The 254293-nt window shown below is 36.9% G+C and overlaps 2 protein-coding genes and 1 long non-coding RNA gene across 3 annotated transcripts; 1 reads left to right on the top strand and 2 right to left on the bottom strand.

Moving 5' to 3' along the window:
- Positions 1-118499: 118499 nt before the first annotated feature.
- On the bottom strand, positions 118500-190087 carry LOC149780509 (protein arginine N-methyltransferase 5-like). Its single transcript, XM_089937505.1, has 17 exons — positions 189970-190087; positions 175435-175553; positions 173934-174019; positions 167815-167946; positions 166011-166120; positions 162429-162642; positions 159298-159387; positions 156014-156085; positions 154820-154897; positions 146515-146573; positions 144259-144384; positions 140448-140623; positions 135206-135315; positions 132074-132167; positions 127120-127236; positions 125711-125775; positions 118500-120037 (listed from the first exon to the last, which is right to left on the bottom strand). The coding sequence occupies exons 1-17, from the start codon at positions 190062-190064 to the stop codon at positions 119885-119887; spliced, it is 1896 nt and encodes a 631-aa protein (XP_089793631.1). The 5' UTR covers positions 190065-190087; the 3' UTR covers positions 118500-119884.
- Positions 190088-208020: 17933 nt separating this feature from the next.
- On the bottom strand, positions 208021-250990 carry LOC149780507 (putative NADPH-dependent quinone oxidoreductase VAT1L). The gene is made up of 10 exons (XM_089937504.1): positions 250691-250990; positions 241781-241910; positions 239802-240017; positions 230901-231043; positions 229852-229955; positions 228915-228970; positions 226467-226661; positions 214923-215006; positions 212892-212982; positions 208021-212467 (listed from the first exon to the last, which is right to left on the bottom strand). The coding sequence occupies exons 1-9, from the start codon at positions 250867-250869 to the stop codon at positions 212893-212895; spliced, it is 1197 nt and encodes a 398-aa protein (XP_089793630.1). The 5' UTR covers positions 250870-250990; the 3' UTR covers positions 208021-212467; position 212892.
- On the top strand, positions 231030-234129 carry LOC149780508 (uncharacterized). Its single transcript, XR_016415097.1, has 2 exons — positions 231030-231169; positions 232443-234129. It is a non-coding gene; the product is annotated as an uncharacterized LOC149780508 (long non-coding RNA).
- Positions 250991-254293: the final 3303 nt, after the last annotated feature.

The following is a 254293-nucleotide window of genomic DNA, read 5'->3' as shown; positions in this document are numbered from 1 at the left end:
CAACAGCTGGATTAAGCGCAAGAAATAATAATAAAAAATTTTCTTTCAATTCATTTGTAATAATATTTTGGAGAAAGATATGATGACAAAGCAGATTTACATATTTTCCATACGCTGTTATAAAAAAAATCATACAATATTTATCCTTTGCATCTTTGACTCCTGTGAACCTCATCTGTTTCTTCCCTGTTCGAACTGTAAAATGTACTTGTGACATATCAGCAATACATTTTATTGTCCTGTCCTTTAAGCGTATCATTAGTTGCTACGTAGAAAAATACACAATGTGCATTTTGAAAATAGCCCACTATATGAGGTGACTGGAGATTGCTTCGTAAATCAGCTCCTGTTAAATTATGTGACTTAAGGATATGGTGTGACTTTTTCAGCTATTATTGTTTACCAATTAAAGATTTGGATACATTTGTGAACTAGGTGTTTCCGGCTTGTGTTGTTCTGTAAACACGTGGGTTCAGGGCAATTAAATTATCTCAAAAACGACTTTAATGACAACTATTTTCAACTGCATCAGCCTGCTTAGCACACGGTGTTTTGCATAATTATCACCTAGGAAAAGGGATTGTGTTTGCGCTGTAAGCATCACATGGTTTCATAAACGATCTTCAGACGTGAAAAATGCAAGTATATATTTGGGGTTGGGGACATAAACTTCTTTTTCTATGAACTGCTACTTCTCTGGTCAAGTGAATAATATTCTTATGCTTTGTTTTAATATAGCTATCCAAGAATATGGTCCTTTTTGACCTCACTTGTGAGTTTTATTTTTTGTGATTTGTTATACTAGCTAAGTGAATGGGGCATTACATTTGTGCATAAAAAATATCCATATATCTTGCACCCTTAACTTAATGTAAGTGTGTGTGTGTGTGTCTGGGGGTAATACTGAATACTGAATACTGTTATGGGGAACAGTCCTTACGAGTGTTTTCGTGGAGGCGACGTAAATCTTTCAGCTGCAAAGCTACATTTAAATCACGCTATAATGACGTATAGTTTGTATTTATGGTTTCGCTCTACTGCTATGAATTTTTGCAGTTGTTCAAATGTGTAAAACAAATGTTGCCACAGAAGACAATTCTCGCTTCCTAAAGTGCAATAAATGAGTTATAAAACAGAGAAAATCTAAAACAGGTCATCTGTATCAAAGTAAATGGAATGAAAAGTTAGAGAAAAGACTACACCTATTACGAAAAGCGCACGTACTTATTTCAAAATATGAGGCAGAAAAAAAAAACTGAAAGAGATACCAGCAAAGGAAAAGGAAATATTCCGCCTTAGGGAGGAAGGGGCGGAGAAAGCTAGATCTTCCGTTAGGTTTTAACAAGGCTGTTCCACACCACGTGCCAATTCCAAATGATGTGGAAAGGAGTTGTTATCGCACCTTTCGCGAAGCTAAACGGACGCATTACTCCGAAAGATGTGCTTCGGAACAACATTGTACAGAGTGATTCTTGACAGTCAGATGGAAGACAATCGAGCAGCCGCGATACGAAATCTGTTGCTGTCGAAAAGGAATGCTTTATACGGATTCAATTTATCCACCAAAGAAAGGACACAGCATGATGGGATGTCCTGGATAAAATTGTAGGTAAGGGTGGAAACGCGAAAGAGAAATGGCATTGTAACTCCCATTGCCTATTACTAAAATGGTAACTGATGCAATTTTCGGATATGGCTGGATTGTATCGGAAATTTTGCTGAAATTTTGCCATAATTGCTCAATCTATAAAAAAAATTGTTGAGTAAGAAATCCAAGCTTCACTAGTCTGACAAATCTCAGGAAGCTTTTCACAAATTAAAGATCATAGTTATATGTGCACCATTTCTTTCAGCATAAAATTTCAGTCAATTATTTAAAATGTTTCTTGATGCAAGTAGTGCGAGGTTTGGTGGAGTAATGATTCAAGAAGATAAAACTGTTGTGGATTATCCAGTGTGCTATTTTTCTATTTAAAAAAAAAAACGAGCACCTGAAAATTTATTCCACAGTTAAGAAGGAATGTTTGGGTTTTATATTGGCGTATATTAATTAATCTACTTCTCCGAAGTTGTATGCAGTGATCACAATCCTCTTATTTTCATTAACATAATGAAAAACAAAAATTAGGGATTGTTGACGTGAAGTTTAAATCTGAAGATAACGACATTGGCATTAGACACATCAAGGGGAAAAAGATGATGTGATTGCAGATGCATCGCACGTGTACATAAGTAATATAAAACTTTATTTTTTTTATATATTTTGTTTAATTAAGATGAATTTATTCAAAGACATCTTCCTATGTCATTGTATCAGAGGCATATTTGACAAATTTGTACAAGAACGTTTTATTGTATAATGTTTTCTTCTTTTTCTTTATGAAGGGAGGTGTTATTTATATCTATTTTGTGTCCATTATTGTAGTTACTTTACATAATGTAAACTGACGGCGTATATAGCATCTAATAACCCAGCGCCCTGGTACCCAACTCCCCCAAATTCTACGAGAAATGAGCACGAGAAAACCGGAACGTTTCCTGGAGTAAGTTTTCTTTACAGTAAAAAGGATAAAAATAGAAGAACTTCAGGATGCTTGGTCCCTAGGCCCCCATTAAAGATTCCATCCCACAGACCCTCTACTTTCTACTTTAAGCCGCTAACCTCCCCGATATTTGTAAGATCCTCTATGCCGAATATAAGTGTTATTGCGTGTGTAGTTGCCTCGTGCGCAGTCAGGGAGAAACAAACCAGCTCTCACGCGCGTATGTATAAACCAATTAATATTTGTAATTAAAGTTTTAGTATAATCAAATGTTTTTCGATGGATGTGGAAAATATTAGTTAACTGAATTCCCTAATCAGACGTTCTTACATACTACTGTCGTTCCTAAGAAATTCACGAATTTATTTTTCTGATATTTTGTGTGGAGATTGGATTTCCAATGTGGAAAGTTACTTATAATACTAAAAAAAAGTCATTCAGATCTAACAGAAAATCCAATGTCCACTGAGTTCAGTCTCTTGGCTTTTGCTTAAGATATTAAAGCAATTAGCCGTGAATCGAACTTTTTGACAATGGAACACAGCCTGTGCTGACTTCGTGCATGTTGTGTCCTGTTATAAAACCGTGAATAGTATAAAGGTCACATGCATAGAGAAGACAGTTTATTTTATTTATAATTAAGCATCCTAACTGCATTCGTAGCTAATTAGCGTATGCATTCAAGTGGAATAAGTCATTAAATAATGAATTTCATTCATATTTTTCAAGAAAATATTTTTCCCTTTTAAATGGAAGAAAACGTCATATTTAGGCTAGATTCTTTCTTACAAATGCATTTACAACACGCATTAATTTATCACCTGGGTATATAACTTCTATTTTTTCTAAAAATTAATTTTACTGTTAACCCTTGTGTTACTGCTACAGTGTGAATAGGACACATGCAGGTAGTTTGGCTATTTATATTTGACAGGGCAAAGTTTATATCAGTTTTGTTATGTCTTCCTTTAATTGCTTTTTTTTTTCGGGGGGGGGGGGGGTTGTAAGGCATTAACACAATAGCTTAAGTAATATTTAGTTCGTCTTAAATAACTTCACAAACGCAGACATTTTCTTGGCTTTTGCTATGGAAAAAACTTTGATTTGTTCATCATGACGACGCATAGAGCTATGAGAAGTAATGAATTGAGGCTTCTTGTCTCGTTAAATTTTGAAACAAAGCTGAATTTGTGGAACTAAAGACATTTAATTCTAAAATTACCACATTCAACAGTTTTGATGTCATCCGATTATTGTAAATCATAGTTTAAACGACTTTACGACACTATTCTGGATTCCGAACTGTGCAATAATATTAAGGCCATTAAAGTCAATGCAATATTAGAAGTGAAGTGAGGCACCCTAGCCTCAATGGAAATCCGAGTCAAAAAGGCCGTGGGCAACTCTAGCCTCAAGGGGAATTTAACATGGAATTTTAACATGGGTGGGACTATAGAGGGACAATTGGAACTGAACATGGTGGGACTGTCTAGCCTCAATGGGAATTGAACATGGGAAATACAGGACCGGCACTCTAGGGACAATGGGAATTGAACATGGGAGATTTATATAACACTGACAACAGACAAGAGACAAACACTGATACAACAAACTAAACAATTTTTTTTTAGAGAGGCATGAAAGTCATTTCTTTTGGAGGCCTATGAGGGGGCCTGAAAAGGGCCTTTGTCTTCTTCTTCTTTTTCTACTTTCTCCATTTCTTCATCCATCTCCTGAATTTTCCCAATATTCCTTTCTTCTTTGCCGACACTGGAATCCAGTCAGGATGGTCTATCGCTAGGAACTTCTCCTGGACTTTGATCCAGTTATTGTTAAACCTCTCAAAGTCTTCTTTTTTCTTTATATTGTCTCTTTCCTTTCTGTCTTTAGTCCAGGCTTCTTTGATCTTCTTGACGTCTTCTGTCAGCACTTTCCTCATCAGTTCTTCTGCTTTCTGGTGCTGACCTACTCCCCACCTTACAAAGGACCACTCACTCCATTCCAAGATATTTCTAAGAAGTACCTGACTCTCGTGACATAATCAATGGCCTCCTTCATTGTTCCCACTCTCACAAAGGGAGGGTGAATGAAGCCTCTTAATCTCTTTACTTCTTCCTCCATTATTCCCTGGACAAGATCCATAGCTACCCTGAGGCTGGTTACTTGACTTGCCACAAAGTCTTTGGTAAATGGATGTCTCCATTCATGTTCAAGCCTTTCCATTACACAGGCTCCATCCATTATCCAGTACCAAATATCTTTTAAGTTGTTAAATAAAGCTGTGACTGCTACCATCTTCTTTGCGCTTATTCCGTAGAATGGTGCAATGACGAACGCTTTGAGTTTTTATATGTAAAGCACGGACGTGAAGGAAAACATTCCCCTACTTTTCTCTTCTCATATTGTCTACTATCCACACAAAGGTAATGCGACAAAAAACTTACCACATTATATACTATCCACACACGCCAAGAAGCACACCAAACCCCAAATCTACTATCCACACACGCGAAGAAGCTAAAAACATAACCCCAAATTATACTATCCACACACGCGGAGAAGCCAAATCAAACGAAAAAATCTACTATCCACACACGCGGTGAAACAAAAACATAACCACAATCTACTATCCACACACGCGGAGAAGCCAAATCAAACCCCAAATTTACTATCCACACACGCAGAGAAGCAAAAACATAACCTTAATCTACTATCCACACCCGCGAAGAAGCAAAATCAAACCCCCAATTATACTATTCACACAGAAGGGAAAGTGAAAAAACCACACACTCTACTATCCACACAAACGTACGTGAGCGCTTACAAACCCCAATAATCTACTATCCACACACGCCAAGAAGCAGAAACATAACCATAATATTCTGTCCACACAAGCGGAGAAGCAAAATCAAACATAAACTATACTATTCACACAACACAAAAAAGCAAAAATACATAACCACAAAATTATACTATCCACACACGTGAAAAAGCCAAATTAAACCCATATCTATTATCCACACTCGCCGAGAAGCAAAAACGTAACCACAGTCTACTATATACACACGCGAAGAAGCAAAATCAAACCCAAACAATACTATCCAGACACTCGGAGAAGCGAAACACAAACCCATAATCTACTATCCATACTGAAGGGAAGGTGAAAAAACCACACACTCTACTATCCACACAAACGTACGTGAGCGCTTACAAACCCCAAATAATCTACTATCCACACACGCCAAGAAACAGAAACATAACCATAATATACTATCCACACATACGTAGAAGCAAAATCAAACCCAAATTATACTATTCACACACGCGGAGAAACCAAATCAAACCCAAACTATACTATCCACACAACGCGAAGAAACAAACAAACATAATCACATTCTACTATCTACACACGCGATGAAACCAAATTTAACCCAAAATCTACTATCCACACACGCCGAGAAGCATAACAAACCCAAAAAATACTATCCACACACGCGAAGAAGCAAAATCAAACCCAAACTATACTATCGACACACTCGGAGAAGCAAAAAACAAACCCATAATATACTATCAACACAGAAGGGAAAGTGAAAATACCACACACTCTACTATCCACACAAAAGTACTTGAGTGCTTACGAAACCCAATATTCTACTATCCACACAAACGTTCGCGAGCGCTTACAAACCCAAAATATATACAATCCACACAAACGTACATGAGTGCTTACAAACCCCAATAATCTATAATCCTCACAAACGTACGTGAACGCTTACAAACACATAAACACACACACACACACACAATTACACCAGGAAAGGAGTGAGTGTTTATATATTCACTACTCCACATTCTCACATTGGTAAGTTGAATAGTGTTTCTTTTCTAGAGTTTTGGTTAGCCCTGAAAAAAGGGCTTTTCTGGGAGCTCCACATGCACCTGGTGGTGATGACATCTCCCAGGCCGAGCACCATATACACATCTCCTGCTCCAGTCATTATCCCAGTTGACTGCAGTAGATGGGAGCGCATAGGCTTGATGATTAGCCTCAACGCCTAAATCTTCGGTCTTTGAGATATATACTATCCACACACGCGAAAAAGCAAAATCAAACCCAAACTATACTATCCACACACTCGGAGAAGCAAAATACAAACCCATAATCTACTATCCACACAGAAGGGAAGGTGAAAATACCACACACTCTACTATCCACACAAAAGTACGTGAAAATACCACACACTCTACTATGTTTATACAACTTCCCTCTCTCTTCTTCTATGTCGCACTCTAGGATGCTGTGTCCTCCTTATTTCTTCTTCCCACCTTTCAGTTGGGCGAACAACAGGTAATTGTACTGCTGTTGGAAGAGGCTGTGGCTGTGGTTGATGCTGTGGTACTGTTACTGTTGATTGTGGAGGCGTCCTCACCTCAGGTTTCACCTCACACTTAGGTCGTATCATTACGTGAGACCTGATCCCTCTCTTCTTTTCCTCCTCTTCCTTCTTTCTTTTCTGCTCCTCCGCCTTTTTGATTCTTCCTTTCTCTACAATAGCATCCGCTGCTAGTTCATTCAGGAGGCGCCTGGCGTATTCCAGGTGCATCTGGAGTTGCAACAGTTTTGCGAGTCTACTGCTCATTTTCAATGTTGTCTCGTTGACAATGGGTAGCCAGACTGACGAGTGTTTCCGTATATATTACGGAACCACGGACGTGAAGGAAAACATCCCCTGATACCCAAATCTTACATTACCCATATTATCACCAAAAACGCGCAGGCCTAAAAGAAACACTCAGTCACTTTATTTTACTAACAATCAATATTTTAAAATTTTTGACAAGCGACGGAAACTAAGGACTTAGAGTAACACTTTCTAACCAAGATAAAAAAATCATGTGCTTATAGACGCACTTCTGTGTTTTTTTCTGACTAACATACCATTGGCAATTGAATGTCTATTTCTTTTCTAGAATATTGGGAAGCCCTGAAAAGTGCTGTGTTTTGTGAACGAGGAGCTATGGCAATCTTTTATGATCTAAGATTGCGACCTTGTCTGGCGACAGGCTTTCTCACAGGATAGGTTCTGCTTCTTCGGAAAGAGAAGGCGAACTCTCTGGTGTCGACACGGCAGTCGACAAAGCCTCTGAAATGGTTCCTGTTGCTGTTGCTGCTGCTCTCTCTGTTCTCTCTGTTGTTTCTGAAGTCTGTACTTCTCCGTCCATTCTTTTTTTTTCCCTGTTAATTTCCTCTCTGAAGACCTCTTCTATTAGGTCTTCAGTGACTTTTAACGTTCTGACATTCTCTGTCTCTTCAGGTTTTGGTATCAGACTTTGTCTGACACGATGAAGATTGACGTAGGCCTCGTTCAGCTTGGCTAATCTTGAGCACATTTTCGGAGAAGGATGAATCAACAATGGATGGTCAGACAGGAGATAAGTGGTAATAGCGCGGACGCGAACGAAAACATCCATACACGATTTCGAGTCGGAACGCTAAATTAGTTCGATATAAAGAATAAAAAAGTGAAAGAGCATGGTTCATGATACCCATGGCAAAAAACAAACGACAAACGAATTTTTTTCAAAACACAACATTTTTTATTCAGGTAACTCACAACTAACAATTACCATTTTTTTTAAAATTAACAATTCAATTCAACAATAAACATTTTTTCAATTAAATATTTTATATATGGTTGACAACGTTTTGAATTAAATTGAGATTTGGACTATTGGGAGTCATTGGGCCATTGATGTACACTACGTTTCCTAGCTAAAGAAAAAAGATAACCATAATGACCTATGTAAAGAGGGATAACAGTCTTCCATGGCTTCTAATGGTCCGAATGACTTCATTCAAAATGTTGATTTCTATGGCATTATCGAATTCGGCCTACAAGAGGACGTTCACCGTCTGGGGTAGAGCTTCTGCAAACTGAATTTCCACACGCAGTTGACCAGATTTTATAGGGTGGAAATGTCCCTCGTCACTGCCTTGTTCTGGAGTGAAATCAAAAGCCCACAAAGTGTAACCTCCTGCATCATCATCGTACGAAATACCGTGACTGGTGTTGGTCCCTAACTGTCCGGTGTCTTCGTACAGGGACAAGCACGATCTCAAGTAATCATTCTGGTTAAATATAGGTTCGAATGGTCGGGTACACAAGGCCTTGCCATCGCGACTGAGTTCGATTTTGGAGACTCTGTAGTGCCTACACTGGAATGGATTTTGATCGTGGGCTCCGTTCAGTGCTGCATTTCTCATGATACCAATGATTAAACGTTTGGGTAACAGTCCATGGAACAGATGAGTGCTCTTGCTCTCTTTTCCGTACGTCAAGATATTTTCCAGGTACGCTCGGTAAGGGTAAGTATCCATGCTATTTCTGACCAGTTTGTTATTCAAATACAAATCCACTTCACTGAACAAGGAATGCATAAAATTGTTGACGGGAGCTACTCTAGCATCGGCTCCTGGAGCAGTGTCGTCCGTTTTGATCACTTTGACTTTCAGGTACAAGTAACTGCTGTTCAGATCGATGTAATCTTCGGGTTGTCCTTCAATTTCAAACTCGATGGGAGCTGAATCCGTCAAAGAAGATACGGGATGAAATTCGACCCATTAGGATTCTTGCATCGTCATCATGGTGGGTGGCATGGCAAACAGATCCAGTTCCGACTTGGAACAGGCGCAAGACTCTCGGTGCATCATTTCTGTTCCTAATATTTGATAATCAAAAACGTCTAAGTCTCGAGCAGTTTTTCTTTTCTTTGTTTTTCTAGCTTTAGAATTGTGAAGTCTGGTGAAAGGGTGTTTTCTTCGTCGTCTCTTTCTGCCTTGTCATTCCTGAGGCGTCAGGGAAGCAGGAATTCCTGACTCGGTAGCGTTCAGGGTATTTATAGAAGTTTCTCGTCGGCCCAAAATGTCTTTACCCGTTTGCAGGAAGTCATATTTGCCTGCCCTTAAGAATGCTTCTTTTGGGTTTTGTTTGTCGATGATGACATTTCGGGGAAATTCTTTGCCTTGTGTCAATGCCGCATCTTTCAAGGCATGCAATCCTTGTGTCACCATCGATTTCAAGACCGGAGCCACTGAACGAAAGGCTGATTTTAACATATCCCCTAAACCGTGTCCTCGCTGCCGAGCAACGCCGCGGTACACTGGATACATGACTTACAATTCGTTAGAGAATCGTTTTCGAAAATGTAGTTTCACCTTGACTTTCCCTTTGGAGAATGTAATATTTTGTCCCAGATCTCCTTTTATAGCAATGTTGACAGTGTCAAAGTACGACTTACTGACGGGCTAATAGTGAGGATGTACAAATTAACGGTGTACTTGATAGGTTTTCTCACCTTCCTGGTTATTGGTCGTGGTACTATCCACTTTGAAAGGAATGACACGCAGTAACGGCACGGAGGTGTATCGCACCACGTTTACTCCATCACATCGGAGAACACAAAGATCAAATTCAGTCCTTCGTTCAGTTCTACCTAGTTTCCAAAAGCCCTGTAAAAATCCATATTACTGTTGATCTTGGAGCTCAGATTGTTTGCTACTATCTGTGGATGTCCACCCAAAATTTCAAACAAACTACCATTAAACCTGAGGGACAATGTGTCCGTATCCTGAAATTTGATCATGAGGCGATGAGCCACTTTATGATACTCAATCTTCACAATTCTTTTGGCTCTGTTCAGGGCTTTGCAAAGGCTAAGTTGAACCTGTCCGCAATAGTGTTCACCAAATGTTCACCACTAAAATAAAACCCTGAAGGAATTTTCAACGTGCAGGTACTGAAGGATGGATTGCTTGCTGGTCTTGTGTCCCCTAGACACCCGATTTTATTTATTTCTTCTTGCAATTGGGCATTCAGGATTTCCACCGAGAAAGTGTTTTGCTTTTCGGTGATGTTTTAGATTTGTGTTGGGTGAATGATTTCTACCAAAGCCACTTCCCAATGGGCTTCGTGATCTAATTGGATGGCCTGAGGTAACATGGCCGTGAAACAGCACAAAGTGTTGGACTTTTCATCAAGGTCTTAAAATTTTTCAGAGTGGGTAGAGCTGTTTCGTCTAAAGCTTTTGGTGAAAGAGTTGCAGACGTTGCAAGAGTTGACCGTACTTTTGCGATTTTTCTGATTTGGACAAATCCTAGCGATCCATCAACGACTGCAATTCGTGTTGTAACTAGGACATCTCGGTAAAATTGGGAATGGGAGGCAAATGCGGGGTTCGTTGTTCTTGCCAACAATGGTATTCCATTCATCGTTTGTAAGGCACTAAAGCTAGTTTTCGTGTTTCCATTCGATGTCAAGGGTCACGTCTAAGATATTGGGACTCCAGGGGTCCTTTTAATCTTTCTCCCACGAGTCCTCCCAGCATGGTTCCCAATACTCCTTTCAGCAAAGTTCCTAACAATAGTGGCAAAATTATTCCTCCCCGTTGGGCCAAAATCTTCTTCTTTTGACGAATGGAGATTTTCTTTTCAACCATTTGGCGAAGAACGTGACGATGTTTGCCTAAACATTGTTTCTTGTGTTTTGTCAAAGGGATCGTGCCTTTCAAGACGCTCAAACAACATTCGTCATCAACATGGTGTCATCAACGGAGAAGTGGATGAACCTCAGGCTACCGGAGACGCGGTCACCGTCGTTGCAGGTCGTGGCTTGTGAATGTAATGTTACGTCCTGGCCGAAGTGCCTCTTTTGCGAGCAGAAGCTGTTTTCTGTGGGCTTTTCTTTTTCTTGGGTTGTGACCTGGTCTTGACACCGTTGCTCGTTTTCTTCGGGCTTCATTTGGCTTTTTTTCGGGAGTGGCTTTCTTCTTGGGGAGAACTTTGGGGGCATTAGGATCCCATCTTAAGAGGGAGCGAATGATGATACCTCCTGAGTACCGCTACCTCCAGGTTTCAAAATGATTTGCTTTTTGGTCTGAGTGTCGATGCGGGGATCGGCCAGTTGGGTCAATGCTACTTTGTTTCTATCAAAAAAGCGTTTGGTTTGATAAGGAATCTGAATGATGCCTTGCAGTAATTGACGTGCTGTCACCGTAAAGCATCGTATGATTTCTCTGAGACTGGCTTGTAAGACACGAGCACGTATTTGTGGATTTTTTTTCGCGACTGATGCCATTCAAGGTACGAATCAATTTGACGTGAAGATGTGACTGAAGGGACGTCATGTTGACACTGTATGAGACAGACGAAAAGTGTCCGAGGTTTTTATAGATTTTTTGGGGGGGGGTTAAGTCGAGGACGGAGACATGTACAGGACAGGCTCTCTGTCTTGACACCAGTGGTGAAACAAATGGGTACGAAATCGCAAATAATCGGGGGTATGTGTTTCAAATCGACGAGTAAATAGGCGTGTGGAGTTTGAGTTGCATCGTCGTACGCCTGAGTTAGCCAAGGCGTTCCTAACTGTTTGGCTAAGACTTGCACTTGCGATTTATCTCTAGGGCTTTTAAACAAGACCACGTAATGAGCATTGAGACTGATGGTGCGATGGGCTTTACTTTGTTGAAACAAATTTTGAGTGATGTCAATGACACTGGCATTACGATGATGCCCTTTGCGCGTACACCAGTTTAATTTCTTCTTCGTCTTTTCCTAACATGTCGTCGAAAATGACCAGATGGGTTTGACAGGGGTCAGACACGATTCCGTCGTCTTCGTTAGGAATGCCTTCCACAAACACGATGGAATCGCCTTGATTTTCTCTTAAGAAACTGTATGCCGATTGCCACTCTTTGTAACACCACACGATTCGTTGATGTGGACAATCGATCAAATGATGTTTATGTTCGATCAAACGTTTGATAAATTCGGTTTTGCCTGAACCGCTAGGTCCAGGAATGAGCATGTTAAAGGGATGGCGAAGATACCAAGCCTCCAAATGACTTTGAAAGTGGAGGAAGACGGAGCAGAGACAGTAGAGGTAGCCATAGTGCCATGAATGTCACTTGTGACACGAATACAAAAAAGACAAGAGTTTTTTGTAGTTTTTCAGGACAAGTTTATTGACGTTTCAAAAATAAACATGAAAGACAAAAATACGTAAGACCCAAATAGCTATGTACAACGATAAAATAAATATTAAAACGATCAAAGTGGAATAGAAACAAGTCTCTGTACAACATGTGTTGGGTAACTTAGATGTCCAAGGGACAGGGTGTAATGTTCTGACAGGGTCTACATAGGGTTATGTCACACAAGTGTCCTCCCGAAATGGTCTTTTAGGAATGTCCATGACAAACCTCTGAACTTCTTTTGTGCTTCTCTGAAAGAATTCACCTTGTTCGTTTGGTCTTGGTACTCACAATGCACTATTGATCTTGGACATAGTCCCTTTTTATCTGCTGACCAATATCGATGTGACCGTACGGCAAAGTGAAGTGGTTGGGAAGTCGCACTCGCTTCTAGTACACACTTTGATAGACTTTTACCAAGGGTCGACTGACGATTTGGTGAGTGGGTAAACTTAGAACCTTGTGCGGTTTGTAGGTGGTCACTTTAAAGTTTTCATCCTCTCCAGACTGCAAGGCTTCTTTCAATACCCCAAAGATTACCACTCGACTGATATGATACTTGAGAGTCAGTCCTTTCACTTTACACTCGGTGGACACTTCTCCTTGTTTGTCCCTGTATTCGTAGCCGTAATATTTAGGATCGCCACTAGCAACACTTAAACTTTTCTCGTCGAGGTGTTCGTCTGTCCAGGCTCCTAAAAGATCTCCTTCGATGTGAGGGTGACGTTGACTGTGGCGATCGATGTAGATGCAACTGTCCGTGTCAAAGTACAGCACACAATCCCCTAACAGTTCTTAGGTTTTGTTCAATTTTAAGCGAGCATGGGCTGTCACATAAGCCGCAATGATGACATTTCCAAATTCGTCGGCTTGTACAAAGTCCAGATCTTCTTCGTAAATGACCAAGATCAAATCTTCACGAACGACGTCCACGCGTTTCATGTATTTGGTTTTGTCGTGGATGATCTGCAAGTTGCTGGAAGTTTCTGTCAAATACTCTGTCTTGGGTAAACATGGTCGTTGTACCATTTTGCCCCATAAGCAATTTAACATCACTTTGGCAAACGATCGCCTTCCTTCGTTTTTCTCGATGTGGTCTAAAGTGATACCTTCCTGCTCCCAGAATTTCTCTTTGAATGTATTTTGGTCTTTGGAGTGCGACACAAAGAAGGATAGCCGCTGGCTTCTTGTTTCAGTTTCAAAAAGGCATCCACGTAGTCTGCGAAAATGCCTTTCTGAGTTGGGTCACCTTTGTGGTATTGTTGTGTCTTTGGAAAGTGGTAAAGTTCGTACACTTCTAACAGTTGGCATCTCAGGTCCAGAGTTTTGAACAATTCCTTGCTGACCCATGTTCCCGTCAAGGAGCGTTCTTCCTGGGTGTGCTGACAAGGTTGGTCTTGCTTACACCTTTCGGCACAAGTACGACACGAGGGAAACATAAGTTTTCCTTGGCAATGGTGAAGTAACACGGGATGGTACAAGTCCGTGGGAGGCAAGACTTTGCACTTGATAAAGCCTTCGTATTGTCAAATGTGTGGTCCAGGTCGATGTGTTCCGTCAGCAATTGCGGGTGCCCTGCAGGAAAATGACAATATTTGCACACGTAAGGATACAGTGAACACAAGTCCAAGTATTTGATTTCTTCTCCTTTCTCCTCGTTGGCTTGGTACAGCAAACATGAGGCATTTGTCCTTCCTCCGTATAAACCGTCCCGCGGGTTCAGAGGGTCTATCAACTTGTAGCTTTCCACGATGCGTTTAAACTCGGGATCGGATTTCAAAGGGTGATCGTACTTGTGTTCCCACATGCCCACCACTTGGTATCCTTCCTTGCTGGTCTAACTTCAATCGACGCTGGCAAGTGGTCTCGTACAAGTCTTTCATGGTTCGTTGTAAAAACTGATTTTAGTGCTACGTTCAGGGTAGCAGAGGGGACATCCTTGAAATAAGTAAGCGTTGAACTCGTACACGATCTTGGGGCTTTCTAACTCCCAGTCATCCACTGAATACGTTCCGACAGTCTTTTTACTTCCTCCCTTGCGGGCGTGCTGAATCCATTTGCCTTCATTGTCGCACAATTAATGTAACCAGCGTAGGGCTTTGACCGAATATTGACGTTTGACAAAGTTGGTCGTTTGAGGATTGATGACAGCCATTGTGTTTTCGGGCATGAATCGTTGACGGTACACTAAGGAACACGCTTTGGCAATGGTGCAGGCTTCTTTCAAAGGATCGATCCCTCCGTGTTTCATGAATAGTTCTCGAAATTTCCCACAGCAACGCCGTAAAATGTCCACGTTGGAAAGACAATACTTTAGCATTTCTTCTTGAAATTCGAAGGGTCCGAGGCGTGAGCCTGGTACCAAGCGCAGAAAGTTCCTCGTTGTTCGGTACGCATGTTGTCGGGGTCGTAGTCGTGAGCCTCAATCAAATGGGGTAGAACGGCGTGTTGATTGGTCTCGGTATTGAAAAAGTGAGGAAAATTACCTTTGACCATTTCTGTCATTCCAAACGTTTTAGGCATTTGGCTCAAAGGCATGGCCAAGTATCTCATTGACTCTTTAAACTGTACTTGTCCCACTTGCATGGAAATGATTTTGACTCCGTTCAAAGTCACTTTAGGACCTTCGGTACCTTGTTCCGAATAGTATCTCAAACGAAACTGTCCATCGTATCCAGAGAAATTGTGAGCCATCACTGTGGCAAGGCGATGACAATATCCATAACGTTCGATGTCCTCTTGGCTCCACGTCTCATCGATGGGGTCTAAGATCCATTGGGCAAAATCGGCTAGCGTGTTCGGTCCCCGAAAGATTTCTTCACGTCCTCCAGGACGTGCTGCAGTGAGGGAAATGACTAAAGATAGGCTCTTGGGTGCACTTCTCGCACGCTCGATGAGCAACGCAGAAATTAAGAATTTGAATGCCGGTCTCTTGCATGCATTCGCAATAAAAAAGATGAAATTGCCTTTCTTCTTGAAGAAAGGGCATTGGTCTTCAGTGTCCAGACCGTCAAAAAAGCAAAACAGGTGCTAGAAGAGACAAAAGTCAAGATGTCTGTTATCATTGTCAAGAAAAAGGACATTGGTCTTCAGATTGCCCTAAGAAACAACAGGAGCAAGAAGGAAAGAGGGGTTCAGAACAGGAAGAAGAAGAAGTACCCACCGCAAAGGAAGAATCCAGACACGTTCAGAAAGAAAACATGAGAAGAAAAGAAGACGTGGAGAAAGTGAGAAAGAAGTGAAGGAAAAACCTGTGAAGGTAAAGAAATTTAAAAACAAAGAGAGTGAAGGCAGGGACAGAAGAAGCCTATAAACTTTTTAAAGTATTATGTTATGCTGTGAATTAGATTGTAAATTTTTTACCAGAATAGACCAGGCATAAAACGTGAGTGTCTCTTGGTTTCGATGTTTAGAATAAGAACCTACGCTCACACACTCACACATGTACATTATGGGTAAAAAGGACTTTTTGAGTTTTAATTGATTTTGGCAATTTAAATACTATCTCTTTTCGAGAGATCTGAATAGCCCTGAAAAGGGCCTTTGGGTTTATGTTTGTTGAAAAAACAAACTCAGGAACGGGAAGCAATCAGCTTTAACTGCCTTAAGCCTTTGCCACGGCGAAGGCCTACTTCTGGACTGCATCCTGTCGATTGTGATATGGTAGAAATCACTAGGGGTGGTATGGCAGGCCTACTGACAGGGTTGGGTTGTTTAGCTCGGGAAGATCTTTTTCTCTTCGGTCGTAATAAAGAAGTTGGATACATATATTTCAGACTCCTTAACTCTGCTAAAATGTCTAAGAATACCGTGACCGTTTGACTTTCACTGTCCTCCTTCTCACTTAGACCTTGTTTCTTTTCTCCTTATTCTTCCTGTCGTTTCTTTCTTGCCTCTTCTTCTTCTCGCTGTTGTTGAAGAAGTAAAGTTTGTTCTGCTTCCCTTTGCTGCTGTAAAAATTTTTCCAATTCTTCTTTCTGTCTCTGTTTAAAATGCTTCACGTGTAGTAAAGAAGGAGAAGGTGGCGAAGGTACTGGTATAGGAACAAATTCTTGTGAAGAAGAAAGAAAATCGACAAAATCCCAATTAAAATCAACCTCTTCTGGAAGTAGGCTTGTGTTGACTTGAGTAGTCGCTGCTATACCATCACTTGTCTTCTCCACAGCCGGTGCACCCCAATACATCGTCTTCTTGGGTTCCGTTATGATTGAAAACTGTGTCGCATGGATTGACTGCGCACAGTTGCTAGCGCATCTATATAGGGAATGTGACGTCACAGACTGCTCTCTTCTGATTGGAAGACTGACTCCGTGTTGTGACTAAATTTTGTAACGCGTGTTTAGATTGGTGAATTAAATCAATCCGTTTCGATCCTCCCTTCCCCTATACATCACCGCAGTTCACCGCATTCCCTTCACCTGATCTCGTCACAAGATGTGGACCAACGTAGAATCCTCTACTCTCGTATCGTCAATGCTGTTCCGTACGGCTTTACCAATGTATGTGAAATCATCATGGACAATTATCAGTATCACGGATACACGCGTTTGGAAAAAAAAAAGAATTTATGTGGAGAGACAAAGCTGTTTGAAGACGGTCCTTATCTACGGACCAGAACTCAGACAAAGTGTGAGGAAAAGAAGAAGTCCTATGCGATGCCCTCTAACGGAATAATGTTAACATTAACCCAAAGGCCCTTTTCAGGGCCACTCATATGCCTCAAAAAGAATTGCTTTCGTGCCTCAAATGTTTTTATGCCATTTGTATAAGTGTTTGTCTGTTGTATGTTGTCTATTGTCTGTGTCTTATAAATCTAAGTCCCACTCTTTCTTCCCGATTGAGGTCAGTCCGGTGCACACCTGTAGACCCGCTCTTTGCTCAGTACTGTGACGTCACCTCACATGGTTGCAACATCGTTACCAATCTCCCATACCGTGACGTCAGACGCTATACAGATTCCACTTTCACTTGTCCGTCAACAGGCCCAGTATTCGCATTGCTCAATTCCCATTGTCCCTAAACAGTCCCAATACTTTTTTCCGTCAATAGTCCCACCCATGTTAAACTACCCCATGTTTAATTCCCATTCTTCCTAGACAGTCCCAATACTTTTTGTCCCTCAATAGTCCCACCCATGTCAAACTTCACCATGTTAAATTCCCATTGTCCCTAAACAGTCCCGGGGGGGGGGGGGTGTCTGTAAAGTATTTTCCCATTGTCCCTGAATCGTCCCCCTTAACTACTCTTGTGCAAAACACGGGAGTTCTACCAGTTTTGTAAAACATTACGAACATTATTTGACTTTTCAAAATCATTTTGTTAAAAACTTTTTTCATTACATAAGAAAACCAAACAATTATTTTATATCGTTATTCACAACAAACTATCTCATAAATTGATACATCGCCAGTATCTTACCATTCTGTACATTTCTAAAAATAACTTAAATTGGAGCAATTTTTTTCACCTGCAGAAACAGTTCTCTTAAACAAGTTTTATGGGCACAGTAAAAATTTATTGGAGTGACTGTTTTATTTCAAGAAGTGAATTTCCTTTTACTTTTAATGCTTAATTATATTAGAACTGGTAATTGTGTCAAGGTGCACAGCTGACCTAGAAATATCGTCCAAATTTACGTCAGTGCCAGTCGTCCAGGTGTTTTACAAATTTATAAATCTCAAAAAAGCTTAAGTTAATGTTACCCATGGAATAAAATGCATGTGCTGCATATAATTTATCGCTTCCGAATTCTTAATTGCACACATTTATTTAGTAATTCATGACATCTCTTCGTAGTAAAGGACGTGTCCGTGACTATTTTCCTTATAACACCCACTTTCCTTCCTTCATCATTGTACAGCAAATGAATTCATTATGGCTTAGGAATGCATTTAAAATAAACGCATTTACTAGTTCACGTTGATTGATTTCAAACTTATTTTCAAAGGAACTAACGAATAAACACGCATAAGTGATTTAAACTTCAGAATCTTTGTATTTTGAGAACCATTATAAAGAACTGGTTGCTGAGGAGAACATATACCAATGCATGTAAATTCTCAACCAACCTAGTTGTTGTCTAGGTTGTACGTTTTTTATGGTGGACAAGCTCATTTCGCCTGGGTCAACAGACACGGATCAATATTTATAATCGCCCTAACGCGAAAAAAGTAGGTTATGATAGGTTAGCAAAACATTTGTAATGATGCACATTAGAACTGAATAATTTAAAGAAACTTCATAGCCATGTCTGATCTAATTAAAACCAAATTAATTTTCATAGACCTTTCTCGGTCAAAAGTATTTAAAAATTATTAAACATGCGCTGGAAATATGATCATAAATTTATGCTAGAATCAGTTAAGCAAGTCATGCCAAGGCCTGACAAGTTAGAACGGACATACTAAAAGAAATATAGTTCTAAATTAATGGTAATACTAACATTCTTGCAGTCGATACATGTTAAGGTAACACTGTGTGCTTGCAACAGGTATGTTTCATTCTACTCGTGTTTCATCAACAAATCCGTTAAAAATGTGCCCACGTTTACAGGCTCTAAACATCCCAAGCCGGGTCAGACGCAGAAATAATAAATACCGTAGCTTTATTTTGGGATTCGTTCCTTAGTTGAGTTTTTGTTTGTCTTATTTAGATTGGTATACAATTTATGTATCTAGCCAGTGAGAAAAGCAAGCGATGTTGCAATTACCAGAACTTCTACAGTCACACGAAAAAAAAATATCCATAGTTACAATGACAAACTCATCCTTGTGTGTACATGTGTGTGTGTATATATAATTATGCATTTAGCGCACTTTTTCCGGGATTTTCCCAATTTAGCGGGAATAACTTCATTTTTTACGTGTCACAATATGCAGTCTCTTATGCCAAAACTGTTTTCGTGCATGTCCGTCAAATTTTGTTGCGTAAGCAATTTTCTGAAATTAAAGTTGATAAGAATATGTTTCTTGATAAATGTTTACTTCACCATATGTGACACGGACACACAGAAAGCACGCAATCATTGATACCCTTCTTTGACATTTAAATGTTACTTGACAAAATGTCTGGCATTTGGAAATAACTACAGATGACAGCACAACGAAGTCGTGAAGCATTTCAGCAGCTTACAGTCGAGCAAGGCAGAAGTAAATCAACGGATGACAGGATCTCTGAATTTCATGTAACTCTGGCCGGCCTCAGGATTCAATTCATTGGAAAAGGCAGCAATATATCTATCACATTCAATGAATGTTTTACGAGGTCTGCTTCGATGGTTCATAAACAATGCCACTGCAATAGTAATTCGACATTTACCAGAAAATGACCAAAATAAATTACCTTTAAAAATATGCTCAACATGCAGAAAAGTGGACCTAAAATAGTGGCAATTTCAACTTTTGAATTTAACTATTTTTTTTTACCCAAGATATATTATGCATGTTTCTTATAAGGCATGAGAATTTAGTTCAGAACTGGGTAGAGAAATATGTGCAGTCTTCTTTGTGCTTTATATCTATCTTCAACGATCGTGAGATCAACATTTCTCATTCAATTATTTTTGTTTTTATTTTTAAAATCTAACAGTAAAAGCTAGAATCGCATGATCGATCTCTATCTCTCTCTTTATCTCTCTCTCCTTTTCTCTTATATGAGGGAAAGAGAGAGGGGGAGAGAGAGATAGAGAGACAGAGATAGAGAGACATAGAGAGAAAGAGATGTATTGGCTTAGCGTGCTGGACGCGTGACCGAAAGCGTGCGGGTTTGAATCCTACCGTTCGATCATCTACGGTTAGCTACAGTGGTGTGTTCATTGGTACTGTACGTTACTCCAATTGCCTCGGTTCTAAATAACCTAGCTGTGTTGCTCTGCTTTCTCTCTCTCTCTCTCTCTCTCTCTCTCTCTCTCTCTCTCTCTCTCTCTCAAATATAATATAATTTGAAACATGTAATCAATGATTTCGAGCATGTAATCGATGCTTTCTGTGGAGATGGTGAGCTGGGAATATTTGGCTAGACATCACAGATTGTGCAAACTTTGCGTGCAAAACTGCTTGACTGTAACATTCATTATCTCCTTGAATGTAACAAATATTCCAAGAACAGAGATATCAGACCATGTGTAACAAAGTTTAACGAATTATTGTTCTGAGAAAGTTGGCTTTTTAAGAAAACTCTCAAATGAAGGATATTATTTCATCAGAATTTCGTTAATTTCTAATCATCTTTAATCGAGATGTATGTTTTTCTTTCGATTATTCTGGGAAAAGATTTGGGTACCGCATGTTTAGCACAATAAAGCAATGAGTTTACTACGAATTAATTTGTGTTCCATTTATGGCAATTTATCTCATTGCTTTCCAGTTATATTCCATTGGAGTACTTATCGTGATATAGATGTCGATCTGAGTTCAATTGCAACTACTGTGAAAGATATTATATATATATGCCATGTCAGATGTACACATGAGAAAAATGAGGTAATATTATTTTATCTCAAATATTGCAACATGAGTGTAACCAAGAATTTGTCAACGTCATTGTCATGACACGACTGAGATTGGCATTAGCTTTACATATGAAACCACCATAATAATACAATTAATGGACAGAACAAAACGTTTATATATGAAAGTGAATCTCTGGACACACACACAGGTGATATACGAAAATATTATAACTTCTACAATTTGATAGTGTGACGTCAAAATCCTGTGATGGAACGTATTACATCACAAACCTTCGGTGAAACGCATGACATCAGTGATCAACGTTTGCACTCACAGCAGAAGCAGGAATAAATCGGAGACGAATGTGACAACATTTATAGGCATTAATATTCAATTTTGGGTACATGACGTATAATGATAATGTATACGATAATTATCCCAGAGTGTACAGAAGTTAAGAAAGAGAAGAAATAGTGCATCATTATGAAGTGTAAGAAATTTTAATATAGCAAATATCGTGCAGTTCGTAATATTGCATTAATTATTAGAGTAACACATTTATAAAGAATTTGGAGAATTTTGCCATTATTCGTAGCCATTAAGTTTTGTAATTTTGAAAACCCGGGTTTACGATAAATAGCGGTTTTCACACTTCTTTCTACGTGGGATTTATAGAAAATGAATCATTACCGAGATTCGTCCCCGATGGTATTCTTATCACAATAACAAAAAGATGCTACAACATTTTGAAATCGGTCGGTATGCTAGTGGACAGATAGAGACAGAGCGACATGGTTCTAGAACCCAAAGACAGGCTGTTTACGCTTGTAGTTAGTTTGATGCTATGGAATAAATAACAGAGGGAATAATTTCAATAAGGAGAAGTCAGAATCGATACAAATTATAATCACTATTTGTTCTTTCTTGCCAAGTGACCTCTTCATGTCCACGAGTGTAATTCTGCAGTTTGCTCCAAAACTGCCAACTGAGGGTAACATGCCGTTTCTACAAGAAAATGCATGCTCTCTCTTTTGTTTGTGCAAATTCAAAGAACCCCAGTTAAATGCAAAGCCGTTTCGACCTGCCTCTTTGAAGAGAGACAATGCTAATTACAACTATATTTTATGAGTATTCACTTTTTGTATTTTCTTAAGCAATTTAGTAATTAGGCGAGAATAACCACATTTGTTAGTGTCACAAATCATGAAATCGTGCAATGAATTTTGTCAGACGTGATGTTATGCACCAACAAAGCTGCATTTCTGTCAAGAGTACAGTAAACTCATCAACATGAAATTAGCAGATTCTGCGGTTAACACTAGATAATTTATAATGCAGGTAATTGTTATATTTTACCGAGTCAAACCGCACAAACGCGCTTATATGTCCTTGTATTACACGTTAGGTGACCAAATGTACTTTCTGACGTTGAACGCTAAATCGTGATGACGACACCAAGTAATCGTGACGTATTTCAGTCATCTAAACCGTCGATTTACTCAGAAGAAATTGCCGCAGTGCGGGACATCCGTATTTGAGCTAACTTTAGCGCCCTTTAGCATTCAGTTTTGTTTTCATATGTTCAGTACATATATTCACTATGTCTTCATCAAAGATTTGCAAAAATACTAATTTATTGTTGACTAGACACTTACTAAACACTGCAATATTCAAATTCAGTTACCAGATTTAAAACGGAGACATTTCACATGTTCAGTGTGATCGTACTTTTATATACCCAATCTATTATATTCGAGTTTTATACATCTCATGGGAAATGTGTCCAGTGCTAGTAATGGCTCATAAAACTTTGCCAGTATCGATATCCACAGGAAAAAACTTCAAATTCCATTCAGTTATTGTTTGTTTTTTGTTTTAAATTGTATTCTCGTAAAGTAAATAATAAAAGTGTACATGTGCGTGTATGGACCAATCATGCAACTCAGCTATGTGAAAAGTCAGAAAAAGTCAGACTGCATTGTACGGACGAAGAAAACCTAGGTTAAACTTCATCTTAACGGAATGGAAAATGAAAACCTCGACTATAAATTTTTGGAAATGGGGAAGACTGTAAACATGAATTGTTGCATCAAAATCGATTGCTTTCAGACCTGGCACGTGTACGCGCCAACCCAGCGAGCTTATTGAAAAAGGTCTTCCGGTTCATCTGACGTGTCTGCGATGACATGCAATACCAAGCCTTGAGGATGGTAACTAAACTTTATAACTTTTTTGCTGAGGGATCAAAATGTCTGGCTTCCTGAAAATCAAAGTAATCTGGATCGAAACCAAATAATAGTAACTTTTATATTTTTTCTTCTTTTGGAAATTGAGTTTATTTATCAACTATGTATGTGTGCATCGCATCGACTACGTCGTTGTCAGGAAGAGGGACACGCAGAATGTGCGTGTGAGCAAGTCCTTGTGTGGCGCCGACTGCTGGACAGACTGCCGCCTCATCATCACCAAGCTCAACATCAAGCCCAAAAGACGCTCGCAGGGAAAGAAGGCTCCTAAACGACTAAACATCACCAAGCTAAAACGCACCAGTCCCAAACAGTCTCGTGGATGCCCTGGAAGAACGTCTGAAATCCACCCCTCTGGACAATCAGAATGTGGAGACCGACTGGACGGCATTCAGAAAGCTGGTCTACAGCACAGCTTCGGAAACCCAAGGACCCTCAACCTGAAAGTACCAAGACTGGTTTGATGAGAACTGCGACGAGATCAAGCAGTTGCTGGATGAGAAACACCGCCTCCATCAAACTTACCTCAATAACCCCAAGTCCATCTCCAGGAAAGATGCGTACAACAATATAAGCAGAACTGTACAGCAGAAACTCCGTCAGATGCGAGACATACGGCTGAGCAACAAAGATGACAAGAGCCAGTGCTACGCAGACAGGCATGGCATGAACGAAGTGTATGGACCTACATCTCTGATTCACCCCCCCCCTTCTCAGTGCAGACAGGAACACACTAATTACTAACAAAGAGAAGATTCTTTAACGACGGTCTGAACACTTTGGCAGCGTCCTGAATCGCCCTTCACACATCAACGATGAAGCCATCAGTCGTCTGCCCCAATTACCCATCAACAAAGTACTGGATGACCCTCCAACCTTGCTCGAGACAAAGAAAGAAGCGATACATCTGCTTTCCAGTGGCAAAGCCCGTATTGCAGACTCCATCCCAGCTGAAGTCTAGAAGGAAGGGGGCACAGTCCTGATAAAAAGGCTCCACCAAATGTTTTTACTGATTTGGTAGCAAGAGACGATCCTACATGAATTCAAAGGCGCTTCCATAATTCACCTGTATAAGCGCAAAGGAAAAGGTCAGGCCTGCGACAACCATCGGGGTATATCCTTGCTCTCAATCGCAGGAAAGATACTAGCCAGAATCCTACTGAACCGCCTCAATACGCATCTTGACCAAGGTCTCCTGCCAGAAAGCCAGTGTGTACTCTGGAAAGAACTTCGGACCATCAACATAGTGTTTGCTGCGAGGCACCTAAAAGAGAAATGTCAAGAGCAAAACGCCGACCTTTTCTCCATCTACGTCGAATTCACAAAGGCCTTTGATACTGTCAACAGAGAAGGATAGTGGAAGGTAATGGCCAAGTACGGATGCCCAATAAAATTTATATCCATGGTGCAACATTTCGACGACGGCATGCAGGCACGAGTCTTGTAAATGGAGAGATATTTGAGCCATTCCCAGTAACCTATGGCGTTAAGCAGGGTTGTTTTCTGGCACCAACACTGTTCAGTCTATTGTTCTCCGCCATGCTGACTAATGCTTTCAGAGACGGAGATGTTGCACCCTCTTCGCTGACTCAGAAGCCGACCTGCAAGTCAGCGTTGACAAGTTCTTCAGCTCCTGCACAAGTTTAGGTCTAACCATCAGTACCAAGAAGACTGAAGTCATGCATCAGCCAGCTCCTGGAAAGCCCTATGTAGAGCCCGACATCACTGTCAACGGCCCAAAACTGCTTCACCTACCTTGGCAGCACACTGTCACAGAGTGTCACTATTGACGACGAGGTAAACCTCCGCATTGCCAGAGCCAGCGCAACTTTCGGCAGACTGTATGTCAATGTCTGGAATAGAAAAGGCATCAGCATCCAGTGCAAAGTAAAGGTCTACAGGGCAGTTGTGCCAACGCCACGCCAGGAAACTTAGCCACTTTCACACCACAAGTCTCCGGAAAATCCTCAACAACAAGCGGCAGGACAAGGTTCCAGACAATGAGGTACTCGCCCAAGAAGGTCTCCCCAGCATCCACACCATCCTGATGCAGTCCCAGCTACGCTGGCCGGGACATATTGTACCCATGCCAAACAACCGGCTGTCTAAGAGACTCTTCTATATCGAGCTACAGCAAGGTCAGCGATCCCACGCAAGTCAGAAGAAACGCTTCAAAGACAATCTGAAAACTGCATTGAAAGCGTTCAACATAAACCCTCATTCCTGGGAATAAACAGCAAGCGATCGAGTCACTTGGCGTTCCTCCGTGCACAAAGGCTCCAAGGTGTGCGAATCTAGCAGGACAGCAGTTGCAGAGCTGAAGAGGCAAGCATTAATTCGCGTGCCATCAACCCTCTTGGAGATGTTCCATTCTTCCCTTCCTTCTTATGCAAACGAACATTCCGTGCAAGGACTGGCCTCATCAGCTACCTGAGAACGCATAGAATAGAATCAGTCCATCCATCCATACATACATATATATATATATATATATATATATATATATATATATATATATATATATATATATATATATATATATATATATATATATATATATATATACATCTATAAATACATATATATATATATATATATATATATATATATATATATATATATATATATATACATATATATATAGAGAGAGACAGACAGACAGACAGACAGATAGACAGACAGACAGACAGACAGAGACAGACAGAGACAGACAGACAGACAGAGACAGAGACAGAAAATATATGTATAGTACGTAGCCGAGGCGACCATTTAGGCATTTTTATATTTAATAATCAATAATCGAGTTTTAGAACTTTATAATAGGTTTAAGAAACAACAGCAACAAAACATTAAATACGCTACTGTATGTGTGCCTCGTAACCGACAAATTTGACCTATAGGCCTAGTGTCGACTGGCTATTTCAACAATGTATCACTGATATTATGAACACTGTAGATAAATCCCCAAGGAAAGTGTAAACATACCGTAACGACAAACCAGATTAATGTACGTTACTTGGTACAAGTTCAGTTTTAATGTTTTCGTCCAGCGCCATATGTTTTTATCTCTCATTCCAAAAAAGGAATCTGATGAAATTGTGTACCATTTTAATATCATTTAGAAAACAGGGGCTATTAATACTCTTTATCGTTATTTTCATATGTTATTTATGATTAATGAATGAGTAGAAATTCATCATTGATCTATAGGCCTGCAGTTGAAAGAATGTTTATATAATGGTATTACTGCGCCACGGGCGGATCACAATTTGATAAACCAATAGTATTGGTATATCAATTTGCTTTATACCAACATTTTAAATGCCATGTTTTTTTTAATGTATGTGGTATAAAGAGAGAGAGAGAGAGAGAGAGAGAGAGAGAGACTGTCAAGCAAGACAGTAATCCGTAGTAATATTTTTATTTTAATATTTGTTTTGTTGTTGTTGTTTTTCAAGATTGCGCTACGTACTCACATCATAGCAAATTGTTCATAAGATCAGAGAGATAAATAAAAAGTAATAAAAAGCAAACATTTCTGGAAATTGATCAATTGTTTTACTGGCCGTATGTAAGAGGGTCAACTGATTATTCTGAGGCATTCCGGAGGTGTGAGTGAAGATTGATGTATGCAGTCGTTCATGAATTCAATAGAGTACGACCGGACCTTGACCCTGACCATACAAACATTCAACACGCTACATGGATTTGATGCACCGGTTCAATCCAAGTCAGAAACTCGGGATTGATCGAGCCGCTCGCAATCCCAGATTATTTAACCGATCCGCAAAAGCAATTTTTATACTATCAACGACTCACTTTGTTACTCCAGGTCAACGGAATGAGCTGCATTGTTGTTCATTCCTAGAGATTGTTTACTGTTGGGGATGCTGGGTCGTTTCCGTCTATTAGTAGATTGTTGGCTCTAGCATATCGGTGGCTTGCCTTAGAAATCCCACCACGGATAATACGTTTCACAAGTTGTCGCTGTTTAAAATTGGTGAGCAGTTCCAACTCCACCTTAGTTTCTTACAGCAGCGCATCTCAGCCCATTCCCGGTGTCGAAAGGTAGCCCGAGTGATCATGTGCTCACGCATATCAGTATCACGAAAGTCTCGAAAACATCCACGAACAGCAACACGATGATGCGCAGATATAGATCGTGATAGTCGCCAAGGCTTCTACAACCAAACGTGGACCAGATATTGTTTGCATGTGCGTCGTCGACGGAAATACCATCGCAAGAGAACGACGAATGGAATGTCACGATGGGTGCTAATTATGTTTCAGTAAGCTCGTACCAATCCCTCATATACTCGCAAGATTCCCTTACGAATAAGAAAACTGAACTTCTCCAGTTCAGTAATGGAAGCACCATCTCATTTATGAATGACTGTACAACAATCATTGCGATTCGCTGCAATCCTGCTCACAAGTTTGTTTCGGCCTTAATTCATAAACTGCAGCAAGTCAATGAACTGCTGTTGTCCGAGCCTAAAGGTCGTGTAATTTTCCATGTTGCTGATGATTACACTTATTCGTATATTCTGTACCGTTGCGACTGCTTGCATTATTAAGCGGCCATCATACCATCATAGGTTATGAAACACGACCAGAATTCATGTTTAATTAGGATAAATTCGTAACTGTATATTGCATGGGATGTGTGCAGTTCTTTTTTTGTGCACCAATTATGTGACAGTGGTCGCGTACTTTTTCATCATGGTATCTGACAGCGCCACCACAGACCCAGCAGCGAGTGTCTGTGGAAAACCCGCTAATATTACCATCAGTCATCTGCGGGAAATTAAAGCTGTTATCGAATCCATTTCGCTATAACATCGAGCAATTTAAGAAACACATTGATCAAGACCTGGCCCACTATAAAACATTGGGGGCTCAGTCACTCCATCATATCTAATAGTACAACACAAGCCTCATGGGCCATGTTCAGCAACTTGCACTGTATATTTTTGGTTATTGCAAAACGAAGCTTCCTCCTCTGGTTGTTCACTTGAACGTTCAAACATCTTAAGTCCACTTAGATTATATATGGTACCTTTATTTTCATTGCATCGCTGTAGATTTTAACATGTTCTTGCAGTTTCTGGCATTATTGACCGCTGTGGTTTCGCACTGATTCTGCCTCAGTAAGCAGTTGTTGCATGCTAAGCATCTGCATTGACACTTTCTGCTTGATGTGTCGGTATAACATTTGGGGAAAATTTTTCATCCACACATCATGATACTGCACCACTAAACCATCAGTGTCACTTAACAATAGCAAATTAATATTGTACCGTGCGCTATTCACAATGGAGAATCGAATTGGCTGCAGGCCTATATTCCAAACAAACACACTGACAGCGATGTCAAGATTAAGCCGTTTGAACTTACCCATGTCGGTAACTTTTACGGGAAATTCAATGTTACCCAGGTATTGATTGTATTGTCTAAGTCGGTCTTTATTACTGTTTGTGGGATGCTATGCGGATAAGAGCGAATGTTTCATATTAATTTCTGACCGTGGTGGAACATACTTTGGCGTTGGTATGCAACTCGATCTGCGAAAAGGTTAGTATAGGGAAATATGAAGCTGAACTTCAAAGCATCTGAGAGAATTGATTTTGAACCTCCTCTGGATTATTTTTCGAAGTTCTTGCAAATCTTTGCATAACTTTGATTAATTTCATTGTTAATTGCCTCATTGTCTTTATGGCTGACAATTATGCAGGTACCACCTTGAAACCACAGCTGTGAAGCTACATATGGCGCAAACGCATCTTTGGTTACATGGCCATGCATGGTAAGTTCCACATTGAAAACAATGTCAACATTGAATCAGGACAACAATGCTTTATGACCCATGCGCTGAAATGTCAATATGATAAAAGTTTAATAGTGTCTCTGTTTGGCTTATATATGCTTGTGATAATCGGCTTGTAATACTGATGATCACAACAGCATTTAAACAACTTAAATTCTGGAACTTTTTGTAGGTTAACATATGCAACAGTTTCAATGGCAATATACTGCGTCAGCAGTTTTGTTCATCGTTAATTATGCGTGCTATTCGTGCGCTAGGCCCACAAAGAAATCTTGATATAATCGCGTTGCTTTTAAATAAAGGTCTCACAGTCAGTGCAGTTGGAAAGCGAGATCATCTCTCTCAAATAAATCTGTTTTTTCTTGCACCTCATGGTCTTTTATTTCATGCTCTTGAGCAGACAGTTTTAGTTCTTGTACTGTTGATGTTGCCATCACAACCGGTCGTGGATCATCCAGATGATTTTTGCAGAACTGGCCGTATTTCATTCGCGAGTCACAATAATTCGTGTATGTCAGCTTTTTGCATACCGCTTTGGTATTCATACCCCACGCTCTTAAGCAATTTGCCCGAGTTGAATAACAGTAGTCATACTTGTAACAAGAGGAAAAATCACTGTCCCATTGCCAATTCCATCGATACATTTTTGAAAGAATTTTATTTTATCAACAACAGCAATGGCTTCACTCCTGGCTATTTTTACACTGACTTATCATTTTACTAAATGGTGCTGACTTCGTTGGGTACATCTACAACAATAGGATCTATATTTATTGCATAGGCGAACTTTCGCAAGCATGCACGATAACACTCACCAACAGATCTGCAGGCCGGCAAAGCTGATTACATGACTTTACTCTGATACCACATTTAAGGTGTGATTGGGCGCCAAGACCAACACATGAGCAAATGAGATTTGCCGTAATTTTATGGTATGTTCTGCCACATAGTTTATATTTTCCAAGGCATACACCTTTGCATCAATTGCATCCCAATACTATTAAACTTTTTCTACACACACACTGTTAACTAACTGGTTCATTTGTTTCAGTCTACACCATTTTAACTCCTCATAGGCATGTGGTGGAATCTGGACCAGGAAAATAAAATCTAGCTTATATATTAGACTTTTACAGATTCCATCAAGCAACCTATCATAGTTAGGCGTTACAGTAATATGAGTATGTAGGTCCAGCCCTTGCCAATTAACAGCCTTTTTCTTTCAAGGGTTATGAAATATGCTTGCAACTTTGGATAGAACTTCTTCCAAATCCGTGTCAGCCCAAACGAGCTCAAATCACCCATTAAAGAGTACTGCGCTCACTCGAATTCTTAGACTTTGTCCTTTTATATGCAACCATGGCAGACAGGGTGGAGTGCTTGTAAATTTAAACAAAAGCGTTTGCTTCTTTGTTTTTGGCAATAGCTATTTAGAATTTCTCTGAATGCTTTCTCAACTCACTCTGCTTCTGCATTAATGTGCAGCCCTTCATAAAAGAGGTCGAGTGTGAATGCCAAGGATATATTATTATGCTGACAACATCTAATTTATCCTTGGTGATCTTTACTGCTGCTGATATATTCATCAATTGTTTCAATGTCGTCATTGACGTATTCAACACTTGTTTCAAGATCTTCACTGGGTGTTCTAGTCAACGTCAAGGACTGATATTTTTCTTGCGCAACATCATACCACTTTTCATGCCTTCTTTCATACGCTTGACGAAGTTTACATCATAGTTGCCACAAAATAAGTCCTACATCAATTAATTTAACAAACTGCTCCAAATATGTACTTGAACAATCATAATTTCTTTTGAGCTTCATGAGCAAATTTGTATGATGCATTTAAGTAAAACAGCGATTTAATCTTTACTGTGATGTTACATACACTCCATTGTTCGGACAATATGATTAGTGCATTAGATAAATCCTTTAAAAATACCATAAGCATCTATCTGTGACCTTTTCATCATTTATTTATGTCATAGCAATGCTCTAATATATTCTCACGTATTCTTTACGAAATACACTGTAACTATAATATTCACACGCAAACTCTGCAACTTAATTAAATGCAAAAAAGCCACAATCCATATAAAATATTCTCATATAAAGAAAACATTCTCCATGAAATATATTATACAGTATAGTCATGAAAAGTAATAACATATTCTGCTAGCTATGCATTCTCAGAGAACCAAGCTCCACATCATATATTTGATTCAGTATAGTTGTGATCAATAGTCAGTGTTAGATAACCACAGAAGTGAATTAGCCTGACTGTGGTAGCTAGTATAGAAATTCGCTTGTAAGCACCTAAACAGGGAGGCTCACCACATGCCTTTCATATAGATTACATCATTTTATATGATAGCTAATATCAATGAAAAAGGTAACTCATGAGTGTGTGAAACAATGTAAACAAAACTGCCATGGATGTATTGCTAAAATGTGAGATAGAAAAATGAGATTTAGTATTTAAACAAATCAATAAAGCAAAATCTGCGCAAATTATTTGTTGGGAATAAACAAGAATATTAGTGATGCTAAGCTTGAAATGACCATGCAAGTGCACAATAATATTGGTGTGTATTTGGTCTCCTGGCCAGGTTAGCGTTTCATGGCCCATGAATTAATGTCATTATTTACCTTTATTTCATATTGTAGAATTCAAAAGATAAAAAGATATGTGCACACAAAATAACAAAAACTTTCATAGTAGGTTAAAACAGCATGGGTGTATCTTGGATTGTTTTAATTAATATTGGCACTTGTCCCCAATGAATCTGAAAAAAGGCGACCAATGTAATGATAAGTGGGGCCTCCCCGTATGATGTAAGAAAGAAAGATTCACATTGAGCAAGTATTGTAAGTGTATTAAATGAATATGTTTTGTATATTACAGTATAACACTAAATGCAGGTATTTTGTATATTACAGTATAATATTAAATACATGTATTCTTTATATTACAGTATAATACTAAATGCAGGTGTTTTTGTATATTACAGTAGAATACTACATGCACGTGTTTTGTATATTACAATAGAACACTACCATTGCATGTGGTTTGTATATTACAGTAGAACACTACATGCACGTGTTCTGTATATTACAGTAGAACACTACATGCACATGTTTTGTATATTACAGTAGATTATTAAATGCATGTGCTTTGTATATTAGAGTAGAACGCTAAACAAATGTATTCTGTATATCACAGTATAACACTAAATGCATGTTTTGTATATTACAGTAAAACACTAAATGTGTGTGTTTTGTATATTACAGTGAACACTAAATACATATGTTCTGAATATTACAGTATAAAACTAAATACATGTGTTCTGTATATTTTACAATATAACACTAAATGCATGTGTTTTGTATATTACAGTATCAAACTAAATGCATGTAGTCTCCATATGACAGTATATTACTAAAAACATACTGTGTTCTGTATATTCTAGTATAAAACTAAATGCGTGTATTTTGCATATTACAGTATATTACTAAATACATTCTGTGTTCTTTACATTGCAATATAACACTAAATACATACTGTGTTCTGTATATTACAGTATAATACTAAATACATACTGTGTTCTGTATATTACAGTATAATAATAAATACATACTGTGTCCTGTATATTACAGTATAAAACTAAATGCATGTATTTTGCATATTACAGTATATTATTAAATACATACAGTTTTCTGTATATTACAGTATAACCTTAAAAATGAAATTAAATCCTTGTCTTTTAAATAGTATTTTGTTTACACAGTCACCTTTAAAGAATCAAAACATGGGCTGCAAATCGCATCACTCATCTGTCCATTCTCATATCATAATAAGATGTCATACAACATTGGTTATGCCTTTAGTTTTAAGATTTTTAAGATTTGCATTTAGTTTCAAATCCTGAATAGTCTATTTTTTCAGCTGGTAATTCAGTGTGTCTGCGAAGGACTGATATCCTGTAATTAGTATCTCCAGGTGTGAAAGAATTTTCTTGGGCGGTTTTTACACACCAACTGTAAAGATATTTTCATTAATTTCCAGTCACATTTTTTTTTTGGCGATACACGGATAGTTTAATAGTTGCCATCTTTAGGTGCAAGGTCACTAAATATGTCTGATACATGATTAGCCTGAGGATTTGTTTGATCAATGTCCCTATTGACAGAAACATCTGCACTCTGACCATCTTAAGAAGTATCACTGCTAAAATAATGAAAAAGTCTCGGAGTTTTAGTTCATTTTGCCATTTAAACCCTTGTCCACCAAGCTAGCCTCAGTATCAGATGTGCTTTCCTGACCTATTTTAGTAACGAATCAGAAGTGAGCACGTGACACAGAGGAAATATGCGACATTATTCACAACTACAGAATTAATTTGCCCACATAGAATTTAAATTGGAAGGTATTTTCATTACCGCGCATTAGAGATGAAACCCTATAACATTTTATTTACATGGCAATTGAAGAATAAATGGTTCGTCACTGCCATGTGATTTATGGCAATATTACTGACCTTGTTCTAAATTTGTTTTTCTCTGTAAGTGCTGGGGTATGTATTGTATTATTTACTTACTGTGATTATAGTAATTACATATCAATGACCAAAAGTACTTCTAAATTATACAAGATCTTAAGAGTTTGCAGACAAATCGAACAAAGTTTTTATGTGTCATATCTGATCCTGTATATTTGTATACTGTCTCCATGAATACATTTTGCATAAAGACATCATCAAAATGTTTGACTAATTTTGCCATCATGATTAAGGGTTTCCAGACCAATCGTGGCATACAGAAGGTATGAAAGTTAGGATCGGTGTCATGTTAACTACTTTATAATTTACAAATGTGAACACCGCTACGGTGGCCTAGTGGTTAAAGCATCCCCCTCGGATGCAGGAGGTCGCGGGTTTGAATCCCGGCCGAGTCATACCGAAGACTTATAAAAATGTTACTAGCAGCTGCCTCGCTTGGTGCTCAGCATTAAGAGGTTAGTGTTTGGGCTGGTCGACCTGGTGTCAGGATAATGTGACTGGGTGGGACATCATGCTACATGTCTGCTGCATGATGCCTTAGTGCTAGATATCACTGAAAAATTGTTTAAGCTACGTTAACAATCCAAATCACAAACACACACACACACTAATTTGAACAGCACTGACCTGATCTGTCATGATTTAATGATCTAAGAGATCAGGGTCTATACTGTCTGCATGAAGTGAAACAAGCAGTAACAGATCCAGATTTACTGATACATTATGTGATGGCAGATCAGGGTCTATGATGCTTGCGGATAAAGGCTCATTATTCACGGAGAAATGTGTCATTCTAATTTCGATAAAGTGAATGCTCTATAAAATGAATGATCTGATTGAAGAGAAGGAAAACCAAATGCCCATAGCCCACAAAATCTAATGGTCACTTTGCCCACGAAATTGAGTAACCACTGCCCACATGGGTACAATGTTTCTGGGGGGTACGGTGACTGTTGTAATAGTTTCATCGTAGAAGCTGGAAAGAGTAGATTGAGTTAACTAAGTTTACAACTGAGACATTATGTTCGAAGGTTAAGCTTGTGGAAATCACTTTTATTTTAAGACCTTAAATTTTTATGGGTGGTATCTGATCCTGTCAGAGTTCAGAGTTTGCCGATCTAATAACCCGTTTGGTCAGGTGGACAGCACGTGTGGGGTTATGTCTTACTTTACTTTATGCCGTACCTTAGCCTATAAGGAGGAGTCTTTTACAGCTGTTTGCACGTATTAGATCCTACAGTTTCACTTTTCTTACCAGGTTGATCAGAGAAAAAGAGAGAGAGATAGAGCAGATATTTATTTCTTGGTTGCCTTCTGATGTCAAACTGCTTTTAGAAATGAAACCATGTTTTTGTAATTATTGCAAATCGGCCATTGGAATAAAACCGCATGTAGATTGCATCCATGGACAGAACATTCTGCTCTCTCTCTCTCTCTCTCTCTCTCTCTCTCTCACACACACACACACACACACACACTGCAAGATGAGGCTAGTGCTCTCAGGAAGCATGTCAGCAAGTTGGAAGAGAAGGACTGGAACTTACATGATCCATGTCAAGACCCAACGATCCATTTTGGGAGATGAGTGTGCATTATCTGGATATAGTGAAAATTGAAAACAAGTCATAAGGGTCATTGTTGTGACCAATATCATGTCTTCCATAATGTCTGTATCTGTGTATGATCGTGGAATAGTAACCCGTGTGTGTGATACGGAATAGCTTCTTGTCTTCAGTTAATAAAACAAAGAAGTTAGCCAGTTGACGGATGGAAGCTGCAGTGTTGTTAATGACACAATCACTGAAGTAGCAAAGAGGGTGAACAGGCCACAAGCTTTAAAGTCTATTTATGAACATAAAACCTCATACGAAAAAAATGAAAATAAAAGGTCAACATCGTCAAAGCAAAACCTATAACTTACCGAGAGTTTCTCTAATTGGGTTGCTTTATCTTTGTCGTTTGTGTTTTTCAAAATTTGTGTTTACCTGTTGACATTTATTTGTGGTCGCACCCTCTCTGCCGATATAAATGTGTGAGTAATTAGTTCATTATTATATCGATCTCTCAACCGAAGATTTTATCAAGACCTATACGATAATGTGATCGATAATCGTGTAAATTTATTGTTATAAATCCGTGTGAAGCAGATTGTGCTTTTGAAAAGAAGTTTTTGAACTTAATTATGTCCATATCTCCTGAACACCAAGTCTGATGAATCTTTCACAGAGTATGTTTATAGACTCCTTCAAACACAACTAAAATATTACAGCTATCTCTGATCATTTTAGGTATTTGTGTATATCGCTGAGTAAAATAAATCACGTCTGTGTTTTTATGTCTGCCTCGAGAAAATAGTCTAGCTGGATTTGATTGTTTGTCCAGCATTACATCATCGTATACCATGAGATTATTAATAAATCCATTGAGGTCATCTACAGATGGGGCTTCATCAATATCGATGATAAAATCAATATCATTACCATCTTCGTCCAACAATCTTGCATTTTCATTCAATCTCTAAGTACATCGTAACATCTTTGATCATCAAATGAAGAAGAACCTAAATACAACTTATCCCATTTGAGCCATTTAATTATCAGATTAAGTAATAATTGCGTCTTACTAGACCCAGATGGACCTATAATAATTGCTCTGATCGAACTTGGTAGCGCTGGATGATACCTGACTAGCACTTGCTTTCGTGTCGCTGAGAAATCACTGACACACATGTTATACAAATATAATAAATAATATGGATTTATATTGCGTTCGATGTAGAGGATCCACACCCACAAGTGGATTAACAAAAATAATAACAAAAAATGAAATTGCGTGCACTTACATGTGTGAAATGATGTACAAATAAATATAAATGTATTTCATCTCGTATGAAGACAGGTGGTGATATCGCTTCTTCATTAGGAAAATTACCAGGAACTCCATGGGCTAAATACCCAGGAGAAATATATCTTCCAGGATATACTTATTGTGGTCCTAGAACTCGACTTGATAGGAGACTTGACTAGCATGATCAACGAAGACCTGGATAGTATCCAATAAATGCAATTGATCAAGCATGATGTAGCTCATTAAAATCCAGATCTGCAACAATGACATTGCAGATGTGAAGTTGATTCATTCGTTACATTTCATATAAAAAAAATCTTTCAGAGAATCATTACCTAACTGGTTGGTAAGATCTGCGATGAAAGGTAAACTAGTATTAAGAGCTGGTAATTAATCAACCGATTATTTAAAAAAATGGAATTGATTTAGTATAGACCAAGAGAATATTGGAGGGGTAGAGCAACGACTAGTAAACTCGCTGATGCAGCAAATGTTACACGTTCTGTTGCTATGATTTTGAACGTTGACCACACATTAGTTGTGCCACCTATTCATCAAGAATACTTTTAAACAGAGTTTCCGTAGGATCAACCAGAGATCGTCTTCGTGGGTCAGAGGTTCTTCTGTCAAGATCAAATTTATATTCAGGCTTTATCTTAATGGTATTAAAAAACTTTTCGATATAATAATTAAGACAAATATATATTTAAATTGAGATATTATATATACATATATAATGATTCAAACAAAGAATAAATCCAAATGGCTTATGATAGGCTCTACAACTCCCTGTAGCAAAGCTTGCGTAAACGAAATCAGTGGAGTTCACTTACAAAGTGTACGGAGAGGGTGTTTAGGACCTAAACCGTGTTTAAAATGTGGTGTCGGAGTTAGGAAAAACGCTCCGTTGCGTGTGTAACGTGGTGGTAAAAGATACAGAGAGCTGAAAAATATTATGATAAAAATAACAATGATAGTAATGACAAACTTATAACAAATGCAGATCATATCGCTAGATTTTCAAAATAATTATTTAGACAAACAGTATTATATATAAATGGAGCAAAAAGAATTTTTGACAAATCCTATCATTAAGAATTACAAGGCATCTTGTGATGGTGTAATCAGGAACTGTCGACTTAAAAAAAAAAGTGGGTAATGTCACTAATACTGGTTATCTCATATTCAGTATCGGGGATAAATTATATCTTTGTCATAAATTCGTGTACGAATGTTTTCGGGGAATAATCAAAGACTGTCTTGGATCGATCATATTAATGGAGAAAAACTCAATAACTCTATAGATAATTTACAATCCATTACTCAGAGCCAAAATTGTAAATTTGGAAATACAGGCCGTAGTAGTAAGATTCGCATATCAGTTGTATCTTCAAATGCAGAAGGTGGTGAAGAAATAATATTTAATCAATGAATGCAGCTGGAAAATATTTTTATATTTGCATGCCTTCTGTTAAGAGCGTAGCAAATAATATTATCAGATCTGCTTTCTCTAAGAAATGTAAACAAAAGATAATTTTTCATTATCATTGGGGAAGATAACTCTGTCAAACAAAGCTCTCTCTCCGGTAGAGTAATAAGGTAGTTACCCAGCTTGTTCTTGCGTCACTAACTAGCGCGATTAAGGGAGATAACTCTGTCAAGCAAAGCTCTCCCAGCTTGTTACTGCGTAACTATTATCTTTTTTGTCATTGTAAAGACATTGTATACAAATATTCAATAATTTAACCATCTGTGTGGTAATTAGTATCAGAGAAGTAATATAATTCTGTACTAGTTCAAATTATTTACACGTTTTAATTTCGTCTCCCTTGACAAAATCAATAACCCGCGTTGTAAAGCATTAGTTATTTTTAAATCTATGTCATACATAAATACGTGTATTTTGAGTCTGACTTTGTCAAGTGCAGAAATATATACAATATATGATCATTTTCATACGATGTATTCTGGAAAATGGAAAATGAATTCACGCCGTGGTTCATTTGATGGAAATCCATCATAGTTAACTTTATAATAATTTCTAAGCAAATTTCAGTAAGATGTGTGCATTGGCACAATGCTAGAGTGTTGGATTCTCATACTCGAGGTCCGGAGATTAAATCCCGTGACTGACATTCTGTCGACGGTGGCGATATTTCGCAATTTTTCATTAAATAGTGAGGGTCCACCCCAAGCTCCAACTTCAACAGAAAAAACGACACTCCCTACCATGTCACCATGTGGTGGGTGATCTTTTGCACTCTCCCGGGGTCGATTGTTGGGGGGGGGGGCGCAAAAATATGTTGAACGAAGATAAGACTCTGGTATATGTATTATACCGACCTTAGAATTAAGATTGTATGCATTGTGCCGTCCTTAGAATTAAGTTAATTAAGTTAATGCTGTGCCGACCTTAGAACTAAGATTGTATATAGCATAATAAAATGCTGTAAACATGGGTTGAGCCGTCCTTAAAATTAAGAGTGTATATAATATGATGTAAATAGCTTAATACAATGCTGTAAATATGCTACGCTGTAAATAGCTTAATACAATAAATATGTAAATATTTTTTCTTATATGTTATATATATATATATATATATATATATATATATATATATATATATATATATATATATATATATATATATATATATCAAATGAAGTACGAAAATAGTAATGATATTGATAATACTGAAGATAATTTGGAGTATGCTAGTGTCGCTGTGTGTAGTTTTGTTATATAATCATGCACGTTTGCATTTATGCATGTACATATTATTTTACGACGATATTAAGAAGGCCAGCTATTGTTGTTGGAACTGAAACTTAAATTGTTACAACTGCTGGTGATGTCATTGTTATTGTTGATAATAATACGCCTGTTCCAGCGATAAAAGCAGACGCCGAATATACAATTATGTCAACAGCAACTACACGTCTGCGATATTTTTTACCTTTACTGTATATTCGTCAACGATATTTTTTAGTTCTGTTTTCCATTCACGTGCTTGATTGTATCTAAAACGCTGAACGTTGATTGGGGAGCTCATTATATTTTAAGTAGGTGGTAATTTAGCAACTAATTCAAGACACCAAAAATACAACACGGGGTTATTCGTCTTTAATCTTCCTCGTTTATCCTGAAAAAAACGACTTCATTTTGGTCCACACTTCCAAGACTCAAAAGATTAACAAGTTTATCGTTGGCCTCGTCAAAGGTTGCATATTTAGATAATACGGCTTGCTGAGTCTTACTCAGGCGAGAAGGTCTTCCGTAAATTTCAACCATTATGGTGGCGCTCACCAGATAATATGTACTTTTGAGAGAGTGACGTATGTAAGGTGAAGTAGTTCGCATTTAAAACATGCACAGTGGAGAGAATGTTTGCATACCTCTATGCTACATTAATGTAATGTGGATGATATTTCTTTTGGATATTGTACTTTTGGAAATTTTACATGATTTAAGCACACTGCTAACTAAAATGACTGCTCCCTTGTGTTAAAAAATCAGTCTGAATTAGTCTAAAGTACACTAGTCATAGCAGATATTAAAATAGGGAAAATGAATTTTGCCACACTAGAAAATACCAACTTCTGAAAGTGCAATGAATGAATTACCATATAAATAAAATGTAAAAAAAGTTATCGGCTCTTTTTTATACAATTTACCTCTGAAGTTCAGGAAGTGAAAATGACCAAGTAGAGCTAGCACTTTTTTGAAAGGTGCACATTTGAAGTAAGACCAAGCTGTATACTCTATAACCCATAGTACACCCATCAATCATACACCAAAATAAAGGGAATTAAAGGTTCTTTGCATTATACCTAAGATATACAAGGTCTATTTTAAATAGCCAGTATAACCAGTGAGGAACGCCGGGGACATTCTTTTTCTTTAAAATCCTAACCCTATGCAAAATGCGAAGCTGTATAGCGCCACCTATACGGTAAGATCTGTTGAAACAACGCGTCGACTTGTATAATCATGCACGACATTATGAGGTGGTAATGTTGATGATGACACAGCGTCGAGTACAGAAATTACTTCACGGCCACATATTGGCGGATCAGTTATTGTTTGTGTTGGTAATGTTGAATACCAAACAGTAGTTTTTATTCGTGTTTACGTAATTTAAAACTTCTTTTGGTGGAGCCAACCCATACGAATGAAACTAAATAATTCCACGTGGATCTATTGCGTATGCCACCCAATGAGTACCAGGACCAGAACTATTATCGAGATTCATGATACCAGTTTCAGTATTGTATGGCTGTTTTGTTAATTGAACACGCATAAAAACACCTCTGAAAATTTTTATATTTAATTTTTAGCAGCATCAAGTAAATCAAAATTTGACACCGGAAAGATTAATGAACTGTTACTCGAAGTCTCAGTCCTTTTCTGTATCGATAAGAGGTTTCTGGTAATCTTAGACCCCGACCGCATCTTTTTTAAAAAATCCTTGTCCTGTTGTTTTCTTTAATGCCATTCCAGCAGCAGTTCCAAAAGCACCAAGTGCAGCTGCTTTTGCAATAGCTGTGGCTGCAACGGCTATTAACGCTGGTATAGCTGCAAGAAGTGGAAACATACCGCCTGTTTTAATTAAGTGTTTAACTGCACCAGCAGAAAGATTGAGCTTAATGACTGTCTTTGATTGTTTGGCGCTATTGAAATGTCTAAGTGGACGTTCTGACATTGATAGTTTATTTTGGCCACCTGTGATCTGTTCGTTTTAGTGATAATTTTATTACACATTTCTTTATTGAATTTGATTGTAGTTTTTTATCAGACCAGGAGTCAGATTGACACTAACATGATGACATGACATTTTTATAAGAAATAGGCTATTTTCAACTGAAAATGTTACAAGTTTTCTATCGGTGCATCAATCCACCATTGCTATCAAGTAACATTGCTTTATGTCTGGGCATGACTGCAATTTTTCTGTAATTAACACCAAGGGGATTCGCACAAGCTTCGGTCAAAATTTAACAATATATCTTCAGATGGTTCTTGATGTCTATGTATCCGTAAAGAAGCTACTCTAACTGCAAGTGTGTAAAATATCGTATGGCTACGTTCTTGTGAGTTTACTCGATCACGATCTTGTAAAGCGATAAATATATGTTTCGGTGTAGAAACTCCTTGTTGTGATGCAATATGCCATGTGACTAGAATATTAATATTACTTTGAGTGCTATCTGTGCTCATTGTCAACCAGGATAACAATGATTTTCCGCCTAAATTCATAAAACTAATTAACTTTTCTTCTTCAACAATTGTTGGAGTCATAACTGGCATCCACAGTGAAAGTTTTGTTAGTCTTACCATACAATTGGCAACAGCAGCAGGACGCCGTATTGCATCATTGTCAGTAGCTTTTCTTACAAATACAACTGTATGTTTAGCTCCAAATATAACTTTTCTAACATTTCTACAAAATCTAAATATATGTGATAATGGAATTGCGCATGAAAAAGCTTCTTCGGCATTTAACTTTGATCGACTTGTTGCAAGCCTAAGTTGAAATTTTTGTTCATCGATGCAACTTTATTATTACGTTTCTGTGTTCAGGATGATTAGATGTATCTTTAATAATCATCATTGATGGGCCGGCTGATCTTGTATAATCATCTGAATATCTTGCAAGACCAAGTATTGTTGTAGCAACATCAACATCTTTTTAGAATTGTTTCAATATTTCTTCTGTCAATCATATACGTAACGCTGTCAAACAGCGGCATTATGCCATTGTTAACAACCAACTATATCACCAATTGCAACTCCTGTACCATCAGCTTGCAAAATGCTACCTTCTATATCAATAAACGTTTCAGTAGGTAAACAAATATCTGCTTGTATCTTGAACTTCTAATTCAATTCGACCACTTTGATCTGGTTGTCGTGCGTCATAGGAATAATATTGATAATCGCGTATAGATTCATTATAAAGAACTGGTGAGTCCATATCAAACGCTGGATCGGATATACGTTTTGAACATTTTATTATAATTATTATCGTCTAACACGAAGACTACTTCCTGCGATTAAACTTGCTGTTATATTCTTTTTTCTTTTGGTATTGCTACAGACACAGTTTTATTAGTCGTTTCTGCAGAAACGATTTCATTAACAACCAACTCTGCTAGTTTTTGATTTGCAGCTTGATTTATTATTTTACTGATATTTGCAAGCATAACTTCAGTGCTGAGTAATTTTACTGATTCATTTTACTAACAGAGCTAATTTTTCTTTGATTGCTGAAAATGTTTTACCGGCATCATTACCAACAGTACTGAAACCTTTATCGCGAATAGCGACAATAGCTTTCATCCCTAACTGTTTTGCAGTCGGTGCTGTTTTTGGAGCCATCCTTCTGAATAAACCCATAACGACATCACCAAGTCCATAGCTTTGTACATTGATAATCCTGAATTTACAACCCTAACTATGACAGGTCCGTGTTGAGCATTGTGTATATTAATTTTTTAAATTACAAGTTGATTTATTATTTGTTTAGTCGCTGTAATAACCATCGACAATTTCATTAATAAAATAATGATAAACTTTACGGTCCATAACACCGCCTGTAAATAATCGTCGGCAAATATCAGATATTTCATTAATAAGTTCTGGAGAATTATTTCCTGCACGTTTTCCTCCGATCAGACTTTCTAGTCATCAACATCGGCATGAACACTGTCAGGACAAATTCCTTGAGTAACAAAACCACTTCCAGTAGCACCAGGAGGTGTGCCAGGTTCTCTTTGTCTTACATACATTTTTTAAATTGATTAAAATTCGTGTCGTCATCACTGACAGAACCACGATTAGTATAGGCGAGAAATACATCTTTAATCCAATCATCTTGACTTGTCAAAGATCCAACATATTCAGGTGCCGCATATTTTTCTGTTTCAATATATCCATCTGCATCAACGTTTAATATTTCGTTGTATTCTGAATTATTAATAATTGTATAACCTTTAGATGTAAATTTAGTTTCAACATCAGCTTCAGTTTATAGCGGTTGTTTTTTAGGAATTCGAGACTTTTGTTTTTGTTGCTGAGGTTAAGGAATTCGTGATCTTTGTTTTTGAGGAGATTGTGGTTGTTGAGGTTGTGGTTTTTGTGACTCCGAATAAGATTTTTCTATTTCTTATATATATTGTTTTTGTGACGCCGCATAAAATTTGTTTACTTCTTCAATATAGTCTTTATATTTTGGATCATCATTTCTAGCCTGTTTTTGTTGTAATATATACGATATATCCATTTAAGAAAATTATCAACATTTACGCAAGTATACTTAGGTTTGAAAAGTTCAGACTTTCGAAGGAACTTTAACGCTGCAGTACTAGGTAATTTTTCCTCTGTAACAATTTCTTTATCAGTAAGTTCTTCGATAAAATCTTCTAAGTTTTTTTATTCAATGCAATATTTTCTTTTCTTACTCAAGGTATTGGTGAAAGATCTTTTTTTATTTCACCAATACCCTCAAGCATCTCTTCCTCTCTACCAGGAGGTTGAGCGGCAGTTATTTCAGCTAGAAGATCTCTTAAAATCTTTTTTGTTTGTTTGGTTCTTCTTGTTATCTTTTCAGTTTGCTCAGCAGTTTGTTTTAATGCTGGAAGAAGACCTTCAGTAGCTTCTGCAACTCATTCAGTAACCTTTGTAACAGGTTTAAATAATCTTTCTGTACCTTCTGCAGAATCAACTTGTGCTTTCTAACGTTCTTGCAGTCTTTGTTTGAGAGCACCACGAACAGGAAGATATCGTCTAATTGCTTCTAATCTTTCTCGAGTTAGTCTACTAGTGTATGATTCCATTATTGATATAATAATGATTTAATTACAACAGCAGAGAGGGTGTGACCACAAAAAAGTGTGCCGACAGGTAAATACAAATATTTTTGAAAACACACACGACCAAGATAAAGTAACCCAATTAAAGAAACTATCGGTGAGTTAGAGGCTATGGTTTTTTTCGCATGAGATTTTATGTTGATAAATGGACTTTAAAGCAAGTGGTCTGTTCACCCTCTCTGCTGCTACTGAAAACACACCACTTCCACTCAGATGCCTTTACAGTTCAGTCCTTTATGTCTGTTGCGATCCTGTTGTGGTGGCCCGTGTGGTGATGTTCTGTCAACAGTCTTTTGTTGGATTATATTAATGCAATCCACAAATTAAATCCATATTGAAATTTCACTATAAATTCAAGTATATATTTCAAAGAATGTTATTTTTATGAGCACATTGTATTTTCAGTGAATAAAAAGTTTGAATAAATAAAATTCCAACCCAAATAAACTACCGAACACAACAATAATACAACTGATTATGCCTCAGCATCTTATAGCATGAATAATTAATTAATTAAAAAAAAAACAATATTATATAGTCCTCCATCTGACCTAAGGTTACAATTAGCATTTTCTAAAACAAAAATGTTATAAGTAATGACAAGTTTCCACTTGAAGGTTACTAATGTTTACAAAATAAAATCTGTGTTACAAATAGAAGTATATTACTAAAATTATATTTTAAAATGTAATAACAGGTACACCTGGCAATTCATGGTGAATTTCCAACGTTCTCGACTCACACTGATATAATCATGTTGTTTATGAAACTCAAATCAATGATTCAGGTCAGGTAAAAATATCAACTTGATTTTGGATCAAGTCAAGTCCAACATGCAATGTTCAATTATCAATAGCATATAATGAAATTTTTAAAAATAAATATAACTACCACACAATGCGAATAAAGTAAACATAACAGTTGATCCAGGGTATGTCCCATTGGAGATGGGCAATCATCATTATTTTGCAAGGTCTGCTCCCCGACCCCTTTTCATTATTAGGTTCATGACCAGAACTACTAGAGCGAAAGCATATGCCAAATTCCCTCCAACACGATTGAAAAGGCATCAATAATCCATGCTATGGAAACAAAGGATGGCAGTTTGTTGTTCTGCCTAGCCGTAAACATGCATCAGTAGACCCCATATCACTGAGACTTGATGGAAAATGGATGTATGGAGAGATGAAGCAGTTGGCCTATCCCAGGATATTGAGCATGTGCAGACTGTGTCAGGCTTGAATTTTTAAATGATATTATAAACACAATATAGGTATTTCCATACCATAATGCAAAGTCTGGTTAGTGTCCCCGCCCCCACCCCCCCCCCACCCCAATTTCAAGAGGCAGACCACTACAACTGAATTGTCTCACATTATGAGAACTATCGTCCTTTGGATATATTCCATTCAAGGGTGGAAGGCATTGGGTCTTCTTTTGCAATATTCATTTGCCACAATCATAAAGTCTGGTAGCAAGTGTGCCCACCCACCCCAAAAACAAAATGGCATTTGTACAAATTGTGAGTACTAGTTGTGGGGCTTCTAAAGTTATTTCCACTGCTTGCGATTCCCTGTTTTGTCATTATGTGATTTGTTCCAGTGTGGCGAGAAAGTTGCAGGCAAGTGACTTATAAAAATATAGTACGTACTGCTAGTGGAGGTAATAATTCTAATGGAGACAAAATTATGTGTATCTCTTTGACTGCTGCCTTAAAACCGAATTCAAACCTTTCTATGATAGCGAAATTTCACACTTGTAAGGCAAGATGAAGGATAAGACCTGAGCAAACCACATCTTTTCCCCCTACCGGAACTGGGCGTCAAGCTAGTTGTAACGCGTATGTCGAAATTATCAATACTAGGCATCTGGATTAATTCATGTCGTGAAAATCATTATAAAATTTTGTCAAAATGTATGAACCTCTTTTGAAACAATTTGGAACGTCTGACGTTAAGACTTTGCCAACAATATCGAGGATAAGGTCTGATTAAACTGAATATCTTCACAATATTTCGCCGACATGAAACCGCGCTCTAACAAGTATTGTCAAATTTCTAATATGATGTCTTGTTTTGATGCAATGCTTCTGCCAGGTTGCTGACCACTAAAATGAACAAACACATCAATAATAACTATAGGTACCTTTACAATAAGTGTTTAATTTTTATCGCCGAACTAAAATTGGAAGAACACGACAAATTAAGCAGTAAAGTCGATACTACAACTACCATCATGCCTAATAGTAGTGCTGTGAAATTCACAAACTATCATCATGAACTAAATGTCGCGTTTGTTCTGTATTGTGATTTGAAAATACCATGCCACCAATGAGCGCTTGTAAACAGAGCACGTAATTCATGAACAATAACATCGCCTTAATATATAGCATTAACAGACTATGAGCCTATGATATTCATGGCAAAGACTGCATTATTTGTCTCCAAAAGCATGTACAAAATTTGCACTTTGAAAAGCTGCTAATGTTCAAGAAACGAAGAATAGAAGCTGTCTAATTCCACCAAAAATGGGATATTTGTGAAAGGGAAATCATACGATTAATTAAGTTATAAATGATGTTACCAACAACGAAGGTATCAAGAAAAATGTATGAGATTGTGATCATACAGCCGCTTTATACAGAGGCTCTGCACAAAACAATATGTGTTTGAATACATACATCCAAATATTGCCTACGTATCATTTTCATCTCATTATCACGATATTGGTGAAAGCAATCCGAATGAAGAATTGATGATGCTAATATATAGTTATGAAAATACAGTAACAATTTAATAGTCAGTACTCTTCAAAGGGATGATAAACAAGCGGTCAGAAAAAGGACAATTGTCTAGAAAGCTTTCGGTTCATTGGATAATAGTTGCAACAACTTACAAAGAATCTACATGATAACACACTTACGGAAAATATTACATATTTAGTCGTCTAGAACCAGCGTATGTGATGAAAGAACTTTTTCACCACGAGTTCATGTATGACTTTAAAAGGCTTACGGAAACAGATTACCATCAATCGAGAAATTTTGTTATTGTCTTTGATGACCAGGCCTGATAGTTATTAAATACTAGTATGTAAAAGTCTTAAAACATTTGAAATCGAAAAATGTGATTATTTACCTGGCTGTTATGTTTTGTATTATTTTGGAAGAGTGTAAGAATGTGCCAATAATCACAATCTTGGATCTGCACGTTATTTAAGTGCACTTGAGTTGTCTGGTTATTCTTGGTTCGAGATATAAATAGAACAATTATAATCACTATTAGACTAAGGTATTACCCTGATAACTGAATCAGAAACTAGCTTAATAATTAGTATTATATCAAATAGATTTGCTAAAGAAAATCATGAGTTACGTGTTGCTGATGAAGGTAAAATGAATAATAACGGAGAATACTATACGTCAAGGTCAAGGTCGTTCAGGATGTAGCTACTCACCAAGGATGTAGAGGTATCACCAATGTAGAATGCAATGCTTGCCAAGAATTTCAAGTGAGAAACCAAACAAGAAATTAATCTTATCTGAGAACAAAATTCCCTTTTGGAAAGAAGTACAAAGTTTTGGTATTATTTTAGAATTAGCTTAAGATATAACATGACCGTTGTATTGTGCACGTTGCACAAACATGAGAGATACGCTAATTACTATTGCAATTTGAAGTTTTATCTTCGTTTAGGTTTGTGACTAAACATACATAGAACAGTTTTGTTGGGGGTTTTTTCGATCAAGAACCGTAGCTAAAATCCCAGATAGAAATGAATACCCCCATATGTATTTGAAAAGGATATTTCTGTGACTGGTAAAGAGCTGAAAAATCTACACAAGAGAACATATGTAGCACTATGCATTGGTAAAAACATATTTGGCGTATCATAGGGATGTAATATTTATAAAAAGAAATATCATTTAGAAAGATATTGATATTTCGGTCAATTTAAAGAGAGAAAAAAATGAAATTATCAAAATAAAGATATGGTCGATGTACAGTGTGAAGAAAGGCATTGATTGCATCTAGCAAAGAAGTCAATAAACCAACATGATGATAAAATGACTGTCCTAATGGGAGATACATATTCGTTATGTATTCATGTTAACACATAACTTTTACAATGACATAGCAACAACATTCTGGTGTTGTTTGTTTTCCACGGGTGATTAACAAAAAAATTTATTTTGGAGTTACGAAAATGAATAATAATGCAAAAGAACTTTTCATAGATGAATTATGTGGTGTACCTGAAAAAGAAATGTGTGTTTTAGAAGTAAACAGCATGGTTTTCTACTAGCAAAGATGAAAGTAAAGTATATTTTTCTTTTTTCATTTCACTTTAATGTGTTCATTATCTCGCAAACCTTCCTATATTCCTTTATGTTACAGCTTTCTTTTAAAGGTTTTAAAATACAGTGGAGTTTAATGTAATACCTTGAATAATTTCTTCAGAACGTTGCTTTGTTATTAGCCATCTTGTTATATGTTCATTGAGAATGCATTCGTTAGTTAGATTTGTGGTGGGTTTCTTTTCTTCTTTCAGGTTTTGTATTTATTTCACATCACATCTAACGATTTTTTATGAATTCTTGCTAAACTGCGCCTTTCTTAGCATATATAAGGCACTCACCATGAATCATTCCTGAAATTACATCATCTAATATTTCAAATAGATCCATTTATAAGCGGTAATTGTTAAAACAGTATAGACTGTAAACGGTTGTTCTAAATATTTATATCAGTGTCAGATATAAACGAATATACATTTTTTTTTTGTTGACCTGTAAGTATATGCCTTTTACAACATTAGCTAATTTATAACACGTAAGATGCATAGAGAATATCTGCGTTTTCTTGAGTAGATATACGAAAATATTTCACTAGTGAAGTGTAAATATTATATTTTCACGAACGACTGTGCCACTCGTGATAAATACAATCAGGAGAGAAATATTTCCGAATATATACTTAAAAAACGTAGAATTTTACAATATATATTTTAATGGCAACAAACGTCGATTTGGATGGGTTTTCTCCATTCTGTACCAGTGCTATTAACAGGTACGTAACAACATCGATAAACAGAAATTCGTAAATTTTACAATAATGTTGGGACTGCGACGTTTTACAAATTCAACTTGCACACAGAATTCTTCACATTGAATATTTTGTCAAGATAATGAATGTATTCGTACTAAACTGAAGATATTATTATTTTTGTGAACACATTTTATGCGCGGATTGATACTGTTGAGATAGAGTAACCAAAAACATTATAGACATGTTGCAACCAACACGAATTAGCACCTGATTTGTGCATCGTTGTTTTCAAATACAATTGTGATGCGGGTTAAAATTGATACTTACAAAATTGTATTACTTTTTAGAAGAAAAAAGGCTGTACCGTGGAGAATATTTGAAGATAAGGTGTTCGACTATAATCACTTAATAATGCAAGCACAGGAATCATATTAAAAGAAAATGTCATTTGCATCTAGGCACCCAAAACGCATTTCACTATAACCTGCCCGGTTATGACGTTACTGGTGACAAATGATCAAGACCATGGTCCAAATAATGATGATAAATGGACCAAAAGTACAAATATTATGCAAAACCATGGTCGAAATAATGATGACAAATGGACCAAAAGTACAAATATTATGCAAAACTGATGAAAAATACATTGGATTTATAAAATTCGTAAGGTACTAGTTATAACTAATACTTTTTGTTATGATGATTATACAGAAACAACTTTATGACAAAATGAAACTGACATTTTGTGCAAGGACATCTACACATATTAGTACGCGTGTAACTTTTAAATAATTCAATAACATATTCGCAGCACGTGAAGAAAGGATTTATTCAGGAATTGGGGGAGATAATTGAATCAATGAAGTCTATTTTCTTTAAAAGAAAGATTTAAACAATAAATTTGGCAGTTATTTCTATATTTATCATAGAGCCTTATGGGTAGATGCCATGTAAAGGACACAGATATAAATCTTATTATAGCATATCAGGAGTCTAAAATCTTATAATATTTAGTTCCCTTCAAGAGCAAGCGAAAACAAAATCTCAAACTCAACGAGTTAGTTCGACTTGATATCAATGTTTCTCTTATTTCTAATGACTTCAAGACAGCATTCGTTGTGAACTGACATGATTTCAAAAGTACCAATATCACAAATCATTTTTCGCTAATGAAACTAAGGCCACACATTCACGAAACTGTAATTTTGACAGTTTTATCGATTTTCTTGCTTATTAATCGTATGATTTATTAGTACGCAATTTTAGCCGAAGATCGGTATTTCGTTCCGCGTTGATTTATAAAGAGGAAACATACAATACGAACAGTTATTTCTGTCTCAAAACACGAAACAAGTATGTGTCAGAATATATTTCAGAATATCAAGAGAATTCTTTATATCAAGAAATTTGATTGGGATCATTTTACGAAACTAATCCGTGCTACGATAAAGTCTCGTGTATGGAGCTCAAGATTAATGACGCACGTACCTAGTAATTGACTAATTTATCGATTTTGACAAATATCTTCCGATCACCGATTCCACCTAATGAAATAAATTACAGCTATAATATAAGATAATACATTAACGGAGACGTAAATAAAAATAAAACATTTTCTAAGTATGTCACAATATGTATGTATTGAGTGTAACGGCACATGAACACAGTCCTGGGTAAATAATGCCAAGCAAAAGATAGATTGCATAAATGATATAGGCAAAAACTATGCCAAAATTTCCAAGAAGACACACCCCTCCTGCCAAAAAAACTATATATTCACAAGGAGACCAGATATAAAAAGCAAAGATATTACCACACTTCCCTCACCCGAAAAAGGTATTGTTATGTAGATTTAATTGGTATTTTGACTTGACCTTGTCCAAAATAAAGTTAATTTTCCACCTGACCTGAATCATTTGGTTTTGTCTATCTCATTTTGAATCCAGAACGTTCTAAGCTCCCCATGAAATGCTGGGTCTTCCTGTTGTTTACCACATGTATATTATTATTTCACTAACTGACAGTCTCATTATAACTAAGATTGTATCTGGTAAACATTTTGAACCTTCCAAAATGAAATTTTCCATGAGGTAAAAAAAATCTCCAGAAAATGCTAATTGTGACCTGAGGTCTATAGATCACTATATAATATATTTGATTTAATTTATATTTGAGTTAATTTAATTGTTCGTTTGTCAGTTTTAAATTATTTTTCCATTATATGCTATTGCACTGTAACATTATTGACTGGATTTGACCGTTTCCAGAAATTCAGTTCGACCTGATTCTTTTTCGTGAACAACTAATAATATAAACTTTGCATCTAATTCTGACCCAATTCCTATTCTTGATTCAGAATCAGTAAAAGTTGAAGTAAACAACAATTTTTTTTATATAATTCTTTCTCAGAGTAAAATCATTGGTTTTAGTTAAGGCCATGCTATGAGTATGTGATGTTAAGCATGTAAAAAGCTTCTATGTTGTTCTAGAAGGGTGGTCATGTGACTCTCATACGGGAATCTGTTTTGCGTCTTAAATTAGTGTATAACTGTTTTCTATAGAGAATTTAATCAGACGGGGTTTAAACTATTGACACTTAAAGGTGTTTTGTTGTGACCAATTTGAGTCGAATTTTTAATTTTTCTTCAAATTATTTGGATTAATAGAGATTATTTTTCCATGGAAATACTTATGCTCTAAATTAATTCTTGGACAAAGACGCTTATAGAAATTTATACAGAATTCGAATTGGAACATTATTTTCGGTGATTCGGCAAAGAACTGTTGAGACATTAGTACGACGCTGACCACAGCATACATCATAGCCTTCCACTTTGGATTTCATTGGGATTCGAACTCAGTTTCATTAAGACTTTTATTACTAGGACTTCTATTGTTTATTTCTTAGATTATTCCTTGATTATTTTTTTATTTGATTCATAGAACCGTAAGTTCTTTTTTTCTTATTTTTACCTTGTTTTTCTAAGTAAATAAATTATTTGTTAAATTTTACACAGCTTGTTGTCTTCACTTTTTCTTGTTTGTAAGAGCCTAAAGGTAACAAAGAAAATTGGGGAATATATTAATTTTGGCTAAAATATTTCAGAAAACTTTGTTTTTGAAATTTAAATTCCCCTAGTTTTTCAAAACATTTTAATCCCAAGTATTATATTTCTTTTTAGAAATCTTTGGTGAAATCAACAGGCTTTTTAACAATGTCATCAAAAGTGGAAATATTTATTTCAAATCCAACCCAGGAACATTTAGACTTTTTGAAAAAAAGATGAATTGATTCAACTTGCCGAAAAATATGATCTTTCTTAACAAAGCAAGGAATAAAAATATTTTGGTCCAGTATTTGGTAGAAAAGAGAGGTTTGGATAAAATTGTTTTGGTTTCGATCATAAAAGTAAAGGAATTAAAATTAAAATACAAGATGGAATTATAGTTAAGGATGCTGGAACTTCAGAAAGATAAAGAAGAAAAACAAATGTAGTTGCAACTGGAGAAAGAAAAAAGAACTAAAACTAATGCAAATGCAATTATAAAATGAATAAAGAGAGAAAGAAAGACAAATGCAGTTACAGAAAGAAGAGAAACAAATGCAGTTGCCATTGAAGAAAGAGAGAGAGAAATAAATGCAGTTACAATAGCAGAAAGAGGAATTTATTTATTAAAATTATTTAATTCAAGTTATTTTTCTCTGGAAATGCAAAAATGACATTTTTCAAATAGATACTTGGATTTATATTGAAATTTCAAGTAAAAATATATTCTTGGATTGTATTAGAGTGATACAAGAAGATACTGTTGGCGCATCACGACACGATCCACCAAAGGCACATCAAAACTTCCAGCGTTGGATTTATTTTGCAATATCACTAAAGTTTTTTCAGAACTTTAATCAATCAGACATGTGTTAAGAATTCTAGGATTTCGGGTATTTATTTCTCAATACCGTAAGTTCATTTTATATTTTTCATTTTGTATTCTAGGCAAATACATTATTTGTGGTTTATGGAATTTGCTAAGCGAAGGAACACACCAATATATATACTAGTATATAGAACATATCAATATGTACTAGTATATAGAATATACTAATATGTACTAGGATATAGAACATATCAAAATGTACTAGTATATAGAACATACCAATATGTACTAGTCTTTAGAGCCTACCAGTATATACTAGTATACAGAACATACCAGTATATACTATTAGATACTAGTCTAAAAAACAAATCTTTTGATACTAGTCTATAGAAGATACCAATAAATGCTAGTCTATTAAACATGTCATTAACTACACTAGTTTACAGTACATGCTGATAGATGCAGTTTTATAGAAAACGCCAACAGATGCTGGTCTATAGAACATACCAATAGATACTAGTTCAAAGAACATAAAAACAGGTACTAGTCGATAGAGTATGCTAATAGATGTATGGCTATAGAATATGCCAATAGATTCTAGTCTATAGAACGTGCCAGTAGATACTGGTCTGTAGAAAATATAGACACTAGTCTATTAAACATGCCGATATACCTGTCTGTAAAAAATGCCAAAAGATACTAGTCTATGGAACATACCAATAGATAATGGTCTATAGAACATACCAACAAATAATAGTTTATATAACATACAAACAGATACTAGTCGATAGAACATGCTAATAGATGTAGGTCTATAAAACATGCCAATAGATACTAGTCTATAAAACATGCCAATAGATACTAGTCTATAAAACATGCCAGTAGATACTAGTCTATTAAACATACCGATATATTTAGTCATTAGAATATGCCAATATATACTAGTCTATAGAACATACCGAACGATACTAGTCTATTAAACATACCAATATACTAGTCTATAGAATATGCCAATAGATACTGGTCTATGGAACATACCGATAAATAATAGTCTATAAAACATGCCAATAACATGTTAATAGATACTAGTCTATAGAACATATAAACAGATACTCGTCTATATAAAACACAAACATATACTACTCGATAGAACATGCTAACAGATGTAGGTCTATAGAATATGCCAAAAGATACTGGTCAAATACAACATGCCAGTACGTACTAGTCTATAGAACATACCAATAGATACTAGCCTATTGAACATGCCAAAATACTAGTCTATAGACCAGAGCAATAAATAGTAGCCTATAGAACATAACAATAGATACTATTCAATAGAACATACCAATACATACTAATATATATAATATGCCAATATATACTAGTATATAGAACATACCAAGAGATACTAGTATAAAGAAATACGGCGTACAAATTCATGATATAAGTAACATGCGTAGCGAATTGAACAAGTGCTGTATTACATACCCACGCCGTTGGAGACGACTGCACATGCAAACAAAAATATGACTATGCCCACGACCATGGTCCCAGATGTAATGTGACGTTTGCTCGAAAATTCTGTTTTCTTTGACTATGTGTAACAAGGCAAACCACCCCTTTATATGCGGAAGACGTATATATGAATTCATACAGTATAAATTTAAACAAAATCGAACTCTCGTACAGAATTCCGTGTTACTTTGATATCACTGGTCAACAGTAAAATCATTACTGACTTGAAAAGGCCCTAATCTGTAGTATTTTGGTGTGCCGAACACGAATATAACCGTGAAAAATTTGTATTGGCTCTCGTTTTGAAGATATTCATATACCTCATTTTCTATGTTTCACTGTGTAAATTTCTCCAGTAGGACTGCAGCAACATCCGGAATAATGATGTAACATTGCATAATACCATTATGCTCACATCATCCACAGTTGATTGCATCATTTTCTGATGCAATGCAATACTAATGCCATGCGGCTGCTGAAGTAAGTTGACGTCAGCAGTGTACTATACATGTGTAGGCCTATTATACTAATGCCAGGCGGCTGCTGAAGCTGACGTAAGCAGTGTACTATATAAAGCCCAATCAGATAGGTTCAGCATTTAAAATATTTTAGACGTTGTGCGAGACAGTTCAAGCTACTGTTACATAAAACTTATTATTTTATCCATTTACGTACAATAAAGAACAGTAATGCCTCGAAAGTGTGTTAATACCGCGGACAATTTTTGCTATATTTGTGGGGAAGTGACATTTGCCAACCAGAAGAAAAGTATCAATTCTCAAGTGAAGAAGGCATATCATCTTTACTTCGGATGCAAGGTTGGTGACCAAGACAAGCCTTGGGCTCCGCATATATGCTGTGCTACATGTACAACACAGCTTTCACAGTGGTTGAATTGCAAAAGGTCATCAATGCCGTTTGCAGTCCCAATGGTGTGGAGAGAGCCAAGCAACCACCTAAATGAATGTTACTTCTGCTTGGTTCCTCCTCTTTCCGGCGGAATAACGAAGCGAAAGAAGTCGAGAATAGTCTATCCAAACATTCCGTCTGCATTGAGACCAGTTCCACATGGTGAGGGACTTCCTATTCCAGAACCTCCAGCAGAATATTCTCTTGATTCATCTGACGAAGACAAAGGTGAGTCGACCTGTTCTTCTCCTGGTCCATCAGCATGCAGTGATCCAGATTTTCACTGTGGTGCATCATCAACCCCACACAGAATAACACAGGAAGAACTAAATGACCTGATTCGTGATTTGGACTTATCAAAGAACAAGGCAGAATTGCTAGGATCAAGACTCCAACAATGGAATCTTCTAGAAGAAGATGTCACAATTACTGCATATCGAAAGCGCCACCAGCAATTGGAGTCTTTCTTCAGAAAGGAAAGTAATCTGATATTCTGTTCCGATATTGAGGGCCTCATGAATGCTTTAAAAATCACTCATGACCCACAAGAATGGAGACTATTTGTGGACTCTTCGAAACTGAGTCTCAAGGCTGTGCTTTTGCACAATGGAAACATTCTTCCATCTATTCCAGTAGCGTATGCTGTCCACATGAAAGAGACATACGATAACTTAAGGCAGCTACTGAATTCCATTGAGTATAACAAGTACAGCTGGCACCTCTGTGGTGATTTGAAGGTAGTTGCCCTTTTAATGGGACTGCAGCAAGGATATACAAAATACATGTGTTTCTTATGCGAGTGGGATAGCCGAGCAAGGGAAATGCACTACATGAGGAAGGAATGGACTCACAGGCAGAATGTAGCCATTGGAGAGAAGAATATCCAACACCCAGCTCTGGTTGAGGCTCAGAAAATCTTGCTACCACCCCTTCACATCAAACTAGGTTTGATGAAGAACTTCGTGAAAGCCATTGACCGGACTTTGCCAGCATTCCGATACCTGCATGAAAAATTCCCTCGACTCAGCGAAGCAAAGATTAAAGAGGGAGTTTTTGTGGGTCCTCAGATTCGAGAGCTTTTCAAAGATGACCGGTTCAACAACTTGCTGGAAGGTGACGCGAAACAAGCATGGAATGCTTTTCGCCTAGTTTCTACAAACTTCCTCGGAAATGTTAGGGCAGAAAACTATAAGGAACTAGTAGAAGACATGTTGATGAAGTATAAGAAACTTGGCTGCAATACGTCTCTAAAGATTCACTTCCTTCATTCCCATTTGGATTTCTTTCCTAGCAACTGTGGTATTGTTAGTGATGAACACGGCGAACGTTTTCATCAAGATATCGCAACAATGGAACAAAGATACCAGGGAAAATGGTCCACTACAATGCTGGCTGACTACTGCTGGACACTCCTCAGAGATGCTCCCGAACAGCTGTACAAGAGACAGGCGAAGAAATCTAAGATGTAGTCAATGACTTGATTTTTTATAGGTAGGCTATTACAGTTGACCTTTTACTATTGGAATGCATTTCGTTATGTAAACATTAATTTCTTGCAGATTACAAAAAAACTAGAGCCAATTTTGCAATTTGACTGTCATATTCGTGTTCAGCACATAAAAATTGATAAGAATTGACTAATTTTATTTCAGTAACATGACTTTTGTAAAAATTTGTTGTCCAGTGTATTTACCATGCCTCCTTGGTTATAAGAACATTTTATCAATATACAACTTCAGTTTAATTAATCGTTGTCAAATAATTTTGAGAAAGCTATTATGTTTGTATATGACTGACAAGGAATGGTGATGTTGAAGTTTCTTTAAAAGTACATTCCTTATTAAAATTCAGAGCTGGTCTTTTTTTATCCTGAAGGATGGACAATCTGAATTACGACACATCAGATGTTTCATGTTTGACACTCTCATGTCATATTATTCATACGTTGTCGACTCTTTAATATTAATACCAGTCAGTCATGTGTGAAGAGATATTATGCAATATTATGTAAGAGGAAACGTGTGTGTGTGTGTGTGTGTGTGTGTGTGTGTGTGTGTGTGATTTGGAATTTTAACGTAGCTTTAACAATTCGCTACGATGTCTGCAATACGACAGTTTATAGTAATGTCTAGCACTGAGGCATCATGCCGCAGACATGTAGTATGATGTCCCACCGAGACACATTATCCTGACACGAGGCCGACCAGTCCTAACATTAACCTCTTAATGCTGAGCGCCAAGCGAGGCAGCTGTTAGGACCATTTTTGTAAGTCTTTGGTATGACTCGGCCGGGGATCGAACCCACGACCTCCCTCATCCGAGGCGGACGCTCTAACCACTAGGCTAGAGGAAACGAAGACACAATGTCTACAATAAAGAAGCTATCACTGATTTTTCTTTTACAAATTTGTGCATTCGGTTGATTTAAAAGGAGTTGCATACATAAGATTGCAAACTTCTTCACAGAAATTTTCTTTTTATTCACATATACAATAGTTCTGCAATATATCCATGGGCGCCCCCACATAGGGGCGGGACTGGGGCACTTGTCATCACAAGCAATAAGTAAAACACGAATTTCTGCACGAAACAAATTAATTAAAAAAACTTTGAATGCAATTTTCAGTATTACTTGCATGATCAGAGACCTAGTTCAAGCTGATTTGTTGAGGGGAATAAGCTTTACAACACTTTAGAAACGGGTATGGGATCGAATGACAAAATGCAAAATGAAACGGACATGCAGTCAGCGTAACCAGTTATAGTTAACTCTCTCTCTCTCTCTCTCTCTCTCTCTCTCTCTCTCTCTATATATATATATATATATATATATATATATATATATATATATATATATATATATATATATATCTTTCTATCTATCTATTATCTCTCTATCTATCTATCTTTCTATCTATCTATCTCTCTCTCTCTGTGTCTATATATCTATCTATCTCTCTGTGCATAGTATTTTAACATTATTTACGAACGAGGGACGGGGATAAGATGAAGTTGTAAGCATGTTTGCGGAGAAAATGCTTGCATACCTCTATACTACTTTAATCGAACGTGAATGAAATTTGTTTATATGTGGTATTAGCGATTCAAGGTGCTATCCAATGCAGACTGATGATTGAAATTGATGCTCCCATATGATGGAAAATGAACTTGAACGTACACGAAATATGACAGCCATTAAAATAGTTAACTTCCGTGTTTCCAGTGTAAACAATACTAATCTTCCGAATGTGCAATAAATGTATTATATAATAAACGAAAATAAAATACGTTATCAGGTAATTTTTAGGTTCCCAAAATTGACGTCATAGAAGTGAATTGGACCAAGTGGAGCCAGGAGTGTTTGAAAGATGTACTTTTAAAGTAAAGCAGTGCTGTAGTCTCCGACCTAAAACTACACCCATCAATTATACATTAAAAAAGGGGAATTAAAAATGTTCTTTTCAATAAACATCAAGGATTACCAATCAAGAAAATCTGGGATTTTTTATATCAAAATAACCTCATGTGGAAAGTACGAATCTGTGCAGTAGATCCCTATGGAAATTACTTTAGCAGCAGAGAGACTGAGCCCAGGAACTATTCGGACAAAAAGTACCCCCTATCGAAAACATTTTTGATAGAAGATCTTATTTCACAAAATAAACCCTCTATTCAGAAAACTATGATAAATAAATCCTCTTTGCTGGCTAGAAGGGTTATTTCATGAAAAATAACTCACTATAAAAATATTTCTTGACCGGGGGAGGGTCGACGAACTTCTCGTGGGGCTCAGTCTCTCTGCTGCTAGCAATGTAAATATTTTAGGATTTTTGTTGCGAATTAAACATTTAAGTTAACAATAATGGCCAACATTGGAGAAACACATTCTGCTAGACTAGCTCGAGAGCGACTAGAAGCAATAAAAAAATTTATTCCTGTGCGAGACAGTGTAAGACAAAAATTACAAGCGCGGCAACAAGCACAAATTGAATTTGCAACAGGTGCAGAAGAATTATTTAAACCAATTACTGAGCCAACCAAAAAGATCGCTGAAGCCACAACAGCAACACAGCAAGTTATCGCAGGATTACCAGCAACACAGCAAGTTATCGCGAGATTACCAAAACAGATCAGCGAAGCAATGGAGTCTGCTAACAAAACACGTGCTGAAATCGAAGACGTTAAAAATATTGTCGAGGATTTATCTAAACCAGAATTAAAAACTAAATACTTTGCTCAGCAGGGTTATGCAGAAGTTATATCCGATCCTGTTAAGGTCGCTGCAGCGGGATATCAAATGCGTCATCAGCTTCTAAAGCCAGAATTTTATAACACTCCAGAACACGAGTGGAACGCGAAGGTATTTCGTGAGTATAAAGGTATTTCACAGATCAGCAAAAAATATAAGCGCGAATATGATGATTTTGTTGCGCAAGTTAATGAAATGAAAAAGGGTATTCCAACACCAACGAAGCATCGATCTCGACCACGAAGACAACCATGGCCTGACCCGGGTGTAACCGGTAGTGGTTTGGGGGATTTTACTCCCTGCCCCGATAATATCATCAGTGATGTATCACGGCTAGAAGTTCTCTTAGGAGGAAAACGAGCTGGAAATAACTCACCAGAAATAATTAATGAAGCCGCTGATATCTGTCAGCGACTATTTCGCGGCGGCATCATGGATACTCACATCTATCGAGAACTAATTGATGAACTCGTCGACAGCGATTAGAGAAATAACTAATTAAATAAAATGATAGTACACAATTCTCATCGTAGACCAGTCATGGTCAGGGTTGTAAATTCACGAGTACCTGTATACAAAATGTCTTATGGAAACGGATTAGGCGATGTTGTTCAGGGTTTATTTGCGAGGATGGCACCTAAAGCAATACCGATCGCAAAACAATTATCGATGAAAGCCATTGATGTTATTAAAGATAAAGCTATTGGCGCTGCTGGTAGCGCTGCCGGTAAAGCATTCACGGCAATCAAGGACAGACTAGCACGACTGATACGTAGAAAACCTCCGCCAGTAAAACTACCAGCCACCACAGACATGCCAGCGGATGTTAGTAAAGTAATAAATAAAGCCGCAAATCAAAAACTAGCGGAACTGATAAATCCTGAACAAATAAACACAAGTTTAATTGCGGGAAGTGGTCTTCGTTTTAGACGATAACTTCTATAATAAAACGTTTAAAGCATTCGACATAGACGAACCGGTTCTTAAAAATGACTCAGTATTATTCTTATGACGCGCGAGAACCAAACAGACGAGGACGAATTGAACTTCAGGTTCAGGATACCAGTAGATATTTCCTGCCCGCTGAAGCGTTTATTGAAGTAGAAGGGGAAATTGTAAAAGCATTAGATGGTACAGAATACGGACCTGAGGTTAAAGTCGGTTTTGTCAATAACGGAATTATGGCCTTGTTTGATAGTGCTATCTACATGATTGATGGAAAAAATATTGAAACAATTCAGAAGGATGTCGATGTTGTCACAACAATAATTGGTCTAGCGAGATATTCTGATGATTATACAAGATCATCCGGTCCATCACTGATGTTTGCCAAGGATAATTCTAATCATCCTGACAATGATCAGTACAATATTAGACGACCAAGAAACTTTGCCGATAACGCTGACGCTGATGTGAATCCGGTGGTTCATGGTGCTAATGCAAATTACAATTTAGGTTTCGCTGCCCGTAGACAAATGCTGAAAGGTAATCGTAGAAATTTTTCATGTGCCATTCCGCTGTCGCACATCTTTGGATTTTGCAGAGATGTCAGAAAGGTAATTTTTGGAGCAAAACATACAGTTGTGCTTGTTAGAAAAGCCGACGACAATGATGCGCTATGGCGACCTATAGGTGACGCTGGTAAAGTAAACATAACAAAACTATCACTGTGGATGCCGGTAATGGTCCCTGCAATTACTGAAGAACGGCGACTGCTTTCTTTTATGGATCAAGGTGGTAAATCGTTGTTATCGTGGCTTACAACAACCACAAATAGTGCTCAAAGTACCATCAATGGTTTATTCACGTGGAATATAGCAACACAGCAGGGGGTTGCCGCGCCGCGACCTATTTTCATTGCTCTTCAGGATATTGCACGAGTAAACTCACAAACACATTCGCATATGATATTTGATCAACTTGGTATCACTGACGTTTCTCTGAGAATAAACGGACATCAGGAACCATCCGAGGACATAATGCTAAATTTTGCTAACAATCATGTTGCACGTGCATATCAACGATTGACAAAATATCTAGCGCGCGATCTAAATATCGACACTGGTTTGCAAATATCACAATTGGATTTTATCTCTCATTATCCAATCTATTACTTCTCGCTGGAGCATCTTGATTTAACCAGACAGTCTGTTGTTGATATTCACTTTCGGGCTACCGTGAATAGAGGAGCTATAGCTGAGTATAGAGCAATCGCGGTCATACTCTCCGATAAAGCAATGTTGCTTGAAGGTGCTGGCGGCCGAATGATACTCGTTGATGCCCCAGTGGAAAACCTGTAGTTTTCTGAAGATACGTAACAATTAGATCAATCTCGTATTAAATAAAATGTCATACAGTTATGTTAATGTCACTCTGACTCCTGGTCAGGTGAAGAAATTACAATCGAAAAACGCGAGCACATGTGGGACATCAATAACACTAAAACACGATCAGCTAGCGGGCGGTCCAAACAAACTGTCATTAACTAAAACCCAACTAAAACATTTCAAAAAAGCGAAGCAAGCAACGACTGGAGTTCGACTTGATCTCTCTCCAGCCGCGGTCAAAGATATGGTTAAAACCGGTGGAATATTTCCACTTATTTCAATACTTGTCGCAACACTAGCACCAGCAGCAGCCGCAGCAGCAAAGGCAGCAGCGTTAGGAGCAGTTGGAACCGCAGCAGGAATGGCACTTAAGAAAGCAGTCGGAAAAGGATATAACAAACAGGGAGGAAATATAATGATGCCGCTCATGGGACTGATGGGAGGAATCAGTGCAGTAACTGGTAAACGTAACCCAACATCGGGCAATTTGTTAAGCGCGCTAGCACCTGCGATAGCACCCCACATTCCGAAGTTCACAGCAATGTTATCAAAAAAATCAGGATCCGGATATAGAAAAAACACAGGCCGCGGACTCAGACTTCCAGGAACTCCGGCGTCATGGTACCCAAAAAGGTTCTAAGTGTTTTTACACCGATGTCAAATTTTGATTTGCTTGATGCTGTTAAACAATTGCGTATAAAGAATTTCAGAGGTGTATTTATGCGAGATGAATTACCAGCACGACCGAATAGCACAGAAACCGGAATTATTAATCTCGACAACAAAGAAGGTCCTGGAACTCACTGGGTTGCTTACGCGATCGATCCACGTGGAAATGTATATTTTGATTCGTACGGGCTAGCACCGCCAGTTGAGTTTCTCAGGTACGCAAATAATACTTCACAGCGACGAAGACTCCTATGGCAGTCAACGTTACCAACACAAACACTGTTTGATCCGCCCATTTGTGGTCAGGAGGTTTTAAACGTCCTTGATGAGATAACAAAACACCCAAAAATTCCTCCTCACAAAGTCGTGCATGAATACACCACAGATGTGATTTCCAAATTTAAACAACCCCATAACTAATAATGGTTGATATTTACGGAAGATCAAGCAGAACCAAGGAAGAAAAAAAAGATATCAATTTATCGAAGTATGCGACCAAACATGAAATTGATAATCTTTTAACGTTAACCGGAATAGACCCAGATGAGGTTGTTATTTTTCAAGACCGACACGGAAAATTAAAAACCAGTAACATTAAGTGGAATGACATAATTCGCAGGGTCCTTGGAGCTGTTACGGACAACATCGTTGTATTCACTGACAGCGGCAGAATCAGAGATTCGTCGATATCAATTGCGATGCTGCGAGATGATGCACAGAAAGCTGCAGAAAGACGTGTAGCGAAGACCGGTGATACAATGACAGGAGAACTCAGCATGAACGGAAATAGAATAACTGTGTTAAGAGATCCGGAAGGTCCCGAAGATGCCACCAACAAAAAATATGTAGACACAAGCACTAGCGCCGTTGACGGTAAACTAACTACGTTGCGGGCAGAGTATGATGTTCACATGAGCGCGTTTACAAGACTTCGAAGAAACTTTGCAAAAGCCGATGATTCCATTGATAAGTTCTTTGGGGTTCCTCCAGTCATCGACATGAAACTTTCTGAAATCAAAGAAAAACCTACTGGTAACGCCAGCGAAGTCAACAAGATTAATACCCGGTTAGGTGTAGTCACAACAGAAAAAAGTTTTTCAGATCAAATTCAGATAATAGAAAATAACATTAACACGATCAAACAAACACAGCAGGATATCGTATCGGGAATTCCTGACATCGTTAACAAAACCAGTCTGATTAAAGTCCCCACTGGAGTTACTCCCGGGCGTATCACCAACATCGTATACACGGTATCATCGGGATTCGCAACATGGTCCCGACAAAATAATACTATCAAATATACAGCAACAGCCACTGGCGTGTACAGGTTGTCTGTGTTCTCCGCCGCTAAATTTGAAATATTCACAACATATCCCTGGAGACATTCCACTGACAAATATTCCGGGGTTGTGACTATCATATTAAACAGCGGGACCGAAGAAATATTTATACTGGAAGCCGCAGACAGGAAATTAACCGCAACATCTTACTGGTGGTGTTTGGAATTCGTCGCAGAAACGCCTCAATTGGTTACCGCGTAAAATAATAAAATGAAATCAGCATCAACGACAACATTAGATGCTCAGCAATATAGATATGATCAGGTACGCGAATGGCAATCAACGCTAAAAAACACTATTGACAAATGCGCAACAAAAATAAAAAAATACAAACGGCGTGTAACTGTGTTAGACACAATAGTGTATTCGGTATCCGCGGTAGTTGCATCCACGGGTGTGCTATTATCAGCGCTGACACCAGTGACAACTGCAATCGCGATTACAATCACAATTTCAGCATCAACGACGATTGCAGGGGTTGCTAATATAATTGCAAAAAAAATATCCTCGTGCGCGATAACAAAATTACACGAATATGAAAAGTTAATCAACGCGGCCACGAGCACCTACTCGAAATTGTCCTCGTTGATATCATCCAGCCTTGACGATACAGTTATATCCGATTCCGAATTCACGCTGATGTCCAGCGCATACAACGATTACGAGCGCACAAGGAATTTTAATTTGAAAACGATGAAGATAAATAATGACGGAGATACTTCAAGAGATAGCCGCGAATACAGCTCCGGTAAAAACATCAATGATATCAATATCTTCGACGCAACCAGAGTTTAATATTAATTTTCCAACTGCAATTCCAGTAAAAGAAATCGCGTTGGCACAATTACGAGTATATCACAGTTGGCCCAACATCAGGTCGACATCATTTCACGGACAATTGCCAGATAACTCACTTGTATTTTCATATCAGAATAAACCTGACGGTACTCCAGATTGGAATACTATCACACTTCCCACTGGGAGTTATCAGATAGAAGAAATCAATAAAGAAATACAGCGTCAAATGAAGCGTATCACCACCAAGGAAGCAAAAATATCAATAATCGCGCACGAGCCAACGCTGTCCACGGTCATCGAAATCGCTTCACCGGGTTACGCCGTAGATATATATAACAGTTCAATCAGAACAGTATTAGGATGGCCAGAAAATCCACCACCGGTACCACCGTTGCTACCAGAACCAACGAAGTCTGATCATATCACTGACTGGGCAACATCTCAAGAAATTAATAATCTTTGGTATAAATCTCATGTGAATATGATGAAGAGTTCAACGTCAAATTTGTTTTTCATGAGGTACCACACAGATTATGGTTATATATGGTGGTATAACGCGGAGAGCACAAATTATTTCGACGAACCGACTAATGGCATTAGCATGAAAACAATTACTAAACTTTTTGAGGAAATTAAACAGGAACATAAAAAACATTTAACGCAACTTCAGCATGTCTTCCAAGAATATCTTTCCGATATAACATTTTTACGTAGCGATATTATCACAAAAATTGCAACATTAAATCAGCTTGCCGCAGACATGGAATTTATTAACAATCGAATGGTTCAGGAAATAATTGATCACACTGATGATCCCGACCGGACCGATAAACAAAAATTTCTAACTGAATTCTCACTGTACGAAAACACGTTGCATTATTATAAGTTTCCCGGATAAGTTTCCCCGGTCATCTTACGAAGACACGTCACTGATGTCATCGATGATTACTTCGATGACATACTTGCCGCACACAAACGATTACTACCAGAACCCGTTATCCTCAGACACGATAATTCCACAGCGAGCGATGGCAGACATATTTCTCCGGGCATCGTAAATATCACTGATGTCGTCACGGTCAATCTTGTGTGTGACGCAATTGATGGCAGTTACAACATAGACACAACGGTATCAAATCAATCCCAGCAAGGGTTTATACTATACTCATTTACTCCTAGAGAACCACCTGGGTTTTTGATTGTACAAGAGCCAATCAATCCAGTATTTCTGCGGTGTCATAACCCGATGCTGACAAGGATAAATTTTAAAGTCACTGACCAACAGGGTAGACTTTTGGACCTAAGAAATGAAACAATTAGTATTAATTTGCTGGTGAAGTCGTAAAAAATCTTCGATTTTTTCAAGGACTTTCAATTAATAATATCATATCATAATAATGTCCCAAAAATCTTCGAATTTCCGGAAGTACGATGATGACGATGAAGATCTCTCTGACAGTGATTTTGTTGTCAGTGATGAAGATGAAGATGTCTCTGACAGTGATTTTATTGTTAGTGATGATGATGAAGATCTCTCTGACAGTGATTTTATTGACAGTGACAACGACGACGATGATAGCACTGTCAGCGACATCATCATCAATGACAGCACTGTCACAATAAATTATATTAAATGAACGCAAATAACATAGCAAATGTATCAGCACATGAAATGTTTCATACATGACAAAAGCGCGCTTGAAGAATTCATCCGAAAATTATTTACCGGAAACCATTTACCGGGTTATGTTAAAATAATCATCGATAAGTACGGCAATGATGACTTTTTACTGACAGATTTTCAGCTGAAGCAATTCCGCGAAAACAATATCACGATGATTAATTGTGACGCAGACCAAATCCTCAATTATGTTCACTCGTGCATTTCACGGGATCATCTCGATATAATACTGCAGTGAAAATCCTTTAGGATTTTTAAAAATGTCTTTGACATTTCCAGAAATTCTTTGAAAATATTTTACTTTATATATATTTTTTTTACCACTGACAATTTTCCTGATTTTCATAGGGTATTTGCTAGTAAAAATCAGAGAAATCGTCCATTTTCCTCGATTTGATAGGGTAATTGCTAGTAAAAATCAGAGAAATTGTCCATTTTCCTTGATTTGATAGGGTATTTGCTAGTAAAAATCAGAGAAATCATGCAGTTTGTATAAATTTCATATAATAATTATTTTTCCTGCGGGATTTTATTTTTTCTTATAGTATTTTTCTGCAACAGACCAAAGTACTCGTTTTGATAGGGTATTTTGCTATGAAAACCAACGAAATCGGACAGTTGTAAAATTTGGACAGTAAAAAAAAAATATTACTTTTTTTTTTACTTTCGATTTCACTTCTAGGTACCCGATTTCACTTCCAAGTAATGCAATCAAGGTGAGGTATTTACTTCCTCGTCAGTGACTTCGTCATCGGTGACAAAGTCATCCTTGATTTCATCAGCGGACATACAGTGCTTTAATTTCCTGACCCGATTATTAATTATCTTCTTTGTTTCATACTCGGTTGCCAGTGCCAGCCTGATCTTTTCTATTGCACGAGACAGTGGAACAAATTCATTTATTTGTGTCTCCGCTACGCTGGCCAGTGATTTATACAAATTATTTTGGATCATCTTTATGAATCGATATTGAGCAGGAAGAATATAACGCCCTGCGCATTTAGCTTCGTATAATGATTCAAAATCTGACAGAATAGTTTCAACATTTAGTAATATATTAAATCCTTGTTTTTCTAATTTTTTAATAGCATCAATCACATTATTGATATTTTCTCGATTCATATTTATATATATTTTTATATATTTAAAATAAAAAAACATCACATCTCCTTGAGGGATAAAATCATTATTGTGCTGTCACTTTGATAGCGTCAAGGGAAGTTATTTACTTCCTTGTGGAGAAAATCGTCTGCTGTTACCTGTAAAGGTGACAAGGGGAAATAATTGTATCATTGACTTCAAAAATCCTTCGATTTTCACACAGTCACTGCAGAGTTATCTCCGTTGGAAAATTCTCTCGATTACAGTAAATTACCTAACAATAACGAAATATAATTTTCTGATTATTATACTTTTTTGACAACGCGGATTTGTTTATTTTTTCTGCGACTTTTCGTACTGAAGCCACACAAATACCAAAATACCAAAATACTTGCCAGCTGAGGTCATTGAGCGAAATATAATTTCTTCATTTGTATTTAAGTTTATGGAAAGAACCTTCTTGGCGTATTTACTATAACAACCAGTATTACCAGCCCTACAATTTTCACTCTGCGTCACAGCTCTTAAATTAGATAAATTATTATTAAGTTTATCTCCATCAATGTGATCAATTACAAGACCGTCTTTGATTATCCCAAAGAAACACTCGAACACAATCCTGTGATTAGAATAAATTTTTTTCCAACCCTAAACACCAGATAACCAGCATTATTAACAGCACCAAATGGTTTTTTCACTCTGCAATGTCTCACTATTCCCTCTCGTGATGCTTCGTAATTGTTAATGGTTGGATGTCGGACAAATTCTTGGCTCATTTATATAATAATGTATTTGTCTAATTTATAATTTGTCTGAAAACCTAGTTATATAATCACTTTCGGATTTTAGCGCGTCTCCGTTATTTTTTCTATTGTAATATCGCTTGAGTTCACGGTATCGTTTCCCCCCCCCCCCCCCGCACCCCGCACATAATTGTGTTTTATCTCTGACACCAATGCCACATCGCAGGCAGGGTATGGGTCCTGTGCTTCCTCGTTTGATGCTCTGTATGTGTTCACCGCAGAATTCCTTTCTGCAGGACTTACCATAGACTGTTACAGATCCAACTTTTAACCACTTGCACTTATTCATTGTATATATAATATTTCTTATTTAAATATTTGTCTTAAATATAATATGAAGGGTTTATTTGGCACCGGGAGATTCGATCTTGACAGGCTAAACAGAGATCCACGACGGCGGTATCTAGCTGATCTGTTTAATATTATCAACGAGGGTAAAAAGGAATTCCGCGACGACGGCGCTTCTCATGTGTGGTCGTCATTTAAAATTATCCGCGATATTGACTCAGTCAATATCATTGACGAACTCTTCCTCGGTGATGAGGTCATCATCGATGCTACAATGACTGATGCCCGAGCAAAAACAGTTACTGATTATCTATTTGATATTCATCAGCGCGATGAACACAGTAAGAAATATTTTTTCAGAATAAAATTTATCGTCAACGTTGAAGGCGATGAATGGATTATCCGTGACAAACTCGACCCTGTTCTTGCTAACGGAAAGACCATTCTGTTAAATAAAGATTCCAAACCAGGAATGCTGACCGGGATTGATAAACCATATTACGCTCGAGCGTATCCTGTAACCGCAGTCGTTTATGGAATATATCCTGTAAAAAAACATTAAATTGATAAACTGGCTCCGATGAAGACGTCATTTGTGCTGAATTGTGTGGCCGAGCGAGTAATGGAACACTTTAAAAACGCAAAACGAGGAAACGGTTTAACCGATTTGCGACGTGAAAAAATAACATCGTGGGCTAAATCGGTTAAGGATACTTGAGCATCAATAAATGATGTTGCTGTGCTATCAAGTAAATTAGAATGTTCAGTAACAGTAAAAACACTAACCGGAGAAATATTATATAGTTCGAAGCATTATAAAAAGTCAGGATCACCGATTGAAATTATTGATCATAACTCTCATGCCTGGACTGATGCAGTTACAATATTTCCACGAGATCGTGTTGTCAAATTTTATCGCGGAAATATATTTGATGCTATTTACACGCTGAGTAAAACCGATCCTGTGTCGGTGTGGTTATTTAGGAGTTCCGAAGATTCCGAGTATGATCAATTTGTGAGACCCAACGGGGAATTATACCGGACGTAATCGTTGCAACAACAAATGAAAAAACTCGCAGAACAATATGTGAGAAACGCAGATGTTTCCAACGACAACACTGATCAGTTATTGGTTAATTGTTTTACAGTTCCAAGTGTTGACGCTCACGCCGCCAGAGAAAGAAATTCGTGGAGACCAACCCGAAGTCAGTTTCTCTCGGATATACAATTAAGTTGTGTCGAGTATGGACACGGCGGGTTATGGAATACTCGGTATGACTACCGGGATTTGATTTCCGTGGATATGATTGCCTGCTACCCAGGAAGCTTTCTCGGGAACGGCGAGTGCAGCGAATATTTTAAACGATTTGGACATCCCACGAACTCGATGACACGAGTTGCTATAAACGGCACTTTACCCGATTTTGACCTGACAGGATTTGCTTGTGTGACTTCGTTTGTGTTCGCCACGGGACTTCATCCGATTTGTTATGTTTGGTTTGGCAGACACTTCGTTGAAAAGCGCTGGGTACCAATAGTGTTATTGCGATATATGCTTGACAGCGGCATGCTGGTATCGTTGACTGTCAGTGAAGCAATCATATGTTATCAACCGCAGACCTCAGTTTGGTTACCAACACCAGAACGTGTAACTCTCGATGAAGTTATCGAAGAATGGACACGAGCACGTCCAGAAACTCCTCTTGATGCTATCCGCGAAGGAGCTCCTGAAGTTCTCAAGATTAGACTCAAAAACAGTGAAAGCACAGCGAAAGATCTTGGACGAAGAATAATCGGTAAATTTACTCAGGGTGCAGCATTTGATCATAAAATGCATCACTCGCGGTTGATTATCGATGATGCTGAACTAGATTTTATAATTGCTGACGCTGTTGCAAGAAATATATTTTGTAATCGGGAGGATGTGTTCTTGTCCGACGGGAAAAAGTTGGGCACAATTGTAAGTTATATCGACGGAGAATCGCCTCAATACACACATTTGAGATCTTCAATGCTGGCTTATGTTTCTATAAATTTGTTATCGATGGTAAATCGATTTCCTGACACCGCAGTCAGAGTTGCCACGGACTCATTTTATATCGATAAAAAATATTCAGAATCACTGACCGATATAATGAAATTCTGCGGCGGAGATGAATGGAGTTCGTGGAGAATAAAAGTGGAGATGTTACACGAGTATTGTGAATCCGCTGATGTTGCAATCGAGGATGATTATTATAAATCCGAGATGCCAGAAATATCTTCCGCACCATCTGTGGATGATCCAATCACTAGACACAAAACCGTTTATATAAACGGGCCGGGAGGGTCTGGTAAAACAACTCGAGCGATTGAATTATTTGGAAAATCGGATATAATTGTGCTAACACCTACACACAGACTTGCCAGGGAAATGAAACAGCGAGGAGTCGATTCTTGTACTTATCACAGCTTTTTCAAATACAGCGGCGGTACGTCGACTCCTGAGCGAATGGGAACAAAATATATCAATGATATAATAATTTGGGATGAGATATGTACGGTACCGCTGGAAACGTTAAAAACATTTCTTGATTGGCTGCTAACGAAAAATACTGCAGTGATTATGTGCGGCGATCACGGTCAACCACTCCGTTTGTCGGCGCATATCCTCGTGATTGGCTGAGGAATTTTGTTGATTATTACGAAGAAGTGTCTGATGATTACCGAGCACTTGATGCAACGTTGAAAGAATTTAAAACACTAATCAGGCTACAACCGAATAAAATTCAATGTGAAATTATGCGCGAGATGATTCCTGAAACTTCGATGAGCGACTTTTTACGCGTGTGGAAGCCAGACGATTTGATAGTGGCAAGTAGAAAGATAGTCAGAGATACACTTCAACAACAGCTATTTCGGTTGCAAAAAAAAAAGTTTCCAATGTTGCCAACGCCGTTATGTTAAAGACCAGCTGATACTCGGTTACAGAATATAGATGTTGATATTCCAGGAAAGACAGAGAAACAGAATTTAGTACTGAATGATATTGTGCTAGTTGACATCGATGCTGTCAAAGATGCACTAAAAATAAATAAATCCCCGTGGACGCTAGGATACGCAATGACAATTCATTCATCTCAAGGACTGACTATTTCAGATACAACTGTCTGGATCGTTGATGATCGAATCGAATGGTCAAACTTAGTCTACCTGGCGGTGTCCAGAGTCAGAAGAATATCTCAACTGCGAAGGATTGTCTTGGATGAATCAAACGCCGATAAAATTAATAATGAAAACAATAGCGATGATGATGTAATAAGAAAAAAATTAGCCAGTTACAAACAGAGTGACAAAAAATAATCGCGATTTTGATCTTGATGTTGAATTTATTAACCCGTTGAAACAACAGCAGAATAATCACTGTGCGAGCTGTAATTGTATAATGCTATGGCAGTATTCGAATAAAAATTCAAGACAATTTACCGTAGATAGAAAAGATAACAGTCGCGGTCATACACGTGATAATATCATGTTGATCTGTCTTGAGTGTAATCGACGTAGAGGCGCCAGCGCTAGTTAAGTGATCGAAATCACTTCAGTGATTTGGGTGGTAATTGTGTGTCCTCGGGAATTACCTGAAGTTGTTCACGTGTGAATCCGCGTTGAGGAGCAGTTGAATCTAACCTATAGATTGCTGGTCTGCCAGTGGATCTTGTCACGGTGGATATCTTGTGTGTGGTAACACTCCAGATGGGATCAGTTGCTCTTCGTTTACCGCGTTCAAGTTCGCCTGGTTCATATAAATATCTAACTGTGACATTGCCCAGTATCGGCTGTGCTGAAGAATCACGTCGTACGGGTATATTTTTTTTCGTGATCGCGATGGCAGGTTTCATGTTAGTTGTTCGTGTGATCTCGTTATTTAGCGCAGTTATCACACTTGGTAATCTTGCAACCCATTCGCGCGATCTTGTATCTTGAATGAATTGAATGAATTCCTTCGCGTATTGATATCCAAATAACCGCTCAGCAAGTGTTCGATTGAATCGCTCAACAATTGCCTGATCACGATGAATTTCAGTGTGTCCTCGTCTGATGGTGACGTTATGTTGCTTCATCAACGATGATACTGCACCTTGAAATTCTTTGCCAGGATCAACTTGTAATAATTGTGGCCAGTTTAGAAATCCTCGCTGATAAATTCGTTTAAACGCAGAAGCAACTTCAGATGCTGTCTTTGTTCTTAGCGGCTCTGCTTCTTTGTATCTACTTGCAACATCAACGACAGTTAACGCGTACTTGTATGTGCGTCTTCGGATAGTATCATGTGGCAAAAATAATATATCAGCTTGATGAACCTCATTTGGTACACTAACATCGAAATGCGCGAAGTGAATTTGTTTAGGACGCGGTAAATAAATTTGCCATATTGCCTGTCGGGATAACCAATTTTTAGCAGTAACTTTTGTAACTTCTGCTGCTTCAGCGAGTTTGCTAATTGCCGCGTTACCTCTCCAGTATCCGCTTGGGGAATAATAAATCGACTCCATTATAGTTAATTACCAGCGCCTAATACAAGCTTAGATTTCATTGCGGATTTTATTAACCAGGATGCTAACCTCTCCTTGAAAGATTTATCAGGGATGGCATTTAACGCGTGAATTAATTTCACATCCGCGAGATGGCGCTGTTGCAAATCCTTACTTCGGTAAGCTACATCATGAGCATGACACGCCTTATCAATGGCGTTTATCGGATACTCACCTGGATTGGGTTGATCTTGGTCATCAAGTCTGATATCAAGTCGGTTCCTGGACCACAGTAATTATATCCTGGAAGATGTTTTTCTCCTGGGTATTTAGCCCACGGTGTTCCTGGTAACTTTGTTAACTTGGTTGCGATATCACCTCCGTTTCTTTATAATAAATCTAAATTTTTTTGTGCCACATCGTTCACACTTGCCTGTAAGCGCTTGTCGATTATTTTTTGTTGTAATTGTTGTTGTATCCCCAGTTGGGGTATGTGCTCGGCATTTCACACAATATAAATTCATATTTATTTTATGATATATCAAATGGAAATCACTGACTTTCCCGCGACAAAGCGACGAGAGCCAATCAAGCATAACTCAGTGCTACCAAATTCAATTCGAATGATTATTATAGGTCCATCTGGGTCGGGTAAGACACAGTTGTTACTTAATTTAATAATGAAGTGGATGATGTGGGATAAATTATATTTGATAGCCCCATCAGTGGACGATCAGCGATGTTATCAAGTGCTAAAAGATTTTAACGAAAGTGCAAAATCGATAAACGACGAAGATGTTATTGAATTTATAACTGATATCAATGAAGCACCGAGTATCGATGATATTGATGGGAGTATTAATAATTTAGTCGTGTATGACGACATCATGCTGGACAAACAATCAAACCCTGCCAGGATATTTTCCCGCGGTAGGCACAAAAATGTGGATGTGATTTATGTAACTCAACGATACACACAAATTCCAAAAGTGATCACAGATGACTGTAACGTTCTCGCGGTATTTAACGGAGTTGACGCACACACGTTACAAAATATTCATCGGACTTGGTGCGGCGGTGATATGGACTTTAATAAATTCAGAAATTTCTTTAGTCATGCTCAACGAAAACCATACGGATCTGTAACGATAACTTTACATGATCCTCGGACACGGTATCGAGTTGGGTTGGATACAATTTTTAACTAGAAATCCTAAAATATTTACATCGCTAGCAGCAGAGAGACTGAGCCCCACGAGAAGTTCATCGACCCTCCCCCGGTCAAGAAATATTTGTATAGTGAGTTATTTTTCATGAAATAACCCTTCTAGCCAGCATTATTGTGAAATAAGATCTTCTATCAAAAATGTTTTCGATAGGGGGTACTTTTTGTCCGAATAGTTCCTGGGCTCAGTCTCTCTGCTGCTACTTTTTAACATTTTATCTCCATCTTTGTGATCAGCAGAAAGTAATGGTCGATATGACATTTTGTTACGACTGTCTTTTTTGAGTATTCTTAGTCATTTTGTATTGACATAAGGATAGGTAATACGTTGCATATTTTAGCAGTCTTGTGACCACTTTGCAATAAGGCAAACAATGCAGGCAGTTCAAGACAATTATTGTGTGTCAAAACAAGCTAAAGAAAAGCAAAGGAAGGAATGAGAGATAAAAAGGAATCAAATGAAAATACTGCTGTGATATATATGGATTGTTGTCCGCGTCTTAATGGCCTGTTTCGCTTTTTGTCCTCTACTAGGTACTTATTGCCCGTTGGATAAATGTTTTGTCTGTTGCCTACTTTCCGCCATTTTGCGTTTATTGTTCGCCATTGTATTGTTGGAGGTTGTTTTTTTTTTTGTTTGTTTGTTTTTTTTCTTGCTTTTTTTTTCATTTTTTTTTCAGTATGAGGTTACCGTCATTGGCAAGTAAATTATTTATACTCTATCTCCTTATTTTGATATCAGAGGGAAGCTTGTCAAACGCTTAGACACAGGCCATTTTTAGTCCTCAACTTATAAAACTGCAACAAGAAATATTTAATTCACCTCATGTAAACAGGTTTAACGCGGGCATTGTCACGGCAGTAGTGAATAGGGATACCCTAGCGACAATGGGAATTAGCATTACAGACCCCCCTGGGACTGTTTAGCGACTATGTAAATTTAACATTAACCACCCTGGGACTGTTTAGCGACTATGTAAATTTAACATGGACGAAAAATCGTGGGACTGTTTAGCGACAAGGGAAATTAACATGGGAAATAGATTTTGGGACTGTTGAGCGACAATGGGAAATGAACATGGGATATTTTTTTTTTTAAAAAAAAAAAGGGTAGGCAATGGAAAGTCATTGTCTTTTCGAGACCAATGAGTGGCCCTGAAAAGGGCCTTTGGGTTTCTTCTCCTTTTAACTCCCCCACTTCTTCCACCAAGTCCTCACTTTTTCCATTATTCCTTTCTTCTTCTTTTTCTCCTCTGGCATCCAGTCTGGATGGCCCAAGGCTCTAAACTTTTCCTGGACTTTGATCCAATTCTGATTGAGCCTTTTAAAATCAGCCTGTTTCTTTTTGTTTTCCTGATCTTTTCTTTCTTTATTCCATCTCTCTTTAATCTTCTTTACCTCTACCTCCATCACTTTTCTCATCAACTCCTCTCCTTTCCTCAGTCTGTCCTGACCTCTCTCCACAAAAGAGCACTCTGTCCCATGTGACATATTTTCAAGAAAGCACCTGACTTTGCTTGCATTGTCAAGTGCTTCCTTTAGGCTTCCCACTCTGACATAGCTGGGATTTATCATACCTCTCAATCTCTTTTCCTCCTCTTCTATCATTTCTGCTATCACTTCTTTTGCTACGTTTAGGCATTTAGCGTAGTCCAGATACTCTGCTATCTTCCATTCTTTTTCTAGTCTCTCCACTACATAGATACCATCCATTATCCAATTGTATATATGTACCAAGTTGTTGAACAACTCACTTGCAACCACCATCTTCGTTTTTATTATTCCGTAGAATGGTTCGAACATCAAACCTTGTGGGTTCTTATAGTGAAAGCGCGGACGTGAAGGAAAACATTCCCCCAAGACATAAAATTCATCTTACCTCTATTATCACTTAAAACGCGCGGACGTGAAGGAAAACATCCCCTACTTTCTCATTTCATATAATATACTATCCACATAAGTGAAGCAACATTTAACAAACCCCTAATCTACTATTTACACACGCAAATCATTAAAACGAAATCCATAATCTACTATCCACACAATTGTACGTTAGCGGTTACAAAACCCAAACTATACTCTCCACATACGCTAAGAAACAATAAACAAACCCATAATCTACTATTCACATAAACTTACGTGAGCGCTTACAAACACAAACACACAAACACATACCCTCACACTATGAAAAGAAGAGTCAGTGTTTATATTCACACTACTCTACCTACACACATTGGCAAATCGATTGTTATTTCTTTTCTAGAGTATTGGGTAGCCCTGAAAAGGGCTGTTTGTTTTTGAACTCCAGTGACACCTGGTTAATGATAGCACCTTCCAGGCCTGGCACCACACACACATCTTCTTCCCCAGTCTCCTTTTACTTTTTTTCTTGAAAGCGCAGAGGGAGGATGATTGGCTTCAGCACCCCAATCCTCTGTCTCTGGTATCTTGTAAGCCATCCTCTCTCCTATTTTCTTTTCCTCCTCTTCCCTCTGTCTTCTCTCCTCCTCTTCCTTCTTTATTCTTTCCTCTTCTACTATGGCCTCCGCGGCCAGTTCATTTAACAGGCGCCTGACATATTCCACATGTATCTGGAGTTCAAGAAGTTTGCTTATTCTGGTATTCATTGTCTTGTTAACGAATGAACCGGGTAGCTAGACTGACCAGCGAGTTTCAATTTATACTGAAAGCGCGGACGTGATGGAAAACATCCCCCTAAAACAAAATTGATCTTACCTAGATCATGACCAAACAACGCGCGGACCTAAAAGAAACACTCACTTTTTTATACTGTCCATTACTAATTGAAAAATTTTCATTAATCACTTCAATATACTATCCACATACGCAAAGCAATCAAACCCCAAATCTACTCTCGCCACACGTCAAACAGCAAAAAATCATGATCTTAATCTACTATTCACACAAACGTACGTGAGCACTTACAAACACACAATCCTATACACAAACACATACACTCACACTATAAAAAAGAGTCAGTGTTTATATTCACACTACTCTACCTACACACATTGGCAAATCGATTGTTATTTCTTTTCTAGAGTATTGGGTAGCCCTGAAAAGGGCTGCTTTATTGTTTGCTATGGCAATCTTTTAGTTTCTAAGAATGCAACGTCCTCTGAGGATAGACTTTCTGACGATAGGTCTGCTTCTTTGGAAAGAGAAGAAGAACTCTTTGGTGTCGATACGACAATCGACAAAGCCTCTGTCAGGTTCAGGTTCCTGCTGCTGCTGCTGTTGCTGTTGTCTCTGAAGTCTGTACTTCTCCGTCCATTCTTCTTTCTCCCTGTTCACTTCTTCTCTGAAGAGCTCTTCTATCAGGTCTTCAGTGACTTTTAGCATTCTCACATTCTCTATCTCTTCTGGCTTCGGTATCAGACTGTATCTGACCCTATGCAAATTCACGTAAGCTTCGTTTAGCTTAGCTAGTTTGGAGCACATCTTCGTAGGAGGATGAGTCAACAATGGATGGTTAGACTGGAAACTCCCCCCGGTTCTTAATGTCAAAGCGCGGACGTGAAGGAAAACATCCCTCCACGGTTTTCGAGCCGCAACGTTCAATGAGTGTCATGAGAGGGATAGTAAGAAGTCAAAGAGCATGAATCAACATTCTTATAGCCAAACAAACGACAAAGGCATTTTTTTTTTCAAAACACAACATTTTTTATTCAAAAATCACTTAACACTAGCCAACAACTCTAACATTTTTTAACAATAATCTAACCATATAACATCAAACATTTTTTTTTCAAATCTCAAACATTTTTTTTAATTCACACTCTACTTTAAACATGGCTGACAACGTTGTGAATGAAATTGTGATTTCCACTGTTGGAAGTCATTAGGCCATTGATGGACACTACGTTTCCTAGCTTGAGACAAAAGATAAGCATACTGGTCACAAAACCATCGATCTACTTTCACATCGTTTCTTGAAGAAGAACGAGGATCAAAATGAGTCACTAAATGTTCTAAGGAATAGCCCAGGCTGCGATGACGCAGAAAATACACACAATATTGTCCACACACCAAGGAATCTGTGCCTTGTAATTTCACATTATTGAATCGGGTGGTCTGAGCATTTCTTCTCATAAAGTCAATGATATCGTCTTCCAAAGGGGGCAATCCGTACGAATCGAAATATTCCACACATCCTTCTTGAGGAAAGTAGACGGCTACCCAGTGGGTTCCTGGGAGATGACTGTCGTCCGTGTTGATGACATAAGCTTGATGGTCTTGAGGTTTGCGATGAGGGAGTTCATCTTTAGCACAGACGACAGGATTCCAAGAAGCCGTGTACGAACTGTGGTTCAAAAGGTAATAAAGTTCCCAGGTATCCATGTTTTGTGTGGGGTTTTTTTTCTTCTTCTTCACAGGTAATAATAAGTCATCAATTCGATCCTGACTTTTTGCTTAAAAATGTCTGACAAATAACCGTTTCTTCGTTTCGTCTCCTCACTTTGATTCAGGAGAGCTTCGATACGATGGATCTCTTGAGTGGTTAATGGTGGACAAGAATGTTCACGCAAGTCTTTATACCACTGGTGCAACACGACTTCGTCCGAGATGAGACTCCAAGCTTCGTCCAGATACTCGTCCAATTTTTCTTCTTGACTCAGCATCAGGCATTTATCGTGTTGAATTTGACTGGGATGATCGTTTTGACATCCATAGCAATTTTTCTTGATCAATTCCGTCATTTTTTCGACCAAGTGTTTGGCAAAACAGGAGACTAAATGGGCTTCTTGTTCTGGCCATCTTGACTTCATCATGATCACTTCTTCTTCTTTCACAGTCTCCTCACATTCCATGTCCAAAGTTTCTCCACTAGGTAAAGAGGGATAACAGTCTTCCATGGCTTCTAATAGTCTAGGATGACTTCTCTCAAACTGTTGATTTCTATCGTATTATCGAATTCTGCATACAGGAGGACGTTCACCGTCTGTGCTAGATTTGTAGTAAACTGAATTTCCACACGAATCTGGCCAGTTTTTATAGGGTGGAAATGTCCCTCGTCGCTGCCTTGGTCTGGAGTGAAATCAAAAGCCCACAAAGCATAGCCTCCTGCATAATCCTCGTACGTAATACCGTGACTGGTGTTGGTTCCTAACTGACCAGTGGCTTCGTACAGGGACAAGTACGATCTCAAATAATTCTTGTCATTACCAAAGTTAGGTTCGAAAGGTCGGGTACACAAGGTTTTGCCATCGCGACTGACTTCAATTTTGGACACATTGTAGGGTTGAAAGTTGAAAGGATTTCCGTTGTAGGCTCCGTTGAAGGCTGCATTGCTTACGATGCCAAGGATTAAACGCTTGGGTAGCTGGCCTTGGAACAGATGATCTTCGATCATGGATCGCAGTCCAGTAGAAATGTTGAACGTTTTCACTTCTACGCGACGTATCGGATACTTGGCGGTCGTTCTGCTCAACGTCTGACTGATGTCGTTACCTACTTTAGGCAACACTTCCACACGTCGCACGTAGAGTCTGGCTTCTTCGATTTTGGTTTTGTAAGTGGTATCATGAGCAGCCATCAAATGGAAAGCGGCACTGCTGCGATTCAGTCTCAAGCGGATATCCACCCCGTTCAACAAATATTTCTCTTGCAACCACATGTCCAAATGCAAACGATCCATAAGTTCTAAAGTGCGACTTTGCTTGATTTTCAGTCGTCGAGCTATATATCCCGCATTGTGAGGATTGTCAGCTTGTGGTGCAATAGCTAGGTCGTTAAACGTGGTTGTACCCGCTGTGTCAGGTTTCCATACCACGCAAGCATCCAAATGAGTATTCTTGGCCTCTTTTCCGTACGTCAAGAGATTTTCCAGGTACACTCGGTAAGGGTAAGTATCCATGCTGCTGCTGACTAGTTTGTTATTCAAGTACAAGTCCACTCCACTGAACAAGGAATGCATGAAATTATTGACAGGAGCTACTGCTTCATCAGCGTCTATGTTAGCGTTGGGTGGTTCGATCACTTTCACTTTCAAGTATAGGTAACTGCTATTCAGATCGATGTAATCTTCGGGCCGTCCTTTGATTTCAAACTCGATGGGAGCGGAATCGGCCAATGAGGAGACTGGATGAAATTCCACCCACTGGGATTCTTGCATGGTCATCATGGTAGGTGGCATGGCAAAGAGATCTAGTTCCGACTTGGAACAGGCGCATGACTTTCGGTGCATCATTTTTTTTTGTTGCTGTTTCTCAATAATCGAAAACGTCTAAGTCTCGAACGGTTCTTCTTTCTTCGCCTTTCTCGCTTTAGAAACGTGAAGTCTGGTGAAAGGGTATTTTTTTCGTCGTCTCTTTCTGCCTTGTCCTTGCTGAATGCCTGATTCGGTAGCGTGCAGGGCATTTATAGGTGTGTCTCGTCGACCCAAAAGGTCTTTGCCCGTTTGTAGCAAGACATTTTTGCCTGCCCTCATGAAGGCTTCTTTCGGGTTTTGTTTGTCAATGATGACATTTTGGAGAAATTCTTTGCCTTGTGTCAGTGCCGCATCTTTCAAGGCGTGCAATCCGCGTGTCACCATCGGTTTCAACACAGGGGCCACCGAACGAAAGGCCGATTTTAACATATCTCCTAAACCGTGTCCTCGCTGTTGAGCAACCCCTCGGTACACTGGATACATGACTTACGAGTCGTGAGAGAACCGTTTTCGAAAATGGAGTTTCACCGTGACTTTTCCTTTGGTGAATGGAATATTTTGTCCCAGATCTCCTTTTATAGCAATGTTGACCGTGTCCAAATACGACTTGCTGACAGGCAAATAGTGAGGATGTACAAATTCGCGGTGAACGTGGTAAGTGTTTCCACCTTCCTCGTCACTGGTCGTGGTACTATCCACTTTGAAAGGAATGACACGCAGTAATAGCACGGAGGTGTGTCCCACCACGTTATACTCCACCACATCGGAGTACACGAACATCAAATTCAGTCCCTGGTTCAGTTCTACAGGGAATCGAAAAAACTTGTAAAATTCCATATTGCTGTTGATCTTAGGTTTAAAATTTGGAGCCATTTTGTGTCTCCACCTAAAATATCAAACAAGTCACGATTAAAACTGATGGACAACGTTTGGGTATTCTGAAATTTCATCAGTAAGCGACGAGCCACTTTATGGTACTCCAGGGTGACACTTTTTTTGATTGTGTTCAGGGCTTTGCCAAAGGCTAACTCGAACCTGGAAGGAATGGTATCCCCCAAATGTTGGCCACTAAAATAAAACCCTGACGGAATTTTCAAGGTGTAGACACTGAACGCTGGATTGTTTGCTGGTTTTACGTCCCCTGAAAACCCGATTTCATTCATGGTTTCTTGCAATTGTTGGTTCAGGATTTCGACCTCAAAAGTGTTTTGCTTTTCGGTGATGTTTTGGATTTGTGTAGGTTGAATCATTTCTACCAAAGCAACTTCCCAATGGGCTTCGTGATCTAACTGGATGGCTTGAGGTAATTTGGCCGTGTAACAGCACAACATGTTGTTGGGAAACACCTCCATGGAACTGTCACTGGGTAAGGTTAAGTAAAATTGGTTTTGGTGACTCATAATTCTGGAGTTCTGTGGCTGTCCGAGGGGTTACTGGACGTCAGAGGCGTGTCTCCGCCCAAAATGGGGTCGTTGTTGTTGTTATTGGAGTGGTGACTGACACTGGCACTGGACACAAGGTTCCCGTGCTTCCCGTTCGAGGAGAATTTCAGGGAGGGATTGGGAAGCAGGTAACCGATGCAACTGCTCAATAAAATGGTCCACAATTGTTTGTCTCCTTGTTGCAAACTCAAATTGGCGATGGCTGCCCCGATGACACAATACACCACGAAGATTTGGCAGAAAAAGACGATTTGCGTTTTAGGCACACGTTCTCCGCACCACACCCACAAAGGTTGTTTTTGTAAATCTTGCACAGAAGAACTAGGTGAAGGAGTGGTCGACGTAGCTGCGTCTGTGTGAAAGGGCATGATGGTCACTTCTTTTTATAGTCGATGACTTGCGAAGCGTCGATCCAAGAATCAAAACTGGGTGGATATCCTTTCCAACGTACTTTGACTTCTTTGACACGTCGTTTGCCCACTTTACGGGTTCTGCGTTCGAGAATGCTTTCGATGTCGTACACGTCGTATTCTTTCTTGGTCACACGTTGTAACTCGGGCAAATAAAACGTTCCTTTGAGCACTTCTCCGTTCATGTCTTCCAATTTATAGACGGCAGGATGACGACCATGCACTCGTCCAGTTACGCGAAACAATTCGGTCGTCCAGTTAGGTAAGTAACCTTTGTCGAAAGTGCGTTTGGTTTTGCCAATGCGTACCTAATCTCATACGGCCAACACTCCACTTTTCTTGGGGACAGCCCTCGTCGGGGACGTAACAAACAGGCGCTCAAACACCAACATTTCGTTCTCGGGAGTCACTTCTTGCGGGGCACGTCCGATGCTTCGATGGTAAGATTGGTTGTACGCTTGCACCAGGTGCGGTAAGATGTCGATGTACTTCATAGTGTGGTGATGCGTGAAATATTTCCAAATGCGTTCTTTCAAAGTGCATTGAAAACGTTCCACGATGCTGGCTTTGGTTTCGGGATTCTCGGTGGTAAAAAAATGAATGTCACGTTTCTTTAATTCCTTTTGGAAAGCTTGGTTCAGAAATTCGGTGCCTTTGTCCGTTTGCCATCGAAGAGGGTGACGACCGCTTTGTTTCAACACTCGTTGCAGAGCTCGCACTAACTCGCTGCTCGATTTGGAAGTCAAGGGTACGACCCAGGCAAATTTGGAAAAGACGTCGATGACACAAAACAAATATTTGTAGCCACGATTGTAGCTGGCCAAATGAGAGACATCGGCTAAATCGGCTTGCCATTGATGATCGATGCCTTCCACTCGGGTGCGACTTCTGGCAAACTTGCGTCGAATGGGTTTGTGTAAAGTGTAGGTAGCTTGTTCTTGTAACCATCGTTGCACTTGAAGTAAACGAAGACTTTTCAATCGAGTTTTGGCAGCACGATACAATTTTTGAACTCCTGCGTAACCTGCAGAATGCGAGGGATCGTAGTAAATGCTGGCTAAGACTTTTTCCATTTTTGTGTTTGTTTGTGTGTTAATAAGTCACCCACTCTTCGGTGATGCTACTTTGGGTGGGTCGAAAGGGTGGTTTAGAAACGGATTTACGTGTCCGATGGGCTACGGGAGTAGAAGTCGAAGGTAGTGGTGGTGGAGGTGGCAATGGAATGGCTTTGGTCTTCTTTTCTTTTTTCACCTCTGGTTTCCCTTCTTTTTAACCCAAGCTTTCATTTCTTCTCGTTGGGGTGTGGGGGACGGGGTCAACAAGGATGCTGCAATCTTACTCGAAATGGGAGCTGCTGACGGTGTTTGAAACACTTCTCGCATCTCTTCTTTCTGAGGTCTTCGTGTGGTAGCATCTCTGGTGACCCCTGGGGATGGTAGTAGTTGTGGTGGTGGTGGTGGTGGTAATAGTGAAGATGGTGCTGGACTTTTCATCAAGGTCTTAAAATCTTTCAGAGTGGGTAGAGCTGTTTCGTCTAAGCTTTCTGGTGAAAGAGTTGTAGTCGTTGCAAGAGTTGACCGTACTTTTGCGATTTTTCTGTTTCGGACAAATCTTGGCGATCCATCAAGGACTGCAGTTCGTGTTGTAACTGGGACATCTCGCTCAAATTGGTATTGGGAGGTAAATGCGGGGTGCGTTGTTCTTGCCAACGATGGTATTCCATCCATCGCTTGTACGGCACTAAAGCTAGTTTTCGTCCTTCCATGGGGTTGTCAGGGGTCGATTCTGAGATCTTGGGACTTCCGAGGGCCTTTTTATCTTGCTCCCACCAGTCCTCCCAACATGGTTCCCAAGACTCCTTTCAGTAAGGGACCTAACAAGAGGGGTAAAATGCCTCCACGTTGGACCAACATCTTCTTCTTTTGACGAATGGGAATTTTCTTTTGAACCATTTGGCGAAGAACGTGACGATGTTTGCCTAAGCATTGTTTCTGGTGTTTGGACAAAGGGATCGTGCCTTTCAAGACGTTCAAACAACATTCGCACACGGTATCGATGACCTCTTTGGAGGCAGATTGAATGAGTTTTTTTCGTAGGGGTGGAGAAGCTTTGGACAGGACAGATAACATGTCCCATGTTTGACTAAACGAGGAGGCAGTCCTTTCCTTTTCTTTCCTTGGGGTTTTCTGGAGGGTGACATCTTTGAGTCTTCAGGAGCACCAAAAACACTGATACCCCCGATTTGGTCACAGGCCTTTTTTATACTGGAACGCGTCGCCACTGATTGTCTTTACGTCGTATCAGTTTGAGGACAGGCATGACACGTCGTGGAGGGGTACGCAACGGACTAAATCGAGCCAGTTCTTGCTTGGACAAATCCAGTAAACTTTGTAACATGCCCGATCTTTCTTGGACTTTGATTTTGGGAGAAGGTACTTTGTGAGCAGCAGCCACTGTGGCTAAATTGGAGGGTCCTGCTACTGGGGAAGTTCTTCTTGGGGTCATCAACGGAGAAGTTCGTGGTGTGATCAACGTCTCCAAGTATTCTTCAGTTCTTGGTGTCATCAACGGAGAAGTGGATGAACGTGAGGCTGCCGGAGACGCAGTCACCGCCGTGGCAGGTCGTGGTTTGCGAGTGTAAGGTTGCGTCCTGGCCGAAGAAGTGCCTCTCTTGCGACTAGTTTTCTTCTGTGGACTTTTCTTTTTCTGGGGACTTTTTCTCTGTTTCTTTTTCTGAGGGCTTCTTTTCTTTTTCCGGGGTGGTGTCTGGTAAGAGGAGGGTCCCGCCACTGGAGAAGGTCTCCTTGGGGACCTGGTCTTTTTCTTCTTCTTCTTCTTGGAGCTTCGTTTGACTTTTGCTTGGGGAAAAGTTTGGGGGCATTAGGATCTCATCTTAAGAGAGAGCGAATGATGACCCCTCCTAGAGTACCGCTCCCTCCAGGTTTCAAAATGATTTGTTTTTTGGTTTGAGTGTCGATGCGGGGATCGGCCAGTTGGGTCAAAGCGACTTTGTTTCGATCAAAAAAGCGTTTGGTTTGATGAGGAATCTGAATGATTCCTTGGAGTAATTGACGTGCCGTCACCGTGAACCATCGTAAGACTTCTTTGAGACTAGCTTCTAAGACACGAGCTCGTATTTGTGGATTTTTTTCTCGACTGATGCCATACAAGGCACGAATCAATTTGACGGGAAGCTGCGACTGAAGGGACGTCATGTTCAAAATGTGTGTGAGACAGACGAAAAGGGTCTGAGATTTTTATAGATTTTTTTTGTGGAGTGAAATTAAGTCGAGGACGGAGACGTGTACAGGACAGGCAATTCGTCTTGGTACCAGTGGTGAAACAAGTGGGTACGAAATCGCAAATCCTAGCGGGTCGTAGGTTTCAATTCGACAAGTAAATAGGCGTGTGGCGTTTGAGTGGCATCGTCGTACGCCTGAGTCAGCCAAGGAGTTCCTAACTGTTTGGCTAAGACTTGCACTTGCGATTTATCTCGAGGGCTTTTAAACAAGACCACGTAATGCGCATTGAGACTGATGGTGCGATGAGCTTTACTTTGTTGAAACAAATTTTGGGTGATGTAAACGACACTGGCATTACGGTGATGCCCTTTGCGCGTGAACCACAGTTTAATTTCTTCTTCGTCTTCTCCTAACATGTCGTCGAAAATGACCAAATGGGTTTGACGGGAGTCAGAGACGATGCCGTCGTCTTCTTTAGGAATGCCTTCCACAAACACGATGGAATCGCTTGACTTTCTCTCAAGAGGCTGTACGCCGATTGCCACTCTTTGTAACACCACACGATCCGCTGAGGTGGCCGATCGATCAAATGATGTTTATATTCGATCAAACGTTCGACGAATTCGGTTTTGCCTGAACCGCTAGGTCCAGCAATGAGCATGTTAAAGGGATGGCGAAGATACAAAGCCTCCCAACTGGCACGATCTAAGTGTTCGTCGATGACTTTGACAGTAGAGGAAGAGGGAGCAGAGACAGCAGAGGTAGCCATAGTGTGAGAAATGTCACTTGTGACACGAAAACAAACAAGACGAGAGTTTATATACTTTTTTCAGAACACGTTTATTGAATGTTTTTAACATGAATACGAAAGACAAAAATACATAAAAGCCAAAGGCTTAAGTACATGGATAAAAGGCACATGATAACCATTAACGTGGAATAAACACAAGTGTCTGTACAACATGTTTTGGGTAAAGTTCTGACCAGTTCTATAGGGGGTAAGGTCACACAAGTGTCCTCCCGAAGGTGTCTTTCAGGCCTGTCCACGACAGTCCTGTCCTGGGTGACGGGTTCTTCTGGCACCGTCACTAACACTGGTTGAAAAGTAACTTTTTTCCTTGAACAACTCTCGTGCATACTGGGCCACTTCTTGGGTCCAAGCCTCAAAATCCCATTCTTTCCAGGCACGGACATCTGTCCAATGGGGGTGTAAGTCACAAGCTACACACACATCGTCATACACGTCTTGGGTAGCTAAAAGTTGACGAATCTTTTTTTCCCGTAGAGGTCGAGAAGTATCCAGATGACACCGCAAGGCTTTGAGCAAAAGGAGTCTTTCGTGACCATTTAAGGCCATGGGGGTATGGTAAGTACTGATCGTAAAGAGTCCACAAGGAATCGGCTGGTAAACGAAATCCTAGAAAACAAGTCACTAAGACACGCACCACTTGTCGACCCAAATTGAATGGATACAGTTCTTGTAATAATCGATGGTAATGATCACCGGTTTGAATATGGTCATTGAGTTCCTTCCATGGAATCTGTTGGATTACATGCGATAAAAGTCGTGGCATGGCAGCCTGTTTTTATAGTCTCTTTGTTTCGGAAACAATACACGTACTTTCTAGCCAGAGATCTTCGTTCTCCAGTGGGGAATTTAAATGTTGCATACTGTAACCGAAACGTCAGACGTCGTTTAGAAGTTTCCTCTTCCGCTAAGTAGATTCCACGTAAAATATGTTGGTAATCCTTTACCTTGTCTTCCTCAATGTGTTGTACTAGGTGAATCTCGAAGTAACCAAAATGATCAACACGTGGATCATCGGGGGCCTGGAAGTATTGAACAAGGTCTGACCACTGAAACAATTTCTGACGAATCAGTTCTCTTATACCATTCATGTACCAGTGCTTAAAGATCTGGTGACGTAACGGATGCAATTGTTCTTTACGTTTGACTTGTATTTTGACCAGCTCTCGGTAAATGCGTTCTTTCAACTCCACAGGCAAAGCACGAATGTTCTCGTGTAAAGTATCCATGAATAGGTCAGTCCGTACAATTCAAAATCTTCTTCTAGAGCAAAAGTAATCCCCATAGTAAGTAATTTCTGACCACTGCCATTCAGGGTAACGTCCAAGAATCTCACTGGACTCTTTTGATGTAAACGGTCTAGAGTGATATAATAGGCCGAATGCACACTTGACCCAGAGAAATCTAACACACTGGTTGACTTTTTTCACTTTCCTCTTGTGAATCTCTCGGCACAAAAGTTCTACAGTGACCCATTGAGATTTCACTCTGGCAAACCCCTGCCAAACTTCTTTGTAAATCTTCTCTTGCAGTTCTTTAGGTAATGATTCAATATCGTTTTTGAAATGAAGTTTAAATACTGCTCTCGGTGATGTCCAACATTTGACTCCTAACCAATCTGGTTTCTTCTTCGTCAACGACATGGTAAGTTACTTCAATGTCTCGGTCCCACTAAAGGTAAGTAATGACAATTCGGTGACCATCGAGCATGTTCAACGTAGGCCGAATCTTGCGGTTCCCAGTGGTGAAGTGACACACCGCAACTGAAGCACTTGACTTTATCTCCTTCGCCCAAGTATAACAATCCGGCTCTGGCTAATTCTTCGGGGGTCAGTCCTCCCAGATACTTAGACCATTTTCCTTTGAACGATTGAAGACGATTTTCAAAGTCGCAATATTCCGACAAACGCACAGGAAACGAATATTCGTCTTTCACAGGTTCGTTTCGATGAGGGTTGGGTGACATGGACAGGAGTTTGCTCAGAGCTGGATGACATCCGTAGGGGGGGTAGACGTGAAGGTGAACATTCCCCTTTAAAACGAAACCCAGTAAAATGTCCAAGAGAACTAGCGGCATCGCTTTCGCATCCCTCAGGTTTGACACGCACAGCATCACTTTCCATGATAGGGGTAGTGAGAACAAAGTTCCCATGATGCTTTACGGCATCGCTAAGGTCACAACGTACAGCATCGTACCCATCGCAAGGCTCACAATCGCATTCCACTTTAGAAGCCCCACACTTGAATTGTGCCTGTCTAAACTTGTTTTGTGTTTCTCTGAAAGTATTCATCTTGTTCGCTCGGTCTTGGTAGTCACAATGAACTATCGATCTTGCCTAGGGTTCCTTTTTATATAGAGACCAATACCGACGTGTCCATACGGTAAGGTGAAATGATTGGGAACTCGCACTCGCTTCTAGTACACGATTTGATAGACTTTTTCCAAGGGTCGACTGACGATGTGGTGAGTGGGTAAACGTACAATCTTGTTCTGTTGATAGGTGGTCACTTAAAGTGTTGATCTTTTCCAGACTGCAAGGCTTCTTTCAGTACCCCAAAGTTGACCACTCGACTGGTACGATAATTCAGAGTCAATCCTTTCACTTTGCACTGCGTGTGCACTTCTCCTTGTTTGTCCCGGTATTCGTAACCGTAATTTTTGGGACCACCACTGACGAAACTTAGAATCATGTCGTCGGGATGCTCGTCTGTCCAGGCTCCTAAACGGTCTCCTTCGATGTCAGGGTGCTGTTGACTCGGGTGATGGATGTAAATGCAACTGTCCGTGTCAAAGTACAGGACGCGTTCCCCTAACAGTTCTAAAGCTTCGTACAATTTTAAGCGAGCATGAGCTGTCACGTAAGCCGCAATGATGACATTTCCAAAGGGGTCGTCTTGTACAAAGTCCAGATCTTCTTCGTAATTGACCAAGATCAAATTCTCTCGAACGACGTCCACGTGTTTCATGTATTTGGTTCTGTCGTGAATCATCTGGAAGTAGCGGGAAGGTTCTGTCAAATATTCCGTCTTGGGTAAACACGGTTGTTGTGCCATTTTACCCCACAAGCAATTTAACATCACTTTGGCAAACGATCGCCTGCCTTCGTTTTTCTCGATGTGGTCTAAAGAGATGCCTTCTTGTTCATAGTATTTCTCTTTGAATTGTATTTGGTCTTCGGGAGTGTGACACCAGGACGGATAGCCACTGGCTTCTTGCTTCAGTTTCAAAAAGGCATCCACGTAGTCGGCGAAAATCCCTTTCTACGTGGGGTCACCCTTGTGGTATTGTTGTGTCTTGGGAAAGTGGCAAATTTCGTACACTTCTAACAGTTGGTATCCTATGTTCAGAGCTTTGAACAATTCTACGCTGACCCAGGTTCCCGTCAAGGCCCGTTCTTCCTGGCTGTGCTGACAAGGTTGGTCTTGGTTGCACGTTTCGGCACAAGTACGGCACAAAGGAAACATCAGTTTGCCTTGGCAATGGTGAGGTAAGACGGGATGGTATAGGTTCGTGGGAGGCAAAACTTTACACTTGATCAAGCCTTCGTATTGTCGAATGTTTTTCAGGTCGATGTGTTCCGTGAACAATTGTGGGTGCCCTACAGGAAAGCGACAATATTTGCACACGTAGGGATACAGCGAACACACGTCCAAGTATTTGATTTCTTCTCCTTTCTCTTCGTCGGCTTGGTACAGCAAACAGGTGGCATTGGTCCTTCCTCCGTACAAACTATCCCTCGGGTTCAGGGGGTCTATCAGCTTGTAACTTTCCACGACACGTTTAAACTCGGGATCGGTTTTCATACGGTGATCGTACTCGTGTTCCCACTTTTCCACCACTTGGTATCCTTGCTGTTCTAACTTTAGGCGTCGCTGACAAGTGTCCTAGTACAGGTCTTCCATGGTTCGTTGTAAAAACTGATTTTTAGTGCCACGGTCAGGGTAACAGACGGGACATCCGTGAAATAAGCAACCGTTAAACTCGTACACGATCTTGGGGTTTTCTAAGTCCCAGCCATCGACCGAATGCGTTCCGATGGTCTTTTCGCCTCCTCCGTTGCGGACATGCTGAATCCATTTGTCATACTTGTTGCACAAGTAATGTAACCAGCGTAGGGCTTTGACCGAGTATTGACGTTTGACATAGTGTGTCGCTTGAGGACTGATGACAGCCACGGTGTTTTCAGGCATGAATCGTTGTCGAGACACTAAGGAACACGCTTTGGCAATGGTGCAAGCTTCTTTCAAAGGATCGACCCCTCCGTATTCCATGAACAGTTCTCGAAATTTTCCACAGCAACGCCGTAAAATGTCCACGTCGGAACGACAATACTTTAACATTTCGTCCTGAAAGTCGAAGGGGTCAGAGGCATGAGCCTGGTACCAAGCGTAGAAAGCTTCTCGTTGTTCGGTATGCATGTTGTCGGGGTCGTAATAGTGAGCCTCAGGTAAATGGGGTAGAACGGCGTGTTGATTGGCTTCGGTATTGAAAAAGTGTGGAAAGTACCCTTTAGCCATTTCTGTCATTCCAAACGTTTTAGGCATTCGACTCAAAGGCATGGCCAAGTAACTCATCGAATCGTTAAACTGTACTTGTCCCACTTGCATGAAAATGATTTTGGCTCCGTTCAAAGTCACTTTAGGACGCTCGGTGCCTTGTTCCGTATAGTATCTGAGAAGAAACTGTCCATCGTATCCGGAGAAATTGTGAGCCATCACCGTGGCATGACGATGGCAATCTCCGTAACGTTCGATGTCCTCTTGGCTCCACGTCTTGTCGATGGGGTCTAAGACCCATTGGGCAAAATCGGCTAACGTGTTCGGTCCTCGAAAGATTTTTTCACGCCCTCCGGGAATCTTGCTGCAGTGAGGGCAATGACTGAAGATAGGTTCTTGAATGCACTTCTCGCACGCTCGATGAGCCACGCAAAAATTGGGAATCTGAATGCCGGTCTCTTGCATGCATTCGAAATCAAAAAAGATGAAATTGCCTTTCTTCTTGTGACCGTCCTCTTTCTCTGGTGGGGGTTGGTATTTTTGCACGTAGCATTCGTGTTCCAAGTCCACGATGTGGTGACAAATGTGACATTTTTTCTTTCCTGAACATACGTGTGTCTTGGCATTATTGGTATGTAGGCCTTGTCCACACGTAGGACACAATCTCAGCAGTTGACAAGCACATTTCTGCTGTGAACCTTGTGTCTTCAGATGTTGTTGGTAACAGGCAGGGCTGACAAACGTGCGCAGACAAGCAAGACAATGTATTCTTTCTTGTCCTTCGCTCAGACAGGGTGGAGAGGCCAAACATCCTGAGCATTTCAATCCTCAATGTTTGTGTTGCTCTCGATTATTATAGCCATAATCGCATTTCTCACAGTAATATTTGTATCCCAGGAATCCAGTGATAGTGGTAATGGTATCGAAATGATCATCGTGATGATAAAGGTGAATGTATTTTCCATCCTTAAAGTCTTGGCCTCGAAACAACAGAGGCCCGCGCACTTCTTGAGGGTGCACTTTCAAGGAGTAGAATGGAGCTAGGACATCTTGCAATGTTTGCATTTCAGGAATACCGCAGGGTGTGTCTTTGGACAGGCCGGCTTGTTGTAACAGGAGTTCTGCTTCACTTCGTTGTTTGGCTCGGTTCGATTTTCGAATGTTCTCCCAGGCTCTTTTCCATTCTACAGTGTCGTTCTTGTTGGCATAGGTTCGTCCCACCACGATAGCCCTGGCTAAACACATCTGGTCTTGAGGGTTGTGAATTCGGACGAGGCTCGTTTTGGTGATGCGAAGGTCGTTCACCAATAACACCTTATTGCGTTGTCCGGTCCCTTGAGGAGGAGAGACGTGGGTCATGTCCAGTGTGGCTTTTCCATCGGTGATGTCAAACTGGTCATTAGATTGTTGCACGTGTTGAATCTTGTCCATGACTTTGGAAGCAGTCAATTCTGCGGGTCTGCTAAACTCGATCCAAATAGGGGATTTCAAACCGTCGTGTTGTATGGAAAGTCTCAAGCGATCGTCTTCTTTGGGTTGACATTGTCACTTGAGTGCAGTGAGCAAAGAATCCCACACCCCAGTAATAAACCCTTCTGCTTTCTCTAACGGTACTTCAGCCTTGAAATCTTTAAACTTTAAGCCGTAGTTCTAAATTTTCTAGAGGAGCGCTTTTCCGTCTCTCGAATGGAATAGTACTTTTCAGGGTTGACTAAGGGTGGTGAACTTAGTTTAGCGGGTTCGGATTCTGGTTCACTCATGTCCTCTTCAAAATCACTGGCATGAATTTGTGCCAAGACTTCAGCCCTGGTACGAGGCGATAGATCACGTTTCTGCCTCTTACTTTCTTCTTCTTTCTTCTTGAATGAATAGGATCGTTTCATCTTGAGTGCAAAACGTCAAATGACTCAAGTTTAAACACCATGGGCTAATTTAGTCATTGCAGACCAGCGTATATAAAAGGGTGTGTGTCTTTGTCCTTTCACTATTCATTTCACTCTCTAACCGAGCACAACGATAGAAGAGACTAGCCAAATCGAACGTTTCATCAGAGCTTTGCGAGAGGTCTTTAGAAAATTCTCTTCAGACCAGCCGACGGACTACTCTCCTTCCTTTCGAGATAAAAGTGAAGATACTTGCTATATCTGTCAGAAGAAAGGGCATTGGTCTTTAGAGTGTCCAGACCGTCAAAAAAGAAAAAAGGGGCTAGAAAAGACAAAAGTCAAGATACCTGTTACTATTGTCAAGAAAAAGGACATTGGTCTCCAGATTGCCCAAAAAAGAAACAAGAGGAGTCAGAAGAAAAGAGGGATTCTTCAGAAGAAGAGAGGGATTCTTCAGAGGAAGAGAGGGATTCTTCAGAGGAAGAAAGCAGCCAGGTGAAGAAAAAAGAAACAGGAGAAGAAAAGAAGAAGGGAAGAAAGTGAGGAGGAAGAAGAGGAAAAGACTGTGACGGTGAAGAAATTTAAAAAACAGAGAGACTAAACAATGAGACAGAAGAAGTGTATGAACTTTTTAAAGTGCACTGTTGTGAATTGTGAATTGGATTGTAACTATTGATAAAAGAATACATTAATTATATAAGGTAAGTGTCTTTGAGTTTTGATTTTAAATAAGAATCTACACTCACGCACTCATATACACGTACTATAGGGGTAAAATGGGTTTGTTTTTTTTTTTTTGTTTTTTTTTGAGTTATTGGCAATTGAAAGTGTATCTCTTTTCGAGAGACGTGGGTGGCCCTGAAAAGGGCCTTTGGTTTTTGGTGTAGGGGTGAGTTTAAGCAATCAACTTTAACTGCCTTAAGCCTTTGCCACGGCCAAGGCCTACTTCTGGACTGCGTACTGTTGATGATGATTGGGTTGAAATCACTAAGGGTGGTACGGTAGGCTTAGTCACAGGGTTGACGTGTTTAGCTCGGGAAGGTCGTATTCTCTTCGGTCGTAATAAAGAAGTCTGATACATTTGTTTCAGACTTCTTAACTCCGCTAAAATGTCCAACAGTACTGTGACCGTTTGATTTTCACCCTCTTGTTTCTTTGCTGCTACTTCTTCTTCTTCTTGTTTTTTTCTTACCTCTTCTTCTTGCTGCTGTTGCTGTAGGAGAAAAGCTTGTTCTGCTTCCTTTTGTCGTTGTATAAATTTCTCCAATTCTTTTTTCTGTCTCTGTCTAAAATTCTCCAATTGCGGTAATGAAGGTGACGAAGGTTCCGGAACAAATTCTTGCGAGGTAAGAAAATCCACAAAATCCCAATTTACCTCTTCTGAAAGTAAGTCCGGGTTCCCTTGGGCGGTCTCCACTGCTGGTGCACCCCAATGAATCGTTTTCTGAGTTTCCGTCATGTTGAATCACTGTCGCATAGATTGACTGCACACAGGCGCTAGCGAATCTATATAGACCACGTGACGTCACAGACTGTTCTCTTCGGATTGGATGCGGACTGACTGAATTTTGTAACGCGTGTTTGGATTGGTCAATGAACTCAATCCGTTTCAATCCTTCCTGTACCTATAAATAAGCGCAGTTCACTGCATTGATTCACCTGTTCTCGTCGCCTCAAGATGTGGACCACAGTCGAATCATCCACCCTTGTGTCTTCAATGATGTTTAGGCCGGACATGCTCATGTATGTCCGATCCAAGTGGACCGTTGTCCACAAGTCAGACACCAGTCTGTGGATACGAAGAGTGTACGTGGAAAGACAAGGTTGCCTCTAGAGGACTCCGATTTATGGCCCTACACTAAGACGCAGCTTGAGGACAAGAAGATGCCGCAGATGCCCTTTATGTTAGGGCATATTAACATAAATCCAAAGGCCCTTTTCAGGGCCACCCACATCTCTCGAAAAGAGATTGACTTTCCATTGCCTACCCCTTTTTATATACTTTTTTTTTAATTTTAAAAAAAAAATCCCATGTTCACTTGCCTTTGTCCCTAGAATGGATATTTTTTTCTCCCATTGTTCAAATGCCTTTGTCCCTAGAATGGATATTTCCTTTCTCCCATGTTAAATTCCCTTGTCCCCAGAGTGGATACCTTTTTATCCCATGTTAAATTTATATAGTCCCCAGAGTGGATATTGCTTCCCATGTTAAATTTACGTAGTCCCCAGAGTGGATATTACCTTTTTAACATGGAACTCCCCTAGTCCCTAGACCGTCCCACCATACTACTTTCGTGCCCCTTAAATAAATGCCACATTAGGTAAATTTGGAATGAGACATTAGACCGAGACACGTAAATGCATCGTTTATGATGTCCCTGTATGAATAATATTTGCATCTGTAATATATTTAATTTCTTTCAAACGCATATTAACTACAATAAAATAATTAAAAGCAACGACTACAACTATATTCAAAAGAAGCATAAGGATGCATTTATAAATATTTTTTTTTCTTTCAAGCTTTCCATAAATTACTTATATTTAAAGATGTTGTGAATTTTTAAAGATTTTTCCTATGCTATTTCATAACAAAGAGTTTTTCCCCTTATAAAAAAAAATATTTCAATTAAAAACTTCATTCTGTACAGTTTTTCATTAGTTTCATTTTTCCTAACATGACATATAACGTGCGTGTTATAGTAACCAAGTTCTTGTATTGCCTTTGCTATCACGAAAATTTATTATGTCGTGGATTTCCCACTAACAAAAGGGTACAGAAAACCAACGTATGAACTGCGGCCGTAACTTGAACAACTAACGCTCAATCCAAGGACAAAAACCTGAAGCATATATGTCATTAATTACATTCTGACATTTCAACGTGTTTTATTTCACTTCAATTATAGTAGGTATTTAAATTTTATTTTCTCATATATTTATTAATCAGTACTTACTGTCATTGTCAAGGAAAAGTACTGACCCTGTTAATGGCATCAGGATCTCACAACAAACAAGCGCGTGAGGTTGTGATACAAATGGGGCACAAATCAAGAACAGGCACAAAGTTAGGACTATCGAGGATCACATATTTTCACATATGAAAATATAAGATTCCCCATCATGCCATGCGATGTTTGATAGTGCATGACTACAGAAGTTGCACACGCAGCAACAAAAACGAGCACTTTGTGAGCTTGAACAAATAAAGAGAAACTGCCTTACGTATCAGAAATGGAAATTAATCTTTGATAAAGAAATTTGAACAGACGCCGATCGCGTCTCTCTGAAGTTATATCCCCTTGTTTCCTTGACAATAACGACAAACCCGCTGTGATATATTGCTGATTCGGGCTAGCCTTCTTTTCAGATAGGGTCAAATAGTTTACAAAATGAAAAAATAATTAATTTACTATGGCAGATTTGGTCAACCAAATTCTAGCGTTATTTTAAATCACGTATATTTTATATGATTCGGCTAGGAAAGTGAGGTGAATGTAAGAAAATGTGGTGGTGAGCGCGTTGTGCCGAAGAGTGAGTTTATTCTTCTAAACTTCCAATTCTGGTTAAATTTGGTACGTAATAAAAAGAAACTTTTATTTTCCTACGTTAATGCTGGACATATTTTTCCTGTGATATCAAAAACTATGTAAATTTTAACTCGTGGCTTCGTCACTCGTTAAAACATCATGTTTTTGGTACCACATAATGAAACATATCATATATTAACGTAGGTAAAAAAGCATCCTCCATAAAAATGAGATTTAAGCTTGAATACAGGTTTCTTAGCGTCTCGGAATCTCACTCAAACATCCTTCAGTTCTATTAGAGCCTGGATTATTCAAAAGACCTGAGGTCATAGCACAATTGGTGTTACAAAATAGACAATTTGACTATAAGTCTATGCAACGGGAAAGGAAATCATAAACACCTAGAGCTCCTTTGACATAACATGCCAATCGACAGTTTACACTAATGCTTTTGACTGCAACGTTTTATGTTTACAGACGATATACTAAACATAGCGACTGCCAACATTAACGTTACATTTATAAATGCTACCCATCTGCATACAAATATTGGTCCTTGAACTAATTACTATTCTAATAAGGATTTTTAAACATTAGGCGCTTGTTACTTTTCGACCACCAGTTGATGACAAGGTCAGTTAAGAGGGAAGGGTCAATTTTGTCGGCAGGTTCTTAAATAGCCGGAGAGATCGTAAGCTCCTTCAAATCTCGTATTACACTGCATTCGCTATTGCTCGGTCGTGAAGTTACCTTGACAAGCCCACTATGGTGTATTTTATATTCGGTGAATTCTTTATGCTGTGAACCACGCCAGCTGATTAACGTAAAAACTGTAAAACATACATTCCACTAGTCAGGTTCTTTTCAAACGTTGAGTTAATGAACAACAACATATGTTGATTACATGGTATAAATTAGGTCCTATAACACACATTAACAAAAACCTTTATCTAAAGAAAGGTATCGAGTTTAACCAAAGACAAGTCCCGTGATCTGACGCACTTTCATTTCTGACTAATGTTAACCAAAGCTTAAATGTCAGTTATACGTAAACTACAGAGATGATCTCAACTTCAAGCAAGGTTCAAGTACCTGTGCTCATTTAGATGGTACTAATTTCATCTTAAAATATGAGGCATTAGAACTTTTCGCGTTCTCATTTGTTCTCATCCATAACTCTCGCGCGATTTTTGGCTGGCACGCTGGCTCTAGATAGGGTATTGCCATATCAAACAGGTGAAGTCTAATTCCTGGCCTGTGCAAGTCCTTGATTGAGAAATATGGAGATTTTACAATATTTTATATTCAAATTTATTAGCAGTTTTCCTACTCGTCTATCAAATTAATGTAAAAAAATGAAAACGAATGAATTGGCATGTAATGAAGTTTTGTAATTTATATTAGAATGTGTCATAAAAAAGTCATTGTAAGTACTTACAATGACTCTTTGAATGTCACGTGCGAGGTAACAAAACATCACGTCGTACAATTCAAGAAACAATTTATTCATGGGCGTCCGCACATAGGGAAAAAGTTTCCCACCTTTTTAAAAGTTCTAGAACTGTTGCAGTTACAAGCTCTCTCTCTCTCTCTCTCTCTCTCTCTCCCCCCCCCCCCCGTAGAAATATGGAAGTATGCATTAGATACCGTTTACTAATTTGGACACGGTTTACTAATTTGGACACGGCTTAGTTTATATGGACACGGTTTACTTACATTTGTAAGTACTTACATTTGTATGCATGGACACGGTTATATTTTGCTCAAAGTTTATACTAAATTTTCAAAATACAGTGTGTGTGTGTGTGTGTGTGTGTGTGTGTGTGTGTGTGTGTGTGTGTGTGTGTGTGTATGTGTGTGTGTGTGTGTTAGTTGCATAATATAAGGTGTATGTACTGTAATCCGTAATAAAGCACAAAAATATCTGCCTAAAAGCATGATTTATTTTAATATTCCAGATACATTCTCATATATTGAATAGTCAACATTTTCTCACAAACACGCTTAATTGGAATGTTTGCAGAAAAACGAGCTGGAGACAACCGGAACGTTTTGCTGAGTATGTTTTCTTTACAATTAGAGGATTAAAATTATGCCCTGGAAACGATTAAAAATAGAGAGACTTGGTGGGTGGGGGCTTTGTCCCTTGGACTTCACTAAAGATTCACTAAAGATTCCACCCCTAAGACAAAGTCTTCTTGTTCAGGCCGCGAATTTAAATGTTAGTGCGTGCTTGGTTGCCTTCGGGCGCAGTCAGAGAGAAACAAACAAACAATCCAGCGTGCACGAGCCTCTATCTGTGTGTGTGTGTGTGTGTGTGTGTGTGTGTGTGTGTGTGTGTGTGAAAACAACCGATATTAGCATAATTAAATGTATTACCCGGAAAATAAGAATCTGTATATTAAGGATAATCGGACGTTATTACATGCTACTGTCGTTCTTAACAGACTACTGTCGTTCCTAAGAAATTCATGAATGCTGATTGGGATAATCAGACGTTTTACTAATGTCGTTCCCAAGAAATTCATGAATGCTGATTGAAATAATCGGACATTGTTGCACTCTACTGTCGTTCCTAAGAAATTCATGAATGCTGATTGGGATAAATCAGACGTTATTACACAGTACTGTCGTTCTTAACAGACTACTGTCGTTCCTAAGAAATTCATGAATGCTGATTGGGATAAATCAGACGTTGTTGTACACTACTGTCGTTCCTAAGAAATTCATGAATGCTGATTGGGATAAATCAGACGTTATTACACAGTACTGTCGTTCTTAACAGACTACTGTCGTTGTGTGTCGAGTTCAGCCGCTTGGCTTTTGCGTAGGATATCAAAGCATGTAGCTGGGATTCGGTCGCTTCTGAAGAGATCATTTGCACTAACACTTCCATGCATTTCATTCAAATGCATCTACTTCTAGAAAATAGAACACGGATATTGCTGAATTTTTGTATATTGTGTCCTGATTAGTGCCTAAAATGAGAAAAATAAGTTTGGTACATTTGAACTTTTAACTAATGAACTAAATTTATTTTTTTTAATTAAAAGAAAAGAAGAATATTGAATGAAATATATACAATACTATCTGAGTAACAAACCGTGAAAAGTATCAAAAGGAAATCCATAGTGAATACATAGTGTGATAATTAAGCATTCTAGATGTATTCAAAGCTAATTAGCGTATGCATGCAAGTGAAAAAAGTCAATAAATAAAGTATTTGGTGAAATTTATAATTTTTTAAAATAATTTTTCCTTTTTTAAATGGTGGGAAGTATCATATTTATAAAAGATTTCTTTTTTACCAATGCACCACTTGGGTACATAGCTTTTAATTTATCTGAAAATTCACTTTGATGCTAAACATTTTGTTGCATAATTGTTGTTGTTAACCTTTAGGGTATTGCAACAGCGTGTATAGAACACGTGCGGGTAGTTTGCCTATTTACATTTGATGGGGCATTTTTTATTATTGTTTTTTGTGTGCTTTGTGGAGGGGGGTTGCTTTTTGTTGGCTGTTGTTTTGCTCCTTTTTTTGAGGCATTATCACCATAAACTAGTAATATTTGCTCTCCTGACAAACTTCAGGAACTCATTTTCTTGACTTTTGTTTTGTCAGTCATGATGACACATAGAGCTATGAGAAATAACGCAGTGACGCGTCCGCTCTCACTTAATAAAAAATCAACTTAAGTTTGGGTTCTTACGTCATCTAAACCTAAAATTACCACCTTCAACAGAGTAGAAATATTTCGATAATTGTAGATAAACATATAATGTTAAGTCCACGATTGTCAACATCGTTTTGTATTTCAGATATAGCCCGTGGATCTCGGAGCCGGTTATATTTCAACCTAGGTGGAAGCAACGAATACACTCCTGAAATTTATTAACTGAGAGATTAAAGGTACCATTTTAAGGAGGGGGGGATTTACTTTCAAAATAACAACCTGGATGGAGATTTGTGGCTAAAATGTGTTGCATTATATTTAGTTTTATTTAATTTAATCATTCAAGATTTACCAAAATTGAATATAAATAGTCTTTAAAAAATGAACGATTTCTTTATTTGCATAATAGGTTATCAATGAGTTGAAGAAAATCAATAAAACACCATTCATCGATATTCTTGCTACAAATAAAAAAAATAAACTATTTATAAATTGGGTAAAAATTTATCATCTCTGCTAGGTATCGCTACACCAAATCGTCTAATAGAAAAATCCTCGGTAATTTTTCTCAGATATTTCTTGAAGATCTATGAAGAATTTTACTTGAATTCAATCGAAAGTTACATTAAAGAATAAGCAGAAAATTAACGGTTGATTTGAGTTCGGCCGCTCAGCTTTTGCGTGGGATGACCATACAAGCGGATCAGATAAAAAACGGTTCCGGAAAGGCCACTTGTATTTAAATTTCCCGTCATTTCGTGTACATGCAATTAATGTTTGGTTTCTTTGAAATTTTGCTTGGTTTAAATCTAAACAGAAAAGAAAGCATAACCTATGTTGATTTTAGTTATGTTCTGTCCAGATAGTTTTGGTCTATCTGAACTAATACACTGGATTTCATGAAGACAAAATGAAAGAAATAATAATACATAGAACAACAAAGGTACTAAACACAACCAGTAAATACTGTTATTAAACATAACATGCAGATGTTCTGCAATATACAGGAGATCTACAAGTATGGTAAAACAATATACGAACATTGTTTCACTTTATGAAATCGTTTAACAAAAATAGTTTCATTATTTAAAGAAAACAGATTTCCTCGTTATTCACAACAAAGTACCTCATAAATCGATTGCGTCAGTATCTTACCATTTTGACGTTTCTAAATATAACTTAACTGCATTAAATTTCTTCACCTCCGGAAACTGTTCTGTCAACAACCGAGACGGCAATGTAATAAATTTACTGGAGTGATCGTTTTATTTCAGTAAGTGCATTTCTTTGATTTTTAATGATTAATTGTCTTAGCAGTGGTGACCGTGTCAAGATGCATAAACCATCTCGATCTTTCGTCGGAATTTAACACCAACCTTTGAAAAACATCTCTCAAAATAACTTGAAGTTAATGTTATCTGTGGAATAAATGTATGTGCTACTTATAAATTATAGCTATTTTAAATCGTAAATGCAACATTTATTTTGTCATCAATGTAGTAAAAGTACGTACCCATTACTACGTTTTCTTATTTCTCCTAAAAAGTACACTTTACTTGCATAAAGCTTTGTAAAGCAGACGAATTCGCTATGATTTAGGTCTGCATTTAAAATAAACGCGATTACAAGTTCACGTTGACTGGTCTTCAAACTATTTTTGAAAGGCACTAAAGAATACACATAAAAAGAAAAAGGCATGACTAATTTACATTTACGAATCTTTGCTTCTTGAGAACCGTGTCAAGAACCGGTTGCTGGTGATAACAGACGCACGTACATGTAAATGCTCAACGAACCCAGTTGTTCTCAACGTTGCACGAGTTCCGCTCGAGATAACATATATGCATCAATGTTTATATTCATCCCAAGTTGGTAAAAAGCAGATTGTTTTAGGTTCCAGCCAGCCAAAAATTTTCATCTTCAATATATAAAACGATTGCAATGATGCACATAAGAATTGTTTAATTTAAAGAGCCTCCATTACCGTATCTGACCTAATGAAAGAGATGTTGCTCCCATTATGATCTTTCTCGGTCAAAATTAATTAAAAAATGATAAACATGCGCTTTATGTAAGATCATAGGAGAGCTGATGTCTTTAGACTTGACAAGATAAAGTGGATAGACTAAAAGAAATACAATTCTAAACAAATGTCAATACGAAAATCTAACACCGTGAGAATACAGACCGTAACCTTGTTTCAGGATTCGTGACACATTTGATGAATCTAACAAGTGAGAATAGCAAGTAATGTTGCAATTACATCTTCTACAGTCACGAGAGGAAGGTATTGTACAGAAGCTGGGAAAATGATGGACTCTTATTAGTTTTAATCTAGTCGTCTTCATATATATATATATATATATATATATATATATATATATATATATATATATATATGAGAGAGAGAGAGAGAGAGAGTTGCAAATATACACCAAAAAAAAAAAAAAGGTCAGTGCTATTCCTGGATTCTACAGAAAAATGCTTGATAATAGTAAGCAGAATATTTAATACAAATAATTCTATCATACAGTCATTAAGGTACGAATTGAAAATTCTCTAACCTGTATGATAGCATATATGATGAAACGCATTATATGCTTAATCACGATTGATATAATTATCAATTTAGCGCACTTTCTTCCTTAGTTTCAAAATTTAACGAGAATAACTTCGTTTGTTACGTCTCACAACATGCAGTCTTTCGTGTCAAAACTATTCTTCCTGCATGTCCGTCAAACATTGTGTTGTGTGAGCAATTTCATTAAATTAAATAATTCTTTAAGACTATTTTCTCGACAAATGTACACTTTATCAACTGCGATCACTTATACCCTTCTTTCACATGTAACTGATGTTCCGTGTTTAGGCTCGAATATACAGTAACACGAGAAAGAGAGAAAACAACAAGCTTTTAAAAATTTAACAAATTATTTATTTCTATGGAAACATTTTGTAAAAATGAAATAAAAGAACTTACGGTTTTAAGATTCAAATCCAAAAATAATCCAAGAATAATCCACGAATAAAATTTTAGAAGTCCTAATAATGAAATGTTCTAATGAATTAAAGTTCGAGTCCCGAGGAAGAATCCAATATGGAAGGCGATGACGTATTCTGCATCCTGTACAGTGTTGAAGTCTACAGTTCCTTGTAGAAACACAAAAAATAACACTCCGGTGTTGGAAATCCGAATAAAATTTTTAAGAAATGTCTTTGTTCAAGAATTCTGTATGAGCACACATCTATTTCCAGGAAAAAAAGAATTAGTCCATTTGAATCCAAATAATTCGAAACAACAATAAAATAACTCCAAACTGACACAACAAATGAAGACATTAACGTAAAGTGTTTTAAGCCCAGACTTAGATCTCTCTATATCTAAGTATCACTATGAAAACTAACCAATGCGCAATTTCGGAAACACGTGATCATGTTTACATATAAAAAAATCACGTAGCCCCAGTATGACCTTGATAAAAGCCAATAATTTTACTCCAATATTAAAATTTTAAACAAGTTGTTTACATCACTAAAAACTATTTACAAGTCGATGGTCAAACTATTTAATAAAATATATTCCAAATCACGCAAACAAGATTATATTATAATAGCATGTACAATAAAATTAAATTTGAAAGCTGACAAACAACCAATAAAATTAAAATAGATATACGTAACACTGATAAATGTATATAAAAAGTCTGGCATTTGGACATAACTAGAGATGACAAGACAATCAAGTTGCGAAGCATCTCAGCGATCAACTTAAACCGTCGAGTAAGGCAGACGTAATTCAAAGGATACCAGGATCTCTGTATTTCATCCAACTTTTACCGATATCAGCATTCAGTTCACTGTACACGACTGCGATACATTTCGTACGGTCAATGAATTTATTAAAGACGTCTGTCTCGATGGTTTGTAAATACCGCTGCTATAGTTATTCGTCATTTACGGGAAAATGAGCAAAATGTATTAGAGCCAACATTTAAATAAATATGCTTTACGAGAGAGAGAGAGAGAGAGAGAGAGAGAGAGAACCGTGGAATACCAAAGTTTAAAGAAGTATTGTTCTGAGATAGTAGGTGTTTAAAGCAACATCTAAAATGATTGCTTTAATTATGTCAAAATTTCGGTAATGTCTAATCTTACTTGATCGATAGGTATATTGTTCTTTCCATTATTTCAGGGAAACAGTAGGGTTTAACTGTCTAATGTAACGAGTTTACTACATATTCATTTGTGTTCTAATTAATGCACTTTATGTAAATTAATTTCCAGTTATATCGGCATCCAGGAATTCAAGTTTGTGCTTGCTCATATTTTATTGGAATATTGATTGTAATATAGCTGTCAATTGGAATATGGACTGTAATATAGCTGTCTATAGGAATATTAATTGTAATATAGCTATCAATTGTTATACTGATTGTAATATAGCTGTCAATTGGAATATTGACGAATACAGCTGTCGACTGGAATACTGATTGTAATATAGCTATAAATTGGAATATTGACTGTAATATAGCTGTCAATTGGAATATTCACTGTAATATAGAGGTCAATTAAAATATTGACTGTAATACAGCTGTCAACTGGAATATTGACTGTAATATAGCTGTCAATGTGAGTCAGATGGCAATTTACTGTTAAAAACTTGATATCGTTCATGGCTGATGTACAATGATGCAAAGTGAGATATTAATGTTTTATCTGAAATGTTGCGTATTGTAACCAGTGTGTAATAAAGAGTTTGTCATTGACATTGTTATGATACGGCCAATATTGTCATTGTCAGTGTCACTGTCATAATACGGCTGAGATTGGCACTGTCATTGAATATCACAGGACTAAAATAACACAATTATAGGACAGAACAAAACTTGTATTACAGAAAGTGAATCTCGGGCTACATACATGTGACATGTGAGAATATAATAACTGCCACAATTTAATAGCGTGACATCAGAATCCTATGACGAAACGCACTGCACCTCTCGTGAAACGCAAGACGTCAGCGATCGACGTTTGCACAGAGCAGAAGTATACAATATTTGGAGAATATATGAAAACATTTAGATGCCTAAATATAACATTTTTAGTATATAGCATGGGAGCAATGTATATGATAACAATTCCAGTGTATACAAAAGTTAAAAAAGAGAAGAAACAGTATCATTATGAGTGTAAGAAATATCTAATTCAGCAAATATCATAAATTTCAAAACCTCGTATTCACTATTAGCGTAACAACTTTGGCTGAATTTAAAAATTATTGGTAGCCGATAAGTTTTGCAATTTTGCAAAACTGTTAACTTATCTGGCGTGCAATGACTGCATGTGCGATGTCTTGTCTGCAACGGAATGCCCGGTGCGTGAGTTGCATGCTGAGAATAATGCAATTAATCAGAAATCAAATATTCTAGAAATTAAATCAATGTGTCTACAGGCTAGAGGTAAGACGGCCAAGTGAATATTTGTTGGCATACCGGAGGAAAGTTGTATGCATAGATTCAACAGAGTACTCTGGATCTTGACCGTGATGATATCTACATTTAGCAACCTCACAAAGTTAAGAGTTACGAACCATTTGGAATTGATGCACCGATTCGAACCAGGTCAATACTTGTTGCTTTCAGAACCTATCAGGACACTGAACTGATTTTAAGATGCCGGACACATTACATCTTAATACTGAGTTCACCGTGATTACCTAAAGGCGAGTGGTCTAAGGCGCTTGCCGTTACATCTCACCTCTGTCCACATGAATTCGTATCTCAGCTTGACCAACGTCGGTATGTGAGAAAGATTTCCAGCGGTTTCCTGTGGGTCGCTGGGAGAAGAGATTCCAAACTTTTTGGAATTCACTCGAAGATGAATATCACTTTATTACTGATTGTGCAAAATGTTATTTGCTTCTAATTAAATACACAGATCGCTAATTTGGGGTTAGTCCAATCATGAATACGTTCCTTGAATTATTAAATTGTCGGCATAATTACATTATTAGGAATCTATGTAATTTCATCTAGAAAACATTTATAATATATATATATATATATATATATATATATATATATATATATATATATATATATATATATATATATATATATATATATATGTGTGTGTGTGTGTGTGTGTGTGTGTGTGTGTGTGGTTTTACCGCACGGGTCGCCGGGTCGCTGTCGTAGTCGATCTCAAATCGATTGAACCGTTCGCTATCCCTCGCTATCCAAGATTACTTAACCAATCAGCAGAAAAATTTCTGATGCTATCAACGAATCGCATTGCAACTTGTTTAGCAAATGGTGCAGCGCGCGAATTCAATGCCTTGTAAATAATTCCTGGGTAACATAGCCAAAACCATTTCCGTAATGTTATATCAACGTATTTTATCGCGTTAACGTACGATTGTCACTATTAAATATGATCAGGTACGTCTCTAATGTACGGTTATACGGTCAAGGTCTCCTTGCGGAGCTCTAACGTGTGCCCGTCATTGTCGTCAAGGATATAACGAATATGTACCAACCGATGATTGAGGCATGGAAGATGCAAATACAAAGGCGCCGCTGGGGAGTAATCGATTTCATATCACTCGGTTCCAGAGTTGCTGCGTATTTAACAAAACGTAAGGTACTTGTTCGTATTGGACGTGTTGGTATACATCGCGACCAGGCCGCCGTTGAACAATTCAACTTGCAGAACGATTATTATTACATCACTACACGCAATAATTTTTTATGAAACGTTAAGACCTCTCACGACTTTTATCAGACATAGCCGTGCTGTAAAATGACCGTGTTAAAACCCGCGTTAGCTTCACTCGAAAACTATTTGGTTCGGTATCTGTATGAAGCGTATAGTTAGATGGCGGGCAACGTCGTGCCACTGACCATGCATGGTCCACTTATGCATGTATAATTTCAGACCGGATTGATTTTCCAGGACATCCACATGTTGGCATTTAGCACCTGCGGATGAACGAACATCAAAGACATCAAGCAGAGCATTGTTTGTGCGAAAAGAATTGCAAGTCGTTTCCAGGGAAATATTCATGAAGGTCTATTTTAATGAGTCAGCACATCAACCGTACAATGATTTACAATAGCGTGGTGCAGGTACGCGTGAGCTGCCATTCCTTTGGGAAATGTCCGTAGCTTGGTGTTAAGCGGTGACAAAGTCACCTTGGTGCAGCGATACACATATATATGTTTTTGTTTTTTCTGGCCGGATTAGATTTTCAGCTTGTGCGAATTCGCGTAGCGCGCAGACATTCTACAATCTTGGTGCGTGTGAGATCTTTTTTGCACCAACCCGGAATAAATGGTTCTCTCTCTTAAATTTTTTTTTCCGAACCAACCAAATTCTAATGCATTTTTAGGTCACAGTCCCATGCATTCCTCGATATCCTTACCAGCTCCTCGATAGGCTTACCAACGCACTCATCCCTGTATTCTCCTACAAAATTCTTGCTTGTGTTACTAAACAGTTGATGATCTTTCGGATACTCACTGGTGTCAAGTCCATTTACCAGACAGGGTTGGGTCATGTCCGCATACACGTCATCGACAGTAACATGCATCAGCAACGAGTCCGTATTAGTGTAATCTTGATGTTGTCGCTGTCCAACGGTAAAACTCGTAATTGTCCAACACCGAAGCGCCAACATAGATTGGTTTTGCCAACTTTGGCCTGGCTTTCCTACTTTGTACGGCAAAGAGACAACCATCAAAGATGTTGCGTGATCAAATACGGAATCCGCAAGCAATCGGTTGAGTTTGTCTTGCTTGCTGTCCCCAACAAGATCAACGAGGATTCGTTTTCAAAATTTCTCCATAGTTTTCCCTAAAACTGCATGAGTCATAAGTTTGAGGAAGTTTTTCTCAAACTCTATAGTGGCCCTTGTACGCAGATCCGTATTCATCCATATACACGATGCCATACAATCACGCTGGCGAAATCCTAGCACCCGGTGGACTCACGATACACGCATTCCAAAAGTTTTTGTACGTGGACTACATAGTTGTTTTCAGTCCGAAGATTCCGGTCAAGCTTAGTAAACTTGCGTTTGGATTCGCCCACAATTGCAAACTGAGACGGGGAAATCAACTCGGGGAGTACCATCAACGTTTCTGGAGCCAGAGGATAATAGTTATTGGTGATCTACAGCTTGCCCGGATGCTACAGGACAACTTCAATGAAATATTCGATGACACTGTTATGATTGTACCCACCTATGTATTTGTACATCCATAGTTGTGGTCTCAATCCAGTGGGTATATGATTACTATCACTTCTGGGGCAATCAAAAAAATTCATATGGCAACCTGAGAATCTGCTGGCCAATCAGATTCTCAGAATCTGTTGCCAAGGAACAACTGCGACTTTACAAGACTTTTCTACCCCTTCAATTTGATTCAAGTACAATACTGCACTGAATACAGTGGTATGACATTTTCCAAAAATACCATGATATCACAATTTACATACAAATGTTTAATATGTGTAAAATGTCAAATAGAGTAAAAAATGTAGTGGCTAAAAGCGTTTAAACCTTGTTTCTTGGGGTGAAACAATACACCTGTGCAGCATATTGATACAATTCACAATACATATTGATACACATATGAACTTGAATGGTCTTTCCATCTTTGGAAGGTAGGTGGTGCCCTTTTACATATGTTGACATATTGGCTGCATTTCCAATATGCAGATTACAGACAGAGATATATTTATCATATATTTATATGCAATTCTCATCAATGACAAGATATCAAAAATACTTTCAAACTAACTACCTGCTGGTTACACTGGACAACAAATTTTTACAAAAGTCATGTTACTGAAATAAAATTAGTCAATTCTTATCAATTTTTATGTGCTGAACACGAATATGACAGTCAAATTGCAAAATTGGCTCTAGTTTTTTTGTAATCTGCAAGAAATTAATGTTTACATAACGAAATGCATTCCAATAGTAAAAGGTCAACTGTAATAGCCTACCTATAAAAAATCAAGTCATTGACTACATCTTAGATTTCTTCGCCTGTCTCTTGTACAGCTGTTCGGGAGCATCTCTGAGGAGTGTCCAGCAGTAGTCAACCAGCATTGTAGTGGACCATTTTCCCTGGTATCTTTGTTCCATTGTTGCGATATCTTGATGAAAACGTTCGCCGTGTTCATCACTAACAATACCACAGTTGCTAGGAAAGAAATCCAAATGGGAATGAAGGAAGTGAATCTTTAGAGACATATTGCAGCCAAGTTTCTTATACTTCATCAACATGTCTTCTACTAGTTCCTTATAGTTTTCTGCCCTAACATTTCCGAGGAAGTTTGTAGAAACTAGGCGAAAAGCATTCCATGCTTGTTTCGCGTCACCTTCCAGCAAGTTGTTGAACCGGTCATCTTTGAAAAGCTCTCGAATCTGAGGACCCACAAAAACTCCCTCTTTAATCTTTGCTTCGCTGAGTCGAGGGAATTTTTCATGCAGGTATCGGAATGCTGGCAAAGTCCGGTCAATGGCTTTCACGAAGTTCTTCATCAAACCTAGTTTGATGTGAAGGGGTGGTAGCAAGATTTTCTGAGCCTCAACCAGAGCTGGGTGTTGGATATTCTTCTCTCCAATGGCTACATTCTGCCTGTGAGTCCATTCCTTCCTCATGTAGTGCATTTCCCTTGCTCGGCTATCCCACTCGCATAAGAAACACATGTATTTTGTATATCCTTGCTGCAGTCCCATTAAAAGGGCAACTACCTTCAAATCACCACAGAGGTGCCAGCTGTACTTGTTATACTCAATGGAATTCAGTAGCTGCCTTAAGTTATCGTATGTCTCTTTCATGTGGACAGCATACGCTACTGGAATAGATGGAAGAATGTTTCCATTGTGCAAAAGCACAGCCTTGAGACTCAGTTTCGAAGAGTCCACAAATAGTCTCCATTCTTGTGGGTCATGAGTGATTTTTAAAGCATTCATGAGGCCCTCAATATCGGAACAGAATATCAGATTACTTTCCTTTCTGAAGAAAGGCTCCAATTGCTGGTGGCGCTTTCGATATGCAGTAATTGTGACATCTTCTTCTAGAAGATTCCATTGTTGGAGTCTTGATCCTAGCAATTCTGCCTTGTTCTTTGATAAGTCCAAATCACGAATCAGGTCATTTAGTTCTTCCTGTGTTATTCTGTGTGGGGTTGATGATGCACCACAGTGAAAATCTGGATCACTGCATGCTGATAGACCAGGAGAAGAACAGGTCGACTCACCTTTGTCTTCGTCAGATGAATCAAGAGAATATTCTGCTGGAGGTTCTGGAATAGGAAGTCCCTCACCATGTGGAACTGGTCTCAATGCAGACGGAATGTTTGGGTAGACTATTCTCGACTTCTTTCGCTTCGTTATTCCGCCGGAAAGAGGAGGAACCAAGCAGAAGTAACAGTCATTTAGGTGGTTGCTTGGCTCTCTCCACACCATTGGGACTGCAAACGGCATTGATGACCTTTTGCAATTCAACCACTGTGAAAGCTGTGTTGTACATGTAGCACAGCATATATGCGGAGCCCAAGGCTTGTCTTGGTCACCAACCTTGCATCCGAAGTAAAGATGATATGCCTTCTTCACTTGAGAATTGATACTTTTCTTCTGGTTGGCAAATGTCACTTCCCCACAAATATAGCAAAAATTGTCCGCGGTATTAACACACTTTCGAGGCATTACTGTTCTTTATTGTACGTAAATGGATAAAATAATAAGTTTTATGTAACAGTAGCTTGAACTGTCTCGCACAACGTCTAAAATATTTTAAATGCTGAACCTATCTGATTGGGCTTTATATAGTACACTGCTTACGTCAGCTTCAGCAGCCGCCTGGCATTAGTATAATAGGCCTACACATGTATAGTACACTGCTGACGTCAACTTACTTCAGCAGCCGCATGGCATTAGTATTGCATTGCATCAGAAAATGATGCAATCAACTGTGGATGATGTGAGCATGATGGTATTATGCAATGTTACATCATTATTCCGGATGTTGCTGCAGTCCTACTGGAGAAATTTACACAGTGAAACATAGAAAATGAGGTATATGAATATCTTCAAAACGAGAGCCAATACAAATTTTTCACGGTTATATTCGTGTTCGGCACACCAAAATACTACAGATTTGGGCCTTTTCAAGTCGGTAATGATTTCACTGTTGACCAGTGTTATCAGTGAGTTTTATTCAGCGTTTTATGCCACTTACGACAGGCTCCATTTAACTCACTTTAGCCACCAGGACTTTCGTTTTGCATGGCATGAATGAGTTAAGAAAATCTTATTACCAATTTTGTGTCTCACTTAAACTAGAAATTCATAACAATTTTTTATCTTCAAAACAGAAGAAATAATACAATTTTCTCATGCAAAGAAAATCTCATCGAGAATAAATTTGGGCAAGGGAATGAGGATGATTACCAACAAAATCTATCACGTTGTACTTCCTGCATACGCGAAAGACTGCTGTGGCCACAGGTACTTATTTTTGTTAGCTAAGACGGAAAACTAATGACAACACCCATATCCTACTCTATACTATTTTTTTTTATAATTACAGTGATAAACTTGAGTGGTCTGAAATCTGCACCCTTGCTGATGACGTGCTTGTGCATCATCAGTCACTGGTTAAATATCTGCACATAGAAAGATATTCCAGATTTGTTTCACATGTACAGTTTAAGGAAATATGCTGCCAGGACCTCCCACTTTGTCACCAAATAATGGCGGGGGGGGGGGGGGTAGAAAAAAGGAGAGGGAAGATGAATCAGCCAGAGTTCAATACTTACCCGACACTTAAATATCTCTCTTTCTTCCAGCTTCACTTTGTTACATCTCTACTGAAACCAAAAATCTTTCAAAGATGTCACCTTTAGTTGTAAAAGTATCATAATCTCGTTTCTGAGCATACTCTGTTGTTCCTTATCTGTGTAAGAATACTGTTATTTGCTTCCTTCTGAATGGGCATACACATAGCTAGCTTTATCATCTTGAATAGATTGGGAATCTTTTTTGGCTGTTATGTGCAAGATTTCAGAACTCACAGATTGTATCTTTTGGATACATCCACTCCAAAATAGGATTTTTTCACTAACATAAACTCTGACAAAGTTTCACTTTCTTGAATCAGTAGTGTGCTAACTATTAAGCCAGATTTCATACCTATTCCACAAGGTATAGCATCAGTGTGCTAACTACTAAGCCAGATTTCATACCTATACTATGACAAATAGCATCAGTACTGTGCTAACTACTAAGCCAGATTTCATACCTATTCCACAAGGTATAGCATCAGTGTGCTAACTACTAAGCCAGATTTCATACCTATACTATGACAAATAGTATCAGTAGTGTGCTAACTAAGCCAGATTTCATACCTATACTACAACAAATAGCATCAGTAGTGTGCTAACTACTAAGCCAGATTTCATACCTATTCCACAATGTATAGCATCAGTAGTGTGCTAACTACTAAGCCAGATTTCATACCTATACTACGACAAATAGCATCAGTAGTGTGCTAACTACTAAGCCAGATTTCATACCTATACCACGACGTATAGCATCAGTTTCGGGTTTTTAGTCCAACAATGCCATAGCCTGCTTGTTCCGACAGAGGTATTCAAATAAATATTTTTACTTCTTGATTTTATTTTTTTTCATTCTTATTTATTCAGTTTATCTTAACCTTGATACGGATATATGGTTTTGTAGCATATGATCTGCAGAGCGAAACTGATTGACAAAAGAAATAGAATTTGCATTTTACTTTTAAATTGTCTGTACTGTATTTTAATTACGCTCTGTAGTCTGCCCTTTCTACATTTCAAAAAGCAGCTGAATGGGATACTGACCAGCATGCCATTTTAGGGATCAAAATCACTCATTGGTATCTCCATAAACATTTTCCCAGCTCCAATAATCCAGTATACTTCATAACTTTAAAAATTACTGTCACTGCTATCAACAGCCACTATATGCTGAAAAAATTGTGATCTGAATATGAACCACGCTGGGAATCAGATGTTGGGTTTTCTAGGTAGTCCATATTTTAAACACGCATTTGTATAACTTCCTTAATGGACGAATTAAACAGCACCATAATGCTTGTTCCAGGGCACAATGTGCTGATCAAATTTAGTTTAACAGCCATTCATGTCAAGCTTGAGGAATCCAGATATATAAACTAGTTGCTTACCTTAACAGATATCACAACAAGAATGGTTAAATAAAACCTGTATACTGTGCTGAGAACATTTTCATGTGGGACTTTCAACTAATTTGCTGGAGTTCCTGCGCATCACTGTTCTCTAAGCAATTGAATTTGTAAAAAATATTGCAGGATTCACATAATCTCACACCCTGACATCATTTCTAAGTCCTTCACATATTAGTTAGTGACTTTTGCTTTAATTGTCTCTGTAGCATTGCCAGTACTTCCTGTTTGTCATGCAGGGAATAAGCTACATCGATTTCTGATTGGTGGTTAATGCTGTAGCATTGCCAATACTTCCTGTTTGTCATGCAGGGAATATGCTATACTGATTTCTGATTGGTGGTTAATGCTGTAGCATTGCCAATACTTCCTGTTTGTCATGCTGGGAATAAGTTACATTGATTTCTGATTGGTGGTTAATGCTGTAGCATTGCCAATACTTCCTGTTTGTCATGCAGGGAATAAGCTACACTGATTTCTGATTGGTGGTTAATGCTGTAGCATTGCCAATACTTCCTGTTTGTCATGCTGGGAATAAGCTACATTGATTTCTGATTGGTTGTTGATGTTAAACCTGAACTGGAGCATGCAATAACCAACGAGAATTCAATGTAACATATTTCACCATATGACACACCGGTAATGTACCTTTCAAATTGACCAAAGCAGACATGATATCATAAAATTCAATGTAGAAACTTCACATAAAAGTGGTTATTAAATGACGAGTCAAGTACTTCATTATACATGTGGAACATGTCTGGAATGTATCCTTTATGCTGAACATTCTGTTGGGTTAAGATAATTATTATGGGGGAGGTGGCAGATTACCAGCAATGCCACTTTGTGTTAATCTGTAGACGACAAGCAAGTAAACTTGATAGTCTTTTTTGTTTTTACTAACACAAAATGGGGGCACCGAGTGGCCGAGTGGTCTAAAGCGCTCTTCGTTACGATCACTGCCATCTCACCTCTGTCTGCGGCGGTTCGAGTCTAAGATTCAGCAAATGTGGGCATGTGAGAAAGCTTGCCAGTAGCTTCTCGTGGGTTGGTGGTTCTTTCCAGGGTTTTCCGGGTTCTTCCTCCACCATTAATACTGGCAACCATGTATAGCCTATCGTGCTGAAAAATGGCGTTAAACCCCACAACAACAACAACTAACACAAAATGAGTGCCTGTGACTGCAAATGCGGTTTCAGATGAATTTTATATTTAAAGAATAACAAGGCAAACTAATAATGATTAGTCAGGACTGCTGAAGACTAAAATAGCTTGTATACGTTCTTAATTATTTTGTATCAATTCTCTGCTTCAATTGATATCTTTACTTTTACAGCAAATGTATCGATGCATCATTTCAAACTGCTTATTTCCTAGTCTCTAATTAGCAATTTTTGATGATAGAACTCAAGTTTCACCTATGGCCAACAGGTCAAATAGGACTCGTTCTTTAAGTGTGCATGTCAGAATGGTGTGCATGTATGTATATATGTATGTATGTAGGATTTAATGTCACATCAGCACAATCATGGCTACACAGCACAGAGTAAATCTAGGCATCACATAAATGACATAAAAAATGATAATTGGGTAAAATCCTACAAAGTTACACTCTGAATTCAGACTTAAGTCTTTTAATAGTCCAAGACATTCTTAGTATTTAGACTTGACTTTCAACAGTACTGGACATTCTTTGTATTTAGACTCAAGTCTTTTAATAGTCTAAGACCATCTTTTGCATTTAGACTCAAGTCTTTTAATAGTCCAAGACCTTCTCTGTTTTTACTGTTGGGTCTTTTTACAGTCCAAGACCTTCATTGTATTTAGACTCAAGTCTTTAAATAGTCCAAGACATTCTTTGTATTTAGTCTCAGGTCTTTTAATAGTCCAAGACCATCTTTTGCATTTAGACTCAAGTCTTTTAATAGTCCAAGACCTTCTCTTTATTTACTGTTGGTTCTTTTTATAGTCCAAGACCTTCATTGTATTTAGACTCAAGTCTTTTAACACATTAACCCCTGGAGCTTTTTGCCATTTTTGCCTGAAAATCGAGTAAGAAACACATTTTGAAAGCTATTTCTGAATAGACTCGAAAACACCAAATCCCCGGTCATCTTTCAATAACATACTGCCTTGTGTTAAAAACATCATTTTTTCGTTGGCTGTTTGACTAACACATGAACAGAAGGGTAAAAGTTGGCCTTTTTTTTCTTTTTGCTAAACAGAGCCATTATTTTTGTATGGAGACCACTCTTTATTCCAAATGCCCATCTTATCCTACTTTTTGCAAAGGCTCATCTGTCTGTTTGCAGTTCATACCGGTTTGCCTTAGATCTGAGACCAAAAAGTCTAAAATCCGGACACAAAATGGGATTCCAACCACAGGCAAATTTTGCGTAAAAAAAAGTCAGGTCCAAAAAATGAGGTTTTTCTATCTGTATTTTGTAGTGCAACTAGATATTCCAGATTATTTGGTATCATTGTAGAGCTACATCTGTCTACCTTTCTGTAATACCACCCACTTTAGTGTATCATGCATGACCATGACGCTACAGAGCTCGGCAGTAGGCTACTACCTCTTGCCCCGTAAAGTCGTCGCTAGGGGTTAATGTGTCAACAGTCCAAGACCTTTGTATTTTGACTTAAGTTTTTTAATAGTCCAAGATCTTCTTTGTATTTAGGCTGAAACCTTTTAATAGTCCAAGACATTCTCTGTATTTAGACTCAAGTATTTTAATAGTCCAAGACCTTCTCTGTATTTACTGTTGGGTCTTTTTATAGTCCAAGACCTTCTTTGTATTTAGACTCAAGTCTTTTATAGCCCAAGACCATCTTTTGTATTTAGACTAAAGTCTTTTAATGGTTCAAGACCTTCTTCATATTTAGAATCAAGTCTTTTAATAGTCCAAGACATTCTTTGTATTTAGAATCAAGTCTTTTAATAGTCCAAGACCTTCTCTGTATTTAGTGTTGGGTCTTTTTATAGTCCAAGACCATCTTTGTATTTAGACTCAAGTCTTTTAACATTCCAATACATTTTTTGTATTTAGACTCGAGTCTTTTAATAGTCAAAGCCCCTCTTTTGTATTTAGACTCAAGTCTCTTAACAGTCCAATACATTCTTTGTATTTAGACTCAAGTTTTTTAATAGTCCAAAACCTGCTTTGTATTTAGAGTCAAGTCTTTTAATAGTCCAATACCTTCTTTGTATTTAGACTCAAGTCTTTAAATGATCCAAGATTTTCTTTGCATTTATACTTAAGTCTTTTAATAGTCCAAGACCTTCTTTGTATTTAGTGTTGGGTCTTTTTATAGTCGAAGACCTTCTTTGTATTTAGTGTTGAGTCTTTTCAAAGTCCAAGACCTTCTTTGTATTTAGACTTAAGTCTTTTAATATTCCAAGACCTTCCTTGTATTTATACTTAAGTTTTTTAATAGTCCAAGACCTTCTTTGTATTTAGACTTACTTTTTGTAATAGTCCAAGACCTTTGTATTTAGACTTAAGTCTTTTAATAATCCAAGACCTTCTTTGTATTTAGTGCTGGGTCTTTTATAGTCCAAGACCTTCTTTGTATTCAGACTTAAGTCTTTTAACAGTCCAAGAACATCTCTGGTATTAGGCTTAAGTCTTTTTATAGTCAAAGACCATCTTTGGTATTAGACTTAAGTCTTTTAACAGTCCAAGATCTTCTGTGTATTTTGCATTGGGTCTTTTTATAGTCCAAGACCTTCTTTGTATTTAGACTTAAGTCTTTTAATAGTCTAAGACATTCTTTTTAGACTTAAGCCTTTTAATAGTCCAAGACATTCTTTGTATTTAGACTTAAGTCTTTTAATAGTCCAAGACTTTCCTTGTATTTAGACTTAACTTTTTTAATAGTCCAAGATATTCCTTGTATTTAGAATAGTCCAATACCTTCTTTGTATTTAGACTCAAGTCTTTTTATAGTCCAAGACCACCTTTGGTATTAGACTTAATTCTTTTTATAGTCCAAGACCATCTTTTGTTATTAGACTTAAGTCTTTTAACAGTCCAAGACATTCTTTGTATTTAGTGTTGTGTCTTTTTATAGACCAAGACCTTCTTTGTATTTAGACTTAAGTCTTTTAATAGTCCAAGACCTTCCTTGTATTTAGTGTTGGTCTTTTTATAGTCAAATATCTACTTTGTATTTAGACTTAAGTTTTCTAATAGTCCAAGACTTTCTTTGCATTTAGAATAGTCCAAGACCTTCTTTGTGTTTAGACTCAAGTCTATTAATTGTCCAAGACCTTCACAGTATTAAGACTTAAGTCTTTTAAAAGTCCAAGATCATCTTTGTATTAGACTTAAGTCTTTTAATAGTCCAAGATTGCCTTTGTATTAGACTTAACTCTATAAATAGTCCATGACCTTCTTTGTATTTAGACTTAAGTCTTAGAATAGTCCAAGACCTTTGTATTTAGAATAGTCCAAGACCTTTGTATTTAGACTTAACTCTTTTAAAAGTCCAAGATTGTCTTTGTATTAGAGTTAAGTCTTTAAATAGTCCAAGATTGTCTTTGTTTTTAGACTCAAGTCTTTTAATAGTCCAAGACCTTCTGGGCATAAGCTTCATTATAGGATGCATCCCCAGGAGAAATTATTTTTATGGAATCAAAAGAACATATGCAGTAGAGAGAACACCAATTATATCTGGACTAAGCAATGAAAAACAACTACTTTTATCACTGAAATACTCTTCTGCAAGCAATATCTTAAGAAACATTTGACTTCCTTTACTATCAAAATAATAGAATGTACTGACTTAGTCTGCTGAAAAAAGATTGGAAGTAAAGGTAAATCAAACAAACTGAATGAATTAAAGACAAAACCGATATATGTATCCCTTTAATCTGGAGTGATCTCTATCTTAGCATAAGGAACATCATACACTGATTTTGTTTTATCTCTTTCAAACATGGCAGTGTGAATGAAAAAGCAGTTTTTTGCGGCAGTACAAGAAATCTGCTTTCCCACAAAACCAAATCCTCTTTTAAAATCATCCAATGAATCTGACCATATGGAACTGTATACGTCTATCAGCTGTTGTGAAATACTGACTACAAACCTCCAAAAATTTACATTTATCAAGTAATGCAACCGACACATTTTCTAAGACCCAATGCAATGCAAAAGATTTGTTGCTACAAGATGCCTTTGGCATGAATACAAAAAATGTATAACTAATTTCCCCGTCAAAAATAAGAAAACAAAGTATAAAACTTTAAGGGAGATGCATTTTCTTTCCCGTGATTTGCTGACACTAATGTAATGATCAATATAAAAAGATACTGATAATATTTATTATAAGTGACCAGTACAAATAAGTAAACACTTCCTATATCTGTGTACGGTTAATTTAAAAAAAATTCCCAGTTGGTTCTGCTACAGACCTGCCAACTCTTATGATCTTGCCATAAGTCTTACAAAAATTACCCTTAAAATATGGCCTTACGGCATACACACAAAAACTACAGAAAAATGATAGTTGCCAAAACATTTGGTTAATCGGTTCATCCATGTTTGATATGGATCCAGGTTTCATATTAGGATTAGTGAAATAAGGGAACCAGACTAACTTTACAGCAGCACCCCAGACACTTTAAACTGGACCTATTTGTTCATGCAAAGCATCTGCATGATAAAACTGTTGATTATAAAAAAATTTAAAATGGCATCCAGAAAATGATGCATGTTTAAGACGAAAGGGAAAAAAAGCTTTTAAAAAAGTGTTAATAATTAACACAGAAGAATGAAAAGGAGTATTCAGATTCTTGTGAATAAAAGCTGGAAAAGACAAAATTATGTTTATTGGACATAATGTGCCAATTTGAGTATGTCTCATGGCGGGAGATTTAACTGCCATCGTCATGTGAAATGGAAAAAGAATTTCCAAGAATTATGTCAAGTTGAGAGAAGGCAACAAGCCACTGAGTTGCATAGGGTTTGGAACTAAAGTTTGTGCAACTGTACAAGTGGTAAATAAAGTCTATGCGTACTTAACAAACTTTTCAGTTGAACATAATGTTTATCGTCGCTGTGTCAAACTTCTAATTACGTTTTCCAGCTTTATAATAGCAATTATTGATATTTTGTTACACCTTACTGAAAATTGGTCAATCTTATGGAAAAAAATCAACTGCCTGAGATGGACTCGTCAAGGTTGGCAGGTCTGCTGCTAATTGTACGCATAGGAATAAGTACCAACAGATTCATTAGTTTATAATCCAATAGTATAGGATCGTCCCTTGGGGTTGTGTATTGGCAGAACTTGTGGTTCACGAAGAGTCCATTCATACCATACATTTTTGGGACTAGATCTCCTCCAAAAGTCAACCAAAATTCTGCAATCTTTCTTCAGGTAAACAGGAGTCTACAAGACAAAAACATAAAATTGATGAATAATAAATCATAGAAGTCTAATAATGAAGAATGGAATACAGATTAGTAGAGACTCCGAAGTTTAAGTTGCCATCATAGATAATCAAAATATTATTCTACCACCTCCAGCTATACTTACCTAAAAAACACCTGGTATTGCCAATAATGTTGGAAATGAGGCTGTAAGACAGAGAGTTACAATATATACTTACTTATAAGTCAAGCTGCACACTACAACAATCCTAATCCTCCATAGCATAATGCACCAGCAGATCAGGGTCTATGTTCTTTGTTCTACTGATTAGTTCTAACAAACTGCACACACCCAGATCTGCTGGCGCATTATGCGATGGCATATCTAGGTCTGTACAGTCTGCAGTTGGACTAGACTTATAAGAGAGCATATACAGTAATACAGATGTCAAGAGTATATATGGTAATATAGATGTCAAGAGTATATGTATGGTAATACAGATGTCAAGAGTATATATATGGTAATACAGATGTCAAGAGTATGTATGGTAATACAGATGTCAAGAGTATGTCAAGAGTATATATGGTAATACAGATGTCAAGAATATATATGGTAATACAGATGTCAAGAGTATGTCAAGAGTATGTATGGTAATACAGATGTCAAGAGTATATATGGTAATACAGCTGTCAAGAGTATATATGGTAATACAGATGTCAAGAGTATGTATGATAATACAGATGTCATGAGTGTATATGGTAATACAGATTACTGTTTAACCAATTTGCCCCTGTACAATGTAGATCCAACATTGAACAAAATAGACCAAGACATTCTGTCCCACGATGCACTTACATATTAGAGTTTTGTATATTGGATTGAAATCATTTGATAAAGGAAAAAGAACAGATTCGAATCTGCTGCTTGTTATGCAACAAAAGGTCTGGGTCTACGGTTTTTATATTTGCATTACTAGAGCTATATAGAAACTGCAATGGATACATTACTAGCATGGAATAAACTTTCAGAAAACATGACAAGTGGTCTTGTTACCTAAAGTATGAAATGGCAAGGCAGGTAAACTTTTCTGGTTGATACAGTGACTCTGGTAGCATTTTCATAATAGAAGCTGGATAAAGTAGACTGAGTCTGCCAGTCAACTGACTCCATATCGCTAAAAATTGATACATTATATTTGAAGGTTAGGCTTTATTTACCACTAGTAAAATTGCACAAACTCTAATTCCAAACCCTATGCAGCTCAATGGCTTGTTGCTATCTTGCTATTCTTGGAAATTATTCTCCATTTCACATGATGACGGCAATTATATCTCCCGCCATGAGACATACACAATTTGGCATGTAATGTCCAAAAAACATAATTATATCTTTTAAAGCTTTTAATCACAGGAATCTGAATACTCTTTTTTATTCTTCTGATTTGATTATTAACACTTTTCAAGAAGCTTTTTCTTTCCTATCGTCTTAACATGCATCGTTTTCTGGATGCCATTTTTAAAAATTCTATAACCAACAGTTTGATCATGCAGTGCTTTGCATTAACAAATAGATCCAGTTTAAAGCGTCTGGGGTGCTGCTTTAAAGTTAGTCTGGCTCCCTAATTTCACTAATTCTAAGATGAAACCTAGATCCAATTATCCGGATTTTTGAGCAGCAATCATTTTTCTGTAATTTTTGCCAGTATGCTGAAAGTCTGTATTTTAAGGGTAATTTTCGTAAGACTTACTGCAAAATCTTAAGAGTTGGCAGGTCTGTGAATTGACCATTGGAACATAACTACATGTAGTTTTGATTCAAGGACAGTGAATACAGCTCACTCACCCTGCAATCTGAAGCTAGAGCTATCAGGTAGGAAGTCAGCAAGTTGGATGACAAGGGCTTGAACTTAGGTTCCATTTTTGGAGTAAGACGAGTGAGCATGGCCTGAATACGTTAAAAACAGACAGAAAGGTAATGTTTTAAGAAATGTCCTCATTCTGTTTGTCATCATGAAATGGTAACCCTTGCTTGTAATGGGGCTCAATTCTTGTCTTCAATGAACAAAAGGTTATATATTTGAGGATGGAGGCTGAGAGTGGTGCAATTTTGTTAACGAAACAATTATTGGAACACATGACTTCCCCTCAAATGACTTTAAAGTGGGCGGTTGCTGTCTAACTGTTGCAATCCTCTTGACAATCAAAGCACAGAACTCTGTCTCATGCTGGATGTCCCTAACAAGAACCAACTGCGTCAGTGGACAAGGGTAGGTGGCTACTTTGGCTCCTTCAGCAGCATCGTGGTTTCTACTGTTTTTCTGAGTACATCAGTTGCCAAATCAAGCTGACTGTTGACATGTCCCTTTGGAGATGGACAATAAGATCTATTTCACAAGGCCTGCCCGTCATTTTCTTTATTAGGTCCAGTATTACAACTACTAGAGGGAAAGCATAATCCCTCCCAGATGCCTGGAAAAGCATCAATGGCCAATGCTTCAGAATCTGGGAATGGGAACGGTGGGCAGTTTGTTGTTCCACCTAGCCGCAAAAAGGTCCATCAACAGTTGACCCCCATACGACTTGGACTTGATGAAGATGGATGAATGGGGAGATCACTCAGTATGAAGTAAGGCCTCTCCTTATGGCCAGTGTATAGAACCTGCCCAGGATGTGTCCAACTCTTATGTTTAAATGATATTATAAACACTAAAAAGGTACCTCCATGCCATAATGCAAAAGTCTAGTTATTATGCCCCTCTTCACCATTTCAAGAGGCAGATCAATACGGCTAAATTGTCTGATATTTTGAGAACTGACTTCCTTTGAATGCATTCATCCAAGCAAAGGAGACACTGATCCTTCTTCTGTGGTTTTCACTAGACACAATCACACAAATTCCACAATAATAAAATATGGTAGCAAAAAATGTGCCCCCCCCCATTACAGATTGCAATTGGGGCTCCAAGTGGCCAAGTGGTCTCTAAAATACCGTTACAGATCATTGCCATCTCGCCTCTATCTGCATGGGTTCAAGTCTCAGGCTCGGCCAATGTGGATATGTGAGAAAGCTTGCCAGTAGCTTCTCATGGGTCATTGGTTCTTTCTGGGGTTTTCCCAGGTTCTTCCTCAACCATTTATACTGCATGCCATGTATAGCCTATCTTGTGCTGAAAAATGGCATTAAACCCTATAACAACAACAACAGATTGCAATTTCTGGTTCTAACAGTATTTCCACTGCTAGCCATTCCCTGTCTTGACACTGTAGTGGAAGGTGTTTCAATCTGGTTGAGATCATTATCTGGTGATTTAAATGAACTGAGATCAGGTGCCATAAGGGCCTTCTGAAGAGCATACAAGTAATGGTGGAATAGGTATGTTACGTCTGCCACTGCACTGAGCAGGTCTAAGAGTTGAAGAAACTGCCGAACTGAAATAAACATCCTGGTTTATGCCTTCTCTGACACATGAACAATACCGTAGATGCATGTGAGAGGAAGAAAAACCAGGTTGATAAAAAGTTAGAAACTCACTACCTATATGAAGAACAAAATGCTGAGGAGGGACAAAAACAAATGCAGGTATTTTATGTGATACTGTGCAAATAGATACATGTAAATACAGGTAGACCGACCCTGTCATCTCAATCTCAAATTTCAGGTCAGTAATAAACTGAATGTCTGCTCAAGTCTGACTGATCCAATGGCCTATTGGTTAGAGCATCTACCTCTAATGCAAAAGGTCACGGGTTTGAACCCCAGCCGAGTAATACCAAAGACTTATAAAAAATGGTACTAGCAGCTGCCTGGCTAGGTGCTCAGCATTAAGAGGTTATTGTTAAGACTGGTCAGCCTGGTGTCAGGATAATGCGACTGGGTGGGACATGATGCTACATGTCTGCAACATGATGCTCCAGTGCTAGACATCACTATAAACTGCCACACTTTAGACATCGTAACAACATGGCTGAAAAATGTTTTTAAAGCATTGTTAAAAATCCAAAACACACATACAGACACACACAGTCACACACATATGCACAAGTCTAGGACCGGTCTCAATTTTCTCCTTCTGTTAAGCATCCATCTTCATGGGATCTCCATCACGAAGAGGGGTATGACAAAAGTGGAGGCAGCTGGAAGAATGAGTTAAAATGGTGTGGATGGCCCAACTGTTGGTCAGGAATGGACTGATCCAAGTCTGGCAGAACAGAAGTCCAGTGCACAATAGGGATGCCAGCAGTTGAATGGGACAGCATATCAATGATGGTTGGCTGGAAGCTTGAAGGAAGGAGAAACCTGGGGTTTTTTTCCACACCTTCCCAGCCTGCCTGTGTAATTGGGGCACATGGCCACCTACAATTCCCCTGGAATAAAAAGCTGATATTGTTGCTGAGAATGTACTCCAGTGGTCTTTCTGTCAATGATCATCCCTTCTTGCATACACTCTTTGATGGGGTCATGCAATGGTAGAGGCTTGCATGGTGAGCTGAAAGGTCAGCTCCTGTATTCTCAACTCCTCAATTCAACCACCCCACCCCACCCCACCACACCCAAGAAAAAGAACAGAAAAATGAAGGCACTGGAGTGTAGGACTTCTGCAAGGTGAGATTTAAGAGAATAAGACTGCAAGTGTGAGTCCAGGTTTCGAGAAGCCATTAGGGCTTGTGTGTGCAGATGTATTCACTACCATTCCAATTCCCTGGCATAGTTATTTGGCACAGCAAAAGAATTTATAAAACACCTGGATGGGTAGGTAAGAAGTCAACACAATGTTCCTGACTAACTTAGTTGTGGTATTAAACAACCTGTCTTACCCACTTTTTAAGAGAGGAGCAGACACATTAACAGCAGTAATATCCATGTCAGGACTCTATAAATTTCATTGATAAACATTATTATGTGATTTGTTCCAAGGTGGTGAGAAAGTTGCAGGCATTTATCAGTATAATGAATACTGTCGTCTGGCTGACTGGCCAGGGTTGTCTGCAGGGTGTTGGATGAGATCACTGTTTTAACTATAGCTGACAGATTCATGATGGCCAAAACTGTACATTGTTTGTCCAGATGGTCAAGACAGGTTGGTCAGCAGTTGGAACTACATTCAGCAACCTTCTGAGTTACATGACCATTGAAGATAAATGATGGATAGTCAAAATTAATTATCAAATTGCTATGAATTCCTTGTATGTGCTGTGTGCAGTTTGCAATTGAAAGTATGCATAAATATCCAAGGTATGTGTATTCACTGTATGTATGTATGTATGTATGTATGTATGTATGTATGTATGTGTATGTATATATATATATATGCAGAAAAATAATTATGTCTTTACGGGGAGGCTTGATTTGAAGGTAGCAGAGAATAATTTCCAATGCTAATGTGATTTTGTATTGTTTTTGATGGAAAAAGAAATATGTGATCCTGGGTACTATTAACTATTGTCTTTCATGGATGGCTACTGAAATCTGATAACGCCAACCAATTATTACAAGCTCAAAACTTGTGAACACAAGTGAAACATTCAATAAAACTACAAAGCATTCTAACAACTCTGATGACTGAAGAAACTGACTTGGAGGATCATGAGGAGAAAATAAAGTCTGAACTGAAAAGAATGTACTCTTGATTGCAAAGGAAATGGGGAGTAACATTCTTGCATTCCAAACTCTTTTAAGCACAAAAGAACTTACCCTAATTGGGAACAGGATGGGAAACCAGCTGAACATTCCAGGTGAATGGGTGGCTGGTAATATACCTGTAATAGACACATGATATAAGAGACAAACAGGATCCAAAAAACAAAGATTCTATTACAAATGTCACTTACACTGCATTAAATGGGGGGGAAGGGGGCAGACTCATACTACCAGGTATAAAAGCAAGACAAATCAAGTAATAAATTCAATTAAATTCTTTATCTGCTGACAAATCAACATTAAAATCATGCAACAAACAGATTTATAATAAAACTGACCAATGAGTAGGGGCCATAAATTTTTTGGAGTCCATTATAAAATGCATCATGATCAATGGTCATGCACAAAGTAGACATCCATACTGTGGCCAATGTTTTAATTCATTCTTTAACAGAGATATTGTCAATACTTTTAGTCTCCAAGTTGTTTCTGTTATGGATGATGCGCGAGGGGAAATTAAATTTTGCCAAGAAATACTGACTGAAAAATATGACAGATCTTACAGATTTGCCAATGCACTACATGTATTACTGCATGGGCTGACTATGATATGGCCTATATTCACCTTCACTGAGGAGTTTAAGTCAACAATGATATTTAAGTCAACAGTGACATTTAAGTCAACAATGATATTTAAGTCAACAGTGACATTTAAGTCAACAATGATATTTAAACCAACAATGACATTTAAGTTAGCAAGGACATTTAAGCCAACAATGACATTTAAGTCAGCAAGGACATTTAAGCCAACAAGGACATTTAAGCCAACAAGGATATTTAAGCCAACAAGAATATTTAAGCCAACAGTGACATTTAAGTCAACAAGGATTTTTAAGTCAACAATGACATTTAAGTCAGGATTTTTAAGTCAACAATGACATTTAAGTCAACACGGATATTTAAGTCAGCAAGGATATATTTTAAATCGTCGGATATTTATTTAAAGACATTTTTTTAAATCAAAAAGGATATTCAAGTCAACATGTCTAGAGCACACAAGTGGACTGAGATCAGAAGTAACAGACTAGAAGTTCACAGTCAAATTCAACTGCTTTTCATAATGAATGTCATGGACGTTTTTCATTTTTGTTTTCAAGTGTATTTCAAAGGTTTGTTAAAAGGCATTTAATATGACAACTTTGCACCCCTAATTTCTAGTGAACTGATCCACAGGTAATGTTGTTTGTTTATACAAATTGCCTAAACAGCATATTTCATTGGTAGATTAGGATTTACTTACTGTTCTACACTCAAATGAAAGCTAAAATGAAGGACATAATTACTATACCTCATTTCACAGCAACAGATCTGTCATTGTAAACATGTTACAAGCATATAAATATGGTAGATATATGAATGTATGAATGAATGTACAAGGTTTGACGGTATGGGACTGTACTTACTGAGATTCACATCCTTGTAGAGTATGGCCTCAAAATAGCCAGCAAACCCATGCAGCACGCAGTTCTTATCAATGTCAAACTGAAGTGAGATAAATCTACTGTTGTCAAACACAGGATCTGAAAGAAACCAAGATTCTTTTATACAACAAGAAGCTGACCATCACCTGCATGTTGAGCCTGTCCCTGAGGCTTTGGTACACTAGTGTGTGTACCAAAATGTAAAAAATCCAACTTGACTCTGTGGAAGACCGTACTTGAGAAACCAACCAAAAAGAAACAATTTAACTTCGAGATTAATACAAAATATAGATGGATGGACAAGCACACAGATGCCAAAGAAATTGTCGAGTTACTGGTAAGCCTGGGCTACCCTAATAAAAATGACATCTTGTATTGGATTGTTTGAGGAAAATAGTTTAGGCCTTGAAGTCTATATAATTAATTAGGCCTTCAAGTCTATAAAATTAATCAGGCCTTCAATTCTATTTAATTTTATTTAGGCCTTCAAGTCTATAATTAATTAGGCATTCAAGCCTATACAATTAATTAGGCCTTCAAGGCTATACAATTAATTAGGCCTTCATGTCTATACAATTAATTAGGCCTTCAAGTCTATATAATTAATTAGGCCTTCAAGTCAATACCACTAATTGTATCCAAATCAAAGTAATATATGGTTTGCAATACTGCTCCAGAATTGTAAAATTTCTTAAAAATACCCTAACAACTGAAAATAAGTAGCAGCTTATAAAATTCATTAGTAACCTTTGGTTTATTTTCAAAGACAACTATCATCCAAGGTAGAGAAATATTGGATGACTATGAGAAAATAGTCATTTTGCTAATTCAGGCTGGCTACCTTCAGAGTTTCGATGACAAACATTCAGAACAAAAATATCTTGTTAATATTCTGACATATATTTGTATTTTTCTTACAATCACTCTGAACATGCTTTAGTTCAAATGTATGAGAATTTTCTGGGTTAGAAGTGAAATTAAATTTGAAAATCTGAGGCTCTTTTTTTCAAGTTCTTAAATTTTTTGAGATTCAAGACAAAAAGCAGTTACAAGCTTATCTCCATGGTGAGCATAACATTTATTAAAATCTGATCAAGTTTGCTTTGATTTTGTTTCTAAATAAAATGAAAATAAAGATAATGGGTAAATTGATAAATAATTTAAAAAACAAATACCTGCAAGTGCTATGAAATTCATGTGCCTTCTCAAATGCTATGTTAGCCTAACCAAAAAAAAAAACATGTGCAATAAGGCATTTTTTTGTGATATCAGGGTACAGCTGATGATTAATTTGTCAAATATTTAGGTTTTTTTAATTTATTTAGGTTTCATTCAGTTTTTTAGGTTTCTACGGTCAAAATGAAACTTTAGGTTTTTCCAGGTTTATAAGGTCTGTTTCTAACCCTGAATGTTATTCCAGATGGTGGCCCTGATTTCTTTTATGACTGATGATGATTTCTTCTATTCAATATTTTATATTCCTATAATCATTTGTTTCCATAACTGACATCGAAAACTTGCTAAGATGATTTCCATATTTATTCAATTTATAATGCAAGACATACAAATGGTATAGTACTTTATTATGTGCCAGCAGATCTGGGTCTGTTCAGTGCACAGTTCAATGTGTGTTTTACATGAATAGTTATGTTTAAAGTCAAACCTGTCAATATCAACCACCCATGGGAAAAGACAAAACTAACCTTTCTACACAGGTTCACCTTTTCAACTGCTTTTTGAACCAATACCATGCACTGAATATCACTGTATTTATTATTAAATATTACTGTAATGGCTGTAAATCTTAGGATGCAAACAAGAATTATATTTTTATGTGTCCCAAGACTTATATACACGTAAAAATTATAGCATTTTTTAGTGTCCCAACACTTGTAGACACAAAAAATGTCAAGACGAGAGTGACAAGACATGTCAGACAGATTGACCAGCTCTTTTAATAACCATATCAATAAACTGTTATAAACTACTGTTTTTGTTATTACTTTGCATGTTCATATTTCCCAATTTCTCCAACATGAAATTAAATAAAGGTAAATAAAGACTTCATAATTCATGGACCAGTTAGAGTTTACTAGGAAGACCAGGCTGTACTATAATGTGCTGTACTTACACAGGGCAAACTGTATGTCACTTATTTACTTGTTTATTCCCAAAAAATATTAGATGCAAATTTGGTTTTATTCACTGTTTTGACCAAATCACATTCTTCCAGATTACATTTCAGCTGGACAAACATAGCCGTTTCATTTATTTTGATCCACACACTCATGAGTTACTATTTTTCAATGATATAAGTGATCTACAAACTGAGGTAATCTTTATGAAACGTTACACATGTTTAATTGTATATGGCACATAACCAGCATATATTCACAAAACTGTTCATAAAAGAATGATCATAATGAAGACAACAATTCTGAATACAAATTGACTAAGATCATCATCGACCTATATTAGTTTTGTGTTTTGGCTGAACAAAACTGTAATGTTTCACACAATGGAAAGCTCGTTATTTTGGTATCATTCATAATTGTCAGATTTGTCTTTTGTTTTCAAACAGCATTCCAGGCCAGTTAATCAGTAAAACATTGAAACAGGCTTGGGTTAAAAAAAAAATTTGTCCATTGGTTATGCCAGTATTTTATTGTTTAATTGCCTTTTAATGGGGTTTAAGGTCACTTACATTAAAGCAAAATACAACTAAGATTTTACGGTATTACAATTATTTTATTTTTATTATTTATGTAAATAAATAACAATTAGAGCCCAAAGGTAGAGGCTACTGTTACAGCAACTGCAAATGCTCAATTCTTGTCTTTGTCCAATCAAATTATACACAAATCTGAATTAGGCAGAAATTTTAAGAAAACAGAAGAAAATTAAATAAATTTAATGACTTTTAAAACAAATAATAATAACTTATAACACTTCCATGTAATAATTATTGATGATAAACCCTTAACAACTATGCAGTCATTATTTTGGTGTCTTTAAAATCGATAACACATTGATCAATTAGTAGAGAAAAACATCGCTGGTGTCCCAAGACTTAAACAACATAAAAAAAGATTATATAATCTTGTGTCCCAACATTTACAGGTCATAAAAAATTACTTTTGAAAATAATGTTGGATTTTCTAGGAAATAGTGTCCCAAGATTTTCAGTCTTTATGTTAGTATTAATTATTATTATTATTATTATTATTGCTTTATGTGCACTATTTAAAAAAATCATAAAATATGCAAATATGTTCTCTTCCAAATTTATGTTCCATGCACAATTACCGTGTTCTGATTTCTGAAATTAATCCTATAAATTAAATCATCACTATAATCAACCTTTTTTTTTGTGCACCATGACAAAACATCATTAGTTGACTGCTTACATAGGACTTCAAAAGGGAGGATTCTTTTGTCAGCCAACCTGTACAAGTTAGGCTTGGAAACAGCTGTCCATGCCTTAGAAATTATACCTGGATTAGCCAGTCGCTAGAACTCCTCAAGACCAAAAGACAGTTGGATTATGTGCAAAGCCTAAGATGAATAGGAAATCAAAAGAAGCCTATATGTCCATTCTTTGTGACCCATAAACTTCACCTGCCTTTACAGACAAGTTTCAAATACTGATTAACCCTTGATCCTACTGAAAAGTAATGTAACTCCAATCTCTTCTCAAAGATGAACTTTCTTTCTTGAGAGATAACTTTAACTTACAGGCAAATAGATGAAGATATTGAACTAACACACTGGCACAAAAGGTGACTTCCATTTCTGTTACAATACCAATACAACAACTAGTTTTCCCATCATCCAGCAAACAAACTGCCTAATGAAAAAACTGCCTTGCTTTCAAATGTGACATATTGACACCTTCAAGTTACACTGTCAATATGACTGAAGTATAGAATACAAGTGAGTTAAGAAATATTTATCTAGAAAATTATTACAAAACTGACAACACCAACACGTAAAATCTGTGACAACTTTCACTTTATTGCTTCATCATATATGTAAATTCATATATGTTTATCTAAACAATGCCTTCCTCATAAAGCAAAAATTTTAGTTTGCACTGACTGAGTGATCAATGTAGATATATGTCAGTGACTGCTATAGGCAGGGAGAAACTACTACTGTTTGGTTTTAAAAAAACACCTGACTGCCGACAGCAGATGACCTTTACATAGAAGACATTTATATACGAAATTTGCCAGAGGAAACTAGAATGGCAATCATGAACAGGAGACTGTGGAGAGAAAGTGACCATCAGGACAGGTTTGACTGTACATAATTTATGTAAGCCCATTTTTCATTGGAGAATTCTATATCATGTGATGTCATAATGTTGAATTCTGGATATCATGCATATGAAATGACATTGCTATTATTCTAAAGCAAATTAAAATGCAATTTTTTTTCCATTATGTGTGAAGTAATAAAACATATCAACTTGTTATCAACAAGCAGATCTATCATACTGACCTTTGCTTCAGGTCAGTCAGCATGGGGTTTGCTGGTTCATAATGATATCATCTAAGCAATATTTTATTTTTCTCTAAGTAGTCAATTTTCTATATTCCCATTACCAATAGCCAATACAGCCACTTGCTACTGATTTCTACTGATTTTATTAAATAATCTATGTTGGACACAGTTTGTATATTCCTTTGTCCATCAAAAAAGAAGAGATTTTTTTTGTCCCTCGAACAGAAGAGATTCTTTGTCCAGCAAAAAGAAGTGATTTTGTTTGGTCCATCATAAATAAGAGATTCTTTTTCCACTGTAAAGATGAGATATTTTATAGTGATTGCCAATAAAACACCAAATACTGGATAGGTGTTATTTTAGCTATATAGAAACAGACTTCAACAAAAGTCAGTAATTATAAGTAAATATTTTTTCTGAATCAGCTCACCTTTGTTTGGATGCTTGAAAGTAAACACTGTTTGGGGTTCAGCAAGGATCTGGCAACTGTGAAGACGTACAACGTATGGCATTTCAAAATTCGTCTGAAATGACAAGATGTTTACAGATAAGCACAAATTCCTTCACAAAGAGATCCAGATATACAGAAGCCAACAATACACAGAATGATATAGATGACTGATGCTGAGGCAATGAGAGTTAAGAATCTTTCCATGAGATATGCCATGACAGATGACTGGTCTGGATGGGATTCCAACCCATTACCCATTAGTTAAAAGCAATAAAGTCACCATGTATGGAAAAAATGTAAATACTTCAATGTATTACTGTTTTTGGCTTGGTGATTTACAACAGAAAAACTCGAGTAGTTTATATGGATTCGAACCCACACATTTTTGGTTGTGAGCTTAGCATGTTAACCACTGAGCTAAAATGGCTCCTTCCATATACTAATGCACTTACTAAGATGCACCAACAAAGTTTTATCAGTGTTGGGTTGAAACAAAGTTTGATTAGTTGTGAAGTAATAGGGTTAATGACACAAAATATGTAACCAGACCATGGCTAAAACTGCAAGCATCATAAAGCATGAAAATTAGGTCACAACTGCCTAATTTATTGGTATAAATGAATTACTCTCCTTGAAATGTCTTAAAATATGTTTCTTCCCATTAATGTAGGTAAAATTGGGTCCAAGATATTGTGGATGTAACAAATGAATACCTGAAAATACAGAAGTCAAATATGCAATTAGGTAACAGTGACCTACTTTGGGTATATTAGAGTTACTCTTGTTAATATGCAAAAATATACCTAATTAAAAGAGACTCTTCTAAAGATGAATTTTTCTTTATTAGATATGGTTTTAATTCACTGGCAAATAGATGGTGACATCAAACTATATCTGTCACACTGACACCAAGAGTGAATTCCACTATTTCTGCTGTGATAACACTGCTGCTTTTCATACCATCCAGTGAATCATTTACTTTGACCCTCCACCCCAATAATAAAAACTGCCTCATCTTGGAATTTGAAATATTGACACCTTTGAGTTAAATTGACAATGTATCTGGAATACATTGAGTAGAAACAAGATAAGTCTTCAAACTGATTCACATGATCATTCCTTTATGTAAACAATGCCTTTCTCATGAAGAAAACTTTATGGTCATTTTAGAAAAACTCCTCTGACCACTTAAGGCATGGACACACATATATATATATGGGATAGTAGGTCATCAGTAATACCATGGACATATACATGGGACAGTTGTTGTTGTTGTTGTTGTTGTGGGGTTTAACGCCATTTTTCAGCACATGATAGGCTATACATGGCAGCCAGTATTAATGGTGGAGGAAGAACCCAGGAAAACCCCGGAAAGAAGCACAGACAGACGAGAAGCTACTGGCAAGCATTCTCACATACCCACATTGGCCGAATCTGTACATGGGAAAGCATGACATCATTAATACCATGGACAGATATACATGGGACAGCAAGACATCAGTAATACCTTGGTCAGATATACATGGGACAGCAAGACACCAGAATACCAAGGACAGATATACATGGGGCAGCAAGATATCAGTAATACCATGGATAGATATATATGGGACAGCAAGACATCAGTAATACCATGGACAGATATACACAGGACAGCAAAACATTAGTAATACCATCAACAGATATACTTGGGGGACAGTACAACATTAGTAATAATATGGACAGATATATATGGGACAGCACAACATTAGTAATACCATGGACAATAGCAGAAAAACAAAAATGGTCCAAATTGCCAAAGAAACTGAGCTTTATTGAGAAACAAATCCTCCTAAAAACAGATTGTGTTTAAGATACCAACTATTGTTGAATATATTATGGGGTATGAATCTAATGCCAACTATTGCTAAATAGATTACAGGGTCTGTATTAAATGCCAACTAGTGTTCAATAAATTGGAGGGTCTTTATTACATGCCAATTACTGTTGAATAAATTATGTATTGAGGCCATCTACTTCTCAATAAATTTATGGGTATGTATCAAATGCCAGCTGGTGTTCAATAAATTGGAGGGTCTTTATTACATGCCAATTACTGTTGAATAAATTATGTATTGATGCCATCTACTGCTCAATAAATTTATGGGTATGTATCAAATGCCAGCTAGTGTTCAATAAATTGGAGGGTCTTTATTACATGCCAATTACTGTTGAATAAATTATGTATTGATGCCATCTACTGCTCAATAAATTTGGGGTGTGTATCACATGCCAACTAGTGTTCAATAAATTGGAGGGTCTTTTATACATGCCAACTACAGCTGAATAAATTAAGGATTAGATGCCATCTACTGCTCAATAAATTTGTGGGTATGTATCAATGCCAATTACTGTTCAATAAATTGGAGGGCCTTTATTACATGACAACTACTGTTGAATAAATTAAAGATTATGTATTAGATGCTATCTACTGCTCAATAAATAAGAAGGGTATGTATCAAATGCCAACTAACGTTCCATAAATCAAATAGCCTGACTGGTTACTGCACAATCATTATTTATTCCTGACTTTGCTGAATATTTTGAACTGGCAATCAAGACATTTAACATTTGTGGCAGTACATTTTGTCTCTGCAACAAACAAAATTACTGCATATTATCAAGATTAAGTAATGATTGTGTGTTTATTGGTTCCAACTTGTGCGACTCCACAGCATCTTCAAGAAATGAAGTTTTACAGTTCGTATGTCTAGGTCTACCATCATACAACAAAATGGCAGGTCTAGATCTGTTTTTTTTGGTTCTATAGGGAATATTATGAATTCATGCAAACAGCCTAGACCTGAATCAGTGCAGCAGCAGATTTAAATTTTACATTATTTGCACTGAGTGTATGATACAAAGATTAACGCTGTGCAAACTTTCAAGTTTTTGCAAAGATTGCCACAAAAAACCCCTTCCATTCTGAGCTGAGCTTTTAGGTTGTTACATAACAAAAGTTTTAACACTTTGGTGTAGATAGCATACAGATGTAAGGACAAACACACTCAAATGGATGCCAAAGTGAACACTATGCCAAACTTCTGTCAAAACAAGCTAGATAAAACGTATTACCTCTATTGGCTTTTCCCGTTCTTTACATGAACGAACTTCGTTGTAAAGCTTGGCAGACTGGAGAGGAGCCAAATAGGACGTATACTCAGATGGGATACTTATACCATCCTCTGAAAATACGAAGACAGCCAATAATGTACACATCATGCTTAATACAATTTGTAAGTTTCAATTGAATTACAGTAATATTCAGTGTCCAGAAAAAAACATTGCATTGCAAATCAAAGAATCTTTGAATACAAGTATGTATTATATCATCAGAGTGCTCAAATCAAACATGCTGAGATATACTCTGTCCAAATAAGTTTTATCATGTTTGTCACAAAGTACATTCTTTTTGTGATGGAAAAAGTACAAAATTTGTACAGAATGACTAATGCCAACAGCTCAACAAGAATACTTTAAACAGCATAGCATACTTGTCCTCAATAGGTACAGTATTACTCACCAACTAATTTCAATTACCTGGACCTTTGGTTAAACACATGATACAGGCTAAACTTACTATGCTGAAACCATATATTTCTTACTAGACTTTACAAAACTGTGACCTCTGATCTTTAGACCCCCAGAATCTACAGGTTTCTTTATTCCACCAGGTACAAACCATCCAAGGAACATACTCTAGAACAAAAATTATTCAACAAAACCCACTTTCCTTTCATCCACAATGACCATGACCTTTGTTCTTTTGACCCTAAAATCAACAGGCCTCTTCCATACCTTAAGTATAAGTCATCCACAAACTGCTCAAGGTAAATGGTCTCAAATTAAAGTTAATGTGCAAAAACCACGTTTCTTCTTTTGTTCAGTGACCTTGAACTTTTGGTCCCAAAATCAACAGGTTCTTTTTTACCCAATGAGTAAGCTATCCACAACTTTGGTTAAGGCACATTGTTAATACCTGAAATTTTTGTGCAGAAACCATTTTTTCCACTTTCAATTACACTGACCTTAACCGCTAACCCCAATGGGGTTTTCCTCATATAAAGTGCAAGTGATCCACAATGTGTCCAGGTCTGTGACACAGAATTAACGTGATTGTGTGGAAATCATTTTTCTTCTTTCAAAACAGTTCCCTTGACCTTTGACCTTTTGATTAAAAAATCAAAGGCTTCCTTCCTTGCCCAATGTGTAAGATATCTACAAAGTTTGGTAACTTGATGCTGTAGAACTGGAGTAACTGTGCAGAAACAAAATTTCTAACAGACTGATAGATGGATAAATAACGTATAATTTGATTGCATGGCCGTCTGCATGGCTATATTATTTGAATATTATTTCACCAATGGGACAATATGGTAAACTCCTATATTCCTGAAGTCTTTTTTTTGGACACAGAAGTATTTAGTTTGCCACATCACTACCTTACAAATCCAGTGCTTCCAAGCATGTTTTTGCAACTTCCCAGTCACATAAGAGAGATCTCCTCTTTGAGGGATTTGTGCCAAATCCAATCCATACTTTGGTTACTACTGGACTAGCTTTCAAATGCCTGCATGGAGAGAATGGAAGAGTGTGCCCATATGTTGGTTACATAAGTATTATCAAAGAAACATAGTTCTTTTTGGTTTCTTCTTCAAATACATTGCCTCATCATAATACAATAGGTGAACAGGTAAGAGGTGGTGGCCTAATCTATGTGAAGTAGCTTTAAATCGCATGAAAGATATGGGCAAAAGTTAGCATACATATATGTCTGGATGCAGCTCTAAGGGAAAAAAGTTCCCCACAAAGTCCAGCAAAGTCATATAGCCGCAATTTCTGAATCTGCTGAACAGTTTGGGATTGTAACATACTGTGCTGCTGTTATAGGTCCCACTGGTCAAACTTAGCCCTTTGGGATGAAAGGTCTCCAAGGTCAAAGCTAAAGGAAGTCATCTTTGCCCTCCATCCCAGAGTCTGGATAATACTCAAGACTAATGTACATGATAACTAATGTGGTCTTCCAATAGTTCTTTATACAGACAGCAAATAAACCACTGTATCAATGACAACAGAGCTTTGAGGAGAGATATCGTTCTTTCCATTTTTTCAGTGGTAGAAATAAACAAGATCTCTCTCTCTTATTACCAGTTCAGTTCACATCAGACATAGTTGTTACTTAGTCCCATAGATGCCAGTGCGGCTAAAGGTCCAATAAGGAAAAACGTTTCAAAGCAAAGGACCAATTCACCACAAGATGGAGCCTGTATATAGCAATGAAAGCAGGAGCTGTCACAAGTTAAACTGAGACATCATGAAAGAAATGAAGACTGTTTAGATCAACTGAAAAAGCATTTATCTCAATGATTCTGCATGCAGTTGCAAGAATGCTATGAAACAATGAAAATCTAGGTATGGGTTTGAAAGGTACTTGATTCAATCAGAATCCACTGCAGATTAAATTTTGGACCCAGCGACAAAGCCTTTTGTTCAGACAAAACAATAGTCACTAAAAATCATAGAGGTTTTATCTTTTGACCTGTATCATACATTTATAATAAGTGTCTGACATAACAGAATGGTAGCTTTTTATAGTGATGAGTACTAACTTTTCTTTAAGAGCCAAAAGAGACAGTTATTTGTGGTATCAAACTTTTAAGGGAGTGGCATGTTTCTGCTTGCACATTTGAGCAAATTTCTCCACTTCCCTTAATGTTTTTAAAGTGGCATGCCTTCATGCTCTGAGAATTATTTTGGGATGAAACACCTGCATTTGCAGTAGCTTCAACAGGCAAGGAAAGACCGAAACTTTCTGGGAATTTCCACTGTTAATTTTTTTAGCATGCTTATCCATGATTTTTCCCACTTGATGGAAGTAATAAGGGCCAGATGGTACTCTGATTCCATTGTTTCATGCAAGACTTGGAGATCTGAGGGGCTGGAGAGATCATCCAGACTGTTCCATTTCATGGAAAGAGTCTCGATTTCCCATGCTTTTGGATCTAGGACTGGAGAGACAACAGTGGGTAACATTGCATTCCACACTGTAAGCAGATCCAAGTGGTCAATCCCATTCAGCATATTTCAACAAATATCAAGGCTGAACAGAAAGAGATTCAAGTAAGACATTAAGTCTGCCCAAGATGTGGCACATTCTGATTTTGATTTTTCAGTGATGACACGATCTGAGAGAATTGCAAACCAGAAGAAAGATTTGGTTCTCCCTTGCATTTTACAACTGAAGTTATTGGGTAGGATGAGAATATCCTTCTTAGACAGCTTCTCCTGCCTTGACTATGGTCTCCTGCCTTGACTATGGTCTCCTGCCTTGACTATGGTCTCCTACCTTGACTATGGTCTTCATCTCCAGAGAACTAATGTGCAATAAATACTCACGAAAAGGCCACACCCAACAAACTTCCCAAAATAAGGGCAGAAGGTGGGTAACCCAAATGTTCTGGCATCTGACAAATGTCATTCCTGGAGGCTGAATCTGCAAGGGAATATCCACTGTAAGTCGCTTGAGCTTCTGATTAGCTGTGATGGGATCTCATTCATCCCGAATCTGGGATTGCTTGATCCAGTGGGAAAAGCTTTGGTCATCACTGGAGTAAAAAAATCTTCTGCAATGGTCCAGCAACAGATGGCCTAAGATGATGAGATCTGCTGCTACACTACCAGAGTTTTATCTACAAATGGCTTCATGTAAGTCATTTGACTCATCAAGGCAAAAAACAATGAACAATGAGTCAAAATCCAAACCTATGAGTCTTATTCAAGCCGATGATCAGTATTCAGTAGTTTTTAAAATAATTATATTGTTTAAATACACAACAAAAATATTAGTTATATAATGTACCTAAAGCCAATAAGGCAATTCCCTTGCCAGAAGCATCTGAACATTCTATATTTCTTAAAAATCTTGTTGATGGTTTCATGTCAGAAATATTCTGAGCATATATGAAAGGCATTTATTGTTGACTGTATCAGTGCTTCCATCTGCCACTGCTGTCATAAATGACAAATTTTGCAGGTCACGTATAAGACTGTCCTCAACAACATTTGATAGGCTCTCAAGTCACTCTGAACAGGTAGTAGCTGAGTCATTACTGATTGGCAGAATTCTTCAAAATGCCAATGGCATCAATTTCTTCAGCTGTAAACCCTTTACCTTATGCAAGCGCCTTTGGACACCTTTACTCCATTCGCATGGAAGCACCTTTTGACGCCTGCTGTAAACATCAGCCATTTTAAGCCGGTTTTCGTAGCGCCAACTTTGGGGAAAACCCCCTATTAGATACTACATTCATTTCTGCAAATGACAATTACGTCAGATCACGTGGTCACTGTTTATGCTCTGGTCGATATCTGCTATTTAAAGTAACTGGGTCGTAATCTCCACTCTCCAAAATGGAGGTCGCAGATTTCATTCAGTACTTACAAAGTTTTCACGATTAGAATCACAACTATGAAAAATTCAATAACTTAGGTAAAGGCTCTAATATTGATGTATGCAGCAATTAGTTTTTATAAATTATCAAATTCAGATGACTCAGTGATGTAGACGCAGATGAAAACCTTGTAAATTTCAAGTATGAGAAATGGCAGCTACGGTTGGTCACATGGCCTCACTGACATGACGGTGAACAAGTTCTCTCAATATTTTAAAGCACATAAAAAATTCTTCCGTGAAAAATAATTACACAGCTATAACAATCGGACTTTACTCTTAAATTTTTCCACACATAATAGATGTGTACCAAAAATGTAAAATGGTTAAAATTGCTGTTAAATGAAACATACACTACACTGCTTTACAGTTAACAGGCAGGCCTATGTGTATGGAGTCGAATAGGTAACAGGTGTTCTATTTATAGCAAGTTGCACTTGGTAACTATGCTCTATGAGGTAAAGGGTTAAGTCATGTACTAAACAAAGAAGAGATTTGTATTTTAAAAAAGGGATGTCTTCTTTGCGTATGTGACTGAACAGTTAAAACATTGTCAAGTAGGAAAAGCATGCAATTGCTGTGTGCCCTGAGCTCAAAACTTAGGCATCATGGAACTTAGACTATGGGTCATAGCTTGGAACTACTGAGACCCTCCCCCCTTACTGGACATGACAAGAAATGCACTTATTCAAATGATATTTGCTCCAGGGGTAGTCCTTATCATCTATAACCTAACAAAGTTGTTCAAGCTTAAAACTGAAGGTCAAAACAGTGATACAAGTGGACATGTATTGAACGAGCACCAAATGCACTGGTTGATTTGACCTCAACAACAAGGATAAGTATGTTCAATAATATAATATTCACCTTTTAAAAACCTTTGTGCTCCATCCAGGCATTCTGGGGACAATTCATTATCTCCAAATGACCCAAGCAGCTCGCTGACTATGATGTCTGCTTTCTCAGGTGCAACCCATTCTCTCATGTCACAGGATACAACTTCCACCTGTTCTCCCCACATCTCTTCTCGCAGATTCTCAAGACTGATATGGAAATTGGGAAAACTGAATTCTTCAGAATACTGTACTTTTACGAATAAATTTCATTTTCAGTGAAACAAAAGGTTCTGCCAGTTCAAACCAAATTCAAACACACCAGAAAAACTTTTGCTCAATCATGAAAGAGCCTTCAAAACTGTTGGTTTTGCCTTTCTGGGTGCTAGACCTGGCTTTGCTATCAAAACAATTGGACACTTAACTGATCATTCTGGTACCAATTCTAGGTCCATTTACAATTACAGACAAGGGGAAATGACACAGCATTTAAGTTTCTCCATTTTTACCCAACCCTGTCTTTAACTCAATGTCTACCATAAAAGTGATCTCTCAGTCTCATTTGTCTCCATAATAATGAATTACTATACCTGAAGGATTTTTAAAAAAAAAAACAAGCCAAGGCTTTTATGATAATATAATCATAATAACAATTTTAAAATAAATCAAAAACATAAATAATAATGTTGTGCATATCTATATTTTCTGTAACTTCTAGTGTATGATTTATTTAATTTTTGTAATTTTTATTCATGGTTGTAAACTATAGAATATTTTTATTAAACAATATGTGTATGTAATTTGGCTCTGTTGAAAAGACAAATCACATAGGACCTATATATAGTTGTTTATGTACATGCTGACAATTAGTAATAATAATTATTAGTAATAATAATCGTAATAATCTTAAAATGGCATCTATGGCATAGGTTCTCAGTGACCGATGGGATATGGCAGTTTTGAGAAGAATTCTGTGGCTTCCTCATTGGTTGTGTGAGGTCATGTGAATACAGTATTTCATGACTTAGTACATTGTAAATCAATAGTGTATGTTGTCATATGGGGTCCATTGCAAAATACAGTTGCAATTTACGGTATATATAAGGTGAAAGTTAGGCATTCAGTTTCATTCCAATTTCTGGAGTCATTCACACTTTTTCTGTTCCTGATGTAAATCACCAGACATATTATATGTTGTACTTAAATATTTTTAGAGAGGAAAAACATTTGTTTTGACTGTTCAGTGGTGATAGAAAGTGCTCATTATTCTGGAACTGTTAGAAATTATTCAAAAGAATTCTAGACAACGCCATCTTGAAGACGTCATGGTTCTTGGAGGACCAGTTCATTTCTGGTATTGAAAATTATAAGGGACTTTTCATTAATTTAGGACTTTCATAGACATTTAAAAGCACTAATTTGGATACATTACATTATACTGTAAGTTCCTCTCACATTTTTCATTTATTTCTTTAATAACTAAATTGTTTGTCAAGTTTTACAAAACTTGTTGGCTTTGCTTCTTTTCTGTTACTTAAGTTTGTGACCATAAAGTCATAACAATAATAATAATAATAATAATAATAATGATGATAATAATAATAATAATAATTTACTCTACCTTGACCTTTGATACAGATAAGCTTAGGCTCACTTTTTAGTATACATTTCGGTGGCAGTTCAATGGGATAAGATACTTTCACTACACTTGCTGATACTGAAAATTCACACTTCTATTCAGCGGTAAGAGTTATAAACTTGGTACAATTTACACTGCAGGACTTCCAAAAGAAGAGCTTGTGTTCACAACTAGAAGAATGGGGCAATATGGGGACAGAACTATGCAGGGATTTCAACAGAGGAGCTTGTGTTCAAGTTAGTTGAACATGCAATAAGGGGACATAACTCTTCAATGATGTAGAATGCTACATGTCCAACTAATTCAAGATAACAAATTAAAGATGCATGGTATTGGGTTGAAATTCTGCATTCCTTAGTAAAGTTATGCAACAGAAACTAGAGGGATTGACAATAAGGGGCAATAACTCTTCTAAATGATATTGCAAAATACTGAAAATTAAACTCATTCATGATCTTATCAGTATAAAACGGCATGCTGAATTTGGTTGAAATCCAAAATGCTTACTCAAATAATGCTGCAGCAACCACAGTCCCGTGACATACCATAATTCATGCAATATTTCATAAATGTTCATTTTTTTTACACACAGCTGATTCATAAAAGTCAGTTATTTTTTTTCTTCTAACTGTTCCTGTACACAAAAGCTTGCTTTCTTATTGGAAAAGTTTAATATTTCATACATCTCGAGTCTGAAATCAGCAGATTTATGTATTAAAAAATGAAATACATGTGTGAAGATTTTACAATAATAGCTGAAATAACGCTGTTCATCACCGAAATTGACACATCAAGTTTTTACTGACCGATATTATTATGCATATTTTAAAAAATTGTTTTGATGACCAGAGTAAAAAAAGGAGGCACCACCTATTTCAATATGTTCATTAAACTGATAGTGCTAAAATAATGTTTAGTCTTTTTGTACAAATGAATAATCAGGTATTGATCTTTCCATCATATTAAAACACTATATACCAGCATCCTTTAAACAGAGTTAAATTTGATGACTTTTTTTAAAGGGTGGCTTACTTATAATGATGGCTTCATTTCTATTTTGGGGTGGGGTGGGTGTGAACAGGCACTGTAAAAAAGTACATTTACTGGTAAATATATAGAAGGATACAATGACTTCTTCAAATTAAACAAGAAAACAATATGTTTCAAGTATCTGATCCGAGTTAATAAAGTTATTTAATTTTAGCAGCAGTTTACAGTATATTAGGGATAACTGCCTGTCAAATGTTTGAGCATTTAATGTTTTTTTAAAATAAATGTTATACATTTACAAAGTTATGGGTTCGAACAATTCAAAATCACTTAAGAATTGATATGTGTGTAATATGATTTGGATTTTTAACATACCTTTCACAATGTTTCAGTCATATTGCTACGATGTCTGCAATGTGGCAGTTTATAGTGATGTCTAGCACTGAGGCATCATGCTGCAGACATGTAGCATGATGTCCCGCCCAGTCAATTATTCTGACACCAGACTGACCAGTCTAACACTAACCTCTTAATGCTGAGTGCCAAGTGAGGCAGCTGTTAGTACCATTTTTGTAAGTCTTTGGTATGACACGGCCGGGATCGAACCCACGACCTCCCACATCCGAGGCGGACTCTCTAACCACTAGGCCACATGAGCGGTCCTTAAGAATTTATAGGTTGTTACACAGAAAAGTATGAGGAAAAGTACTCTCTCATCAAAATATATTAATAACAGCTGACTGAGGATTTGCAAATTCAAAGTTCCAGTTTGGCATAGGTGCCTCTAATCAAAGACATGAAGGAATGTGTAGGTTAGTAGTGAATGCTTTCCATACGGCACAATTACATGTATTGAGATCACATAAACTTCTCTCGACAAAAAGGTTGTGTAGCCAGTTTACAACAGGTCATAATGATTTCCTAAGGTGTTGCATATTTTATGTTGACTTTATCTTATTCTTTTCTACAACTTTTATTATTAAAACTATATAAGCATTTTTCTTTTTCACTACTTTATAACAGACAGAAATTGAAACCACATATTTTAGATCCCATCTCTCCCCGAGTTTTTAGCACTTGATGCAAGACAAATAGGTAACAAACGATGTTGTGCAGATAAGTTCACAATATAATGATCATGTCATTCAAACAGACATTGATATTACAAAACCATAAATTCACCAAGTACAACAATAACATCCCTTCATCAACTTACGTAACAACTGCATTTGGATTCTTCTCAACAGCATAAATTTTTCGGATCTTCCTTTGAGCCTGTGCAGCTGCAGTAAGTGAAGCCCTGACAAGGGGACCACGTCCAGCTCCTACCACCATCAACACACTGAACAAAAAATGACAGAAGTAGAGGTTAAACCAACTGAAATTTCCTATCTTAGTAAGGCTGATCTATTAAAAAATAACTGAAAAAGAGAATGAACTTTTCACATCTATTGGTAAAGAATAAAGACCAATTCTACTTTGTCCCCATTTCTGCATATAATTTGAAGACTCTTTTCTTGTTGCATACTACCCCTTCACTGCTGTAGACTTAAACAGAAATGTATTACAAAAATAGCATTTTTCTGGAGTTCCTGAATTTTCTTTCTCCACCATTGGGTTTATTAAAATCTGACTGTAAAATAATATATAAAAGATTATGCATGCCTCATGATGAAGAGGCGGCAATGTATCAGCATTGCCATAAAAAACAAAATTCAAAAGAACTCTTGAAATTAACCTTCAAACACCTATTCTTATCACGTATAATTCTATACATCTGCTAAATCATATTATAACCATTTCTAACGGCTTTAAACCATGATGCTTTTTGACCCTTCAAAGTCCAATGATCATTTAAGTCAGGGGTCTAAAGCTCAAACCAGCCTGAGGGCCACATGAAGGCATGTTCATTGGCCCAGAAGCCGCACCACCTTTGTTATATCTCATGACGCCTTGTGATGCCAATCATTTTGCGCCACAGGATATGGCTTGGCAGTACATATGCAACCCGCATGTTTAAGACCCCTGATTTAAGTGATCTAAAACTCTAAAACTCTGGGGCAAAGAATAGAAGTATCCTTTTTTCCTATACCGATTTAAAGGATTTTAAACAATTTTCATCAAGCATTTTCTGGTAAGCAAATCTAACTCTCTATCTGTATTACTTGACATATACTGCTTAAATATTTTTAACTGTTCTGGTTATTAAGATTAGAAACATCAGTATAAGAAAAGGATAATAAACTAATGCTATCCTGTCAATTCTAATAGTGAAATTATGTAATTAATAATAAACTATCAATTCTAACAATGAAATTCTGTGATAATAAACAGAACTTGTTATTAGTTTTTAAATGTAGTACTTCTTGATTAAAAGTTCTGGTTATTTAAGCTAACACTCCAAGTTAGAAAAACAAACAATTTCAATCATTTAAGGAATCTTAAAACACTCAAGGACATTCCAAGTCTGTATAACCCCAAAGAATCATACTGGAGAAATAACGATTGCATGATTCCCTTGTTTCAGCGTAAGTCAACAAAACATGGACGTCAATTACATATATGTCAACAAATTTTAACAAAGGTAAAGTTAAATGAAAGGTCATCATAGCGACAAGTGTAGTAGAATTGCAAACTACATTTTTTTATTTAGCAAAGTTGCTATTAAATTTTTTTGTTCAAATATCATGTATGACAGATTCCCAATAAAAACTCCATGAACTTTAACACACATTTTGCTTGCAATTAAATTCACACTGGAACAAAGTTTTCAATATTTCACATGACAAACACAATCTGTGCCTCTCTTATAAAACTGAAATCAAGAAAAACTCCAATGGCAACAAATTGTAAACCATTATAGATCATGTTTTTACTGTGGAATGTAGTAACCCTCATCATGGTTAGAAAATTTTCTTTAAATCCATAGTCGTCCCTTGCTAACCAGCATTGAATATCCAACTGCCAGGTAAATTACATGTGTGTGATCTGGATTTTGAACATAGCTTTAACAATTTTTCAGTCACACTGCCATGATGTCTTCAGTGTGGCAGTTTATAGTGAAGTCTATCACTGGGGCATCATGTTACAGGCATATAGCATTATGTACCACCCAGTCACATTATCATGACACCAGGCAGACCACTCCTAATGCTAACCTCTTATTGCCGAGCACCAAGCGAGGAAACTGCTGGTACAATTTTCATAAGTCATTGGTATGACTTGGCCACGCTTCAAACCAGCGACCTCCCACATCCAAGGCAAATGCTCTAACCACTTAGGTGACCAAAGCGGCCACCTGCTCATAAAACATTTACATACTAAGGCATTATATCAGAGTTCATAATTAAATTTTAGAATCCGATAAATATTGTAACAGTAACTACTATGACAATTAGCAAAATTACTCCAAAAGTAACAGGTCTGTTATATACTGGGGATAATTTTATAACTTATTTATTCTCAAACTTACATATCCTTAGTGTCCTTTTCTTCTGGTTTTATTTTATCCAATAAAGCACAGAATATAGCCTGAAAAAGACAATGAGATATCAACATTTCCACTTCTCTATCTGTCAAATAGTCATCAGAAATAAAGTCGCATTCTCTATCAGAAATAAACAACCCCACTTCTCATTTGTCAAATAATCATCAGAAATAGTCTCCCTTTCTCTATCAGAAATAAACAATCCCATTTATCAATCCGTCAAGTAGTCTTCAGAAATAAACAATCCCATTTCTCAATTTGTCACAAAGTCTATAAAATAAAGTCCCATTTCTCTGTCAAGTAGTCTTCAGAAATAAATGGTCCTATTTCTGTCATGCAGTTTTCAAAAATAAACAATCCAATTTCACAATGTTTCAAGTAGTCTTCAGAAAGCAATTTTTTTAGTAAATTATGTTTCTCCAAGAATATTTACCCAATCACATTATGTTACAAGTATTAGTCTGCTACCTCGCGAATCCAGCTCTACTAAAAGACAAAAAAATCATCGTATTCTGTCTATTGTAAATAGACACAGGGCAGTAACTCTTGCACATTAGCTCCCCTTGATACCACTTGGTGTTGCCAGATTTTAGTTGAGCAAGATATTAATGAGTTTGCTTGCATGGCGGGGTGGTTGGGAGGGCTTCTAATTAATGTGACTGATTGGGTAAGAATTCTTGGAGGAAGATAATTTACTTGAAAGTTTTCTTTCTCCTTCAAATACAATCCCCAATCACATTATCATTATAGAAGAATAAAAGGAGGGGATGCTGACCTCTACCATGGGTAACCTTCTGGGAATGAATAGCTGGATTCCCCTTGTGACCCATTCTCTAATGACACAAGCAACACAGCCTGGGATCCCTTGACCTGGAACTCTTATCGATGGTTGATGTTGTTGTTGTTGTTGTTCTAGGGTTTAATGCCATTTTTCAGCACAAGATAGGCTATACATGGCAGCCAGTATAACTGGTGGAGGAAGAACCCTGGAAAACCCAGGGAAGAACCACCAACCCACCAGAAGCTACTGACAGGCTTTCCCACATACCCACGCTAGCCGATCCTTGGACTCGAACCCACGCAGACAGAGGTGAGATGGCAGTGATCCAGAACAGTGAGCGCTTTAGACCACTTGGCCACTCGGGGACCCTTATCGATGGTTGAAAAGATGAAGATGAGATCTTCTTACCTACAAAAGTTTCACTGGCGAATCCAGAAAAGCTAACAGGCTGTGTTGATTGGTCTAGTTGGGTCTAGTGGCCATCTGTGCTGCTGCCACTGGCCCTTAAAGATTCAATGTTTGTCTCTTCTACAATATCTTGGTTAACAACATTACGTTCAAATGTGAGCTCTAATCTCATGAGCTATAATCTTCATGAGGCTACTCTGATCTTAGGAGATCTCTGAGTACAGAGTGTATAACCCACTTCAGCCACAAAACAAGGGCTTGTGGGGTGATGCCCAATATGACATCAGCCATGATATCAGAATGTGTCCTATATATAGATCGTTAGCTTTTGATAATGATCAGTGCCAACTATTTCTTCTCAAAGAACCAGAGAAAAAGTCGAAAGTTGAGGGACTGAGGCACTCAAAGGGACAATGTAATAGATCTGCCACCAGTCCCTAAACATGTGCCACTTCCCCTCATAAGCCTTCAGAGTGGAGGGCCTTCTTCTCAAGATTCTCTGGACAATCCAAGGTTTAAATTGTCTTGCAAGGCTGTCCTGATCAAAGCCAAATGTGTAGAAGAAGACAGTCTGGACAGGGATGGAACAACCTCGACTGTGGTTGCATAAGGAGATTCAGGTTGGCCTGGGATCTTCCTGGGAAAATCTGCTTTATGCCTATCACTAGACTGAGTCGATCAGTGAACCAGGACTTATCCTACTTAAGAGGGGCAATCAGAATCATCATGCAATTCTGACCCCATAACTTCTTGATTATCTTTGGTATTAGAACTGGGGGAGGGTAGGAAACGGCCCACAACCCATTCCAACTGATTGACAGTGAATCCACAGCATAAACTTCTGGGTCTGGAACTGGAGAGATGAAGATGGGTAACTTATGATGCCACCTCATTGCAAAAGGACTGACCATCAAGCGTCCTCAAAGGGTGCAGGCATGAGTGAAAACTGATGGGTTGAGAGATCATTCCATGTGAAGGACCTGACCTCTCCTTGATAGAGTGTAAGCCAAGACAATGAGTCTGCCGAAAAAGTGTATAACTTGTACACTGATATGGAGATTGTCACACCAACATAGAAACTGCCAAATCTGGGCACATAGTTTGGGTGAGTTGGTACCCCTCTGTTTCAGGAGACAGATCACCACTACCAATATGTCAGACATCAGAAGGACCATTTTGCCCATGAGTCAATCTTCCCATAAGTGAAAGGCCTTGATGACAGCCATTATTTCCAGGATATTGATGTGTAGTAGGCAATAGGTGGGCACCTCAACCATATGTACTGGCATTGGTGCATACTGTTATTTCCACCTGGGGTTCCTTCAGCAGGATTCCCCTGGTCAGCCAACCTGAGTAGAGCCAATGAAACAGGGATGATCGACTCTCCTGCATGATCAGGATGGCTTGATTGAGGGAACTTGAAAAAGGGCATCACTGAGTCAGAAATGACATCTGTAAGAGGCACATAAAAAGGCAGCCAATTGGGATCAGGTCCACCACTGCAACGAATAAACAGAGGAGTAGCAAAAACTCTTTCACTGAAATCCAAGTTATGATGGAAACAGACTAGATGAGTTTGACAATTCTGGTGATGCGAACATGTGGAAACCGCACCAGATTCAGGTTGGTTAAGAACTTCACACCCAGATGGTCATAGTTCTTGGATGGACAGAGGTTGGACTTTTCCCAGTTCACTAGAAAGCGTAGATAGCTGGAAGATCGCTCCTGCCTCGGAATAGGATAGAACATTGACCAGGTATACTGCCATCATTGTAGATGATGCCAACTGGAACAGGGAGATAACACAAGTACTTTCATTAAGTGAAAGCCCAGGAGTTGATGCTGAGGCCAAAGGGAAGAATGGTGAATTGACTGAGGGTGTCGCAGTAAGCGAAAGAGAGAAACTTGCAGGAGACGGGGTGGATAGGGATGTGAAAGTATATATCAGATCAAAAGTGACGGCATACTCACCCTGTCTGACATGGAGGTGGATTGACCTCACAATCCCCATCTTGAATTGGGCGAGACAAATCCAGCTAATGGTGGGTCTCAACTTGTTTGCTCTCTGAAAAGGAAACAGCCTTGAGTAAAACCATGGTTATTGTGGCCTTTGTACAAGCTCCACCACTTTTTTTTTTTTAAGGAGAGTCTGTATCTCATGTTGGAGAAAGGCACCCTTTTCCCGATCTGATGGTGTATTTGTGAAGAGGGTTTAGAAGGAGGGGAAGGGATTGTAAATGAACGAAACCCAAAGCCCCTCTGAATGACCTAGATCATACCCCATCCCACCTCGATCCTCAAGGAATAGCGAGATCCAGTGAGCTCAAAAATCTGTATGATTGCTTCCAAGGGATCAATGTTGGTGCACATGGGACAGAAGATCCCCTTTCCCCAAGGCCACTTAACATCCCTTCACAATGACAGAGACTGAATGGTTCCTAATGCCCATGTGGGTTGAGCGGCAAGGCAGTACCCGAGCTGCATGCCTCCGAACGTCCTCTATTCTTCCCTCAAAACAACGCTGACCCAAACAGGGTCATCCAGAAAGGGAGGGTATGATATATGAGATATTGTATGAAAGAGTAGATTGGCCAGACACGTCAAAGTATTAGCCATTATATGGTGAGCAGCCCTGGTCATTGACCATAGCAATCCTGGCCATTGCCTCCCAAGTGTGGTTATTGCTGGGTGTATGCAATGGCATCCCAAATCAGCTCTGACAGGCATGGAACAGATTTGCCCACCTCATACAACAGGCGAGCATACATATGAACAGCTACTACATTCTTGTCAAGTGCCGAGAGATCAGTTATGAAGGCACCATTCGCCTTAAAGCCATCTCTTCCTCCTCATCAAGATCTACCATTTCTTTAGAACAGCAGTAAGGGTGGAAGGCATTCTGAAGAAGCCAACACCCTAAATATGTCCTCGATGGTGGCTTGAAAGCTAAACTTCAGTCTGTTTCATGGTCGGATCTGAGTATGATGTGAAGGATGACGGATTTGAAGGAGTTCCATTGCATTCATTGCGTCTTTGTCCACTTGTAGCACTAGAGAAGACATCTCTATGAAAATGTCAATAGCTCTCCCTTGTGGACAAGCAGTGAATGTAAGGAAGTCTGGCACTGTCAGCTAGTTTCCCCAGCAAAAAGTCGACCTGGAAGTTGGCAGTATCAAGACGGTCCATCTATCACCAGTAAAGGCCTAGCTGGACAGATTTCTTACTGAAATCTCCATCAAAGAAAGGGCATGTCACTGACAGTACAACTGGACAGACCTGTAAATCACAGCTGAATGGACCAATGTGATGAAAAGGTCCCCATGTTGGAATGGCTGGACGGACAGCAATGGTGCAGTTTTAATATGCATTACATCCAATGGATCGGTGTGAATGTCGCCTGGTTGGGATGGATGCTGGTGTCAAACAAGACAGTCCAGCAATCACCAGTACTGGCCACACCAAAGGCCTGGCTGAAAGGACCAATTTCTAATTGAAATCTCCAGTACAGTAATGATAAGATGCCAATGGCATGGCTTGATGGACAGATCTATCACTAAGATCCCTGCATGAACTATTTGGCTGGATTATTTCAACAACAGAGTCCCTATGCTGGGACAGATGGACTGCCTGTGACAGCTGGACAGTTGGTGATATCGGGACAGTCGGTGATAGCAGGATGGCTAGTAATCATACTGCACTATTAAGAGTGAGATCCAACGACATGAACCCCATGCACACAGACTTACAGGCCCAAAAGCCATGTTTGGACTTACGCCTTATGGGCTGCCTAAAACTGGGGAATACTCCCCATTTTTTCGGTATTACCAAAACAAACCATAGGTTGTCTTCCTTGATTTATTCCATCTTTCCTTCCCTTCAATGTCGAAAGGATGATCACTTTGAACATGCATTTCATGCACATAGTAAATATTCCTCCTGAAATGACACAAGAAGAGAAAACAAAGCATACATTTGCAAACTCGTGTTTGACTAACTAGCTACTAGCATAAATTGTCAAATGACTAATTACCTAAAACAGAAGCTTAGACTTCCACTGACAAAGTATTATAGATGCTGCATATCATAATCAGTGTATGCATAGTATAAACAAGAGTCATGGTAAACTTCCATGCTCTGAAGTTGCATGTAAATCATTTAAATTGACATCTTCCTGAGATGACACAAAAACACAAATAAATGAAGAAATTAGTAATATACTGAAAGTACCAAGTCACTAAAACACTGTCATAGCTAACAGATTGGTGAAAGTGTTGCATCAGAAACATATGGCCCTGTTATGAACTTATCTACAATACTTAGTTAATAATTAAACCATAATTCTATCAAAATAGCATGAAATGTGAATAAACAATGCATAAATATCCAGCAGCACTTCAGAATTTTGCTAAGAACTCCACAACAGACAGAGTAGGCAATCAAAGTGAAAGGTACACTAACTCATAATGATCTTGTATAAGATCAACGATAGCATTGTGGGACAGTGGTTTTAAAACACTAAGTCAAGAAAGGAGACAAAATCACTCAAAAAATGGCAGAAATTGTAAAATAATGCATACAGCCTGCAGCAGATCGATAAATCCACACAATAAATCCAAAATGAACATTGGATGGCCCATAGGGACTGTCAGAGGATAATTGTATGAAGTGTGCTGCATACAGCAGTGAAGCTAAAAACTGGCTTCATCCGGGGTATTGAGGGGAGGTAATGGGCAAGAGTTATTGCCCTTTGTTTATTTAAAATAGACAGGATATGAAATTTTTTGTCTTGTAGTAGGGCTGGAGTCATAAGGTAGCAAGCTAATATTCCAAACATAATGTGATTGGGGAATGTATTCGAAGGAGAAATAAACAGTAACATTTCTCTATCTGTCCAGTAGTCTTCAGAAATAAATAGTCCAATTTCTCTATCTGTCAAGTGATCTACAGAAATGAACAGTCCCATTTCTAAATCTGTCAATATATACAGTGGAACCCCGCTTTAACGTGACATTTGGGGTCCAACAAATTCGACTGCATTAATAGCGGGGTCGTGTGGATGTGGGGTTTTGGCAGTATTTTCCTTTTATCAGAGAACAACTCATTGGCACATAAACGTGTATTCATGTCTAATGCGTATGATGAATAGCGTATCAACACTGTTTACTATCGTGCCATGCAGTTCATCCATAACGCATGTAATTCCACTGAAAAATTGCACACAGATTTTAAATATTCAATAATTTTGTCTCAGATCATTGTGTCTGAATTCAACGTTTAATATATAGCATGAACAGAGTATTAACACTGTTTACTTGCTGTCTGATATCATACCATCGGGGCTTGCAGTTAATCCATAATACATGTAATTGCATTGCAAAATTGCATACATATTTAAACTATTCTATAATGTGTCTGAATTCAATGGGAAAAATTAATAGCAAAATTAAGTTAAGAAAGACGAAGCACATGTACGGTTCATTAAGTTCCAGGGTCTATGAATGGTGTCTGTACAAATTTCATACAACTACAATTTTCTCATATGCATTTCCATGTACATTTATCCATTGTAAATTTCCAATAACTAATGCTTGTACAACTATTCGTTTGAATGACTACAGCAAGAATAATTAACAATCAAGACATGCTTTCAGCATGCATATAACTTTTACTTCAGATTTTGTGCATATCGAAAGAAACATGTGAAAACTACTACACTAATCACTGCGCAAAGTGCAGAGAATGACTTGGCATTTGTGAACCTGCTTTTCCATAATGGTAAAATAATTTTATAAAAAATAGGAAATTAATAACGAGTTCATAAGCAAACACTATACACATGTAAAACCCAAGAACTAAGTGCAGTTGGCCTGCAATGGTCACGAGTCACTATTATACAAAAATTTAAGCTGAACGCATGCACAATTTCATACCCTATCAGTTGATCAGCTAATATAGCAGACATTATTTACTGGTCAACTGATTGCATCTAATAACACCATAAAGCCCAGCAAACATGTTGGTGGTCTTCATTTTTTGATGTTTATTAAATTGTGAGAATGTTTAATCAACCACCGCATTGTCTACTGCTTGGTTGTGTAAGCAGTTAAAGAAGAAATATATGTCAGCCATTGTTTGAGCAATGATTGTATACAGAATTAATTGAAGACAATCACAATGTCAACTTATTTGCTTTACTCATGGATCAGAAATAAGTAACATTTCTGATAATGTTTATTTTGGCATAAAACTTCAAGAACCTGGTGAAACTGTTAAATTTCAGAACCATGCCACGATCGTATTATATTCAAATTCATATGCGAAATATTCCCCAAAATGATAATAAATATTTTTCACACTATTTCTGGTACTTAAAAAATATTTTTCCAGGTACAAGAATAATACACATGCATGTATTTCAAATTTCAGGAACCATGCCACGATCATATTATATTCAAATTCATATGCAATCTCTTCCCCAAAATGGTACATTTTTCTTACACTATTTCATGTACTTTGAACAAAAAATACTTTTTCGTGTGCAAATGAATATATACATTTTCAGGAACAATGCCACAACCACATTATATCCGAATTCGCACTATCACGGGGTGCATTATAGTGGGGTCACAATATATATATATATATATATATATATATATATATATATATATATATATATATATATATATATATATATATACACACATATATATATATATACACACATTCACTCACCAGTACATACATATGGAGGTTTCCCTAAGCACTGTTGATAGAACTGTGCACAGATGCATCACAAAATGCATTTACATGTTATCATCATAAAAATGACAAATCACAATAAAATATAAATAAAAGTAAATGTTCCTTACTTTTTCAAAATTACAGCATTCTGAAAACAATTTTGTAGTCATTGAAATTTAAAAGAAGAAATCTGCATGTTTGTTTTTAAGAGTTGTAAAGTGAATACATTCCATTCTAATGATTAAATTAACCATTAAATATATTTGTTTCCTTCAATTTTCTGACATAAACATATGACTCCATGATAAGAAATCTAGCTGTAATTAAAGTTTGCCGATACCAAAATATATACTTCACCTTTTGATACTGAGTGTACTTGACTGGGTCTTTTTCAAATATTTCATAAGTCTGAGATTCCAGATTGTCCATCAAAGGCTAGGGAATAAAAACAATAGCAAAAGACATTATAAACTATGAAAAACAAAAAATGTGAGATGAATTATTATATCACAGCCATATCAATATCTCCAGTCTCATTACATCATATTGTCATTACATTATTCATATCCAGCACAATAGTTTCCATTCAGCAATTTCTAAGGGACTGGATTGTAATAAAATTTGCTTTCAAGTTTACAGTAAGACAACTTAAGCTAAGCTCAATATTCACAATTTTCTTGCAAAATGTTATGGAGTTATTGCCGTTGCACGACTTGAAACTTGGACCTTCACTGAATCAAATCATATTTAATACAAGTCTTTATCTTAAGACCTAGACCAAACCAATTTTCACTATTTTCTGGTAACAGATTATGGAGTTACAGCCCCTGTCTGACTTAAACCTCTGTCTTTCAATTTAGTTTCCACTCAGTAACTTTTGAAGGCTTTAAAAGACTGAAATTAAATTTGGTTCAAGTCTTTATAATAAGCTGACCTATGTCAAGTTAGATTTTCTCCAATTTCTGGCACTTTTATGGAATTACAGCCCACATGACTTTGACCTTTGCCCTTCAAATTCAGTCCAAGAACTCTTGAAAGACTAGGCAAAATTCTAAGGTGTTATGACCATTTATTAACAATGAACTTAGCCCTTTTATTATAGCACACTGATGGGGGCATAATAGCATATGGACACATTAAAACAGTGCTACTAATAGGTACTTTCTTTAAAAATGGTTATGTATTAGGGATTAATAAAGTTGTTTGCTGAAGTCTACAAAATAGTTAAGAAGGTAAGCCTGTCTATAATTTTGCAGATCCATGTAGAATTATAGCAACTGTGCCCAAGATGCATGTCAAAAATTATAAGTTTTTACTTATATAATGCTGAAATATTCTTGCAGTTACTCCACAGTTGATGAATATTACTTAAATGTTAAAAGCAGAAATAATACCAACATGACTTTCTCACTAAGCCTAAAAATAAAAATACAATATCTTTTCCTAAAATGCTTATCTGTGAGATTACCAACTATTGAGCCTGTTACCCTTAATAAACAGACATTAAATTCCATAAATAAAACCTTTATTTGCGAAGATATCCAAACTTACCTGCAGGGGGCACTGCAGGTAGTCTTCATAACCTCGAGCAAACTGAGAAACTGTGTCTGGCGATGGCTGAGTCTGGTGAACATAAAAATATTAATTAATAATTATCAATTTTCTTTCCCAAAACCATAAGCAGATCTGTAAAACCATGAGTGGTAAAACCCACTTATCTCCCCTTTTCTTTAATACACATTTTTATCTAAGTTGTTTACATACAGTTAACCATATTCTAAACAGTCTACATCACAAAAACAGTTAAAAATGTTAGTGAAAATATTCCACAAAAAAAACTGACAAAAAATAAATATCCTGCACACCAAAAAGCTCTCAGCTAAAAAACTGTGGTGTAAGACATCAAAACTTCCTACTTTTACCATTTCATCAACAAACAAAAAACTTTACATACCAACTGCGAATCTTCCCAAATCTTTGACCATTACGTATGAAAATGAATACTGACCAAAATGAAATTTAACATTTTAGAGCTGATTGCAAATTGAACCACACAACAAAAGTGTAATTTAAGTCGCAAGTCTTCAAGCCCAGGATCAACATGTCATTTTGCAGTCTCATATTCAATCATCAGTTCATACATAAAGGCAATCTGTCATCCCCATAGGTCGCTATTCTTCAATGGGTTTTCCCTACCTCGAAGACTTAATTATTTCATGTTTATTAAAGAAAAATTAAAATGCAATAAATTGATGTCTTCTATCATTCTTGTACAGGTCATATATGCTATATGATGAAATATGGGGAAACTATACTAAGTTTAAGAATGAAAAGTATGATGTAGTGACCTTGGAACCCAAATTTATTGAACTGTCATATGAACACACATTTTGCAAGGAGAAGCAGACAAATAGATCCATAATAAAAAGAACTACATTCATGGATGATGACTTGTTGAAGGTTGGAGAATTTTAATAGCAAGAAAAATACAGGATGATATTCTGTTTTTTCTGCTACTTTCTATCCTCAGGTAATGATAAAAATATAAACAAAAATGGGGTAAAAGGTACCCAATCACTGAGTACATTTCTGAAATTTGCCCAGGCTGAAGATTGCTGAGTCCTCTTACCAAACACAAAAAGAAAAGCATAGACTGATGAGTCAATTTTTCTCAGTATGACGTAGTTATCAAGATCACGTGTGTGTGATATTGATATTTTATGTAGCTTTATAAAAAAATCAGTCATATCACTACGTTGTCTGCAGTGTGACAGTTTATAGTGATGTCTAGCACTGGGACATCATGCTGCAGACATGTAGCGTCATGTCCCACCCAATCACATTATCCTGACACCAGGCTGTCCAGTTCTAACCCTAACCTCTTAATGCTGAGTGCCCAGTGAGGCAGTGTTAGAACCCTTTTTACAAGTCTTTGGTATAACTTGGCCAGGGTTTGAAGCTGCAACCTCCCACATCTGAGGTGGTCATTCTAACTACTAGGCAACTGGAGCAGTCACAAGACCACATCAGTTTTCCATAACAAAAAGCCTACATGGATGATTTAGGGCTATTCCACCTAAATATACATGATGGCCAAGGATTGAACTTTTTCAAAAATATATGCCACATTACTCTGATCACTTGTAGGGTTCATATGAAAATGATGCACAATTCTAAACTGTGTCTATGGGTAAATACTTGACATTAAAATTGACTTCCCTAGGTCCCATGTATGCAGTACTGGAACAGCTCTTAAGGCAGGTTTTAAATTCCTAATGCTTTCTCAATGTCTTGTATCCTTTTCATTGAGTTTATCATTTTCTTTCAAACAACTATTATTGCAATTAATAAAACTGGATAATCGTTTCTTTGCTTTCATTACTTAGGAGAAAGATGTCACAGCAATTCTACTATTTCCAATCTGTGTCACAGTTCAGAGTGCTATGATACACTCAGGTAACAAGCGACATCAAAATGACGACATCATGTCATTTTGAGCTGCACAGTAAGAATCAAGATTAGAAAAACGCACTACCTTAATATGTTCCTCTTTCTTTGTGAAAAACAAGTAAACATATTATATTTCTCCAAAATTACTTACCTAATCACATTAACATTAGGGGAATATAAGCTTACTGCCTCCCAAACCCAGTCATTCAAAGAAAGATGAAAAATGTCTTTTCATTCTATATATATATATATATATATATATATATATATATATATATATATATATATATATATATATATATATATATATATATATATTATCAAGGTCATTAACTATTGCAACTTACCTCCCCTTGCCAGGTAGTAAGCTTTGATCCCCCATGTAATTGTGATCAAGGAACATATTTGAAGAAGTAAAAAAACATTTTATCCATGTAAAATGTGGACCAACTTCAAACCTCATGTATCAGATCTGCTGTTGCATAATGTACTAGTATATCTGGGTCTATGCTCTTATTTCTACAATGGTTCCTCACCATAATGATATTCTGAGGAGCCGTGATATAGAGAAGATCACTGTATAAAAGGGAACTGTTATATAGAGATCACCTAATACGGGGGAGCTGTGATATAGAAGATCACTGTATACTGGGGAGCAGTAATAGAGAAGATCACCTTATACAGAGAAACTGGGATATAAAAGAGATCACCTGATACAGGGGAGCTGTGATATAGAGATCACCTTATCCAGGAGAGCTGTGATATAGAGAAGATCACCTTATACTGGGGTGTATTATATGGCACTCTGATGGCCACCAATATGAGATCATCTTCTGCTGAACTTTCAATTCACTAACAACATTAATGCATTCATATTTATTAAAGTGAAAAATTTCATTCAGAACATAATGTTGCTAATGATTTCTACCCCTAATTCAAAATGCAATACTTTATCTGACTGATTAATAAAAACAAGTGGACTGGGAATTTTAACGATTTGCAGACCAGGAACCTGGACCAATGTCTACCTTATTTAAATAGAACCTGACTTAAATCAAACTGACATGGGAATATATAGTTCAACTATCTGGGATCATGTTAATTTGGGGACTGTGTTGTATCAAGCACCATGTTATACTGGGGATTGTGTAATATCAAGAATCATGTTATACTGGGATGCTTTATAGTGAGAGACCATAACGTGTACTTATGATATACAAGCAAATCCTGTCTGATAATAAGTACAAAGCACTGACCCTGACCTGCTGGTATTTTATCAGACTGTAGATCTGGGTTTATACTGTTTGCAGTTACATGCCACTGAAACAAGGATTAATTTGACATTAATTTATATGCTACCATCACAACAATTACATTCAATTTACCTGCCAGAGGTGATCCAGGTATTGTTGATAAGAATGGATTCCTTTTCCTGGATGACGGTCCACACCTGTTAGTATCAACTGCACCTCCAGCTGGGAAAATAAACATCAATAAAAATTACTTCATTACAGCATGACGAGCAATATCTATTTTAACAACTCAAAATTCATAACTCTCAATCTAATAAACATACATGTAAGTATACAGATATTTACATACATATACTCCAGGTTACCTGGTACATTATTTTCAAGACCATTTATGACAAAATTACAGGTGAGACCCTTATGCCCATAGAAAGATGTAAAAGTCCTTGTAGAAAGATGCTGCATATAGTTGAAAAACATCAGATCTTGGTGATACATATATCCATGTTAGATTGAAACAAGCCTCTGGCATCTAGGTCATTTGATAATGTGCCACATCAAAAATTACTGTTCAAGTTGGAAAACGATGGAATCACTGGACAAGCGATTCATGCAAGCTGACCCTTGTGTTTATCAGGGAACTATTGGGACCACTCTATTTTATTTGCCACATCAATGATCTTCCAGACTTTGTGAAACCTGTTTGCATACGACTGTTTCCTTTACAGAACAATTGAAAAACAAATTGACCACCATACCCTCCAGAATGATCTCAAAGCCCTCAAAAGAAGGCTGACAGACTGCGGTATGACTTTCAATGTCACTAAATGCTATCTCATGAGTACGACCAGTAAATTAAAAACATCATCTCACTTCAACACCTTAAATAACCACATGCTACAAGAAGTCAGTGAAAACCCCAATCTTGGACAAACATTGTCTGAGGACTTCAAGTGGGAATCGCATATTATCAAATCGACCAAAAAAGCAAACACTACACTTGCATTTCTAAAAAGAAACCTCAGACAATGTTCACAGACATGTAGACAAACTGCCTATCTAGCATAGTACGATCTGTGTTAGAGTATAATTGTGTGGTCTGAGATCCATACTACGCTTAGGATGTCAACAGAATTGAGAAAGTCCAAGCCAGGCAGCAAGATTTGTATCTGGTTACTATAAAACAAGTGAAGCAGGGTGCATCACCAAAATGTTGACTGACTTGGGTCTACCAACACTCGAAGATTGGCGTAGTAGGATCCGTGCTACATACCTCTATAAAGTAGTCGAGGGGTTAGTGCTGGCTCCCTTGCCAAATATATTTTTAAAACCATTAAGACAAAAATGTCAAATTAAAGCCAAATCTTTTCCTAATTTTGAAACTATAAACACTGTAGAAAAACAAGGAACAAATAACAGTAGATGTTTCATAGTTAAGCAGTGTAGAAGAGAACAATTTAGAAATTCTTTCTTCGTAAAAACAATTGTCAACTGGAATCATCTAAGTAATAGTGTTGTGTGCGTGCAAACAACGAAGAATTTCAAGACAGCTCTTGAACAATTCTACCAAATTTTTAGTGGCTCTCTTCCTGTGCAAAAATTATATGCCGTAACTGGCCCTGCACTGTATAGTCCGATTCAGATTCAGGTACAGGCTTCCAATCTAGATCAGACACAGACTAAATCAAATACTCATGTGGACAATTTCATATTTCCACCAGGACTGGTGTCCATAAACAATATGATACTATGGCAAATACAATAATTACAAACCTATAAAATACCACAGCAATTTAATATTTTGCCACACAAGTTTAAAGTGTGTTCATCTACAAAAAAATATATAATACACAGCACTTGCAATTATTAAAAACATAAATTTCAAGAGTCTTCTAGCCACTTTGTATTTACGTTGTTTTAGCAAAGAAACATATTTCAGATTTTTATATTTCCAACGCTACTTAAGCCTAATTGCAGCTTCATGACAGTTATGTCATTCAAAACCCAGCTGCATCAGTACAGTACAAATATAAGTACACAGGCTGCAATAGTTTCTTGTGACAATTTAAATGATTGTCAAAAAACTGAAAATGCAGCTGCACCAACCGCATCAGCAGCTATTTCTCTCTGATGAGATACAAAGATATTGAGATACAAGACTGGGGGGTGACAAGATCACCCCAGCAGATGGGAGGGTATGCCTCCACATCCAATAAGGTCAGCCTCTGCAGGAAACCAATCTGACATATCCCTAAACCACAGAGAGCCCGATAAGCCTCTACACAAGTGCATCAGTACTTCTAACCAACTCCTCCACAACCACAGTGAACAGAAGAGATACGAACACTAACAAAATGAACAAACTGGTCATTCCAGTTTCAAAATGTCAGCAAGCCAAGTTTTCAAAACTACCTGAGTGTTTATACACATTAACCAATCTGAGCACCATATAAACCGTACTCTGTATCAGATAACAGAAGTCATCTAATCTGATACAAAGCTCTCGTGTGGCAATATTAATCAGAAAGATAGATAATTAAATTGGCTATACAAATAAGAAACTCAACAGCTGATAAGGATCAACATTTATAAGCGAATATATACAGTATCATCAATCTAAAGTGTTTCCTTGCACTTGTCATTTCTTTCACTCTGCAAGACACATTTGTTGCAGATATGACAACAGGAAATAAACAAGCCTACAAGGTCAAAATTTCTGCCAGGAATCAACAATCTGTTTCCAAGTTGTCAGTGTTAATATGACATGTCAGACCTATACCATAACACACCTTTCAGTACCTGTAAATATTTTGTCATGATGGTGTCAAGCATTGAAATATATCAGGTCACTTACTGGATACTTATCCCAAGACTTGAAAATTATCCCATGACTTGAAAATTATCCCATGACTGGATAATTATCCCAAGACTGGATACTTATTCTGCTAAACAGGAAATGACACTGTATATATGTACCATAAAAGAAGATATGTTGCAAGCTGTAATTTAAACATGTATTTCTTATTATTTCTGTCTTGCACGTTGTTGTTGTTGTTGTAGGGTTAACGCCATTTTTCAACACAAGATAGGCTATACATGGCAGCCAGTGGAGGAGGAAGAACCCGGAAAACAACCAAAAGAACCACTGACCCACAAGAAGCTACTGGCAAGCTTTCTCAATACCCACATTTACCAAATCCATAACAGTGAGCGCTTGTCCAGTCAGTGCCCGTATTGTATGTTAATTGATTTGTACAAATATATACCTTAAAAAGCTGCCTCAGGAAGTTCTGATGGGCCTTGGAGAGGACCGGGTAACCCTTTTTGTTGGTCAGAAACAGACTGGTGGACACTATGGCTGCTTTGACTGGTTCTGACAGCCAGCGGTTCAAGACACACATGTCTGGAAGATCAGAAGTAAGCTCGAGGGCCACGCCAATACGCTTGTTATTATCAACTAGAGACCTGAAGGTGTGCCACCTATAAAAGAAAGGAAACTGTACATACTATATATATTTGCTTATAGGTCAGATTCAAATGCAAACAACAGTGACCCTGATCTGACATCACGCAAAATGTCAGCTAATGCTTGTTCTTAGGATTACTCCTATACAAACTGCATTCTGTGATGGCAGATCTAGGTCTGTGCTGTTTGCTACTGGATCTAACTGTAGATAAAGTAGGAAACAAAAAGGAAAACAAGGATTCCATTTAACTCTATGTAGTGATACAATAAATTCTTTTATACATGGGTTACTTAGTGTTTCAAATGCACCAGTGGCCTAGTGGCTAGAGCATCCACCTCGGGTGCAGGAGGTTTGAACCCCGGCTGAGTCATACCAAAAACTTATAAAATGGTACTAACAGCTGCCTTGCTAGGCACTCGGCATTAAGAGGTTAGTGTTAGAACTGGTCGGCCTTGTGTCAGGATAATGTGACTGGGTGGGACATGATGCTTTGTGTCAGGATAATGTGACTGGGTGGGACATGATGCTACATGTCAGGATAATGTGACTGGGTGGGACATGATGCTACATGTCAGGATAATATGACTGGGTGGGACATGATGCTACATGTCAGGATAATGTGACTGGGTGGGACATGATGCTACATGTCAGGATAATGTGACTGGGTGGGACATGATGCTACATGCTGCAGCCAAAATATCATATGAACATACTGCTGAAAAACATTTGCTAAAACAACCTATGTTCTCGGCTTTCAATTCTGAAATGGCTAATGTAGGCATACATCTCAGGCATCGTTATAATTTGATATTTTCTCCTTTTCATATTGTTTATTGCTAAATTATTTACAATGGATTATTCAGGCAAACCAAAGGGTAACCAAAAGTTAGGACAAGGTTTTTCTGTGGCTCCACCTACTGGGCAGATAACTGGCTACGATCCCTCATTACTATTATGTATAGTTTGATAATCCCTTATGATGTTACATCAGTTTGCAAAACCTGTAACCTGTCCTTAATAGATATGTCCTTAATAAAGAGGTTAGTTTCATCATAAATAATAAGTAAACATTCAGGACCAAAATATTCCTCATGCTTTATCAGGGTTCATACTGATTGTAGTTGTTGTTGTTATAGGGTTTAACGCCATTTTTCAGCACAGGATAGGCTATACACGACGGCCAGTATTAATGGTGGAGGAAGAACCTGGGAAAACCCCAGAAAGAACCACCAACCCACGAGAAGCTACCGGCAAGCTTTCTCACATATCCACATTGGCCGAGCCCAAGACTCTAACCCACACAGACAGAGGTGAGATGGCAGTGATCCGTGACGGAAAGCACTTTAGACCACTCGGCCACTCGAGGCCCCGGTTCATACTGAACTCTGAATGATAAATTCAAAGACTTTTCCCAAATTTTCAAAGACCACAAACACAGATTTCCAAGACCTATTATCGCTAACATTTTGTATACAGGTTATATGAGAAAACAACGATTGCAAAATACTACAATATTGGTTAATGATGAAATTCAAACTATAATTAATTTCCTAAAATTGCTTTATAATGATCCAGAAGAAAGGTTAACATTCATTGCTATTTCAGAAATATGTAAGCTATGCATCAGATTTAACACAAAATAGATTATTCTCTTAACAGACATCAGCAACATTTTAAACGCATTATTATAGTTGCTGTTTTTTCTCTTCAATCATTTTGGAAAGAGAAGCCACCACTGTCATCTTTTCCGCTGCTCTTCTCCTAAGAGCATTTGACTCCATTACAAGCACAATGAATCCTTTTAATGTTCAATGTAACCAAAATTCAATTGGCTAAATAGTCTTGTTAAAAAAAAATTGTGAATTAATGTAATGAACATTTTGATTAGCCAAAGCTGATGAACCTCGTCCAATCAAACTGAACGATTCATCAAAAGAAAGAAGCAAAGAAAACCAACTACATCTGAATCTAGGCAATTTTATTTATAATAATAATATTAGTAATATTAATAATAATGAGGATTTTGTATAGTGCCTAATCTTTAGAAGCTCTAAGCGCTTTACATCATTAGATAACATCTAAAAACATATATAATGATATGATTATAAAAAACAAACACCATGAAATTAGAAAACAGAAAAAAAAAGTGCTGAAAATAGTTATGGTGCTGACTGTCTTTGATGAAGGGTGTAGCCGGCTTGCTTTGATGAAGAGTGCATGTGTTATTGAAGTCGCTGCCAAGGCCAACTTTGGATGGCCAAACAAATGCATGTTTCTTATTGCAGCAGCAATGAAACTGAACGGGTCATAAAAAGAAACCAGGAAAACTCGACTTTAGTCTGACCAAACATCCCCATTTGTTTGTAACCCCCTACCGATTTCAATAACGAAAATGTTTAACGTGATAAAAAGTGCACAGAACTAAGTCAATTGAATCATTGATTTATAATTTATCAATTGATTGATTTATAAATCAATTGAATCATTGATTTATAATTTATAACCTGACTGTGACCAGAATGGCACTAATAGTGACATCCCCTGCACCTTTCATGCTTAATGGACTTTTTATACTAACATGGCACTATATTGCGTACACTATGGGCTACTTTATTTCCATCAGAAAACATAATAACTTAGTTCATCCTATTCGGTAACTGCGGGATAATTCCGTAAATTACCATAACGTTTAGAGTTTGGAATTATATCCCTTTGCACACAAGAACATAGAAACTAAACCGCTTGTTAAATCCACATGAAAGGCAAATTTTTTGTTGTCATTCTTTTCCTTTGCTTAATTCGTCTTTGGAAATATCAGAAGCAGACAACATATGTATATACATCTGAAGTCATGTACACACGCCTTTGCTGAAAATGGACTTGTCCAGGAACTGGAAATGGATCTCGAGCATATCCATCTATTATATTGAAAACTTCTGTTAGGCATGAAACGTGCAGATTATGATGGTGTTAGGGCCATTCTACTCACAGTCAGGTTAGAAATTATTAACAAAGCATGAATTGAATAAGTTCCTTGCACTTTTTATCACATTAAAGGTTTCCATTATTTCAATCAGTAGGGGAGTACAAACAGGTTGATGTAGTCAGACTATACATCCGAATCTAACAGCCTTGGACAACTGTATTTGTGATTATGGAAAGAAATTAAAAATTCTGGGTTTATTCAATTTTTAAAGACTTTTAAAGACCTCAGAGTAACCTGCTCGATTTCCCCAAACTTTCAAGGCCTTGAAAATGCTACCTCATTTTTCCCAAACTCTCAAAGATCGAACAAACCCCATTTATGTCAGGACCAAAATATACCTCAAGCTTTAGGTCAGGACCAAAATATACATCATTCTTAATGTCTAGTGTACTTACCATTCCCATGTGTCTTCCTGTCTGGAGTCGGAATCAACCTTAGGCATCCCTTCTACCAACTTTTCTGCCTGATCTCTTAAAGTTATTAGGGGAATCTGGATCCAAAATTGCTGAAAAACAAAATAAGTTTCAAACATGTCCATCATCCGATTAACAAAGACAGATGGTCGGCACCAGTTGCCTCACAAAAAAAGTTGTCATATGATGATAACCAAAGAAACTTATTCCTTCCATTTCAATGTTTATTTGTCTCTGCTACCAACAAAATCCAAAATTAGGATCAATAACAATTGTGCAATAACTGGTTCTGTTTGGCAACTGGCTCAATCCCTTTTCTTTAGGTTCATCTGTGGTCTTGGTTCATAAAGAAACAGTGAAAAGGTTTTGTTGCATGGAATGTCCACAGCCAAATGACAAGATTAGAAAGGGAATGTCCGTAATAAATGAGGTTTTGGGGAACAATTGAAAATAAGCTATTAAAGAGAACATTTGTAAACTGCCTATTAGCAGGGCATACAAATATCCACATATATTTGGTTCATCTGAACTAAGCTGTAACTAGAAGTTAAAAGTTATCTGCCCACCTATGTGGCAGTCTGATAGTGTTCTCCCCTTGAAACATGGATTGGTGATAAATCTCATGCATATCTCAGTTACTACTGAAGCAGAAGGCACACTCTCCATATGGATGTAACTGGGGGGGAGGGTGTATGTTTATTATGGAAGGATGATACTAAAAGTAAAGTAACAGCATATTCCAGAACCAAAACTATTTCAAGTTCATGAAATAATTATGTACATCAATATTTTCTAATTTGTAAAAAAAAAAGTTATACTTCATTTGAACATTTTAGTTTTGATTTCAGAAATAGCTGTTCTCCATGTTTATTTCTGGAAAAAGAAGTCTGACAAGAAAAATCAAATTTTCAGGATCCATGATATAACTATCACAATGTTATTGGGATAACCTCATAAAATAAGCGGAAAGTTTATGATACAACTTATGCCTAATGATACCAACACTACTTGGCAGCACAACTTATTCTACACTTCAGTCACATGTACAACAGGCGTTTATCTTTCTCCCTGTCAGAATTATTCTATAAACAAGATTTCTTGTGTTTTATTTCTGCCTCTCACTATAAATCAATACTGGTCATTCTATATAGAAAGACCAGGTTTTTTTTTGTTGCTGTTGTAGGGTTTAACGCCATTTTTCAGCACACAATAGGCTATACATGGAGGCCAGTATTAATGGCAGAGGAAGAACCTGGGAAAACCCCGGAAAGAACCCCCGACCGACAAGAAGCTACTGGCAAGCCTTCTCACATACCCACATTGGCCGAATCCAAGACTCAAACCCACGCAGACAGAGGTGAGATGGTAGTGATCCATAATGGAGAGTGCTTTATACCACTCGGGGCCCCCTAAAGACCAGGGTAATATCTTTTCTGAACCATTATGAATAGATAAATAGATGAATTCTGATGCATTTTGATAATGAGAAAAAACATCATCATATACAAGAATATAATATCTGGAAACAGTACCATTTTATCAAGAATAATTACATTACATTGAAACAATAAAAAAAAACATAAAAGAATTACCAAGTATTTTGCCAATGAAATATTTCAGACCAGGATGCATTTTAAAAATAGGAATTTATAGGAATTAAAAATAAGATACAAGACAAACATATAAATCAAAGAATTTAGGGCATTTTGAAACCATGATTGAGGAGTCTTTGAAATGTTACCACCCAACCCCCATTTCTCAGAATAGCCCAGAAGTAACTGCCTACCTGTTGAAAGTATCCAGTAAGAAGGTGCTCGTATAGGCAGCTGGCCAGGTTGACACAGTTTGCATCCCTCAGCTGTACTAGAACTGCAGGCAAACCAAGGTGGCTCCCATAATTAAGTTCTTGCTTCAAGGCCTGCAATAGAATCACTCTGAAATTTGAAACACAAGAAGACAGCTGCCCTTTAATAGCTATGCTTAGCATGTTGGCTTTTTATTAATTTTAGTGCAACAGAGCTTGCCATTAAATTTAGAATATAGCACAGGTCAAAAACCTACAAAAATGGCATATGCAGGACCGACATCATTCACACAGTGGTCCATATTCCCCATGTAAACAGAAATGGAGCTAAGGGCTGAGACCTTAATACAAGTTTACACGCATTAGATTTCATTTTAAAAAAATTGTTCATAGTCTTTCCTATGGTACAAAAGCCAGCTAACTAGACTGTGACCCAGGTCACGCATTAATATTACCATGGAATGGGGAATAAATGTAATGGTAGTGATCTTCCAAGGAGAATCGGGTGGGTTCAAATCACACTGGGGCTGACCTAGCTCTGTCATGGTAGTACCACTACAGTAGATAAAAAAGATATATTCTGTATAGTAACAGAAAGTTGTTCTTGTATAATTGTGACCCAGGTCTGGTGTTATGTACCAATTTCTTGTTGGTGGATGCAAACCTTCACCAAATTACACTTTAGCAGGCTATATTTAGCTCACCTACAGTCTGTTCCATGTTTACATTGACTGTCTTTTGTGATGTCAAGCACATGGGTACTGACTGATGTACGTGTTTGTTAGGAGTTTGTGATTGAAAGAGCAACTGATCACAGTGAATGAAATTCATGAAAGGGCACAAACATCAATTCCCTGCCCAACTAACAAAAGCTTCTCACATTCCTCAACTCAACTTTGGACAGACAACAACTTGGGTCATTCCACTCTTACACATGAAGTGCGCTTGTCTTTCAGGCGAGTGCAAGCAGACAACAGCCATAATTAAAAAGAATTATAACACTTCTAAACTTCAAGTCTGGTAAGACATCATTTGTATTTTGTTGTGCTAAAATTATTAAATGCCGGCATGCGGATTGTGTATTGTATTTGTCTCATTTGTAATTAATCCTAGTCTTGTATATTAAGTCTTCACTCTGTATTGCTTTAGGTTTATTCCATACAGTACCCGTCCATTAACAAACCCCAAGACCAACAATGAGTGTTGTAGTTCGTGATTTCTCCCTAAATAAAACACCCAGCTCAAAAGAAACACCAATCAACTTAGTCTGAGTGTGATATGGATTTTTAACGTAGATTTAGCAATTCTTCAGTCATATCGCTACGATGTCTGCAGTTTGGCAGTTTATAGTGATGTTTAGCGCTGGGGCATCATGCTGCAGACATGTAGCATGATGTCCCACCCAGTCACATTATTCTGCTACCAAGCCAACCAGTCCTAACACTAACCTCTTAATGCTGAGCTCCAAGCGAGGCACCTGTTAGTACCATTTTTATAAGTCTTTGGTATGACTTGGCCAGGGATCAAACCCATGACCTCCCACATCCGAGGCGGACACTCTAACCACTAGTCCACCAGAGCGGTTGCCAATCAACTTAGTAATCTGCAAATATTTTGCTGGATATCAAAACTGAATTTTCTCTGATAAATCCACAAAATAAGTTTAATCAAAAGTTTGTGCATAAATAGAATCTTAAACATCTCCACAGGGTCAACCAATTGGATGAGAACAAACACAGGGTCAACCAATTGGAGGAGAACGATCATATCATTCCGCTGATCCATTTCCTGCTTATTAATCTCATTGAAGATCTTGTTCATGCAGATTTTACAAGAAAATTTCATCCCGATTTCTTTAAGGAAACATTTTGAGCAGAAAAACAAGATGACATGGGCCAAGACCACCTCATTCATATGCATGAATTTAACTGGGTCATCCATGACCTCGCTAATCAAAGCCAAGATCACCTCATTCATATGCATGGATTTAACTGGGTCATCCATGACCTCGCTAATCAAAGCCAAGACCACCTCATTCATATGCATGGATTTAACTGGGTCATCCATGACCTCGCTAATCAAAGCCAAGACCACCTCATTCATATGCATGAATTTACCTGGGTCATCCATGACCTTGCTAATCAAAGCCAAGACCACCTCATTCATATGCATGGATTTAACTGGGTCATCCATGACCTCGCTAATCAAAGCCAAGACCACCTCATTCATATGCATGGATTTAACTGGGTCATCCATGACCTCGCTAATCAAAGCCATGACCACCTCATTCATATGCATGAATTTAACTGGGTCATCCATGACCTTGCTAATCAAAGCCAAGACCACCTCATTCATATGCATGGATTTAACTGGGTCATCCATGACCTCGCTAATCAAAGCCAAGACCACCTCATTCATATGCATGGATTTAACTGGGTCATCCATGACCTTGCTAATCAAAGCCAAGACCACCTCATTCATATGCATGGATTTAACTGGGTCATCCATGACCTCGCTAATCAAAGCCAAGACCACCTCATTCATATGCATGGATTTAACTGGGTCATCCATGACCTCGCTAATCAAAGCCAAGACCACCTCATTCATATGCATGAATTTAACTGGGTCATCCATGACCTCGCTAATCAAAGCCAAGACCACCTCATTAATATGCATGGATTTAACTGGGTCATCCATGACCTCGCTAATCAAAGCCAAGACCACCTCATTCATATGCATGGATTTAACTGGGTCATCCATGACCTTGCTAATCAAAGCCAAGACCACCTCATTCATATGCATGAATTTAACTGGGTCATCCATGACCTCGCTAATCAAAGCCAAGACCAACTCATTCATATGCATGGATTTAACTGGGTCATCCATGACCTTGCTAATCAAAGCCAAGACCACCTCATTCATATGCATGGATTTAACTGGGTCATCCATGACCTTGCTAATCAAAGCCAAGACCACCTCATTCATATGCATGAATTTAACTGGGTCATCCATGACCTCGCTAATCAAAGCCAAGACCAACTCATTCATATGCATGGATTTAACTGGGTCATCCATGACCTTGCTAATCAAAGCCAAGACCACCTCATTCATATGCATGGATTTAACTGGGACATCCATGACCTTGCTAATCAAAGCCAAGACCACCTCATTTTAAGACTTCTGTTGGCTATCACCATAGCTGCCAACCATACAAAAAATACTGACGGTGTATGACAAAAATAGTGACTTACAGGAACAAAAACTGATTTTTAAAACTTTAATGTATATGTAACTATTTACAAGATCTACAACCATCAGTAAAGCCAGACAATAACTTGGTTAATTATTTCATGTCAAAGATGCATGTGTTGCACTGTTGCAACTTCTGAGTAAGTCATCAGATATAAGATGTTTATAGAGCCTTTTCCACACCTTTTTTCAATCATTATCAATTCAAATGTACCATCATTCATTGATGATCTGAATTCTGTGCAATTTTTGTCTGAATTAATGATCCTCTCACAATCAACATTGGAGTGTGGTAAAGAACGAAGTCGTAACATAAAATAATTCAGAAAGTCTCCACATGAATTCTTCATCCATGACGTCAGAATCCACTACCCATCAACACTATCACAGGACTGTATTGTATCAGTCACGGAGCTGATCTGGTATGAGGTAAACTGTGATATCAGCTTATCCTGGGCTTCAGAAGCAGAATCACTATCTTTGTAAGCTGTGACATGGAAAATTTCTTGAGAAAGAACTTGATGTCAGCAAAGGAGACCTCTAACCTTGATCTAATATTTGCAACTCTAGTATGAGATAGAACCTCATCCATTAAAGGGAATTTCTTCTGCATATAGGTGCAAGTATTTATTAAGTATCTCCTCACTGCACTGAAAAACTTCTCTCGATGCCTGGAACTTAAGGATTCCAAAGTCTCTGAACACTCTGCCCCAACATCCAATCCTAATTTTTCACGATGATGATATTCATGACCAAAATCAAGGGCAGTGATGTCATCTGTCCCAACTATGAACATGGGCTTAATAAATCTGCAGACAAGGGTCTTTGAAAAGATTTATCAGACAATCTTGTAATATATGAATTTGCAGAGAATTGTCCTGTAATTGCACACTGCTGACCTCAAAGATAGGTATTAATGACTTAGGGAAAAGCGCATATGCAACTGTATACTTGCTGATCAATCGTTCACATACTGACAACCCCTTATTTACCAATAGTTGAGGCTTCATCAATTTTGATGATGTCAGTTTGCTACTTTTTTTTTCTGGTCATGATCATCAGCATGAGGTTCATAGTCAACTTTTGTGTCGAAGGTGACTTAGTGTCAGAAGATAAAGAACATGTGACATTCCCATTTGAACCACCATCTGGAGCAAGTTTAATTATCGTATACAGTTTTATTGGGCTACACAATAAATTTTTTTTTAAAGAAGATTCATTTTGCGCTGGAAGAGGTGTCTTGGGTTTCTTTCCTACTGAAAGCACAGAGATGGTGGTAGAAGTATGTGACTTGGATTTCTGCTTTTCTTGGAGAAGGACATTAGCCTCCTCTTTGATAAGTTCCCATTGTTCCAGTAAATGTTAATACATGGACCAAGGGACAGCCATCTGCTGCACACATTTTAAAACTGTATGCACTTTGACCTCGTACAGGCTTTGTAACTCCATGAATCTATGCACTCTCTTGGCACTTTTGTCCATGAAATAGCAAATGTCAACTAGCAGTTCATCCATTCTTATGGGTAAAGCATTAGCTGCCTTAAGTGCAGCCACGTACATACAATGGCATGGACATCTGAAGGTAACAATGGTTGCTTCTGTCTGATAAAACTGGGAGGAAAGTTGAGTGTACACAAGTTTTTGGTTTCCTTTGAACAGTGTATCAAAACAATACAACAACAAAGCAAGAAATGTATAAAATAAATTTTAAAAACTTTAGAACAAAGAAAATACCCCGGCAAACTTTCTGGCAATCAAAATAAGCTTTTCGTAGTCAGAGTTAAAATATGAACATAAAAGGTTTAAAACCACATACCTTTCAGTCTTTTCACAATGTAATTATGGTTGTCTTTTGCCAGGTCATTAATGATAGCCACTGTTTTTGTTCTAGCACACAAACAATCTTTTGCGATTTTACTGTCTCAGAAAAGTGTATGAAATAAATTGCTATCATCACTAGCAACTGAAGGAAGGTTCCTTTCTAAAAGAAATTTAGTTAAAAGAACTTTCGATCCAATTGCACTGAGGCTTCTCTCTGGTATTTAGAAATGCTGTAAGTTCAGGCTCTGCTGTTGATGATGAAGCAGCAAGCTGATTTTATTAGCTTTCTCATGCTGATTTATTATCACAGGTGCTTCCATGCCTAATAGCAAAATCACAATTATGCAATTTGCCAAATGCAAAGTTTTCTCCTTTTAATTACTAGATGGTTTCCTAAAATTTAAACAGGACTTTTGTTGCTGTAGAAAATTATTAATCTTCTGCTCTGCTTTTCGACATGATGAAGATGAGAAAGTGATACTGGCACGTGCTTTGTGCAATCCAATATGGTGGTTAACGAATGGCATGGTAGCCTTGACTTCAAATGAACCAATCATATTTTGGAGCTCTGTACGGAACTGGGTGCCCACTCTAAACAAAAAATAGCAAGGAAATTTGTTATTTAAATTTTTTACAATAATGGATTTTTTAAACAAAAACATATGCCTGTATTCATGTCCAAAATATGGGAAATATGGGACACTCAGTAGCTATGTGACTGTGAAATAGTGTTATTAATCCATCCTTCTGTAACTATGTTCTCATCCTTGCACATCCATCTACCCATTGTGTTTCCCAAGGAATGTAAGATTGAGTAAAAGAATAAAATACTGGTATCACTGCAACAAAAAGTCTTGATACAATTTTTGTACATGAACCTCTTCTGCACAAATGAGTGTAAAGGGAAACACTGTCCCATACAAGTTTCATATTGAGATCACTAGAGAGGAATCTGTAAACACATTTCAAATTTTTATCAAATCATTAGTAAAGAAAAGATAATTCATTGAAAGATAGAGAAATAAGCTTACAGCTTCTGAGTTCTTGCGAACATGTTCAACTTTTGAATCTGGATCTATCCATGGGGACAACTTTCCAACTATGAGAGAATTCCAGTCTGAAAAAAAAAACAAAGTATGTATGTCCAGAGATCATGTGTTTGTTGGGATAAAGCAGTTTCTGTTAACCAGAGTTCCTGCTTCTATCATGCTAAACTTCTGCAATGGAAACTAAATGTACATATACTGTACATGGAAAGACATGCACATCCCTGCACTATAGGTGAAATGATACAAAACCTCAGATATCATACTGTTATGATTCTATGGTTTTAAATTTTGAAACAGAATGAAAGTGAAACCAACAAGTTTAGTAAAACTCAACAAATAGTTTATTCCCTTAGAAAACAAAGTGAAACTTTAAGAGGAACTTACAGTATTGTGAACGAAGTTCCAAACAATCTTAATTGTCCTATCACAAGGCCAAAAACATAGAATGTTCCAAATGAATTCCAAAATTATTGAATGTGCTGATGTACCAATAGTCTTGAAGTATCACAATGATATAATCCAGAATGTCTTCAGGGAGTCCTCAATAATCCCAAAGTAGTTGTTTTAGTCCAAAAAAGTCAATGAGCCCTTTCTAATCTAATTCCAATGAATAATTGAAACAAATAGTTCCTCTCAAATTATATCTGAACACAACAGTAAATGATTTAACAGACTGAACTTAAAAAACAGGAATGAATAACTGTTTACCTAGTCCTTTATATACATTCCCACTTAACCTATATTGTAAAAGCATTTTTCAAAATACTGTCAACAAGTTCACCTTTTTGAACATATGTCAACAAGTTCACTTTTTTGAACATACCAAACTTGCAAAAAAAGGTTAGGGCTTTCAAATCAATTTTAAGCAACTATCATTAAAAAAAAATGACAAAGTCAGGTAGGCCAAAACTCTATGCTCAAAATATCCTCCCCCAAAACCACTTTGAACTTTTAAATTAAGCCTTTGGGGGGGGTGGGGGTGGAATAGCATATAGCTAACCAGTATTGCAAAGAAACTGTGCTATTCTTTGCAAGTGAATTAAATAATCATTTTGATTTTGTAACACTAAGAGATTATAGTGACTGACTGGTCTGCATGGCAGACTCACAGTTTGTAGGCTAGTGATTTGAATACTACCCAGACCTGGCTGGTTTGGTTGCTGCTGTACATCAATGGGAAAGCCACTTAATCTCACTGCCATAATAAATAGCCTTTCATGTGCTAATATGCCAAGAAATGCCAATGATCAATCAATCAAGATATATTTTAAACTTCTATTATAAAAACGTAAAACTACACTATCCACATAGTACCTATAGGTTGATGACCACAATTTTTGGCACACCATTATTTACATGTATTCTCACCCCTATACTGATCATTTAAGAATGATCCTTTGTTACGTATCATAACTCTTTTCAAAGCATTTGAAAAAATATACAGAAAGTAATATTTGGGAATAAATGCAGATTTCATTCCTACCTTGACTTGTTAGAGATAGATCTGATCTGGTGAGGGCACCACTGCGAGATTTGGCTGGCCCAACTATACTCTCTCGCTTAAACCGTGGGTTGACAATCGAAAGGCATACAAAGTCAAATCTGGAAAGAAAATCAAATGTTCCTGCTACAAATCTGCAAAATGGTCATAATTTAATGCCCCAATATGAAATGATTGCTGTAACAATCACAATGTAATGTCCCTATATGAAATGACTGATGTAATGATCACAATTTAATGTCCCTATATGAAATGACTGTTGTAATAATCACAATTTAATGTCCCCATATGAAATGATTCCTGTAACAATCGCAATTTAATGTCACTATATGAAATGACTGCTGTAAAAATTATAATTTAATGTCCCTATATGAAATGACAACTGTAACGATCACAATTTAATGTCCCTATATGAAATGACTGATGTAATGCTCACAATTTAATGTCCCCATATGAAATAACTACTGTAATAATCACAATTTAATGTCCCTATATGAAATGACAACTGTAATGATCACAATTTAATGTCCCTATATGAAATGACAACTGTAATGATCACAATTTAATGTCCCTATATGAAATGATTGCTGTAATGATTGCAATTTAATGTCCCTATATGAAATGATTACTGTAACAATCACAATTTAATGTCCCTATATCAAATGATTGCTGTAACAATCAAAATTTAATGTCCCTATATGAAATGATTGCTGTAACAATCACAATTTTATGTCCCTATATGAAATGATTGCTGTAACAATCACAATTTAATGTCCCTATATGAAATGACTGCTGTAACAATCACAATTTAATGTCCCTATATGAAATGATTGCTGTAACAATCACAATTTAATGTCCCTATATGAAATGATTGCTGTAACAATCTCAATTTAATGTCCCTATATGAAATGACTGCTGTAACAATTACAATTTAATGTACCTATATGTAATGACAACTGTAATGATCACAATTTAATGTCCCTATATGAAATGATTGCTGTAATGATCGCAATTTAATGTACCTATATGAAATGATTGCTGTAACAATCATAATTTAATGTCCCTATATGAAATGATTGCTGTAATGATTGCAATTTAATGTCCCTATATGAAATGACTCCTGTAACAATCACAATTTAATGTACCTATATGAAATGATTGCTGTAATGATCACAATTTAATGTCCCTATATGATTGCTGTAACATATCACAATTTAATGTCCGTATATGAAATGATTGCTGTAATGATCGCAATTTAATGTCCCTATATGAAATGATTGCTGTAATGATCGCAATTTAATGTCCCTATATGAAATGATTACTGTAACAATCACAATTTAATGTCCCTATATCAAATGATTGCTGTAACAATCAAAATTTAATGTCCCTATATGAAATGATTGCTGTAACAATCACAATTTTATGTCCCTATATGAAATGATTGCTGTAACAATCACAATTTAATGTCCCTATATGAAATGACTGCTGTAACAATCACAATTTAATGTCCCTATATGAAATGATTGCTGTAACAATCACAATTTAATGTCCCTATATGAAATGATTGCTGTAACAATCACAATTTAATGTCCCTATATGAAATGACTGCTGTAACAATTACAATTTAATGTACCTATATGTAATGACAACTGTAATGATCACAATTTAATGTCCCTATATGAAATGATTGCTGTAATGATCGCAATTTAATGTACCTATATGAAATGATTGCTGTAACAATCATAATTTAATGTCCCTATATGAAATGATTGCTGTAATGATTGCAATTTAATGTCCCTATATGAAATGACTCCTGTAACAATCACAATTTAATGTACCTATATGAAATGATTGCTGTAATGATCACAATTTAATGTCCCTATATGATTGCTGTAACATATCACAATTTAATGTCCGTATATGAAATGATTGCTGTAATGATCGCAATTTAATGTCCCTATATGAAATGATTGCTGTAATGATCGCAATTTAATGTCCCTATATGAAATGATTACTGTAACAATCACAATTTAATGTCCCTATATCAAATGATTGCTGTAACAATCAAAATTTAATGTCCCTATATGAAATGATTGCTGTAACAATCACAATTTTATGTCCCTATATGAAATGATTGCTGTAACAATCACAATTTAATGTCCCTATATGAAATGACTGCTGTAACAATCACAATTTAATGTCCCTATATGAAATGATTGCTGTAACAATCACAATTTAATGTCCCTATATGAAATGATTGCTGTAACAATCACAATTTAATGTCCCTATATGAAATGACTGCTGTAACAATTACAATTTAATGTACCTATATGTAATGACAACTGTAATGATCACAATTTAATGTCCCTATATGAAATGATTGCTGTAATGATCGCAATTTAATGTACCTATATGAAATGATTGCTGTAACAATCATAATTTAATGTCCCTATATGAAATGATTGCTGTAATGATTGCAATTTAATGTCCCTATATGAAATGACTCCTGTAACAATCACAATTTAATGTACCTATATGAAATGATTGCTGTAATGATCACAATTTAATGTCCCTATATGATTGCTGTAACATATCACAATTTAATGTCCGTATATGAAATGATTGCTGTAATGATCGCAATTTAATGTCCCTATATCAAATGATTGCTGTAACAATCATAATTTAATGTCCGTATATGAAATGATTGCTGTAATGATCGCAATTTAATGTCCCTATATGAAATGACTGCTGTAACAATCACAATTTAATGCCCCTATATGAAATGACTGCTGTAACAATCACAATTTAATGCCCCCATATGAAATGATTGCTGTAATGATCACAATTTAATGTCCCTATATGAAATGACTGATGTAATGCTCACAATTTAATGTCCCTATATGAAATGATTGCTGTAATGATCACAATTTAATGTCCCTATATGAAATGATTGCCATAATGATCGCAATTTAATGTCCCCATATGTAATGACTGCTGTAACAATCACAATTTAATGTCCCTATATGAAATGATTGCTGTAATGATCACAATTTAATGTCCCTATATGTAATGACTGCTGTAACAATCACAATTTAATGTCCCCCATATGAAATGATTGCTGTAACAATCACAATTTAATGTCCCTATATGTAATGATTGCTATAACAATCACAATTTAATGTCCCTATATGTAATGATTGCTGTAACAATCACAATTTAATGTCCCCATATGAAATGATTGCTGTAACAATCACAATTTAATGTCCCTATATGAAATGATTGCTATAACAATCACAATTTAATGTCCCCATATGAAATGATTGCTGTAATGATCACAATTTAATGTCCCTATATGAAATGATTGTTGTAATGATTGCAATTTAATGTCCCCATATGAAATGATTGCTGTAACAATCACAATTTAATGTCCCTATATGTAATGATTGCTGTAACAATCACAATTTAATGTCCCCATATGAAATGATTGCTGTAACAATCACAATTTAATGTCCCCATATGAAATGATTGCTGTAACAATCACAATTTAATGTCCCTATATGAAATGATTGCTGAAATGATTGCAATTTAATGTCCCCATATGAAATGATTACTGTAATGATCACAATTTAATGTCCCTATATGAAATGATTGCTGTAACAATCACAATTTAATGTCCCTATATGTAATGACTGCTGTAACAATCACAATTTTATGTGACACCATCTTGTTGGAACCCATAACATAGACATCGACAACATTAGTAGCAAAGGCAATGGCACACCAAGCATTGCATCTTTTTGGAGGCCTCTAAAGCCAAAATTATCAAATCAACAGAAATGGAAATTGACAGGAAAATCACTGCATTTATAGTTCATCAGCATACTGGAAGGTGTGGGATTTCACAGTATGATCACATTTTTGGCTCCAGATTATGAAGTTAAATGTTGAACAACAACTGCAGCATTGGTTAAAGAACTTTATGTGTAAGGGGTTACAAAATTAAAACTCCAATTGGGGAATGCAGAGTACGTTGCATTCACAACTGATATGTGCACATCCATACAGAATATCACATATATGTGACAGCACACTGGATAAACCATGATTGGCAGCCAAAATTAGCTGTTCTACAAACAAGGGAAATGCCTGAGAGGCACAGGGGTGAAAACATCAGTCTCCACTTGGATGCTGCTAATGAATGGCAAATACCAGTTCACAAAATTGCTGCAATGGTGCATGATAATGGCTCAAACATCAACTTGGCCTTGAAGTTTTTGGATGATTGGCCAGATCAGCATTGCTCTGCATACACACTGCAATTGGCAGTCAACACTGGTCTTAAAGCAAGAGCCATTGAAAAGATACTTGGCGCCACCTGCACACTTTAAACGTAGTACAGTTGCAGCACAGGCTTTGCGTGATAAGCAAGCAGCATTAAAAAATGGAGAGACAGAGGATATGTCAGAAGTGATAATAGATCGTTCTACAAGATGGAACTCATCGCTGGACATGTTGGAAAGGCTTATTAAACAGCGCTGGGCCACTGAAGCAGTGCTGTCTGATCCGACTATTACAGTCCACAGTTATGCATCAACTCTGGAAATGACTGATGACAAATGGTTTCCTGCCCAAGCTGTCATACCTATTTTGAAACCATTTCAGTTGGTAACAAGCATGTCACCTGGATAGACATATCCTTCACTTTCATCTGTTTATTCGCAACTGTACATCATTTTAAGAAACATTATGGTTTCCAAAACCAGATGAATGTGTTGCTATTAAGGAATGCAGAACAACAATAACTGCACAATTATGCTGTTTTTACCCTGAAGGATACAACAAACTGAATGCATCAAAGGTAGCTGTATTTGATCCTCATTACAAGCTTCTAAAAATTTTTTTAGGCCCAATATCAAAAAGAGACCTATGCTGCCATCAGATCCAAATTGGAAACAATCATGGGTAAAAAAAACTGGCAACAAATTGGAGATATCTGAAACTGAACCACAGCTGATGCAAGCGAGAAGACTTACAGACTACTGTAGTGGAAACATGTCTTGCTGCTTTACGTACTTGCCGATGAACCAACTCCTAATTCTAACTAACTTGCAATCTACCTGTCAGAGATGCCGCTATCGGTGAATTCAGACATTTTGCAATATTGGCGTGATAAGAGTAAGCATTATCCTAAACTCGCCACTCTTGCTCGAAAATATTTGTGCATTCCAGCAACATCCATGCCATCGGAAAGCGCATTTTCATCAGCTGGGCACATAGTTAGCAGGAGACAAGCCCGTCTGGCACCAGAATCTGTGTGTATGCTTCTTTTCCTCAGCAAAAACTGGAACATGTGCACTGACAAGTGAAAAGTCACATTTGTTTTCTTTCTTTTATAAGCATTCAACAAATAGTTCAGGTACATTTTAATCATTTTTAGTTGTCACAACTTAAATATTTTAAAATTACTTTTTAGCCTCTTGGAACTTTACTGATTATTTTATTACAAAGTGTCTTAAACTATTTGTTTTATTTTCTTCCTAAAATTTTGACATTTTTATCCATCAATATGTGATTCTAATGACCATAGGACAAAAATACAGTTTCAAAGGCTGTCTACAGCACAGATCATTGTATAGATGAAACTCAAACAACCACTTTCAAAAAATACAAACTTCGCATTAGTTTTTAAGACCAAAATTCTGACATTTGTGGGTTTTATCACCTCATTTCAGAATTCAGTGGGAAATAGTCTTATGTAGGTCTGAAATCCTGTACTGGTTTAACGATGTGTGGCTGAGTATTCAAATTATGAAAGCTAACGTGTGCACAACAAGCTGTTAAATGATTACCATACTGACGTGATCTGGAGAATTTATGGCCAAATAAAGGATGTTTTGTGAGGGTGTTATAAGTATTCAAGGGATAAAAAGTGGTCATGGCTTTTTGAGTCTTTTAATAAAAACAGCCTGACCTTTAACAGAAGTGAGATGAAAAGGAGACCGACCAACACTGATTTAGGCATACAGGCTTGAATATATATTTAGTTATTTTGTATTGCTTTAATTATTATTGCAAACTTCAAGATGTTTTAGAGGAATATTTAATGGCAGTTGATACATGTTCAACTCATGTCAAAATGAAAAAACAAGAGCTTTCTCCGAATGCTTAAAAACATCAGCTAATAAATATGAACTTCAGTTTTACATCTCATGTCAAACTCAGAAACTTTCTCCTCCCAATGACCTTGGATCAGAAGATTAATGGAAAAGCAGTCAGCAACCTTAAAAACCCAGCCACAGGAAAAGTGAAGTTTGAACTTTCCTGAAGGCTGAGCATGGTAGATTTTTTTCATTGCCACATTCGAGGGAAGAGTTTTTTGTATTATGAATAGTAATATATATACCTTAATATGTTTGATCCAATTCCTTGAGATGCGTATAAACAATGTCAGAAAATGATATATGGTTATCATTTTATTTGCAAAAAATGATGCATGTACAGAACAAAGATGTCACAAAAATCTGCTTTTCATTGTCTTCTCATTGCCTGACATCTGTCACTTTTACTTTTCAGTTTACTATTAAGAGTTTATTTCTTATTTTTAAGACATCTCCATGCTTCAGCATGTACATACCTTGCAGGCAGAAAGAGATTACTGTTAGGCAGTACTTAAAGTTTATTTTTTAACATAGGAAAGGAGTGGCGACCATTTTAAAAAAATGACAAGCCCGGACTCTAATTCCATGTGCCCAATGTTGTAACTGCTGTACTTTAAATATCCAAAATAAAGAAAATCAAGTTAAATCAACTTATTCTCGTCTCAGAATATATCACATACCCGGTAATACAACAGTTTCCTCCAGGTCCAAAGTTGCAGAACCAGTGCCTGTATGACATTCACAAACCAGGAAATTACACTGCAGGACTGTTGCATTGTTGACATAAAAGAATGATTTCTAAACAATGGAGCTTTTGGGGTAAATTTTATGCATGATGAAACACTACTGACAGTAGGAATGCATTGTCCCTATAATCGGTGTCGACCACTATTGGGGAAAATGCCCAATCACTTATGCTTTAACTAATACATATAGATTTTGATTCACAATAAAATGTAATGACAGTCACAATAATGTTGCATTAATCATAAAGGCATTAGCCTTCTCTCAGATGTATTCAATCCATTATGCATTGTTCCTGAACATCACAATTCATCACCATCTTTACGTGGTTATGAGTACTCGCACACATTCCCCTTTCTTTGTAATCCCTTACCTATTTTAAAACTAAACAGCATCAAGGATATAAAAAAATGCACAAAACTTAGTCATTTCATTCAGCAATTTATAATTTCTTACCCAACTGTCGCCAATGATCCCTAACAATGACAACTTACTGGCATTTCAAACCAACTAGAGCTCTCAATTTAAACAAGCAGACAGACTGCTCACTGTTTTTTTCTGGTTTCTAGAACAGTCAATTTAAGTAAAAACTGTCATCTGCATCCAATATTTGCAATGTCTAGTTTTAACATTTCTAAACAAATATTACAACTAAAATGAGGAATTTTTGTATACATGTGTTGAAAGAGATGCAACTCCTAAAATTATGGTATTATTGAGATTATCAATGATGGAGAACTACATCAAATCTGTTGCTTTAAAACATCAATGACTCACCCATGCAATATATTGAGCATGTTCCTAAATAAACTCCCATTTGATTCAAAATGCTTCAGTGTGACAGTGCTCAGGACTCCCTGGCGACAGTCAGGTTAAAAAGTATAAACTAATGAATGAAATGATCAAGTTTTGTGCATTTTTTTGTATCACTGGTGTCTTTTGTTTATTAAACTCATTCAGGGGATACAAACAAATGGTAGGTTGTGTGAATACTAAATAACAAATGGTAGGTTGTGTGAATACTAAATAACAAATAGTTCATTCCCCAAAGAATTGTGAATGATATCTGCAAGTGTCTCATTCAATTTTAACATCAGTGTCTTGAAATGTAGCTAATAATACTGAATTCATTTGTACAAATGATTTAAACATAATGACTGCCTCCTTTACATGTATCTGCTGCAAAATGCTTGAACACATTGTCAGACGATGCATCATCTAGATCAGTTCAACATCATAACAGACTGCTAACTTGGTTTCCGTGCCAGACAAAGCTGCCAAACAAAGCTCATAACCTAGTGGATGAGCTCACCAAATAGAGGAAAGCAGCATGACCTTGCAGTCACTGACATTAGTAAGGTTTTCGATTATGTCCCCCATGAAAGACTCCTTTGTAAGTTGGACCACTATGGCATCAGGGGTAATACACATAATAGGATCTGAGATTTCCTGACAGAGAGATCACAGAGAGTTATAGTAGATTAAGCAACATAGACAAGATAGTGAAAAAAGGGAACAGTAACCAAAGCTTCCTGCGCTGCAACCTCAAAATCAATGAGGAAGAATAAAGCGCAGCATATTTCTCACTTGTTCGACCAGGCCTTAAAGGAGACCAGAAACCAATGGAAATATAGAATAATAATAAAAGTACTATAGCAGAAAACCTTATTCTGAAGTATCATCTGCGACCGTAATGCCAATATTTAAATATTGGCTTATCTTCTAGGAGCTGAATTTCCGTGACCTCGTATGCAAAATTTCCGCGCCTATTCGGTTACTTTCGGGATGTGACGTCATAGTAGCGACTCCAGCAGCCCAAGTGGAAGTTGCCAGAGTAAAAGACAAGACCATTTTGCGTTGCTTACGGGTGTATTAGAACATTAAGAAAAGCCTGTGGACATATTTTTTTTTTCTTTTCCGAAAGATAAAGGCATAATGAAAGAATGGGTCCATTATTACAAACAAGTCGATTTCAAAGCAACACCATACAGCACTATGTGCTCGTTACATTTCTCAAAGGAATGTTACGAGAGGGATCATGAAAAAATAGCAGCTCAAAGATACGTAAATGCTAGGCCTAGACTAAAAGTTGGCGCTGTTCCAGATATACCTTTGTACATTTTAAATCCTGGGAAACGTGTGAGATACGAAAATAGGCAGAAGGACGAGTAAGTGACCACAAAATGCAACAATCAATCCACATATCTTTTATCTAAAACAGCAGTGCTAAAAACAAATCTGACAGCCCGACACCCTGGGCCCCTTCTGGTTTTAGTACCAGCCCATCCTGTATTCAAAGTGAGGTGCCCGTCAGGCTTGTCGAAACAAAAATTGTTTGCCTGAGGAAACTTTGATCGCGCTGGTGAAATGAGTAAATGTATTTTCAAGATGTTGACATACATGCCTTAACACGGGACAATCTAAATCAAATCACCACTGTCCTAGGTGAAATTTAGATTTGATTTTAATCAAATGGAAGCTTTGCTAAAAATAAGATTCTAAACCTGTCGTGTTTCGAGAAAACACAATTTTCAGTACTCTTATAACAATTAAAAATCAAAAAAAAAATGCATTATATACATGTAGTATGCATAAACAATAATCTGTAATAATTGGAACTGATATAAAACTATTCCTTGGGCAGTTTAAAAAGCAGCGATTAAAAAATAAGAGGTCAAAGTTTCACATTAACTGTCTGACAATAGAACGGGGGGGGGGGGGCTATTGACCCCCCCTCCCCTTGCCCCAATGTGCGACCGCCCATTTGACGTGCCTTTTCTCCCTGTGATACGCCTTATTATTACCCCTTGACAAGCCCCTTTTGCATATTCTGGTCAGTTCTGGCTAAATTGCAAAATAGCTGAAGTTTTGATTTAAGTTCGCAAACAATAAAGCCAGTGTGACTAATGAATATAATCCTTATCCTTGCATTGATCTTGTGAAAAGGACTGCCCTTCGGACATACTTCGAAAGAAACCATGTTCGACAGTGTGTGTATGTGTAAGCACCAGCAATTGATTACCAAATAAACCATGCCTATTTTGTTGTTACTTACGATTCCATGGACTTCATTTTAACAGTTCAAATCTGCAGTCACAAGTTACCGTACATGTGGCAACTGTTTTTCTCAAGTTTTATGCCCCACCTTATTTCCTAATGTTTAAGTCTTAATGCATGTAACACTGTTTGCTGAATAAAATATTTATTCAGAATTAGTTCTTTAGGGCCACATATACTGCATGGTATATTTTGTTTTATTCCTTGTAATTTAATCATGGTAATTAAACTTTTCATATATGGTAGAGGAATGTCAGGCGTTAACTGGCCGAGCTTCTTTGGCGGAAATGGAGATGTGATTTTGCTTGCAGAGAAAATTTCAAAGTGATCATTCATTGAAGCTAATTGGTGACAATTTTATTCTTTTAATTTTTTTTTTACTATAGTACTGTTATAGTTGTTTTAAAAAAATCTGGAATTTACTTGAATAATGTTTAATCTTCACGTTCTATTTACTGAAGAAGAAAAAAATAAGAAAAAAAACTGTTGTATGATATTAATTATTTCGTCCAGCGCCGGGTTTAGACGTGTGTGCGTGTGATTTGAAATTTTAATGTAGCTTTAACAATTTTTCAGTCATATCGCTACGATGTCTGCAGTGTGGCAGTTTAGACTGTGGATTGCATACGTTATATTTAAAAATGGTTTGGGGTTGGGTTTTTATCTTCTGACACATGAAAATTGACAGACATAATGTAATAATCGGGACTTCGCTGCGCATAATTGAGAGATACTACGAGATCGGGAGGTAGATGAGGAAATACCCCCCAAATCGGGAGGTTTTTCTCCCGGATTGAGAGTTGACAGGTATGAACTGTCTGGGCTTGTGGAATTTCATTCAGGAATTTAGTTTATTTAAGTCACCTGCCCGGGGCCTGTGCCTAACAAATTTCTTTTAGCACTTACCAGTACAGTACATAAACTATTATATCAGACTGTAGATTTAACTTTTGAATGTGCAACCCAAATGTGGTCTCCTGTCTACCTCGCTCGCCAATGTTTATGTTTGTATTCGAGGACTGGCTAGTATAGCGTCACGGTACCACGTGATCTGTTGTCTCATCAAAACTCGGAAAAACTCGGCAATTTACGGAATCGTGGTATCTTCCACGCAATATAATCACTACCCGCTTACGATATTTAATTTATAAACATTGCAGTCGAATTAAAATCTGTAGAGAATTACATACGCAAAAGGAAAATTTTGATTTCTAGTCTCCTTTAAGTACTGCTCATCCATGTGGAGCCCACATAATAAAGACCTAATAAATAAGATAGAGGTGTTGAATCATCTCCAGTGGGAATCACTCAAATCCATGCAAACCAAGGCCCAGCTAACCATGTTGTACAAGATGGTGAACAATCTATTGACATACCAGTGGACAAATACTTTTAATGCATGGCCTAGCTATGGCAAACCAGTGGAATAAGGTCCAATTAAAGTCAGTATCAACAAATTGTTTCAGTTCTGCTTTTATTCATGTACAATAGGAACTTCGAACAATATACCATCAATAATTGCCGAAAGCTCCTGACTTGGTATCTCACAAGCAGGAGCTCTCCAAAATCACATTCTAATGAACTACAGTAGTCAGCTAAAGTAAGACTAGACCTACAGTGTAAGATGCCTCACATGTTATTTATGTTTTAGTGCTACATCTTACTGCTCAAATAACAGCCTTGTATAACATGTTCAAACATCCATTGACATCAGAATGAGTAGTCAAAGTTTCAGGAATATTTCACACACTTGGCAGCCCATACTGACAATCTTCCACAAAATTTATGTGTAATTTTATATATTTACTGTGCTGTCTTTATCCTGATGAAATCAAAATCTGACACTATGAAATAGACACATTTTAATCTTCCATTGACATACATTTGAATTTGTTTAAATGTGATGGTAGTTGAAGTTGTAGGGTTTAACACCTTTTTTTCAGCACAAGACAGGCTATACATGGCAGCCAATATAAATGGTGGAGGAAGAACCCCCAAAGAACAATCGACCCACGAGAAGCTACTGGCAAGCTTTCTCACATACCCACATTGGCCGTGCCCAAGACTCAAACCCATGCAGAGTTTAGACGGCAGTGATCCGTAACTGTGAGAGCTTTAGACCACTCAGCCACTCTGGGCACCGGTAGTCGAGGTATGCCGAAGAATGTTCAAGTAGGTTCATGTGGAAATGTGTTTCTTGAACGAAATGAAACGTTGCTTACTGTTCCAAAAAGTAATATAGGCATAATATATTAATATTCATTTCGTTAAAGAATAATACTTCAACTTAACCCGATTTCAGCATTCCCAGAATAATAAATAGATTTTTTTTTAAAGAGATATAAAAAAGATGCACAAAACTTGGTCACTTCATTCATTATGTATGTATGTATGTATGTATTATTAATATTTAGCATATCTTTACAGCTCATTACAGTTTTGATTTTTTTTTTTAAATGTATTTATTGTTCTCTTGATCTTGAATTTCTGACACATCTGTCTCTGTCTCTCAAAATTCTGGTGTGATGGCCAGACCTAACCACAGTTCCCTCCCAAGCATTAGTCAATTCCTAGTGATACTCTCCTCACGAGAAAGTTTCCAGATGTTGTTCTTAGGGTCATGCTGCTTTCCACGCACAAGTCAGCAATTTAAAAATAAGGACAATGTTAGATGGATACATATGTGTTCTTTTCTGACAGAGATTGTTACTAAAAAGTGGGTGCTCGGAAGGATTTAATGCTATGGGTTAAAAGAAGAGTTTTTTTTTTGTTACCATCCGCATACCAAGGTCAGTCGAAATAAATTTATTAATTACAAGGGAGCATCCGATAGTCAGAACTGATGGTGAGGTTAAGACAGCGTAAAATTTCAGTGTGGAATATGGCCTGACAACGTTGGTCTCCGTTGTCAGAAGGAAAAAAAATGAGACCTACTTGTGACCTATAGACAATTCGGCCCAACTTGGACCGAAAATAAGACAATTCGGCCAAACTTAAAAGACAATTCGGCCCAACTCGAAAGACAATTCGGCCCAACTTTGCGATTTTTCTTCAAACAGCAAGTAGATACTATGTAAGATATATATATATGTGTGTGTGTGTGTGTGAGAGAGAGAACACAAACTAACATATATTGCGCTTTCTAATTAAAATACTTAAATACGTTTATTTTTTATGCTAAAAAATATATGCATCTGCATGACAGTCTCAATTAAAGTCGTCTGGTCAAATTATCTATATTGATTTATCAAATAATAATACTTAACAGATAATATTCTACAGAATACGCTTACATTTTTCTAAGAGTAGCAACACCGTACATGAGATATTATACTAATATATTTGATTTTAGGCTTCAGATTGTAACACGTTATATTTTTGGAGTGACTAAAAAGGCATTCACATTATAAATTTTTGTGCTTATATTTTGAATTGGAAACTGTTATGATTAGAATGGTATTATTTTGACAACTTAAGATGTTTTTGGTGTTTTGAATATTCATTATTATCAATTTAAATGAAATTTAAAATACGAGAAATTTTGGTAAAGATGCATCTTACGAAGTTACGTTGTGCACATTTATCTGTCTTTTTCGTAACTGATAATAGCAAAACGCAATAATGTTCTGAATTAAATTTATGTGAAATTATCGCAAAATACCTAATTATGCAATTTTCAACCATTTTCCCGGTATCATTTTATTTGTAAATCATAACAAATACGTTTAAATACAAGAAGATCTCTTGTAACGTATGTATTTTGCTTGAGAATTAAGGTTTTGAGACCAAGTGGGCAAGTGCCTAACAAAATCGACCTTCTTCCACAGGAGATATGATGCATCTCATTATTGTCTACGTAACTCCCAAAGCATCACATCCATCTCTACTATACTTCTTTTTATCAGACATCCTTCTCCACAGTAATATTTGTCTTTGGGACAGTTTTCCTAAAGATATCAGAAAGCTCCTAACCATTATAACTTCGGAAAACATTTATCTAGTTCACCAAATGTTTCAAATTTTATTCTCAACCTATTCTATTTTACAAACTAATTAAAATGAGAATGAATAATTAAGTTACCTAATGCAAGGATTTTGAACTATACGGTAAAAACATATTATATAAGAATTGACAAAATATATGTTAAAAATAAATACTTGTTAAAACTATTGTCAGTTGTATTAAAAAACTGGGCCGAATTGTCTTTTGAGTTGGGCCGAATTGTCTTATTTTCGGTCCAAGTTGGGCCAAATTGTCCAATAGCCCTACTTGTTGGTCTAATCGCTACCGTACTTTATTGTCGACCACGCACCACTCGTTGCTTAAACGACCAGTGACAAAGTATTCATAGATTGATATAATTAGTTACTTTCAGCTGCATTTAATGACGCTAAGAAATATTCACTGAGATACAGGCACGGATATCATTCGCGAAACAGTGCAGAACAGACTATATTATCGAAAACAGGTGACGGTATACAACAAAGAGACATATTTTTATTACAGAAAGCAACATTTTAAACATGCATCAGATGCTTAATGTGTACTTTCTCTCACCCTGATTTACAAGCTGAATCAAGTGCAGTATTTATGTCAGGACAACAATGAAAGTCCCGACCGCAAGAAACACGTGCCGACATCTTCCCAGGCATTGTCTAGGGTTATTGTTGCTTCCGGTTCAGTACAGGCTAACATGCAACGAAATGCAGCGAATGAAGGGGGGGGGGGTGCGATTTACAAAGGTAAGACACCCAAAAATATGAAGTCATGAAAAACGAAACATTTCATTAGGTTTATTATTTTTTTCTTCTCGGGATCAGCTACAGGATGGATAATATATTCAGTTAGCAATGTAGGCATACGCTTAAAAAAAAATTGAAGGATCTAATTTTATCAAAGGTACTTATCCATTTTAAATATGTGGCTTTTCTTGTTTGTTTTTTTTGTTTTTTTTTTAATGAAGTCGAACAGCTTTAGTAGATGACTACTGGGAGGGCTGGGACAATAGTTGAAATAAAAATAGAAAGACTTTCTTTCTTCCTATTTTCCGTCTGCTATGCTTTATACATGCAAAACCAAACAAAAAATGATGGACTGATTGATTATCAACTCTTAGTTCTCCAATAAGCTATCCACTCACTGCTGGACCACTTTCTTTACAACTACATGAGAAACGAAAACGCACCCGTACCCCAACACAAAGAAATTGTTAGGCTACTTCCTCACTACTGCTGTAAGAACAAAGAAAACATCACCATGTTATAGACTTTATTTTTTTTTAAAAAATGTTTAACTTACTAGTGCAGTTTTCAGTGAGCTGGACCAGAAACTGTACCATAATATCCTTTAAATTCCTACTGAAACATGCCATGCTTACTTGTAAGTACGAAACCTGATTGGTATTTTAAATGGGGATAATTAAATGCCATAAGTGTGGTGCTGCAGATCACCGATCAAGATGGAATGTGGAAATAACCGATAACAACGTTGTCTAGACTGCTCATTTAAGAAAAAGATTAACTGGATGAGATAAAAAAAAAGCGCATTTGTGACATAACCTTCAGAAACAGTATCACCGTAGTTGTTGGATGCCCATTAATGTGTATATGCGGTAGGCCTGGTAAATACGTTTCCACCAAAATACTCAAACAAAAATACACATAAAATTTGAACATGTAAATGAGACATTCATTCAAAAACAGGACAGAATGAATAATACAAAAACTGGTAATATATACAATGCTTATGTAAACCATCGAAAGAGTAGTTGTGTTACAGTATATGACCTAACTAATTTAAGCGAATGGCTGAATGATTAACTCAAATGCCTGACTATAATTACTTACCTACTATCTATTCGACTCTATCTGGCTATATGTACATGATGTTCCCGCTCTGTGGCAAGGTTTCGACCTCCGGTTGAGCACTGGCCACTCAGCGATTTATCTGCAAAAGTCATTAACCAACAGAAAACCAATACTTGATTTGGCTGGTAGGATTTACAAATATAACACTAGTCTCCGTTGTACAACGTTCTCCCTAAATTTCCCCATTGTGTATCTATATATTTCAGGTGAAGCCCTGCTTAATTCTGAACACACAAACAGGCAGACAGTACAAACATTGATAGCTGAAAAACTAAAAAAGACAGGCCGCTTGGGTTTTGTTTGATCACTAGTGGACGTGCTGCAGTTCTGAGATTTACGCTAGTCATGCTTATACACTGTCTTTGCAATCCTCCTCTGTTCCAGCATTGTCTTTGCAATCCTCCTCTGTTCCAGGTCAGCAGCTCCAGTATGGATGAGACTGCGCCACGTGGAGTGATCCTGTGCGACATCCTCCCAAGACTCAACAAGTCGATGTTGAAATGCTTCAAGGATGACTTGAGGGAATCGTTTAAGATTTTCTTCTGACCACCCGGAGGTCGCCTTTCCTCCTTCGGCTCACCGACATCCTGGTGACATAGCCTACCCATTTCATCTGTTATTTCATCAGCCGATCGTGGATGCTTGAAATGCCTGCCCGTGTGAGAACCTCGGTGTCTTGGGCCCTGTCTTGACAATTTATTTCATGTTTCCTCGAGCAGCCAATGTGAAAATGAGTCTGAGACAGCTTCTTTGTATTGGGTCTGTACACGGTCTATGTTTAACTTGTGTTTCTTCACGTAGACTAGAAATTACACTATAATTAAGTGGTATAGTACCTCAGTGTTACAAAATGCGGCATGCCGCACATTAAAGGGAATAAATATAACAAATGTTAGCTTTTTATTTTTATCCTTTCTTTTTATGAAAAAGTTTTGTTGAAACCACTGAAGTGCTAGATTATAAACGATCCTACTATTACCAACTGTAAATGAAGCTTTATGACATTTAAAAAAAGCAGTCTAAAAAAACCAGGTTGAGAGGAGAGAACAACTGTGAGGATTGAGCCAGCGTGCAGCCCTAGTAACATTTACTCTATTGAAACCATACTATTTAAGGTGTCCGGTGTTACACTAATTTGAATCATCATGACATTTCGGCAGCCCATAGCAATGGATAAAAATAAATTGTTATCAGTTTTTATTTAACGCTTATGTTCTGTGCTAGCATATCCTACAAAAACCAAAAAGATGTGCCAAGATGAACTTATAAAGTGGAATAGTATCAAGAATGACACAGATCTGGCTGATAAAGTTAACCATATGTTGCAAGAGCTCAAGACGATCTTCGTTACGAAGAAATGATCACTTCTTAACTTTTGGACAAAACAATCACCGTCAGTTTCAAAAAAGTTTCTACTCAGTATAATTTAGAATCCAATGAACAAACGACTGATGTCTTGAATATCGTTACTTCTAAAACATTGTCCTGTACAATTCATTTGGCTACTCCCGAGAAATGTTACTGTTCAATTACATTTGAAGTCTCAAATTGATGTCATAAATTCTGACATAGTTGGTTTGTATAATCGGCAGAAACAAGGACTGCTCAAATGAGCAGAACTTAGAGTTGGAAAAGAAACTAAAAAGGAAGATTGATGATCAAAGAAGATCCCAGAAAGCAAGGGATTTGAAAAAATCAAAACTTAATGCTTTATTGGAAGATAATCCTGAACTGCGCACAAAACTGAATATCAGGGCCAGATGTGGTCAACCAAAAATCGAAGAGGAGCAACCATAGCTTTTGCAAACTCTGCTGGATATCGCAATGCTTCTCGTGAAAAAAAGACAGTCCGAAGTCTACAGAAGTATATATATAAAAAGAACTTAGATCAATTAACAGAGCATTTAAAAAAGATGGCTTCAATATAAGTCAAAGTGAACTATACCTTCGTCTAGTTCCTAAGCGTAGTTCGTCATCAGAAGGTAAGTGTCATGTAACCACTGTCCCAGTAAAGTTAATTAGAGCGCAAAATGATTATCACACTGAACATAGTGATGGCCAGTGTTTGCACAGCTACAATAAGACATTTGGAAGAACTGTCCTCCATGCTTGGACCAGATGAGGTTTGTTGTATCAGCCAGGACGATAAATGTTGCGTCCCAATTGGTCTGGTCGCTGCTTATAAGCAGAGTCCACTGCTAATGCACTTTGAGTAAAAAGTAAGCCTTCCTGTCCATGACGGGGTAGTTGCTGCCCGCCACAAGCTTATACCCTCGGTGTATGCCGGAATTGAGATCCATCGCAACGCTCTTGGAAACAGAGACGCTGTTGGCTTTTCTGGCCTAACGTTTATATCCATCCGATCTGGAAAACACTCCGCATCAACAGCACTCAGTCATAGACTTGACTTTGAAAAGTTGCTGTGTCTGACAGAGTTCGATACAATAACTGGGACTAGTATTGATAAATTGGTCAAGCCGATTCTCGTGTTTACTGTCGAAGGTGGGCCAGATGAAAACCAATGGTATCAAATAGTCATTAAGGATGCAATCCACCATTTCTTGAAACATGATTTTGACATGATCTTGCAACAAATGCTCCTGGACGAAGTACTTTTAACAGAGTGGAGAGAAAGATGGCGCCACTGAGCAGGGAACTGAGTGGATTAATATTACCTCATGACAACTGTGGCAGCCATTTAGATGAACGAGGTAAGACAATTGACATTGAGCTAGAGAAGAAAAACTTTGAATTTGACGGAAAAAATGTTAGCCGAAATATGGTCACAGTTGACTGCAGACAATTACCCAACCATTGCTGAGTATATGGATCCATTAAATTTAGAGCTCATGGAACAGGATATATGGTGTAGAGATCAAAACTGGTGTGACACCTATATCCCATCAAGCCAATACTTGCTTCAGATTGTGAAGTGTGACGACAACATGTGCTGTTCGAAAGCACGAAGCTCATACTTCAGATTTCTTTCTCCTCCTTTACGCCTTGTTCAAACATGTGAAGGGCTTAAAGTTCCAGAACGAGCAACAGATGGAGCCTTGCATGAATTTCCAAACTTATTTGCAACTCAGAGTCTCAGAACGGAAGACATTCTACTTCGGTCAGCAAACACATTTCGGACAATTCCCTACGATCTTTAGCTCTCTGGTCATGCTGCGCTGTCACTCAGTCCTTCACAAACAAATATCAATTCCATCGAAACGCATCAGACCAGTGAGAGTCACTGCTAAAAGGCAACGCGAAATGATGGTCATACTAGCAAATGCGGAGAATGGAGAAAGTGTGGATTGGATTGACGAGGAGGAGCTTGATTTGGAGTGAAAATCCCTTCCAATAAACGCTGTTAATCAGGAAAAACTAATGGATTTCTTGTTCGTTCAGTGGAAGAGCATCATACTTTGACTTGAGATAATGATAACTATGAAAAGAAGTAATTCATTTACAAATACTTAAGATTTGAAACCTTTACGATTTTTGTGGATTTGTTGAAACTTTAATGATAGTAAGAATTAAAGTGATTGCTGTGTTTAATTTACATTTCTTTTTTTATTACGTCATATAGTGGGGGTCTGGGCTTTTGTGACGAAGTGTGACGAGGGGGAGAGGGGTCAAAATGCCAAAGACTGCATTTCGTCATATGTGGACGACCCCTTTGAAGCAGCCCGAAAAATTACAATTACATGAAAATCCCATGTAGGAAGACAAAAAAATTGAATTCATCCAACAAATAGATGTTAATGATACTGAGATTCTATCAGATGGTTTTAGCTAACTGGTAGTTGGAAAGCATTTCCGCTGTAACATATTGACGAATACAGAGAACGGGGGAACGGGTGGGGGGGGGGGGGAAGGACTCAAAATTAACGATGATCAATAGTATTCTACTCGCAAATACTTGAAAATTAAAGTCAGCACACTTTTTTTAACAAAAATCTGATGGTAGACTAATTAAAATATCTGGGAAGAGTGTAAAATAATGGCTCCTATAATCATATCTGATCACTGGGAGGGCGATGTTGTTTTTTTTTTAAGTATGTTAAGTTGGAAAATCAAGACAGGATATGGGGGGTTATTTAATAATGTGACACAAACAAATAATACTACTGAACCATAAATGTCAATTTGGCAACCAGTAGGCCTACTAGTCCCAATCAGGCAACCAGTACTAGTCACAGAGATGATTAAGGTGCAACGATGGACACAAATCTCCCCTTTGATAAATAAACCAGGGATTCAAGAGACATATTTACTCAAGAAAGTGAAAAATGTATGCACTGCTACGAAAGAATGCGTGTTAAAAGGGTATTAAGGGATGATGTGTAAGATGTCAATTAAAAAAAAAGTACTTACACAACTTATTTTGAAATGTGTGAAAAACACATAGAGGAGCTAAACTGAACAGAAGTAAGGAAAAAGGCACACACAAAAGGCTGTTTTCCCGGGATACCGATAGTTGCAAGGGGTTGAAATAACAAAATCACAGATAGTCGGACATTTAACATAGATTGATAGCCACTTTAGAGAAAACATTGGAAAAATCAATTTAAAAGATTGGGGACATTAGCATTAGGTGAAAGGTTAAAACAACTGTTTTAAAAATTGGGTGTAATACAACAGCGGGGACACATCGATGGGAGTAAAAATATCAACACATTGTTTACCTAGGTAGCATTTTCATGTTAGTTTTGTTGTTTTCTTAATCAAGGGTGGTTCAGTTCTGGTGTTGGAACCTCATCAAGACATTGAATAGGCGTCTTTTCATGGGATTAAGTCGAAAGGGCATTAAAAGTTGGCCCTTTGTTTAGAGTATCGATTTTAGTATTATAGGGATTGCGTAGACCACTTCATAAACTTCACAGTATAAAGCCATTTAAGCCGTATGCGTGGACTTTTATCCTTTTCTTCACTCAGCCTTGTAATGAAAATGAGGAAGGTGAAATTTCTACCCAAGGGTTTAACTTAAGAATCAAGAAATCTCCAACATTGTAGATGCAAACTCCCATCCATTTAACTTCGATAATTATTTTTTGGGGGTGGGTGGGATGGGGTGGTTGGTTTGATCGGCACTTTAACGTATTAATGTCTATATCATACATAGGAAATGACAGTTAGGTGCCTTTCCCAAGGGTACTTTGAAGCAGCCTACCCAGCATGGACTGGGCGGGTATCGAACTTGCAACACTTGAATTAACGATTCAGACGGTCTACAAACTAAGCTACCGTGGCATCCCGATATAAATTAATTGATATAAAGAGAAAATGTCATTAATATTGACTGAGTTCGGACATCAGTAAAAATAAATTATACATATATGTTGATAAAAACAAATGATATAGCAAACACTTGGCATTTCTTACCACCTCACATTGAAATCTTGCAAAACTGTGAACCTTACCATTCTGATCTCAGGTCGGTCATCTCTAGTCGGTTGTTGCAGTCTTCTTTGTTCGGTTGTCAGTCTTCAATCGTTGACCAAACATGGGTTCATTTGACTTATTTCCTATGTTTAGTAGGGGTTTTTTTTTGTTGTTATTGTTTTGTTTGGGTTTGTTTAATTATATATTTACGTTTTTAGAATGTAAATTTTAAATTTTAAATTTTAGTTGTCATCGTATAGCCATCAATATGCAGACACGCTATAAATTTCATACATATATACATACATACATACATACATACATACATACATACATACATACTGTAACAAGCCAGAGTTTTTTTTGACCAAGCGATATCAACTCAAGAATGAATCCCGCTATAAGTCAGGTTTCCATTGATTCCAAAGACTCGCATACAACAACTGTTGTAAACTTGGAAATACCAACAATAAATAATTTTATTATAATTAATACATAATAATACCGATTTCACAACTTTCTAATTGTCTATCAACCTCACAACTGCATGGTTTCTCATCATTAACTTTCCGTAACGTACCCCAAGTATTTCACGCTGTGAAACTATACAATTCAACCACCTAATACAGAACTATTTTTACTTCGCCACCTTAGGTCAGTCAAATAATGGTCTTAAACCACATTTCACCTATAACTCTACACCATATTTGCCACCATAGCAACCATAAACGGCGCCTGCCGACGACGGAACATTCCCTTCTCGTTTTTTTCATTGTATAATTTACCAGTCTCCAATCATAAATACTGCACCTGGAGTCATACAATCAATTTACACAATTAGATTTTAATAGGGGCTACTGAGCGACAGGAACACTCATGCGGCTCTAACCTGAATTCACCAAAAGTAAACCATGACATCATGAAACCTCACTAACATTTCACTCGTTCACGTTTGATCCTAGTAATTAGTTAATTGTTTGGTCTGAGGACTATCTCCTCAGCACCGACCTCCCATAATCAAACAAGTAATCACAAAAATCTAAGAAATCCTTAAAATGGAGAACTATGAACAAATGCGCTTACCACAAATGTATTACATACATACATACATACATACATACATACATACATACATACATATGGAGCATCATATGATAGACTTTGCTTGCACACGAAAACCAGGTCGCTGTGATTTTTTTTCTTCTATGGTTTATTTAAATTTGTTTGTAAACTGAGATCATCCTTTCATTCCTGGCCCTAAATTCTACATCACTAAATATTCTGTCATTAATATTATACTCTGTATTCATTTGGGATTGCCAGTTGTCGTGTACGAAAACTGGGTCACTGTATGTTACTTTCCAGGATTAAATTAAAAAAAAAACGGGTTACAATTCTGAAAGAAATCTAATTCAATATCTGTTTACCTGTTGCTACAATGCTACTGAACGTACATGGCTATTTAGTTGCGGGAAAGGCGCGCGCGCGCGCGCACACACACACACACACAACAAAACAAGGTGTTTGAACATTGCTTAAGGATGGCGTCTAATCTGAACATCTTATAACCTATTAATATTTTGTATTGCAGAAGCAATTAGTAATACATGTATATGCCACTTCAGTGTTAAATATAACTAAAAATTTATAGGGACAAACAGAAAATTAATATGGAGGGTACCTTGTTGCATTATTAGCAATGGTTGACCGCAAATGGGGTTATATGGTATAAGCGTTAGAAGTGATTGACCTCAGTATTGTGGGGCTCTACGAGGAATCGACATTACATCATAGGTATACAATATTGGAAGGTATGGGGATAGTTGGACTTTAACATTGTGTAAATATATCGGGCTAAACGGGAAATGCAATGTTAATTTTTAATATGAGGATTTTCCATTTGTCTTTACAAATAGAATGTGAAATAGTTATATACTATCCAATACTTAGTGATCTACTATCCAACACCAACTTTTTGAGTACTTTCCAACTAATTTTGCGCAAACCTGCTCTCAATGTATACGCAATTTTGAAAATAATCGCATGGCCAAATGTGGACACACGTCTAGTTTTCTTGCGTTCGTTCGTCTCGAATCAAAACGAGACTCCTGTCTCTTCTTACTGAAACCAACTGTGTTTGACTACGTCATCATACAGGCAATTCTGCCGCATCAGCTTATTCGTTTCAGAAAACGAATGAATCTTATAACTTACTCAATCAAAGAGAATGTTAGGAATCCGCTAGTTAACTTACACAACTTACCGAGTGTAAATTTTGCTGACTTTGGGATACAAGAGAAACGTATAGTACAAGGTGATGGGTTGTACTTGCTTGTAAGGGCGCAATCTTTATTAAAATAGTATATAGTTGTAATACAGAAATAAATAAAATTAATCTCAATATATTTTAGTGGAAAATTACTTTCAATATAATTTAATGAAAAATTACTTCTAATACAATTTAGAGAAAATTTCAATTATTTCTTTTGCTCAAGAATTATCACAGGCTGGTGCAAAAGAGGTGGTAGTGTTTATATACGCACAATTATTACACAAGAATAATTTAAATTTAAGTTGGTTGTTAACAGACATAGACGTCTATCAGATTTTGGGTATCCGCATCTCCCAGACTTAGCTTCTCATGCATCACACCTTCAACTCCATCCATCTCCAGCCCAGGTAGACAGGTAGGGAAGAGTGAGGACAATTTGCCTCATTTGTCCAATCCTCATTTTGAGAGAATATGTGGTCGTTATTATGCGGCGTATCGATATCTCAATCTTCATTTGATCAAGGGCTTCCACCATTACTGCTCTATTTTTCAATCCCAATCTTTACGATGGGAGGGGGGCTCCTGCCCTGTTGAGATACTCACTTAGTCTTCACCACAGAACTGGTAACTCAGCAGGGACTCATCTGTGACACTCTAACATGATATTTATTGTTGTCGGAACAAATCGTCTTCCTTCGCGATCTCTTTTTTATTTTCTTTCTCCTTGTTTTCCTCTGCAACTTCATCTTCCAACAGCGAAATAATATGTTGCTTAGGTAATTTAAAATAGTTCATGACACTCTCCAGAATCCTCGGTTTGGATGACGCTCTTTCACTTCATCAAAGAAGCGCCGAACATATTTTAGATGAACAAAGGTCTGACTTAGTATTATTTTCGCTAAGTAAAAAGTTTCGTCAACGAGTCGATGATGAATTCTTTCAGCCTAGTGGCGAGCGAAACCAGAGACTAAGTGTTGTTCTTGGCCATCTGAACATTATGAATGTATGTTTGTCTTCTTCACTTATGATCTGTAACTGCTACAATTTTGCTGGATGGAAAACATCCTCTTCGCTTCTCTCCATTGACTCCATCTTTTAATAGTCTAGGACAACTTCTCTCAGACTGTTGATTTCTAGAAAATTATCGAATTCTGCATATAAGATGACGTTCACTGTGCACGCCAGATCTAGTACAAACTGAAGTTCCACACGAAGTTGACTCAATTTGAAATCTCTATCATCGATGCATTGGTCTGAAGTGAAATCAAAGCCCCGTACGGCATATACTTTTGCTTAATTTATGTACGAAATGCCACACCACTGTTCGTTGCTAACTGTCCTGCGTCATGTGGCCTCAAAACAAAATCAAGTCAGATCTCAAGAAGTCTTTTTTCTGGACCGAGTTAGGTTCAAAGGGTCTAGTAAACCGCGTCTGTGTGAGTTCTGTCTTCGACACGTTGAAGTGGTGGAACTCAAAAACATTTCGTTTGGGCTGCATTGCTGACAATTCAGATGATCAAAACGTTTTAGCAAGTGACCTAGGAAAACATTGTTTTAGGTCTTTGGTCGGAGTCAAGAGGCATTGGTGAAGGTTTAGACTGCCGCTCGTCTTAGAGGATAGTTAGCTCTAGTTCTGCTCAGAGTTTGCATGCAGTCATTTTCCACGTTAGGTAAGACTTCCCCACTTCACACGTAGAGTCTGGCTTCTTCGATGTTCCTTTTGTTCTCGTTAGCATTAGCCATCAAATGGATCAAGGTACTACCTCATTTCAGTCTCTGGCGTACATATACTCCATTAAGCAAATACTTGTCTTGCAACCTCATGTCCAAATTCAAACAATCAATCTCTAAACAACGTACCTGTTTGATTTTCTCTTGGCGGTCGTTAAATTCATTAATATGGTCTGCATCATCGTCTGCAATTAAAGCTGCCATTAAACTTGTCTGAATTGTTCGGTTTCCACCAGAGGCGTAGCTATGATATTTAGCGCCCGGGGACGAACTATAAAATTGGCGCCCCAGCCCCCTTCCCGTTTAATCACATTTTTTAATATTACCCTTGTTTACTTATTATAATGTAACGTTGTAAGCCTCATTTTGGCGCCCCTGTACCTTGGCGCCCAGGGACATATGTACCCCCCTGCCCCCCCCCCTACGCCTCTGGTTTCCACACCAATGAAGTATTAAGATGCGTGTTCTTTGCTTCTCTTAGGTACGTAAAGAGATTTTTCAGGTACCTTTGGTAAAGATAAGTATTTGTGCTGCTGCTGAGCAGTTTGTTAATTAAGTACAAATCCATACATGCCATTATTGACTGAAGCTACTCTTGAATATTCCCCTGGATTTGTTTTGTCCGTTGTGAGAACTTTGATTTTAATGTAAAAGTAAATGTATTCAGATCAATGTAATCCTCAGTTTGTCCTTTGATTTCAAATTTGATGTGTGCTGAAGTGGTCAAAAAGATGATACAGGATAAAATTCTACCCAATGTGATTCTTGCATCGTCATCGTCGTCGGTGGCGTGGCAAACATATCCAGTTCTGAAATGGAACTTTCGCAAAAGTCACAGTGTATTATTTTTAGCAATCTGTGAACGACTAAATCTGTGACATCTGTTCTTCTTTTCTGATTCTTTTTTGTTTATATGGTCTGGTGGGCCTTCGACTTCTCTTTGTGCCTTATCCTTACTGTGGCGTACAGGACGAATCAATGTCTTTGCCTGAAGTGTGAAGGGAATTTACAGGGATTTCTCGGCGCAATTGCGGGTATTTTCCTGTTTGAATCAACAAATGTGTCCCTGCTTTCTTCAAGGCTTGTTTATGATTTTATTGGTCGACGAGTACGTTTTGCAGAAATTCTCTACATTGCATCAAACATGCATCTTTGAAAGCAAGCTATCCTCGAGTCATGATCAGTTTATAATTGTGGAGATCGTACGAAAAGCTGATTTTAACATATCTCCTAAGCATCGTCCTCGTTGTCGAGCGACTCCTTCGTATACACGATACATCTGTTACAATAAACTCGAGGATAGTTTTCGGAAATGTCGTTACACGGTGACTTTTTTTTCGAAAATAGAACACTTTGTCCAAGATCTCATTTTATACTAACACTGACACTCTCAAAATATTATTTACTGACAGGAACATAACGGGGTATAAAAATGTTCGGCGAACGTGATACTTTTTTCCTCCTTCATCGTAAGCAGTTATGGCAGAGTACACTTTGGAAGGATGACTCAGAAACGGAACAGCCGTTCCTTCTACAACGTTGTTCTCCACGACATTCCAGTAAATAAAGCATCAAATCCAGTCCTTCGTTTAATTCGATAGAGTTGCAAAAGTACTTATCGAATCTATCGTTGTTGTGAATATGGTTTAAATGCAGTGTTATGTTCGTTTTTTTTACACTGAAGAGCAAACAGACTGGGAGAAAATCTTACAGCGTTGTGGAGTCGGAATAATTCATTTTTAGACTATGATAAACAATACGGTATTTGATCTGTACACATTGGCGAGTTCTTCTCCAATGCTTTGCCAAATCGATCGTTGAAACTAGCTGCAATCGTATAGATAAAATAATATCCTGTAGAAATTTCCATGGCATGTATATTCAATTGAGGATTAGCTGGGGAAGTTTCATGTAAATGATCACATTTTGTCTAAGTGTTCATGGACTTGTTCTTTAAATATTTTGACTTGGAAAGTGGTTTAATCTCCATCCGCATTCTTGACCCGAGTGGGATAAACTACCAAACCTGTGAGCTTTGTGATCCAGTTGTATGGACTGAGGTAATTTGGCCATGAAACTTCATACAGTGTACTTAATGAGACCCACATATATATAACTGTTACTGGATAATGTTAAATAATATTGGTTATTAATCTTGCGATGGTTCTGGCTTCTGAAAAGTCGCTTGTTGTCAAAGGATATTTTCCAAGGTGGGTTCTGGAAAAGGACCGCCGCTGTAACTGGAAGAGTGGTGACTGGCGTTGGCGGCAAGTTTACATTGTTTTAACTCTCGGTATATTTCAGCAAAGGATTCGAAAGAAAATAGCCAGTACAAGAGCCCAGTAAAAAAAAAGTCCACAACTGTGCAACTCCTTGTTGCAAATTCAAATTTTCAATTGCTACTCAGATCACACAATATTTGGGGTCACGTTCTCAATACTGTATCCAAAGTGGTTGTTGTTGCTGCTGTTTTCGTACTTCTTGGATTGATGTTGTAGTGTTTAACGGCATGTTGGTAACTTTTACTTTTATAGTCGATGACTTGTTAGGCTACAGTCCAAGAATCGAAACTCGGTGGATATCTTTTCCAACGAACTTTCACCTCTTTGAGTTGATGTTTTCCCACTTTCCGTGTTCTTCGATCGAGGATGCTTTCTATATCTTTTTACTTAGTTATTCATTGTAACTCAGTCAAGTAAAGTATTTAATCTTATCTTCCAATTTATAGTTTTGTTTTTCCAATGCTAACCAGATCTCTTTTATTATCTTTTTCTTTTCTTTGATGATGTCTCCAACGTTCTAAACAACACTGTTGGTTACACACACTATATCCACAAATACACTGATATACTATCACACAAGAAGAGTAATTGTAAGGGATGAGTTGGGTTTTCTTTCAATTAGCAATCATCTATGTAGTACCCCTTGTCCAAGATACCTGAACGGTGTAATGTCTATATCGTTCACAAAAAACGAAAACTTAAACCATAAAAAGCCAGGCTAAAGACTGTATGAAGTGTGCATAGAGAAGCTATGCCATTATAGCAGTAACTTTGATATGCATTTGTATATCTTTTGACTTGAATTATGTTTTGTTTCTATATATAATCTATACTGAAGTCACTAAAAGTGGCCTGCAGCAACAATCATGGATTCGTATGTTATATTTCTTCCCTGATGCTGAACTCTAACAACGCTCACCTTGCAGTGTCATTCTTGATTTAATTATCTGTCTCCTCAGTCTTGCTGTCCCTCGGGCTATAAACAAACACCTAACCATAAAACTACTTACGCCTGTGTAAGCACATTTATGGGTGGTGCAATGAGGTTGGGTCTACTTTTTACCTTACTCTGCTATGACAATAAGCTGAGCCCGGAAGGGCCAATTGAAGTGCCCCATAGTGGTCACATGGGCTTCATTGGCCAATCATTTGTCAGGGTTTGCAACTGCACACAGCTAATTGAATTGTAATTAGCATCACTTTCAACTGAACTGCAGAGGAGCAGAGACGAAATCCTGGTTTCAGTAAAATATTTTGTGTGGAATTTAATTCCCACCTCCGCCCTTACACAGCTTCCTTTTTCATATAAATTTAAATAATAATTCCATGTATTTCTATGTTTGTGTGCATATGACATATGTAATGCATCAAATTTCATGAACAATAATGAATTTTGTTACTGTCTATTAATGTAATCTCCTGGCTCAATAGTCAGTCGTTCTTCCTTATTGTGTATTTCATTATTGATTTTTCATGGGGATATTTATATTGTGTGGCAGTCGGAGCCCAAAATTTCAAGCACTTGAGCTTCATTATGTATGTAAAGTAAGGCTAAAGAATGTATGAAGTGTGCATAGAGAAACTATGCCATCATAGCAGTAACTTTGATATGCATTTGTATATCTTTTGACTTGAATTGTGTTTTATTTATATATATAGTCTATACTGAAGTCACTAAAAGTGGCCTGCAGCAACAATCATGGAGTATGTTATTATTTCTTCCCTGATGCCAAACTCTAAACACGCTGACCTTGCATTATCATTCTTGATTCAGTTATCTGTCTCCTCAGTCTTGCTGTCCCTTGGGCTATAAACAAACACCTAACCATAAATCTACTTGTGGGTAAAGTGTACATAAGCACTCCTTCCCATATATATATATATATATATATATATATATATATATATATATATATATACATAGAGAGAGAGAGAGAGAGAGAGAGTTTTTTGTTAGCTTTCTCTCTCCTTCAATATTTGTTTTGTCACAAAAGATTATATCAAAAGCAAAATCACCACCCTAAAATTGAAAATGAACATTGAACATTGAGAGAAACATAATTTAAAATGAAAATTGAAGATAAAAATAAGGAAATGAAAAATGAAAAACAAAACATATTTGAAAATGAAAGTTGAAAAACCAAACTAGAAAATGAAAATTGATAATGAAAAGTGAAAATAAAATTGAAAAACAAAATTAAAAATGAAAATTGAAACTGAAAATTAAAAAAAAATTTTTATTTTGAACAACTAGATTTGAATATAAAACAATACAAAATGCAAATTTTGAAAGTACCAAAACTTCTAAAATAAGTTCAGAGTTAAAGCTTGATTTGAAATTTTCTTAAAACAAAATGGTCTACACTATCTATAGTGGAAAGCAGACAAAAACACTGAATTTCTTAACTACCGTTACCTTATTGTGTGACATTATATTAGTATGTTTGTGAGAATAATGAGTGGGAACACACTTACCCTTTTATTTTTGTGTGACATTGTTGCATGTTTGTGTGATTTTATTTTCTTCTATTATGCCCTTGTCTCTTGAGTGATTGTATATTCATGTGTTTGTTTGTATAGTTCGTGTATATTCCTACCCCTTTTCTTTGGTAGAAAATGTAGGGGTGCTGATTATTACATAACTAGGTGTTGGTCACTTAAACAGCATATGGATAGCAAGTATGGGTTATTAGTTGCTCCAGTGGGATGTTGATGATAAAGTGTGAGTGTGGAATAGCAGATATCTGGGTGCTGGATGGTAAATACAAACTTTATGTTGGTCACTCCAAACGGCACGTTGATGGTAATGTGTGGTCGATTGAAATGGCGTATTCATGGTATTATATGGGTTTTAGATAGTAGATATGTAACCATGTGATGGATAATTGGGTGATGATCACATTAAATGGAGTGTTAATTGTTTAGTGTGGGTGCTGTAGTATTGGTATTCAACACAGCAACAACAACAGTTGTTTCACCTATTCTAAAGAAAACTAGACAATCTATGTGGAAAACAGAAAGCACTGACCATCACTTCCAGCAACTATTTACCCAAGTATTCATTTTCTACATACAGTGTATTATGCATTGAAAGGTATACAAGTGTGGCATGATCATATGATCTTGGCGTACACACACAAATAGACATTACTAAAAGGTCCCAAAATTGTCTAGAAAGATATACAATATTCTTAAGGAGATTTGAAGTGGATCAAAGTAAAGTCACTCCGGGGGCAGAACGCAGAGGGATATATCACACCCACTAGGGGTGTATTTACCAGCCCACCTGGCACACTCATGTGCTAAAAATGTTCTAGCCCCTACCTCCTATATCAAGAAATTTAATAATTCCTATCTAAAACTAAATATATTTTTTTCTTCATTTTACCTTATTCTTAATTAAACAATAATAGAGAGAGAGAAAACAACTTGCAAAGGATTTGATTCTAATAGGCTGGTTACCTGACAAATATACAAGTGTAATAATAGCATGAAACACAACAAATGCATTACAATTTTCTTGCATACATGAAATGGACACAAATATATCCCTGGCAAATATCATGAAAATCTCCAAAATAGCAAAGGAAACGAGCCATTAGGTTTAATGCCTGAGGAAAGGAGTACACACCAGGTTTTATGAAATAAATTTTATGCCAAATGAAATGGAATGAATGGAAACCTGGCCACCGAAATCTAAACAATTACATCCTTATCAATAAGAAATATAAACATATAAAATCTTTTTAAATCTTTGATCCAAAGTGGTTACCTCAAAGGTCTGATAGTTTATCATAGCTAAAGGTCTCAAAGGTGTTCACAAATAAAATCATTGCCAGGCTTTCTAGTAGATGTCAAGGCATCGAGTCACAGATCTGGTGAGAAGTTTGCAGAGAAGAACTATGAAATGGTCTGGTTTGTGTTAACTTTTTTTTTTATTAAGAACCCCAATGATCCTTTTCATAGCCACCCAAATCACATTAAAAAGAGAGACATTACTCAAAATCCCTTCCATTCTCTTTCTTAATTATTGTTATGTTTATGCAGAGTCATAGATAACACATTGCTCATGTTTTCTCTGGTTTATGTATAAATGTGTCTGTTAACAATAATTACTAAAATTTAAAACTTATGTGATAATAGTGTGCATGGTATTCTAGTGCTGTTGATGCGCCATACTATAATAATGTTAATGTATCATGCTGTATTGATGTTTATGCAGTCTTCTAATAATACTTATTAAATGCTGTGGTGATTTTGATATGCCATGCTATAATAATATTTATTAAATGCTGTGGTGATTTTGATATGCCATGCTATGATAATACTTATTAAATGCTGTGGTGATTTTGATATGCCATGCTATAATAATACTTATTAAATGCTGTGGTGATTTTGATATGCCATGCTATAATAATACTTCAGGATCTAGTAATACTGAAATGATGAATGTTTCGAGGTTTAGAACATGCTGCAATTGGTTTTTCTTCCCATCAATAATGTGTTTTGTGAATTGAATTGTGTTTTGTCACTAAATTCACAAAAAGGTCTAATACATGAATTGGGTTCAATCTGTCATTGCAAAATGAGCCAGTCATTCCGGTTCTATGTTGTTTGTTCTACTGATTATCCTGACAAATGGCATAAACTCAGATCTGCTGTCCGATTTCGAGATGGCAAGTCTGGGACTATGTTGTTTTCAACTAGATCTGACGTAAAGATAAGCCCTGAGTGGCCAAGTGGTTAAAAGTGCTCATCATTATGGATCACTGCCATCTCACCTAAGTCTGCGTGGGCTGAGTCTTGGGTTCAGCCAATGTGGGTATATGAGAAATCTTGCCAGTAGCTTTTCGTGAGTTAGTGGTTCTTTCTGGGATTTTCCCAGGTTCTTTCTCTACCATTTATACTGGCCACCATGTATAACCTATCTTGTGCTGAAAAATGGCATTAAACCCTAAAACAACAACAACAACATGTACTTATGTCAGAGCATTAATTGAAGCATTAAGGAAGTCAGGGTGTTGGGTTTTCTATGTTAATTAATGGTCATGGAGGAAAAAAACTGACTCAAAGTCATAACCAACATTTAATACGTTTAATATTAATGACACATATCAGCAAAATTATGCATGCAAATAATGTATATTTTATTGTACTATTCATTTCAATGTAAGTATTAACTATTTTATACTATTAATTTAAACTTAATATAATAATATATAACATCAATATACTGAACATTGATATAACTATAGACAGGCACAAGGCTATATAAATAAAAAAATGTAATTAAATAACACAATTTCATCTTTTTTGGGGGGACAGTAGAGGGATAAATAAACTGATATGCATATAATATCTTTGTCATCAAATCTTTTTGTACCTAAATCTTATATTTCTTTTATATTTGCATGAAGCTAAATATATTTTAACTTTATTATATGATTTATCACAATGAAACTTTAACATATATAAATATAATTCATTATCATCTAATTAATTGGTATTTAAAAAATATTGCTAAATCATTTTGTATATAATCAATTAGAAGTCAAGTCCAACTTCAAACAACACAGACCATAATCTGCCATTGTTTAATCTACCAGAAGATCAGGGTCTATGTTGTTTGTTCTACTGATTATTCCTAACAAACTGTATAAACCCAGATCTGATGGCATGTTATGTGCCAGCAGATATGAATCTGACAAGTTTGCAGTTGAACTTGACTAGGAAGCAAATAAATACAGTTATAAAAAACACATTTTTAATATTTATCACTGCCATGTTATTCTATAATTAAAGTCTACATGTAAAAGGGTTACAACAGCAACGATGGGATAAACTATAAAATATCAATAAAAGCCTTGACCTTTTACATAACATGATTGGAATGAACAAGAACATTTTATACATAACAGAAATAGGGATGCCCATATTAAATTTTTGGGTACAGATATGGTTCAAATATGTATAGATATCTATAACAATGATTGAAGATAAAATAGATCTTTTAGAAAATAAAATTTGTCCAGGATACAGTGTAAATATTCAAAATAGATTTACCATTTTTCATAAACTTTTGTATTGTTTTTAACATATTTTATTACCAACAGACAAATCATCTCAATAAATCAACTCAATGAATCTTTGTACTCACTGACTTTGGTTCTTCAGGCAGCCTGTTAATGGTGACTTTGAAAGAAAAGGTTCATTTCAACCTGGATCAGTATGTTTTTTTTTTTAATCACTGCATTAACTTAAAATACCTAATAAATTGATGATAATGACAGGTTAAGCACAAAGATTTTTGGTAATTATTTCATAATTTGCATTAAATTTGTTTTTTCTCTCCAGAAACACAGGATCAAGCTATTGTATGCTAGTGATTTTAGTGATGCTCAAAACCAGGTATTTTATACCAATATCTCTATATGTTTTGATATAAATTTATATGATTTTATCTACAAAATTTAAACTGTCAATTAAAATATTAAACACAGTAATGGCTAATGCATGTAAATTCTTTAATACAGCACATATGTAGTAGAAACAGAAAACCATTGTTGGAACAATTACATTTGGAAGGGCTCTGGTGCAGTCAGGAGAAATTGGAAGGCTTTGATGGGGTCAGGAGAAAATGGAGGGCTTTGGTGGGGGTCAGGAAAAATTGCAGGGCTCTGGTGGGGACAGAAGAAATTGAAAGGCTCTGGTGGGGTCAGGAGAAACTGGAGGGCTCTCCAACATATTTAATCTTCCATGGATATTACACCTGTAGTACATCATGTTTATCAATGTAACACAAGATACACATTGTATATTTAATTAGACATTAATGATCAAACTGTAGCATTGAAACATACCAGTGCACTCTGTCTGAAATCCTATGTCATAGCTTCATAAACAACACTGCTTATTAGTGTAATCAGTCTTGTCACAGTTTCATGAACACAACTGCTTACTAATGTAATCTGTTAGCAGTCTTGTCATACCTACATGAACACCACTGCTTACCAGTGTAATCTGTTAGCAATCTTGTCATAGCTACATGAACACCACTGCTTACTAATGTAATCTGTTAGCAATCTTGTCATAGCTACATGAACACAAATGCTTACCAAGAGGGCCTGTTAGCAATCCAATGCTATAGCTAAATGAACACAACTGCTTACCAGTGACTAATTAAACCCAGTACTTGGATATACAGATATGATGTAATGAACAAATAAATGTTTAAATTTTGGAAATGCACCATGCATGTCAGCAATAATTACCAGATTGTCAATAAGTTTTCACTTTCTTTAATTCGTCATTCTCCATGAATCTATAAAAACAAATTTTGTTTAACCCTTTTAGTTTCACACAGAAAGCTTTATCATACAATATTAAGCTTTTTTAGCACACAGAAAATGGAAGAATGATCTAAACATTGATTCAATTTCTCTTTTACCTAAAGTTTTTTCTACTTCAAAACCAAACAGTAATTGGTAAAAGTGGATGGCAATTTTGGACAAACTCCTATATTAAACATTGCATCAAAGTCAGTCAATAATTTATTCATGTTATATTTCAGTATTATTGGTATAGCTAACAGTTGTTATAAAACTATCCATGGGAACTGTGGAGCATACAGCTTTTAAGTGAGGCTGCCTTATAATGAAGTATGTTACACGCATAATTTGACTAATTCATAATGAAATTGGATATATGACAATACCCGTCTCAGAAAAGGAATGGTGTTATACTGAAGTACTTTATTGTAAGGAGAGATTTCCAGGTGGCAACATTTCTTTTGAGATGAAGAAACTCAGTTTCATGATTATCAGCATGCACGTCCAACAAAATGTTTGGTTCTTTACCAGCAATTTCACAGGTTCTTCCTCCACCAGTTATACTGGTAAAGCCTTCAACAACCAAAACTCCAAAATCCAGAAAAATACATAAAGTTTAATGTACTTTATTTCAGCCAATATAAGTAATAAAAGTGCAATAATGAGATTTTTTTTCAAACAATGTAACTTTTTTAAAAGTATTTTGTACTTATAACCATCATATATTAGTAATCTAATTATCAGTCCAAAGTCATAGATAAATTATTAACTTGATTTGGTGGATTTTTACACAAACCCTATTTTCTGTGCAAATCATTTCTAGGCTGCAAGTTTAATTAACTATAGTTTGGTTCCTGAATAATAGCAATCATTATTTTATTTTTTTAATTAAATTTTATTTATTAATGTCACATCAACACAAAATGTAATTAAAGCTCTGAGTTTAATGTAAGAAAGAACATCACTGGAATTATTTCATACATGAGATGAGACCCAAATATAAAACCTGGAATCATTTGTTCAAAAGTGTGGAATTTTCATGGAAAGTACTTCAGTATATGACACAGATGAGGTCATGGCTATTGTGGTTCCTCTTGTAACAGCAAAACAGTCATAGTTATTGGGGTTCCTCTTGTAACATGGCAGAGGTCATGGCTATTGGGGTTCCTCTTGTAACATGGCTGAGGTCATGGCTATTTTAGTTCCTCTTGTAACATGGATGAGGTCATGGCTATTTTGGTTCCTCTTGTAACATGGCTGAGGTCATGGCTATTTTAGTTCCTCTTGTAACATGGATGAGGTCATGGCTATTTTGGTTCCTCTTGTAACAGATGAGGTCATGGCTATTGTGGTTCCTCTTGTAACATGGATGAGATCTTGGATCCCATTTTTGGGAATATATGTAGATATGATATTAATCCTATTCAAGAGAGCATGATTTCAATTATAATTAGTAACTACTATACTGACTCATATTTATGATTGCCAAATAACATGGAGTGCATGGTCACAGTCATTCAAGTTTTGATGCCACTGAATTCAATAAACATTAGTCCTGGATCAGAAAGTATGATAATATTTTGTAAAATTGTCAATATTTTGATTTTGAAAAAAGAATGTACACATATCTGTAATGAAATTAGAATACTGTTTAGGTTAACCAGCATACAGTGTACAACAGTACAACAGACCTAAAGCTAAAATTGTCACATTTTAATTATTACATTACACTATATCTAATTTTATCAAATATTAAAGAATATAGTGCTATTTCTGGTTACAGGTGGAGCTAATTTTGTAAAAACAATATGTAAGAGTAAGTGTATTTTATTACTTTACACGTGCTGAAACTTTTGATGAAGCAAAATCAGTGACTTGTTACAACCCCAGCAATACATATATGTTACTGATAACAATTCTGCATGTAAAATTTCTAAAAATTGCAATGAGCAGAAAACACTGGTATGTTGCAATATGTTACCATAATTTCAATATAAACCATTTTTATATTTTGTTTAGAAGGAAAAGAAAAATGGCTGATTGCATTGATGAGCGCAGCAACTGGGGACAGAGTGCACCAACAGGCAAAGAGCAAAAAAGAGGACTATCTCTTCTGCTTCAAGCAAGGTCATTGAGGCCACTGGATAAATGCATGTACACACGGGGACTCTTCTGATGCTGGGAAGAACAGCATAATATCTGAAATGAAGGAATAGACAGGTTTTCAGCAAGTTTCACAAAAATTGGTGTTTATGAAACTGGAAAAACGTGCTCTATAGTAACTGTTTCATAGAATTCAAACCCTGGAATTTTTAGAGCATGGTTTTTTGTAAATTATTTGCAAATTGTCAAAATATATTTAATTTTTTTCCCACAAAAATGATATGCAAACAAAATTAATACCAAAAATGTCTGAAATCAAGAGACTTTTCGAAATTCTACACATAAATTTTCAAATCCTGTCAGCTTTTTGCAAGTTTGTAGTTGCATTCCCTTTTTATTACACAATATAGTAACTGCCAAGAATTTCCTTCACATGGAAATATCCTGAAATTAAATTCATAAATTTTGTACTTCACTTGTATAATTATACACCAAACAACTCAATTAATTAATTAATTACATTATTCTCCATTCACAGAATGCTCTCCTTCCTTCTCCTTCTCCCCTTCTGCAACTTCACTGCCCTTAGTTCCCTCTTGAGCTGGGGGACTCTGTAACAGTGAAAATTGCTCATCATTTTCAGCATAGCTGCTCTTGTCATCATTATTTTTATCATCTCATTCATTTTCATTATTATCATCGGGTTTTGTAATAAATTTCACAGCACTTTCATTAATAGAGTAGTTTAGTTAGTTTAAAAACCTGAGGGCAGAAGGAATTAAAAAAATTACAAATGCTATATGCATGTATATTATCTATCTATCTATCTATCTATCTATCTATCTGTCTATCTATCTGTCTGTCCATCCATCCTTCTATCCATCTACTTATCTATCTATCTGTCTGTCTGTCCATCTGTCTGTTTCCATGCATCTAGCCATCAGTCTGTCTGTCTGTCCATTCATCCATCTATCCATCTACTTAACTATCTATCTATCTATCTATCTATTTGTCTGTCTGTCCATCCATCCATATATCCATCTACTTATCTATATATCTATCTATCTATCTGTCTGTCTGTCTGTCCATATATCCATCTACTTATCTATCTATCTATCTATCTATCTATCTATCTATCTATCTATCTGTCTGTCTGTCTGTCCATCCATCTATCCATCTACTTAACTATCTATCTATCTGTCTGTCTACCTATCTATCTCTATCTATCTCTCTATCTATCTGTCTGTCTGTCCATGCATCCATCCCTCAGTCTGTCTGTCTGTTTATCCATCCATCCATCAATCCATCTACTTACCTATATATCTATGATAAATGATTGATATAAATTCATATAGCAATTATTATGTTGGTAAATCAAGTGAGCATTACGGTCAGCAAAGGTGTAATATTATTGCAGACTTTTTCCATTTACATGTATGCTGTTTGATAAAATCTAAGTGCAAGCCATCTTCTAGGCTTAATATCAGCTACTGTTTCCATTTTTGTAAATAAAAATTTTGTAAGAAAAGGAAAATAAAGGAAACTAGAGAGTGTCTGTAAAACACATGACATTGCTAAATCTGTGTCATTATGGCTGAGTCTCTGGAATGGATGGGTGTGTTCGACACAAGAGCCAATGATAGATGCATACCTGAATTTGTCTTTTCATGCCCTATAAGTGGAAATATATGGTTAGAAGGTAGGATCTTGATAGTTCAGAAGTTACAACCAATGTATGTTTGTTTGTGTCTTTTTGGAGTTTTAATGTAGCTTTAATAATTTTAGTCATATTGCTAGCATGTCTACAGTGTAGCAGTTTATAGTGATGTCTGGCACTGGGGCATTATGCCGTAGACATGTATCATCATGTCCCACCTAGTAACATTATCCTGATACCAGGCTGACCAGTCCTAACACTAACCTCTTGATGCTGAGCGCCAAGCGAGGCAGCTGTTAGTACCATTTTTATAAGTCTTTGGTTGACTCTGCTGGGGTTTGAACCTGTAACCTCCTGCATGACACAGTAATACATAGTAGGGCATGAGCTAGTGATCTCATTGAAAGACCTATCTGATACATGTTGATATGTATGGGAAAGTGATCCCATATACCTTTCTTCAGAGATTGGGGCTTTCAACCTGGGGAAGTTTTTATTTTCTCTAAAATCACCACTTTTTAGTACCACTCCAAGAGGATGGATCAAACTTATAAAACCATTAATCAATCTACAGATTGCAAAATTAATATCTCAAGGTTTGAAGTCCATAGCCTAAGAAGTGCATTAGGAATTTCACAACATCATGAACACAAGCAAGCACATTATCTCTTATCTTTTCTTTAAAACAAAACAGCACTAGGGATGCAAAATTACAAGAGATTCTGGCAGTCTTCATCATTTTCATGTATGCTAATTGTTTCTCTTAATTTGTCCTACATTTATATAATCTGTCTTTATTATATATTTAATTGTCTGAATCACATCAATGAGATAAACTTCCTCAAAATGTAATGGCATGGACATGATATACTTCTTCAGAATGTAACTGAATACCTTTGGTTTCGGTTCAAGATTTGGATCCAGTATCAGCTTCCCAATGTTCTTTCTGTCATGCATCTTCTGCATGGCATCTGCAACCTGCAACAAAAATGCATGACCACATTATCTATAATTTTGTTTGCATCTTCCTTTTTTTTATAATATCAAGAAATAAACAATAATATTTGTCCTTCTCATTTTGATACAAAAAACATTGTATCACCTTATTTTTGGAAAATATATTGTTATGTATATTAAATTTAATTGTTTGTTTGTTAGTCTTAAATATTTTTTATTCCATTACATGTTATTGTAATGTAATACTGTTTACTGGACTTGATCTTTTTTTCCAGAATTAAGTTCTGTTCTGTTTGACTTCGTTGATTCTTTTTAAATTTATTTCATTGATGTAAATACCTAATAATAGAAACATTGTATCTAAATGCAGACCTTAAAATCAGTGACAGTTTTGGTAAACAACTTTTTTCTTCTTTTCATTCTTTCTCAGAGTATGAATCATTAAGTTGAGTCAAGGTCATACCTGGACTATGTAACATGTGGCATGTGTTAATTTGCATACAAACTTCTATTTTTTTTCCAGAAGGATGAACTTTTGACTCCCATCCTGGTATCTGTTTTGTGTTTTAGTTAGTCTTATAACTGATGTTGTGATAAGAATTCTATCAGTCGTGCCTTAATACTGGAGATGTCAAGTTGTTTGATGTTGTGACCAGTTTGAGGCTGAATTGTTATTTTCTTCAAATTATTGAATTTCAAGTGATTGTTTTCCCTGAAAATACTAAAGTGCTCTGATAATTCTTGGACAAAATGATTTACCAGAATTTATAAGGAATTCAAAAACTGGAATAATATTTTCTGTGACTCAACAAGAGACTGTTGACACATCAGTACAAAACTGGCTATTGCATATGTCATTGCCTTCCATCCTGGATTTTCATCGGGATTTCAACTGAGATTCACTTAGAACTTTTCATTGATAGAACTTGTGATTTTTAATTCTTGGATTACAAGTTGGATTTAATTCATAAAACCATAACCATAAGTATTTTGATCTAACCTTTTTCACTTTGCTTTCTAGGGAAATAAATTATTTGTTAAATTTTACAAAGCCTGTTGTCTTCACTCATTTCTGTTACTTATTCTAAGAGCATGGACTTGTAACAGAAAATTGCCATGCTCATCCTTGGGATACAAATTTTGGCTAAAATATTTAAGAAAGATTTGTTTTATAAATTGAAATTCCCCTAGTCTTCAGAATTTTTTAGGTCCCAAGTATTATTTCACATTTTATAAATCTTTAGTGAAATCAACAGGCTTTTTTTACAATATCCTCAAAAGTAGAGAATTTTTTAAACTCTACCCAGGAGTGGTTGTAGATTTTAAAAATTGAAGTAAAGCTAAAATAGTTGTAATTAGAGATAAGACAGGTTCAGTTTCATATAGAAATGATACAAATGGAAAGAGAGAGGGAATTACAACAAGTGCATTTTGAGAAAGAAAAAGATAGGCTAATGCAAATGCAAAGAGAAAAGGAAGAAAGGGAATTTCAAATTAGGTTAAAATATATTAGAGCTGGCAAGAGAAAAACACTCTCCCACTTTTGTATGTACCTATTGTAAAAAGAAAGGACACATTATTTCTCATTGCTACAAATTGAAAAATAAGCATCAGAATCAAGACAGACCTATTCCAAATGCTCTTGTTTCTAAGAGGTCAAGGCCATGGTCATGTATTGAAAACAAAACATTTGCTGGGTATAATAAACCCCAGTCTGATTTTATTATGGAGAATTATAAATCATTCATGTCGAAGGATTCTATATCACTCATGGGTGATTCAGCAAAAATCCTTATTAAAATGTTAATGGACACAGGAGCTTATCAGATTCTTTTATTGTCAGGTACTTTGCCTCTTTCTGAGAAGTCTTCTTCTAATGAGAGTGTTCTTATTCAGGGAGTAGAGTGCAGCTTTGTTAATGTTCCTCTCCACTGTGTAAATTTGTCATCAGACTTAGTCTCAGGACCCTTGACAGTCAGAACAGTGTCTGCTTTACCCGCTGAGGGCATTCATTTATTACTAGGCAATGACCTAGCTGGAGATAAGGCTGTGGTCAATCCACTTGTAACTGACAAGCTTTGTTTGGATCCGAAAGTCAATCCTATTGAAAAAGAATTACCTGATTCATACCCAGCTTATGCAGTTACCAGAGCTATGGCAAAGAAAGCTCTTGAGAATGATGTTGATCAGGAAAGTATTCCTTTAGCTGACACGTGTATTGATCAGGCTTTTGATCAGTCACTTTCACTCCTTGTCTGGATCAATGAAAGGGTATTGATCACAGTGATCCCCTTTTAACTACTCGTTTTCTTTATTCTAATCAGGGTGACAACTGATAATCACTTTTAGTCGAACAGGAAAAAGATCCTGAGATCTAATGTTTGTTTCAAAGGGCCATTAGCGAAACTGAAGCCAAAGAAGTACCTTGCAACATTATACATGTGTAACTGACCAACCAGAACCTTCTGTGCATGAGTCATGGCTCCACTGGTACTATCTACAGGCGTCTGCCTCTTTGTTAGCACTCTGTATTACGACCTCAAAGTAGTCACTTGTATATATTAAACTTATTGATAGTTAGAACACGGCGTCTCATCTTATGTTTTAACACAATAACACAACATGGTGTCAGAAGTGGGATAATAATTATAATTGGAATAGCACATGGATCGTAAATGGATATTTTGAAACAATAACTTTACAATCCACGGAAGATTTTGCACGCATTTAAAACCTTAAAAACGTTGACATTTCTGCATACGAACTTAATACCTTCGAAATGGATCTTTCCGGCGTGCCAACCCCTACCATGGACTAATTCCAACCTTACCACCTCATGGGCTAAATTCCAACAACACTGTGAATTAATATTTAATGGACCGATGAGTAGAAGAAGTGATGTGGTCAAAGCCAACTACATTCTACTTTGGGCAGGCGACAAAGGTAGAGATATTTTCAACACATGGACTCTGACGGATGAAGATAAAAAGGACCCATCAATGCTCTTTACAAAATTCAAACATCACGTGCAACCAAAATTAAATCCGGTCTTTGCCAGATTCAAGTTTAACAATGAAATTCAAGGCTCCAGGACAATAGACCAATATGTGACTTCATTGAAACTTTTGGCCAAGGACTGTCTCTTTAAAGACGAAGTCGACATGATTCGTGATAGAATTGTCTTCTGGGTATCGTCACCAAGGATACGAGAAAAACTTATCAACGAAGGTGAAAAGTTGATCTTGGAAAAGGCTATTAACATCAGTCAAAGCCATGAATATGCCCAGGAGCAGCTGCAGACCTTGTCTTCATCAGCCAGACCGGAAGTACATGCGACAATTCAACGACAGGCCAAGACAAAAGAATTACAACCGAAGAAGAAATGGACCACATCTTCCAGACGGAGCGTCAACGCGATCTGTGGACACTGCGGATAGAAGTCACATTCAAGCCAGGACAAGTGCCCTGCAAAAGGAAAGACTTGCAATAAGTGTCATAAACTCAATCACTTTGAGAAAGTGTGCAGATCAAAAACGGTCAGTGTGATTAACAATGAACATAAAAACGAGGATTTATATATTGACAGTGTAAAAAGGGATATAATTGCTAATGGCCAGGCGTATGCGGCGATAGAGGTAGGACCTAATTTAGTTTCTATTTATTTTAAATTGGATACTGGCTCTTAAGTTAACATCATACCATCGCATATATTCAAAAAGCTAGGCATAAAACATCCACTTCAACCTACATTAAGCACATTATCCGCATATGACGGCAAATTATTGAGTACAATGGGTACAGTCAATCTCACGTGTAAACGCACTGAACGTACACATGAACTAGAGTTCTACATTGTTAAAACGAAAGCACCACCTATTCTTGGTTTACAATCTTGTATGGAGTTAGTCTTAGTTAAATTTACATACTCTGTTCAGACACAGATGTCAACTAAGGCAGATGTTCTCAAGGAATATGCCGAAGTCTTCAACGGCATAGGTCTTTTCCCTGGGGAATGTACCATACACATCGACCCCAAGGCTACACCTGTAGTGCACCCTCCGCGGCGAGTACCTGTCGCACTTCAAGACAGACTCAAAACTAAACTTGATCGCATGGAAAACGAAAATATCATTGCCCCGGTTACATCACCTACAGCATGGGTAAATTCTATGGTTGTCGTAGAAAAGCAATTGGGTAAACTAAGGGTATGTCTCGACTCACAATCTTAATAAAGCGATTTTGCGTCCCCGTTACCCTATGCGCACACTAGACGATATCCTACCCCAATTATCAGGTGCAAAATACTTCACCAAATTGGATGCACGGTCAGGATATTGGGCAATAAAACTGTCACGTGACTCATCATACCTCACAACTTTCAACACCCCTTACGGCCGTTACCGTTTCTTGCGTCTCCCATTTGGTTTGAAATCATCTCAGGATGAATTCCAAAGGCAGATCGATGACAGCTTTGAAGGTTCAAGTGGTATCGTTTCGATTTGCGACGATATACTAGTTTTCGGACGCACACGCGACGAACATGATACAAATTTGAGAAATGTTCTCAAACGTTCCCTCGAAAAAAAAAATCCGGCTAAATGAGGAAAAACTAGAAGTAGGTGTTACATAAGTACAGTACTTCGGGCATATTCTGTCAGCAGAAGGTCTCAAACCCGACCCTGCCAAAGTATCAGCGGTCAGAGAGATGAAACCCCCTCGTAATCGTGCAGAGTTAGAAACCATTCTTGGCATGGTTAACTACTTGTCCAAATTTGCCCCAAATTTGGCTGGGGTCACCAGTTCGTTAAGACAACTGTTAGTGAAAGACGTAGAGTTTACATGGGACTCTCCGCAAATAGACGCATTTCAAAAGGTCAAAGACATAATTACTATAAGCCCGGGACCTGTTCTGTCCTATTTTGACCCTAAGAAACCACTGTCTTTGCAAGTTGATGCGTCAAAATATGGGCTCGGTGCCGCCCTAATACAAGATGATAAGCCCGTGGCTTATGCATCAAAATCCTTGACTACAACTGAAATTAATTATGCTCAGATAGAGAAAGCAATGTTCGCTATACTGTTTGGATGCAAACGGTTTCGTCATTATGTATGCGCGAGAAAGGTACACGTTCAAACTGACCACCTTCCACTTGTCGCTATAATGAAAAAGCCCCTGTATACAGCCCCACCGCGACTACAACGCATGCTTTTGCAGCTGCAGCGTTATGACCTAGAAGTAAAACATTACCAAGGTAAGAACATACCCGTAGCAGACACACTCTCCCGTAAGTTCTTATCTAATACACACTCCACCTTATCTGAAGGTATAGATATGCATGTGCATATGGTGTTATCAGCATTTCCTGTATCTGATCGTAAGAAGGAAGAAATTCAATATCTCACTGAACAAGACCCCCAGCTGGTCATACTGAAACAGGTCATAATTGAAGGTTGGCCTGAAAAGAGGTCAAGCTGTCAATCAGAGATAATTGACTATTGGAATTATAGAGATACACTTTCAGTTGTAGATGGGTTAATCTTGAAAGGTCAAAAAATAGTCATACCACAGGTCCTCAGGCAGAAAATGCTAGAAACTGTACATTCAGGACATTTAGGTACTGAGAAGTGCCTGAAAAGAGCCAGAGATGTCTTGTTTTGGCCATGAATCTCAGTTGACATTTCCGATTTAGTGTCAAAATGCTCTATCTGCTTGGAGCGCAGAAGTTCTAACCAAAAGGAACCTCTCATCCCCCATGACGTCCCTGAATATCCAGGACAAAAAGTCGCCACAGACCTATTTACATGGGATAATAAAGAGTACATGGTTGTGGTAGATTATTTCAGTCGCTACTTTGAAATTAAGGCACTCGCATGCTCAAAAAGTTGCACTGTTATTAATCACATGAAAAGCATATTCGCGCGCTTCGGAATACCGGAAGTCGTTGTCAGCGACCATCAAACATGCTATACTTCCCGAGAGTTCGCAAGCTTCGCGAAAGAATGAGACGTTAAACATGTTACATCGAGTCCCACATACCCTCAATCGAACGGCCTTGCGGAGAAAACAGTTCAGACTGTAAAGAGAATTCTCTCAAAAGCAAATGCCGATGGCAGAGAACCGCTTATAGGCATATTAGAATATCGAGCCACTGCTCTTGATATCGGGTTCTCACCAGCACAATTGTTGATGGGGAGACAACTCGGATCAATTCTCCCAACAACACGCGAAAAGTTAATTCCAAAAACACCCATCACCGCTGAGGTCAAAAAGAAAATTACACTTCGCAAGAAGAAAACAAAGAAATATTATGATAAAAGTGCAAAACCACTAAAACCACTTAAGGAAGGGGAATCAGAGTTCAATTCAAAGGTCGAAACTGGGAACCTGCCGTTATAATAAGAAAACTCGACGAAAGGTCATACTCATTTCGCACCAAAGATGGTACCATTTATCGTCGCAGTAGACGTCAGCTCATGAAAACTAATGAAACACACCCCCTACAATGTAATATAAATGCGCCCTTCTCTCAGATTGAAAACACACTGTGTACCGCTGTAACACTTCCCGCAAATGTCAGTAAACCAATTTCACAATCTGTGGAATCTCAAAGTTTCAGCCAAAGTACGTCTGAGCCTGCCGCAACAAACCCACAAGACTGTCAGGAAAGCGGATGCTACACACAGGCTAGTAAAACCAAAGATAACAGAGTCAGTGTAATATCAGTTCCTAAAACCTGTACATATCCTGGATAAGAAACAGTTGTGAAATCCTGCACTCACAGATAAGAGAGACTCGGCTAATAGAACAGTCATTAGTGTAGTACAGTGTATGGTTTTGTTGATAAACACAGACGGTGATTTAAGATAAGGACCAGCTGTGTACATTAATTAAATAGCAATCAAACAAGCAACAGGATATTTAAAAAAAAAAATATACAATGCATTCTCAGTCTGTCAGAGAGATTTATTCGTCGTTGATTATTGTAATCATTGATATCAAAGACACGTTTGATTTTGGTATATTAGTTGTAATGGCTCATGGTTCATTTATACAGTTTACTAAAACCTTTTCTTTGTAAGAAGAGAGATGTAACATTATACATGTGTAACTGACCAATCAGAACCTTCTGTGCATGAGTCATGGCTCCACTGGTACTATCTACAGGCGTCTGCCTCTTTGATAGCGCTTTGTTGTTGTTGTGGGGTTTAACGCCATTTTTCAGCACGATAGGCTATACATGGCGGCCAGTATTAATGGTGGAGGAAGAACCCGGAAAACCCCAGAAAGAACCACCGACCCACGAGAAGCTACTGGCAAGCTTTCTCACATGCCCACATTGGCTGAATCTTAGACTCGAACCGCCGCAGACAGAGGTGAGATGGCAGTGATCCGTAACGAAGAGCGCTTTAGACCACTCGGCCACTCGGGGCCCCGATAGCGCTTTGTATTAAGACCTCAAAGTAGTCACTTGTATATATTAAAGTTATTGATAGTTAGAACACGGCATCTCATCTTATGTTTTAACACAATAACACAACACACCTGTTTGTTATTTCATTAAAAATAGGATTCTTATGAGAAAATGGAGACACCCCCCCAAGGTATCTGTTGGTGACGAGTGGTCGGTGAACTATCAAATTGTAATTCCAAAATCATACTAAGTATGATACTAAGTATGGCCCATGAAACTCCTTTGGCTGGTCATTTAGGGATTGATAAGACTTATCACAAGATCTTGAATCACTTCTATTGGCCAAAAATTAAATGTGATGTTTGTAAATACTGCAAATCTTGTCATACTTGTCAAATGGTATGAAAACCCAACCAGAAGATACCTAAGGCTCATCGGCAACCTATTCCTGCATTTGACAAACCAATTAGCAGAATAATGGTAGACTGTGTTAGTCCCTTACCTAAGACCAAGTCAGGTAACCAATACTTGTTGACCATAATGTGTGCATCTACAAGATTCCCAGAGGCAATTCCTTTGAGGAATATTAAATATTAAAACTAAAACAACAGTAAAAGCTTTGATAAAGTTTTTTTTACTCAATTTGGCCTTCTCAAATTGTCCAAACTGGTCAAAGGTCAAATTGTATGTCTGGAATTTTCAAGCCAATTATGCTTGAGTTGGCATTCAACAGTTTTAGTCAGAAGTGAAATTATGGTTTGACAGAACTACAATGGAGAAAATTTTGAATCTTGTAAAAGAGTTCTGTCTCTCTTGCTCATCCTTCAAAAGTTTCTTCAGATTATGTAGTATGGCCCTTACAAAGTTAAAAAGAAAACAAATGAGTTAAATTATAATAATAGTACTGCTGGGATGTAAAAAAATTAAAAGGAGTACCAGTATGTTAAGAGAGATAGCCAGGTGAATCATGCAATTAATTTAGTTTTACCTGTCCCACTCGGTGAGGATTTAAGCGAAGGAGTGCAATCAGACTCTATTGATTTTGGAGTGACAAATCTTCAGAATTTAGAAATTATGAATAATCTAGACAAAAAACTTTCACATTTGCAACAGCAAGAAAGGAATGAACTTAAACAGTTGTTACCTGAATATGAGCACTTATTTCCAGATGTTCCCACAAGAACAAACAACATTTTCATGACATTGAAATTGTAAATTCCAAACCTGTGAAACAACACCCATACAGGATGAACCCTTTCAACAGGAATACTTGAAAAAGGAAATTCAGTATTTGCTGGAGAATGATTTCATAGAACTGCGTCAAAGTGACAGGAGTTCACCATGTATACTTGTTCCAAAACCAGATAAAACTTTTCGCATGTGTACTGATTAAAGGAAGGTGAACAGTGACTAAAACAGACTTATTTCCATAACCAAGAATTGATGACTGCATTGATACAATTGGAAATGCAAAGTATGTCACCAAATTTGACCTTCTGAAAGGATTTTAGTGAATTCCATTGATGGAAAGGGCAAAGGAAATTTTGGCATTCGTGACTCCAGATGGACTTTATCAATGTAAAGTGATGTTATTTGGGATGAAGGTTTCACCTCTGGTTTAGATAATTGTGATGCTTACACTGATGATGTCATCACCTACAATGACATCTGGAAAAAACATTTAGCAACATTTCGGAAATACTTTGACAGACTCCTTGATGCAAGTTTGACAATCAGTTTATCCAAAAGTGAGTTTTGCCATGCTTGTGTAACATTTCTAGGACATACCATGGGACATGGACAAGTTAAACCTATAGATGCTAAGGTCAAGGCTATGTCTGAATTTCCTGCGCCTATCAGTAAAAAGCAACTGAAGTGATTTTTGGGTATGGCTGGATACCATCAAATTTTTTCTCTCCAAACTTTCCATAAATGCTGAACCCTAGACAAATTTACTGAGCAAGGAAACCAAATTTCATTGGACTGGAAAATGTCAGGAGGCTTTTGATAAGTTAAAAGCCATACTTAAGAGTGCACCAGTTCTTACAGCTCCAAATTTCAGGAAATCATCTAAACTGTCTGTTGATGAAAGTGATGTTGGGGTTGGAGCAATATTGATTCAAGAAGATAAAAATGGTGTAGATCATCCAGTGTGCTATTTTTCTAAGAAACTAAATAAGCACCAAAGAAATTATTCTTCAATTAAGAAGGAATGTTTGGCTATAATATTGGCATTACAACACTTTGAAGTTTACATTGATTCAACTCCATCTCTGATTATTGTGTTTAGTGATCAGAACCCCTTTACTTTCATCGGCAAGATGAAAAACAAAATTCAGAGATTGTTAAGGTAGAGTTTGTTGTTCCAGGAATATAATAATGACATCAGGCAAATCAAGGGAAAAGACATCTTAATAGCAGATGACCTTTCTCATGTATAGAAATGTATCATTTCATGTATACTTTGTATCATTCAATAGATTTATTTTTATGTTATTTTTTATAAACCACATGCATAATTGATCTATGGTAAAAAGAAAGCTTTATTATATAAATCTTACTTTTCTTCTTTGCAGGGAAGTGTTATGTAAGTTCTTTTTTTCTCATTTTTTCACTTTGCATTCTAGGGAAATAAATTATTTGTTAAATTTTAAAAAGTTTGTTGTCTTTACTCTTTTCTGTTACTTATTTTAAGAGCATTGATTTGTAACAATATGTATTGGATATAAAGAATATTACCAGCTGAAACCTTGTTTCCCATAAAAATTAGTACACCTAAAAAAAATATTTAACAAAACATAAAATTCATTACATACAAACAGTATTAAACAAATGCACCTTAGTTGTTTGATACCATTTTTAAACATATGTACTTTTGATGTTTGATGCCATATTAAACGTATGTCCCATAGATGTTTAATACCATATTTAAACATATGTACCATAGTTGTTTGATATCATATTTAAACATACGCATCATAGATGTTTAATACCATATTAAAACATATGTACCATAGATGTTTGATACAGTACTTAAACATATTTACCATATTTGTTTGATACCATATTTAAACATATGTACCATAGATGTTTGATACAGTACTTAAACATATGTACCATATTTGTTTGATACCATATTTAAACATATATAACATGAGTGCAAGCAGCGTAGACCAACCATATATACTCATGTGTAAGTCAATACCAACTATAAAAAACACAAGACCTGATCTGCAATCACATAATGTACCAGCAGATCAGGGTCAATGTTGTTTGTTCCACTGATTCCTCCCAACAAACCACAGAGACCCCGATCTGCCAGCACATGCGACAGCAGATCTGGGTCTTACATTTTGTTGTTGGGCTCCACATATAAGTATATAAGGTGGTGAGACAGTGTTTCCTTGCTATATCACCGTTATGACAGTCATAGATTGGACTGTCATATTGATGAGGTCACCTTATACTGAGGTATTTTATAAATTATATCAAAAGCCCATGAGGAGTCAATCATTGAGTTCTTAAATCATCAAAGACCCATGTGGAGTCAATGATTGAGTGCTTACATCACCAAACACCCATGCAGAGTCAATGCCAGGTTATTTTATATTAAAATGCCCATGTGGAGTCAATAACAGTGTACTTAAAGCCTAGGTAAAGTTAATGACAGGGTACATAGATCTTCAAAAGTCCGTGTGGAGTCAATGCCATGGTACTTACATTTTATAAAGCCTATGTGGACATGGTAATTTCATCTTTAAAAGCCCAGGCAGAGTCATTGACATGGTACTTAATCTTCAAAATAAGTGCATTCAATGACAGGGTATTTACACCTTTAAAAGCCCAGGTGGAGTCAATGACTGGGTACTTGCATCTTCAAAAGACCTCATGAAAGTCAATGCCAAGGTACTTACATTTAAAAAGCTCATGTGGACATGGTACTTACATCTTCAAAACCACAGGTGGAATCAATGACAGGGTATTTACATTTTCAAAAGAAAATGATGCATCAATGATAGGTTACTTACATCTTCAAAAGTCTGGGTAAAATAAATGGCAGGGTACTTACATCTTCAAAAGCCCAGGTGGAATCAATGACAGGGTGTATTTTACCCTGGCTGTACAGCTGGAAGAGTTTGTTCATGACATTACGGACATACTGATGCTGTCGCTGATGGAATGCCAGCTGCCGCAGCTGAAACCCCGATATCGTCTTGTTCTCATCATAGAGTTTGATGGGGCTGACCTTGTCTACCTGCCACCACTAAATCAGCAGAGAAATATGATATAATTATTTTAACATACAGAGTGCAATATTAAGTGATATCTGAAGGCCCTATCCTGAATGAAGTTCATACACGTTGATATTGTCATCAGATAAAATAGCTATTGCTTTATTATTCATTGAATGATTTTGAACTAAGGAAAAGAATACACTTATATCTACTTTTTGGAACAAAGTTATTGACATTTTTGGAGCCGAACTGACATTTCAGGGTGTTTAAATCATACTGACAAATAAGTATATATATATATATATATATATATATATATATATATATATATATATATATATATATATATATATATATATATATATATATATCTTCAAAATTCTACTAATATTATCAAGTTTTGTTCTGTGGAATCCACTTTCTGTTGTTTGGAATATATATGCAATTCTCTCTTTTTCTCATATATATATGTGTGTGTGTGTAATTATGAAACAAACAGGTTCAGAACAATAGTACTCATATAAGTTCATGCATAAATTTATCACATATTCTTCACATTAGCAGCATAATGACATAAACAGTTAAAGTAGTTCATTGCACAGTGGTATACCACTTAAAAATTCAGTGTGGTAATATCACACAGAGATGCAAATCCTAAGCAACTTGACATGGTAACATTGCAGTGATAAAAGATCTTAGCAACTCTAATAGGTAACATCATAGAATGATGCAAATCTTAGCAACTATACAAAGTAACATCACTGAGTGACACAAAATCTTAGCAATTCTACATGGTAACATCATAGAGTGATGCAAAATTTTAATAACTCCACATGGTAATATCACACAGTGATGAAAAGTATTAACAACTCCACATGGTAACGTCACAGAGTGATGCAAAGTCTTAGGAACTCTACATGGTAACATAACAGTGATGCAAAGTCATAGTAACTCCACATGGTAACATCACAGAGTGATGCACATCTTAGCAACTATACAAAGTAACATCACTGAGTGACACCAAATCTTAGCAACTCTACATGGTGACATAACAGAGTGAAGCAAAGTCTTAGTAACTCCATATGGTAATATCACAGAGTGATGAAAAGTATTAACAATTCCACACGGTAACATCACAGAGTTTGCAAAGTCTTAGTAACTCCACAAGGTAACATCATAGAGTGTTGCAAAGTCTTAGTAACTCCACATGATAACATCATAGAGTGATGAAAAGTCTTAGTAACTCCACATGGTAACATCATAAAGTGATGCAAAATCTTAGCAACTGTACATTTTAAGATCATAGAGTGATGCAAAGTCTTAGCAACTCCACATGGTAACATCATAAATTGATGTGAATTCTGAGCAACTCCACATGGTAATGTCACACAGTGATGCAAAATCTTAGCATGGAAAGTCTATGCAACTCAACATGGTAACATTGCAGTGATGGAAAATCTTAGCAACTCTAACAGACAGCTTCACAGAGTGGTGGAAAGTCTTAGCAACTCCACAAGGTAACATCACAGAGTAACACAAAGTTTTAGCAACTCCACAATGTGGCATTGCAGATTGATGCAAAGTCCTAGCAACTCCACGTGGTTTTGTCATACTGTGTTGCAAAGTCTTCAACCTTGTGTGATAAATAACATTTTAAATAGCTTATGAAACTCACTGAACAATAAATTATACCGCTTGCAGTATGCTGCTTGTAACATGATATTAATTAGTTTTATAAATTTCATATGTCAGCCCTCTCTGTGTGGTGGCGGTCGGAGCCCAACATTTCAAGCACTTGAGCTTCATTATGTATGTAAAGTAAGGCTAAAGAATGTATGAAGTGTGCATAGAAAAGCTATGCCATCATAGCAGTAACTTTGATATATATTTTGACTTGTATTATGTTTTTTATATATATATATATATATATATATATATATATATATATATATATAGTCTATAATGAAGTCACTAAAAGTGGCCTGCAGCAACAATCATGGAGTATGTTATTATTTCTTCCCTGAGGCCTAACTCTAAACACACTCACCTTGCATTATCATTCCTGATTCAATTATCTGTCTCCTCAGTCTTGCTGTCCCTCGGGCTATAAACAAACACCTAACCATAAAAATTTCATATATCATTAACACTCATATAACATCCTTTATGTTCAAAATAAGGAAATATTTATTGGACATTTTACACTGTCCTCAAACTGTTTGAATGAACCCTTATAGTTTATATACATTGCAACATATACGTGTAGAACTTATTATACTTACTGACTTGGCAAAGCTGAAGAAACTTTTCGTTTCACCAGTTACAATGCTTGAGGATCCTGAAAAATTTAATTATACAGTCACTGACACAGTGGCACAAGCCTACGTTATGAGGTGAGTGAGAAGATAAAATGAAAATACTGATCAGGAATTGAGAAAAAGAACGTCTTTGCCTTTAATGACTCTAGTCTTTGTATACATCATTAATCCATTGATTTAATTACTTTGTGTACTTAAATTCATGTGTGTGTGTGTGTGTGCATATATATATATATATATATATATATATATATATATATATATATATATATATATATATATATATATATATATATAATATTATTATTAAAAATATTCAAAAGTGTCGTACCTAGAACTGAATTAGAAAATGTTATATTTGAACAATAGCAACAAACTGTACCAAGATATTACGTATAATATTAGAGGTCAATTGAATAATCAATCAATCAGTCGGTCGGGCTGTCAACCAATCATATATAATTACTTAATTTAACAATGAATACAACTTTGGATTAGTTTTTTTCTTCCGTTTTTAAAGCAATTGAATTATCTCAAGCTGTCTATCAATTGCAAGTCATCTGTGATCACAAGGCAAGCTAACTGACAGTTTGGTTCGCATGCAAGTCTACGCCGACTCCGACGCCTGGATAAATATACCCTTTATACTATTATCTTGCTAAAGCATGTATTTTTACGAATTTTTGATCGCATTTTTCCGTAGTTACTCGGCAATGTTTTTGAAGTACGTATACAAATTGTCATAGCAAATGGTATTTGAAAGAGATTGACATGCTAATGAATAAAAGGATATCATTGTCGAAGGTCAATTACCAACTCAATCAAAAGTGTTATGAATGAACAAATAACAACAAAACCATACGTTTTGGCAATATTTAATTGTAAAATAAGGGTTGCCTACCATAAAGGATGTACTTTCCCATTGGTTTGAGGAGGCTAATTCCTTTGTTTGTGTCTTCTCCACACAGGCTGTCGAGTACCAAATCCACACCTTCAGGAGACAATCTGAATAATAATAATAATAATAATAATAGTCCTTGTCGTTATTATCGTCATCACGTCGTTATCATCGCTGTCTTCATCTGTATTATCATCCTTGCAGTAACATTCATCGTCGTCATTGTACTGATTCAGTAGATTTCTACCTTGAATATAGCGGCATTTAAGTTTTGTGACAAGACATCTTGTTTACTACTACTACTGCTTATTATTATTATTATTATTATTATTACTATTATTATTCATTTGATATTGCATGTTTAGCATAATATTTAATACAATACTACATCTATGTATCATTGCATCGATTTGCGAACAATCCTTTGTTATTGCTGGGGGAGGAGGAGGGATGCGCACTTGATAAAGACAGTCCACATTCAAAAGGAATTTAAAAGGAAATTGGTATAAATATCAGTCTAAACTTTCACTGTATTTTTACCTGCATTCCATATTTTCTTTCATCAGAAACATTTAACAGCAGATGCAAGGATTAAAAAGAAATAGGCTGTTGAACATTTCGTTTTCAATTATAGATTTAAAAAAAAATAAAGATTTTACTTCTACTGATTCACAAATTTGTAACTAATTATTTTATTATAAACCTAATTTCCACAAAATACGGAAAGACAAGCCAACTTGATACGCCATTAATAGCTGTCCTTTTTTTATTTTTACAAGATGGCAATAACTTAAAACTGGTGTATTTCTGGGATTACAAATAGATGGCACAACTAGTCCTACACAATGGAACAACATACTTTTTTATACGTCTAACATAGTCTTATTCTAAACAATGACGGACACACTCAGTACTTGTATACGTGCCTCCTCAGATGTACATAAGCCAAACTAAAAGAAGTTATCTTTAAAATCCATTTATATTTCAATTTAGATTCAGTCTCAATTTTTTTTTAAAATTTTGTCTTATCTTATAAGATGTGAAACACTCACTTTTTGACCTCCTGGGCGTAGTCTGTGCCATGGTCAAAAACGTGAGCCACGTTGTCCTTAATTATGTCAAGTTTGCCAGAAGAAGCCGTCCCGTACACTGTGACATCCTCCACTGTTTTGCACAGCTGACAAACTGCATGACCCTGTATACAAAATACAGCAGTACCTTTATATGTACGAACATCTAATGGACAGGTATTAAATAGTTGCACCACCAGAAACGGCCACGCTGCAGACATCGTAGCGATATGACTGAAACTTTGTTAAAGGTACGTTAAAAATCAAAATCTCTCTCTCTCTTTCTCTCTCTCTCTCTCTCTCACACACACACACACACACACACACACACTATGGTAAACAACTAATTTATCTCCACAAAAAACCGTAAATGTTTACGTTTGATTCTTAAATATAACTCGAAGCGAGCCGATTAAGTTACCAGACCAATGTAAAAACAAGACTAAATTAATCAACGAGAGTCTGACCAATGGGGGCAGATGAACGAGTTCAAATTGTTACACATGCAACCAAGTCAGTCAACACTATATAACTGTAGTGCATCCTTGTTTAATTAACAATTACCCATAGCTGTTGCCTGAAGTGAATGTTTTGTACAGTGCTAAATAAAGCATTCTTGAAGGAGAACAAACTGACAATATGCAACTCGATGTGTTAAATTTGATAGGATATATCGCAACAAGGTTTTTATAATTCAAAAAACAAATTGATTGGATCTAGCTGAAAGTTTCAGTTTAACTTCAATTTTATATTTAACGTAATTAGACCTGCGAAAGTTTGAAATTTTATATGCAATTAGGAAGGATTCTGCCAAGAAAATGAGGGTGGGCTCAGTTTAGAGCAAATAGTGGAACTATGCATTGAATCTGCAGTCATCTATCCCAATAACCAGTCCCAATCAGGGCCGACAAGGGGGGGGGGGGGCAACCGGGGATATATTCATGGGCCCGATCCCGTAAGGGGGCCCGGGCCAAACAGCACTTTTTAATTTTATAAATGAAAATTTTTGTTTAAACAAGAACTAGGAGAGACCCGGGTGTTTCTTACCCTAGGGCCTTGATCGCTTTCTACGGCCCTGGTCCCAATATTCAGTTATGGACAACGAAAGTAAGCAGAATGGGGATCGAATACGATAATTGTTAATCCATTCTGTTTTGTGCATCTGCGGTGTTGATTGAATTTGGGGGCATATGTGTGCTAGACATATTGGTCTCACATCCAAAGTTACTGTTTCTATGTACTTCACTTTATTCCATCTTGAAAACCACCCAACGCCAAACTCTCCTGCCTACAATCTCTTTAATTATTGCTCATACAAATTAACTCGATCAGGTTTAAACTAATTTCATCATGTGCGATGGCATGTCTACATTCTCCATGCATGCTTTTGTTCTTTCTCTGGTACACATATTGCCTAAAGCACCAGCGCACTAATCAATATTTTGCCCTAAAATCAATCTCTTCTATAATGTGATGCGCAAAAAGAAAAACAAAGTCAACAGCTATTATCTATTTCTTTCACAGCTGGGAAAAGATTGCATATGATACCGGAGAAAACGGGAGAACGACAAGATAAGAAAAATCGAAACTCAGATATCTCCAATCAGGGAAATAGGTAGCAAACCATCATTGACGTGCCATCAATAACACTCTCTGGCGACTGAGATCCATGTCGCGTACGATCAATACGAATACATTGATACGTACAGCTGCTAAAAGGTTTATAAATTTCGTAACAGGGGAGGCAAATTCAAGGACGGAATTGGAATATGACTTTTAAAAAAAATTTCAAACCGTGTTCTAAATGGAAAGACCAGTGAAAATTTATTTGCCTTTAGAAACACACAGTCTTCTTGACAATGTTGTTGGGAAAATTCTGAAACATGTAAGGATACTGAAAGCAACAATGAACTTCATATTAAATTAGTGGTTAGTACTAGCCCTTCAATCCTGCAGTATTATTGTATTCTATGATTGGTTTTCCTGTGGTTGAAAAATTGTTTTATTTCTGATCGCGGCGACCTCCCTCGCTCGGCCGTTACAGTTATCCCAGCTCAACGCAGTAACATTCAGTCTGTGCAATGTTTTCTTAATTTAGGTCAGTTTTTAAACTGAAGAAGTAGAAAATGTCCACTGCTTTAAGTCATCCCAGAAACGAACTGTGCTCCAGCACAAATTCGGAATGTGAGATCGAACAGAAATATACGTCACATATGTACGAAGATTCCTCTACCTTTCTATACATATATAAAAGGGTTTCTAATTGAGCCTATCAATTCTACCACCGATTCGGTCGATAGATACGTCTGTTACGGCTTTATGATCTTGAACTAAGCAACAGAACAGCGAAAACCAACAAGTTTTGTAAAATTCAACAAATAGTTTATTTCCATAAAATACAACGTAAAAATTTTAAAAGAACTTCCAGTACTGTGAACTGAATCCCAAATAGCCCTAAATGATCCATCAGAAGTGCAAAAGTATAGAGTATTTAAAATGAATTCCAGTAGTGTTCGGAACGAATTCCGATATGGAAAGTGATGATGTGCAAATAACCTGGAATACTATTTATATGCTAACCATCTTCATGTATTACAATGGTATAATCCAAAAATATCCTTAAATGAATTTGCAACAATTCCAAGATAGCAACTTAGTCATAGAATCCAACAACACGCTGTAAATCAAATTAATACTTTAAATAAACTAATTAAATCCTCACAAATGAAACAAAAAGATACTGATTCCTCTGAAGATTGATGTTAAGAAAGGAACGAATAATTCTGAAGTAAATAACATTTATATGAAAAGTTAAGAAACAATAACAGAACCAGGACGCGGGTTATTTTCCCATCAAATTCGTAAGCTTGCTTTTAGAACATTCTTAATTCTAAATAAAATTAGACATTGAACTCAACATCTGTAAGCATGTTTTCCCCCAATTAAAAATTATTTTAATATATAATCTAAAGAACTAATATCTATGTAATATGTTGCTTTGATGTGATCTGGATTTTATTAACGTAGCCTTAACAATTTTAGTCATATCGCTACAATGTCTGTAGTATGGCAGTTTACAGTGATGTCTAGCACTGCGGCATTATGCCACAGATGCATTCGAGTATTACCCGCAGTTTTGTTACTGTGTTTAAAAACACGCGGATGTATATAACCCGTAGGTTTTCGTAAAGAATAGTAAATGACCAAAATATGTGTTTTTTTTTATTATAAAATATAAAATAATAAGACATGGTGAATTATCCTTTTTGTTTACCACTGAACCGCAGCAGGACTATTTCATCCAAACTTGGTCAATTCATATTTCGTTTCCTCACCTTGAGCCATTTCAAACATTCCACGATGACACCACGTGCTCTCTTTCATAAATACAGGACTTATCCGTTTCCGGTAATTCAAAATCAATGAAATAGTCAACTACCCTTAAATAATCGCCAGATGGTATCAACTACACACCTTCTGATTTTACAATAAACAACAACACTGACAACTATTCGCAATCGATTCCGGTCACAGGTGCTCGACGCGAGCTTGATGTTGAGAAGAAGAATAAAAACAATATTCTAAAGGAAAAAAATCATACAGTGACAAAAATCCCTTAGATTACCCCCATGACCCGTTCTGACATAGGACCCTCTCTATCATAATATATAAGAGAGAAGGTACGGAACTTCCAAATACTTCGTTCCACCCATGACCCTCGATTTCCTTCTGCTATTTCCGTCTTTAAAGGTACACGTCCATACTATATGTCTTGTTTTACTCCTGAGATATTTTTCTAAACATAAGCTATCATTGACTTTTCTGCGTTGTACCAAACTGAAGTTACGGGCTCCGAAACATGAGATTTTAGCGAATTTTTTCTTTTTGGACAAGTGCGTGCACATGTGAAAACAGGTGAAAAGAGCTACCATGTTTTCAACTCTTTGGTGCATCCCTTCTTGAATTACAGAACAGTGGTAAATGCAAAAGTAAACTTTTACTTACCATTAACTCGATTCAACTTTAGGAATCCTGTTTCATGCAAGAATTAGACACTGACTTTTTCACTGCACAGATATCGTATACATGTGACTCTATTTTCAAGATAGGTAAACTATGCGGCACACACGTCAACGCCGAAATATGATTGGCTCAAACGGTTATACTTATTATCACATGAGCTCGGACTTGTCTCAGAGTAACAAATGACACGTTTCGGAGCCCGTAACTTCAGTTTGGTACATCGCAGAAAAGTAAATAATGGCTTGATGAATAGCAAAATATCTCAGAAGTAAAACAAGCCATATAGTATGGTCGTGTACCTTAAAACGGAAATAGCAGAAGGAAATCGAGGGTCATGGGTGGAACGAAGTATTTGGAAGTTCCGTACCTTCTCTCTTATATATTATGATAGAGAGGGTCCTATGTCAGAACGGGTCATGGGGGTAATCTAAGGTATTTTTGTCACTCTGTATGATTTTTTCCTTTAGATTACTGTTATTTTTTCTCAACATCAAGCTCGCGTCGAGCACCTGTGATTTCGGTAATATGAAATTCTTCCGGAAGTCTACTCCTCTATGGTTGCCCTAAATACGACTACGACAATGAATCAGACACATCTATCGCAGTTCAAAATTTTAGTAAACCTAACAGGATCGCCGATCGTCAAAAATTAGTAAGTTATTAAATTCAAGATAATGATTTTATTATGTTGATATTGTCTTCTTGTCATTATATCATCTTTAAACTTCAAAAGATGTAGCTGAAACGAGTCTTTTCAAACTTTACTACAACTTTTAAAACCACCATAAATCGAATTGCATCACACTAATATATATACCCTGAAAAGGACTGCGTGGTAGGGGAAAACTTGGATAACCCGCGTGCCATTTTCGCTAATTTATGGTAATCATGGAGAAAAGACAATGCACAATACAAATTAAATATGTATTACAAGCCTTTGTTCAAAGGTACCAACACCATTGTATGTATGTATGTATGTATGTATGTATGTATGTATGTATGTATGTATGTATGCATGCATGCATGTATGTATGTATGTATGCATGCATGCATGCATGCATGCAGGTAGGTAAGTAGGTACGTAAATACACAAATAGGCAATTCTCTATCTAGACTATTTTTAGCTGCCTAAGTTGCAAACCGATGAAAATTGTAACATATTCAATTAAACTTAATATATTCATTTTTTGTTAAGTTTGATTGATTGGCTGGTTTAAGCTTAGAATTTGTCGTTCGGTGATTGAATGATTAATTGATTGATTAAAACGTAGAAATTGATTTTTCATTATTTGATTGATTGATTTTAATTCAGAGCTAGTCTTTGCTTTATTTTGTCTCTCCATACATATAGTGTTTCCCTTGATCTCGAATTGCTATTTCAACCCAGCATGATATCTGAACTACTTACAAATTAGAGTCACCGGAAAAGCTCCTAAAACCGCTGACTGATGGTAAGTTTGTGAAGTCTAGATCATTGTACATTGTATACACGTGTGTGTGTGTGTGTGTGACTGATTTTGATTTTTAACGTAGCTTTAAAAAAAATCAGTCACATCGATACGATATCTCCAGGGTGGCGGTTTATAGTAATGTCCTGTACTGGGGCATCATGCCGTAGACATGTAGCATAATGTCCCACCCATTCACATTATCCTGACACCATGCCGACCAGTCCTAACACTAACCTCCTAATGCCGAGCGCCTAGTGAGGCAGCTGCTAGTACCATTCCCATAAGTTTTTGGCATGACTCGGCCGGGGTTCGAACCCGCGACCTCCCACATCCAAGGCGGAAGCTCTAACCACTAGGCACAATATCGGTGATATATACATGTCAAATATGATAAGATGAAACCACTGATTTATATATGGACAAGGATATCTGCTAGTCACGAGAGCCTACTATAACCCAAATTACATCCATCTCCCATCAATCATAAACCAAAATTAAAGGAATTAAAAGTTCTTTTAAAACTAACTACAATAAACAAATGTATTTTTGAAATGATCAAGATAACCAGGGCGGAAAACCTGTGAAAATCTATTTCTTGAAAAATCTCACCCAATCCAAAATACCCACCCCCACCCACGCTAACCTCCCCCATATTATATATATATATATATATATATATATATATATATATATATATATATATATATATATATATATATATATATATATATATATATATATATACACATGGGGGGTCAAAAATATCTACAAAACAATAATAAAAAAACAAGCGAGATAATGGGATGGTTTATTAGAGAGAAATCTCACCACTCACTTACGGTTTTGTACCAGATTTTAAAAAAAAAAAAAATACGTAATCAGCAGCCGTGTGTTGTTCTATCGAGTTTAGGACAAAGTAAATTTAATCTAAATTACATTAAAATTTGGCGAACCATACGTCAGTAGAAATTAGACGAATACATTAAGGCTAAGCAAGCATTCTGTCATGAATATAACAGTGATATGTGTGCTGATTTTCCGTAAGTAAGCCTTATTAATGATGGTAGTTAGTTTACTTACATACAAGCAGCTGTCAACTTTGATACTGTAAAAGTAATTTTTTTATCATAGAGGTTTAAAATCGTCTGCTAGCTAGCTGGTTTACATGACCGATTAAAGATGAACTCTTATTATGGAAGCATGCTGAATGAATGCTAGAGAGCCGAATCAGTTACAATTAAGGTTTACTGGGACACGATCAAGCTAAAGGTTCTTCCTCGATTGCTGCATTGACTTTTTCAAGGCAGAGCGTCCACCTCAGATGCGGGAGGTCGCGGGTACCAACCCCGGCTGAGTCATAGCAAAGACTTAAACAAATCGTACTAACAGCTGCTTCGATGGGTGCGCAGCATTAAGAGGTTAGTGTTAGGACTGGTCGGCCGGGTGTCAGGATAATGTAACTGGGTGGGACATGATGCAACATGTCTGCGGCATGATGCCCACTTGCTAGGCATCGCAATAAACTGCAACACTGCAGACATAGTAGCCAAATGGCTAAAAAAAATTGTTAAAGCTACGTTAAAAATCAAAATCACACACACACACACACACACTTTTTTTCAGGAACATGGGATGTAAATCAATCATTTTTGATTATACTACAAAGTCGGAAGAAATCGCGGTCACCAACTTCTCTGCGGCATAGTGCGAGAGAAGGTACTTTAGGGTGTGCATGAGATAGATCAAGAATGCAGACGACACAGTGCTTTGTCCAAGGAAATAAAATGTGAACATTTGGCGTATGTAAATATTTGGCATTACTAATTTGTCGTTTAGAAAAGACATATTCGATGAAATATGCACGGGAATGATTGATATTTCCCCTGCACATTCTATCATATTTGAGTTTACTTCACGAAAAATAGTAGTGCCAAATCCTTACATTTAGAAAAAAAAATTCTCAATGATTTAAAAAGAAAAGCGATTAAAGATTCAATAACAGTTTTAAAATTTTTTGAAAATTCATACGCAGAAAGAGAAGTATTCGTTATAATTTGACAAGCCAGTAAGACACTCGCATATGTGATCCTCACGCGTGACCTTATATCTCCTCTTACTATATATTTGACAAGTTAGACTATATATATATATATATATATATATATATATATATATATATATATATATATATATATATAGTCTAACTTGTCAAATTCGGCCACCCGTGAGACAAGGCAAAAACAAATACGATATAACAAATATTATTATTATTATTATTATTATTATTATTATTATTGCTTTATTAAGATTGTTGTATGTGCTGTCTTGAACAATATCATAAAATAAGCACATATGTTGTTCTCTCCAAAATTTATGTTTCACACAAGTTTATTATATCGAGAATTCTGTTCTTAGCCATTTGTTGGCGATAACGACAGTGGCGGTATAACTCACCGCGTTCTAGTAAATATATCTGTCTATATACACGAATATACGCATGTACGTACATAGGGAACTTTACAGTTATTGCTGTGAAAGATAATGTGAAAACAACTTTGTTATTTGTAAAATGCCTGGGTGGTGCTGGTTAGATTTATTTAAAGGTTAGAGCGATTATGTCAATAGTAGAACGATTATGGCAATAGTGTGTCGATTATATGAATGTTTGCATCATTTGAACCGCGATAATTTAAAATGGATCCCCCCCCCCCCCAACAAGAAACAAAAACAAAACAACAACACTTTAACCCACCCCATGAATCAATAAAGTCTCAACGTGTCGATTAAAATATTTGTTGCTGTTGACTACATTGTGTTAATAGTTTTCGTCTTTTAGTGGCCACAATTTAATTGCTATTGAATTGCAACATGATAACATTACCTTCATAGATGCTTATAATTTCCACGAATTATACAATAACTTTTTTTTCCAAAGAAAAACACCCAGTTTGCTGTACAAAAAATGAATCGCTGCGAAATGATTACATTTTCCCTCATTTTAATGAACTGTGAATGACAGGATTTAATTAATTTCCTTTAAAAGTCATTTAACGTCGATCATTGTTGCTACGGTATTTTCGGATACAAGTATAAACCGTATGACCTCACAAATTAAAACATTTTTGCATGCATGCAATTAGAGCAATGGTTGCAAAGAGAAATGAAGAAGATGTGAGGAGTAAGAGAATCGATGGTAGATAGTAATACTATTTAAAAATGCATATAATATTGTATTTTTAAACAAATGATGATGGTGGTGGTGGAGATGGTTACGATGATGACGATTATGACGATGATGATCATGATCATGATGATACTGATGATCATAACGATGATGATCATGATGATGAATCGTAAATTCTCAAAGACCTGCTGATAACCGGTGAGAAGAAAACTGACAAAGACTCACCAAGCCACCCCCAACTGAATGCAGGAAGACAGATTGTCCTTTGCGCAGATTGCCAATATCAAAGAGCATAATATATGCCGTCAGATAGTGCATGGGGAGGGCGGCTCCGTCCTGATAACTCATGTTGGATGGCATCTTGTAGACATACTGGACTGGGACTGCCACGTGCTCCGCCCACGCTGTATAGTCCGTGAAGGCAATCACCCGATCGCCAACCTGCAAAATTTGAATATATCACATGGTGACATTTTTATACAATCATAGTATTCTATGAAACAAGATCGTCAGCTTCCTTGCAAAATGATATACTGTTTTCACTGATATGTTCTTAAATAGCCCCATCATTACCCTTTCCACTGTATGACCTTAAACAGAACCAAAGGCAGAAGAATGTAAGCATCGTGAGGCCACATCTCTAAAATATGACAATGATGCGTGAAATCCAATTTTTTAAAGGACTCTTCAAACATCCAATGTAAAGATAATAAACTATTCGACAAGGGATATAACTCGGCCAAAATATGGAGTAGACGAGATGAAACCCATACAAGACACATACAGATCTGTGAAACGGTGTTCGCATCAAGCTGCATCAGTCTGTTGATTTGTTATTGAGCTATGCTTAGTACAGACAACATCCGGTGTAAATATGGAACGTTAATTTGCAAGGACTATAACTCTGTCCAAAATGACGTGAGATAGACCCAATAAATAACACACCTTGGTCTAAGAGAGAATAATCTTACCAAAACCATCAGAATATTTTGACTATTTCTTAACGTATGTTGATTGCAATCAAAGAAGATTCCAAAATTCCAAATATCGAAGGATTGTGACTGATACGGGTCATAAGACTCATAAATCTATCCAAAATGGAATAAACGAAATTAAACCTATAAAAGGGAAATATAAATATATGGAACAATGTGCATACAATGTTGCATCCAAATGGTTTGTCGAGCTATGCCGGTTGCAAGCACTTTTCCATGTGAAGACATGCAGTCATGTACCAAGGGCTATAACTCTGTCTAAAATTGAGTTGTCGAGACAAAGTTCATAAAAACGCACATTGAGGTCAATGAGACAATGTTTTAAAATCAAATTCCACCAGAATGTACTAAATGTTTTTGATCTATATCGGTAACAAGCAACGTTCATTTAGTCTTTTCCAACGCGGACAATTTCAGCCTGAGTACATTACGCTTCGATCCACTGAAAAAAAGCGTAATGTACTCTTGGAAAGATTGCTAATGAAGTGAAGCAGGACAAACTCCTACAGAGATACAAATGATTTGGTAACTACAATGTGTGTGTATTTATCTTGTCTGTCTTACCGATTACATGAGATTTCCTACTGAAAAAAAGGATAAACTATTCAAATCAATTCAATTATAAAAAAAAACATACATTGACTTCAGTTATCGCTATTGTAATGCGTCATTTTCGAAATCAAGTCGGACACCACAGACGCAGAACGAAAAGAAAAGAAAAATATTGACGGTTTTTCACCAAAAGAAATCAATTTTTAATACTACATGTTGATCTTATTTTTAAATGGAAATTAACATTGTTCAGACTGTTAATGAAATGTGAATCAAGCAATTCGAACAACATGGCTGCTCTTGGTTCGAGTCGGGGATGGGGGGGTGCAAATGCGTTTGGTGCGTGTCAAGGATGGGGAAATATGGATGCATGTGGTGGTAGTTACTGATAGGGGGAACATAGATGCCTTTGGCGTGAGTCACGAATTGCGGGAAAATAGATAGTTGTGGTACTGGTCACGAATGGGGGAATATAAATGCTTTTGATGGGAGTCACGTATGGAGGAATGTAGATGTTTTGCAAGGTTGCTGAGATATATAAAAAAGGCACAACTAAAAACGAAATATACAAGACAGACCACACCCTAACGGAACCATTTATCTATTTTGGCTCATCCTTACAGACCCATATGCAGAATTTAGGACATTGCTACTCACAGCAAAGTCGGGTGCATTCTCCCCCAGTTCTTCAATCTCACCAGCACATTCGAAGCCCATCGTAAGTGGGGTCTTGGGTAGGTTGTCCAGTACTCCTTGTCTTACCATCAGGTCCAAGAAATTCAGGCCGCTGAAATAAACATTTCACCCATCAGTCACTCAATAAATCAATAAAGCAATAAATCAATAAACCGATCACGAGAGAGAGAGAGAGGGAGAGAGAGAGAGAGGAAGTTACCAGCCGCAATAAATTTTAATGAAACACATGGACCTTAATAAGTATTAATTTAGTAGTATCGATGTGCGAGGCTGGACAAGACTGGACAAATGATTTGTTGCGTTTCCAGACCCATATAGGGATATGAGAGAATTAAAAATCGACGTTAAAAATCTATGGACTACCACCATTTGGTGTATTTTCAAAATCGTTAAAATTAATAGACCGGTCAATGCAGACAATTAGCTAGCACGGCTTTTGTCAGCTCAAGGGAAAATAAATTTGGATTGTCTTAATTACAAATATCAGAATGATATACAATAATGCTTTAGAAAAGATACTAATGTACAAATTACATTTGATGATGATAATAGCGAGAAAAGCAGTGTTAACCCTGATGCAAGATGGTTAGAACATCCCGGCATGACGAAAGATGAACTTTCTCTCTCTCTCTCTCTCTCTCTCTCTCTCTCTCTCTCTCTCTCATATGTACCATATCCTCTCTCTCTCTCTCATATGCACCATATCCTTTTTTCATAATATCACATCGTAATATTATAATATTAATTTTCCGCTATCAGCGTGTAATGTACAAATTGTTAGAACTTGTAGTCCAATCCTACTGTAACTGTTATGGAAATAAAATATGTCTGAACTGAACTGAAGATAACGAACAGGATATTTGTGGAGAAATCTTCATAGAACGAAAACATGAAAAGAAACAATTTGATGTGGGGGAAACGACGTTTGCAACAAAATTAAGGATATTCTTCAAAAGGAAATTAGACAAGTGCAGAGTGGAATTGCTTTTGCAGGACTTAAATGACTAGAACGTGGAAGCATTTCAGTCCAAACATAAATGTGCTTACATTTCACCAACTTAATTGATGGCTAAATTAACAATCGTCATACATGAATATGCATGACTCAACTTGAAGAAAATAAAACAGGAAATAAATCAAAGGTATTCATCAATATATTCATTTACCTAACTACATGCGGAACCCTACATTTTAAACCGACAAAACGTAATTTCAAATTACAACATATAGTTCAGTCTGTTTCAGCAATATCAGGTGGACATTATTATAAAGTTAATGGAGCAGTTAGTTTTAGGAAAACAAAGGTTGCGACACATATGAAAACGTAATGGTAAAATTTCAACGATACATAACGTAACAGCCAGGGAAATTGGACTATGTTGTTGGCGGAGAGTGTATACCGATGCAGAACAGACTGGTATTCCAAAAGCTAATAAACAATCTTTGACAGTACGCCAAGTTGTAGAGGACAAAAGGTAGACAAAGCAAATATTGTTTAGAGAAGAATTATTACGATTCATCAGTCCTATTGTCACATGTGCTAATGCAGTTGTGCCTCCGGCACAAGTTGTCACTAACACTTTTCGATTCAGGAGCATTTAGTCGACGCAAGGCAATTACCGAGTGTTTACAAAGTCCAGTTTAGAAAGTGAAGCACACAATTTATCATAAATTAACAATCATTTATGATCATAGAAACAGCTGCTGAGACTGCTTTAGTTTACGTGAAACAATTTAAATCTCTAGCGCTTGTCGCGGACTAAAGTCTCGTACGGAAAATGATTAGGCGAATACTGTTCAAGATGTCCTTAATGAGGAAGTTAACCATTTTATATATTTTCTCTGTTGCTAAGGTTCATAAAGGTCCTAAAAGAGGCACACAACAGGACATCTGTGTCTAAATCATCTTCATTTACAACTTCAGGTTTTTTTCTTTTCTTCTCAGCTACCTTTGGTAGAAGTCATGTTATGTATATTTAATTTGTATTATTGTTTGGCTTCTCTTGAGGATGGTTGTTATAAACGTTTGATTTTGTACTTGACCTTGTCCAAATTCGAGTTCAGCGTACCAGACATTGGACAATGATTCCGTAAACAGCATAATACATAGCTCAGCTAATATATTTATGTGAGAATAGATTCAATATTATGATCATTATCAATGGAAGTGAGCATGTTTATCTTAATCTGACTCTAGGATATTAAAATTCCCCTATGGAAAAACTGGTTGTTTCTTATGGTTGCCATGTTCTTTATATAATTTTAGTAATTGACATTATCTTATTGACAACTTAGAATGTTCTAGAAATGAACGTTTGACCTCATCTTGGTCCGATTTTTGTGTCTTAGTATTGTTTTAAATAATGTTGTTTACTTGAGACATTAACCACTCTTGCATTAACAGCTTTATCATGATCAGTCTTCTTGTTGTGTTCATTATTTCATTTGGGTGAATTATTTATTCAAATTCCTGTTCACTGGAAATACGAAGTGCTATTCAATAATATTATTGGACAGGAACATTAATTTGGAATTATCGCGAATTCAGACAATAATACTTTCGGATTATAATATTGTGATACATCAAAAGACGCTTATCACATTGCCACAATGGAGGCTAAATGCACGTTACCATGTTTGAGACTATAGGCACATCGACACTTCCAATATTGGAACTTATTTGGAATACCACTCTAATTCAGTTGAAACTTTATACATTTGGACTTGTGATAAACTGTTATGACAGTTTGGGATTTAATTCACCATGCTGTAAATTCTTTTTTAAATTTTCACTTTGCATGCGAAGGAAATACATTTATTGTTGAATTTAACAAAACATGTTGGCTTTCGATCTTTTATGTTTTTTTTTAGTTTAAGACCATATTATCGTAACAGTCAATAAATAGAACGCCTAACATTTGAAAAGTAATATTTCATTTTAAAGTTTGCATAAGCGCTTGCTAAATTATGTTTATTGCTTATTGTAAAATCCGACACATTCGAACAGAAAAACTCTATGACTTGATAGGTGGTGTTGTAGCTGCTTGTTGCAACTTTTCAGTTGGTTTCAAAACACATTTGTTTCTTCATAAAGATTTCGACACCGTGCCTTTTTATAAGCATGCCGAGAAATTGAAGTTGTCAAGTTTTATTTTGGCTCTGATAATGAAAAAACCACAAATGTACAAAATAATGCAATATATGTATCGTATAACCCCATCCCAAGAAACGGTTTAACTTTTCAAATAAAAAATAACAAAGCTATTACGCTCAGATCAATACTGAAAGAACACAAACTTTACATTAGCGTGCAGCACTTAAATCTGTTGTCACAGTTGCCTACAACATGCTTGTGAAGACGTAGTATAAGATCTCAATAGATACGCTGTCAAAGATAGATACTGGAATGAATTGCAAAACTAACTTTTCATTTTCGCTTGGTCTGTTGAAAAAGCAAATGATATTATAATGGTTTCAACATCAACCATGGCTACCGAAGCAGTTGCAAAGCTAATAATTACAGTTTCTTTTAGACAGCTAATATCTGACTGCTTTATAGCAAATGAAAGTTTGCCTGACAAAATTATTACTCAATAAATGTCTTTCAGGTGCAGATCTTTACCATGCTGTCGTCGTATGTCAAAATGCTGCAAGCATGCATACGCCATCGTCTGACACAATAAATTACTACTGAGCAAAGGATTATACTTCTTTTTTAAAACTAAAACAAAAGTGTATGTACCATTACAACATAAAAATATATATATATCCTCACGAGTTTTTAACAGTGCCAGATTGGGATTATCCAAATCGATATTGCTATAATAGTTCATACAGACATAACACATTCTAAAGTGGCTAATATTAAATATCTATTACTTAGGGTTGTCAGATAATTTTAAGCTGAAATAACACCTCATATATTAACTTCTATTTAAGGCTTAAACTCAGCGCCTTCACGTTTAGCTCAAAACAAGTTACATACTAAAATAGTTCATACCAATATCTTACTGAAATTAAGAAATCCTGTTTGTTGACGTTGAAGGTTTGTATTACATTTACTTGTTTTTACTGGATTATTGATAGAGAAATGTGATGCTTACTCGCACACAAAAAATCTAATATTCACAAAATTAAGGAATCTCGACCATATTGCATAGAAGAGAACGATGTTTATATCACTTTCATTTAAATATCCTGCATCACATATCAGGTGACGCATTTGCTCTATACGCTTCTATTTGTCCTTCTATAACTTCTTACTTTGAAAACGAGGCAAAATTTTAAAACCCATTATAACCTACACTAAACAATTTCAACAAAGATTCTAACTTAAAATACAAGTACTTGCGATTATTATTACTTACAAGGTCCATTAATAATCTTCAACGATTTTGTAGTTAATCTTGCCAGAGGCGTGCAAAATACAATCAAGCGGAATGCATGTGTTTATTAAGTACAATAAAAACACATAATAACAACGCTTAGTAAATAAATAACTCTTCACAAACGGGAAAATACATCGCAAGGACTTGTATACCGCAATCCAACACACCACTGTATCACATGAACAGAGAGCAGCATTAAATATGAACAAATTATACAGACAGGAATTCCAAATGCAAAGACAAATATGTTGTACCGGTTTCTTCATCTCGTTCAATATGAAGGTAAAGGGAGATGATAATAATGTATTGCTAGCAATGTGGTTTGAACGCTTTCGAAATAATTCGCTATTATCATATAGAAACGACAATTATTCCAAGTTGAATAATTGCAAATTCCTCATAACGTACAAAGAATTTTGGTTACCTACTTTCGTTATGACAAATAAACACTGAACAAGGCATTATAATAAATTGAGAAAGTTACAATTCCGAGGTTAAGTAATATAGAAAGTCATACAGAAAGTACAAAATAAGTGTAAAACATTTGTCACCAATATGATAATGATACTTCTGAATCAAGTAGTCAGTTTGCAAATAGCAATGTTTCTGACGACTAAATTACAAAAGAAAGAATCATCGAAATAACAGCCATTATATCTTTAGCAAATCTCACCCAAAATTCTCACAAAACGAGTGTCAATTATGGTTTGATACCAGTGTAACTTAGAACGACAGAGGCAGAGCTCCATAGAGATTTAGAACAGCATTTGATTTGAAAATATAAAATAAAGTTATTCTCTGTAGAGGGTTTGTCAAGTATTTTATTCCTGGTGTTTCCAACTGATAAAACAGCTAAAAAGCCCACTATGTAAATTTGATATAACCAGAACTATGTATAAGTTAGTAGCGTAAATGTTAAAATATTGTACACTGATAGCCTTTATATTTAGTTTGATCAGAAAAGTTCGCGATATATCAGACTGCGTGCGACCGGTCTTAAATTAGCTATGGTTCAACAGGGTTTTCACTTTGGTATCAACATATAAGAATATGTACATGTTCACAAAATGATGATTTTATTGTGTCTGATGAACGAGTAAAAAGTCAAAAGAAATAGTTGAATCAGCTATGTCTTGTCCGTGTATAAATGTACTTCAAAGAGCGCCACAACATGTTAACACTAAAAACATTTTTTATTTCGACGGCATCCACTATCCAACATTTCTTTTAACAAGTATTACGACAGAAAGTGGTTATTCAAAGATGTAAAGATAAAACTTATAGGGATCGCTATGTTCTACAGTAAGAGGGAAAGTTAAGGAATCGGTCTTCGGTGAAAAAGATACTTTAAAACAAATCAAAAGAAGATTTTAATTGGACTTGAATTTCCTTTCACTTGCAATTCTTTTAGGAGTCCTAATACATTCGTGCTTATTCTGTCAACCAAAATATTAGAAAATAAAAATATAAATATGCTTCTCGTTATAGAGAAACAGTAATATTTTTTTTATATAATTGGTATACAGGCATGCTTGTATAAGCTGAGTAAATCACTTTCTGGTATTCTTCTTTTAACTAAATAAACCGTAAGTGTTAAATTATAATTTAAACTAATTTTTATGTCATGCATTGTTTATTACTTTACAAACTTTCGTTTCCAATTTATCAGTCCTAGAACAATCAAGTTTTGAACTTGACCAACATAACGTTCTAGCTGGAGTGTCAATTTTGCTTGAAATATCCAGGATGTGGTGATCAAAATACATTATCATTTGGATAGTCACTAGTGTAATGGAACTTAATTTGTGCCTTTCATGTCATTATTTTCATTTTCCGTCTTAACATAAATGCATAAGGAATCGCCATCAGTCACGAACGGTCTCATTCAATCACGGTTTATTTTTCTAACTTGTTGTAGCACTGAGTCATTACCAATACACGGCGGATGATAAGTAAAATAGAAATAAATTGTCATCTGTATATGTTCGTATGTATTCTGAAGTGAAAATCATTGTCAGTTTGGTACTGCAAACAGATTTTGTAATTTGTTATTAGCTTTCTATACAGTACTCAAATTAGAGTCAGTAGTAAAATATATATTTCATAAACCAACAAAAAAATCTATCTGCAACTACATTGGAATCTAGAACATTGTTTACAGTCTTGCTAATGATTCAAACCAGAGTGTAAAGTAGTGAATGCCTTCATACCGCTTGACGCAATTTATCTGCAATAATTCATAACTGACAAGAATGCGAATGAAATTTCTCGCCGACTAGTCTGGCACGGAGCCAAAGCGGCCGAAAGGGATACTCGAGACTTGTTCGCCAGGTTAAAGTCTAGCTGAGGACATTGTAATTTATTGGAAATTCTGTCACAGAAACTGTAATGGTTGTCAAAACATACCATATTTTTGTGCTATTCTTGTGATTTTTAACTTTCGTTTTAGTCTGATTGTAACCCTATATATTACTAAATTGTGTTAGACTTCCATACATACACTCCTAACATTTTCCGAAGACTTCAGTGGCGGGTCGAGACAATACCAGAGGTACCCCATGAATGGGACCCGGAATCCCCACCCCCGTGGATTTAGCCCTGTAACCCGATAAGAAGCAGGGTATCTAAGCGGATCGCAACCTACAATCCTCTTAAAATTAATCAGTCCCCATCGACTCAAAACCCCTCGCCCTTCCTCAAATCCATAACAAATCAAGCACTCTTCTTCAAGTTCCTCTCATATTTATTAAACATTTTTGCAGAAACGGCCCCATGATAGGTCTATACTGTTAACCAAGAAATATCATTTTTAGGTCAATGTCATTTGATCAATCGAACCTTGTACTAGTGGAAATTGGTCAAAACCACCGGAAGGAAATTAGAGATATCACCATAGGCTGATTAAAGATGCCCCAGCTCATAAAAAGGTGCTAGAGGGACTGTGCTTTTATTAGGCGAGCACTATAAACTAATAATCAGCAGGGACAGTTATACGAAACTATGGTTTGGCACAATGCACTTGATCCTAATACTTTTGATGAGTCTTGTGTACTGGGACATGGTTGAGTCCTGACGGTAATTAGCATAAAGATAGTAATAACTTATTGCGGGATAATAAACATATACAGCAATTAATAGAACAAGTGTGCAGGAAAAAAGATGCACACAAACACTAGTTATTCCAATGACTGAAAGACGTAAAGTCCAACCAAATACCTACCTACCTAAGTACGTAATTACCTGTCTACTAGCCATCCTGCTCACCCATCGACTTACTTGAACACACACACACACACACACACACACACACACATACCGCTCCGGTGGCCTAGTGGTTAGAGCGTCCGTCTCGAAAGCGGGAGGTTGTGGGTTCGATCCCCGGCCGAGTCATACCAAAGACTTACAAATATGGTACTAACAGCTGCCTCGCTTGGCGTTCAGCATTAAGAGGTTAGTGTTAGGACTGGTCGGCCTGGTGTCAGGATAATGTGACTGGGTCGGACATCATGCTACATGTCTGCGGCTTGATGCCCCAGTGCTGGACATCACTAACAAGTGTGCAGGAAAGAAGACACACACAAACACTAGTCATCACTATAAACTGCCACACTGCAGACGTCGTAGCGATATGACTGAAAAAATGGTAAAGCTACGTTAAAAATCCTAAACACACACACATACACACACACACATACACGCACACATACATACATACATATAATACATACATACATACATACATACATACATACATACATACTAATTTACTCGTTTGAACTTACATCAAAGAAATTAAAGCAGGTAACACATAGTTTGAATTAAAAAATCTGCAACATGGTTTAAAATTTAGTTGATCATCCTGATAAATTAGGCACCACATTAACTGGCTCTATTTTTACCTACATGTATTGAGACTTCACGTTTAATTCTAGTTTTAAGTCATTTGATTGGTCAAAAATAATATCTGACCAATCAGTAAAATTGGTGTAAATGTATTTGAACAAATTTTAAGGGAAATAAAGCTAATAAAATTCCCAGGCATTGTATATTTATTTTCAATGTCTTCACCTCAACGATATTCTTCCTCGATTCCCTCTACAAGTGCTGCTTAAATGCCAATTGACCGGGAAAAAATCCCCTCACATGCAATATGTTTCCGGCATTAGCGTTGTAAATATTGATTGAAACCTTCTCCCTAGACTGAGATGCTATTTTCGTATGGCTAGTGATTATTTCGACCTTTTCTATTCAAGCACACTGCATCTTAACATTCGATTACGCCAAAAATCAATCTCGCACAGAAATTGCATCCATTATCAGAAGCATAAATTCACATGAGAATTGCATATTATTTAAACAAAAGAATCTAAATCTATTAAAATGTCAGTTTCCTTGCAACAATCATCTCAACACAAAATCCCTAAAATATGTCATGTTTTATGGACGACATTAAATAAAATCAAAACCATATGTTGGACCTTACCATGATTTCACTCGTATCAGAACTTGTCCTTCTGCCGGCTTTATTTCTGGTTTCTTCTGCACTTTCACCATCTTCAGTCCCCCAAATCCGGATAGAACAATGCATCTCATATGCTTTTCTGGTACGGGTGCCGCCACCCCATCGGGTTTTGTTTCCGTGGTACTAGCTGTCTCCGGCATGTTCGCAGTACTCGGTCACTACACGTTAAAATATGTATTGGTCAATTCATTTTCTCAAGGTCACTGAGAGAAACATACATATTCATGAATTCGACGCATGCAACGCGTCTTGCCATTAGTCAAGGCAAACGTGAGTGGGTGTACATGCAACCAGTGGCATCGATGAAGTTTTTTGTATTTTATCCAGGCGTATATTGAATGCTAAATCAATCCTACAACAATGCTGACAGACACAGCTGAGAATTATAGGTGTTACATTTTCACTAGTAAAATGTTCATCAATAATTTGTATTTTTTTTATAATTAGATCTTTAGGGCAAATTTTATTCGCAATTCCAACTAATTCCATCTTAACATAATTCATGAATCATCATACATATTAAGAATCGATTTAGTTGACTGCAGAAATAAGATATGGAATTCACTCTAGAGGGTAACAATAGGTAGGAAATTATAAAAGGCAGCTATATATTTTATATATATATATATATATATATATATATATATATATATATATATATATATATATATATATATATATTGATTTTTAACGTAGCTTAAAAAAATTTAAGACATATCGCTACGATGTCTGCAGTGTGGCAGTTTATAGTGATGTCTAGTACTGGGGCATCATGCCGCAGACATGTAGCATCATGTCCCGCCCAGTCACATTATCCTGACTCCAGGCCGGCCAGTCCTAACACTAACCTCTGAATGCTGAGCTATATATATATATATATATATATATATATATATATATATATATATATATATATATATATATATATATATAATTTCTTCCTGTGATATTGCAATTACTTCTTCCAAATGCAAGAAGCGCAATCAGTGCTCTGGTGTTGCATAATGAGTCGCCTGAACTGCGCCTACACTGCTTTTTTCTTTTTTTCTTCTTCATATGTCTTGTCAACGGCTTCTAATGTTGCAGAACAGGCTGCCAGAAGTGCGTCTACGCTGTTCTTTATTCTTATAATTTTTTTTGAACGGATTATACCCTGTCTGATGGCGCGTGATGCTTATTCGTATTATGTGCGTTGTTGCTATCCTATCATTAGATTTGCACGAGTAGGAAACACACGTTCAACCATTAAACCCCCAAAGTAGGTAAAGTTCTTCGAGTACATCTAGAACAGTGACATTTACCAGTTTTAGAGAACGACACAAGAAAATCCGGAAAGTTCCCTTAGTCTAACTTAATTTTAATGAAACGACAGACTGTCAGAGTTGTAGCGTGAGGTTGAGCTTCGAGCAAAACTGTTCTGAGAATACAGTTTGTTCGAACACTTGAGTTCGAGTCGAGTCTGAGCTTGAGTTTTATCGTGAACAAAAGTTTTAAAATTGGTGTCTGGAAAACAAACTACGTGCAATTAGATGATTACAAATCTCAGGCGTTGTGGTCAGGGCCTACAAGGGGGAAGGGCAACAGGGGGTATATCCCCGGGGCTCAGGACTGTACAGGGGCCCGAGCCGAACAACACTTTTTAATTTTATAAAAGAAACATTTTGTTTGAACAAAAACCAGGAGAGGTCCAGGTGTTTCTTACCCCAGGGACCGTGATCGCTCTCTACGGCCCTGGTTGTGGTCTGCAGTTCCAGGTTTCGTATATCGTGACATTCTACATGATAAATATGCCATCTTCCTTTACTAGAAAACATTGTATTATGTGTACCAATGGATGGTTGCTATTTGAATGTATGTAAATAAATTTTAGATAAGATGTAATCCTCAAGCGAAAATTATTCTGTATAATATTATCAAAATAAAGTTGTATAACTACAACAATAATGTCATCGAAAAATATTAAGGTAATACACTATGAATCGATTACTATTTCCTATTAAATTAAAGGATTATATAATGAGCCGGCAGATGGATAAACACACACACACACACACACACTAATATATATATATATATATATATATATATATATATATATATATATATATATATATATATATATATATATATATATATATATATATATATATATATATATATATATATATAATGTATATTTGATTCAATTATATCTGATTTAATATTTATATTTGTTTCAATTTAATTGTTTGTCAGTTTTTAAAAGCAATATTTTTATTACATGATATTGTAATGTAAATTTATTCACTTGAGATAATACATTTTTTCAGAAAATAGTTTGACCTTGACTGTTCGTTTTATAAACACCAGGTGTTGATCTAAATCCTGACATTGTTTCAAAACTTGTAGCAACCACGTAAACATGTCATATTTTTACTTTAAAATGATTGGTTGTTGTCGAGGTCATGATGGGACTATGTGTTTAAGATGTGAACAATTTTTTATATATTTTATTTCTAAGAGTAAAATGATTGGCTTTCGCCAGGCCACACTGGGTGGACGTGATATTTAACAAGAACCTAATTTCTATGAGCGTTCAGAACATGATCACGTGACCCCATGTTTACTTTTTAGAAGACGATATAACCTCTGTTTTGGAGAATTATTCTCATGTGCAGCTGGGCTTTCTCTTACACTGTAGGTTGTATGTTGTGCTGTTTGGAATTATTTTAAATTACTTGGCTTCAAAAGGATTAATCCTGTTATTTTTCTGGAAAATACGTGTGCTCATGTGAAATTGTTGAACAAGGACAGTTTTTTTTTTTATATAAAAATTTATTCAAATATCCGAAAGCGGAGTGATAATTCTTGTTTCTACAAGGAACTGCAGCCTACGTTATCACCTTCCTTCTTGGATTCTTCGTCGGGATTCGAAATTGAAATCAGTAGAACATTTTGTTATTAGGACTTAACAAATTTTATTCTTGGATTATATTTGGATTTGATTCTATAAAACCGTAAGTTCATATTTTTTTCTTCTCATTTTTACAGAATTTTCCAGGGATTTATTGGATTTATTGTATTTTTTCAAATCTTGTTGTTTTCACTCTTTCTTGTGTTACTGTTTATTCGAGGCTAAACACGTGACATACGAATATATATATATATATATATATATATATATATATATATATATATATATATATATATATATATATATATATATATATATATATATATGTGTGTGTGTGTGTGTGTGTGTGTGTGTGTGTGTGTGCTTTACAAAAGTTTCATAATGTTTCAAGCGAATCAGGCTCTCTTCAGGACGGGAAAAGAAAAGTCTTGCACGCACATACGCACTTGACTAATTTACCCGTTTCTTTATAAAAGATAAACAATGATTAAAGATAAACAATGATTTAAGGCAACCACATGGTTTGCATTTTCTCAGACTTTTTCCGAGTCTGGTTGCCTGGCCATCACCTGTGTCTCAATCGCCATTACGCGGAATCATAAAACGGATTGTCATCATTGAACCAGACTATTTTGTTAGTTTGCAACTTTTCCGCACTGTTCAATTATACA

The sequence above is a fragment of the Sinohyriopsis cumingii genome, chromosome 16 (genome assembly GCF_028554795.1).
Source record: "Sinohyriopsis cumingii isolate HCF-2022 chromosome 16, ASM2855479v2, whole genome shotgun sequence".
Classification (NCBI taxonomy): Eukaryota; Metazoa; Mollusca; class Bivalvia; order Unionida; family Unionidae; genus Sinohyriopsis; species Sinohyriopsis cumingii.
The sequence above is the reverse complement of the archived record's forward strand: the minus strand, read 5'-3'. Positions and strand labels throughout refer to the sequence as shown.

Coding starts and splice junctions, on each gene's coding strand:
- LOC149780509 (XM_089937505.1), bottom strand. CDS start 190,064: ATGCCTGGGAAGATGTCGGCACGTGTTTCTTGCGGTCGGGACTTTCAT. Junction 135,316..140,447: donor AGCACAAAGGTTTTTAAAAG/GTGAATATTATA, acceptor TCGTATTTTCAG/AGGATGGTATAAGTATCCCA. Junction 125,776..127,119: donor CTACAAGGATGTGAATCTCA/GTAAGTACAGTC, acceptor TGTCTATTACAG/GTATATTACCAGCCACCCAT.
- LOC149780507 (XM_089937504.1), bottom strand. CDS start 250,869: ATGCCGGAGACAGCTAGTACCACGGAAACAAAACCCGATGGGGTGGCG. Junction 226,662..228,914: donor TCTTCAGCTTTGCCAAGTCA/GTAAGTATAATA, acceptor CTGCTGATTTAG/TGGTGGCAGGTAGACAAGGT. Junction 212,983..214,922: donor ATCTTGAACCGAAACCAAAG/GTATTCAGTTAC, acceptor TCACTGTTACAG/AGTCCCCCAGCTCAAGAGGG.